We start from the raw sequence: 287,180 nt of genomic DNA, 5'->3' as shown, positions 1-287,180 counted from the left end.
CCAAGAATTTGTTGGATTCCTAGGCAACAGGTATCCGGTGTTGCAGTACATTTGGCAATTACTTTTCACCCGTCCTTGTAAATCTATAAAAGCTTTCATTTCACAAAAGTAGTTCATATAACTATATTAAGGTTGCTAAATCAGAGTTTGAATAATTCTGAAAACTAGATGTGCCTTTAATTACACAATACCAAAATGGGTTTTAAAGACTTACGAGATCATTCTCACATCACCTATACCATTAGTTCTTATCTACAAACTTAAGTCAACATAATAATTAATGTTTTACATAAATATTGCAATGAATAAAACATATTGCAATAGGTGCCAATAACATGGCAATCAAGTATGATCACTATAGGCCTAAACATGAGATTTCAACATTTTCCTGATAAACAATAAATAATTTTACTTAACAATTTTCTCCTTATTTACACAAGCTGAAAAAATGGTCTCTTTTTGAATACTTCAAACTAACATTTCGCTTGTTATTTCAATATCCAATGATTTTGTAAACATTCATAAATGATGGTTAAAATTAACATTCATGCTAATCATGCCTACCAAAAGCACCTGACTGACCAATCAGTGTCCAATTTTGGCAGGGCTTATTGGTGGTTCATTGAAATCAACCATGACCTCCCACAATCTGCACTGATCAACAGTAGTTAATGAATTGTTTCAATTGTTCTTATTTTCATAAACTTAGAAAACAACTGCAGTGAATAAAATTTATTCCTCATCACTGAGAGAAAGTTTAGAAAAATGAACGAAGCCGAGTTACATCTAGTAGGATATCAAATCCTACAAATGTATGCATCATTTTATATAACCGTATTTAGTAAATGTTAAATTTTTGAAAGTCTAAAAAGTTTCGTTTTTTTGTATATCAAAGAGCATTTGTGTGTATAATTTTGATGATATTTTGTGATTCATTTAATTTCATTCTAGTTTCATTTAGTGTTCAATCCCAAGCTTTCTTGTTCACATTTAAGTGCAAGAAAAATCACTTAATTATGAGCTGAATAATTTCATTATAATGTAAGGTCACATAAAGGATATATTGTGCTTTTTAAAAATAACATTTTTTCATCTGTTTAAAATTATGTCAAATGTAGTGCATTGAAATTGTATTATGAGTTTAAAGCTGCACTCTCACAGATTGAACGTTTTGACAACTTTTTTTTTTTTGTCTTGGAACGAGCCAATTTTTGCGAAAATCCATGGAAATCAGTTATATAAGACTGCTGACCAAAATTTAGATGGCAGATTTTTATATTAAAGATAAAAAAATGATGTTTTAAGCATTATTCTTAAACTGTTAGTAACGGCTTAAGCCATAAAATATTAATATTCGAACGGAAATATGACAAACTACGAGCTAATGGTTTGTCAGCAATCTGATATCATTGGTTTGAAGATGTTTACGCAAAAAAAAATGCTCTTTCAAAGACAAAAAAAAAAGTTGTAAAAACGGTAAATCTGTGAGAGTGCAGCTTTAAACTATGACAGGAATAATTGAAAGGAATGATTTTTTGTGATTTCCAGCATTAAAATTGTCTTAATCGCAGGAAAATTTATAAATTATGTATGGTATTCTCACATTGGTCACACTTTTTGAACTTTGTGCTGTCTTCTTTTTGTTTGTCTCAAAGTAACTTTTGTTAACTTTTTGTTTGTCTCAAATTAATACAGCATTTGCTTTACTTGTTGTTTATGAAAGGGACTGTACACCAGATTGTCACCAAAAAAGTTTTTTTCCTGTAACGAATCTAAGGACACTTTTTTTAATAAAATATTTTACTCTTTGATATCGTTATTGTAAATGAAATACCAAAATGAAAAAAAAAATGCAGTGAAGTGTCGTATCCACTATACTATGAAGACTTACTTTTACTGGTTGGAATTTTCCAGATGTACACCTAACTCGCTAATATCATGTTATAACATCAACGGCAGATCACGCATAAGGAATGAATTCTACTCAGTAGACATACCTAGTAATCTTTTTTTAATGGAAAAACACGAAATAACTGCTATTAATAAATCATTTGTTAACTATGGGTATCATCAGTTAGTAAGTTTCCATGCATTAATTGAACACATCGATACCAAGTTTATGTCAATTTTCTTTAAATTTTTGCTTTTTCATCATTAACTGAATACAGCCCCTTTAAACTGTACCTTATAATGTCTGTGACTTATCAAATATTTAATAGTAATTGTCTACAACCAAGACTTGTTTTAATTATCCAGGTTTCAAACTGCACTGTGTATGCGGTTGGAAAGGTAATCTTGAAATCTCACTTAGTATAATTTTTACAAATAACATTCACCCTGCAACGTACTCATATTTGGATGATACATAAAGATTTGCACAGTCATTTATGTATACCCGCATTTACTGATACAGGATACCTTTTTCAAATCTTTGATTTAGATTGCAAAGTATAATTTATATAAATAAATATATATTCTTAACTTTATCTGAATACACAAGCTAATGCATCAGTCAATTGTAACCATGCCCCCCCCCCCCCGGTCCCGGAATAGCGGGGACTTTTACTTTCGGTCCAGCCAACCCCAGCTAAAATCCCCGCCCTCCGGAGATATTATGATGGTAAAGTCCCCACCAAATGCCCGCACCCAAGGGACATTAGGTTAAGCCCCATATACACACATTTCGCCGGCTATCCCCGGTATACCCCCGAATGTGGGAGCCGTGGTTACAATTGACTGGTGCATAATATTCCATAGTGATCCAATCTGACAATAGTTAGTTATTCTTAAGCATAAAAAAGCCCGGACAGCATTTGAGAAAGACTGTTGTGAGGTTAAGTCTTCATTACATCACTGTTCCACAACATTGGGTGATAAGGGAACTTTATTGAATATTTTGATTTAAATTTTGTTCCCTAAACGCCACAAATCTGTTTAATTAATACAAATTCAATTCTATCTCCAAAATATTCGGCACTGCATTGTTAAATAAAACTCAAAAGTTACACTTGTAAATTGTTTAACCAAATACCTTTCCCTCAAATATTTCGCAAATTTATATTGATCTATCAACAACAATGCATCATCATGACCATACTGTACCTCTGACTGATTTTTGATTTTCATTCTTGGCTAGAAAACAAAAAGCTAGAGCACAAAGCGTCTTCAGAAAAAGAACTTGTAAAGTATGCACCAGTCAATTGTAACCACGCCCCCCCCCCCCCGGGAATAGCAGGTACAGCCAATCCACGGTAAAATCCCTGCCCTGCGAGAACGAACTGGTGGTAAAATCCCGTGAATAACCCCGCACCCCGGGGATCTAAGGTAAGAGCAATTCCCTGATATATTTTGGAGAAGACAAAACCACCGCAATCACCCGGCAATGCGAGGACACTAGTTCTGGCTTCTATAACTTTTATGTTGATATTTATTTTCTTGATGTTTACAACACGTCCAAAAAGGTAATATATAATGTGTTCGCTGAAGTTCTTTAGCTACGAGGACACCTGAAAGGTAAAACACAGTCCTTTTCCCCTGTATATCCCCGAGGGGGCCGTGGTAACAATTAACTGGTGCATTATAAGAGAGGTAATCAAAATTGAGCATGCAAGATTGTTTTATCAATGGCGATGGTTTATCACAATGTCATGTACTTACACTGAGGGTGGCTCCAAGACTTTTCTATGCACATAGGTAAACAATCATCTTATTCACAGATGCTGTGCACATATTCATACATTTGGCTTCATTTAGAATGAAACTTCATAAATAAGTATGCGCATATTTGATATTTTTTATCTCCATTTTGCAAAATTGAAATCACATGATTTTTTCAAACGAACTTGTATTGCTTGAAAATTTACGTATCAAATTAAAAATGCTACCCATTATAAGATGAAAATAAATCCGTTTGATGGTTGAAATCATTCAATGGCGGCTTTATTGATAAATTTCCTCAATAAAACACTATGAAATTCACATTATCAGCATCCGGAAGTAGTGATAACATACATGTCTGAATCATTCCGTCGCTCTGATCAGAGTAAATTTTGTAGTTGACTGGTACCCTGATTTACTTTTCCTCAAAAATATTAAGTTATACAGGTACGCGGCATATGGTTTTTAGTTAACATTAATCATATTTGAACAATAAATACCAAAAATCATGTTGTATTAAAAAAGTGCTATGTGCCATGCGATGATTAGTTAAAAACCCCACTTTTTATCGAAAAGAAAATATCACGAAAACATGCAAATTATGTCGAAAAAAGAAAAAGGACCGACTACGGAATACCTGGGAGTAAGACCAACATTCTATAAAAAGGATAACAATACTTTTTTAAACCAACTTTCCTGGTTGTTTTCTACTAAGACCGCACGCTTTATTCTCTTTACGTATGAATTCACAAGACATTTCGAATGCGCGACGGGCACCGCGGTTAGCTGATCAATACTGGTTTCTTTTCGGATAAAAGAGAAAGAGGGTACCAGTCTATCAATACAGAGCATTGAACGGAAAAAATTCGATGCGTACTTTTCCAATATGTTCATATTCTTATTGCATATAATCTGACCGTATGCAAGAATATTAACATTAACCCGATTAACTCACTCGCTACGTATGAATTTATTGTGCTTCATTAAAAGAACATACAGTTAGCTTGAATTGTTAGGAGAACTATTTTTATTGGATGTTTTCATTGTAATCAGTTCTGGTACTACTTTGATTATTCAAATTCGCTAACAGCAATCCAATCAAAATACAGCGTATGAATACATTACGTCAGTGAACCCCCAGATGCGGCTTGAGAATGCAGATAGCGTGTTTATGGCTATGAACTAGGCCACAAGTGCCCTAGTCCAAAAATGTATGGCATGTAAGACTCAGGTCCATATCTCAAAGGTCAATATTACCTTGCCTTTTGAACTATGTTAATTTTCACTATATAAGTATAGCAATGGTATTTTACTAGTCTGTAGCATAACCTTGCCATGCACAGTGGGGTTATAGAACAACTTGGCACACATGTTAATAACTATAATATGAACACGTGTGGCGTGCAAGACTCAGGTCCGTACCTCAACGGACAAGGTCACAATGTACTTTTGACTTTATTAATTTCACTACGTAAGTATGGTAATGGGGTATTTGTGTCCTGACTGTGCCTTTTTCTATCATGATCGGATTCTGAAATGACCTGGCACAAATGTTCACCAAAGCATCACGATATATCGCTTTGTACTTTTAGACATGCTCTCTTTGTGAAATGCAGTGATGGAGCCCTCTGATTTGACTCATAACTTTTAAGTAAATAACAGGATTTTAGTCCCCAATTGGTTAAATGTTCACCTGATTAGGTCAACACGCAAAACTCGCACTCCTTCCCAATGTCAATGTCACAGTTCAAGGTTATAGGATTGAAGGACTTTCTAAAAACTAAGGTCCAATGCTACTTATCAAGACGACGTGAAGAACCCAGGCCGCTAACTGGACGTCGCTAGGCCGCTGAACTGCTTGATCGACTTTTTAGAAAATAATTATGTTGATAATCGCTTCAGATTGATAATTTGTGCAAACAAACAATTAATTTATCATTGTTTAAAAAGAAAAAGCATGCATTCATGCTTTGAAATAGGAAACAATTTAATGCCGCTTGGCCGCAAGTCCGCTAACTTCACGCCGCTAGGCCGCTGAACTGCTTGATCGACTTTTTTTGGAAAAAATGGTGATAGTCGCTTAAGATTGATAATTTGTGCATACAAACAGTTAATATTGTTACGACCTAGCCCCGTGGTCCGTCGACGCTATCAACTGTCCCTTTTAGGGTGACCAAGTATTTGAAGTGTTCCCCTCGTGACTGCCCCTCAGGTACTGGTAGCGAAACCTCTCAATGGCAGTTAAATTGTATGTAGTCTAACCATTGCGTGTCAAAAACTAGTTCACCGGGAAGACAACTCAAATCGATGTTTACAAGTTTAATAATCGTTTGAAAACAGTACACCAGCGGAATAAATCATCATTTAAACATCAAAAGAAGAAAAGATACAGTATGCAATCGCTGGGTAGACACAGGAAAACGCTATATATCATCGTGTTGAATTTTAAAAGTCCTTTAAACATTAATTTTCCGCGAATTTCCTATATAATTATTTTTGGATTTTATCAAGGAGACAAATAATAAAAACCGTTTCATTTGTTATCGTTTTCTATTTCCAGTTAAATGTCAAAACCAAATGCCAAAATGGACGAAACGCCCGAGGGCGAATCGTACGGGATGTGCTTCAAGCTATGTCCAAGTTACGTCTCCTCCCGATTCTGGAAAACCCCGCCTTATATACACACATGGTCAATTGACCGAAAATCATGGTCATATGACCCGACCGAAAACGACCCATATATTTGGGTCAAATGACCCAAATATATTGGCTGACAGAAAATCCAAGATGGCGTCGTCATAGATCGTGAACTATTGAAAAAGTAAATAAACAATCTTCTCTACATGAACACGAGGATATTCACGTCTGATTTTCTGTGTCTTTAACCAAGTTTATCAGGTTTGTGAGCAATGAAATCTAAATAAAATAAATGTAGATAGCTTTGTGTAGCATTTGTAATAACTGTTATCCCTGTGGAATGATTGCTCACTCGGCGCTGGCAAAATTCAAACAAGGCTGGCGCGCCTGGAATGTCGGGGCGTTGCTAGTTTCTTGTGTGATTTGCCATTGACCGATAACAACAATAATACATATTATACAAAGAATTAAGGTACGTGCATATTTTTCTAACACAACCGTACATATGCTGGGGCATATCAATACTCCCCTGGCAAATAGGCAAAGCTCCCGCTGCCTACAATTAAACATCAACAAAGCTAAAGGTTAATACCATACTGTAATTGAATTACGCCACGGTAAAGCTTAAACACAAACTTGTTTGCAATTAACGTCGCTTTTATCAATAGTTATTAATTTCACTTTGCACAATATCACTTTTTTGTTAATCACTATCAGTTCGCAAATAATCACTAGTAAAGTGTTCATTATTTGTCTTCATAAGAATCCTGAATTTCGCTTCCGTCGAGATCCGTCAGTAGTTAGAAGCTCCGAGCTGACGGTGGTCCTGGGCCGTGAAAAGGGGTGCGCCGCTCACATCCCCCGTATCCGCACGAAGACCCCATACATAGCCGGTCTCGGCACGGAACTACTGCAGCAATCGCAGTAGTCGTCCGGTATCCTCGTGGTGATCCATGGCAATGGTGCTGCCTTCTCATCCCCTTCGATGACGTCCTCTTCGACCGTTTCATTGTACTTGAAACGGGAATGGCAACCGCTAGCGCGCATCCCGTGCGCTTGCGATGTTCCCCTTGGCGACGGCTCTCCCTTACTAGTAGGTGCGTTCGTGATTGGCGCGATGCCGAAGAAAAACAAGATTGTTGGCGTATTTTATTCTGGTTTGTTTTGGCACACTTTTTCTTTGTGCCCTTTTTACTTAAAGGGGCTCCACCGTTATTTACCGTTTTACATTCAGGCTAATATACCTAGGCCAATATTTCTGTATCGTCGACGATCACGCGCCTAACTAGGTTACAATTTCCGGCCTGAATCAAGGGTACCTCCGCCCCACCGAAAACCAACTTTTGCTTGCTATACAGAATGTCTACCGGTCCCGTTCCATGGCACACCAATACGTCGCGACCAATCCAGGCGTCATCCCCAATGTCCGCAACAACGAAATCATGGTCGAAAACCACAGGGCCTATATCCAGTTGCAACGTGGAAACGCCCTTTACCTCCAAAGGCACACCATCTGCCCCGGTCAGGCAAATGTCCACTTGCCTTAGCTCAGGACGATTCCACTCGTCCAAAGACAAAAATAAACGGCTCGAAATAACCGAACAGGGGGCACCAATGTCCACCACAAACGCCGTCTGTGTTGCGTTTACAGATCCCTGGATGTACCATTTTGGTGCTTGCCCTTTTAACCATGCTGCGCTACATGGTTCTCCTTCCTTAAATCTAGTTGTGTTGTCGATCGTCTCATCCGAGTCATGACCTTTCACGCTTACATGGACCACCCTCCGGTCGCAAGGGCTGGTCCCGGGAAGTTTTAATGTCCCCCTTGACCATCGTGGTATTTTTTTGCCAACCTCGTCATAGATTCCGTCAGTGTCCGTCGAATTCGAATCACTAATGGCGTCTAATCTGCTTAACCCGTTCTGAACCTCTCGGGTTGCAGCGTAGCCGTCATCGCCGCCGACTTCGCTTGGGTACTGGTCGCGGTTGGTCATTGCTTTAGTCCTCCGCTCCTTCCGATCCGGGCACTCCCGTGCGTAGTGACCTTGCCTATGACAGTTGTAACACTCGACCTTCGTCTTGGGGTCTGCGTTCACTCGATCTTCTAAACGCTCAAGTCTGGTTATAAATTCCTTCAGTTGGTCATTTTGCGGCCTATCTGGCATTAGTTCGGTCCCGTTTTCATTTCCCTGCCCCTTGAAACGGATGACCGTATTTTGCCGCTCAGGTCCGTAATGGTCACTATCGTGCTTGTCCCAATGTGGTTCGTACGCCCGCCTTGTTTGAACACTCCCTCTCCCGTCAGCTCTGTCTCGTCCCATGATCTGTATCCAGTTGACAGCAAAGTACACCGCCTCATCGACCGTCCTAGGTTCTTTATTAAATTCAAGTTCGAACCGCATGTCCTCGTCTGTGACCCCGTCCAAGAGCCGCCGCACGAGGTCCTCGTCCCTGGTCTTCCGGTCTCTGAACCCATGTGCCTTGTCATACAGCAACTTGAGGTCCGATGCGTACTCCTCTACCGTCTCCCCCTGTCGTTGCGTCCGTCTGCTGAATATGGCGGCATATGACCGGGGCGTTTCAACGGCCCTGAACCTACTATTAAGCTCAAAAATAAGTTCTTTGCAGTCATTCACGGTGTTAGGCTTTAATTGTGAAAATACGAATTGTGCTGCTGCACCCTCCAGCCTAGGCAGAAGCTGGTCTAGCATATCGTCCTCGGACCAGCGGAAACGTCCGGCTATGGCTTCGAACTGCGACAGCCAGGTGGTCCAGTCTTCTTTACCAGTGAACACCGGCAACTTAACTGGTGGGTAACTCGGAGTGCTTTCGCGAAAATAGGGGGCGCCGCGTGTCCTATCAGGCTGAGCGTATGGCCTTTGGTACATCCGGTCCGTTTCCCAATTACTACCGCCTACTTCCGTGTTCCTGGAGCTGGATATCGCATACCCATCCCATCCCGTTGACCCCGTCGCGTGGTAGCCATATGGCGCCCCGGTCTGGTTACCCGCGTCCCACATGTGGTCAGCATCCCCTTCCGTTCGGCCGGCACCGTTGTACGTCATCCCCCAGCGCACATAAGAGGAGGCATCTGCGTTACAGGCCTGCCCTGAAATATGCTTACCTTCATTGCACTTGTTCCTTGAGTTACTACTGTTATACTCACTTATATTGCTGTTATTTGTACAAGATGTGACCGTCTCTCCCGATCCATCATTACCCTTAGCTATCACTCTTTTGATGGACTGTAACTCCCTAACAACATCCTTTAAGGCCCCCGTGATACCTACCATAACCTCACGTAACGGCCCCTTGTCACGATCAACTGGCGGGTCGTTGGTTGTAGACCCGGCCTCGGACACGGAGTCCAGTGTGGCATACTCGTCGGCGTCGTCCTCTGCCTCTGGCTTATTAAATATAATATCCCCACTATCGACGTCCCTCGGATCAGTCATATCACGAACTCTTGAACTCCTTGGATTAACCCCTGACCCGCCTGGTGCGTGAAGTCCTATGTCACCACCCCCTTCGTCTGGCGTAGTTCGTATCGCTGAATCTGTTATAATAACAGATCCCACCGCTGCCACCAATAAATGTTACGACCTAGCCCCGTGGTCCGTCGACGCTATCAACTGTCCCTTTTAGGGTGACCAAGTATTTGAAGTGTTCCCCTCGTGACTGCCCCTCAGGTACTGGTAGCGAAACCTCTCAATGGCAGTTAAATTGTATGTAGTCTAACCATTGCGTGTCAAAAACTAGTTCACCGGGAAGACAACTCGAATCGATGTTTACAAGTTTAATAAACGTTGGAAAACAGTACACCAGCGGAATAAATCATCATTTAAACATCAAAAGAAGAAAATGTACAGTATGCAATCACTGGGTAGACACAGGAAAACGCTATATCATCGTGTTGAATTTTAAAAGTCCTTTAAACATTAATTTTCCGCGAATTTCCTATATAATTCTTTTTGGATTTTATCAAGGAGACAAATAATAAAAACCGTTTCATTTGTTATCGTTTTCTATTTCCAGTTAAATGTCAAAACCAAATGCCAAAATGGACGAAACGCCCGAGGGCGAATCGTACGGGATGTGCTTCAAGCTATGTCCAAGTTACGTCTCCTCCCGATTCTGGAAAACCCCGCCTTATATACACACATGGTCAAATGACCGAAAATCATGGTCATATGACCCGACCGAAAATGACCCGACCGAAAACGACCCATATATTTGAGTCAAATGACCCAAAAATATTGGAACTATTGAAAAAGTAAATAAACAATCTTCTCTACATGAACACGAGGATATTCACGTCTTATTTTCTGTGTCTTTACCCAAGTTTATCAGGTTTGTGAGCAATGAAATCTGAATAAAATAAATGTAGATAGCTTTGTGTAGCATTTGTTATAACTTTTATCCCTGTGGAATGATTGCTCACTCGGCGGTGGCAAAATTCAAACAAGGCTAGCGCGCCTGGAATGTCGGGGCGTTGCTAGTTTCTTGTGTGATTTGCCATTGACCGATAACAACAATAATACATATTATACAAAGAATTAAGATACGTGCATATTTTTCTAACACAACCGTACATATGCTGGGGCATACCAATATATCATTGTTTTAGTAGAAAACGCATGTTTAAAGGCTTGGAAAAAGAAAACCATTTTAAGCCGCTATGCTTCCAGGCCGCTAACTTCACATACATCTACCTTTTGATATGACATGTTAAAAGAATTAATACACCGTGGTTACAAAATGGGACGCATGGTGTTATGCGATTCAAAATAGTCCGAATTAAAATAACACTTTATTTGCATAAGTTCATAAAATTGCAACGTTAGAGTGAATTAAAAGCAAGCCAAAGGATCTTAAATAAATCTTGTTGAGGAACCGAGGGGAATATATATTTAGTTCATTTATATTATTACGCAGAAAATAAAAATATGTTGACTAAGACCCTGTCTTATTTTGCCTAATACATAGTCAAAACTTCCTCAGACAATATCGGGTTTGGTTTTATTAATTTTACAGTAGCAATAAACTTGCAAGATAAAAGCAATTTTAATAATTATATCCTAGTGCATCTAGATTTTTTAGATACTGTGATGAAACTAGCTCCTTGTATGAAAAAATCGTTAATTTACATTACCTATTCTTAGTTGATGACAGGTACTTATCGGTAACAGTTTGGGGCTACTGAAAATATTTCTCTAGATTCGATTTATTGACTGTGGACCATATTGTAAAAAAGTAAGATCATGCTTGACGCGCCTTCAGCTTTTCAACGCTTTCTGTGACTTCTTTTTTCAAATATTTGGATGTCGATTGAAAAAAAAATCCATTTACGTCTTATTGATCAATTTAAACATATTGAGTTAACTTGCTATACAACAGCACAGTTTGTCTAATTCACCAGTTATGAATTGAAACTATTTGTTTACAATTATTCATAATCAGCGAGTTTGCATCATTTGTTTTAAGGCCACACCAAATTGATATTTCGTTCCGCGGATTTACAGCTCCTATTTTTTTGAAAATGTAAAAAAAAAAATTTTATTTTTTTTTCGACCGCACCTCCATTTTGATCGCCAAGCAGATTTTTTTCAGGTAATAATTTATTAAAAGGCTAAAAATAATCAAGTATAATTTTTCTACGTTAGTTTTGGTGTTTTTGTAAAGGGGAGTTACCGACGCGTAGTGTTTTTATGGTTGCAGGTCAAAACGTCCCCAGGTTAAAACGTCCTACGGTCAAAACGTCTCCATTTTGGTCAAAACGTCCCCACCAAAAGTCAAAACGAGTGAGAGATCAATACGTACAACAATGGAGTGGTATATTGTCTAATCAACCCAAAATGGAATACTATAAAATATTTAAATGCGAATTTAAATACGAAAAATACTTGGATTGTGTTTATAATATTAAATTTAGACCAAAGTTGTCACAATTTCGATTATCTTCACACAATTTGAAAATTGAAAGAGGTAGATTTAATAATGTTATAAGGGCAGAACGTAAACGTAAATTATGTGCACAGAATACTGTTGAGTCATAATTTCACTTTCTACTATGTTGTTCCGCTTATAGTGATATACGAAGAAAACATGGAATAAAATCACACTGGCCTAGCTTACTTAAATTTAAGAATTTATTATCCTGTCAAAATGTTAAGGTTATTAACAATGTTGCTAGATTTATTTCCGATGCAATGAAATTTTGAGAGGAAAAACTCCAAATTGTGGCTGCTTCTTAATTTTACATAATAATAATAATAATAATAGTAATGTCAAAAATATTGATTATAATTATAGTAATTATGAAAATGACAGAAATAACAATAATTAATCGTTTGTATAACTTGTAATTACTTAATATATTGATTATTTCAATTATCAATATATATACATTTTCATATGTATTTTATATCATATTTGTAATATTTGTTCATGTACTCTTGTGCCTTGGCCATATAGATATTTATGCAATGTGTAAATGGCCAAAGGCAAGATGCCGATTTGCCAATAAAAACTTGTTTTCTTGTTTGTAATCAAAGCCTTGTTTTTATCGTTTTAAAATAAACTAGTTTAATAAATTTGATACCAAATAAACACTCATTGGAGATCCTCTATATAGTTGGTAACAAATGTGCCTAAGTATTGTCTATTATACTTATTATTTTCTTTTCCATGTTGTTAAAATTAATAAATAAACTTTAAACTACTAGAATGCCGCTGTCATCTAACTTACATTAAGGCACGTGCCTGCCATTGTGTTTACAAGGCCACTTTTGTTTAGTGTCACTAAAGTGGACACCCATGGCCCTTGTCACACCCTTTTTTCATTGTTCAGGGAAGCCGTTTTTTATTTCATCATCACTAAGAAAAAAATATATTTTTTTATTTAAAGCAAATATGTTTGTTCAAAGAATATTTAATGAGTTGTTCATTTCATGCTGTTAATATTTCCATTAATTAGTGTGATATCCGATCATATCCAGGGCCTTATCATAATCATTATTGTCTTCAACATTATCATCATAGTATTGTTATAATTTGTTTTATTATTATTATATGTCAAAACATGTGTTCTGTAAGCATATTAGAATGCCATCGCATGAATTGTTTAAAAATAATAGAATGACTTCAATTTGAATACCGTTGCAAATATCAAACGGATGTTATGGTATATAAATCTATTAACAGTCTTACACCAAGTTATATAAGAGACATTATAAGATATTTAACAATACAAGATATGGATTACGATCTTCTACCGACAAGACAGCGCTCATATTCGACATAAAACACAATACAAGAAACACTCGTTTGTATGCTACAGTGTGAAAGTTTGGAACTTTTTACCAGAAGGAATACGTAAATCTAACACGGAAAATACATTTAAAGCCTGCTTCAAGAAGTTTTTTTGACAGCATCAATTGCAAAAAGCGTTGTAAGAAATGTATGCATAATTACATGCATATAGTTTATACATTATGTAAGGAGTTAAATAAATGTGTAACTGTCCTACTTACTCAGTTAAACAATTTTAATGAGATTTCTTGTTAACATTTAGGTACAAATTGATGTATTGCTAAGCATTGATGTGTTAAATTAAAATATTATATTCATGTTTCTTTCAATGAATTTTGGGGACGTTCTTGGGGACGTTTTGACTTGCCACTGGGGACGTTTTAACCAAAATGGGGACGTTTTGACCATAGGACGTTTTGACCTGGGGACGTTTTGACTGTAAATCGTTTTTATACTGTATATCGATCGGTTTAGCATGGGTTTCAATAAATTCAATAAAAATGGCGGCTTCCGGTATAAACAATGTGATTCGAAGTTTGGAAATTAAATCTTATTTTTGACAATAAAATGTTTTGAGCATGCTTGAAGTCATTGTTGATCGTCTCATGTACTAAAGGATAATTATTTAAAGCAATCATTATGCAATAAAGCATGTGTATCTAAGACTGGTAGCGATTATGTTGCGTAATTAGTGACTCGTTTTGAATGGAAATCGGACAGGTCAACTTAACTGGAATATGAGTCATTGTTTGATCCAAATTATAGTATCAAGCTCATTTTTGATCAAATTCTGACAAAACAACAGTTTTGAACAAATATCTTTTCACAAATAGCGATATAAACACTGGTCTGGATATACCTCAACATAAGTAAGCCTAAGTTTATCACCTTATATTTTGTTTTTATTTGCAGCATAATCCGGGATTGTAATGCACTTGTCAATTGTAACCACTGCCCCGCCCACCCCTCGCCCTTGTTCCAGGGGTAAACCGGGGACAGCAGAGGCAATGGGCTGTGTTTTTACCTTTCAGGTGGCCCCGCAGTGCCTAGTGAATGTAGTTTTGTCCTCATATTGAAAATAGTCGGGAATGGGCATCACATAGGTATTCAGGGTTGCGGGGCCATTTGGCAGGGATTTTACCAGCAGTGTGTCCCTGCAGGTCGGGTATATTACCCGAGTTTTTAGAGACCGGAAGTCAAAGTCCCCGATATTCCGGACTTTAGGGGGGGGGGGCATATACAATTGGCTGGTGCATAAAAACATCTAAATAACCAAAAAAAGTACTCTGAAAAATACCCTTGTTCTTTTTGTTTTAATAAGCACATGTCATTGCATTTCCTGCGATAATAAAAACAAAATTTAGTCTATGTTATATGGAGTCTGATGGTTGATGATGCCTACATGTAAGTGATCATTTTTTACAAATCCCAAATCAATCCTTAGTTATGTCTAAATACAGTTGCATGTGATGTAAAACTGATTCAGGTAGATTTATATAAGTCGTTTCAAACTTTTTACGAAAAGCAGGGTTATTTATTATTATGAATGATCGTCATATTAAAGTACGTTTTAATTATATAAGAAATTAGATTCATCCATACTGTATAATGTTTGTACTAAACACGGATGAATAAATAGTATGTATTCCGACATTTTCCCAATGTCCATTAGAGGTTCAGTGCAAGATGGCATTAAAATGGGTTTAAGGGCAATTATTTTGAACAATCTTTCTTATTTATATTGAATATAAGGAAAAATATATTTTTCGCTCTTCGCTCGCTTCGGTTTTTATGAAAACTGACAAAAAAAAATATATTTTTTTCGCTCGCTCGCTCCAATTTTTTTTGGCAAAAATCCGAGGAACTAAACATTAATTTGGTGTGGCCTAATGGTGATTTAGATGATGTGTATCAATTTGTTTGTGTCTGTAATATGTATGGCGATCTACCTAGAACTCATTGAAGAAGAAATAAGCTAGTATAATAATATTTGTTGATCTCATGCAAGACACAAAATGTACAGTCCAACTTTATTTGTGTAAGTTTATCTCAGAATCATTTATAAGTCGTCAAAATATTGTCAATTTAATAATATCTTAATCAAAATAAGTTAATTGAATATAACTTCATTCACCATATATATCTTCATATAATATGATAATCTTGCATCATGTCACTCCTCATTGTTTATGTATAATGATTTGTAATAATACCGTGTCCAACTCATGAATATTTCTTGCGGTGTACCCCAGGGAAGTATTCTTTGGCCACTTTTGTTTGAACGCTACATTAATGACAAGAGCCGGTATAAATGAAACATGTGAATTGATTGAATATACAGATGACAGTGCTAAAAAAATTCACATAAAGATCCAAATTTTATCGCAGAAACACTTGGGAAAGAACTTGAAAGTTGTCAGGAATAGCTTGTATGCAATAAGCTTTCATTACACTTGGGTAAAACTAAATGTATTTTTTTTAACAAAACGTCAATTTTCTAAATTCAAATATTCTTTTCTATCGAATGCAATGGCCATACTTTAGTCTCACAATCTTCTGTAAAATACCTTGGAGATGTGTTGGGCAGTGATATTTCTGCTAATTCAATTGTTAACGATATTGTAAGATCAAGTTATTGTACAGACAAAGATCTTTATCAACTTGAATCTTCGCAAAATGCTATGTAATTCGCTTATTCATTGTCATTTTGACTATGCTAGCTCATTCTAGTATATTGTTATTACTGAACAATTGAAAAATAAGCTACAAATTTCTCAAAACACAGTCATTGACTTTATATATGAGTATGAATGTAAATCTCATTTGAAGTAATCAGATTTAAATAAAATCGTGTTGGTCGTCATCGTGTTGGTCGTCATCGTGTGGATCGTCATCGTGAGGTTCTTCATTGTGTGGGTTGTCATCGTAGGGGTCGTCATCGTGTGGGTTGTCATCGTAGGGGTCGTCATCGTGTGGGTTGTCATCGTAGGGGTCGTTATCGTGTGGGTCGTCATCGTGTGGGCTGTCTTCGTGTGGGTCGTCATCGTGTGGGTTGTCATCGTGTGGGTCGTCATCGTGTGGGTTGTCATCTTAGGGGTCGTTATCGTGTGGGTCGTCATCGTGTGGGTCATCATCGTGGTGTACGTCATCGTGTGGGTCGTTATCGTGTTGGTCTTCATCGTGTGGGTCGTCATCGTGTGGGTCGTCGTCGTATGGGTCATCATCGTGTGGGTCATCATCGTGTGGGTCGTTATCGTGTGTGTCATCATCGTGTGGGTCGTCATTGTTCAACGTGTGTGTCGTCATCGTTCAACGTGTGGGTTGTCATCGTGCGGGTCATTATCGTGTGAGTCGTCATCGTGTGGGTCATCATCGTGTGGATTTTCATCGTGTGGTTAGTCATCGTGTGGGTCGTCATTGTGTGGGTCGGCGTCGTGTGGGTCGTCACCGGTTTGGTCGTCACCGTGTGGGTCGTCATCGTGTGGGTTGTCTTCGTGTGGGTCGTTATCGTGTGGGTCGTTATCGTGTGGGTCGTTATCGTGTGGGTCGTCATCGTGTGGGTCGTTATCGTGTGGGTCGTCATTGTGTGGGTCGTCATCGCGTGGGTGCGTCGTGTGGCTAGTCATCGTGTGGGTCGTCATCTTGTGGATCGTCACCGGTTTGGTCGTCATCTTGTGGGTCATCATCGTGTGGGTCGTTATTTTCTGGGTTGTCATTGTGTGTGTTGTCACCGGTTGGGTCGTCATCGTGTGTGTTGTCACCGGTTGGGTCGTTATTGTGTGGGTTGTCACCGGTTGGGTCGTCATTTTGTGAGTTGTCATCGGTATGGTCGTCATCGTGTGGGTCGTTATCGTGTGGGTTATCTTCGTGTGGGTCGTCGTCGTGTGGGTTGTCTTCGTGTGGGGTCGTCATCGTGTGGGTTGTCTTTGTGTGGGGTCGTCATCGTGTGGGTCGTTATCGTGTGTGTCATCATCGTGTGGGTCGTCATTGTTCAACGTGTGGGTCGTCATCGTTTAACGTGTGGGTTGTCATCGTGCGGGTCATTATCGTGTGAGTCGTCATCGTGTGGGTCATCATCGTGTGGATTTTCATCGTGTGGGTCGTCATCGTGTTGATCGTCATCGTGTGGGTCGTCATCGTGTGGGTTGTCATCGTGTGGGTCGTCTTCGTGAGGGTTGTCATCGTGTGGGTTGTCATCATGTGGGTCGTCATCGTGTGTGTCGTTGTCGTGTGGGTCGTCATCGTCCATTTTGTGGGTCGTCATTGTGTGGGTCGTCATCTTGTGGGTCGTCATCGTGTGGTTAGTCATCGTATGGGTCGTCATCGTGTGGGTCGGCGTCGTGTGGCTAGTCATCGTGTGGGTCGTCATCTTGTGGGTCGTCACCGGTTTGGTCGTCAACGTGTGGGTCGTCATCGTGTGGGCTATATTCGTGTGGGTCGTTATCGTGTGGGTCATCATCGTGTGGGTCGTTATCGTGTGGGTCGTCATCGTGTGGGTCATCATCGTGTGGGTCGTTATCGTGTGGGTCGTTACCGTGTGGTTCGTCATCGTGTGGGTCGTTATCGCGTGGGTCGTCTCCGTGAGGGTTGTCATCGTGTTGGTTGTCATCATGTGGGTCGTCATCGTGTGTGTCGTTGTCGTGTGGGTCGTCATCGTTCATTTTGTGGGTCGTCATCGTGTGGGTCGTCATTGTGTGGGTCGTCATCGTGTGGGTCGTCATCGTGTGGTTAGTCATCGTGTGGGTCGTCATTGTGTGGGTCGGCGTCGTGTGGCTAGTCATAGTGTGGGTCGTCATCTTGTGGGTCGTCACCTGTTTGGTCGTCACCGTGTGGGTCGTCATCGTGTGGGTTGTCTTCGTGTGGGTCGTCATCGTTTGGGTCATCATCGTGTGGGTCGTTATCGTGTGGGTCGTTATCGTGTGGGTCGTTATCGTGTGGGTCGTCATCGTGTGGGTCGTTATCGTGTGGGTCGTCATTGTGTGGGTCGTCATCGCGTGGGTGCGTCGTGTGGCTAGTCATCGTGTGGGTCGTCATCTTGTGGATCGTCACCGGTTTGGTCGTCATCTTGTGGGTCATCATCGTGTGGGTCGTTATTTTCTGGGTTGTCATTGTGTGTGTTGTCACCGGTTGGGTCGTCATCGTGTGTGTTGTCACCGGTTGGGTCGTTATTGTGTGGGTTGTCACCGGTTGGGTCGTCATTTTGTGAGTTGTCATCGGTATGGTCGTCATCGTGTGGGTCGTTATCGTGTGGGTTATCTTCGTGTGGGTTGTCGTCGTGTGGGTTGTCTTCGTGTGGAGTCGTCATCGTGTGGGTTGTCTTTGTGTGGGGTCGTCATCGTGTTGGTCGTCATCGTGTGGATCGTCATCTTGTGGGTTGTCACCGGTTGGGTCGTCATCTTGTGGATTGTCACCAGTTGGGTCATCATGGTGTGGGTGGTCATCTTGTGGGTTGTCACCGGTTGGGTCGTCATCGTGTGTGTTGTCAACGGTTTGGTCGTCATCGTGTGTGTTGTCACCGGTTGGGTCGTTATCGTGTGGGTTGTCACCGGTTGGGTCGTCATTTTGTGGGTTGTCATCGGTATGGTCGTCATCGTGTGGGTGGTTATCGTGTGGGTTATCTTCGTTTGGGTCATCATCGTGTGGGTCGTCTTCGTGTGGGGTCGTCATCGTGTGGGTTGTCTTTGTGTGGGGTCGTCATCGTGTTGGTCGTCATAGTGTGGATCGTCATCGTGAGGTTCTTCATTGTGTGGATCGTCATCGTGTGGGTTGTCATCGTAGAGGTAGTTATCGTGTGGGTCGTCATCGTGTGGGCTGTCTTCGTGTGGGTCGTCATCGTGTGGGTTGTCATCGTGTGGGTCGTCATCGTGTGGGTTGTCATCGTAGGGGTCGTTATCGTGTGGGTCGTCATCGTGTGGGTCATCATCGTGGTGTACGTCATCGTGTGGGTCGTTATCGTGTTGGTCTTCATCGTGTGGGTCGTCATCGTGTGGGTTGTCGTCGTATGGGTCATCATCGTGTGGGTCATCATCGTGTGGGTCGCTATCGTGTGTGTCATCATCGTGTGGGTCGTCATCGTTCAATGTGTGGGTCGTCATCGTTCAACGTGTGGGTTGTCATCGTGCGGGTCATTATCGTGTGAGTCGTCATCGTGTGGGTCATCATCGTGTGGATTTTCATCGTGTGGGTCGTCATTGTGTTGATCGTCATCGTGTGTGTCGTCATCGTGTGGGTCGTCATCGTGTGGGTCGTCTTCGTGAGGGTTGTCATCGTGTGGGTTGTCATCATGTGGGTCGTCATCGTGTGTGTCGTTGTCGTGTGGGTCGTCATCGTCCATTTTTTGGGTCGTCATCGTGTGGGTCGTCATCGTGTGGGTCGTCATTGTGTGGGTCGTCATCTTGTGGGTCGTCATCGTGTGGTTATTCATCGTATGGGTCGTCATCGTGTGGGTCGGCGTCGTGTGGCTAGTCATCGTGTGGGTCGTCATCTTGTGGGTCGTCACCGGTTTGGTCGTCACCGTGTGGATCGTCATCGTGTGGGCTATATTCGTGTGGGTCGTCATCGTGTGGGTTATCATCGTGTGGGTCGTTAATGTGTGAGTCGTCATTGTGTGGGTCATCATCGTGTGGGTCGTTATCGTGTGTGTCGTTATCGAGTGGATCGTCATCGTGTGGGTCGTTATCGTGTGGGTCGTCATCGTGAGGGTTGTCATCGTGTTGGTTGTCATCATGTGGGTCGTCATCGTGTGTGTCGTTGTCGTGTGGGTCGTCATCGTTCATTTTGTGGGTCGTCATCTTGTGGGTCGTCATCGTGTGGGTCGTCATCGTGTGGTTAGTCATCGTGTGGGTCGTCATTGTGTGGGTCGGCGTCGTGTGGCTAGTCATCGTGTGGGTCGTCATCTTGTGGGTCGTCACCGGTTTGGTCGTCACCGTGTGGGTCGTCATCGTGTGGGTTGTCTTCGTGTGGGTCGTCATCGTGTGGGTCATCATTGTGTGGGTCGTTATCGTGTGGGTCGTTATCGTGTGGGTCGTTATCGTGTGGGTCGTCATCGTGTGGGTCGTTATCGTGTGGGTCGTCATTGTGTGGGTCGTCATCGTGTGGGTGCGTCGTGTGGCTAGTCATCGTGTGGGTCGTCATCTTGTGGATCGTCACCGGTTTGGTTGTCATCGTGTGGGTCATCATCGTGTGGGTCGTTTTTTTCTGGGTCGTCATCGTGTGTGTTGTCACCGGTTGGGTCGTCATCGTGTGTGTTGTCACCGGTTGGGTCGTTATCGTGTGGGTTGTCACCGGTTGGGTCGTCATTTTGTGGGTTGTCATCGGTATGGTCGTCATCGTGTGGGTCGTTATCGTGTGGGTTATCTTCGTGTGGGTCGTCGTCGTGTGGGTTGTCTTTGTGTGGGGTTGTCATCGTGTGGGTTTATTTGTGTGGGGTCGTCATCGTGTTGGTCGTCATCGTGTGGATCGTCATCTTGTGGGTTGTCACCGGTTGGGTCGTCATCTTGTGGATTGTCACCAGTTGGGTCATCATCGTGTGGGTGATCATCTTGTGGGTTGTCACCGGTTGGGTCGTCATCTTGTGAGTTGTCATCGGTATGGTCGTCATCGTGTGGGTCGTTTTCGTGTGGGTTATCTTCGTGTGGGTCGTCGTCGTGTGGGTTTGTGTTCGTGTGGGTTGTCTTTGTGTGGGGTCGTCATCGTGTTTGTCGTCATCGTGTGGATCGTCATCTTGTGGGTTGTCACCGGTTGGGTCGTCATCTTGTGGGTTGTCACCAGTTGGGTCATCATCGTGTGGGTGGTCATCTTGTGGGTCGTCACCGGTTGGGTCGTCATCGTGTGTGTTGTCACCGGTTTGGTCGTCATCGTGTGTGTTGTCACCGGTTGGGTCGTTATCGTGTGGGTTGTCACCGGTTGGGTCGTCATTTTGTGGGTTGTCATCGGTATGGTCGTCATCGTGTGGGTCGTTATCGTGTGGGTTATCTTCGTGTAGGTCATCATCGTGTGGGTCGTCTTCGTGTGGGGTCGTCATCGTATGGGTTGTCTTTGTGTGGTGTCGTCATCTTGTGGGTATTCACCGGTTGGGTCGTCATCGTGTGGGTTGTCATATTGTGGGTTGTCACCGGTTGGGTCGTCATCGTGTGGGTTGTCACCGGTTGGGTCGTCATCTTGTGGGTTGTCACCAGTTGGGTCGTCATCTTGTGGGTCGTCATCGTGTGGGTTGTCACCGGCTGGGTCGTCATATTGTGGGTTGTCACCGGTTGGGTCGTCATCGTGTGGGTCGTAATCGTTCATTGTGTAGGTCGTCATCGTGTGGGTTGTCTTTGTGTGGGTCGTCATCGTGTTAATGGTCATCGTGTGGATTGTCTTCGTGTGGGGTCGTCATTCTGTGGGTTGTCTTCGTGTAGGTCGTCATCGTGTGGGTCGTCATCGTGTGGGTTGTTTTCGTGTTCGTCGTCTTCCTCTGTGTCGTCACCGGTTGGGTCGTCATTGTGTGGGTCGTCATCGTGTAGGTCGTCATCGTGTGGGTCATCATCGTGAGAGTCGCCATCGTGTGGGTCGTCATCGTGTGGGTCGTCATCGTGTGGGTTGTCATCGTGTGGGTTGTCATCGTAGGGGTCGTCCTTGTGTGAGTCGTCATCGTGTTGGTTGTCATCGTGTTGGTTGTCATCGTGTGGGTTGTCATCTTGTGGGTTGTCACCGGTTGGGTCGTCATCTTGTGGGTCGTCATCGTGTGTGTCGTCATCGTGTGGGTTGTTTTCGTGTTCGTCGTCTTCTTCTCTGTCGTCACCGGTTGGGTTGTCATCGTGTGGGTTGTCACCGTATGGGTCGTTCTCGTGTGAGTCGTCATCGTGTGCGTTGTCATCGTGTGGGTTGTCATCATGTGGGTCGTCATCTTGTGGGTTGTCACCGGTTGGGTCGTCATCTTGTGGGTTGTCACCGGTTGGGTCGTCATCGTGTGGGTGGTCATCTTGTGGGTTGTCACCGGTTGGGTCGCCATCTTGTGGGTTGTCACCGGTTGGATCGTCATCGTGTGGATCGTCATCTTGTGGGTTGTCGCCGGTTGGGTCGTCATCGTGTGGGTCGTAATCGTTCATCGTGTGAGTGGTCATCGTGTGGGTTGTCATCGTGTGGATCGTCATCTTGTGGGTTCTCACCGGTTGGGTCGTCATCGTATGGGTCGTAATCGTTCATCGTGTGAGTCGTCATCGTTTGGGTTGTCATCGTGTGGGTTGTCATCGTGTGGGTTGTCATCTTGTGAGTCTTCATCTTGTGGGTTGTCATCGTGTGGGCCGTCATCGTGTGAGTTGTCATCGTGTGGGTCGTCATCGTGTGGGTTGTCATCGTGTGAGTAGTCATCGTGTGAGTCTTCATCGTGTTGGTTGTCATCGTGTGGATCGTCATCGTGTGGGTCGTCATCGTGTGGGTTGTCATCGTGTGGGTTGTCATCGTGTGGGTTGTCATTGTAGGGGTCGTTCTCGTGTGAGTCGTCATCGTGTCGGTCGTTATCGTGTTCGTCAGTCATGATTTTTGTCATCGTTGTCGGTGATGTCTGAACCTTTTTTTTTCGTCTAAACAACCGTTTTACTTCGAGCTATAACCTCAGTGCTCGTGGTTAAAGCTCAGTTAGCTTACGCCATATACCCAAGATACCTCATTTAGAACACAATTGATGATGAGATGACATTGAGTTAATCAGAGTGTCGAATAGCCTATTACTGCAGATATTTCATTGCTTGGTTGTCATTCCCGCCAGTTTTCAGTACACAAATATAAAGATATTCACCGTGCTTGGATGAAAAAACAGATAATACATTACTTTCTTTAAAATGTATTTTTTATTCATGTTAATAATTGTAAACAGTATCAAGCAGTAAATCAGACATAAAAAGTACCTGCATAACATTTATAAGCAATATTACCACCTAAATAGTTATTTTATACAACTGTTAAATAAATAAACCGCGCGGAACGCACGCTCTATAATTCCGATTAAGATTTATAATGAATTTAATGGAGTTATACGTTATAGTATGAACACCGAGGTTCACAGCAAAGATGAACATAAATGTCCAAATAAGACAACAATCAGAGAAAAAAACGATATATGTCTAGCAGCACCATTCCGGTTTTCAATAAAAGAACACTTCGATGGAGTAGTGAGTTCCAGTGGAGTACTGACTTCCGGTGGAGTAGTGTCTTCTGGTTGTGGGCAAGCCGCTGACCAGCCTGGTCGCTCATTTCGGGTCTCCTGTTCCAGCCACGTGATTAGCGGGCGGAAGTACTCGAGGATGGCGCCGGCGTCCATGGTCCTGCGGCCGGTGATCATCTGCATAGCATCCGGCCATGGTCGAGAAGACCCCAACTTTAAAACACTCCTGTAACGGAACACGAGTCTTTGACTAGATTTATGTTGCCCTTAAACATTGGAATATAAATAACAGTTTGTTTCATAATATTTCTAGTGTATAATACTGTTGTACAAATATTAATAATTATACCTTTCTCGCAATTCATCACTAAAGACTTTTAACTTTTAACAGACAGGATTGCTTTGTTTACGTTACCAGTTATACCGACAACTGAGGATTCTTTTTTTCGATTATTTGATAGTGGTGTCTTTGAAATAGAGTCCGATTTGTCAGTAGGGATTTGTCACTTATCCCGATTTGGAGTGCAAGTCAGTGGATTTCAATTCTTGAATACATGTAGGCGACATCAACATATTAGTTTTTGTGATTTCTATAATCGCGTCGTTTAGGTCAACTTTCTGTTTTCGATGTCATCCAGCCGCGTCAGCAAATCGGTGAAAACGATTTAATCGTGAACACCAAACGTAAATATTTCACTCGAAACTATGCCATCCGTGAAATATTACGTTAGGTGTTCACTCGGTGAAATATATAACGATATTACACTAAAACAAATGATTATCCTCTATATCTTTAAACTTGGTGTCAGTGTGTGGGCATATTGTCCAATACGCCATGGCTGTGTACGGCTGCCACGAAGATCCGCGCATCCATGTGTATTTGCTCGTGAAAGCTACTAAGTTTGACACATAAAGTAAAGGCCTTATGATTCATTAACTCGCGTTATATTCACGATAAAACCTAGTTTACACGTCCCACAGTATTGGAAAATGTCGGTGTTAAAGAAACATGTTTGCAAGCCTTTGTACTGAGGCCCTACACAGCAGACCGAAGAAGGTCCCATTGATCATCATAATGATGTCTCTAGTGAGATACCGCCTTCTAGATTACCATGCCTCACAATTGAGGTTAGGTAGCCCGTGGGATCTCTTCAGATAGAAGTGACGGGACAATTCAGGATAGTGGATGTCTCTGCGCGAGTGGCAACCAAACAATGTTCACGGCAGAACGTGTTGTAGAGTGGACCTGCATGACCTGAAACTAGCTTTTGACAGGAGCGTACCGCGCAGTTTGCATTTCACAGCGTCAATGGTGGAGAACAGCGGCTAGTATCTCCGTACCTAAAATCAGCACAGCCAAGCGAGCGACTTCCTTCAACATCTATACGGACTATATGTGCACTATTTGGACATAAATACTTTCGAAAGTGTGCGTTCTCAACGACGATAATGAGCAACTGGCGACGTACGGACTCCCTACACAAGCCGACAATGGAATACCATTTCAAACAGATTACCTGTAAAAGTTGTTCAAGATGTGGACTCAAACATGCACGCAAACAATGCACTGCCAAAAACGCAATCTGGAGCCGATGCTCATAGAAAGGTCACTTCAGCCGTAAATGCAGATGTGCGAGAATGTCAACACAGCGTACCAAATCAAGAGATACAACCAGAATGACGACGTTAATCAATCGAAAAACTGCAGAATGTGCTTTACCTTTATACCATGAAGATGGTGCATACTTCAAGAATAACACAACAAACACCGCAGTGAGTCGCGTACCATTCAAATATATACAGAGTATAGAATTAGAAAACACATCATTAAAAAAGACTTGTAAAGGACTTGCTACTGAAAACTCTTCATTGATTTTAAAAAAATCAGAAACTGAAAGCCTTTAACAAAAGTCTCCAAAATGATATTTCGTCCTTAAAGACAAACATCTGTGATACAAATACTAGAGAAAATAATGTATTGAGAAAATAATGAACTGTGCGATGAATACAATCAAATTAGAGAAATATTTGATATTCAAGTTGATAAGATTGCTGAATTTGAGTTTAAATTAAGAAATGTACGAACAGAAAACACAGACTTGAAATCAAAAATAAACGATTTGAAAACTCAAATAATCCACCTTAAAACTAACCCTGAGCGCAAAACTGGCTCATTTCGCCAAGCAGAAACAGAAAAGCAACGTTTACGCTATCCGGCTAACTACAATGGATGTTCAGAACATGAACGTGAAGGTGCAGACCCAAGACCTACAGGTTGGCATCAAACATGGCACCAAACACTGAGAATAGGTCAGTTTCGTGGAAATGTGAGACGTGTGAGACAGTACCAGCATGATTACCGCATTTCTGATGCGCATAACATTGTGAACAGTAGAAAGCGATTAAAATGCAGAAGTGATGTGGTGCTTACGCTTTATTGGCCAACTTGGTACTTATAATTCACAGTGTATTTACTTGTTCTGTTGACAGTGTTTATGATGTAATCCGTCCTAACTTCTTCTTTAACTTGAACTTTAACGGAGTAAAGTTTTTTTTTAAAGGAGGGGGGTGTGTTATGCTGTACGTCATGCCATACTTTGGGTAAAATGTTTTTGTGAATTGAAACTAGTTTCATAATTTCAGCGTTTCTCTATTTACAAATAATTGTTTGTTAGGTGTTTTTACATCTGTAATTTGAAATATGCAACTGTGTTTGTGACAGGTAAGCAAACGCCAATGATTTAGGATGTTGCTAATTGCCAAACAAAGGAGGTGTCAGTCGAAGCCATATTGACCTTAGCTTACTGCTTTATTGTTTCTTTGTATCTAATTTAGCACATTGACATACGTTTTGATTGAGCACTATTTGAAATCAGAAGTAAATAGTTTGAGCTGAGCTGTCAGTCTTTTTGATTGGTTAAATTTATGTAATGCATGACCGGGCCGCACAATATAAGGTAACGTATTTTTTAATGTTTAGAGTGTTTTGTCCGCCCGGTTAGCTCAATCGGTAGAGCGTTGGACTCTGAATCGGACAACCCGGGTTCGATTCCCGGGCGGACCAGGTCACTTCTGTTGTGATTGGTTATGAAATCCTTTCTACGGTCATTCGCACTGTACCACTGCCCCTGCCATGTACAGAAGTTGTCAGTTCCTTGCAGAGGTGAAGGCACCCAGTACTGGTTCTGCCCAGGATAGGTGTGCGGTGGTTGAACTGTCACTCTGGGACCCTTCAATGTGCTCACGCCGGGACCCGGAGTATAAACTACTAACACCACCAATGTTTAGAGAAGAGGTTGTGAATAGAATACGGACAATTGAAAATTGTCTGAGCTCGAAGGTGGTTTTACCACAGTCCAGCAAACTATAGCGTTGTCACTGTTGTACAATATATTTGGTGTTAATTTTTGGACTACACACACTGTGTTATTACATCAAGTATTTGTTAAGGAAAGAACAAACATAATAAAATCGTGAAAAGAACTTGGTGTCGTGAAAAGGATTTTGGTTTGGACTTTAAAAAGCTAATTCCCCATTGGTGCTCCAATCTACTGGTTTATAGTTAAAAAAATACACGGCACAACACCATCATTTGTTGATGGTCGACCAGTTGAAAAGCCGTCGATGGTGCTTTCAATATTACATTTAAACACTGTTTCACAGCCTACTAGTGCTGATGAAATCACGTGTCATGTTAAACAGGCGTTTCTGTTGCACATCTCTTAGATGACGTCACATCCGGAGAGCTATATAGGGCTTGTTTCACAAACTCACAGTATGGTTACCTTAGACGATAGTCTGGGTCAACAGTCATTTATATCTATATAAGAATTTTGAACAGTTTTGCTCCAATTACGTTACAGTGACATTATAATTAAAGTTTCAATGTTCGACATTTGGCTCTTCCGGCAGTCAAAATATTCTATTTATTGTATGGAATTCTAGTTTGGATCATGTAACCGCTTGGTTTGTAAATTAAATGCTAGAAAATTTCGAGTGCATGTTGACGATTGCATTGCTGAACGTAAGATATAAAGTTCATGGGACATTGTGGCATCATCCATATGTGCTGCCCTCATGTGTAGACATAGCGATTAAACGCAATAAGATTGGCCTTGTTTTTGACAATGATATAGTTTTGAGAATTCTACAAATATTTGCTGTCATATTAAACCAATGTAGACAAAGACATCGACATATGGATAAGTGACAAATCTCCCATATTAACAATACTAGTAACTATTTTACGATCGAAGACCTTCTATAAAGATTTAAAAAGGAGATTCAAATGTACATATTTTGTTTTTATCATTTGACTAACAACGAATCTCTATGATATACGTGCTAAAGCATAATTCTTAAAAATCGACAACAACTTGTCGAGGCGTACATGAGCGCGTCACCGGCAGCCTGCGAGTTGTAGATGTCACACGTGTGGAGGGGACCGGAATGGTTGGCTGCGTCACACAGCGCCTCGTGGAACTGGAACTGGACCACGTAACTCACGAAATACCTGCAACAACAAAAAAAACGTCAATCGTGCGCATGCGTGATACTAAGAAGTGCCGTCACGTGCCAGTCATTGGTTCACTGGAAATCTTTGGCCAATTTTAATTCTGAATGCCTATTGATTTATTTTATATTAATTTATTATGAAGGTAGTTTCATAATGGACTGGGATGTTATCGGCAGATCCCAACATTTTCAATATGATATAATTTAGTAAGGAACATAGAATGAGATCTATGTGTCGATTAAAGAACTGCAATTTCTACTCATGTTATCCTACTTCAAAATCATCAAGAACAACAAATCACTGAGGAAGAGTGGCATACCTCAACATTACTCTCTGTATGCGTCAGGACACAAGGCAAAGAGCTCGCGGTGGAACTCTATGCGTCAAGTCACAAGGTAAAGAGCTCGTCGTGGAACTCTTTGAGTCAAGTCACAGGGTAAAGGGCTCGTGGTGGAACTCTATGCGTCAAGTCACTAGGTAAAGAGCTCGTGGTGGAACTCTATGCGTCAAGTCACAGGGTATTACAATTAGCAAATGCTAATTGTAATTTATCATAACAGGGAAAGGAACTCTAATAGTTTATTTCTACCGTTCCAATCCTGAAATTTGATTATGTATTTGTATTGAAATGTTGATAAATTTTGCTCAATAAAATATGTTTAAACCAAGTCACAGGGTAAAGAGCTCGTCGTGGACCTTAATGCGTCAAGTCACAGGGTAAAGAGCTCGTGGTGGACCTCTATGCGTCAAGTCACAGGGCAAAGAGCACGTCGTTGAGCTCTATGCGTCAAGTCACAGGGCAAAGAGCACGTCGTTGAGCTCTTTGCGTCAAGACACAGGGCAAAGAGCACGTCGTTGAGCTCTTTGCGTCAAGACACAGGGCAAATAGCACGTCGTTGAGCTCTTTGCGTCAAGACACAGGGCAAAGAGCACGTCGTTGAGCTCTATGCGTCAAGACACAGGGCAAAGAGCACGTCGATGAGCTCTTTGCGTCAAGACACAGGGCAAAGAGCTCGTCGTGGAGCTCTATGCGTCAAGACACAGGGCAAAGAGCTCGTCGTGGAGCTCTATGCGTCAAGACACAGGGCAAAGAGCTCGTCGTGGAACTCTTTGAGTCAAGTCACAGGGTAAAGAGCTCGTCGTGGAGCTCTATGCGTCAAGTCACAGGGTAAAGAGCTCGTCGTGGAGCTCCATGCGTCAAGTCACCGAGTAAAGAACTCGTCGTGGAACTCTTTGAGCCAAGTCACAGGGTAAAGAGCTCGTCGTGGAGCTCTATGCGTCAAGTCACAGGGTAAAGTGCTCGTCGTGGACCTCTATGCGTCAAGATACAGGGTAAAGTGCTCGTCGTGGACCTCTATGCGTCAAGATACAGGGTAAAGTGCTCGTCGTGGACCTCTATGCGTCAAGTCACAGGGTAAAGTGCTCGTCGTGGACCTCTATGCGTCAAGTCACAGGGTAAAGTGCTCGTCGTGGACCTCTATGCGTCAAGTCACAGGGTAAAGTGCTCGTCGTGGACCTATATGCGTCAAGTCACAGGGTAAAGTGCACTCGTGGAATTATTTGCGTCAAGACACAGGGTAAAGTGCTCGCCGTGGACCTCTATGCGTCAAGATACAGGGTAAAGAGTTCGTCGTGGACCTCTATGAGTCAAGATACAAGGTAAAGAGCTCGTCGTGGACCTCTTTGAGTCAAGTCACAGAGTAAAGAGCTCGTCGTGGAGCTCTATGCGGCAAGTCACAGGTTAAAGAGCTCGTCGTAAAGTGCTCATCAAGGAACTCTTTGAGTCAAGTCACAGGGTATAGAGCTCGTCATGGAACTCTTTGAGTCAAGACACAGGGTAAAGTGCTCGTCGTTGAGCTCTATGCGTCAAGTCACAGGGTAAAGAGTTCGTCGTGGAACTCTTTGAGTCAAGTCACAGGGTAAAGAGCTCGTCGCGGACCTCAATGCGTCAAGTCATAGTTTAAGAGCTCGTCGTGGAGCTCTATGCGTCAAGTCACAGGGTAAAGAGCTCGTCGTGGAACTCTATGCGTTAAGTCACAGGGTGAAGAGTTCGTCGTGGAACTCTTTGAGTCAAGTCACAGGGTAAAGAGTTCGTCGTGGACCCTTATGCGTCAAGTCACAGGGTAAAGAGCTCGTCATGGAACTCTATGCGTCAAGTCACAGGATAAAGAGCTCGTCGTGGAACTCTATGCGTTAAGTCACAGAGTGAAGAGTTCGTCGTGGAACTCTTTGCGTCAAGTCATAGGGTAAAGAGCTCGTCGTGGAACTTTTTGCGTCAAGTCACAGGTTAAAGAGATCGTCGTGGAACTCTATGTGTCAAGTCACAGGGTAAAGAGCTCGTCGTGGAACTCTTTGAGTCAAGTCACAGGGTAAAGAGCTCGTCGATGAACTCTATGCGTCAAGTCACAGGGGAAAAGAGCTCGTCGTGGAACTCTATGCGTCAAGTCACAGGGTAAAGAGTTCGTCGTGGACCTCTATGCGTCAAGATACAGGGTAAAGAGTTCGTCGTGGAGCTCTATGCGTCAAGTCACAGGGCAAAGAGCTCGTCGTGGACCTCTATGCGTCAAGTCACAGGGTAAAGAGTTCGTCGTGGACCTCTATGCGTCAAGTCACAGGGTTAAGAGCTCGTCGTGGAGCTCTATGCGTCAAGTCACAGGGCAAAGAGCTCGTCGTGGACGTCTATGCGTCAACACACAGGGTTAAGAGCTCGTCGTGGAACTCTTTGAGTAAAGTCACAGGTTAAAGAGCTCGTCGTGGAGCTCTATGCGTCAAGTCACAGGGTAAAGAACTCGTCGTGGACGTCTATGCGTCAACACACAGGGTTAAGAGCTCGTCGTGGAACTCTGAGTCAAGTCATAGGGTAAAGAGCTCGTCGTGGAGCTCTATGCGTCAAGTCACAAGGTAAAGAGCTCGTTGTGGACCTCTATGCGTCAAGTCACAGGGTAAAGAGCTCGTCGTGGACCTCTATGCGTCAAGTCACAGGGTAAAGAGCTCGTCGTGGACCTCTATGCGTCAAGACACAACATTAAGATATCGTTTTGGAATTCGATGCGACAAGCCACAACTTTGAACTCTATACGTCAAGAAAAAAAGGTAAAGAGCATTTCGTGGATCTCTATGCGTCAAGACACAACGTTGTTCTCGATGCGTCTAGACACAACGTCAACGTTGCACTCTTTACGTCAAGGCACAACATTGAACTCTATACGTCGAGACACAGGGTAAAGAGCTCGTCGTGGACCTCTATGCGTCAAGTCACAGGGTAAAGAGCTCGTCGTGGACCTCTATGCGTCAAGTCACAGGGTAAAGAGCTCGTCGTGGACCTCTATGCGTCAAGTCACAGGGTAAAGAGCTCGTCGTGGACCTCTATGGCTCAAGACACAGGGTAAAGTGCTCGTCGTGGAGCTCTATACGTCGAGACACAAGGTAAAGAGCTCGTTTTGGAACTCTGCGTACAGAGCTCTATTCAGTGAGACAGTCACTGGTCATGAATTACAAACATTGAAATCATCCCCATATAAATACAGGGTTCCATACCTGATGTAAGGGACATTAGCGGGAATGTGGTACTTGGCCCCAGGGTCAAAGTCGTCATCTCCACGCCCCACAGGCGGAGACACGCCCTGGTACTCGCACCTGGAAAACGAAATTGACAAGCATGCATTATTACATCCACATTATGCTAATAAGATATGATTTTGTTTTTATTGAGAAGAGCCACATATGTATAATATGGGCGTGTTTAACTATGGTGTACGTTCCTTTGCAGTGGTTCGATTAAGCGTATTCATTAAAATAAGCTCCAAATCATTACGACAGTTTTTCAATTTAATTCACTCGCAGACATGATATCTTATTTGAAACTTTATTTGCAATTATGTGCACAAGGTCATCGGGGAACAGACCTGAGGTCCCACCATTTCTGGTTGTACTGTTGGGGCGTGGTCTCCCCGCTGAATACGCTCCACCTCCACTGGTCAATCAGGTAACCGAACGGCAGGAATGAAACCTTCTCCAGAGCCATCCGCAACAGAAAGTTGATGTCACCCTCTGAAAAAACATGTTCTCAATCGTTTCGTTTCATACAGGTTTTTTTTTTTAAAGAAAGCCTTTAAATATATTCATTGTATCTACATGTATTAGTATTTTCCCTGTATCGTGGTTTTCGTTGGTTTGAAAAATCTTCGCAATATAACTGCATAAAATTTGTCTTCGTTATTTTGAAAATTGTTCGCAATATAACTGCATGAAATTCTTCTACTAGTATTTCTAAATGTCAGACACAATTACCTCAATATGGCTGAGAACTAACCGTGCGTATTCGAGGCTTTGTCGAGGAGGCCGATTGTCGCAAGATGGCGCGGCGTGGACACGGACAGAGCCATGACGTCACCGATCGCCTCGTGGAAACCTGACATAATAAAAACACGAATGTATGGGAATTGTGTACATATACACTTAAAACTATGCACATTAAATTATTGTTACGATATCTGTTTCCATCCCCAAGGCACAATCTTACAAACCAACCAACATCTTTTTTCTAAGAAACTTCATGCCAGCATAAGAATTTAATTCCCAAAGTTTCAGTAGGAGGTTTTAGGAAGGATACATCATGTACCTTACAACAGTATGAGAAACTTTATATTCCTCGAAATATAGACACGCGTTACAAAAGCCTAAAACTGTAACAAATCAGTGCATCAGCTGCGTTACCATAAGGTATTGTTGGAAACAATGGACAGCTACGTTACCATCAGGGATTGTTGGAAACAATGTTCAGCTACGTTACAATCACCGATTGTTGTGAGGAATGGACAGCTACGTTACCATAAGGGATTGTTGGAAACAATGGACAGCTACGTTACCATTAGGGATTTTTGGAAACAATGTACAGCTACGTTACAATCACCGATTGTTGGGAAGAATGGACAGCTATGATACCATAAGGGGTTGTTGGAACAATGGACAGCTACGTTACCATAAGGGATTGTCGGAAACAATGGACAGCTACGTTATCAAAAGGGATTTTTGGAAGCAATGAACAGCTACGTTACCATCAGGGATTGTTGGACACAATGTGCAGCTACGTTACCATAAGGGATTGTTGGACACAATGTACAGCTACGTTACCATAAGGGATTGTTGGAAACAATGGACAACTACGTTACCATCAGGTATTGTTGGGAAGAATTGAGAGCTACATTAACATCAGCGATTGTTATAAGTATGGACAGCTACGTTACCAGCAGCGATTGTTGGGATGAACGGACAGATATGCGTTCCTATCAGAGATGGTTCGGAAAAATGTACAGCTACATTATCATCAGTGATTGTAGAGAAGAATGGACAGCTACGTTACCATCAGCGATTTTTTGGAAGAATGGACAGCTACGTTACCACTAGGGATTGTTGGGAAGAATGGACAAATAAACGTTACCATTAGTGATTGTTGGGAAGAATGGACAGATAAACGTTACCATCAGGGATTGTTGGGAAGAATGGGCAAATAAACGTTACCATTAGTGATTGTTGGGAAGAAGGGACAGATACACGTCACCATAAGTGATTGTTGGGAATAATGGACAGATATTCGTTCCCATCACGGATTGATTGGAAAATGGACAGATATACATTACCATCACGGATTTTGGGGAAGAATGGACGGATACACGTCACCATTAGTGTTTGTTTGGAAGGTCCCCGGTACTCAAATGTATATACTGTACACAATGTATATACCCTATGAGAGGTACTGTTAATACATACATCATGGTATCACATTTTTTAAAGACTGCAAACTCTTATTTAACTTTACGTAGTAATCAGTTCGATTTTAAATTTTAGTTCAGATAGTCAGCGTTGGTTGGTGTTACCTGGGTTCGCGCCCTCCCGGAAGACGACGGGCTGGTTACGGTACTGCAGAAAGTATTGCACGTGACCCATTTCGTGGTGGATCACCAACAGGTTCTCCATGTTCACTTCCGTGCACATCTTTATACTACCGAAAAACAAAAAGGTGACATGAAAACACCATGTCATTACCAGTAAACTTTGTGATGTAAACATTTAAATGACATCATCTGTTAATGCTTGATTAAAATACATGTACACGCAGTGAGCGTACCAAATCCTGCTGACAATCATGTGAATTTAAGATATACTCTAACCGGAAATCGTGTTGGTCGTAGAAGTCCCATGCGGAGGCGTGGCACACCATGGTAACGTGGTCGGGCTGTTGCATGAGCGTGCGCTCCCAGAAGGAGGGCGGCATTGTTTCCAGACCCAGGGAAGTAAAGAACTCTTCCGCTACACGGAACATGCGCGTCACAGTATAGTTCTGTATACAGTATGAACAAAATGGCTTCAAATCTTTCTTAGTACACCGTTGTTGCTAAGTTATTCTCTTTCAAACATGATAATTAATACTTTAGTAGAGGTCATGAAGTAACATTTTAATGATTAAAAATGGGCTGAGTGAGCATAGTGAACCTGCCCTTCTTAATCAGTAAAATATTACTTCAGTTCATCTACCTGTCCTAGAATACTATCTCATTGGCTGAAAAATTGTCAACCCAAAATCCGACGCAGGGATTGTGTATTGGATTAGTGGCAGAAGGCGGACTTTTATCCATCCGCGAAGGTTGAAATTCTTAATGATTAAGCCTAGTACTTAATGATAGCCTATCTGCAAGTTTATTGGCTGAAAGTATAGGTTGTGTTCTGATAAGTGTTACTTAAACAGATATTTGTCAGATGTAAATATAGGTACTAGCGTTTTTCAATACTTGTGAAAGCAATATATTGTTAATGATACCTGACGTAACATTTCTGGCGTGACGTCAATTTCCTCGACCCCCGGGAACGGCTCTACGATGTCGTAAATGTTATCCCATTTCTGAGCCCACATGTTGCCTTCAGGATGAAATAGACTATTACTACGTGAGCATTTAACCAAACCAAAATCGATTCGTATTTTTTAGTTCGATGTTCAGCTGTTCAGGTTTCGACACCATTTCCGGTTGCATCACACGGAAACAAGAACAATCTTCAAACCAGAACTATCTTTAAAAATAATCATTCGAACATTGTAACGAAACGAACAGAACTATCTATCTATAAATAATTTACTATTTCAATGATTATGTAGTTCCACTGAAGGGCATTGGACACAACGATGCTTCATCATGGTAACAAAAAGAATGATTTACGGAATCTAAATACTTCAAGCGCGTCGTGAAAACACACCTGTAAAAAAATAGATCGGGTTAGCGATAAGGTCGGTTATTTTACGCCCTGTAAACATTCGCACCACAACCAAAAAGGGAACATAGCAAAACGAGCGACAGTCACTTCCGGGTTAGGACGGACGCATTGTTTTGTTGACAAAACTTCTATTTCCCTTTATAACTGCTTATTCGGTTTCATCGCATCGTTTTTACATGTAAATCCGACTTTCATTGAAGACTCCATGTTCAGGGTTCACATGCGCGCCATCGTTTGGGATGGATTAAAATGTGCACTGTTTACTTGTGTGGGCAATAAGTTGCGGGTGGGCGTCGTGGCCAGTAATTTGCATTACCATTGCTACCAATGGACAGGCTCAATCAAACCGAGCCTCCAATATGTTCATAATTGTCGTGTTTGGTGGCTTTCAAAGATCTTGATACTCAGTTGTGTGTATTCTGACTTCGTTCTAAAGAAAAATAACCTTTTGCCAGTAAATCAATAAACATTAGGCATACTGGATTCCGAAAAGTAAACGACAGAAATTCACACATTTTCGTTTCCTAATCCATAATGAATACAGATTTCAAAATTTTAAATATTAAATACACAAAGTTGGGTTCGCCATCTAATTATTAAAGTGATTTTCGAGGTCCATGTATATCGCTTGCTATTTATAAAGTAAGTAAGTAAGTAAATGTTTTAAATGTATTAACATAGGAAATATATACAATTATAATTATCAATACAAAGTACGAGCCCGATGTGCCTTATAAATCACTTATTTTGTAGCGTTCACATTATCACACGGAAAGTGGTGTACATGACGGGAGCGAAGACATGTAAAGCGAATAAATAAATGTAAGCATTAATTCTAGCTATATCAAGTCTAAACAATTAATATATACATAAACGTATACAAACTATGCGATTAGATACAATATTTACAGACATAGGGTTACAAATATATAATATCATATAATAATGAACCGTAATATTAGATTCAATAACAAAGTAATCATCGGTACAACTGCATCTGTATTATATAAATATATAATATTATATACCGTTTTTATGACGAAGAACATTATCTAGTATTCTACGTCCTCTAAACGCCAGCTCCACCACTTTACGGTGGTGCAAAGAAAAAGAGCTGTCGACACTTCCGTGGTGGAGCTGTGCCCTATGTTTACATGAGATGATAGATACTTATAGTTATATGGTAAAATTAACAGCACCTAGCCATTCGTTTTCGAAATAGTTTTCAGTAAGGTTAAGGTAGTTCGCGTGGAGTTTTGTTTCCGCAAGTATGCATAACCAACATAATGTTCAATGAATGATAAACATAGCAACTTTTGTATTCATTCCAAAAGCGTTAACTTTTAATATTACTTCAAGCGCAAAACATACTCGATAGCGCCACCACTAGGGCAACAGCGCCACCACTTTTATAAATATTTGCATTTTTTCCTTTTTAAGAAGTGCTTATCAGTTTTGTTGTGTTACGGCATAGGTACTATACATAACAGTTATGTTTGCATGCGTGAGAATGTTCTTACGGGGTGTGTAAGCACCGAAATGTACTTGCTATGCAATCAGATCTCAAAATATGCACAAGTCCGATTCGGGAGAAAAGCTCCTGGCACCACAGTTTGCACAATATTGAAACGAAATAGTAACCAGCCTACATTAAAGTGTTCTTACACGGTACCACATTCTCCGATTTTCGAAATATGTCCGTTAAATGAAACTATCAAATAAAATATAAATCATACTCACGTTTGTTCATGTAAACATAGGGCACAGCTCCACCACGGAAGTGTCGACGGCTCTTTTTCTTTGCACCACCGTAAAGTGGTGGAGCTGGCGTTTAGAGGCCGTGTATTCATACTTCAAAACAGTAGCTGCCTGTCTATTTTATAACAACAAATTCATTTTTTTAAGATTTATTGAAGTGCATGATCGCTTAAAGGGACTAGACACCAGATAATACAATGGCAAGAAAAAAGAAAATTGTCAAAAACTTACATTAAATTGATACCGTAGTGTACAACGCATTGAATCTTACTTACTGATGTATCACATCGCTTACGACACATATATCTTTCGCAGTTTTTGCTGATTTTTTCAATTCGAAATTTACTGGGGTTGTCTACCACGTAGATCCGAGTTAATTTAAAAATAGCGTCGTATATGTATCAGTACTAATCACGGGACTTTCACATGCTGAATCTACACGCTTTAAACTGGGAAAAAAACTCTGCGCCTATATTAAAAGGGTTAACTCAGCTGAGATAGGGACTAAATTTTCTATTAATCATGTTAAATGATGCATTATCAGCATCATACTGCTCGTATTGACAATTTTAGGTTTGTCTTGTGGAAATACTTTTTTTTGCCGATTTTGGGACAAACTGGTCTTTTAATACGATGATCACATTAAACTTACTTGCGTAAAATAACATGAAGAGAAAATTTCTGATAAATTTAAAATGGTCCAATTGAGGCAGGGACACACAGCATTGGGGTATTTAGTTTTCCAACATATTGAAAGCTGTTACACCGATTGGATTGATGAAAACCAGTATGTTGTCTTTTTTTTTAAGTTATCTTTTCGCACTGCTTCCTATGCTTTTGCTCCGCAACCAGCTCTTTCGCTTCCATACATCTTGAAAATTGAGCATAAATCGTGTAAATAGAAGTTTCATCAAATCAAAAAATGTACAGCAGTCACTACCGACCGGCATTTCATTAATACACAACCTAGAAATACTACCTAAAAGCAATCTAAGAACAAATTAGTCGTGTATAAAATTCCAACATGTTCGCCGGTGACAAAGTTCTAGCCGGAACAATTTACATGTTTAAAATATGAAACTGTGTTTACCATGAAGCTGCATCATCCTCACACAGCACTACATACCCCGATATTTGAAAAGATATAGAGGATATTTGTTTATTTCAGTGTATGATCGTACTTTATTTCACGAGTGTCATAGAAAAACATATTTTCACGAGTGGCGAAGCCACGAGTGAAAATACAGTTTTTCTATGAGCACGAGTGAAATAAAATACGATCCAACATTGAAATTAACACATTTTCTGTTTCTTTTATGATTTTTCGGAGTTTTATTAGTATTTTAATTTTCTTTCTTTTTACCCCCTTTTTTGAAAAGGGTGTTTTTACGCCGCTACCCGTGGGATGCCCCTTACGCAAATTCTATATATAAAAAAGCTGATGACGCATTAAAATCAGATCAAATTGTGAACGTCACGATATGATTTTAATGAGATTGCTGATGACGTAGCTGTCAATTTTCCATTTCCTGTCTGATAAGAAAAAGTTTTCTGATATTATTTTTTATAGTTCATTATTCGCTAGTTTTTAGTGCAAAGATTTTATGAAGATTAATCAATGAAGTTTTATTAGTGCATCTTTGTTCCAAAAAATTAACGAAAACACTTCTATTTTAAGCGGGGCCTGAATACATAACCAAATTACTACGTCGCCATTTATTGAATGAAAATTTGAAAGGTCGAATGTGTTAGCAAACAATTGCGGATAATCATTGGATATACAACATTTTACTAGTTTTAGAGTGTGTTTCATGATACATGGTTATTCAGTCATCTGACTGTCAGAGCAGGTCGATTTCCAAGTAATGATGAGGACCACGCTAGTTTGTTGACAAATTTTGAGGCGTGGGTGGGGTAAAAAATATAAATCTGTAAATTGTTGTGTGAAATTTCCGGGAAGTTCGTATTACTTATTACAACGAAAAACAGTTAAAATACATTTGAACGATGATATAACATTCTATTTATGTTCGAACTGTTGTTTTCGTCTGTAATTTGTTTGGTATAAAAGCAAATGTTTGAACATTCAGCTTCAGGATCAAGAAAACGTTTGAAAAACGGGATAACCATTTTTCTAATAAACGGTAAGTTGTTAATTTCCAGTTGTATATATTTTATTTGCCAACATTTTCTGGTTCAAAGTGAATTGTTCTGTTTAAATCCAAGGGGAGTAACTACAATGCATTTTAAAAGTAGATTTGAAAGTTGATATTTTCTCTCCTTATTTTACAGTGAAAATATCAAATTGATACTTTCATTGTTGTTATTTTACTGATAAAACTCCATATTTCATTGAAAAGCTGGAAGAATCCTTTTTTTTCTTTTTTATAAAGAGAAATAGTGATTGGGCACTTGTGGAAACATCCTCAAAGCAGCGCGTCCGCCCTAACCCGAAAGTAGCTTTCTCTAGTTTTGCTATGTTCTCTTTTGGTTGAGGAGAGAATGTTTACAGGGCGTGTATTTTAAGAACGGTATTCAGTTGTTTTATATGAACTTCTCGTTAACGGAATGCAATTCAACAATTCGTCAATCTCCAACAAACTTGTAATGTTTTCAGTCGACCGTGACCTTAATTCGATTTAAGAAGTATCTTTCGAAGATAAATTACTGAAATCATCAAATTGAAAGAGAAAATATTAACCTTTCTTACAAAAAATACAAATGTGTATATCTTTAAAATATGTTTCTATGAGATATACGTCTTTTATTTCTTTATATTGAAAAAAATATATGTTAGGCCTAAAAAAAAATGTCTGTTTCGGCTATCCCGACCCTACCTACAAAAATGCGCCGACCCTAACTATTTGTTTCCGTTTCTGGGCAAAAAAAATATTCGTTAGAGAATAGAGAGTTACGAAGGGCGGATAAATGCAGATTTTAATCAGAATTATTGTTTATATGATAAAACAAAGTCAGGCAATGACAGTAATGTAGAAAAGACTGCCATGTGCAAGAAAACACTCTGAACTTACGACAGATTTTGAAAAAAAAAAAAAAAAACCCTACCTACCCTTCCTAGAAATTTTGGGAAGGTTACCCTAAACAAACATTTTTTTTTGGCCTTATAGCGTTAATAAGTACATGATAAAAAGCGAATAATGTTTTCAAACAACAATGTCGTGCCTCTCCGTTGAAAATGTGTTCGGTTTAACCGCGATTTACATATGCAATGTTTAGTTGGTCCAAAGTTTGGTCAAATTTTATTTCAAGTTTTAATTTTTGAAATAGTTTAACTCACTGTTTTACTTTACTTGTAGGATGTTACTCTTTGCCTCAGTCCAAATGCATGTCAACAATCAAGCGTCTCTGTAACCTTGACCGGAGGTAGCACAAGGATCAATCTCATGGTATCAGTTTAATTTTTGGTCAAGTTGAAACGTTTCCCACTTACATATAGCATTATTAAAGGAGTGTTGGAGTGGGAATCATCTAAAATAAGTTAGTAAAACTCTTTCATAAAATGTTAAACTTGAAATCAAATTTCATTTCATTCGGTTTACTTAGTTTACTTTACTTATAAGGTAGTTTTAAAAGCAATGCTTACCTTGCTGTCCTGGATGTGAGTAATAATCTTCATAAGTCTTCTTAACTTTCATCATTTACACATGTATTTCATTTTGTATCCATGTACAATTAAATTTACTTTACATTCATCATAAACCATTGACATGTTTTCTTGTACCATACAAGTATACACAATATACATTAAAACCTCCCATGAAAGAGATCTGTAAGGTAATCTGAAATGTCAACTAAAGATGCATTATTCAAATCAATTCGTCTTCGACTACACCAGTTTGTCGATAGTTTCCATGATGTCAATTTGAACAGTTGTGGATTGGAATGATATGTTTGTGTTTTTGGTTGTACTAACTGGTTTTTGAATTGGACAGACAATCAGTCGCTAAAGTAGTCGGTGCTCCAATGGCGTCAAGGCTAATGTGGGGCTATTAGTATTATCTTGCAATGGTACTGCAATATATGGTTTAGAACTTTCGGTATAAGGCATATCGGGGGATAGGCATATGCAAACACGTTTTCCCGTGAAATTGATGAACAAGTTGATCAAGCACTTTAGACGAAATTGCAAAAAAAATCTCTTACTGTTTGAATCGAACGATCTATGTTTGGTTTACTCTCTTTCAAACTGTTCATTAATGACCCCAAACCCTTTTGGAGGTACGAGATGCCAATAATCCCCGTACGTGATGCCAATAATCCCCGTACGTGATGCCAACAATCCACATACGAGATGCCAACAATCCACATACGAGATGCCAACACTCCCCATAGGTGATGCCAACACTCCCCATACGAGATGCCAACACTCCCCATACGAGATGCCAACACTCCCCATACGTGCTCCCAACAATCCCAATACGAGGTGCCAACAATCTCCTTACGAGATGCCAACACTCCCCATATGAGATGCCAACACTCCACATACGTGCTGCCAACAATCCCAATACGAGGTGCCAACAATCCCCATACGAGATGCCAACAATCCCATACGAGATGCGAACACTCCCCATACGTGCTGCCAACAATCCCCATACGAGATGCCAACAATCCCGATACGAGATGCCAACAATCCCCATACGAGATGCCAGCAATCCCCATACGAGATGCCAACACTCCCCATACGTGCTGCCAAGTTTCCCCTTATGCCAACAATCCCCATACGTGCTGCCAACAATCCCCATATGCCAACAGTCCCCATACGAGATGCCAACACTCCCCATACGAGATGCCAGCAATCCTCATACGTGCTGCCAACAGTCCCCATACGAGATGCCAACACTTCCCATACGCGCTGCCAACAATCCACATACGAGATGCCAACACTCCCCATATGTGCTGCCAACAATCCCCATACGTGATGCCAACAATCCCCATACGAGATGCCAGCAATCCTCATAGGTGATGCCAACAATCCCCATACGTGATGCCAACACTCCCCAAAGGTGATGCCAACACTCCCTATACGAGATGCCAACAATCCCCATATGTGATGCCAACACTCCCCAGACGAGATGCCAACACTTCCGTACGAGATGCCAACACTCCTCATACGATTCTTATAGTGCACATTTTTCACTGTCTGTGTTACTACTGGCTTCCGACCTTGCGTGTTCTTTAGAAGCGTGTTCTTTGAGGCAATTACGCTCAGAACCAGAGAATATGGGGAAAAGAACGTCATTATCTCGTCTGGAAAAGTCCGATTCAGACTGAGCACGAAACCGAGGTTCTGCTATATCCTGAGACTCGTTACTACGATCACGCTGCCCAAATAGCCCGTTTACTACGATCACGATGCCCCAATAGCCCGTTTACTACGATCACGCTGCCCAAATAGCCCGGTTACTACGACCACGCTGCCCCCATAGCCCGGTTACTACGATCACGCTGCCCCAATAGCCCGCTAACTACGATCACGCTGCCCCAATAGCCCGTTTACTACGATCACGCTGCCCCAATAGCCCGTTTACTACGATCACGTTGCCCCAATAGCCCGGTTACTACGATCACGCTGCCCCAATAGCCCGGTTACTACGATCACGCTGCCCCAATAGCCCGGTTACTACGATCACGCTGCCCCAATAGCCCGGTTATTACGATCACGCTGCCCCAATAGCCCGGTTACTACGATCACGCTGCCCCAATAGCCCGCTAACTACGATCACGCTGCCCCGATAGCCCGGTTACTACGATCACGCTGCCCCAATAGCCCGTTTACTACGATCACGCTGCCACAATAGCCCGTTTACTACGATCAACGCTGCCCCAATAGCCCGTTAACTACGAGCACGCTGCCCCAATAGCCCGTTTACTACGATCACGCTGCCCCAATAGCCCGTTTACTACGATCACGCTGCCCCAATAGCCCGTTTACTACGATCACGCTGCCCCAATAGCCCGTTTACTACGATCACGCTGCCCCAATAGCCCGTTTACTACGATCACGCTGCCCCAATAGCCCGTTTTGTAGCAGTTTCATGGTTGAATCAAGTTTGCGGTCTGTGTTTTTTTTGCTCCAAGTTCTGTGAGACGTTTCTGCTGTTCAGTAATTTCCCCACCCACAGCAGTTTCACTAGACCGTAGGGGAAATGAGGGTAATAATTCACCCGCTGCCTTAACAGCAGCTTCAGCAATAATTTATGAATTCGATATAAATAACCCACAAAATAAAATATATGTCCGAACATTTCAACGCTAAAAGTAAAATTGATACCATGATGTTTCCTCGTGCTACTTACAGTCAAGGTTACAGAGACGCTTGATTTTAATTATGCGAGCGTCTTACGTGTCTGAACATAAACAAAGAGTAAAATACTATAAGTAAAGTAAAATAAGTAGGTAAAACGAATTAAACTAAATCCATTTTTACAGCCACGGCGAAAAACATTAAGACGAACAAACCTTTAAGTCACAGTTTGTTAAATGAATGTTTACCGAGCAGGTGCGCAGGAATGTGACCGGAAGTGGGAAAGTGTTGTGCGCCGTAGACTATCATTAGTCGGCGGCGGACGTAGGTGTGCAAGAGGCGGTAAAGCGGCTTGAGGTCGGCAAGTAACTTCCGGAGGTCTTCCTGGAAGGTGGGCGCTTCGTATCTTTGGCGCCAGTACGCCCCCGTGTCCGCGTATCCTACATTTCGTATGTATACAGAATAATATGAAGGAAAGCAATATTTGCCACAAGACCTAGGCAAACTAATGCGAATGACCTTGGCCTTGAAGCCTTAGCCAAATTTAAATGACATCATTGGAGAAATAGTAGAAAAAATACTTTAAATATCCCCCGACACAAGTATACCAACAACGGTCTGGGCCAAAGATGCTCAAAATATCACTAGATACTAGACTAAATGGCTTTGTGCAACTTAAGTTTCATGACCTAGGACTGATACTACATATGGTTAAAATGCATGCTTGTTTACCTAATTGTCGTATAGCCTTGTTACTCAATTCAACAAATTTGACGTAATTTGCTCTCATATTTGGTCCTGTGACGTCACGCCATCCTTTCCATGCCTCAAGCAGTTCCGAATAGTTCCGCGATGACGTCAATATTTGTGTCAAACCTACGACATAATGGCAGTAAGCATGTTTTATCAAGAATAAGTAATGTATGAGACCCATGCGTTCACGTTTTGGAGATCCAAAAATGCATCCAAAGTGAGCGGCATCAAGGTGAGAACGTTATATGTGACTGACTTTGACATAAAGAAAGCGAATGGTATACGCTCATCCTTTATTATTGAAATATCCAGCTGAGCGTGAAGTTTGAAAGAAATCCATCTTATAGAAAAAAGTGTGACTAAATCCGAAATATATTTTGGAGTGAGATCACTATTAGGCTGTGTGGCCTTGACCTATGATATCATTTGTTCGTTTAAGCGCAACATAATTTCCAATGGATCTAGAGATAATACATTATATATAGCAATTGTATTGCTGAGACATGAAATATTGTTTTGAAATCCTTTTTTTAAAAGCATTTTTTATTTCTATATACTTTTAAATATACCCAATATTTCCCCACCCGGCTTAGATCTCAATTGTTACCTGGGTCGAGGGCTAACGTCCGTCCATCCGACATGGTCAAATTCGCCATTCCATACGTGCCCGCCATCCGCGCTTTTACGTCAGCTAGCTGTTGGAAACAAGACAAATCTTCAAGCAGTTGATGAAAAGTAGACAAACATTATTTATAACGAAATCGTCTTCCATGCTTTTGGTGTTTTCCTGGGTTGTTATGATTGGAAATGATGTCACGAAGTTTTGTTGCTCAATTGACATTTTTTTCTAGAAGTTAATAACATAATAAACAAAAAAGCTCACTATGAACACTCGTTGAAAAATATCCATACCTTAAACCTACATGGAACAACTTCCAATATATGTTCGATAGTTGTAAACATAATAAATGCACGTTGCGCGTGGCTCATCTGGCCTTGATCACGACAATATTCCTCATCCCTCTATTTGTCGTTTTTTTTCCTTCTCTGTTTTATTCCTACCTCCTTTAATTGCTCGTCCTCCAATGCACTGGTGCCGATATCCGTTATCTTTCGGAACTGACGTCTAGCGATGACGTCATCAAGTTCATGCCACCGGAAGCGGTTGGCCTCTTTTGTCATTTCCTTCCGGAACTGGGAATACTCGACGCTTGAATTCACCTAAACACATTTCAAAAGATAAGGCGCATACGTTAAGTTTTATTTGAAATATTGCATCATGTAACCTTCGTTTGAGCTTGTGTCTATGGGAAATTACGTGCATTTTATAATGAACCTCCCTAGTTACTCTACAATGGATAGAACAAAATCGATGTAAAATGTTCCTTCATAAGACATGATAACATATATTTAACCTTGAAACAAATGCAGACGCGCTAAACATTATAAGAGGTTACCATGGCCTGCCTATTGTTGTCTGTGATGTTACTCTCATACGCCCATTGAGCGACCACGTCCTTGTTGGTGATCGCCCCTCCCGCCTGGTTGTAATACTTCAAGAAGTCAGCTGCCGACGGGTAGCCTCGATAACCGACTTCGGCCTCATACTGTACTGGGACTTCTGGGCATGCATCCGTCCAACCAACCGCCTTTCCTGGTAGTGTAAAACATAAAATAAATGTCGATCGTTTGCCAACTGGATGGATGGATGGATGGATGGATGGATGGGCGCACGGGTGGATTGATGGATATATGAGAGAATGCTACTGGTGGTCGATTGACAGACCAAAAAATTAAACGGCTTTCGAAATTTAATAACGGTAATCAGTTCGGAGTACCCTCATTTTGCTTTTTAAGCCAATCGGTTAGCGGGTGGAAGTATCGTTTTAATGGTTCGGTGCTCAATTTCCGCAAGCCAGTCGTCTCTTCCAAGATGTCCGCCCACGGCCGTGATGATCCCTGTTGAAGAAGATGCCTAGAAAAGGTGAGGCTATGTTGTAATTCATTTGCTTTATATACATAAATTGTGAAATGAGTATTGTTTTTTGTACTTGCAATAAAGACTTTAACTTTGGTGTTTTATACAGGCAATTCTGTAAAATATCGCGTCTCTGTAAAATGCAATAAATGCAACTTACTGAAGTTTTAATCCCGCGAGAGTTGAGTTATAGATATCACATCTATGTAGGGGACCAGTGTCTCCTATAGCCTCACACAGAGAGGCGTGAAGCTGAATCTGTAAAACGTTGCTCACAAAGTACCTACAATGTACACATGAATAACATCAATCTGCCCAATAATGTACAACGTACCAGCAATCATCATTGTCCCATACACTGTACAACGTACCAACCCTCATCAATCTCCCATATTCTGTACAACGTACCAGCAATCATCAACCTCCCATACACTGTACAACGTACCAACACTCATCAATCTCCCATATTCTGTACAACGTACCAGCAATCATCAACCTCCCATATATTGTACAACGTACCAGCAATCATCAACCTCCCATATACTGTACAACGTACCAACACTCATCAACCTCCCATATACTGTACAACGTACCAACACTCATCAACCTCCCATATACTGTACAACGTACCAACACTCATCAATCTCCCATATTCTGAACAACGTGTCAGCAATCATCAATCTCCCATATTCTGTACAACGTACCAACACTCATCAATCTCCCATATTCTGTACAACGTACCAGCAATCATCAATCTCCCATATTCTGTATAACGTACCAACACTCATCAGCCTCCCATATTTTGTACAACGTACCAACACTCATCAATCTCCCATATTCTGTACAACGTACCAACACTCATCAATCTCCCATATTCTGTACAACGTACCAACACTCATCAATCTCCCATATTCTGTACAACGTACCAACACTCATCAGCCTCCCGTTTACTGTACAACGTACCAACACTCATCAACCTCCCATACACTGTACAACGTACAAACACTCATCAGCCTCCCGTATACTGTACAACATACCAACACTCATCAACCTCCCACATACTGTACAACATACCAACACTCATCAACCTCCCATATACTGTACAACATACCAACACCCATCAACCTCCCATATACTGTACAACGTACCAACACTCATCAACCTCCCATATAATGTACAACGTACCAAAATCATCAACCTCCCATATACTGTACAACGTACCAACAATTATCAACCTCCCATATACTGTACAACGTACCAACAATCATCAACCTCCCATATACTGTACAACGTACCAGCAATCATCAACCTCCCATATACTGTACAACGTACCAACAATATTCAACCTCCCATATACTGTACAACGTACCAACAATCATCAACCTCCCATATACTGTACAACGTACCAGCAATCATCAACCTCCCATATACTGTACAACGTACCAACAATCATGAACCTCCCATATACTGTACAACGTACCAACACTCATCAATCTCCAATATTCTGTACAACGAACCAGCAATCATCCTTGTTCCATATACTGTACAACGTACCAACACTCATCAACCTCCCATATTCTGAACAACGTACCAACACTCATCAATCTCCCATAAACTGTACAACGTACCAGCAATCATCAACCTCCCATATACTGTACAACGTACCAACACTCATCAGCCTCCCATATACTGTACAACATACCAACACTCATCAACCTCCCATATACTGTACAACATACCAACACTCATCACCCTCCCATATACTGTACAACGTACCAGCAATCATCAACCTCCCATATACTGTACAACATACCAAAATTCATCAACCTCCCATATACTGTACAAAGTACAAACAATCATCCTTGTTCCATATACTGTACAACGTACCAGCAATCATCAACCTCCCATATACTGTACAACATATCAACACTCATCAACCTCCCATATACTGTACATTGTACCAGCAATCATCAACCTCCCATATACTGTACAACGTACCAGCAATCATCAACCTCCCATATAACGTACCAACACTCATCAACCTCCCATATATTGTACAACGTACCAGCAATCATCAACGTCCCATATACTGTATAACGTACCAACACTCATCAACCTCCCATATACTGTACAACGTACCAGCAATCATCAACCTCCCATATACTGTACAACGTACCAATACTCATCAACCTCCCATATACTGTACAACGTACCAGCAATCATCAACCTCCCATATACTGTACAACGTACCAGCAATCATCAACCTCCCATATACTGTACAACGTACCAATACTCATCAACCTCCCATATACTGTACAACGTACCAGCAATCATCAACCTCCCATATACTGTACAACGTACCAGCAATCATCAACCTCCCATATACTGTACAACATACCAACACTCATCAACCTCCCATATTTTGTACAACATACCAACACTCATCAACCTCCCATATACTGTACAACGTACCAGCAATCATCAACCTCCCATAAACTGTACAACATACCAACACTCATCAACCTCCCATATACTGTACAACGTACCAACAATCATCCTTGTTCATTATACTGTACAACGTACCAACAATCATCAACCTCCCAGATACTGTACAACATACCAACACTCATCAACCTCTCATATACTGTACAACGTACCAGCAATCATCAACCTCCCATATACTGTACAACGTACCAGCAATCATCAACCTCCCATATAACGTACCAACACTCATCGACCTCCCATATACTGTACAACGTACCAGCAATCATCAACGTCCCATATACTGTACAACGTACCAACACTCATCAACCTCCCATACACTGTACAACGTACCAGCAATCATCAACCTCCCATATATTGTACAACGTACCAACACTCATCAACCTCCCATATACTGTACAAAACACCAACACTCATCAACCTCCCATATACTGTACAACGTACCAGCAATCATCAACCTCCCATATACTGTATAACATACCAACACTCATCAACCTCCCATATACTGTACAACGTACCAACACTCATCAACCTCCCATATACTGTACAACATACCAACACTCATCAACCTCCCATATACTGTACAACGTACCAGCAATCATCAACCTCCCATATACTGTACAACGTACCAAAACTCATCAACCTCCCATATACTGTATAACGTATCAACACTCATCAACCTCCCATATACTGTACAACGTACCAACACTCATCAACGTCCCATATACTGTACAACGTACCAACACTCATCAACCTCCCATCTACTGTACAACGTACCAACACTCATCAACCTCCCATATACTGTACAACGTACCAACACTCATCAACCTCCCATATACTGTACAAAACACCAACACTCATCAACCTCCCATATACTGTACAACGTACCAGCAATCATCAACCTCCCATATACTGTACAACGTACCAGCAATCATCAACCTCTCATATACTGTACAACGTACCAGCAATCATCAACCCCCCATATACTGTACAACGTACCAGCAATCATCAACCTCCCATATACTGTACAACGTACCAACACTCATCAACCTCCCATATACTGTACAAAACACCAACACTCATCAACCTCCCATATACTGTACAACGTACCAGCAATCATCAACCTCCCATATACTGTATAACATACCAACACTCATCAACCTCCCATATACTGTACAACGTACCAACACTCATCAACCTCCCATATACTGTACAACATACCAACACTCATCAACCTCCCATATACTGTACAACGTACCAACACTCATCAACCTCCCATATTTTGTACAACATACCAACACTCATCAACCTCCCATATACTGTACAACGTACCAGCAATCATCAACCTCCCATAAACTGTACAACATACCAACACTCATCAACCTCCCATATACTGTACAACGTACCAACAATCATCCTTGTTCATTATACTGTACAACGTACCAACAATCATCAACCTCCCAGATACTGTACAACATACCAACACTCATCAACCTCTCATATACTGTACAACGTACCAGCAATCATCAACCTCCCATATACTGTACAACGTACCAGCAATCATCAACCTCCCATATACTGTACAACGTACCAAAACTCATCAACCTCCCATATACTGTATAACGTATCAACACCCATCAACCTCCCATATACTGTACAACGTACCAACACTCATCAACGTCCCATATACTGTACAACGTACCAACACTCATCAACCTCCCATATACTGTACAACGTACCAACACTCATCAACCTCCCATATACTGTACAACGTACCAACACTCATCAACCTCCCATATACTGTACAAAACACCAACACTCATCAACCTCCCATATACTGTACAACGTACCAGCAATCATCAACCTCCCATATACTGTACAACGTACCAGCAATCATCAACCTCTCATATACTGTACAACGTACCAGCAATCATCAACCCCCCATATACTGTACAACGTACCAGCAATCATCAACCTCACATCTACTGTACAACGTACCAACAATCATCAACCTCCCATATACTGTACAACGTACCAACATCCCATATACCGTACAACGTACCAACAATAACAAACCTCCCATCTACTGTACAGCTTACCAACAATCATCAGCCTCCCATATACTGCACAATGTACCAACAATAACAAAACTCCCATCTACAATACAGCTTACCAACAATCATCAACCTCCCATCTACAGTACAGCTTACCAACAATCATCAACCTCCCATCTACAGTACAGCGTACCAACAATCATTATCCTCCTATCTACAGTACAGCGTACCAATAATCATTATCCTCCCATCTACAGTACAGCGTACCAACAATCATTATCCTCCCATCTACAGTACAGCGTACCAACAATCATCAACCTACCATCTACAGTACAGCGTACCAACACTCATCATTTTCCCATCTGCAGTACAACTTACCAACAATCATCAATCTCCCATCTACAGTACAGCGTACCAACAATCATTATTCTCCCATCTACAGTACAGCGTACCAACAGTCATTATCCTCCCATCTACAGTACAGCGTACCAACAATCATCAACCTCCCATCTACAGTAGAGCTTACCAACAATCATTATCCTCCCATCTACTGTACAGCTTACCAACAATCATCAACCTCCCATATACTGTACAGCGTACCAACAATCATTATCCTCCCATCTACAGTACAGTGTACCAACAATCATCAACCTCCCATCTACAGTACAGCGTACCAAAAATCATCAACCTCACATCTGCAGTACAGCGAACCAACAATCATCAACCTCCCATCTACAGTACAGCGTACCAACAATCATTATCCTCCCATCTACAGTACAGCGTACCAACAATCATCAACATCCCATTTACAGTACAGCGTTTGTAAAGTGTTTATTTATGATAATTATATAAATGTATTGTTGCCATTCGCGTTACAAGTATCAAGTATCATGTTATTAGATATTTCCCGCGTTATTGTGACGTATTATGCTCAACTTTTTCCGGTTACGGTCGGGTCGTTCTATTTACATAGTGGATGGGAAAGATAAACTGTAAGTTTTTCTATTTTAGAAAGATATAATGAACTTTAATTGGTGTAATTATAAGTAATGAATCGCGTGATTGATGTCATTACCGGGGATATGAACGCAGTTGGGATGGTGCACAGTATTGTGGCAATACGGTTAACTTCACCTTGCGTTATATTTTATAAATAATACATTGTACTAAACAGTGTTCTTTGTTATGGACGAATAACTCACTGTCACGTTACAGCAATTATTTCTCTTGTTGTGTTACATCGAAAGTACTTCAATTAAATATCATATAAATGACAGGGGCGTATACCTAGGCTACTCCAGTACGCCCGGGCGTACACACGAATCTTATTGCGTTACCCAGTTAGTATGTTACTTATTATATAAAGTGGAATTCGCAAACAATAACTAAATATCCTGTTAATGTTCTTCAGCGAAAAAAGGTAACAGGTGGCATTTCTGGGTACGTTCAAGTCTGTTTTAAGTCTTAAGATATTTATCTTTCCAAAAAAGTAACGCAAATATTGACTAGCATATTAGCTAGATAATTATCGAGAAAATTAAGTGGTTAACACATTTATGTTTTACTACACAGCAGGATGAAAACCCCACTTTCCGTGCTCTATTTATGCTGTAACCTGCTGTATGCCCCTCACCCACATTGTAACCTGATCTATGGCCCTCAACCAGACAGTAACCTGATCTATGGCCCTCACCCAGATTGTAACCTGATCTATGGCCCTCAACCAGATTGTAACCTTATCTATGGCCCTCAACCAGAATGTAACCTGATCTTAGGTCCTCACCAAGATAGTAATCTGATATATGACCCTCAAGCAGATAGAAACCTGATCTATGGCCCTCAACCAGATTGTTACCTGATCTTTGGCCCTCAACCAGATCGTTACCTGACGAAGGGGCCTCACCCAGAAAGTAACCTGATCTATGGCCCTCAACCAGATAGTAACCTGATCTATGGGCCTCAACCAGAGCGTAACCTGATTTATGGCCCCAACCAGATAGTAACCTGATCTATGGCCCTCAACCAGAATGTAACCTTATTTATGGCCCTCAACCAGATATAACCCGATCTGTGGCCCTCAACCAGAGTGAAACCTGATATATGGCCCTCAACCAGAGTGTAACCTGATCTAAGGCCCTCACCCAGATCGTTACCTGACGTACAGCCTTCACATGATTGTTACCTGATGTTAAGCCCTCGCTCAGATCGTTACCTGATGTTGGGCCCTCGCTTAGATCGTTACCTGACGTACGGCCTTCACATGATTGTTACCTGATGTATGGCCCTCGCTCAGATCGTTACCTGATGTAGGGCCCTCGCTCAGATCGTTACCTGACGTACGGCCTTCACATGATTGTTACCTGATGTATGGCCCTCGCTCAGATCGTTACCTGACGTACGGCCTTCACATGATTGTTACCTGATGTAGGGCCCTCGCTCAGATCGTTACCTGACGTACGGCCTTCACATGATTGTTACCTGATGTATGGCCCTCGCTCAGATCGTTACCTGATGTAGGGCCCTCGCTCAGATCGTTACCTGACGTACGGCCTTCACATGATTGCTACCTGATTTATGGCCCTCGCTCAGATCGTTACCTGATGTAGAGCCTTCACATGATTGTTACCTGATGTATGGCCCTCGCTCAGATCGTTACCTGATGTAGAGCCTTCACATGATTGCTACCTGATTTATGGCCCTCGCTCAGATCGTTACCTGATGTAGGGCCTTCACATGATTGATACCTGATGTATTGCCCTCGCTCGGATCGCTACCTGATGTAGGGCCCTCGCTCAGATCGTTACCTGATTTATGGCCCTCGCTTAGATCGTTACCTGACGTACGGCCTTCACATGATTGTTACCTGATGTTTAGCCCTCGCTCAGATCGTTACCTGATGTAGGGCCCTCGCTCAGATCGTTACCTGATGTAGAGCCTTCACATGATTGTTACCTGATGTTAAGCCCTCTCTCAGATCGTTACCTGATGTAGGGCCCTCGCTCAGATCGTTACCTGACGTACGGCCTTCACATGATTGTTACCTGATGTTTAGCCCTCGCTCAGATCGTTACCTGATGTAGAGCCTTCACATGATTGTTACCTGGTGTATGGCCCTCGCTCAGATCGTTACCTGACGTACGGCCTTCACATGATTGTTACCTGATGTTTAGCCCTCGCTCAGATCGTTACCTGATGTAGAGCCTTCACATGATTGCTACCTGATGTTTAGCCCTCGCTCAGATCGTTACCTGACGTAGAGCCTTCACATGATTGTTACCTGATGTATGGCCCTCGCTCAGATCGTTACCTGACGTACGGCCTTCACATGATTGCTACCTGATGTTTAGCCCTCGCTCAGCTCGTTACCTGATGTAGAGCCTTCACATGATTGCTACCTGATTTATGGCCCTCGCTCAGATCGTTTCCTGACGTAGAGCCTTCACATGATTGCTACCTGATGTTTAGCCCTCGCTCAGATCGTTACCTGATGTAGAGCCTTCACATGATTGCTACCTGATTTATGGCCCTCGCTCAGATCGTTACCTGATGTAGAGCCTTCACATGATTGCTACCTGATGTATGGCCCTCGCTCAGATCGTTACCTGATGTAGAGCCTTCACATGATTGCTACCTGATGTTTAGCCCTCGCTCAGATCGTTACCTGACGTACGGCCTTCACATGATTGTTACCTGATGTTAAGCCCTCGCTCAGATCGTTACCTGATGTTGGGCCCTCGCTTAGATCGTTACCTGACGTACGGCCTTCACATGATTGTTACCTGATGTTTAGCCCTCGCTCAGATCGTTACCTGATGTAGAGCCTTCACATGATTGCTACCTGATTTATGGCCATCGCTTAGATCGTTACCTGACGTACGGCCTTCACATGATTGTTACCTGATGTATGGCCCTCGCTCAGATCGTTACCTGATGTAGGGCCCTCGCTCAGATCGTTACCTGACGTACGGCCTTCACATGATTGTTACCTGATGTATGGCCCTCGCTCAGATCGTTACCTGACGTACGGCCTTCACATGATTGTTACCTGATGTAGGGCCCTCGCTCAGATCGTTACCTGACGTACGGCCTTCACATGATTGTTACCTGATGTATGGCCCTCGCTCAGATCGTTACCTGATGTTGGGCCCTCGCTCAGATCGTTACCTGATGTAGAGCCTTCACATGATTGCTACCTGATGTTTAGCCCTCGCTCAGATCGTTACCTGATGTAGAGCCTTCACATGATTGTTACCTGATGTATGGCCCTCGCTCAGATCGTTACCTGACGTACGGCCTTCACATGATTGCTACCTGATGTTTAGCCCTCGCTCAGCTCGTTACCTGATGTAGAGCCTTCACATGATTGCTACCTGATTTATGGCCCTCGCTCAGATCGTTTCCTGAGGTAGAGCCTTCACATGATTGCTACCTGATGTTTAGCCCTCGCTCAGATCGTTACCTGATGTAGAGCCTTCACATGATTGCTACCTGATTTATGGCCCTCGCTCAGATCGTTACCTGATGTAGAGCCTTCACATGATTGCTACCTGATGTATGGCCCTCGCTCAGATCGTTACCTGATGTAGAGCCTTCACATGATTGTTACCTGATGTTAAGCCCTCGCTCAGATCGTTACCTGATGTTGGGCCCTCGCTTAGATCGTTACCTGACGTACGGCCTTCACATGATTGTTACCTGATGTTTAGCCCTCGCTCAGATCGTTACCTGATGTAGAGCCTTCACATGATTGCTACCTGATTTATGGCCATCGCTTAGATCGTTACCTGACGTACGGCCTTCACATGATTGTTACCTGATGTATGGCCCTCGCTCAGATCGTTACCTGATGTAGGGCCCTCGCTCAGATCGTTACCTGACGTACGGCCTTCACATGATTGTTACCTGATGTATGGCCCTCGCTCAGATCGTTACCTGACGTACGGCCTTCACATGATTGTTACCTGATGTAGGGCCCTCGCTCAGATCGTTTCCTGACGTACGGCCTTCACATGATTGTTACCTGATGTATGGCCCTCGCTCAGATCGTTACCTGATGTAGGGCCCTCGCTCAGATCGTTACCTGACGTACGGCCTTCACATGATTGCTACCTGATTTATGGCCCTCGCTCAGATCGTTACCTGATGTAGAGCCTTCACATGATTGTTACCTGATGTATGGCCCTCGCTCAGATCGTTACCTGATGTAGAGCCTTCACATGATTGCTATCTGATTTATGGCCCTCGCTCAGATCGTTACCTGATGTAGGGCCTTCACATGATTGATACCTGATGTATTGCCCTCGCTCGGATCGCTACCTGATGTAGGGCCCTCGCTCAGATCGTTACCTGATTTATGGCCCTCGCTTAGATCGTTACCTGACGTACGGCCTTTACATGATTGTTACCTGATGTTTAGCCCTCGCTCAGATCGTTACCTGATGTAGGGCCCTCGCTCAGATCGTTACCTGATGTAGAGCCTTCACATGATTGTTACCTGATGTTAAGCCCTCGCTCAGATCGTTACCTGATGTAGGGCCCTCGCTCAGATCGTTACCTGACGTACGGCCTTCACATGATTGTTACCTGATGTTTAGCCCTCGCTCAGATCGTTACCTGACGTATAGCCTTCACATGATTGTTACCTGGTATATGGCCCTCGCTCAGATCGTTACCTGACGTACGGCCTTCACATGATTGTTACCTGATGTTTAGCCCTCGCTCAGATCGTTACCTGATGTAGAGCCTTCACATGATTGCTACCTGATGTTTAGCCCTCGCTCAGATCGTTACCTGATGTAGAGTCTTCACATGATTGTTACCTGATGTATGGCCCTCGCTCAGATCGTTACCTGACGTACGGCCTTCACATGATTGTTACCTGATGTTTAGCCCTCGCTCAGCTCGTTACCTGATGTAGAGCCTTCACATGATTGCTACCTGATTTATGGCCCTCGCTCAGATCGTTTCCTGACGTAGAGCCTTCACATGATTGCTACCTGATGTTTAGCCCTCGCTCAGATCGTTACCTGATGTAGAGCCTTCACATGATTGCTACCTGATTTATGGCCCTCGCTCAGATCGTTACCTGATGTAGAGCCTTCACATGATTGCTACCTGATGTATGGCCCTCGCTCAGATCGTTACCTGACGTACGGCCTTCACATGATTGCTACCTGATGTAGGGCCCTCGCTCAGATCGTTACCTGATGTAGAGCCTTCACATGATTGCTACCTGATGTTTAGCCCTCGCTCAGATCGTTATCTGATGTAGAGCCTTCACATGATTGCTACCTGATGTATGGCCCTCGCTCAGATCGTTACCTGATGTAGAGCCTTCACATGATTGCTACCTGATTTATGGCCCTCGCTCAGATCGTTACCTGATGTAGAGCCTTCACATGATTGTTACCTAATGTATGGCCCTCGCTCAGATCGTTACCTGATGTAGAGCCTTCACATGATTGCTACCTGATGTATGGCCCTCGCTCAGATCGTTACCTGATGTAGAGCCTTCACATGATTGCTACCTGATTTATGGCCCTCGCTCAGATCGTTACCTGATGTAGAGCCTTCACATGATTGTTACCTGATGTTTAGCCCTCGCTCAGATCGTTACCTGATGTAGAGCCTTCACATGATTGATACCTGATGTATGGCCCTCGCTCGGATCGTTACCTGATGTATGGCCCTCGCTCGGATCGTTACCTGATGTAGGGCCTTCACATGATTGTTACCTGATGTAAGGCCCTCGCTCAGATCGTTACCTGATGTAGGGCCTTCACATGATTGTTACCTGATGTATGGCCCTCGCTCAGATGGTTACCTGATGTAGGGCCCTCGCTCAGATCGTTACCTGATGTAGGGCCCTCGCTCAGATCGTTACCTGATATAGGGCCCTCACGCAGATCGTTACCTGATGTAGGACCCTCACACAGATCGTGACCTGATATAGGGCCCTCGTTCAGATCGTTACCTAATGCAGGGCCCTCACATATATCGTTACCTGATGTAGGGCCCTCACACAGATCGTTACCTGATGCAGGGCCGTCACGCAGATCGTTACCTGATGTTGGGCCCTCGTCCAGATCGTGACCTAATGCAGGGCCCTCACACAGATCGTGACCTGATGCAGGGCCCTCACACAGATCGTTACCTGAAGTAGGGCCCTCATACAGATCGTTACCTGAAGTAGGGCCCTCACGCAGATTATTACCTGATGTAGGGTGTGTTGGCGGGTACGTGGTATTTTGCCCCAGGGTCAAAGTCGTCAGTATTTCGCTCTAATGGAGGGGCGATACCCTGGTACTTGCACCTGTTGAATAGAAGCAGCAGTCGTTTAGTGTGAGTGTGCGTGCGTGCGTGCGTGCGTGCGTGCGTGCGTGCGTGCGTGTGTGCGTGCGTACGAGAGTGCGCGCATGTGCGTGTGCGTGCGTGCTTGTGTGTGCGTGCGTGCGTGCGTGTGTGTGTGTGTGTGTGTGTGTGGTTAAAAGAAAACGGATTGATATTTGGCCATAACTCGGAGATTACCCACAAAATTACATGGTGCTGACCAAGAATATTTTAATCGTTCATATCGTTATTAAAAGTAAAAAAAAACACACACACACACACACACAAAGCCCATTAAAATTGCGTGTTAACGGACATGAACTTATTTTTGCTTTGTTACAAAAGTGGATGACAAGTTCGAGACCTGAGGTCCCACCACTTCCGGTTGTACTGCTGGGGCGTGGTCTCCCCGCTGAACACGCTCCACCTCCACTGGTCAATCAGGTAGCCGAACGGCAGGAACGCCACTTTTTCGAGCGCTTGTCGCATCAGGAAATTCAGGTCTGACTCTGCAGCAGTGTAAACGTAGATGTTATTTGTATTCATTTAACAAGCAGTATAACAGATAATATGTATGCATATGTACATAAAAAACATTTTGACCACCGCATTTGCATGCTTTAAAACATCAGTATCGTAGATAAAAGGAGGAAAGTGCACTAAATCTAAATGCGTCGTTTGTAAGACGTTATATGTGTACTTAAACGGTCATGTAACATTTTCATTTCTATCTCTAAATATGTCGATATTATTTACATAGTATGTATACATAAATAGTATCAACATATTTATAGATATATATACATATAATTCTTTATATAATATATATATTTTAATAATATTTTTCATATATATATATATGAAATTTTTAATTGAATTGTTCCTGTTTTTGTAAAACTCCGCATCAACATGATCCATTTTAATCATGTGTTCGACTGTCAATGTTGTTGGAGTTTTCTTTTCACCTGGATCCTCGTGGACCTGGTCGAGGAGGCCAATGGTTGCTAGGTGACGCGGGGTGGAGACTGACAACGCAATGACGTCCCCGATGGCCTCATGGAATCCTGTATACAATGGCGCAATTATATAGAGAAGAGCCGAACGTAAAGGGGAAACGATCTTAAAAAAATATCCAATAAGGACACAGATGTATTACGTGACCAATCTTTGACCTATGTTTCACAACACAGAAATGTGATTAATTTTGTATATGTTTATGTATGCGAGTTGTTTACAAAGCGCTGATTTTAAAGATATGTTAAAAACGATCAGCAAAATGGTAGCTATGAGTGGATTACCCGGATTTGCTCCTTCCCTGAAGACGTACGGCTGCTTCTGGTACTGCAGGTAGTACTGGATGTGGCCCATCTCGTGGTGGATGGTGACCAGGTCGTCCATCGTCACGTCCGTGCACATCTTGATTCTACAAAAAGAGTTGGAATATATATATATTTAATTTTACGGTGTTCAGTATTTTGTTAGTTTCTTAACGGGTTTAAGACACACAGGTGTAAATCGCACTGATCATGTTTTAAGATCATGTATTTTCAGTAAATCGACTCAATTCAGTTATATCTAAGCTTTCTAGTGCGAATTTGCAGAATAGTACCTGACGTCATTTCCTTTTGAGAAGTCCCATGCAGATGCGTGGCAGACGACCTCACGGCCGTCCGTGGGCCGCGTTATCATAGAGCGCTCCCAAAACTCTGGCGGCATCTCCCGAAGCCCCAGTGACGTGAAGAAGTCCTCTGCTACCTCGAACATCTGTCGCGCGGTGTAGTTCTACAATGTAGTGTACTATGCAAACATTACGTAACTGGGCAGTAACTCCTCGTCTGAACACTTCTATTACAAATAACAAACACCTTTGCCGGGGCAGGACATGCGATTTATTGCTTGAAACAGCGTGAGCAGTTCACTGGTATAGCACATACAACATCGTTACAACAATATACAACATCTAGTCAAATCGTTTTCTACGAAATATTTGCTTTCAGTTGTAGCATTCTGTTTAACTACAAAATATGTGCAAAGATATCATGGGTCAGATTAATCAAAGCGCGATGCGCTGAAAGACTATCTGCAGGCAAATATGTGAGACTTGCACATTTTATTTGAACAATGGGAAGGGGTGAAGGGCACATATATAAAGGGAAAACTGTGCCGAGAGTCAAGAGAGCATGTGCCCAGATTGGGCGAGGAATCAAACATATCTATATCTATTTTATGGCGTCTGGTGTCATTTTGTGTATGTAAACGTCACTTGTTAAACGTCGTAACCCCCCATCCCCATGTATTTCATATTACAATGCACGCCCCTTTCAATCGTTTCTAAAGGTTTTTCGTTGCTTTGATTAGATACAATACGATAGGAAAGTATAATACATCATATATACCATTTCCTGTTATGAGCATACACGTTTTGTTTAAGGAAAATCATTTGTTTAAAACCAACTTCAGCAATAATTTCCTTCAAAATCCACAGCTTATCTCTTCAGTCGAGGTATCCCCCATCCCCATGTATTTGAAGTTATAATGCATGCCCCTTTCAATCGTTTCTAAAGATATTTCGGTGCTTTTATTATATATCATACGTTAGGCAAGTTTTATGAACATACACGTTTTAAGAGCTTATCAGATGGTCGTTTTCCCGCGGTGAGGACAAACAGGTGGTCAGTTAATTTGTGTAGAAACTATGTTTAAAATATCGGACAGTTACTGTAGTTGAAACTATTTTTAGATTATCGGAATTTGTCTGTTCTATGAATGAGAATATCATTGTGCTTTTAAAAGTTTATTGATAAATTTAATGTTATTTATGTTGTATGTAAGTACCTGTGTAGAAATAGTACTAGAGCTGTTATGAATGCTTCGTACTCTTTGGATGTGTTACAGGTTAAATCCGAACTTCTTTGCATCACCAAACGTAAGCATGACTCACTGTCGTATCAGGGCATGTGTGCTTGTATAAATTGAAAGCCTAATGTCTAAAACTATGCCAAGAATACACCGGAACGAAGCTTTTATGCAAAAAATGAAAACATCTCGTTAGGAATATAAACGCCTAAAATCATAGAATGAATAGTATATTGTTATTGTGTAGCAGGTAAATTACAATGTATAGTATTTGAAGCATTAGCAATGCGAAACCTGAGATACAACTATTTAGACACTCAGACAATTATTTTTGTTTCTTATCTCATAAAAGTCAATTAAAAAATTCACCATAACAAATAAGCGTGCTTCAGGGTCACGCCAGGTTATAATAACAAATCCTGTCGGCGATCGGAAACTTGCGGTCGGTAATAATTTCTGGAACATCATGGGTTAAACTCAGAGTAAATATCAGTATGTTACCTTCCTACCAGAGCCTCCATTATTTTGACCCACATTAATCTGATAAATAAAGCGATCTAAAATAGTTATAGTCTGCTAAAAATAAAACGCCAGGATATAGAATTACAGCCCGGAAATAGCCGAACAAGCGAAAACTCATACTCGGACTGCAATACCACCAATCTATTTTATGGTTTCGACGTCATTCTGCTAAACATAGAGCGCATTGAGACAAAAAAAATGGGTTAAAACGACATGAATAGAAGTAGTTCTTTGGAGTTTGCGGTCTTAAGACTACTTGCGCGCATGCGCAAATAGTCTAAAAACCAGAGATAAACTTCGCCCCAACAATAGAATGTAAAATACTCTGGAAAACTGTTCCCATTATGCTTTAAGACAACATTGCATTATATCTGTACATTTCTCTTGCAAAATCATATCTTATATTGTAAAACAACAAAACTTGAAACTGGATGCCTGAAAAGTTGACCTTTCATATCGCTGTCGAGCGTAGAACTAATCGCCATGAACATTATCCCGCCTAAACCGCCAACCAATAGCCAGTAGTCACCTGACGTTTACACCCGATTAAACCGCGCTATAATATTTGCGCGCCAAAATGTTAAGACAAAAGTTCGCGCTATACTACGTAACGCGCAGAACTAGTAAAGAGTGGTTCTACATTATAGGGTACTTTGCGAAACTATTGCGTTACGGAACAGTTACTATTAAGTGTAGTTCTACAGTGAAGTGTTCATTGCAAACATTAAGTTACGGGACAGTAACTGTTAAGTGTAGTTCTACAGTGAAGTGTTCATTGCAAACATTAAGTTACGGGACAGTAACTGTTAAGTGTAGTTCTACAGTGAAGTGTTCATTGCAAACATTAAGTTACGGGACTGTAACTGTTAAGTGTAGTTCTACAGTGAAGTGTTCATTGCAAACATTACGTTACGGAACAGTTACGACTTAGTGAAGTGTTCTTGCATACATTACGTAGCGGAACAGTTACTGTTAAGTGTAGTTCTACAATGTACTGTTCTTTGCAAACATTACGTAACGGAACAGGTACTGTTAAGTGTAGTTCTACAGTAAAGTGTTCTTTGCAAACATAACGTTACCTGGAAGTAACTGTTAAGTGTAGTTCTAGAGTGAAGTGTACTATGCACACATTACGTTACGGGACAGTTACTGTTAAGTGAAGTTCTATAGTGTAGTGTACTATGAACACAAAACGTTACCGGACAGTTACTGTTAAGTAAAGTTCTATAGTGTAGTGTACTATGCACACATAACGTTACGGGACAGTTACTGTTAAGTGTAGTTCTACAGTGGAGTGTACTATGCACACATTACGTGACTGGACAGTTACTGTTAAGTGTAGTTCTACAATCTGGTGTACTATGCACACATTACGTTAAGGGACAGTTACTGTTAAGTGTAGTTCTACAATCTGGTGTACTATGCACACATTACGTAACTGGACAGTTACTGTTAAGTGTAGTTCTACAATCTGGTGTACTATGCACACATTACGTTAAGGGACAGTTCCTGTTAAGTGAAGTTCTATAATGTAGTGTACTATGCACACATAACGTAACTGGACAGTTACTGTTAAGTGTAGTTCTACAATCTGGTGTACTATGCACACATTACGTTAAGGGACAGTTACTGTTAAGTGTAATTCTACAATGTAGTGTACTAGTTCTTTTCTGGGTAATGACTGTGTATACTTTAACATGACTGCACGAACCAGGCGTTGAAGTGTTGGGGTGACATCGACGCTTGTTCTATTAGGGAATGGCTGCACCAGGTCGTAAATGTTCACCCACGACTGTGACCACATGTTACCTGTAATATATAGTGAAGTCAAATATCTCATTTATTTAAAACAAGATTTGCTTGCCAGAAAATATAAGTGCCTTGTAATGGCCATTTTTAAATTTGTTAGATGTCTACTGACGAATATTGTCGGCGACTGTAAAAAGAGCGCATAGAATCCTGATTTTAAAAACGAATTTGTGGTCATATTGAACCAGTACATCAATTGTTTAACAGCACGGGTCAAACTTACGCTTAAAAAATAACGAAACAGTGGGTACCTAGTAAGTGAGCTGGTATATGTCCAGACGCCGGGAAGTAGCGATCATGGTACGTGGAAGCGAGGCGGCGGCGGACGAAAGCATGAAGTTGCTCGTATAGGGGCCGCAACTCATCCAATATGGCGGCCAGGTCCGCCTCGAAAGTAGGACTCTCGTACCAGGAGCGCCAGAACTCACCCGTGTCCGTGTGACCGTCATCTGTGGAATATAGATGTTACTTCTGCTGCTCAATCAACTACTACTATCACTACTATCACCACTACCACTAGTGGATTCGCCTCGCCCTCCCCACCCCACCCCCTAAAATCGTCCAGTTTTACTTTTTTATTTCAATGAAGGAGAAGACAAGTAATAAAATACGCCCAAAATGCACCATTTCGGACTAGAAGGACCCCCCAAAAAACCTGCCAACACTTCAAACCAAATAAATTTCGTTTCTGAAGGAGAGGCGCAAGTAAAAAGGTACGACCCTAAGTTACGCCCCCTCTAACGTCGAATCATGGATCCGCCATGACCATCACCACCGCCACCACCACTTAAATTAGTGCTCCTTCTCTGTCTACTCATACTTATATTATATGGAGGCCATTCGTTGCCAAAAGTCCAGACGTGTATGTGTGTATTTTAGATTTGTAACATTGATGATTTACCAATTTACATTTTACAACCGCTAACTCATCGGTTGTATGTTTACATTTTACACTGCACATTTTCATTTTTCATTGTACCGATTGGAGTTTTATTCTCGTTGCATCTATTCAACAGACGATTCAGTCGTGTTTATAAAGTTGTGTATGGTAAACACACGTCATTCTGTGAAAGTCACATGCCGAGTTTTACATTGCGGTGTGTAGAAGACAGATTTCAGTTCGTAGTTCTACAAAGTACATTGTATGGTGGTGACTTTACATTCGCAGTTGAACATGTTTACGAGATGAATTAAATTATATTTATAAATAGCTCCGTCTTAACCATGTTTTAACTCCTCCTTACGTCTTTCGGAAACTTCCGCAATCACTCGGCTCTATTTAAACCAATTATGGACCATGGACATTGCGAACCTTATTATGGACATTACGAATCATCTATATTATGACACTATGGACTATGATTTGGAAACAGGATGGATTATAAATGATTTCATGTCGAATAAAATAATATATGATATTACAACATGTTTTTGTCTATATAATAGTAATTAATACGCACATATGACATGAAATGAGATGTATGCAAAATGATACATGACTCAAACACAACAAAATGTAAGTCATTAGCATAAAATTATACTTCAAGAATGAAAAGTCCCATTAACTTATTTTTCTTTTAAAGCTGCACTCTCACAGATCGACCGTGTTGACAACTATTTTTTTGTTTTAGAATGAGCCAATTTTTGCGTAAATGTCTGGATACCAGTGGTATAAGACTGCTGACAAAAGATCAGATACAGTTTTTCAGTTTTACGTTCGCAAATTGATGTTTTATGGCTAAAAGTGATACTACAGTAACGTTTTAAGAAAAATTAAAAATGTCGGCAGTTTTCCAAACAATTTAGATCTGTTTTATTGTGAGTAATCTTATTATTTGTATAGAAAGCATTGCTGCCAAAATCAGCCGAGTCTGGGACAAAAAAAGGTTGTCAAAACTGTCAATATGTGAGAGTGCAGCTTTAAATTACTATAAACACTACTTTAAATTCTACCATCAGAGGACACTTTCTTGCCTTTTTGCAATGTTTAAGATTGCAAGTAATATTAGATAATTTAAAATTTACGAAGAAAAAAATCTAAATTTGAAAGTTGAAATTATTCACTAAGATGCCCCAGAGGTTTATTACCTGGTAGCTGGAACTGTATGGATAAAATACACTAAGATTACAACTTCATATAACTCGTACATTATACTGTAACGAATATATTTTTTATAAGTAATTAATAAAGTATTTTAATGATGAAGTCAATTTATTGCTAATAAACAATTATTACTTGCTGCTACCTTTTATACCCCACCCACACTCAACAGTCAGGGTTTTTTTCACATTTAGGTGAAGCGGCCCTAGCCCTTTTGGAGGGGAAAAATCGCGCATTTGTTTTTCTAATCTAAGACTCACGATATCTATTTTTTCATGTTCTTGAAATCCCCCACTTGATTGTTATGGTTTACAGTGGCAGATCCCGTAATTCATAACTGGGGGACACAAGTGGGTTGGAGGGCTGTTCTTCCATCCACATGGATATTTTGTTTCAATGATGTATTGAAATTACACGTTTACACCATACATGCTTATTAAGATAGTAAATACAGTATACGGTAGTATAACATCAGACAAAACTAGGTGGATATCATTATGATGTCCATCAAAAGTTTCGTGGGTTTGCTGGAGCAGGTTTTGAACAGGGACTTGCTTTAGAAGGGCGTTACTTAGGGGCACAACTTTTTGGACATGATCCCTCGAGTGGGCATGACATTAATATGTTTAAAATGTGGGAAGTGGGGTTTAGGGGTACTCCCCCTAGAATATTTTATATATTTTTAGTCTGAATTGGTGCATTATGGCGTAATTAAGTACTTTTTTTCTGAGAAATATTGACAAAAAAAATAACCTTTAAGATTACTTGCGGGCAAACTGGGGGGGGGGGGCACAGGCCCTACAGCCCCCCCCCCCTGAACGACCCGCCCATGGTCCACTTAAAAATAAAATAAATGAACAAGTTTTGCTTGCTTGGGTATATAAGTAAAAAAAAACCGGACAGTGGCAGTATAAATCTGGGTCCGTGAGCCCAGCTCAGATACACCCAACTGCAATTGACTAAATAATATGGTGATTTATAACCCATTTAGGGACATTGATCGTCAAAATAAAATAAAAGATGAAGTTAATTTTAGTTTTTATTGTGAAATAAAGAGAGAGTACTCGGACTAACAACCGGGAATTTTACAGGAAATAGGCGAAGATGTTATCTCCCTTGCTTGATTCGACGGAAATAAACGAAAAAAAATCCGATTCGTTAGCTCCGCCCATTCACCTTCGTTTCTTTTTTTTCTCATTTACCATATAAGGTATAGGCGAAATCGTCTATCCTTGTAATTCTGAACTTGTCAATTCACTTTTGTAAACCTGGACTTGTTGGACTGCAAATGTTCATTTTCCGAATGCGAGTGTCGACTGTAGGATTGCAGTTTTACATATGCATGATTCGGCTTTCTAAATTACATCATCATATTGTTAAAGGCAAGTTATACGATCTATGTTTTAGTGAGTTTATACAGGGTAGATCTGACAAATATACATTTTGACTACTATAATGACAAATGACAAATCAATACGGAAAAACTGACGAATAGAAACAACAAATAGCACGTCTAATGTACATTGACAAATGTAAGAGATATTTAGTACGATTAAGAAGCACATTGTGGGAATTACACGTCTGGACCTTTGGCAACGAATAGCCTCCATAATATTATGCTTCTAATATATTACTGCTTTGTAGGACCTTATTATTCCCAGATAATATTCTTCACAGGTCTGGGAAAAATAGGATCCTATTCTTCACAGTTTCAAACTGTGACATATATGATTGACCAAAATGGTGGTAAGCAAGAGAATCATATTCTTCACAGATTTTGTCAATGACATTGCTGTTTGATAAATATCATAATGAAAATGCAATAATAAAAAGAAATAAAAAAATAATAATTTTTTTACAACTGAGTCACATTTGTCACAGATTGCCATTTCCAGTATTGCAGATATATTTTGTTGAAAATCTGGCTATGCCAACATAACTCACGACACCAAACACAATGCCATCTACCTTTACTAGGCAAACACCAACTATTTCGGTGCTAACAAGAACCAATACTATTCCTACTTATACCACTAATACCCGTGCAGAAAAAAATAAAAAAAATAAAACAACTATCTCTACAACAACCGCCACTGCGCCTACAACTGCAGCCAACTAATAGCATCAACAACAGAAACGATAACAACATAATCAACGATTATTTATGACTAGAATATATACGCATACATGTACATCAACAAAATATATCTGCAATATTGGAAATAGCAATCTGTGACAAATGTGAATGGTGTGTGTCTCACTTATCACTAAGTGACCACTTTCCCGTTTGTTTCACACATTCTATTACAGACAAATTACCAAAATTGGCCCCTAATAGCCATACAGTTATACAATATAGATCTTTTAAGAAATTTGAAAAAGAAGCTTTTCAGGCAGAATTGATGTTTTCAGGACTGGATGAAATAGACTCATTGTCAAATTCCAATGATGCACTGAAAAGATTTTATGAAATTCTAAATGGCATTTTATCTAAACATGCCCCAGTCAAAGATAAACGTGTGAAACGCGAGAATCAGCCTGATTGGTTTACTGAGGAAATTATATCTATAATAAATCACAGGGATAAATGCCGAAAAAACTGGCAACATAGACCAGTATAAAATACTTAGAAATAAAGTAACTTCTATGATAAAGAAAAGTAAAAAGAATTTTTTCAACAATGCAATAAAAGACAATAAAAATCCGACATATTTATGGAAAAATCTAAAAGATATTTCACATTTGAATCAATCAACTGTGACAGCATTACCTCATAAAATGACATTTAATGAATTTCCGGTTGAAGATCCGTCAAATATTGTAAACGAATTAAACAGTCATTTTGTAAGCATTTCAAACATTATAAATAAAACAAAGTTTTTGAATACAAATTTTAGAAACTTAAAACATATTCTAGATACAAAACTAGGTACAAATAGGTTTGAGATTAAACATATTACCCCTTATGAAGTCCATACTATTATTGATAAATTAAATGTTGGAAAGGCCACAGGCATAGATGGAGTAGGCCCCAAAATTTTGAAGCAATGTAGTGATACTATTACACCTTGTATAGCATCAATTATCAACAGTAGTATAGCGCATGGAGTTTTCCCTGATAAACTGAAAGAAGCACGAGTAATACCAATTTTCAAGTCGGGCAACAAAGAGGACCCCAATAATTACCGCCCCATTTCAATACTCCCAACTATATCAAAAATCTTTGAAAGGCATATAGCGACACAGGTACAGTTGTACTTTGAGAAAACCGATGTCATACACAAAACACAATCTGGATTTAGAAAACACCATTCATGTAACACTGCTCTAATAAGACTTATAGATACTTGGCTTAAAGATGTTGACAGTGGTAAACTAGTTGGTGCGATATTTTTGGATTTGAGAAAAGCTTTCGATTTAGTTGATCATGAAATTCTTCTTTATAAATTGAAACTGTATCATTTTTCTGAAATAGCATTGAATTTGTTTAAATCATATCTTGAAAATAGAAACCAAATTGTAAAGATTGGCAAAATTAAATCGCAAAAACTCACTGTTACATCTGGGGTACCCCAGGGTTCCATACTGGGACCCTTGCTTTTTATTTTATACATAAATGATATTGCAGTTATGCATCCAACATTAAATATAGATCTATATGCAGATGACTCAACACTTTATGAATCTGGATATCAGTTGACGGATATTCAAAATAAATTACAACATTATTTAAATTATGTTAATAAGTGGTGTCAACTAAATAATATGTCATTGCATCCTTCCAAGACTAAATGCATGTTAATAGGGTCTGCAAATAAATTAAAAAACACTGGGAATCTTGAACTTTGTATTAATGATGTTCAAATAGTTAATGTTGTTGTGCAAAAGTTATTAGGGTTGTATATAGATAATACACTAAACTGGCATGTGCAAATCGATTATGTTTGTAAAAATCTGAATAAGAAAATTGCACTTCTAAAAAATATAATATATTTCCTCACACCTGATACAAAACGAATGTTTTACAATGCATATATTCTGCCAAATTTTGATTACGGCTGCTTGGTCTGGGGCAAGGGAACCAATTCATATGTGAATAAAATAAATAACTTACAAAAACGAATTGCAAAAATCATACTTGGTAAATCTAAACGAGATTCATCAACAAATCTATTTAAAGAACTAAAATGGCTAAACTTCTCGGATAGATGTAAATACCACGCAGCAGTATTAGTTTACAAGACGTTGAATAGCATGGCTCCATCATATATGTCAGAATTAGTAACAGTTTCAGACAATAATGTATATATGCTAAGATCAATGGCACACAAAGATATTGTTTTACAAACTAGACCTCGTACTAATTATATGAAAGCATCGTTTACATATTACAGCAGAATTGTTTGGAATAATATACCTTTGGAAATACGAGAATCAAAAAACTTTAATACGTATAAAATAAAGGTCAAACAGTACCTCATAGGAAACTTGTGATTATACAAATTGTGATGTTTTATTCATAATTATATTTAACTGAGAGTATCTGTCTAATATTGATTCAACATCATCATCATGTCATCATATGCATCATTATCGTCAGCATCAACAGCATACTTATAATCATCATCATCATCATCGTCATCGTTGTTAGCATCGTCTTCATGTTTGTCTTATGATTATTTGCCATATTTTCATTCTGTTTCAGAGGGCCATATCGAAAATAAGATTCTGTAGTTTTGTACATGATCTTAATATGTCACCTTCTTAAAATAAAGATATTATTATTATTATTATTAGTTGTAAAATTAACTTTTTTTGTTAAAAAATGATGCATTTTTTGACCTATGAGGAATGTGATTTCATGGTACATAAAAACCGGCTTCGATCTTAATTGTATTAAAAACGACAAGCATCGTATTTCGCTAACCAGAATAAGATGTTCAGCTCACAAACTTGCAATCGAAGAAGGCCGTTTTAGAAATATAGAACAAACTGAACGTAAATGTATATTTTGTCAAATGAATGTTGTTGAAAATGAGTTTCACTTTGTGCTTGTATGTCCTTTTTACAGAGGCATACGGATTGAATGCTTACCTAGATATTTTTGTCATTGGCCCACAATGCAAAAATTTAAATTGTTAATGTCAGCTGAGCAGAATAGTACACAAATTAAACTTGCTAAATATGTATATCTTCCAACTTTAAGACGAGAAAGTATCATAAACCAATAAATGTTTATTTTATTTCTTTTTTTTCTTGTATTGCTATTATTGATTGCTTTTGAAACAATTATGTTTTATTTGTTGTTGTTGTTTTTATTATTTTTCTTCTTAAGTCTGATCACTGAACTAAAACAAATAATAATTATGCTCTGAACAGTGGCCCAACAATCACTTTTCATCACTAACATACCCGCTGCTGTCAAAACATGCCTGACCGCATTAGCGAGGGTGGTCAATTTATAGATATTGTTCTGTGAAGGATTAAGGTACGCCACTGTTCAAGCAATATCACGTTAATAATTACTTTTTTACGTGAATTATCAATATCCTAATAGTGTTTTTAATCTGTATGCTCTTCTCATGTATGTAAATAAATGTTACCGCCAGAAGTAAAGGCGATGAACTTGAATGTTTGTGCTAATAAATTGAATTGAATTGATCACAAATTTCCCAGGAGCTGTGACATATATGTTCGAAATGTGTGACAAATGAGACCTTATTTTTCCCAGCTGTGAAGAGTAGGATCCTATTTTTCCCAGGTGGGAAGAATATGATCTGGGAAAAATAATTAAGGTCATACACTGCTTTGCTGCTTCAATACCTGCAATTAGATGACATGTAATTGTACTAGAGGGCAAATGTTTCCAGTGCAAGTGTATAACAACTCGAACGAAGTAGAAGACGAATTTCATTTTAAATTTTTAAGCGTACACCTTATGTCCAATTAAGACAAACTTATATTAAAGGTTATTATAGAATAAGACCTAGTATTTTTAAACTTGTGCAACTTCTTAATACACAAAATACATCTGCAACATTTAGGTTAAGCAAATATATATCGGAAGCATTTAAGGTGCGTTCTATTTTATTAAAGAATCAATAATTATTAGCCTTGATACACATTTTTATCTCAAGCAGTAGTATGCTTTGTTAACATTTGTAACCATTGGTTACTATTTATGTTGATATATACTATGTGAGTCTGTTTTATTGTAATTGATCAATTGATATCATCTGTTCCAACATATACTAGTATATAAAAAGCAAACTATTGGTTATTGTATTGTATACTATTATAGTTTGATTGATTCGTGTTTTCTATTCCAGTTCATCCTTAAAAATAGATTAATTATAATATTGATTTAATATTGCACGCTACATTGTATAATTATAATTGTAATTTATTTAATATGTATATGAAACACAAAAAACTGTATAGTTTACGTGTAATAAAATTCTGTTCTGTTCTGTTCTGTTCTGTTCTTCTATAACAACTGTCTCATAGCATGAGGTTGCATGAAGGTTTTATTTTAACATCAGAGTATCTTTGCCATAACTACCCATCCTGACGAAATAAAGACAACCGTTATCAAATTCAATCATTTTACAATTCATAAAACATCACTGGTTCATGAAAAACACATAAAAAGGCAAATAAAGTCACTCAGTTGTATTTCTCATTCATTTTATATTAAAAATCTTCGTAGGTATAAAACTCTTCGACACGGTGGTTGAACTATTTCCAGCGTTTGACTTATCAGCTCCCTGGCTGTATATCACTACGCCTGCTAGTATTTACGTTAATGTGCGATAATGCCGTAATATAATCACGATAGCTTTTGTGATTGAGTGATTAAATGCCATGAAACGTGAATAAAATAATGATATAAGCCAGACAGTATGTATTGTTAACAGATAAATCAAAGTAGCATTGAAGATTTCAACGTATTTTCATCGTGTAAAGGTTAACATAGTCCGTTTTAATTTCCGTCTTTCACGTTCTGTAACAACTTTTCTACACATTGTTCAATTTATAGATAACATCATTTTATTTTATTGAAATGCAAAAACAAAGAAGAATAACATGTTTAACTCTGAGAACAAGAGTTCCTGGCTGTGTACACGAACATTAGATTTCCCTATTTAAATTGTGTTACTCATCAACTGGAAATTTTCGTTATTTTTTCCAAAACGTTTCCTCACGTCATACGTATAGGAACTAGACACCATGCAGATGGTCCCAAAATCGGCAAAAACAGTATTTCCTCAAAACAAGCCTAGAATTACGGACTAGTATGAGGCCGATAACGCATCGTTTTTATGCACCAGTCAATTGTAACCACAAACCTCTTCACGAATTTCTTTAGCGGAAGAAATGGGCCGTGTTTTTACCTTTCAGGTGGCCCCGCAGTGCCGAGTGAATGCGGTGGTCTTGTTTTCGCTCCGAAAATATCGGGGAATGGGCCTTACCTAGGCATCCCGGGGTGCGGGGACATTTTGAGGGGATTTTACCAGCAGTTCGTGCCTGCAGGGCGGGGATTTTACCCGGGATTAGCTAGACCAAAAATCAATTAAGGTACTCGCTATTCCATGGACCTGGGAGGCGTGGTTACAACTGACTGGTGCATTACATAAATAAAAGAATATTTCGCCGTTGACTGAGCTGAGTTTACACGTTTAAAATGACGCATAATGGTTTCTCAGTTTATAGTGTGTATATTTTGCATGTGAAAGTCACGTGATAAGTACGGATACATATACCGCCGCTAGTTTTAAATTAACTAGTAAACAAGCCCAGTAAATTTCGCATTGTAAAAATACGCATAAATTCGAAAAATGCATGTGCCGAAACCGATACATCAGTAAGAAAAATTGAATGTAAATGTAATTAGTGCACAACCATGAAAATTGTATCATGTAAGTTTGACTATTTCCTTTGTTCTTGCAATGGTATAATCTTGTGTCTAGTCCCTTTAAATCCCGTTATTGCCCGGACCGCACGTACCCCTAACTGCCTCGTTAGAGAGCTGGACAAATTCCTCGTAAAGCGCCTTCATTTCACCCGTGGGCACGCGCCTCCAGCCCCTCCAAGCTTCCAGCAGCTCCGTGTAGTTCCGTCCCTTGCTTAAAAGCCGCGTCAGATCTACAAAATAGACAGTGGTGGTAAGGGGCCGTTTTATAACAGATCTTGATCATCAATAAATTTAATGTCATAGTTTTATTATTTTAATACTTATTTGCGTAAACTGAGCAGTAACCAATATTAAAAATAAGCACAACATGAGGAAATAAAAATATAAATGTGTTGTCATTTATGACGTTTGTACATAATTATTATTGTTTATTGATCTTCGGGTTGAAACGGGCCCTAGGTGCGCAGAGGACACCGAGGTGTAGGGTAGCTATAGTGTTTTAAAATCCTATAGAGCAGCTCTTGTATGTACTTTATATTGAAATAAAACTTGGCACATACCCTGTCAGAGTATGAACATTACATGATATTGAAACTTTATGCAATACACACATAATGAATAAACGTCATATGCAGAAAATCCCTTTTATATTTCATCATTGAAAATATATTTGTCATACAGCTAACTCGGCGAAAGATGTCAGCTGTCTCAAACTGCCCATTCCGTTATAAATAAATATTGTGTTCACAAAAGCTCTTGCAGGGGGGGGGGGGGGGGGGGGGGGTACACGTATTCCGAATCTGCAAGGGTTTAAGTGAGGTTTTGGAGCTTGATATGCAAGATGGCGGCGAAACCATGACGAAATAGGATTTTTTGAACCTGTTTTCGCCTGGTACGTGGTATAAAGTATATATTTCAAAAATATCATGACGCGCATTCGGCTCTACAATTACTATGCCTCACTCGGCTTTTTATTTCATGCGTTTAGGTTACGGAATAAAAAAGTAATTGAAGGAAAACCTTCGGCCAGTCTGTTGTTTACAAATGTGGGAAGCGAGAATTTGATACTTTTTATGACGTTGAAGTTCCAAAAACACATATTTTTGCAATGGTTTCTGCTTTAACATTATTTAAATGTGGTATTTTAATTTCCTGACAATTCCTTTGCTGTACAAGAGCCTTCATGGTATTTTTTTTTGGTTTAACCACCTAAATGTGTGCTGAAAATAGTTCAACCACCTTTTGGCATCTGCACTGAAAGACACTTTTATAAATAAAAACAAAATGTGTGACAAATCAAACTTGTGACAAACGTTCCATAATATTATGACAAACTTTCCATTATATTAAACTATCACGTGTTGAATACTTTCTAGAAAAATATTTTTAAAGCGATTTATTTGTCTTTTATTTAAAACTGTCTAATTTTCTTTTTCTCACATTATAAGTACTTACAACCAACTGATAAAAATAGAAATTAAAACAACCTACATGTATTACAACCTCAGACCATTACAGTGGATCGCTATTTTATATTTGCTATTTCATAATGGTCACATCAGAAGAACCAGTAATCAAACGAAAATATTGTTTACTGTTAACACTCGAATTTACGTCATATGCTTCTATTGATAGGGCCAACGATATGCCGAGATACAAAAAGATATATCTCTGAGTTTAAACCGCTCTAGAAAACGGACAAGCCCTGTACCAGGCAATTCAAGAAATTTAGAGTTACCGTCACACCCCGAAAGAGTTTCAGTTTCACACCAAACCAAAGCGCGAAACGTCTTAAATACGATATACAGAGGGGCACACATTTTCATCAGTTGATGATCTGCATAGTTCCAAATTGTTATCATAACCTATTGGACATTTTTCACTCTTTCTTACGATTAAGACCATATTCTTTCTACCAATCATTGATATCAGCACATACCAACAGAAGAGTTATAGAGGGCAAATATCAATAGCTGTACACTTTTGATCAGACCAATTTGTTTTATTCCTAGAGTCAAACTGACAAAGGAGAGCATGCAGGTATAAAACGTATGTTTTGTATACAACACGTGATAGTATGATATAATTGAAAGTCTTGGGTACTGTAACACTGCTGTATAAAGGATCGACGAAGGTATATTTCCCACAATACCGGTGACTGCAATCGGAGCATGTCGGCTATTTTCCATCGAAAACTACATCGGATGTTTTGTTTACATTTAAATACGCTGCAAGGCAATCGCGTAGTAATTTAAATTTAGCAGTAAGCCTAATGACTTTACTCTTAGCGATCTTAATTATCCATGCAATATTACACTTTACTGGGAAATAATTTGAACTTATTAAAACAAATTACACCTTAAAATGATACAGTTAATTCATATTATTCTTATTATTAGTTTTACTAACTACTTTTACTAATGTAACGCCATGCATCCGGTGTTGTTTTTGGTGGAAAATGGACAAGGTTTTCCAAATTGGGTAACTGACCTGGCTCGAGAGTGACGCACGAGGAGAAGTTCGGAAGGTCACACACGTGGCCCTTGGCGTAGATGCCCTCCATCTCCGACAACACGTCCTTCAACTAACACATATACACACATACAAATACCATACGTGATCGCCCAACCGGACGCTGTTAAGTTAGTTGTTCATTATGTTTAGAAATATTATTTTTCTCTCTAAATGTGCGAACCCAACGTTCATCTGTTGTTGGTTGTTGCCGTTTAATACACAGTTGAAACCAACCTTTATTAATCCCAGAATTATTAGCCCGCTGTATATGTGCAAATTGTCTCTGGCATCACGTGAACCCAGTTTGTTTAATTTAATATATGTTAACGATATTTGAGTTACGGCAAAGATTAAAGTGTTTGCACACAACGACACAAAAGGCTATGACACTACCTCGGACAACGACACCAATGCTATGGCACTGCCTCGGATAACGACACCAAGGCTATGTCACTGCCTCGGACAACGACACCAAGGCTATGGCACTACCTCGGACAACGAAACCAAGGCTATGTCTCTGCCTCGGACAACAACACCAAGGCAATGGCACTAACTCGGACAACGACACAAATGATATGGCACTACCACGGACAACGACACCAAGGCAATGGCACTAACTCGGACAACGACACCAAGGCTATGGCACTAGCTCTGATTGTTTGCTAACAAAAACATCCGATGCGCTTTAACATGGAAATAATGTTAGAATTATACAGTTGCAACCACAAGGACAAGCCGAGTAGTCCAACACGCAGTTTAGTGACACACAACTAGGTTCCAAGAGACATTGAACGAGCGATACACACCGTGCAAATAACACAGACACCACATGCATCAAAATAGCCTTTAAATACTTGGTGGAACGGTCAGTGAAACACGAGTCTACTGGATGTTTTAACTAGTTTATGTCCACACAATCGCACACTTGGCCAAACATCATATGAAACCATATGCGAGCCTGTGCCTTTCAGTAATTGAGAAATAATGAGTTAAATGTCACCCGTGACAGTTTGGTTTCGTTCTTCATGGCGTCAGTTCCCTGGATGGCCATGACGGATATCTGACGCTGCATTTCCGTAGGAAGTGACGTCACGTTAAAACTCTTCGCCTTCTTCGCTACTTCTTGTGTAAATTGCGACTGCCGTAGACTGACATTAACCTTTAAAATCCCGATAAAATAATAAAGAAGTTAAACAATCTTATCATGTATTAAAAAAATATATGTGTAACAAAAGTTATATTTGTGCGGAAATAAGCCATATAATACACGGTTTGTACTTACGGCGATTTGCTATACACCTGACAAGCCTTTCACTTTCTAGAGGGGAAATTTCCATTGCAATGCTTCAATGTTGGCTTGTTTGGATGAAGCCGATTGTTTCTTGTATAATTATTTGTATTTAAGCAAAGAAGTATGCAAGGAGCAATGACTTCACCCGAACAAGCCAACATTGAAGCATTACAATAGAAATATAACGTTTCTGGCCCGGTGACTAAACCTCCTGGATAAAGTGTATTTAGTGGTAGATTAATGAGTTTTCGGAAAGGACATATTTTCATTGAATACACATACACAATATTGCTATTTTGTCGTAAATGGACGAACTTTTACAGTTTGCGTTTTTACTCGTTCATATCTATTCTATTTAGCAGTATATTAACCACGTTTCGTATGCGAAAGAACACGTAAGAACTAACTCAAACAAAGGCGGCCTTTCGGCGTGAAGTAAGCGGCCTAGCGACCTAAATGTGTTGATCTACTTTAGCAACGGCATTTACGTTTTCATTGAATACAGCACAAAATAATGTAAGTTGTGAACATAATAACACACACACAATAATCAGAGCGGAAGTACATACGGAGCGTAGACGGTTTTCCTCGGTGATGTTGGTCACGTAAGCCCACTCTGCCTCCACAGCTTCGTACGCCACCGCCGCTGCCTGCACGTTATATTCCTCCAGAAATGCGACCACACGATCTTTTACTGTATCTGCTCTAATTCCAGTCACTAAGACTACCACGATACACCAGAAAGGCCTAAAGTCGGCATTCATTATGCACATTTTCAACCGGAGAAAATCTACACCTTTTTATAAAATGAAATTATATGACGAACGATTAACGTTCACTTCCTTCGTATCATTTTAGTTGCGTGGTTTGTATCTCACGGATGTAGTAACACACTCACTACTCCTACAGCGTGTCCGTGTTTCCCATTTTTACATCATTAATGCGGAGCGAAATGGGAACATAAAAAACTAAACTGAATTCAGTCCTTAAAAAGTACGTTCTGAAAAATTATAGGAGAGATAAAGCGTGCGTATTTATGATGCAGGTACGATATGCCTTCAGCGTATCCAGAGTCGCAGGAATCTTGGCAAATATACACCAGATGAGATTACAAGTTCTTCCATTGGTCGGGGTGGGAGATAAATGTATCCAAACCCGAGTGCAGAATGATTTACGTTAACGAGGTTTACCGAGTTTCCGTAAAATATCCGAAATGATGGCTGGGAGACATTAGACCTTGAGCTGCCAATTGACCCTGCTCCCCCCAGGGGGAATTTTGAAGGTTATGATTTTTTTAAAGCTTAAGCAAAACGCCACAAAATGGGATATGTTTACGCTCTGAGGGAGGGGGCATAAGTGAGTAACGGACTTTTAAACTACGTTACCCTAAGTAGTTACTCTTAAGTTTTATCTGTACTATTTCTTCTATGTATAATGATCGTTTATGAGATAAAAGTTGGTAAATCATCGTTCTTAAGTTCGATGAAGGTTTTCTAATAATTCATACCGCGCTAATTGGTGAAAATTACGTTTCTGTTAAAACGTAACATAAAAAGCAACGTTTTTATAGGAATAATATGTTACACAGAGTGCTTATACAAATAAGGTCATGTTATTTTGCTTGATGAAGAGGTATACCATATTTTAAATACGTATTAGACGATTTCATCAATAAATCCCTAAACTTTCTTATGATTGTACAGATAACGAGTGTGTAATTTACGTTACTTTTAGTTATATTTTGCATAATAACGATTGATGCTGGTAAATTATGAATACCCTTTACACAATTAATCGCTTTAGTTATTCACACATTATATTCTTGTTTTATTTCTAATTTGAACCAGTGATAAAACCTACGTAACCATGATTACGTTACTTAGGCAAACAAATGAATATTATTGTTAAGTTTCATGTGGAAAATGGGTAAGATCAAATAGAGTTGCAATCAATTAAATGTTAAAACACAATAATATAAAACACATGTATTTGTTCAACATAACTTGTATAAAGGCATAAATATATATATAAATTAATACTCAATACAGCGTGAAAATTCATTAAAATGCAGTCTACAAACATAAACATAAATTGATAAATAAGTGGAAAAACTAAATTTTGTAAGAAAAATTAGATTTAAAATTGCGCTCATGGAATGGGTTAGGCAACTATAATAAGGGAATAGGTCATTAAAATCCAATTGTGAACAAAACTGCCCATTTCCTATGGTCAAGTTACATGGTCCTTTGTTAGAAACTACTGATAGAATGGCTTTTAAAACCATGTGAGGATGTTGCACAAACATATGTCGGCAATGCAACACTTCAAAACCTACCATGAGTACCTGATACAATCGGAAAGCTGGTTGATTACCCTGATTTATTCATTAAAGTTGAATGCAAAAAAGGAACTGCGCCAACATTATTGATACCTGGTCCCGAAACAAGAACTCCTACGGGTGTATGGCTTTTATGGGCAACAATGACATACAAGTAACCTAAATGTCATGTTTACTTTTCGACCAAGGGAAAATTGACAACTACGCAGAAAAGTTTTGAGACCCTGTTGTTCTAAGAGAAATATGTTAAAATCTTACAAGGCTTGAAGGTGCCAATGTTGAAATATTTCACAAGAAGGCATTGTTTTCATCCTAACAAGAGGCAGGCATTAAAACGTTCATTGTTAGATATCCAGATGTCCTAGTGGTTTAAGCGAGGTATTTCAGGTTTTTTCATACTGGTGTAGGTAACAAGCAGCTTTTTCTTTGGAAATGAAATTGGCCAAAACAAATGAGAAGATATTTGTTCAGTAATATTATAAGCCATTCTTATAGCATAGCTTCACCAGATGTGATACAACAATGGCGCCCCTTTAAATCCTATAAAAGGGCTATTACCAATTCCATATGGGTTCACTGTCTAAACTTGGTCACATTATTTTTGTCTGCTGAATGGTAAACCAAAATATAACAGGTGAACAAATTGAGATATGACACATTCTTCAAAAAAAAGAACCTAGGTTCTCAAGGTTTCTCTCTAGACTCCTATAACAGTATCAACATGAGTTGTAGAGCACCCCTTAAAATGCATGGTCAACTACCAATTGTACGTCTGGCAATACTTCCATGAAAATTAGCCACTACAACTTTGAGATATAAAATGAAGTGGTTGGATAAAAGTGCCAAGTAGTATCGAAAACGTGTGGACATGTGATAAGATTGTTTCACAAGAAGTTATTAAAAGTTTGTGTACTAGGGAAGAAGAAAATTACAGTGACTCGGAAAAGGATGTTGAGGAAGTGGAGCTTGATAATATGACTGATATAGTATTTGAAGATGAATCTGATACAAACTAGAGCAGGATGTTGCTATATTACGAGCATATCGGTTAAAGTGACACTCTTATTCAAAATCAATACACGCACATGTATAACAAACATAGATTTTAAGTGAAAAACCTTTTACTTCTGAAACTTACGCAAAAATCCATTTTTGGAAAATATTATTTACTGATAACAAGATTGTAATAGTGTATTTAATATCTTAACACACAGTTTTCTAAGATTAGTGAGTACTTAAGATTTACTGTGATCTATTTTCGTCTCAAAAGGTAGAAATACCGTGTTGTCTGCCTCTACACTCGGTATCCTTTATAAGAACAATTGTTTTCGACGTTTATTTATCCTTTTTGGTTTATTAAAACATTTGTATTATTTGTGGTAAATCATATTTGTGAGTAAGAGTACATCTTTAAAAGTATAACGAACATTAAATGAAGTTACTTGACTTCACTGACTGCAGAATGTTTTTCAAAATTTAACTATAATGACTAATATTAAAAACGTGTAGACATTTTTGTTCATGTAAATTATACAAAATTGGTAAGATGTATGAGCATTTCAATTTGTCACGTATATGACACATACTGTTAACAAATGTCAAGTTGTTTTAATGTCATGTAAGAGAACTGCATGTAAAGGAACACACGGGCGTGTACAGCAAATTTCTAGACTGTGATTGTTAACATATTGTGTACAATTATAATCATATATTGTTCCGTTGCATGGTTAAGGATATTCGTGTTAATACTGGTAACGTAAACTACAATTGACAGATGTAATAGTATTCCCATGTAGGAATGTAATATATATTTCTAATCCATTAACACAAAATATATAGGAGTGGTATGTTATGACTTATCGAGTCAAAATGTCAGGTCATGTAATTGAAATTTGAAGTAAAGTATTTTATATGCAGATAAGCATTTTTTGTGACATATCTTTAATTTAAATTTAATAATGTAATGATCGTTCATTTTGTTTTTGCAATTTAATCTGCATAATTTGCATAACAGATAAGAATTGTGATGTGAAAAGTGTAAAGTTAATAAATCTAGTCCTGTTTACTTAGGAATTGTCTGTAACGCATTTTTTTTTACAAAGTAACGTATTCTACATGCACATTCATCAGAAAATGTGATTGTTTATCTAAATTATATTTGTAATTTGCTTTTGTGTCATAAACAAGGATCGATGTATAGATAGGATTGCAAAATGACGAGAAATGCTCATTGTAGGCATTATTTGTTAAATATATATAAACAGCCAACATACTTTTCTGATGATGTAACGTAATATTAATGTGAAAGTTTAACTTGACATTATGTTTTATTCGTTAGTACTGTCTGAAGTTTAATGTCTAATTAAAGATTTATCATAAAATTGATGCAGTTTATTTTGATGCTTGTTTTTCGTCATAAAATATTGCAAGTTTTGAAGTAACGTAAATTACAGTATAGTGAGCCATGAAACATCTTTGCTTTTAGCTGAAAAACTATTGGTGTGTAAAATAACGTCATATATTATTGAATTAAAACAGTTGTCTACACTTTTTTTAATTAGACGACAGTATTTTACGAGTGAAAGCTATGTTTGAAAGTTTAAAATTATTTGGTAACGAACTTTAAAATGCTGTAGTTTCCAAACGCCCCAACGGCCAAGGCGTAAACATGTCTAAAAATGTTTGTAAGATGATACACTTTCATAAAATCATGGTCTACGAAATTCCCCCTGGGGGGGGGGGGGGGGAGAAAACCCCTTTTCTGCTCATAGTCTACATCCCTTACCCATGACAGCCCAAGTTAAATGCTTCCTCTCCGTCAGCTTAACATGGCCAGGGAATTTCCTTTTTCATTTTTTGCTGGAACTCCTTTGCCATTTTTACAACGTCGTGTAAATAACATGTAAACGTCGATCATGGACGTACGGTTTATAAAGTTCAGTTGATCATGTAAGTACGGTTGTTCATGGAAGTACGGTTGTTCATGGAAGTACGTTTGATCATGTAAGTACGGTTGATCATGGAAGTACGGATGATCATGAAAGTACGGTTGATCATGAAAGTACGGATGATCATGGAAGTACGGTTAATCATGGAAGAACGTTTGATCATGAAAGTACGGTTGATCGTGAAAGTACGCTTGATCATGGAAGTACGTTTGATCAGGGAAGTAATGTTGATCATGGAAGAACATTTGATCAGGGAAGCGGTTGGTCATGGAAGTACGGTTGATCATGGAAGTACGTTTGATCATAGAAGTACGGTTGATCATGGAAATACGGTTGATCAAGGAATTACGGTTGATCATGGAAGTACGTTTGATCATGGAAGTACGGTTGATCATGGAAGTACGTTTGATAATTGAAATACGGTTTATCAAGGAAGTACGGTTGATTATGGAAGTGTTGATCAAGGAAGTACGGTTGATCATGGAAGTACGGTTGATCATGGAAGTGTTGATCAAGGAAGTACGGTTGCTCATGGAAGTTCGTAAACTAGTTCCATCTTCCTTACACTAATACTTAAATAAAGCCACAGAAAGATGAGTAGACATCAATTGAATCTACAAAACACCTCCTTAAACCCATATAAATAGTTCTTTTTGCACACGAATGCCTTTTTCGGAAGTTTAAAATTATAATTGCACACCAAAAATCACAGCGTGGCACTAAAGAATAAAAGTTCAGAAAATAATTAATATTCATACTCATTTCAATGTTGGTGTGTTTCAGTCTTATTTAGTTCCATTTCATTAATAAGCCGACTTTTTATAAGTTTGAGTCGCAAATCAAATATGTTTTCCGTTTATATAATGGTCTTCTAAAATCATATCCGAAACACATAGCTACAATCTTCCAAACGTACCTTTAATATTGGACGTTGAGAAACAGAGATCAAGTTTAAAAACTAACAATTCAAAGAACACTATCTTACAAGAAAAAGAAAAAAAACTAATTATATAAATGCTAATAAATACCATACAATCAAGTTCATTAACGAACTAAATATCGCGCGTGGCAGGCTGTTAAGTGGTTTGTCTATTTGATTTTGAAGTAAATTTGCCCAAGCGATTTTTATGACAACTGTTGTGTGCTTCAAAATATTTAAAAAAAATATAAGGTATTATAGATTTTTTTATTTCAATAAAGTGTTAACGTTCGTTATTAAGTAAAAGCTGCTATTTTTAAAAACATAATGGGTCGATTGTTCAGAAGTAATAACAAAGTTAACAACATCCTTGTAAACTTGTAAAGGTTTCACGGTGTGCCCGTATATTTAAATTAAACAAACACAACTGAAACAGTTGTCTCAATACTGTTTTTAAGAAGTACTTTAGATCACAAGTGTACTGTATCCATGGAACTTCCAGAGTAGAAAAAATTTAGAAGTTGACAACGATGACGATAATTTAAACGATTTATACAGTTTATCAATGAATCGCATGGATTAAAAGTTTAAAATTTGGAATTAAAATGTGTTCAAGAAAAAAGCAGAAAACAAAACATCCTATAAGGCTTTGGCAACATCTTTAGCGACTCAATGTTAACACTGTAACAAATACGCCATGAATATTGAGGTGAATATTGCAGACCATTACAATGATGTGTTTACTGCTGTAAATCTGTGCTGCAAAGCATGTTGAGAAGTTGCCTTGACCAAATAAATTATTTGATTTAGACCCGCAAGGTTAAAAAAACTGTTAAACAGATAGAAATTCAACAATTTGATTTAACTCATGTGACAAATTATACTGTAAATAGGGAACTCAGGAATCTCAATACAATACAAGAGCTGCCGTCCACTATAGCCGCTATGCTTTGCGGTAGGGTTACCGATAAAATTTTGCTAATTTCGGGATGTACGTGAAGTAAGCGGCCTAGCGGCCTAGCGGCGTGAAGTTAGCGGCCTAGCGGCGTGAAGTTAGCGGCCTAGCGGCCTAGCGGCGTGAAGTTAGCGGCCTGGCGGCCTAGCGGCGTGAAGTTGGCGGCCTAGCGGCCTAATTATTTTTTCTATTTCCAAGCACTTGTTAATGCGTTTTTTTTTTAAAACAATGATAAATCAAGGTTTTTTATTCATATAGTTACATAGCGGCCTTAAATTGTTATCTATTCAGAATATTTTTCTTTACCTTTTATTCCAAAACAATTTTAAATTAACTGTTTTATGCACAAATTATCACTCTAAAGCGTTTTTCATTTTTTTCTTCAAAAAAGTCGATCAAGCACTTCAGCGACCTAGCGGCGTGAAATTAGCGGCCTAGCGGCCTAAATTGAATCCTATTTCAAAGCATGTATACATGCATTTTCTTCAAAAACAATGACATTTTATCTGTTTTTATGCACAAATTAACACATTGAAGCGATTATCAACATTTTTTGTCCAAAAACGTCGATTAAGCAGTCAGCTATTTCAAAGCATTAAACATGCCTGATCTTCTAAAACAATGATATATTTACTGTTTTTATGCACAAATTATCACTCTGAAGCGTTTTTTATTTTATTTTTTAAAAAAAGTCGATCGAGCACTTTAGCGGCCTAGCGGCGTGAAGTTAGCGGCCTGGCGGCCTAGCGGCCTAAAATGGTTTCCTATTTCAATGCATGTATACATGCATTTTCTTCTAAAACAATGACATATTAACTGTTTTTATGCACAAATTATCACTCTGAAGCGTTTTTTATTTTATTTTTTAAAAAAGTCGATCGAGCACTTTAGCGGCCTAGCGGCGTGAATTCAGCGGCCTAAAATGGTTTCCTATTTCAAAGCATGTATACATGCATTTTCTTCTAAAACAATGACATATTAACTGTTTTTATGCACAAATAAACACTTTGAAGCTATTAGTGATTATCAACAGTTTTTTTCAAAAGCGTCGATAAAGCAGTCAGCTATATCAAAGCATTAAACATGCCTGATCTTCTAAAACAATGATATATTTGTAAAAAAAAATCTGAATAGATAACAATTTAAGGCCGCTATGTAACTATATGAATAAAAAACCTTGATTTATCATTGTTTTTAAAAAAAACGCATTTACAATTGCTTGGAAATAGAAAAAATAATTAGGCCGCCAGGCCGCTAGGCCGCCAACTTCACGCCGCTAGGCCGCTAACTTCACGCCGCTAGGCCGCTAACTTCACGCCGTTAGGCCGCTAACTTCACGTACATAATTTCGGGATCATTAAGCAATAAATGGGCGAGGCTTTGTCATCGGGTCCGTTCAGCATGTATTCGCGGAGAGGTATAGGAAACGTTTCGGTATGAAAGCCGACACATATCCGAAATAGTAGACTGACACCATGGATGTTTGTGGCCTTCACCTTCCAATCCGTTTCAAATCCAAGCTGAAATGAATGCCATGTTTGCCTTTGCATTGTATTTGAGACAAAGAAGAAGGAGACGTCATCGATCATGGGTCCGCCCCTGGCTCAAAGACGATATGAGGCTACTGTATAAACAGTTCAATACATTGATACAGGAACTCTGAGATGAAGATGTCACCTCCTTCAAAAAGGTATTGACCCAAAGCCAACAATGTTTGACGACAAACTCCACCGTCTAACGCGTCGCATTTAGGAAACAGGGACACCAGGTTCCGTAACGCCCTGCCTGCTGGTCTAAAGCTTGTGATGACAATGAGGTGCATGGCATCTGGGAGCACGTACGCCTCCTTGGCGTATGAACTCCATGCTGCTGCGGAAAGTGTAAGACATTTTGTACTAGAAGTGTGCACTGCCTTGCTTCCTGAGTACATGTATAAGGATGAATCATTACTAATACTTCAGAGGTCTGGCATGAAGTGGCCGCCCAAGTGGAAAATGCCTCATACTCCTAGTGCCCTCGATGGCAAACGCGTGGTAATTTAGATGCTACTGAATTCGGAGAGTCTGTATCACATAACAAGGGGTTCTTTTAAAGTATTAGCAGTCCTTCTGGCGTTAAACGATGCATACTAGAAGTTATTTGGTGTGACCTGGGGGCATGGGCGTCTTGTCAGACTGCCAGATCTTTAATAATTCTGAATTGAAGGAGATTATGGCTGACAATTCAATTGGTTTCCTACCACCTTGTGACATGCCCTACTCTATTGTAAGGAATGACGACTGTTTGAGGACCAACCTTATGAAGCAATACAAGCGACACAACTTGAACCATAGCCAGAAGATCTTCAACTACAGACTCCCTAGGGCTAAAAGAATAGTGGAGAACGTGTTTGGCATCCTTTCTGCTCGGCGAGAGTGCTTGTCCAACTTTATGATTCAACGTCCACAAGATCGCCAGTGCCAGTTTATGCATGCACAACCTTATCAGGATCCTGCACTAGGGTGCACTCCTGCACTTGACCGCGGCCAGTTTGATGCTGTAGACAACAACCACCACTTGGTACCTGGAGGGGAGGAAAGCACTTCAAAGAGGTTGTGCGAGCAGCTTGAAGAGAAAACAATATCTCAAAAAGATATTTATCGTAGATATACATGTGCTTCTTCCATGATGGAAATGACCGGATATCCAGCTCTGGGAAGGGAGAAGAAAAGTTGGTTGGTAACACAAACAGACATTTGTTTGCTGTGATAAATGCAGCATCCGGGAAATCATCATGAGTAGATTTGCATATGTGACTTAATTGTTTGATATCCTTGCAGATATTTCATATCACAAAAGAAAATGTGCAAGTTTAAGTTGTTTTATTATGTTTACATCATGTTTAAATAACCTACATTGATGACATAGAACATAACTGACGGATTTTTATAGGCATACATTTAGTACAATCAAGTGAAAAGCACAAACAATATCTAACATGATTAAAACTTCAATTTTAGTTCACAACATTACATTGTCGATAGTGTGTTTGGTATAAATGGTACTGAATAACTGCTGTATCCTGAACATTACATATGAACCAAACAATCTCATTATCTGCAAATAGCCACACCTACAACAGGCTCATGCATTGGATTTTATTTAGCTTGGTAATAAATCAGGAGCACCTCACAGTGAAAAACAGTGCTCATCTGTTGTATTTCAATAAAGAAGGGGCATTACTAAAAAGTTGTTAAATCCAGAGTTATCAACCATGCTATGCATGTGCGTATTGTTTCTGCCAACATGTGTACAAGCTACATTTGAATATCTTGGAAAGGTTGTTTCATGGCCAAGGTAAAAAATGGCACTAAGATGTCAAAGATACTACAAAGGCTATGACAGTTACTGACCTACATTTGTAATTAATTGGAAACACAAACCAGCTTAAAAAGAATATTAATACAAAGTGGAGTTGAATAGAATCAAGTTTTAGAATACATTTGACTAGCAGAAACTGATCTTGATCACGAATGCAATCCATTCCTCTAAAAATCTGTCTCACAAATGTATAAAAGCAACAACATGAAACAACATCCAATCAATCATGTAACAACACAAACCCTCCCGTGCTTGGTTTAAATCATAATATCTGATATAAATACAGTCATTCAAGGTCCTGGTGACACACATCTAGACTTACAGTCACGAGCATATGGAGCATATGGCCAATATCAGCCGCACAAGATGGGCCACTGTGGCAGCTTACCACCCATCTTTACACAACAGATAATTTACACAACTGTTCTTTTCAATACTGTGTAATAAAACACTTCTATACCAAAAACTTTAATATCTGCTTAACACAGGTCTTTAGGCTAAAAATCCCGAAATAAATGTCAATGTTTCTACACAATTTATATATCACAATAGATAGGTTCATATGACACAGGGTATTTAATAACATTCTTAGCCACATAATGAACTAGTTAAAACTGTATGCAGATTCACAATGTATCATTTCTACATCCTTATACAATAATACATGAGTCAACTGTCTAATTATTACTATAACGGTACTGCTACTCATATCATTAAATTTCCTGTTTCCTTAAAGTAATTCGAAACCTACTATTGACAAGAGTGCCATGAAGTGAATGCCAATGCTCGTCTGATTTTCAGTCAAAAGGGGGCATAACTGTTTAATCATTACAGCCAGAGTTAAAATTGGGCCATGCTGTACATGTGTGTATTGTCTCTGACCACATGTCTACCAAGTTTTATTTGAATTTTTGGATACTTTTTTTTTATTAAATGCTTAGTGTTTGCAAGACTGCCACCGCCAAGGCTATTAGAATACATGCACTTTTTTCATCAAAAACCAGACGAGCTAAAACATAAGTGAACACATTTTAAAAAAAGCTAATTATATATGATATATACATTCTTTGATTTGAGAAAATTACCTGAAAAAAAATAAATGATGAATAATGCAAAAAGAAAAATGAATAACAATGGGTTATGCATGTTTGTTATAAGCTTAACTTTATGAGACTTTGGTAACATGGTGAAGGAGAAAAATTGATAAGAAGATACTGGCTCCAAGACGACATGAAGCTGCTATGTGCAACAGGACACTTCTAAATACATACATGTCATGCACTTAAGCAGTCATAAATAAATAACAACTATGTCATAGTTCAAGATTGGGCTAATATGGGTCTATCAAACATGTGGTCCATGCCTTCCAATGTCATTGAAGTCTTACAGAGGTAGCACCTCTTTATACTAGCTTTGACCCTTAACACATATTATTGTTGTTCACAATGCAGGTCGTTTACACATATCAGTTGACAACTTCATGTCTAGCCTCATTTCAATGTCTGAGCAACAATTTGTTCAAAATTACCTTAGTATCACATTTCTCTTCGGAATACCCCTATGCTTCCAACTTCTATCTCTTTTTTAAAACTAAGGAGGTCAGTACACAATAAAACATAAAATAAAAAGTTTGTTCACAACATTTTTCCCAAACTGTTCTTTTGTTTGAAGAAATGGAGAAATACTCCATTTGGGAAAATATGAAAAATTAATATCACCTTCTCCATCTGTGTCAAGCTAGCATTGTCCAACATTCTTCACTAGCTTACAGTGAGCATATTTTCCACAAGTCAATGACTGTCCTGCACCCACAACACTAGTTTCATCAAGTTTAACTATCAGATATTTGCCATTGGCTGACAGTTCATAGTTTTTCATAGATTGTGATTGGATGAGAACCTGATTATGGCTTGTGGTTGTCAGGTCAGTTCTGACTGGTTGTTGGCCATATAAGCATGTCTGTGATTGGTTGACTATCAGGATGTGTCTGAGAGGTAGGGAGATGTCACCTTGCCGCTTTCTCGCTGGGCCTGGGCTCTCTTGATGTACAAATTCAACAGCTTTATCTGAAACATGTAACAACTCTTTGATTATTACTTGATTAATTGGGCTTTCATTATAAATTATTTGGTTGCCGCATCATTATATACATTTATTTTCAACACATAATATCTGTGTTAGTGCAATTTGAAATATTCTAAATTATACAAGTCTGAAAAACTATACCACATGCATGCATTAGTCCATGATTTTGTACATTGTTCACATAGACGTTGTAAATTAATAAGATTACTTCCAATAGTTTGTTTGCAAATGCCAATGACAGTAATGTTGTGTGGTAAATGTGTATGACATCTGAGTATCTTAGTGCGGTTAAGGTTTAAAAGTAATGTTGTGTGGTAAATGTGTATGACATCTGAGTAATCTTAGTGCGGTTAAGGTTTAAAAGTAATGTTGTGTGGTAAATGTGCATAACTTATATGTACCTTGCTGCCATTAAGTTCTGAAAGGAATGGTCGCAAGCCTTCCCCAACCACCATGTACATGGCAACCAGACAAAAGACGCTCGCCTTTCGCACACTGCTCTCACTGTCATCATAGCCCTGCAATGTAACATACTGAATATAAGCCCATTAGACCAGTAGAAATGCTGTTTTGAGTTAACATACTGAATATCAGTGTAATCTGAGATCTACCTGGAGTCCAGGTGATCCTTGGCTAACGGAGAGAAGTTTGTATCGGGAGAGGCTTCCTTTGGGGAGTCTGGGGAGGGTGTCGGGCAGGAGGAGAAGACTGGTTGTAGGACAGCCTTTCCTTGAGGAGTCCAGGGAGAGGGCATTGGTTAGAAAGGGAAAAGTTGGTTGTTGTAGAAGTTTACCTTCAGGAGTCTGGTGAGAGGGCATTGGGTAGGGGAGGGAAAAGCTGGTTGTGGCAGAAGCTTACCTTGAAGAGTCCATAGAGGGCTTGGGGTACGAGAGGGAGGTAGATGTGGCAGAGGTTTACCTTGAGGAGTCGAGGGAGGGTGTTGGGTACGAGAGGGAGGTGGATGTGGCAAAGGCTTACCTTGAGCAGTCAAGGAAGGGCGTTGGGAACGAGAGGGAGGTGGTTGTGGGAAAGGCTTACCTTGACGTGTCCAGGGGGGGTGTTGGGAACGAGAGGGAGATGGATGTGGCAGAGGCTTACCTTGAGCAGTCGAGGGAGGGCGTTGGGAACGAGAGGGAGGTGGTTGTGGGAAAGGCTTACCTTGACTAGTCCAGGGAGGGTGTTGGGAACTAGAGGGAGATGGATGTGGCAGAGGCTTAGCTTGAGGAGTCGAGGGAGGGCGTTGGGTACAAGAGGGAGGTGGATGTGGCAGAGGGTTACCTTGAGGAGTCATGGGAGGGCGTTGGGAACGAGAGGGAGGTGGATGTGGCAGAGGCTTACCTTGAGGAGTAGAGGGAGGGCGTTGGGTACAAGAGGGAGGTGGATGTGGCATAGGCTTACCTTGAGGAGTCCAGGGAGGGCGTTGGGTATGAGAGGGAGGTGGTTGTTGCTGAGGCAAACGCCAGGAGTCCTGAGAAGGCGTGGGGTAGGAAAGGAAAATGGTGGTTGTGGCAGAGGCTTACCTTGAGGAGTCCAGGAAGGTCATCGGGAACAAAAGGGAGGTGGATGTGGCAGAGGCAAACGTCAGGAGTCCTGAGAGGGCGTGGGGTAGGAAAGGAAAATGGTGAATGTGGCAGAGGCTTACCTTGAGGAGTCCGGGAAGGGTGTCGGGAACAAGAGGGAGGTGGATGTGGTAGAGGCTTACCTTGAGGAGTCCAGGAAGGGCGTCCGGTAGGAGTGGGAGAAGCTGGTCTTGAGAGAGCTGCTCCATGACCCGAGTCTGCATCTTTATAGCGGCCAGATTGATTGGCATTGGGGCTGTCTGGATAATTGGGATCAGTATGCGGGTGATCTGGGCAGGTGGGATGTAGCTGGCCAGTGTGGCTGCACACTCCTCCGCTGCTCGCACAACCTGCCAAACACAAACACCATGAACATGAAGACTCCATTTCAAAAAGTTCAGGATATACAGTGTGCCAATGATATAAAGTAGAGCCATCACAGGATGTGACAAGGGTCCCAAATGATAAAGGCATTTAAAAGTGAAATGGGGCAACTATGCAAAACTGGGCGATGCAGCTATAATGATGCTTACAGATCATAATTTCTCTGTGTTTTGTATTGAATTATAAACAAAACATTATATGCAATGAAGGTATGTTAACAGTTAAGTGGGGTGACTATGCAAATATGGGCCATGCAATAAAAAATGTTGCTTAAAGATCATAAACATTTTCTCTTATTTTTTTGTTTTTCTTATTTATATTCACCTCATGTATATACAATAAATTAACTATTCAATCTAGGGGAGATGACCATTCACATACAATATGTTTACAATTATGTGTCAAAGCACGACAGTTCTGGCTTTGTGTACAATTGACATCTGATTTACAACCAAACAAAGTTTAGCAGGCCCAAAACATACATATTAAAGGAAGATAACAATTGGGCCAAAAAAAAATAGTACCCGTGTTTCCGGTAACCCGACCGACCCTATTTTTTCCTCGCCAACCCTAATCTTTTTTTAGGCATAAAAGTAAAAAATCAAAAATTAAATATATCGTCATTATTTTGGTTGTTTGTCTGTCTCTGTTCCCAGAGAATAAACTTTCATTCCTGATTATGTATTACCGAGACGCTTTGTCAACCAGGAAACAAAATGGCGGAGTTCGGCGATCCTTGTCCAATATCTTCAAATTGGCAAACGCATGTTTATGGTTCAAACACGTGGTTGATCACAGAAAAACAAAGTCATTTTGCTGTCTTTATAATGAAAATATTTAGGACATAGTTTGCGGTGTTATTTATCCATGTCCAAAATAGAACTTGCTTTTTTACAATAGGCTTTCCGTATTTATGCAGGCTTCATACGATTAGGCTCTGCGAATTCATGCAGGCTTTATTGCGAGGTTCACATTTCATTAATCGTTACATTAATTTATTCGCAGTTATCAGTGGTTATTTATTTTGCCTAATTTAAGTCCCATCAACTGAAATCCAAACAAAAACCAAAAAAGCGAAAGTTATAACAACACATTAATAGGAATGTGTCGGCTGCGGATCAAACGGTACAATTTGTGAGGTCAGAGCACGAGCGGTAATAAGTTCAAAGGCGCGTGGGTATGGTTTGTATTTAAACTGGTCGGTCAGATACCGTATGAAACAATTTGATTGCCTGGATTTCGTCTAGGCTTGTAAGAAAATACCATACGATCGAAAACATGTAATAATCAATAATCGTCGTCTGGGAATCTTAAAACAATGACCGAAATGTTTGAATTCACTACGAATATGAATGAAACTTTGATTGTTACGAGAATAATGATAAATTATAAATAATAAAATAAGATACGTAAAGTAAATCCATATCCGCATATACTTGTTCTATTATTAACCTTCCTCCACATAAGAGAGCTCACAGTTGACAAGAAAATCGGCGATTTTCTTCAAGCAAATTCCCAAATTTGGTTGATAAATGACTGGTTCGCTAGAACATCATCATAGATTTGTAGAAATTGAAGTGCTTGATTTGTTCTAAAAACCGATCGCGTCATATAAAGGAGTATTGTATACAAAAAACACCAAATTTCATGGGCAAAATTGGCGGGAAAATACGGTAGTCGAAGGTAAGGAAATGATTTCAGACATTAAACAATGCTGTTTTTTTCTGACTTTTTGTTAATTATGAAAAGCTTAGATATTTTATAATTGATTTGATGCAACAGATTTTGCATAAAATCGAAATTGTGAAAAAAAAAAAAAAAAAATCCCGACCGACCGACCCTATTTTTTTTCGCCATGTTACCAGAAACACAGGTATTTTTTTTTGGCCATGGACTGATGGATTAAAGAAATATGGTTCTTTAAATTGGTATAACAAACACTTTATAATTGTTTATACCTTGAATTATTTTCAAATATACTAGTTTGTCGAGGGACGTAAATAAGGAACAATTGATCACAGAGTTATGGTTCTTAAATAGTGTAGTCAACATCTTCATTAATTAATGCTTCAAGTTCATTCCCTTCCAACCAAAACTTTTCAAGTTCTGAAAAGAAAATTTTCTAAAACATTGCATGCCAAGGGAGGCATTTTGAGAGCAATAGGCAGTAGAGTTATGTTTCGTGAAATGTGCTATTAATCAATCTTCCACATATCATTAACTTCTTGCCATATTATAGTGCTAACGGATTCTTTTTTGAACATCAAGGGAGACAATTTGGTTCACATTTTGGTCACAGAGTTATGGTTCTTGTGTTACAAATCTGAATGTGCACCGCCAACAACCAGTTCAAGAAATGAGAAATAGATTTCAGCCAGTACAATGATCTTAAAGTGCAGTACTTTATATTTACCAACAATGCTAATATGTGGAATGTTTCATGCAAACATATCTGTGTACAAATGCAATTCAACAAGAAAAAACATCTGATTAAAAATTCAAGCAGAACTTTGTTGTTAATTGTTCAACTTCATACCTTATAATACTCAAAATAATCATGGCTATCAAATATCTCCTGTAATGAAACCATTACTCCAATTTGATTTGACAGAAACAGAGCTCCCATTTTGTAAACAAGCCATGAGCAGGAACTATTTTCTGAATTGGTAATAAAGAGTGAAATAAAACACTTAATATCAAAAATATACCATTTTATATACATAAATTAAACAATACTTTATACCTCTTTCTCAGGGTCTTTGTGGGCGTCCAGGATTCGAAGAACGGTGAGCTCTGCGTACTCCTTGAACCGCTCTGACTGGTTCCGCAGGATCTCCCGTAACACACGCAGAGCAAGGGACCTTGTCTGCATCTGGTCAGGAGATGCAGAATATCAAAGACTTGAGAACATCTTTCAAAATATGCTAAAATAACCATTACTCATGGGGTGTTTTTTCAATATGATTGTGATGTGATTATGTTGAGATAGGTAATCTTTGTTCTAAAGCTAAAAAAGAGGATATAAGCTACAAGTTTGAAACAAGCAAATTCCTTAAACTGATATTGCCCACTGGTAAGGCGGAGTAGATGAAATGGAAATCAAGTATTGATAAAATGGAAATCAAGTATTGATGAAATATTCCAACGGAAACATGCAATACCACTGCAGAGTGATAAACATTTCATATGAGAGATGAGTTTTTTTAAATTGTTTGGAATTATAAAAGAATATTGTATATAGCATTCAGATTGGACCAAGGAATTGAGTTAATTCAGAATTTTTTTCAGCCATTTTCTGTTAATGAAATTGGTCCAGCAAGAGTCAAAACTGGCATATTGTGGGATTTTAGCAGACCTGTTCCAATCTGCACATCTTGTAATGTATTTCAATGCAAATATTGAGAGCCCTCTAGACATGTACTGTTTTGTAAGTAGGCATATGTGAGTGTATGGAGTGTACATACATCATCATCCCCGAGTGTCTCTAGCAGAATGAGAAGAATGCTCTTGAAGTGGTCCTCCCACAGCTCAAACATACCCTCACGTGTCAGCTTGATCAGAGACAACATTGCATTCTTTCGCTCCTCATGTCTACAACACAACAACACATTCACATTAATACATATTTTTTTTAAACTGTTTTTCCAGTATGTAAATTGTTACGATTGGGAGTACTGTAGTGTTACTGAGCTAAATTAATGATATATATGAAGATTTGACTTTGATTAATCTCACTTGTAACTCTGAGCATGACAACACAACGGGGTAATGGCATTCTTCTTCTTTATTTCTTCATACCATGACACCATCTAGCCATGGTGAACATGTATAGTGATTGTACTCACCTATGGTTATGGTTGGAGAGTTCACTGAGAATGTGAGAGATCACGTCCTCCTGATCCAGTGCACCTGTAACACACCACCGTTTCAAATTACTACAACACATACAATCACAACAACAAATCACATAATACACATATCACAATTACATACATCAGAGTAGCAGTGATATTAAACTTCCTACATTGCATTCATGATTATCATTCTCATGACATAGATGAAGACCTTCATTTGGGATTATTGCTGAATACCAAACTTAAAAAAAACAAGTAAAAAAATAAGTAAAGTTATCAAAAACCCTGAAAATGGAAGCTGTCTAGAACATAAGCCTGCCAGTACTAGTGGTGACATGTGTAGGTTTATAGAACACAAATCAATCATAAAACTGGTTTTATATTTTAACCAGTGGGTCTTTTAAACAGAACATTTTGTGAGTTTTTAACTGTTGTTAATTGAACATGCACATTTTTGGCTAAGAACTTTGGTAAGATGATGGAAGGATCATGCAAACAACTTTGAATCTTGAACAGGCCAAATACTTGACAATCAAACAGTTAACAAGAACAGCTCCAATGTGTGGTTTTTGTTCAAAGTTATTTGAGGAATTTGGAAACATCTGGAACAAACAATTACACAATGTTTTTTGTAATAAGTTTCCAGGCACAACTATAAGTTAACACTTTCGAAATTACTGTACCAACAACTCATGCAAACAGCTCATGGTAACAAGTTTGTGTACAGAACAAGTAAAGGTAAGTTTAGCATAAAGGGGAGTAACACTATACCAACCATTGTCAGTGATTCTCATGCCGAGAAGAGAACGGAAGGGTTCTAGCAAAGCAGAAAAACAGAGCATATAAATGTGGTCATCAGAGCTGGGACACGGAGTGGAATACAGAGCATTCACATGTGGTCATCAGAGCTGAGACACAGGGTGGAATACAGAGCATACACATGTGGTCATCAGAGCTGGGACACGGGGTAGAATACAGAGCACTCACATGTGGTCATCAGAGCTGGGCACTCACATGTGGTCATCAGAGCTGGGACACGGGGTGGAATACAGGGCAATCACTTGTGGTCATCAGAGCTGGGACACGGTGTGGAATACAGGCCATACACATGTGGTCATCAGACCTGGGACACAGGGTGGAATACAGGGCATAGACATGTGGTCATCAGAGCTGGGACACAGGGTGGAATACAGGGCATAAACATGTGGTCATCAGAGCAGGGACACAGGGTGGAATACAGGGCATACACATGTGGTCATCAGAGCTGGGACACGGGGTGGAATACAGACCGTACACATGTGGTCATCAGAGCTGGGACACAGGGTGGAATACAGGGCATACACATTTGGTCATCAAAGCAGGGATACAGGGTGGAATACAAAGCATACACATGTGGTCATCAGAGCTGGTACACGATTTTGAATACAGGGCATACACATGTGGTCATCAGAGCTTGGAGAGGGGGTGGAATACAGAGCATACACATGTGGTCATCAGAGCTGGAACACGGAGTGGAATACAGAGCATACGCATGTGGTCATCAGAGCTGGGACACAGGGTGGAATACAGGGCATACACATGTGGTCATCAGAGCAGGGACACAGGGTGCAATACAGGGCATACACATGTGGTCATCAGAGCTGGGACGCGGATCGGAATACAGAGCATACACATGTGGTCATCAGAGCTGGGACATGGGGTGGAATACAGAGCATACACATGTGGTCATCAGAGCTGGGACACGGGTTGGAATACAGGGGCTGGGAAGCTGGACAGAACACAAACCATAATTATACATGTGGTCATCAGCTCTAAGAATTCAATGTTAAAGTAGTGATCATGTATGTGACCAATTATAAAGCATCCGTTAACTGTGAACATAGGGTAAGGCTGATACAGGAGGAATTCACTACCTGTCATTATAAACCTGAATGATATTTCAGCCAATAATAAAATAAGCTAAAGAGTAAGTATAACTTTTTTGGGTTTAAATACTGCAAAAAGGCTCAATTGGGAGAAGGCAGGGCCAACACACATGGCAAGTGGGAGAAAGAATGATCAACACACATGGCAAGTGGGAGAAGGCACGATCACCACACATGGCAAGTGGGAGAAGGCAGGGCCAACAGACATGACAAGTGAAAGAAGGCAGCGCCTACACACATGGCAAGTGGGAGAAGGCAGGGCCAACACAAATGGCAAGTGAAAGAAAGAAGGGCCAACACACATGGCAAGTGAAAGAAGGCAGGGCAAACACACATGGCAAGTGGGAGAAGGCAGGGCAAACACACATGGCAAGTGAAAGAAAGAAGGGCCAACACACATGGCAAGTGAAAGAAGGCAGGGCAAACACACATGGCAAGTGGGAGAAGGCAGGGCAAACACACATGGCAAGTGAAAGAAAGAAGGGCCAACACACATGGCAAGTGAAAGAAGGCAGGGCCAACACACATGGCAAATGGGAAAAGGCAGGGCAAACACACATGGCAAGTGGGAGAAGGCAAGATCAACACACATGGCAAGTGGGAGAAGGCAGGGCCAACAGACATGGCAAGTGAAAGAAGGCAGCGCCTACACACATGGCAAGTGGGAGAAGGCAGGGCCAACACAAATGGCAAGTGAAAGAAAGAAGGGCCAACACACATGGCAAGTGAAAGAAGGCAGGGCAAACACACATGGCAAGTGGGAGAAGGCACTATCAACACACATGGCAAGTGGAGGAAGGCACGATCAACACACATGGCAAGTGGGAGAAGGCATGATCAACACACATGGCAAGTGGGAGAAGGCACGGTCAACACACATGGCGAGTGAAAGAAGGCAGGGCCAACACACATGGCAAGTTGGAGAAAGAATGATCAACACACATGGCAAATGGAAAAAGGCAGGGCAAACACACATGGCAATTCAGAGAAGGCAGGGCAAACACATGGCAAGAGGGAGAAGGCACGGTCAACACACATGGCAAGTGAAAGAAGGCAGGGCCAACACACATGGCAAGTGGGAGAAGGCAGGGCAAACACACATGGCAATTCAGAGAAGGCAGGGGCAACACACATGGCAATTCAGAGAAGGCAGGGGCAACACACATGGCAAGAGGGAGAGGGCAGGGCCAACACACATGGCAATTCAGAGAAGGCAGGGCCAACACACGGGCAAGTGAAAGAAGGCAGGGCCAACACACATGGCAAGTGGGAGAAGGCAGGGCCAACACACATGGCAAGTGGGAGAAAGCATGATCAACACACATGGCAAGTGGGAGAAGGCATGATCAACACGCATGACAAGTGAAAAAGGCAGGGCCAACACACATGGCAATTCAGAGAAGGCAGGGCCAAAACACATGGCAAATGGGAGAGGGCAGGGCCTACACACATGGCAAGTGGGAGAAAGCATGATCAACACACATGGCAATTCAGAGAAGGCAGGGCCAACACATATGGCAAGTGGGAGAGGGCAGGGCCTACACACATGGCAAGTGGGAGAAGGGACAATCAACACACAAGGCAAGTGGGAGAATGCAGGATCAACACACATGGTAAGTGAAAGAAGGCAGGGCCAACACACATGGCAATTCAGAGAAGGGTAGGGCCAACACACATGGCAAGTGGGAGAGAGCAGGGCCTACACACATTGCAAGTGGGAGAGGGCAGAGCCTACACACATGGCAAGTGGAAGAAGGCATGATCAACACACATGACAAGTGAAAGAAAGTAGGGCCAACACACATGGCTATCAGAGAAGGCAGGGCCAACAAACATGGCAAGTGGGAGAGGGCAGGGCCTACACACATGGCAAGTGGGAGAAGGCGTGATCAACACACAAGGCAAGTGGGAGAAGGCACGATCAACACACATGGTAAGTGAAAGAAGGCAGGGCCAACACACATGGCAATTCAGAGAAGGGTAGGGCCAACACACATGGCAAGTGGGAGAGAGCAGGGCCTACACACATTGCAAGTGGGAGAAGGCAGAGCCTACACACATGGCAAGTGGAAGAAGGCATGATCAACACACATGGCAAGTGGGAGAAGGCGTGATCAACACACAAGGCAAGTGGGAGAAGGCGTGATCAACACACAAGGCAAGTGGGAGAAGGCACGATCAACACACATGGTAAGTGAAAGAAGGCAGGGCCAACACACATGGCAATTCAGAGAAGGGTAGGGCCAACACACATGGCTTTAAAAACAATAATTAAAGGCAATTTTTTAATGAAACTTTTGCATTGAAGTACTACAAATTGGTACAGCATATTTTCTGTCCAGGAACAGTGGTTTCTTTAAGAACACAGAATCTTGCAGCACATTGTGACAATGAGTGCACAGAATCAGAGGTTGTAATGATCTTGTTCCATATCGGAAATAATCACATGTAGAGGGAAAGTTTTCATACAGATAATAATGGATATATGAAAAATGCATATTGGAAAACACAATCATGTGTAAAAATTAAAAAGCCAGACAGAGTGTTAATCTATTCCAAAGCAGTACGTTGAAATGCCAACAACAATATCAACTCATTCTTGTCATTCAAACACCTTTTGGCTTTTTCTTTCGTTTTTCAGGTAACGGAACAGGAAAACTGACTGAAAACATTGTGTACTTTTCATTCATCATATCAAATTCAATACAGTATAGCTACATACCTGTAACAATTCCTTAGATATCTTAAAACCTACCAAACACTACAAAAGCAAATATCATATTTAAACAAGAGCCGTTGTAAGACAGCGCGCTCGACTTCGCCGCTTTGACTTATAAGTGAATACAATAACAATGTAATATTACCAAGTTTGGTCTATTTATGTCAAACCTAACTAAAACTATTCAATACATAAGGTGACATTGATGCTGACCACCCACCACCCGAAAAATGACGCAAGTCATTCAAATAACTTGATTTCCCATTATGAAAATGTGGTAAAGAATATACAAATATGCCTTTCAAAAGAAATAAAAAAAAAAAAAATTATAATAATAAAAATAAAAAAAAATCAATGGCCATATAGTATAGCCCTCCTTGTTTTCCCTTGGTAAAAAACTGGTTAAGAATATAAAAATGTGCCTGTCAAAAGAAATTTAAAAAAATAAAAAAAAAATAAAAAAAATATATATATATATTCAAGGGACATAATTTGTATTTATTGTTGAAATGGAGTTATGTTTCTTGTTGTAAGATGGTCGTAAATAATTTTGAATTTTATTAAGTGCATTGAATGAAAGGTATAGAAGTTTTTTTATTAAAATCCCAACTTGCCCTTAACTTTTACTTGCCTAAAACTTTAACCTAAGTCAATCAGGGGCCATAACTTGTATAAAGGATATAGAGTTATGTAACCTCATTGGGTGATGGTCCTGAACAATTGTGTGAAGTATTAAGTCAATTGAATAAAGGGTACTATAGGGGATATTAATAAATATCCCAACCTGCCCTAAAACTTTAACCATAGTCTAATAGTCAATCAAGGGCCATAATTTGTATAAAAGACAATATGGAGTTATCTAACCTCATTATGTGATGGCTCTGAGCAACAGTGTGAAGTATTAAGTCAATTGAATGAATGGTATTGGGGTTTTCAGTGAAAATCCCAACTTGCCCTAAAACTTTAACCTAAGTCAATCAGAGGCCATAACTTGTATTAAGGATAATATGGAGTTATGTAACCTCATTGTGTGATAGTCCTGAACAACTGTGTGAAGTATTAAGTCAATTGAAGGAAGGGTATAGAAGTTATTTATAGAAGTTATTTATAAATATCCCAACCTGCCCTAAAACTTTAACCTGAGTTTCATAGTCAATCAGGGGCCATAATCTGTGTAAAGAATAATATGGAGTTATCTAACCTCATCATGTGATGGCCCTGAACAACTGTGTGAAGTATTAACTCAATTGAATGAAAGGTATTGGAGTTTTAAGTGAAAATCCCAACTTGCCCTAAAACTTTAACCTGCCCTAAAACTTTAACCTAAGACAATCAGGGGCCATAACTTGTATTAAGGATAATATGGAGTTATGTAACCTCATTGTGTGATGGTCCTGAACAACTGTGTGACGTATTAAGTCAATTGAACAAAGGGTATAAAATTATTTATAAATATCCCAACCTGCCCTAAAACTTTAACCTGAGTTTCATAGTCAATCAGGGGCCATAATCTGTGTAAAGAATAATATGGAGTTATCTAACCTCATCATGTGATGGCCCTGAACAACTGTGTGAAGTATTAACTCAATTGAATGAAAGGTATTGGACTTATAAGTGAAAATCCCAACTTGCCCTAAAACTTTAACCGGACGCCGACACCGACGCTGGGGCGAGTAGTCGAATAGTCGAGCTAAAAATCCACATAATAAATTTTCTTCTTTTAAAATGTCTTATTTCAAGTGATAAAATTAAGCTTAATAGTAAGAACTTTATAATATATATACCTTCGTTAAATGAGACATCGTTATCAGCAAGAAAAGCCTCTGCCTGGTTTGATCGGTTATATCCATTTATAGTTCCCTGCAATTATACACAAATAAGATAGTGCAAAACAGCAATACATTACATAGGGGGTATTATGAAAGGACACTTTTCTGATGTCCTGTATCTCGTGGAGTTTGATGTGTGAGCAGGTATCTGCGGAGACCACGTAGCAGTCTGAACAGATGCTTGTTTATACACCAAATGAGACATGTACAGGTCATCAGTGTCGTATCATACTATTCCCTTTATTATATGCCACCTTTGATTAATTTCATGTTTTAACTCACTGTTCCTAACTTTAATCGACAAAACTACACTTAGTTCTAACAAGATTTTGCGTAATTTCAATTCTTAATCCAAAGATTGTTAACATTTTCCAAAGAAAGACTATATCAAAAAACAAGAGCTGTCACAGAAACAGCGCGCTCGACTACTCAGCCGCTTTTCAGTGTAAGGATTGAAAAGTTTTGGCCAAACATGCATGGATCACTGTTAGATTAGATTTCAATGCTATTCATGATGTGCTGAAATAGTAACATAAATGTGGTTACATGGAAAATTTCAACCAGATTTTTTAAGTCTAATAATAAATTATATTTGTATTTGCAAAATACAGTTATATATCTTGGTTATTCAATTACGTTGAGTGGTTGAATACCATTCTATTAAGTCTCAATTCAATACATCGAGTAGTTACTTAGAAATTAACCTATGTGTGCTTACACGCAAAACCTTAACCAGAATTTCTATGTCGAATAATAAAGGGCAATTATTTGAATTAAATGCAAACTAGAGTTATCTAACTTGGTTAATTAAGTAGGTTGGATGGTTGAGTACCAATGTATCAAGTCTCAATGCAATAACTCAAGTAGTTGCTGAGATATTAACCTATGTGTGCTTGCTCGCAAAATCTTAACCAAGGGGTGACGCCGACGCTTGGGTGAGTAGTATAGCTCTCCATATTCTTCGAATAGTCGAGCTAACAATGATCCTAAATCAGGCCAGTACTGGTATCGGCATCGATTCTAGACCAACAATATCGATTGTTGCCAACAAGATGTGGTGGACATATAACAGTTTCAGTATCGGCATCGATTCTAGACCAACAATATGGATTGTTGCCAGCAAGACGTGGTGGACATATAACAGTTTCAGTAGCGGCATCGATTCTAGACCAACAATATGGATTGTTGCCAGCAAGACGTGGTGGACATATAACAGTTTCAGTAGCGGCATCGATTCTAGACCAACAATATGGATTGTTGCCAGCAAGACGTGGTGGACATGTCACCGTTTCAGTAGCGGCATCGATTCTAGACCAACAATATGGATTGTTGCCAGCAAGATGTGGTGGACATGTCACCGTTTCAGTAGCGGCATCGATTCTAGACCAACAATATGGATTGTTGCCAGCAAGACGTGGTGGACATATAACAGTTTCAGTAGCGGCATCGATTCTAGACCAACAATATGGATTGTTGCCAGCAAGACGTGGTGGACATATAACAGTTTCAGTATCGGCATCGATTCTAGACCAACAATATGGATTGTTGCCAGCAAGACGTGGTGGACATATAACAGTTTCAGTAGCGGCATCGATTCTAGACCAACAATATGGATTGTTGCCAGCAAGACGTGGTGGACATATAACAGTTTCAGTAGCGGCATCGATTCTAGACCAACAATATGGATTGTTGCCAGCAAGACGTGGTGGACATATAACAGTTTCAGTAGCGGCATCGATTCTAGACCAACAATATCGATTGTTGCCAGCAAGACGTGGTGGACATATAACAGTTTCAGTAGCGGCATCGATTCTAGACCAACAATATGGATTGTTGCCAGCAAGACGTGGTGGACATATAACAGTTTCAGTATCGGCATCGATTCTAGACCAACAATATCGATTGTTGCCAGCAAGACGTGGTGGACATATAACAGTTTCAGTAGCGGCATCGATTCTAGACCAACAATATCGATTGTTGCCAACAAGACGTGGTGGACATGTCACCGTTTCAGTAGCGGCATCAAAACAAGACCAACAATATCAATTGTCGCTATGATGTGGTGGACATATGACGCTACTGGTAGTGTCATCAATGCCATACCAACAATCTTGATTATTGCAAACATGATTTGGTGGTCATATAACTGTACTGGTAGCTGCATCGATTGGTCGGTACAATATTGATTGTTGCCAATATGACATGGTAGACATGTTATGTTACTGGTAGCGGCATTGATTCTAGACCAACAATATCGATTGTCATAACATAATGTTGCCAGCGATGATTTATCGATTCTACCTGATTATCATTATTAAATGACAAATGATGTTATATGGTCTCTCTATAAAATGTCACTCACCTCATCCTGGTATTGTGAAGGATTGTACGCTTGCTTCACTGACCTAGAGTCACCCGCATCGGGGCTGTCATTCCTCAGATCCTGAATTCCGCTGTCTTGTGATGTAAACTCTTTTCGTTTTTTAACATCATCAAAATTGTCCAATTTACTGTTAAAACTCAGATTCTGTATTTCTGCGGCAGTTTTCTTAAAGGAGTTATAAATATCTTCTGGGTTCATATTCTCTGTATCTGCCTCATCACGCCCATATGGACCCCTGATAAGCAAAATAAAAACAATCATTTAATAATTGCTTAAGCAACTGTAGTCATAGATATCATGTAAATATAGTCGTATACATAATGTAACTTTGGTTATAAACATTGTGTAACTGTAGTCAAATTCTATAAACATAATCCTAACCATCAATATTGGCCTTGATCATTTGCAATACTGCTCTGTCTTTTCGCTTATGAAAAACCCTGCAAAATGTTATCATTCTACAATGGTGTACTGACCTTGATGGTGGTCTTGACCTGTTCTGGCCAGCCTGTGGGCTGGCCGTGTTGCGCGGGGTCAGCACGTCTGGCTCATGGACACCCTTCAGGTGCTGCTGCAATATCCGGGTGGCTCCATCCTGTAACACACAGCAGCTCAACTTATATTTCTCTGATCTTAATAAATCACTAACAATATGATTGTTTTCCAAATTTGGCAGAAATTTATATTTTAAACTTGGAATAAAAAATTCAGATCTTAATAATCATTATTCTAACATTAAACTTCAAAATCTGGAAATGAAATATTTGATTTTCATCTCCAAGTATTTGGTTTTTGTTCACAACATACAACCATTGTGATTGTATGCCGATGCTGACAACATAGTGTACCTGGAAGGTTTTCGGCAGTCCAGACAACATCATGGAGAACTCAGGTGGGTTGAGACTGAACAGGGATATCAACACAGCCTGGGCCGCCTGCAAAGCACATGTATGTCAATTATAGATGAAGCGCACAACCACTTGTCAATAAATTTTATCAACATCGCAATGTGAGGCAAATATGTGTCAAAAAGGGAAAACAATGGCTTATATAGCTAAACTAGTTCACCATTCAAGTGACAAAGCATAGGAAAAAAGAAAGCAGCATTTGTTAAGAAAGTAGGGAGCAAAAACTAGCGCTAGTAGAGCTCTTTGAATTGCTACTGGCCAGAAAGTATGGTTCCATGAAACTTTAAAGTAACAGTGACCTTGACCCTAGGGGCCCCAAATGCAATTCCATGAAAGGTCTCGATGAACTCTTCCAGTATACCAAGTTTGGTTGCAATATGTCAACCCTAACTAAATTTATTCATTACTAACCAAATTTCCTTTTTTAGTAACAGTGACCTTGACGATAGGGGCCCCAAACGTAATACCATGAAAGGTCTCCGTAAACTCTTCCTTTATAACAAGTTTGGTCACAATATGTCAACCCTATTCAGTACTAACCATTTTTTATATTTTAGTAACAGTGACCTTGACCATGATCAGGACTCTGGTGCCCTTAAACACAATCTGATGAAAGGTCACTGTAAACTCTTCCTAGAGTTTGGTCACAATATGTCAACCCTAAATAAAATTCTTCAGTACCAACCATTTTTCAATATTTTGTAAAAGTGACCATGACCTTGACCCTAGGAGCCCCAAACGCAATCCCATGAAAGGTCTCCATAACTCTTCTTATATACCAATTTTGGCCACTATATGAAAAACCTAACCATTATTATTTGATACCATAGGTGAGTTTGACCCTCCCGCCGACGTACACTTAAAAACTTTAACCTAAGTTCCTGAGTCAATAAGGGGCCATAATTTGTAATTAGGATAATGGAGTTGTGTAACCTCATTGTGTGAAGTAGTAAGTGAATTAAATGAAGGGCAACAGAGTTATAAGTGAAAGTGTCAACTTGCCATAAAACTTCAACCGGACGCCGACATAGATGTCAGGGCAAGTAATATAGCCTTTTCATTCTTTTGAATATGAGCTAAACAGTATGGCTTGAAGGAATTTGGTAGAGGGTCACCCAAGAAACATTTCTGTGAATTATTTTGAAATTGGGCCGGCGGCATGGAACCACTTTGAGGGAATCTTGAAGAAGACTAACCAAAGGACATTCCTGTAAAGTTTGGTTGAAATCATTAGAAGGAGATGTAGATTGAAGGAAAATGTTGATGATGTACAGCTGACCCTTCACAATAGCTCACCCTTCAGCACTCATGCCCAGGCGCGCTAAAAAACCGAAGCATTCATATTTCTTTTAGGAGCTTTATTGATTTGGATTGGAAACAAAATGTGAAATGGTAAGTCAATTACCTTGCGGACATCTGTGTTCTTTGGTTCGTTGGTCCAAGTAATGATGCGGGAGACAACCAGGCGAGAGTCGCTGTTGTTGGAGAAATCTGCTGGCTCCATACACGGCACCAGCTGAGACAGGTAATTCAACATGGCCAGCTTCACCTGAAACATACACAACAACCCTGTCAAATATATGCTAGAGGAAAAAAACTCTGGCACTAAACTGTTCAATTAAAGCCTCTTTCCAGTTTAACTCATTACACACACAAAACATAAGGTTGAATACAAGGGAACAGATATAAATGTGACATCAACAAGAACACTAGACACCAGAGCAAAACTTAAGCAAAACTTTTCACATCACATAATGATTAACACATATCAAATTAATATAATTCAAACGCAATATCTAATGATTCCTTTGAAATGTTTCATAATGTATATAGATTACGATCAGGATATTATTTGTTGTCTCATTAGATCGAGGATTAAGAAGCTTGAACTATCAGTTACTTTCCAACTTCTTCAAAACAATTATGATGATTTAAAGTAATATAGTTAAAAAAGTAATGACAGTACTTATAATTATTGTATAAGATTGCTAATACATTCCAACATGCTTCAACATCCATACCATTGAGCACCATGCAAACATGCTCACCTTAAACTGACCATCATACACTAACAACAGATGTTAAACTCAAAAGATACATAAATAACTGCAGATAATACATTTCAGACCCATAGAATTTTTTCTTCCAAACTATTCTTACAGCTAAAATGTGGCTTGTACGGTTGGAGCCACATGATAGGGATCAGACAGAAAACTCTGTGAATGACAGACAACCTCACTGCTAAACTAAGTCATTCTGGAACAACTACCTGGTATATATGTTTATTTCTTGACACATAAGTTTAGGTTTAATTGTTCCATGTCTCTTCCACCCTATCCTTGTATCCAGGCAGGCCTCCAATTACATACTAGATATACAAAAGCCTAATAGTGCCAATGAAAAACTTCTAAAAATATTTAAAACTCTTATTAATGCATGATAAACAACATCTAAAGGCATTATAGTGCAAAAATACAAAAAATAAAAATAAAAAAATAAAATAAAAAAGGAAATTAAAAATTAAAAAGGATAATTTGGAGTCTAAAATGCATATTTTTGCGAAAAAGGTGCAATGACGAGTTTAAAAGGCGTTAAAACAGTTTGAAAAGAGCTATATATCATTTTTGAGTTTCAAAAGGTCTTATTATGCAAAAAAAACAACCTGATTTAAAGCTTTTCACAAGTGAAATGTGAGAAAAAAATAATTATGCATTATAGCGAGTTTCCAAGGTAGATATAACACTATAATAGCAAAAACAACACCTTCATCACAATCATCACCATCTTCAGCGTCATCACCGACTTCAGCTTCATCACCACCACCATCATCGTCCTTGTCATCATCACCATCAATGAATATTTTATGCCAATTTTAGCATTACAATGATTTTGAGCACGATCATGCATTATGATTAGGATTGACAATGATGACGGTGACAATGATGACGGTGACAATGATAATAATGATGATGGTGAGAACGATAACAGTGACAAAGATAACAATGATGAAGGTGACAATGATAATGATGATGATGGTGAGAACGATGACGGTGACAATTGATAACAATGATGACGGTGACAATGATAATAATGATGACGGTGACAATGATAATAATGATGATGGTGAGAATGATAATAATGATGATGGTGACAATGATAATAATGATGAAGGTGACAATGATAACAATGATGACGGTGACAATGATAATAATGATGACGGTGACAATGATAATAATGATGACGGTGAGAATGATAATAATGATGACGGTGAAAATGATAATAATGATGATGGTGACAATTGATAATAATGATGACGGTGACAATGATAATAATGATGACGGTGACAATGATAATAATGATGACGGTGAAAATGATAATAATGATGATGGTGACAATTGATAATAATGATGATGGTGACAATTGATAACAATAATGACGGTGACAATTGATAACAATGATGACGGTGACAATGATAATAATGATGACGGTGACAATGATAACAATGATGATGGTGACAATTGATAACAATGATGATGGTGACAATTGATAAAAATGATGACGGTGACAATGATAACAATGATGACGGTGACAATTGATAACAATGATGAAGGTGACAATTGATAATAATGATGATGGTGACAATTGATAACAATGATGACGGTGACAATTGATAACAATGATGACGGTGACAATTGATAACAATGATGACGGTGACAATGATAACAATAATGCTGGTGACAATGGTAACAATGATGACGGTGACAATGATAATAATGATGATGGTGAGAAGGATGACGGTGACAATTGATAACAATGATGACGGTGACAATGATAATGGTGACAATGATAACAATAATGCTGGTGACAAATGTAACTGGTGACAATGATGACGGTGACAATGATAACAATAATGCTGGTGACAATGGTAACAATGATGACGGTGACAATGATAATGGTGACAATTATAACAATTATGCTGGTGACAATGGTAACAATGATGACGGTGACAATGATAACAATAATGCTGGTGACAATGATGATGGTGACAATGATAACAATGATGATGGTGACAATGATAATGGTGACAATGATGATGGTGACAATGATAACAATTATGCTGGTGACAATGATAACAATGATGATGGTGACAATGATAATAATGATGATGGTGAGAACGATAACGGTGACAATGATAACAATGGTGATGGTGACAATGATAACAATGATGATGGTGACAATGATAATAATGATGATGGTGAGAACGATAACGGTGACAATGATAACAATGATGACGGTGATAATGATAACAATGATGACAGTGACAATGATAACAATGATGACGGTGATAATGATAACAATGATGACGGTGCCAATGATAACAATGATGATGGTGACAATGATGTCAATTTTTCTAAGTGCAAATATCCATTCTAAAACTTTAAGTTTTGCATTTTCTTATCATAATATCGCCGCTCAGAAACTCGTAGTTACGGCTTTTTCGAACAATTACGCCATATGATACTAATTATTACGTCTTTCAAAACTTTTGACGCTATAATGATTTTTGTTTATTTATTTTCTTCAGTGGACCTTGTAGGCTTTCGCAACTCTACACCAGTTAGCATTATAATTATGTAGAAACTCTTACAGCTGGTTTTCCCAATCCATTGGCCTAAAATAACAGACATCATATCATCTTTGTATATCAATCTTCATACAGCTTCATGTGAGCAAAACATTTATAACAATATATTGAGGTATATGATTATTTTCCTCTGTACAGCACTACATGTTCTGTGTATTGAAAGAAGAATAGCAATTGTCTCTGGATACATCCTGTGTATGACTGGAAAGTACAAGGGAAACAAGTAGTGAATGTCTCACTCATATAAACTCTTCCAATAAACATACACCTTACCAAAGATTAGATGGGTGTCAAATATGTTAAATGAAAATAAATGTAATTTCTATCTAATCTATATCACATAAGGGGATCAGTTTCCAAATAATAATACTGGTGCAAAATGAAAGGATACAAGTAAGGACACAATTAAAATAATGCACTACATCTAATTGTTTGCCAAATGCCAGGTAAGATTAAGAAATATAAACAAATAATACATAAAGTCTGAGCTCGGCCAATCACATACTGACTCTCACCTCTTCATCATATTGACAGCACATCATTTTAATTTCTATTTGAAAAATGTTGCAAACCTCATTTGTCAGTGCATTCCAGTTTTTTGGAGTGTATCACATACATGTATAATTAGACATGACAAAATACTTATTAATCCAGGTTTGAGAAAAGTGGACAGTAACATATAGCGTCATAAAGTCATCTATGTCCTAAAGTTGTCTAAGTCCCCCCTAAAGTTGATTATTTTTTCAGTAAATAAACTCAGACTAGAAGGAAGTCTTGTTCAGAGTGGGCCTGGATGAAAGTCATTTCCAGACTCACAGCCATCAAGTAAGTCTTGTTCACAGTCACAGGGACCTGTGAGGAAGTTATTTCCATGCTCATAGCCATAAAGTAAGTCTTGTTCACAGTCACAGGGACCTGTGAGGAAGTTATTTCCAAGCTCACTGCCATAAAGTAAGTCTTGTTCACAGTCACAGGGACCTGTGAGGAAGTTATTTCCAGGCTCACAGCCATCAAGTAAAAATTGTTCACAGTGGGTCTGGATGAAAGCCATTTTCATGCTTACAGTCATCATATGATGCCTATTTTGATCAACTTTTTTATTGATCTAACATTTATCTAGTTAAAAATTGATCTGCATTGACTGTAAACATCCACTGTGATATAAATATTTGTACCAAATTTCATGAAGGTATAGGCTGACAACCATAAGATACATTATTAATATTGAATTTGTAGATTTATTGTGCCAGGTTTTGCAGTATTAACATCACTTATGTTAACAATGGTAATTGAAATTAGATTTTTAAACAGCTGCTTGAAATGGCATGATCAATGAACCCTAAGCACAATAAGGTGGAGCTTTGCAGGAGGTGACAACTGAAAGCTAATGCTAGAGCCAGCAGCAGAAGCTCAAACATTCATAGAACTGTACCACAACAAACATGTGTGATTGTGTTCATGTTTAGTTAATATTGTAAGAAACACCATATAGAATAGTTGCAACCTTGTAATGAGATGTCTGAAACTGTAAAAAATGAGTATTTAAAACAATCACTGACCTGACTACCTTAGGAGCCTGAGCAGGACAACTTTAAGATGTATGAAGCCCAAGGTTGTCCAGAAAACCCGTACTTTTGCATAATTTTGTTACTCATTTAATTTCAAGTTTATATATTTAATGTATTTGCATCAAACTGCGTAGGAAAGACGTCTATATAAATTAAAGCAAGCCAGCCACCATTCACTAAACAAGAGCTGTCACAGAGACAATTCTGCCGCTTTTCAGTGTAAGGATTGAAAAGTTTTGGCGAAACATGCATGGATCACTGTTAGATTAGATTTCAATGCAATACATGATGTGCAGAGATATTAACATAAATGTGGTTACATGGAAAATTTCAACCAGAATTTTTAAGTCTAATAATAAAGGGCAATTATTTGCAAAATACAGTTATCTATCTTGGTTATTCAATTACATTGAGTGGTTGAATACCATTCTATAAAGTCTCAATGCAATACATCAAGTAGTTGCTGAGAAATTAACCTATGTGTGCTTACACGCAAAACCTTAACCAGAATATCTAAGTCGAATAATAAAGGGCAATTATTTGCATGAAATGAAACAAGAGTTATCTAACATGGTTAATTAAGTAGGTTGGATGGTTGAGTACCATTGTATCGAGTCTCAATGCAATACATCAAGAAGTTGCTTTGATATCAAAATAATGTGTGCTTGCACACAAAACCTTAACCAGAATTTTTAAGTCAAATAATAAAGGCCAATTATCTGCATTAAATGCAAACTAGAGTTATCTAACTTGGTTAATTAAGTAGGTTGGATGGTTGAGTACCATTGTATGCTTGCACGCAAAACCTTAACCAAGGAGTGACGCCAACGCCGACGCTTGGGTGAGTAGTATAGCTCTCCATATTCTTCGAATAGTCAAGCTAAAAATCACAAAATTACTATAAATGTACATAAAAGTAATGACTGTAGGTCCTTATACATTACATGCACATAAAACACTGACAAATAAAATGAACAGAGTATTTTTATTGAAAAGGAGTGTCCAAGCCAAATAAGAGCTATAAGAAAGTGCTTGCAGGCTGGGGGATGCAAAATGCAGCGGGCGGAGCAGGCAATATCAGGTGATATATGAAATTGTTACCTTTGGCTGTAAGCAAGGGGTAAAGAAAAAATAAATCCAATGATATGTCATTATGATGGGCGCATTATTAAGTTCAATACCTGCAACAATTTAACATTCTGATAACAGCATGTTTAAGACAAGATCATTGCAAGAAAATGATTTTGTTCCTCTATTTTACATAGTTGACGAAGTGGCATAATACATGAACTTTTTTTAAGAGTCATGGGACTTCTCACATTCCTGTTGTCATTGTAAGTGAGTGTACCAAGTTTCAGGTGAAGAGTCATGGGACTTCTCACAATTCTGTTGACATTGTAAGCGAGTGTACCAAGTTTCAGGTGAAGAGTCATGGGACTTCTCACATTTCTGTTGACATTGTAAGCGAGTGTACCAAGTTTCAGGTGAAGAGTCATGGGACTTCTCACATTTCTGTTGTCATTGTAAGCAAGTGTACCAAGTTTCAGGTGAAGAGTCTTGGGACTTCTCACATTTCTGTTGTCATTGTAAGCGAGTGTACCAAGTTTCAGGTGAAGAGTCATGGGACTTCTCACATTCCTGTTGTCATTGTAAGCAAGTGTACCAAGTTTCAGGTGAAGAGTCATGGGACTTCTCACATTTCTGTTGTCATTGTAAGCGAGTGTACCAAGTTTCAGGTGAAGAGTCTTGGGACTTCTCACATTTCTGTTGTCATTGTAAGCAAGTGTACCAAGTGTCAGGTGAAGAGTCATGGGACTTCTCACATTCCTGTTGTCATTGTAAGCGAGTGTACCAAGTTTCAGGTGAAGAGTCTTGGGACTTTTCACATTTCTGTTGACATTGTAAGCGAGTGTACCAAGTTTCAGGTGAAGGGTCATGGGACTTCTCACATTTCTGTTGTCATTTTAAGCAAATATGTAACAAGTTTCAGGTGAAGAGTCATGGGAATTTTTTGAAGAGTCACGGGAATTTTCTCATTTCTGTTGTCATTGTAAGCGAGTGTACCAAGTTTCAGGTGAAGAGTCACGGGAATTTTCTCATTTCTGTTGTCATTGTTAGCCAGTGTACCAAGTTTCAGGTGAAGAGTAACGGGAATTTTCTCATTTCTGTTGTCATTGTAAGTGAGTGTACAAAGTTTCAGGTGAAGAGTCACTGGAATTTTCTCATTTCTGTTATCCTTGTAAGCAAGTGTACAAAGTTTTAGGTGAAGAGTCAAGGGAATTTTCTCATTTCTGTTATCCTTGTAAGCAAGTGTACCAAGTTTCAGGTTAAGAGTCACAGGACTTCTCACATTTCTGTTGTCATTGTAAGCGAGTGTACCAAGTTTCATGTTTAACCATCTTGATAATCACTTATCAAATAACAGTTTGCACATAAGCAAACCACAACATAAATACTATGAGAAAACCTCAATATATCACGGCCAGGTAAATTAAGGATGTAGGCAATTGTGAAGATGTGTAAATCCAATGCAAGTGAATGATAATAGCATTCTTGTTACTCTTGACATTCTCTTAACAGCATCGCTTAACAACTTTTCCTTCATATGCAATTACACAATTAATCAATCAAAAACAGCTTTGGCATTGTACAAGCAAGAAAATAATAAGTCTTAAAAAGAGCAAAACAGTCCACATTTTCCCGACAATATATTCCAAGCAAACAGATAGTATGCAAATACCGCAAACAATTGTTTTGAATGCAACAATATATGAAGTACCACATTAACAGCGCATGAATTTTATTAAATGACCTTAAACCACCATATAGTTCATGCAATGATAGGGGTCAAAACATATGTAGAGGGGATATAGAGAATAATTGTTTATTTTAGTTTAAGATCGAAATATATTTCAAGGAGTAAGCACCAAAAGTAAATATTTCACAAGTGGCTACTTTAAGAAATGAAAAATATTGTGATCTTACACTGCAACTAACAGTTATTTTTATTAATACATGCTTTAAAGTGGTATAAAAAGACATTGAATTGCATTTTATTAGAAAAAGTGCCAATCTGTATGTGCACGTATCGTCATTTTAGAAATAATGTGGTTGATATTGTATCCCAGTCAGTGCATGCTTATGTTTGTTTTGGATAGCAGAACAGACTAACATTTAAAAACAATAGAAAATATCAAAATGATATTTTCACTGATTTAAACAAAAAAATATCATTTTCATTTTACTGATAAATATCATTAAACTGGTGGAAAGCATGTAATAAAACAGTATAACACCTGGATGGTATCATACAAAATTAACGCACTAAATTTGGTGGCAAGGAATGTCCTAACTGCCCTGGTCTTACCTTCATGCTCTGAGACTGGGTTTGATCCACAATAAACCGCGTCAGGATATTAAATTGCAGGTCACTTGGAAAGTTCTCCCTAAAACAACAATAGTCAATGAGGATCTTAGAATGCTTTTATGAAACTAAGGTCACAGAAAATTAATGTTACGAAATTGCAAATGAAAATAATATTATATGTCTCTGACAACTCCTGGAAAACTGAAACAGTCTTAGAAAACATGGGGTATGCTTAAAATTAGGCTTAGAGGTGATCAAGTTTGGATTATTCGGGATTATCAATCTGAATGATAAATTATGTAGCCAAAAATTGCTTGTGATGACTGTTTATCCAGTTGGATTTAACTTTATTGAAATTATTACAATAATCATTTTAAAGCATTCAGTATCAACAGATTTAATAACTTCTCGGTACTTACAACTGTTTTTTGCATTGTCTTCAATATATGCTAGTTATGCCATTAGTTCAAGATTCTCACCTTGGTCATTGTTAAATTATGTCATTACCAACATTACATAAAAGCAGAATTTTTGTTTCAATACAATTAAATACTGTGAGAAAATGAAATGATAGATTTGTAGGTAAAGTTTCAGAATGTGAGTGTACCTGGTAGCATCGAGGGCTCGCTGCACTTTTGCCTGTAGTGAGCCGAGAATGTCTGCCCCCAGCTTGTGTAAGAGACGTGACAACAGCACATATAACCAATCTGTTATGTCACGACTGTGCACTTGTATCAAGTCTATCAACATCTCCAAAAACAAACTGAACACCTGGCAAACAAACCAAAATAAACATGCAACAATGATGAACTGTAAAGTATTACATGTTTAAAGATGTAACATACAATATACTGACTTCAGGCCCATATTCACTCCCATGTTTCGATTTGAGACTCACACTCACAAACAGGAATTCTTACATGTCATAAATTTTATAGAAAATGGGTAAAATTTAATAGTTGTAAAATATTGTATACTTCAGGACAAAAGTTTTGCACAGGTTTTTAATATTAAAAATCTTGGTACAACGGGAAATTCAAACATGATTTATGATTGTATCCATGTTTTTGCAAGAATATCTTTGAGGCAGCAAATTTTTAAGCAATGCAGATAGGTGACGGATGATAAATCATGGGTGCCCTCAATTTGTCATCCTCTCCTGGTTATTCAACAGATTCATCTGTAGACATATTGCTTACAGGTTCACACAATAGAAGTCGAGTCTCAAATTCAGGACAAGTATTGTATTTTACACAAATTTACACAAGTTTTGTCAGAAATACTTCAATTCAAGATACTTTGTAACATTTAAAATCTCAAACTCAGACTCAAGACTTGAGAGCTAAAATCTATTATAGTAATGTGTATACAAACAATACATATGAATGGGAACATATAAGACACATGAACTTGTCTAACTGACAGACAAACACTTACTTTACTATGTGGATCATGGAACATCCGAGTGAATATTTCTGTTGCCTTTTTTAATTCTATTCGCCTGAAATAAACAAATTAATTTTGTAAGCAACACAGCCAAGTAATGGTATTGCTATTGAAAATATCCAAGTTACTTCACTAGTTACTTTTGTATTAACTCCACATACGCCAACTGTATTTGTTTTAGCAAAATTGATGGTGGCCTTCCATAGCAGAAGCTAGAATGGGCTTCTATTGCCAAAGCCAAGATGGGCTTCCATAGCAGAAGCCAAGATGGGCTTCCGTAGCAGAAGCCAGGGTGGGCTTCAATGGCAGAAGCTAGGGTGGGCTTCCATAGCAGAAGCGAGGTTGGGCTTCCATAGCAGAAGCCATGGTAGGCTTCCATAGCAGAAGCAAGAGTATGCTACCATAGCAGAAGCAAGGGTGGGCTTGCATAGCAGAAGCGGGGGTGGGCTTCCATAGCTGAAGCCAGGGTGGGCTTCCATAGCTGAAGCCAGGGTGGGCTTCCATAGCTGAAGCCAGGGTGGGCTTCCATAGCTGAAGCAAGGGTGGGCTTCCATAGCAGAAGCAAGAGTGGGCTTCCATAGCAAAAGCAAGGGTGGGCTTCCATAGCAGAAGCAAGGGTATGCTTCCATAGCTGAAGCAAGGGTGGGCTTCCATAGCTGAAGCAAGGGTATGCTTCAATAGCTGAAGCAAGGGTGGGCTTCCATAGCAGAAGCAAGGGTTGGCTTCCATAGCTGAAGCAAGGGTGGGTTTCCATAGCTGAAGCAAGGGTGGGCTTCCATAGCTGAAGCAAGGGTGGGTTTCCATAGCAGAAGCAAGGGTGGGCTTCCATAGCAAAAGTAAGGGTGGGCTTCCATAGCAGAAGCAAGGGTATGCTTCCATAGCTGAAGCAAGGGTGGGCTTCCATAGCAGAAGCAAGGGTATGCTTCCATAGCAGAAGCAAGGGTGGGCTTTCATAGCTGAAGCCAGGGTGGGCTTCCATAGCTGAAGCAAGGGTGGGCTTCCATAGCTGAAGCTAGGGTGGGCTTCCATAGCAGAAGCAAGGGTTGGCTTCCATAGCTGAAGCAAGGGTGGGTTTCCATAGCTGAAGCAAGGGTGGGCTTCCATAGCTGAAGCAAGGGTGGGTTTCCATAGCAGAAGCAAGGGTGGGCTTCCATAGCAAAAGTAAGGGTGGGCTTCCATAGCAGAAGCAAGGGTATGCTTCCATAGCTGAAGCAAGGGTGGGCTTCCATAGCAGAAGCAAGGGTGGGCTTCCATAGCAAAAGTAAGGGTGGGCTTCCATAGCAGAAGCAAGGGTATGCCTCCATAGCTGAAGCAAGGGTAGGCTTCCATAGCAGAAGCAAGAGTGGGCTTCCATAGCAGAAGCAAGGGTGGGCTCCCATAGCAGAAGCAAGGGTATGCTTCCATAGCAGAAGCAAGGGTGGGCTTTCATAGCTGAAGCCAGGGTGGGCTTCCATAGCTGAAGCAAGGGTGGGCTTCCATAGCAGAAGCAAGAGTGGGCTTCCATAGCTGAAGCCAGGGTGGGCTTCCATAGCAGAAGCAAGGACATGCTTCAATAGCTGAAGCCAGTGTGGGCTTTCATAGCAGAAGCAAGAGTGGGCTTCCATAGCTGAAGCAAGGGTGGGCTTCCATAGCTGAAGCAAGGGTGGGCTTCCATAGCTGAAGCCAGGGTGGGCTTCCATAGCTGAAGCAAGGGTATGCTTCCATAGCAGAAGCAAGAGTGGGCTTCCATAGCAAAAGCAAGGGTGGGCTTCCATAGCAGAAGCAAGGGTATGCTTCCATAGCAGAAGCAAGGGTGGGCTTCCACAGCTGAAGCCAGGGTGGGCTTCCATAGCTGAAGCAAGGGTATGCTTCCATAGTAGAAGCAAGAGTGGGCTTCCATAGCAAAAGCAAGGGTGGGCTTCCATAGCAGAAGCAAGGGTATGCTTCCATAGCAGAAGCAAGGGTGGGCTTCCACAGCTGAAGCCAGGGTGGGCTTCCAAAGCTGAAGCCAGGGTGGGCTTCCATAGCTGAAGCAAGGGTGGGCTTCCATAGCTGAAGCCAGGGTGGGCTTCCATAGCTGAAGCAAGGGTATGCTTCCACAGCAAAAGCAAGGGTGGGCTTCCATAGCTGAAGTCAGGGTGGGCTTCCATAGCAGAAGCCAGGGTATGCTTCCATAGCAGAAGCAAGAGTGGGCTTCCATAGCAAAAGCAAAGGTGGACTTCCATAGCTGAAGTCAGGATGGGCTTCCATAGCTGAAGCAAGGGTAGGCTTCCATAGCAGAAGCTAGTGTGGGCTTTTATAGTTAAATAGTGTTGGGTTCCATAGCAAAAGGAGTGTGGGCTTCTATAGCAGAAGTGAGATTGGGTTTCCACTAGCAATTATTTGTGATGAACATGAAATAATTCAACATACCATCAACTTAAAGAAAATCTCCTACCAAGTTTACCAATGTTGAACATGAAGAAATTTACTTTAAAGGCATTGAACACTATCCAAACCTTCTGACCAAAGCCATGTACTTACGTTAAGAACCTATTTTGTCGTAATAGTTTATGAAGACTAACAACACCCTCCTTCCGCTCCTGGTAGGCATTGCTCTGCAACAATGTGAGAATCTCACCCATGTCCTGGAATAATTAACACAAACATCAGAAAACTTGGTAGTTTAAGGGAGACAATTAACATATACATCAGTCATTTTAGAGAAATGTTGACAGTATGTAATTCTACATCTTTCTAAATTATACCTAGTACTGGAGATTTACTATGCCGGATGCTAGGAACTCTTTTCAGGTGAACTATATGTTCATTTGCCATACAAAGTAAGAATTTCTTGAATGTTGGTTACCAATTGTTTATATATTCATTCTCTCAGCAAGTATTGAAGTGTTTCCCAAGTTTACTAATTACAGCTGATCACAATGTTTGAGTATCTAGAGAATGCCTGGCAGTGAGTTTAGAGTGCAGTGAAATTTATTCCATGGAAGAGTTCTCAGTATTCTATTGTCATGATAATGGTGTAGAACAATGAATGAGTGGTGCATGCAAAAAACATGTTTGCATGTAGAATACAGTACTCTGGTTGCCCATGTACTGATACCAGAGGTGCTCTACAAGTCCCAACAATCTCCAAGCTAGAGTGCAGATCTGAGAGCAGAGACTCCCGGAGGCTTGGCAATGAGACCTGTCATGAAATCCTAGCTCAACTTCGTTTTCTAAGAAAGTCCCAATACAGTGAAGAGGGTAATATAACACCATTATGGAACATTGCAGACTTTAAAAAAATACTATAAACTGATAAACAGTTTTATGGTAATGTATAAGTCCATTGCCAATCTGTGAGGATATACCTGTCTCCAATATGTAGGACAGCTGCCCCCTCCCCCATATGACCCCTATGCTGCATAAAAAACACACCAGCAACCAGCCTCTGACAGAACACCCTCAAAGACTGCCAACAAGCTCCATATATACAAGTGTACAAGTCACTTCTTATCGAAAAATAAAGTCCAGGTTAGTGTAGCCTTAAAACTGTGATCACAAAAATGTTCATTAAGAAATCCTAAAGGAAATCAAGAGATGGAAACTGGTGTACCCAGCATTATGTATGAATATGCCAGTAGCCCTTTCTTGTGCAAAATTACCTGATTAATCAACAACTGAAATAAGAATTGAACTTTCACTCATTTATCATTTATCATTGAATAAGCAGTAGAAGACCATCAGCTCATCTTTGTTGTGTTTTAAGTCCAACAGTAGCAATAACTTGATAAATATTCAAGCCCGGTCAGTAAGCCTTACTATGCACATATGGTTATATTTAAACCAAATTTATTTTGAAGATCTTCTAAAATGGTTATTGCCAATGAATATGTTGAAAACACCAACAACAAGTCTATCACAAAACAAAACTAAAAGTCTTTAAAAAAAAAAGAAGATAATGGCGATACAAGAATGATTTACTCATTCTTCCAGGATACTCTTATATCGCAGGTTTGACAATTCAATGTATTGAACAGTTTCTTTTTTGCTTTTCTGTGAAATAGCATGTTCTTTTCACTGCAGGGAAAATATGAATGAAATGTTTTCAATGCTTTTAAAGATTTTAATTTCCATTTGGTATTAAAGTAACAGAGCATTCATTATGCCTGGTTGAAATGACGTCACAACATCATATCTATTTCCCCAAAATTTTCAAATAAAGCCAATTGAACTGACAGTTTTATCATTTTTATCAAAAAGGAAACATAAAATTTGTTGACTTTTAGAGTGAGAGCAAAATTTATTTCACTCGTGATTGCAGAAATTTATAGTTCACTTGCAGCTAAACCACTCATGAAAATATTGCTTATAGTGATCACTCAGTGAAAGAAGTTTCGTTATTACACCAAAATTCAGTAAACGTGTTCTATATCTACAGTTTGGATGGAATACGTGGGTTGATGAGCCATGATTTACAAGTAATTGTGAACAATTAAAACATTGATACATTCAATATCAACAGTACGTAAGCTCAATAGGAACTGCAATTAACACAAGTGGGACAGCAAAGAGATCTTAAAAATAACAACAAAGAATTATATGTAAAACAATGATTCTCTATACATGTACAACTAATATCCTAGAATATTTAAGTGCACTTAGTAAGCTCATCAATATCTTGTATATGTTGTGACATTAATGAGAAATTTGACTTTCTTGCAAAAGATACAAAGATATCATTTATGTTCAAAATGCATTTATAAAGGTTCAGTTATCATGATGGATGGACAAGCCGGAATTCTTACACTAATGGTTTGTCTTTAAAAAAAAAAAAAAATCAGCTATCTCTGCTATTTGAGAAATCCCGAACAGCATTTTCCCAGTGCAGAGCTTGCAGGCTTGTGCTAATGAAGAGTAAGACGGAAGTGATGTGGGTTAAAACAAAATTAAAGTACCTTATTTCTTAGCTAAACAATGAATATGAAAATATGTGATATGAAATACAAGCAAATGAAAAACTGTAAAAGGCCACAACATTGACTTTAGATTCTGTAGATTGAACGTTGAGCAAAACATCCACATTCATCTCAGTGTCTTTCGGTTCTAACTAATGCTTCAGAGATGAGGAAATTACACTGTAACACATCAGTTGAATGATGATGATTCCTGTGTCTGTGTACAACAGCGCCTACCTTACTAGACGGTGTAGAACGACGAGGCCATCGTTCTATGTCACCAGACGTCTGAGTAAGCATTAACAGAACCAGAGATCATGTCAGCCCAAACAACATTACCCCACAAGCAAAACATATGCACATTCATATACATAAGCAAATAAATCCACCCTTAAAACCAGTAACTGATAAAAAAGTGTTAACTTATATATTATAGCAAATACTGAAATCATAAAAGGCAACTTATTCCTTTAACATATGGATCATATATTGTTACACTAATACTAAAACAATGCAATATATATAACTACCTCAGAGGTTTTGCCATAGGAAGAGCTAAAGGACCTTTCTGAGCAAACACTTGATGTTTCACTGGCATTATCATCTGAATCATAACTCTCGTAACGTTTCCGGATAGGCTGCCGCTGCAATGGAACCAACAAACATTATTTTTATAGCACAAAGCACACAATGTCCCTACACATTCTTAAAAGATACAAGAATACTACCATATTGTTTCAAATATGCTCAAACCAGGACCAAAATATCAACTAGAGAGTCGTGACGTTTATTAAAAAATAATGAAACATTTCTGACAAAGGTTGGTTCATATTTTTTTTATTGGCATTGTTCTTTGACCTAGAATTTGATTGGTGGAGACTTGCTGGCTATGTGATGCATAGCCACAAAACATTAGTTTCCCAGTGATGCCAAACAAGACAAGAAATTATGACCAATGACCCTAAGGGTGCCTTAACCTTTGACCCAGCAAGATGGATCTTTCAGACACGCATACTCATCATAATGAATCAAGAGCAAACTATATTTTAGCTCCTCTAGCGCATGGCTTCAGCTCATTCAAGCCAAAATACAAGGAATTTTGACCAATGAACCTGAAGTGTGACCTTGACCTTTGACCTACAGATATGAGTCTTGCATGGGTCACATCATCTTATCATGATGACTAACTGTGGCTAAGAATTTCTAAAACCTTTCACACAGGAAGTACTTACGGGTTGGATATGATATGGAGGACCGGACAGCGGAAAACATGGTACTACTGCAAGTAGGCCGACAATAGTTTTACAAAACACTTACCAGAGCAACTTCGAGTAGTTCCTCAACATCCTGTCCAGGTTTCAGTGTCCGTATTGTCTTCGTTCCTGCACCTGCCTTACTCCCGCTAGACCTCCGTTCTCGACCTGTACCATACAGAAAAGACTCTTGTGAAAAAACTTCTTATGTGTTAACAGAAAATAACCCAGGAGATTAGACAGGTTAGATGATTATTTTCAATTATCATATATCATAAATTGATTCATGTGACAAATAAATTAACATGAGTCAAGCTTATTCTTATTCATGAATATCACTCTAAAGTCAACAATATTTGCAGAAGCTCTTACAGCAAATAGCTAGACTGAAACCAAAGCCATTCGCACAAATCAGAGAAACTTCCCTGTCATCCATTTGAAAAATCTGCAAGAACAAATAAGTTGAATACAACTTAAATATTTCTCCACAACCTCTGCACCATTTAATATTGACTGACCGTATCCGGAGGACTTCACTGAAGATCGTGAGGGGCTAGTTTCCCTGCTGGTGCCCGTACTGCGGGGGTTGGAGAGGGTGGAGGCCTTACGGGGTCGGCCAGGGGTCATAGGAGCGCCCAACCCAACAGTGTGGGTCAGGTAGCTGCCACGGGGCGTTGGTGAACTTGATCGACTGTTAGCTGTAGAAACACCCAAAATCAATAATTATAATATAAGGTGCTCTTTTTCTTCAATCTTTCAGTGAACAGTTAACACAATTCTGTTTAATTTTCTGCATAGTATAAACTCTGTATATACACACATGTATACAAATATAATACATTTTTTGCTTGCATTCATCAATATCCACCCCTGCATGTCTTATACAAACTTTTTGGAGTATCATTTGCTGAAAAGTTTATAATAAAAACATTTCTGTACATATTATCAAATTTATCAATCTTTTCTATTAAAACTCTCTTGAATACAGAGGAGCACAAATACTACTTATTACAAAGAGTTAGATAGTGAGGTTAACCTTCACCAATATTAGTTATAGTTTAGCAGTTAGTAACCTAGAAATATGAACAAATGTTCTCAATATGTTTAAAAATCCTGTCCTTGTATTTTGTACGAATTCTAATCTGCAACGGCAAACTGAGTTTCTATGCGCAGAATTTGCCATGCCAAACAAAACAAAAGCTGAAAGAAGGAATTGCAGGCTATGTATAAAAATGCAAACAATAGTTGTTGATGACTTCTAATGTATTTTTCATGGATGAGTTTTAAGAAAGACTGCTTCGTACTATCATCTGCAAAAATATGTTTTCAATATGTTGTTCAAACATGCATGAATGACTGAAAATGAGTTCATCCCATCATAGATGTTACTGATGTTCCTGCACCCAGCAAATCACCTACTTATTATCTACCCTCCGCAAAAATTAACCATTCCTGTACAAGCATCCCATCTCTCCCAATCACCCACCAAACACACAGCACTCTGTGAACTTTACATGGAAATTATATCTCCCTATTATAATATAGTTTAGGGCATTGTCAACATTTAACTGAATGATTTTGTGAACAAAAATATTTGTATTCTTCACAAAGGAAGGTCAGGAGATCAGGTGGTTTCACGCTTCGTGTCTCACTCAAACCAATGGCTCAATTTCATGCAACATTTACACTAGGATTATAACTTTCATTACAATAATTGTTTTAACCCCAATATGAAAGGGAGATCATACTCACATCATTCAAATGCAAGACCCATACCAAGGGCAAAAACTCATGCATTGTCTTCACTCAAGGGATATAAAATACTCACGTTGGGACTGGGAGGTCCCGAGTCGCGTTCTATTGCGACCGGAGTGGTCAATCGAAGGAGAGGCTCTGTACTGAGCATAGGAAGATACGATATGATCATATCGCGGTTTCTGCCGTGCTGTAAATATACAGGGGTTACCATTGCAAGCCAATGCTGACTTCCCTTTGTGATATATTAAACTGCCTTAAGCACTCTTCCTACTCTAAGAGTCAGCCAAATGAAAAGGAAATATGACATTAAATGCTCAAAGAATTTTAAATGATCTTAACTTTATCATTTTTTTTAAAACATAAACTTATAAACTACAATTGAAAAAGCACAAATAACTTTTGCAGCGTATTACCCGGAAAACTTAAATTTACAGGAAAACAAAGCATGAAATACTTACTGCTAGAGCCAATGGAATAATTTTAACAAACATAATCCTTTATTTATTGTACTATAATCTGCACGTTTAAGTATAAAGCTTTAACAAGAACGACAACAATGAATGAGATTAAAAAGCATAACTAGAAGCCCAAACTGTGATAGTGTACTATGTATGCATACTTACATGATGTGCATTTATAGGGAAATTCTGGGTTTTGTATAACTTATCTTAATACCTTATATTGTTACTAATAATTTCTTTATGTAGAATTTTTAAATTTGTTTTTCCATTTTTACTTATAATAATAAAGGCATTCAATGCAAGTAACATTGGAAGCTTTATTGTGAAATACTGTGTATCTTGATTATCACTTTTTATTCAAACATTTCACCACAAATAAATGAAAGATTTATTCACACTTTTACGATGAAACTTTATGAAACATTACCAACTATGGTTGTTTGATAATACTTACAATTTACATACTTCACAAGAAGTTCAGTGATATAACCATATTTAACATGGTTTATTTAATAATGTGTCATTCTGAACCAAATCATTCACATAAAAACCACAAATAAAAATCCATAAAATGGCTATTCTTCCATCAAGGTACAAAAACGTTCATGTTACATGTTCAATAAATGTAAGTTCATAACAACTTTTATAATAAGTGTTTGCCATTTTTTGTAGGGCAATAACTCATGGTAAAATACTACAAGGGTATGCCAGCTTGACTGTAGGGCAATGACTCATGACAAAACACTACAAGGGTATGCCAGCTTCTGTAGGGCAATGGCCCATGGTAAAACACTACAAGGGTATGCCAGCTTCTGTAGGGCAATCACTCATGGCAAAACACTACAAGGGTATGCCAGCTTCTGAAGGGCAATGACCAATGGTAAAACACTACAAGAGTATGCCAGCTTCTGAAGGGCAATGACCCATGGTAAAACACTACAATGGTATGCCAGCTTCTGAAGGGCAAAAACTCATGGCAAAACACTACAAGGGTATGCCAGCTTCTGTAGGGCAATAACTCATGGCAAAACACTACAAGGTTATAATAATGCCAGCTTCTGTAGGGCAATAACTCATGGTCAAACACTACAAGGGTATACCAGCTTGACAGTAAGGCAGTAACTCATGGTAAAACACTACAAGGGTATGCCAGCTTGACTGTAGGGCAATAACTCATGGTAAAACACTACAAGGGTATGCCAGCTTCTGTAGGGTAATAACTCATGGTAAAACACTACAAAGCTGTAGGGCAATGACCCATGGTAAAACACTACAAGGGTATGCCAGCTTCTGTAGGGCAATAACTCATGGTAAAACACTACAAGGGTATGCCATCTTCCATAGGGCAATGACTCATGGTAAAACACTACAAGGGTATGCCAGGTTCTAAAGGGCAATGACCCATGGCATGTCAGCCTCTGTAGGGCAATAACTCATGGTAAAACACTACAAGGGTATACCAGCTTGACAATAGGGCAATCACTCATGGCAAAACACTACAAGGGTATACCAGCTTCTGTAGGGCAATAACTCATGGTAAAACATTACAAGGGTATACCAGCTTGACTGTAGGGCAATAACTCATGGTAAAACACTACAAGGGTATGCCAGCTTCTGTAGGGTAATAACTCATGGTAAAACACTACAAAGCTGTAGGGCAATGACCCATGGTAAAACACTACAAGGGTATGCCAGCTTCTGTAGGGCAATAACTCATGGCAAAACACTACAAGGGCATGCCAGCTTCCATAGGGCAATGACTCATGGTAAAACACTACAAGGGTATGCCAGGTTCTAAAGGGCAATGACCCATGGCATGTCAGCCTCTGTAGGGCAATAACTCATGGTAAAACACTACAAGGGTATACCAGCTTGACAATAGGGCAATAACTCATGGCAAAACACTACAAGGGTATACCAGCTTCTGTAGGGCAATAACTCATGGTAAAACACTACAAGGGTATACCAGCTTGACTGTAGGGCAATAACTCATGGTAAAACACTACAAGGGTATGCCAGCTTCTGTAGGGTAATAACTCATGGTAAAACACTACCAAGCTGTAGGGCAATGACCCTTGGTAAAACACTACAAGGGAATGCCAGCTTCTGTAGGGCAATAACTCATGGTAAAACACTACAAGGGTATGCCATCTTGACTGTAGGGCAATAACTAATGGCAAAACACTACAAGGGCATGCCAGCTTCCATAGGGCAATGACTCATGGTAAAACACTACAAGGGTATGCCAGGTTCTAAAGGGCAATGACCCATGGATGTCAGCCTCTGTAGGGCAATAACTCATGGTAAAACACTACAAGGGTATACCAGCTTGACAATAGGGCAATAACTCATGGCAAAACACTACAAGGGTATACCAGCTTCTGTAGGGCAATAACTCATGGTAAAACAATACAAGGGTATACCAGCTTGACTGTAGGGCAATAACTCATGGTAAAACACTACAAGGGTATGCCAGCTTGACTGTAGGGCAATAACTCATGGTAAAACACTACAAGGGTATACCAGCTTGACTGTAGGGCAATAACTCATGGTTAAACACTACAAGGGTATGCCAGCTTGACTGTAGGGCAATAACTCATGGTAAAACACTACAGGGGTATGCCAGCTTGACTGTGGGGCAATAACTCATGGTAAAACACTACAAGGGTATGCCAGCCTGACTGTAAGGGCAATAACTCATGGTAAAACACTACAAGGGTATGCCAGCTTGACTGTAGGGCAATAACTCATGGTACAACACTACAAGGGTATGCCAGGTTGACTCAGTAGGGCAATAACTTATGGCAAAACACTACAAGGGTATACCGGCTTGACTGTAGGGCAATAACTCATGGTAAAATACTATAAGTGTATGCCAGCTTTTGTAGGGTAATAACTCATGGTAAAACATTACAAGGCTATGCCAGCTTTTTTAGGGTAATAACTAATGGTAAAACACTACAAGGGTATACCAGCTTGACAATAAGGCAATTACTCATGGTAAAACACTACAAGGGTATGCCAGCTTGACAATAAGGCAATAACTCATGGTAAAACACTACAAGGGTATGCCAGCTTTTGTAGGGTAATAACTCATGGTAAAACACTAAAAGGGTATGCCAGCTTTTGTAGGGTAATAACTCATGGTAAAACACTACAAGGGTATACCAGCTTGACAATAAGGCAATAACTCATGGTAAAACACTACAAGGGTATACCAGCTTGACAATAAGGCAATAACTCATGGTAAAACACTACAAGGGTATGCCAGCTTGACTGTAGGGCAATAACTCATGGTAAAACACTACAAAGCTTCTGTAGGGCAATAACTCATGGTAAAACACTACAAGGGTATGCCAGCTTCTGTAGAACAACACCACAAGGAAATAACTGAAATTTAGTTAGCTCAATAAATACCAAGTTGTTGTTGTGGTTATTGATGTTTCAGTGCATCTGAAGCCAACATAGATGTTGGGTGATTTTTTGACTAGCCTTGTCCTTTGCATACAAACTAAGCTTTCAGATTATTATTTAATTATTTTTTGATGATTTATTCATTATGTATTTAAAGTCAATTTCACAACAAAAGGAATTTTGCATTTCAAAATCTCGTATAATCTAAGCAGAACTGAATTATGGCAAATAAATGTGTGTTGTACAACACTAGTTATAGAAGTATGACACTTGCGTCACAAAATAAACAAACTATTGTGTACTTCAATGTGAAGGCCAATATACTAAATATATATTTAAAAGTCATTTATTTTGAAAAATACTGTCAGTCCATTGGTTCAAAATTGTTTTAACCATTATAATTACCGTATATGCTCCTGGAAAAGTTAATTTCTTGTCAAATTCAAATTTGGGGCGGTATACTTATAATATTGCATTATACTCATATATATCTGATTCGCAGGGCTCAATCTAAAATATATACACTACGCCAGAAAATGTTTTATTAAATAGTTTTATAAAAGGTAGTTTATATATTGGCTACTATACTATGTGTATCTGGCCAACCTAACAACCAACACAACAAGATCAACAATATGCCATTTCTATGTCACCCTGGCCAGGATAAAACAGGGCATTTTATTTCATACATAATTATGATGAAGTATTATAGGTGTATAGTATTATACAGCAATACTATAAATTCCTAAAAAAGAATAACATTATAGGGGTGTCCATGAATAACTTTTAAATGATATTAAATGCAACTACATATTTGCCATTAATAGTTGTGGTTGCCAGCTGTTATTATATTTTTATTACAACACTAACATAGATTATCTCCCTTACCAGATACAGAAATATTATCTCCTATTTGTTCTCTGCTATTGGTTTCATCTGACTGAACTATAACATCCTTGCCATTGGATTTTTCAAGATCTGAGATGCGAGGTATTTCAACAATTTTCGGAAATATTGCAAAATGAACAGACTTGCTCTTTGATGGTGTTAAAGGAGCACTAGAGTCTTCAACACTGGCTTTTAAATCAACCATGTCTGAATAGGTTTTGTCATTTTCAGATATATCGATACAAGCATTGTTTTCCCTACTCTGTAGAAAATTTGTTTTCCAAGGTCTACTATAAGGCACAATGTTTTCATTGGTATCACTGTTCATGAAAGTTTGCAACACTGACAAACTATCAGAATGTTTATGTGTCTGGCGACTGAGCGAAAGCGAGTCGCAATGGTATTTGAAGCTGTCCGGGTAGTCTGCACTGTCCACAGGTGAGATTGGACTACCAAGGTCAGATGTCATACTACAGCCATGATGTTCCCTCAACCCGGTATCACCATGTATGTATGTGCGGACTTGTTGCACCCTCATGGGGCATTGACACCATCCTAGAGCCTCCCGAGCCCCTACAAGACTGCACTCTCCTCCCTCCCTAGATTCTCTCCACTCGGACCCAACAAAGGCTTCATAAACCTCCTCAAAGTCTTCAAACACATCATCCAGATCACCAAGACCTTCATCAGCCTCTTCATCAACATGGTCAAGTCTTCTATAACACTTTGCAGGAAAACTACCCTCTAATCCATTATGATGTTGATTCTTGAAGCTTATATCAATATCACCACCAATCTCTTTTGAATCTCCTGATTTTTTTAGAATTCCAACCAGTTTTCTTCCATTATGTGTAATAGTATTCAAGTTAATTTCGAATGCTGTTTTTTCACATTTATTCTCCAAATCACACTCAGTTCCCTGCGCTAAAGTGTCTGCAAATCTCACTCCTAATGTAGAAGATAGATTTGCTAATGTCTTCCAAGAGTTCACTGAAGTCATGTCCACTAGTGTTTCCATAAAATTATCCTAATTTCCATTTCAGAAGGCTTACATTTTTGTCAACACATTTTAATAATATCTAAAAGTCTCATCACCTTTTACATTATCTGTCATAAAAAATTTCTTCATATTGTTTACTATTTTAACTGCATAGCAAAAATGTTAAAGCTGTCACTTTAATCTGTATCACTCAAACACCAAGCCAAAACAAGATTAACCAGATTAGAGAAAAAGAGAGTAAACCAAATCTCTATGGAATTTTAATAAACTTCCAAAAAAGTCAATCCGATGTCCTTGAAGCAACATGAAAATAAGCACTTTGCGCTGATAAAAGACCATATCAGTGAAATGAACTTGTAAGTGAGAGTAAATCCAGAAAAACACATCTCTTTCTCAATTTCAGAAGGATTAATCTGGATAATCATTTAACCACTTTTGGGTTACTATTATTAAATAGCCATTGGAATTCATGATCTTCAAATACAGTATTATGGGTGAATTGAAGTTACAATCTGTTTGATATCATCACTAAAGATGTTATCACCTTCTATTTTGCATAGGCCAATCCAACTAAAGGTAATTAGTTTACATTAAAATTCTTTTGAATACTTCATTTTATCGGACTAAATAGAAGATAACTGCTAACCACTAGTATTGATGTCATCGTACTACTGGCTCTACACAGTGCATAACCCAAGACCCATCAACTGCATGAAATAATGCCATCCTGTTTTCTAGGTTCCATATAATATTAAAGCATTAATTTTTGACATGACAATTGGGTATATGAAAGGTTGGTCTCATAAAACAGCTCATATCAAGGTTATCAAATAATTGAACAATCACTGGTTACACCCTTGAAGTGAAACAAGATACAACATCACAAGTTCAATCAATTAAAAATTTATTTTATTTCTATTTACTGACCATGGCTAAAAGCAGTTTGTAATTCGATATGACCCAATTTCCTTTCAAAGAAACAGCATTTAAGCATAATTGGAGAATATTCACTGCAATATTGGAAACGTTATGATGCAAGTTGTATGGAATCGTTGTCATGATTACAGAGAAATACCCTTAAATATTGCAATCACTATTATAAATAAAAGTGGAAACTACATAACACAGAAATGTGGAAACTACATAACGACAGAAAAGACTTTTAAGCCATCAAAATGAAAGGAACAAATTAAGTAATAGAATAGAAAACTAGGAGGATGGAAACTAATCCCAAACTTCTTGATTCTGTCGAAGGTGAATGAATCCAGTGTTGCATGCAAACTATTGCATGACAAGCGTTGCATCTTTACATTAATGAGAAATTGCCTAGAATTATCACGGAAAACCAATATGACAGTCAGCGCTAAAATACATCTGACAGTAGAGGGTAGATGCCTAGAATTATCATGGAAAACCAAAATGACACAGCCCTAAAATACATCTGACAGTACAGGGTAGATGTCTAGAATTATCACCGAAAACCAATATGACACAGCTCTTAAATACATCTGACAGTACAGGGTAGATGTATAGAATTATCATGGAAAACCAATATGACACAGTCCTAAAATACATCTGACAGTACAGGGTAGATGCCTAGAATTATCATGGAAAACCAATATGACACAGCCCTTAAATACACCTGACAGTACAGGATAGATGCATAGAATTATCATGGAAAACCAATATGACAGTCAACCCTAAAGTACAGTACAGGGTAGATGTTCACAGTGTCTGAAACAACAGTGTGTCTCCCAGCAACCATTTCATTATTAACCTGCTTATTCGTTAACAACATTGCACATCTAAGTCATTTATTGTTACCAATATAAAGGACTTCTATATTTCTCCATCAGAATTTCAGACTTGCAAAAGTTTCTTGCTCTGAACCATGAAAACAGTTTATAAACTTCTGTTGCGATCCATACTGTAAATCCACTCCATCAGAGTCCATGGAAGTTTATTCACTTCTAACTCACTTTTTCACACAGGAGCTCATCAACTTCTTATTGTTACAAAATTGTATGTTATGATATTACAGAACATTCAATACTATATCTTTTATCATTCCATCTTTTGTTTGTTAACGACAAGAGCACACAAAAAGCTTGTCAAAGGGAACAATTTGCGGTATACCATATCCGTGTTAATAAACATTTCTTATTCATTACATATACCATAACATTATGTGAGGTAATACTGAGAGGTAACACTCTGTCAAACATGATAGGTGATAAAATCACAGTGCTGGAGTTTGAGACAATATCAGCTGTCAATAATTCATTAAATTTCATGACAAAGTGACCATAATACCTAGGTCAAAACCAGAACATCCGGTTATAGAGGCAATAAAATAATACTTTACATGAAAATCTTCACCAATTTGAATGCTTGTAACCTTATAAACCTTATAATTTGTACAAAATATATATTACATTATTTCATAAATTATGTTTCATATGGGTAACCACAGACTTTCTCAAACAAATTTTAACCATGCATTCATTGTTGTCTCATTTGTAAATCTGTATCAACTGCACTAATAAAGCAGCGTTGATGAAATTAAAGACAATACATATAATTTGCTAATTATTTCTTTTTATTATGAAATGCTGAATTAAAAAACTTTCCACATGATACAAGTCACCCCCCCCCCCCGACCCCTCAGAGTAGATTTATATTGACCAGCATTGATCACTTTATATGTATCCCATTTTTCACCCACACAGGGTCACCATCTAATACCACCCAAAACCTTTGGATTAACCCATATTTTCTTATCTTATGTTTATGTGAACAATTTAACCCTTGTTTGGCCCATGGTTATTCACATACATTTGTATTATTATAACTGACAGTGAATCAGGTGAATTTCATGATGAAACTCTTTAAAGAACTTGACCAAGCTTTTTCATATATGATTTAGCAATTTTGATTCTACAGGCAGTATCAAATTAAACCAAAATCAAAACACTGCCACTTTTTCCTGTAAATTTATGTTGTTTTTTACTTGTGTATTGTCCATTTCACATGTTATTACAGTATTATTAAAATACAGAAAGTAAATATAAAGTGAGATATTTTGGTTCATTGTTTTGATTCATCTACTTGAACTCCAAAGTAAGCAAGTGTAAAAACATAATTTTCATCACAAAAACTGGAGTGAGTTTTACAAGTATGAAAATTTGTATTGCACTGCAACTATATCACAATTAAATACTGAAACACAACCAGGTTTTTATGCCACTGATAACAATAATCGCCCCTCAAATAATACTGGATTTTCACTATTTATTGACATTTTTTTTTTAAAGTAAATAAATAAAATGTCATTTTATAACGAGACTGATTGTGTTACTTTATTTTAAAATTTATTTCCTAACAAGTTCTAAAATTGAATCACAACATAATTTGAATGTATTAAATTATGTATCTAAAATGTATATATTATTAACATAAAAAGTTATGGTCATACTGATGAGGAATAATGAATGAATACAAACATTGTTACTTAAGTTAATGAAACTGTTATAATTAACTACACTTTGTCTAAATAAAAGCCATCATTTACTTAACTTTGAAATAGGTCACATATATACTGTCGAAAAAGCTTCCTATAATACCATTATATAAACAGACTTGAATTGACTGAATGTTGAAATTGAAACAGCATGCCATTTCCCACATAATATAAGTCTTAATGGAAGTTATAATAAACCCAGAACCTTTGATATTTGGGAGAAAAACTCAATCCTATAAACCAAGCTCTTGTCCATCAACTGTATGGGCAAAATGCGGACATTATTCTGAAGGTTGAGCTATATAAAACATGAATATATAGCCTTTTTAGGATATAATTATATACCTTGGTAAGTAGCAAGACTTGAGCAAATTAGCAACACTGATATTTAGGCTACTAAAATACTTATTTTATTCTCGCAGAATGGCACTTAAATGCCATATAGCAATATAAACCTTGATTGAGGCAAATGATAACAACCCCGAACCAAAGAAGGGAGTGAAATTATGCAAGGACACCTCTAGCACCTTTTTGTTTTTGATTGCTGTGAATGCAAATAAGTAAGCGTTTCAATGTTCCAAGCGAGGAAAAAGTGGGTCATGCGTACACTGGTCTTTCAGGACATTTCCAGGATAGGTCCGTGATCCACCAGAATAAAGGCTTTGAAGGTAATATAATCATGTGTGCTTACGTAGAGAATTTGTGGATCCGTTTGACAAACGTGCAGCGAGAAGTGTAGATGATGACCGTCTACGCGGCGTAGTTGAGGTGCCGCTCGTTATATCAACAGCGCTACTTGAGCGTGTAATACCGTTAGATGTGCCCCCCACTGGCCGGTCATTAAATGTTTCTAAATCTGTAAAGGTGGCAACACGCTTAACATTTCCATTATGGACTTGAGACAATATTAACTATGAGTTGTATTCTTTGCAGGATGGGTAAGTCAAGATGCTTGTTAGTAGCAGCTAGTATAATGGAATACTGTCATACACCATGTAGTAGTGATGAGTGATGAGTTATATACATGGTCAAGTGCAATTAGGTGCAATGAAAATACATGGGGTGGCTGGCTAACTAAAACATAACATGGGTAACAAACTAGTGAGGTAAATAAACAGTAACTGAGTACTATACTCAAACATGGCTACATAATAACAATGGATGATGATGATGTTGAAAATGATGTTTAAAGAATGTTAGAATTATGAAAATATTGATGAATACAAACAAACTTTGAAAGCAATTCAATCCTCAAACATTTCACAACCAGCCTTATGTTCATATTTATTTGTTCTTTCAAGTATTCCTGTTAAAATCTTCCATGCATGTCAATTACTAATGCAACAGAAATAAAACTAGGTTTTTGACATTGGGTTTGTGCAAATTATATAAATGATGAATAAGAAAACAGATGTGAAAGCGAAACTCTTAAATGTTTATATGCTTTTCTAAATTAAAACAAGGGCACCTTGGTACAAACTTTTCTGTTACTTGACCAAAGACCCCAAACCCAAGGAATTTTGATCAAAGACTTTCAAGCGAGACATTGACTTTTAACCTATAGACATGAGTGTTGCTGGTGACACACAGTCATGTCTTGGTGAAAACGTGAGCAAACTTACTTTGAATTCACCAAATGCATGACCAAGTAACAGTCTTGACAATAAAAAAACAAGGATTTTGAGCCATGACCCTTATTATGTGACGTTGACCGTAAACCTACAGACTTAAGTGAATCATTGGCGAACATCTGTGCCAAGTTACTTTAAAATTCCCCAATGACAAGTTACAGCTTGGACAAATTGAAATATTTTGACCAATGATTCTGAAGTGTGACTTTGACCATTGACCTAAAGATAATGGCTCGTGCAGGCAATATATTGTCTAATCATAGCAGGCATTTGTGCCAAATGAATTTAAATCATCTTATGCATGGCCAAGTTACAGCCCTGACAAGCAAAAACACAAGATTATTTTTTTAAACAAATGATACAGGTCAAACTATCTAGACAACGTGAACATTTGTTCCAATTAGTTCTAAAAACTCCTGATGTATGACCAAGTTACAGCATGTAAAATCCATATTACAAGGCATTTTAACCAACGACCTTTAAGTGTGACCTTGACCTTTGACTTTCAGAACTGTCTACGCAACTGTCTTGTTGTGGAGAATATGTGTGCCAAATTATCTTAAAATCCCTCTTTGCAAAAAGGCAAAGTTACAGCCTGAACACAAATTTAAAGGAATATTGACCAATGACCTTTAAATGTGACCCTTACTTTTGGCGTGTAAACCTGGGTCTTGTCTGTGACATACTGTCTTGTCATGGAGAATATTTGTGCCAAGTTATTTTAAAATACCTTTTATGCATGGCAAAGTTACACCTTGACCGTTTAAGAGTGCCCATACCCATTCTAATAACCTAGGTTTATAAAGGTACACCATCCGGAAATTGTAATACTTTTATGTAACAACTTCCAATGGAGTTTACAGCATTGCAAAGAGCCAAAATTTGTATAGGCTCAAAACAAAATTATTTAAAGATGCATTGGCAGATTGGAAAATAATACTTCTTGCAGGAAGTAAACTTTTGATCATTTATATTGGTAATGTTTCCAAAAATGTTTGACAATAGAAAACTTTGCAATATAAAAACAGACTAATAGCAAACACAAAAAATAGAAGCACTACACAGCAAATCACGCAAAATATGATGTCATTGATGATGTCATGGGTGATATGAGGTCACATGACCATGCCATGTGAAGTCACATGGTCAAAGTCACATGACATAAATATGGAGGCTTACCTTCACCTTGACCATCAAGATCATCATTATCTAGGTCTAAAATATTGAGGAAAACGAAGGTTACATCTAACTCTTCTTCATATGCACATTTGCAGTTAGAAAAAAATCACACAGTAAGTAATAAGCTTTTTATTGTAATCCACAGGCCAATACTTGTTGATGCATAGCAATCACTTCTATTACCATCTTACAAATAGAGCAACTTCATAGAAAAAGCAAATTAACATTAGCCAATTCATCACTTCTTAAATAACTTCTATAAATTGATCCTCATAATTGTGCAAAGGGGTATAGACTGTTGCATCAATAGATTCTAAGTTAAAGTTAGTATTTATTTTTGGTCTTTTTAACAATTAAGTTGGCAGGCCAGGCTCAGCGAGGCACCAACTAATCTTTTAGAAGTCCAACAATAACTGTTAACTTTCTTAGTGTTCAGGGCTTAATGTCGCACAAATGCCTTTATATTAGCCGGTGTGCATGCCTGAGCTTCTATATAATTTACTTTAGACAACCAATTAATGACTTCATGAAAAGTTGGCCGTTGTTTTCATTATGAAAAAAATGGAAATTTGGCAGTTTTGTAATCTGCATAATGAATTAAATATGATTCTGTTCGGTGATCTCATTGGCAGAGACACGAGTCTGAACACTAAGAGACAATCATTAATAAAGCATTAATAAAAGATGGGTGCGTTTCCAGTTTATAAATCTACCCTTTGCGGTGATGCCACTTTAATCTTTTCTGAGAGGATTGGATTTTTCCCCATTTTAAAATGATCAGTGTCAACTGGAAAGCCAGAAGATTCAATTTGTTCAAGGCTTACATAGATTGTTTTATTTACCGTGGTTCAATTTTCATAAATAGAACAAATTGAGTTTATTTCGTTGGATTTTTTGTTTTGTGAGCCAAACTTCCAACCCATTTTTACATGCATGAACCTGGAAATCAACATACCACCTTTTACGCCTTATGATCAGCATAGAATTGCAGTTGAAAGAAATGTCATTATTCAGTCAATTCTAGAACATTTCTTACACATTGCCTTCATGCAAATTTAATAGAAATAGGCACAGTTAGACTATTTTTTAAAATGCATTTCTAACAACACATGTTCTTACACGGTAGAACTTATGAAGAAATTGCATGCTTTTTAGAAATGATGCCGATTTAAATACTTTTCTAGTTTATTTAATGCCAATTCAAACTTCATGCAATTTTGCACTGTAAAAAAGTATACAAGGGTTATTTGAAGATTTCTTCTATGACATAATTAAATATAAAAATAATCAATTCTAATAAGTTTTGCAAATATTTACAAATACTGTAAATGTCCTATTAAAAGTGTCTGCCCTTATAGATGCTCCAGGGGTATTTTTGGTCTAATTTGAGATTCTGCTTATCTTAACTCTAAACTCAATAAAAGAAAAAAAAGAAAAGAAAAAGAAATTTCTTCTAAATTTGTAGAAAACCATCCCATCGGTGCCATTATAGAGCACCTGTTCAGACTGCTGACTCCATGCATTTAGAAAAGCAGATTACTGCTGATAAGACAGCGACCACTATTCAAAGTTGCATTGATTTTATGTGCCATCAGTCTTAGTAGGTAAGGAATAAATTCAGGTCAGTTCTGTACTAAAAAAATTTGAATAGTTCAAACTCAAATGGCTTGGACAATTTTCTTCACAATTAATAAATAAAATTTATGCTTTTGACTTTTAACTTTGCAACATTTTTTAACTGTAAGGAGAAACAAACAATCCTCATTATTGCCCAAAGCTGTGTATAGATATTATTATTCAAGCCATGTGTTTAGTGGACCACTTGATTGATTTACATGCCATGGTGTGTATACAGCATTGATGCAGCAGATACTGATCACCAATTGGTCATTCGCTGGCTTTTAACTCCCCCTCTTGTCTAGGTGATGGACAATCATGACAAGTGTAATTAGTATTTATATTTTTGACTCTAAACATCACTAATCAGCAAATTTATTTGATTTTAAAAAGTTTGATGAACGGGGGAAAATGGTTCTTTTTTATTGTGCAGTGTTCTGAATAAAACACCTGCCCGGCACCTTTAATAGGACATTTACGATAGTTTGATGTGTAATACAATACTGTTCACACCTTTTGACCAACTTTTTGAGATATTTCTTTCCAAAATGGTCAAACCTAAATAATATCATTGCATCATTTACAAATACCATCTGCACTCCATGCTTTTATACAGATCACAACTCCATACATGTATACTTTATTGTATCACATTTAAAGGTGCATTCTTTATGTGATTTTTTAATCTTGGAATCAATCTTTCAAAATTTAAGATAACTCACATTTGAAATCACTTTGTATGAACATTTCATATTGTTAAAGAATATCAAATTATAAGAGGTTGTTGAATTTTACAGCTATCTGGCAATTTTTTTTTTGCAGAACCAGACGATCTACTAAAAAGAAACTTAGTGGTCAAATAAACAAGAGCTGTCACAGAGACAGCGCGCTCGACTATTCCGCCGCTTTTCAGTGTAAGGATTGAAAAGTTTTGGCGAAACATGCATGGATCACTGATAGATTAGATTTCAATGCAATACATGATGTGCGAAGATATTAACATAAATGTGGTTACATGCAAAATTTTAACCAGAATTTTTAAGTGTAATAATACAGGGCCATTATTTGCAAAACACAGTTATCTAACTTGATTATTCAATTAGGTTGGGTGGTTGAATACCATTGTATAAAGTCTCAATGCAATACATCAAATAGTTGCAGTGATATTATCCTATGTGTGCTAACATGCAAGACCTTAACCAGAATTTCTAAGTCGCATAATAAAGGGGCAAAAATGATATAATATGAAAGATAGAGTTATCTTATTTGATTAAATAAGAAGGTTAAAAGGTTGGGAGCCTGTGTGTCAAGTTTCAATGCAATACATGATGTATTTGCTGAAGCATTGACTTAAAAGTGGTTACATGCAAAACCTTAACCAGAATTTCTATGTTGAATAAAAAAGGGGCCATTATTTGAATTTAATGCAAACTAGAGTTATATTACTTGGTTATTTCAGTAGATTGGATGGTTGAGTACCATTTTATAAAGTCTCAATGCAATTCATCCAGTAGTTGCTGAGATATTAACCTATGTGTGCTTACATGCAAAACCTTAAACAGAATTTCTGAGTCGAATAATAAAGGGCAATTATTTGCATTAAATGCAAACTAGAGTTATCTAACTTGGTAAATTAAGTAGTTTGGATGGTTGAGTACCATTGTATCAAGTCTCAATGCAATACCTCAAGCAGTTGCTGAGATATTAACCTATGTGTGCTTGCACGCAAAACCTTAAACAGAATTTTTAAGTCAAATAATAAAGGCCTATTATTGGCATTAAATGCAAAGTAGAGTTATCAAACTTGGTTAATTAAGTAGGTTGGATGGTTGAGTACCATTGTATAAAGTCTCAATGCAATACCTCAAGTAGTTGCTGAGATATTAACCTGTGTGTGCTTGCACGCAAAACCTTAACCAAGGGGTGACGCCGACGCTGACGCTTGGGTGAGTAGTATAGCTCTCCTTATTCTTCGAATAGTCGAGCTAAAAAGAATGCTCCTTTAAAAACATGAAAAAATCATTTTCTAGAAAATTATTTCAGTTATAACCAATAATGAATCCTTCAATGTTCAGAACTGCTTAAAGGTCTCAACAATTTTATAAAAAAGATCTTGTAACAAAGGCGTCATCTTATCAATGACCAAATGATAAGATCAAATTTTCAAAATGGTTGGAAATATTACTCTATTCCTGTTAAAACTTACAAGGTTTTATAAAAAGAAATTGGACATATTCTATGCATTCGCTTGAAAATGATGATTGTAAGATGTTTCGTTGTACGCTCGTTAATAAGATGACCCCAGTATGATCTAATTCATAGTGAACAAAGCACGACACCACAGCTGTGACAATACCTTCACATCTTTTACTATGAAAGAGGGTAAATTAAAAGAGAAGCTTATACTCTGAAGATTACTGCTGGTATACTGTTATCAATAGGACATTAACTGTCACATACCTCCGCCAGTGTCACTACGTGCTGACCGGAACCGCTGATGACTCTTTTTACCAATACGCCTGAAACAATTTAACTCACCCATCAAACAACATACCCCTCTCATTGGCCAATCTCATTCATGTCTTGTGATCTTTATTATATAAATATTCTTAGTGTTTCAGGACTAAGTATTACCATGTTGACACAAATTGGTAGTTTTTCTATAAAGAAATCTAGTTTCTATTCTGACTGACCAAGTACTTCCCTTAAGTGATTACAAAGCATCAAATCTGGATTTTTCCACACAGGTTTTCCAGCAAATAAATTTCCATGATTTCTTTCTAGTTTTCCTTCATGTATGTTTTCTTTATTCGTTGTTGTTTCATAATTATGTAATCATGTTCATTTTGGCAGCACAATAATGTTATATGCAATGTTCTATGTCATGTTATATGCCATTATATACATCAATGTTATATTTCATGTTATATGCAAAGTTCCCTGCCATGTTATATGCCATTTGTAACAGGCTTAATTATCTTCTTCCATTTTGCCAAATTACTTACTTGAACTTGAGTTTACATAATAAATTCTATTTTATTGTGATCTCAGATCTCTTTAAATTGAGATTCACCATTTATAACCAAATAATACCAAGACCAAATTTGTTTGCTTGGTCATGTTGTAAGGTACTTGTTGTTGATAGATCTATGATAAATATGTCTTCTTTCACCTATCAATAAAATAATTATTGCATATCTTCATGGTCTCGTGTTACTATTATAGAAGATGATAACCCCAAAGAAATGCTAGACAAATCTTAGCCCAAACAGTGTGTTTTTTCTGATCAAACTGGAAACCAAAAGATGCCAAAATGTCACTTTTTCCCCCAAACATTAAAAGAAAATTCCGCAATTTGACTGCTTAAGAACAAAATTGAAAAGGGTGTATATTCCAGCCCAAAATTGACCCCCCCCACCAAGTTTTTGTGATGAATTGATGTTTTCTTAAAGGAACAATTTGTATATGTATTGTACTTTATCCCGAGAGTGGGAGCTCTCTAATTTAATCAAAATGATGCATTTTTCTCAATAAGAAAAACTCTGAGGCACATCCCAAAATGGTGAAAAATCACTGCAATAAATAAGATATTTTCAGTGTATGAAATTATAATTATTAACAACTCAGTAGGATTAACTGTGAAAGTTACTTATATTCTTGACAATAGAATAGTCCATTGTCTTACATTTACAAAATAATTGATTTGTCAAACTATGTCACTCTGTACTGAGCTCCAGTTCTGAGTATTCATATGAGCAAGTGTAATGAGTGTAAAACACTTTAAAATATGAGAGTGTTTACCCGAGAGTGCTGGTCTCATGTCCCCGGTCCTGGCTGGCTGAGCGTGCTCGGGGCACTCTGGAGGCCCCCGCAGAAGCCCCACCTTGCCCACTATTAACAGAGTTACTACTGGAGGAGTTACTCAGTTCCCCCTGCAGGGCCTTCTGTTTTGCAGGGTCCAAGTGGGACAACAGCAAGTCACCCTGGTCTTTAAAGTGTGTTGTAAAACCCCAGAATGACCTGCAACACAAAGTGCAATTACATTATTTATACAGGTAGTTTTCTTTCCTAGTTAATCAAATGAGAATCTTAATGGAGGAAGTACGGCACTTCTTAAACCTTCATAAGTCTTAAACCATTTATATCTGCAGCAAACTGTATAGAGCAGGGATGTGCAAAAATACATCAGACGTCATTTAAATTGATTGAATTTGATCATGGAATTACATGCAGATTTCAGGTGACATCACACTGTCTGGCTTGGTGGTTTTCCCTGAGAATTTTCAGCTGGGGGACCTCGGATCCTCCTTTTTAATCAATTGGATGAAGTAGTACTATAGTACTTCTTTTCAGTCCCAATATTACAGTATATACTTCATAACAGTTATAACATTTGAGGTCCCAGGGATGCACAGTAAATTGGAAAACAGGTTCCCTGGCCCAAAAATTTGCTTTTGGTACTCGGGTATTCTCAGGTTAATATATGAGAAGAAAGGGGCATACTTCCTGGCGAATGACCTGGCCTCTGAGTCTGCATCACTTATGCCCTTCTTAATGGCCTCCTGTAGAATGGCTATGTGTTTCTCTAGTATATGGGTGGGCCATGTGTGTAACACCTGGTTCATAAACTCAAAGCAGTACCTGCAACAAACAACAAGGATATGCGTGGGCCACATGTGTAACACCTGGTTCATAAACTAATAGCGGTGCCCGCAACATACAACAAGGATATGCATGGGCAACATATGTAACACATAGCTCAAATCTAGGGCCCTGTGATAGGCTTACCATGACTCATCAATCACCATCACACCTAGGACCCTGTGATAGGCTTCCCATGACTCAGCACTCACCATCATATATAGGCCCCTGTGACAGGCTTACCATGACTCAGCAATCACCATCACACCTAGGACTCTGTGATAGGCTTCCCATGACTCAGCAATCACCATCATATATAGGCCCCTGTGACAGGCTTACCATGACTCATCAATCACCATCACACCTAGGACCCTGTGATAGGCTTCCCATGACTCAGCAATCACCATCAAACCTAGGACCCTGTGATAGGCTTACCATGACTCAGCAATCACCATCACACCTAGGACCCTGTGATAGGCTTCCCATGACTCATCAATCACCATCACACCTAGGACCCTGTGATAGGCTTCCCATGACTCAGCAATCACCATCAAACATAGGACCCTGTGATAGGCTTCCCATGACTCAGCAATCACCATCACACCTAGGACCCTGTGATAGGCTTCCCATGACTCAGCAATCACCATCACACCTAGGACCCTGTGATACTCTTCCCATGACTCAGCAATCACCATCATACCTAGGACCCTGTGACAGGCTTTCCATGACTCAGCAATCACCATCATACATAGGCCCCTGTGACAGGCTTACCATGACTCAGCAATCACCATCAAACATAGGCCCCTGTGATAGGCTTCCCATGTCTCAGCAATCACCATCAAACATAGGCCCCTGTGATAGACTTACCATGACTCATCAATCACCATCAAACATAGGCCCCTGTGATAGGCTTACCATGACTCATCAATCACCATCAAACATAGGCCCCTGTGATAGGCTTACCATGACTCAGCAATCACCATCATACCTAGGACCCTGTGATAGGCTTACCATGACTCAGCAATCACCATCATACCTAGGACCCTGTGATATGCTTCCCATGACTCAGCAATCACCATTATACCTAGGACCTTGTGATAGGCTTACCATGACTCAGCAATCACCATCATACCTAGGACCCTGTGATAGGCTTACCATGACTCAGCAATCACCATCATACCTAGGACCCTGTGATAGGCTTCCCATGTCTCAGCAATCACCATCATACCTAGGACCCTGTGATAGGCTTACCATGACTCATCAATCACCATCAAACATAGGACCCTGTGATAGGCTTCCCATGACTCAGCAATCACCATCAAACATAGGCCCCTGTGATAGGCTTACCATGACTCATCAATCACCATCAAACATAGGCCCCTGTGATAGGCTTCCCATGACTCAGCAATCACCATCAAACATAGGCCCCTGTGATAGGCTTCCCATGACTCAGCAATCACCATCAAACATGGGACCCTGTGATAGGCTTACCATGACTCATCAATCACCATCATACCTAGGACCCTGTGATAGGCTTACCATGACTCAGCAATCACCATCAAACATAGGCCCCTGTGATAGGCTTACCATGGACTCTGTGATAGGCTTACCATGACTCAGCTATCACCAAAATCAAAAGCAAACAATACAATTCTATGGTTTTACCATAATCATTTTGAATCATGGAAACATTTACAAAAAGTGGCAGGTCTAACATTGTACCAACTACTTTTGTACACAATCAACACAGCTTTGTCATTGCTTACTCCACTTTTGATTTTCTATCAGCTACAGTTACCTCAGCAGGGATAATTTTATGTCAGATTTTCAATGAGAGAATTGCTCCCATTTGTCCAAAATTGGTGAGAGAATTTTAATTTCAGTGAGATTTTTATAATACATGTACATGGATAAAGCAATGATAAAAAAATGCATTAAAGTAACTTTATTTATGAATATCAATTTATTTACAAATTCACAATATATTGATATATAGATATAATATATACACTTGTTTTACTAGAAGAAAACACTTGTTAACAGTTCAGACATCATGAAAATTCATACTCATCAAACTTGAGCAAAAAATAGGATTAAGCCATTTTTGCTGAAAGGTGCATTGACTTTTTTGGGGGGAATGAAGGCTTTCCATTGTTGTTTTCATCTGAAGCTGGTATTTCATTTTGGTCCAGAGGCTTTTTTTAAGGACTGCAAACAACGTATTCTGATTTGACATTTTGACGCTTCTGATATTGTAAACGCCTTTAAAATGCAGTGGTTACCCGCGTAAACATAATTATTCCAGTTCGCAAAAACGCTTGAAAACAAGTGCGTGGACGATATCGATCAAAACATTCAATAAGACAAATGCATTCAATGTAGGGGAGGCAATTCATCATTAATTCAATAAATATAAACAAGCAGCCATCGGCGACTACGATGCTTTATTTTGTAAAACAACAAAAGGGAAAAGGCACAAAATACACAAACTGCGATCAAGCGCGAGAATATCCCGCATTAATCTGATTTGGATGCGATTTGAGCAATTTTTATGCGAGAAATCGCGGAAATCGCTTGCTAGAATTATCCCTGCCTCAGGATATTCAACTAGAAGACAGCAGGTGTTCAAATAAAAGCATCCTTACCTGCGGATTATACTGGCCTTTGAGGACAGGTTGTTGGTGATGATTGGGATGAGGCGAGAAGCAAATGTGTACTGAAAAATATTAAAAACAATCGCTATAGTACACAATTTAACATATTGATTCCAAACCAAACACAAGAACATGAAACAGATCACATCAATGTCTTCAGTCTCCCATCTTAAGAAGGCAAAGCAACAATGTCCTTTTTTCCAATGAAATGTTTTGTATTTTATATCAAAAGGCATCATGTAAAAAAAACAACAGAAAACACATTCAAGTTCAAGGTCTTCATGAATACAAAAGTACCAAATGCTTTCATTTTGATTGCATATGATGTGAACAGTAGTGTAAATCACACAATACATACTAGTAGCTCAAAAGAGTTGTCAAATAACTTAAGTGAAATAATATCTAACCAGTGAGGATTATTATTCAAAGTTTTTAAGTCTTACTTGAAGGATGAACCTGATGCATGTAAGGCCGGAGGTGGCCATAACTTTGGCACTGTTTGGAATGAGATTGATGAGCACTGGCAGCAAGGTCTCTGCACTGTGGTCAAACCTGCTGCCTAGCTGCTGGGAAAAATACCTGCAAACACATAAACTTGGTTAACACATCATCCAATTGTGGTCAAACCTGCTGCTTGTAAAATACCTGCAAAATTCATCATAAACTAGGTTAATACATCTCCCAACTGTGGTCTGGCTGCTGTGAAAAAAAAACCTGCAAAAAAACATCATTAACTGTGTTAATGCTTCAACCTATTTTGAAAGTGGTATAGTAAATGTTACTTGTATAATTATTTGTACAGAAAAAAATGTGCCAAAAAATGGTCAAACATCCTTGAATATCCGTCCTTGAATATCTATGTCTCTAAGAAATAAGGTCTTAGCTAAAGTTCAGGGGCAAGAACATATGTTTTCATGCTTTCAAAAAAAAATATACAGAACAGTCTAGAAAAGATGAATCACCCCTTATACCACCCAGAATTCAGTTTTAGAGCCTGTAGAATGAAATAGGTTTACGCATTATTATACATTTGACTAAAGACATACCCTACAGTAATACAGGCTTCTCGTACAACTTGAGACCGGAGGTCCTTCACTGAGTTCATGAAACAAGGCTCCAATGTTCGCAGGAATGGGTTAAAGTCATCATAATCCATTGCACCAGCTACCATAATCCCTCGCAATGTCTTCAACTGAAAGCATATAGTTACAACCCCCTCAAACAGGCATTTCTAATGACTATGCTAAAACTGGCAAGCACTGCCAATGCAATAAATGATGATTTTGTGAGCAATGCCCAGCTTTTAAAATCATTGTTTTATACTTGATTTAAATCATTGTAATAATGGTGCAATGTCAACAATTATTATGAGAAAAAGATGTCACCATAGGCAATAAGAAGGCTATGCCCAGCAAACTTACAGCCTCCACACGTTTCTCCCAGGCTATGTTCGTGTCAGACAATGTGTCTTTGCACTTGGTCAGGTGATCTGTGAGGTCGCGAGACGAGAATAGCTGAAATATGGCAACATTCAATTTTTACAAAGCTGATAAATAATCCACTAATCCAGTTGAGACACCTGCAAGTACATTTAACACAGTGTGTATAACAGGATGTTTACATTTGAGACACCTGTCAGTACATTTAACACAGTGTGTACAACAGGATGTTTACAGTTGAGACACCTGTCAGTATATTTAACACAGTGTGTATAACAGGATGTTTACATTTGAGACACCTGCAAGTACATTTAACACAGTGTGTATACAAGGATGTTTACAGTTGAGTCTGAGACACCTGCAAGTACATTTAACACAGTGTGTATAACAGGATGTTTACATTTGAGACACCTGTCAGTACATTTAACACAGTGTGTATAACAGGATGTTTACAGTTGAGACACCTGTCAGTACATTTAACACAGTGTGTATACAAGGGTGTTTACAGTTGAGACACCTGCAAGTACATTTAACACAGTGTGTATAACAGGATGTTTACAGTTGAGACACCTGTCAGTACATTACACACAGTGTGTATAACAGGATGTTTACAGTTGAGACACCTGTCAGTACATTTAACACAGTGTGTATAACAGGATGTTTACAGTTGAGACACCTGTCAGTACATTTAACACAGTGTGTATACAAGGGTGTTTACAGTTGAGACACCTGTCAGTACATTTAACACAGTGTGTATAACAGGATGTTTACAGTTGAGACACCTGTCAGTACATTTAACACAGTGTGTATAACAGGATGTTTACAGTTGAGACACCTGCAAGTACATTTAACACAGTGTGTATAACAGGATGTTTACAGTTGAGACACCTGTCAGTACATTTAACACAGTGTATATAACAGGATGTTTACAGTTGAGACACCTGTCAGTACATTTAACACTGTGTGTATAACAGGATGTTTACAGTTGAGATGCCTGTCAGAACATTTAACACAGTGTATATAACAGGATGTTTACAGTTGAGACACCTGCAAGCAGATTTAACATAGTGTATATAACAGGATGTTTACAGTTGAGACGCACCTGTACTCTGTTCACGTCCTCAAACGAGCGCACAAAGAAGTCCTCATCCACTGCCCCTGTACTTGAACCTGGAACACGAACACCAAACACCATTAATACATGTGTAGAAATGCTACATATTTATTGCTTTTCTATCACTTTTGATAAGATTAGCTATCAAAAATATGTCTCTAAAAGGTGTGAGCTATACAGGTATTATTACTATTAACCATGAACCATTACACTATAACAAAATATTTCAATAAATTGATAAATGAAATAACTGAATAAAACACAAAACAGTATGCAAAAAAATACAACACATGGACAAATTGTTTAAAAACACTATATCATAAAACTGCTAATTGAACATCTTTGTGTAGACTTCCAATACAATGTTTAAATAAAAACATATTAATAACTAGAATAACTAGAATTCCGTGGAAAGGAATGTGTCATCTGTCTGAAGCACCCATCATAGTCAAACCAATTCAAACAGCAATTCTAATGTAAAAGGATCATTTGTAGTCAACTGAGAACTTGTCTGATTATCATGCACTCCCTGTAACAATAAGTAGCTGTCTGTAGGATTATAAGGGGCAGAACTCTGGAGTTACTGAGATGATTTCCCTACAATTAAATTGAATGAATTAATATGCCAATAAACCTGTCAACAAGTTTTATCATGATTGGATGAAAAATACTTAAGTAATTGTCAACACAAGACATAAACTTACTATTTTTTAACAAAAAGGGGCATAACTCTGAAGTAACTTGAGGTTAATTACACCACGATCGAACTTAACCACAAACACTGTCACCAAGCTATATTACAATAGGTTTATTTATTATCTGCATATTGTTTTGCTCTGGCCGCCCATCGCCGCAACCAATGCCTACATGTCACTTTTTTCAAGACCACAAAACAAGAGCGTTGTGGATCAAATACCAACGCTTGTCTGTGGGTTTTTATCTCACCATATCTCTGGAAATTGTCAAAGCCAAAATTATGGACCTTGCTGTTTCATTAATAATTTTTGAGTTGTGGCAAACGTTAAAGTTTCTGAACATCGGGCTCGGACATGACACAACAGATGGGCTAATAGAAAGTATCATATTTACTCTTAATGACAAATTAAACCTTAGAGCCTGAACTACAGATGTTGCATATAAACTAAACTGAAATATAAAACGTTTGGGCTCAAAAGTATTTCCCAAGTCAGTTACATGTGTACCTGCTGTTCTGGGAAATCTGAATCAAAATTTCTACGTGTTTTTGCTGGCAATTCTTTTTATGGCAAATTACCAGATACTTCTTGTTACATACATAATTGTTAACATGTAAAATCAGATTTTGAAATTTATCAACATAATTTAAGCTAGCAATGTTCTATCATGTTTTGCCCCTTGCAAGCATAGCAGACCAACAGCATGTGACCACTATTCTACCATGTTTTACTGAAGGAAAGCCTGTATGGATGTTGCACAGTAAAACCATCTGGTTGGCACAATAAGTGAACAATATCCACTATTGCAGGAGTTTCTATTCAAAGCATTTTTGTAAAACATTCACCCAACCTGATTATTAAGACTCTTTGTAATAAATATTTAAATTGCTCAGAAGAAAACTTGGATTTGTTGTAAGAAATTGTTTATAAAATAATACCTTTTACAAAAGCAGAAGCGTACAGAGTAAAGTAACGATATCTTGTTTATTTAGTTGTTTTTAACGGAAATTATAAAAGAAAAGTAATTGTGTATCGATCATTTAAAACTAAATTTTTAGTTGATGCGTCCATTTTATTCCCATCCAGATATTTTTGAGTTCGGTAGGGTGCGGTGTTTTACAGTGCTGCTGCGATGCAGTGGGGTGGAGGTTTTTACCTGGTGCATCTGCTGACTTCCTCCGGAACGACAATCTTGATGCTATGTCACACAATGACAAACATGTTAGTGGGTCCATTCTCTTACCCCAACACAAAAAACTCACTCAAGATACATCATAACCCATCACATGTAACAGTAAGTATTTTATTAAAATCACTGCATGCAACCTGACTTTGTCTACTATATGCTTGTACAAGCCCAAACATCCCTTCCATCAGACATGTTAACAGTCACGGGACTGGACTAATCTAATAGTTAAATCTAGAAAACAACCCCACTCTACATGAAATACTTGCTTCTTTTATATGGGGCTTCTGCTTACACACAGGTAAAATAACCGTTTTACCAAATTATGCACATTGATCAAGTAGATAATGTTAAACTGTTGAGCTGTGCAGATAATTGTCAGTTGATCACAGATACAGGTAAATATAGTTCAATTTCCTATCATGTAATATTCTGCTAATTTTAGTTTTTGCCTTGAAACAGACTAAAAATCAATTTGCAGTTGAATAAAAACAAGTTATATCTACTAAATGATGTAACAAGAGGCCCAAAAGGGCCTATGCTCTACTGGCATGGCTCTTGTGGTCATTTTCAATCCAGAGCATGTACGTATGAGTAATAGGCAACAAATATATAGTTCATTTTTGTGTTTGCCCAAGGGGCATAATTTGAAATGTTTTGCTAGAGGGTCATCATATGATGCTCCACAACAAATTTTAAAGGTATGCCTTGTGGTTTGAAACAAGAAGATTTTGAAAATATTTCTTAAATAAGTCTCTAGGAAACTTGTGACCCCCGGGGCAGTGCCAGTTTTGACCCAAGGGTCATAATTTGAACAACCATGGTAGTGGACCACTAAATTAAGCATTGTTCAAAATAGCAAGGGTCTTCATAGCTGTTTCAGACAAAAAGGTTTTTAACATTTCCCAATTTAAGTATACCAAACCTGTGAACCCGGGGGCATGGCCACTTATGACCCCAGGGGCATAATTTCAACAAACATTCAAAAGCAATTGTGACTTTACATGTAAAATTGGCTAAAAATCGACTTCGCTCATGTAGACTTGGCTAAAAATAGACTTAGCTAAAAGTAACGTTTTTTTATACTTTCAAGACCCATAATCTAGACATGCATGGGTGGATCTAGCTAGTTTTCAAAAGGAACTGAGCTTTAATGGATATCTAAATACTGTACAAGTTTCATCCAGATACAATCAAAACTAAAGACTGTATTGTGTTCACAAGCAATTGTTTACAGACGCACAGATTTTTTTATACTTTCAAGGCCCATAATCTAGGCATGCATGGGCGGATCTGGCTGGTTTTCGAAAGGAACTGAGCTCTAATGGATATCTAAATACTGTACAAGTTTCATCGAGATACAATCAAAACTGAAGACTGTATAGTGTTCACAAGCAATTGTTTACAGACGCACAGATTTTTTTATAATTTCAAGACCCATAATCTAGGCATGCATGGGCGGATCTGGCTGGTTTTCGAAAGGAACTGAGCTCTAATGGATATCTAAATACTGTACAAGTTTCATCGAGATACAATCAAAACTGAAGACTGTATAGTGTTCACAAGCAATTGTTTACAGACGCCCGGACGCACATACTACGTACACATTACCATTGCATAAGCTATTCAGGCCTTTGGCCAGTAGAGCTAAACACTGAAATTGTCTTCTTGGAGAACCAATAACCAGATATATACACCATATACACATTTATATATATAACGCCTCCAACATAAATGACGCAACGCCATTGGTCCAGGACTGGTCAAGCGGTGACCCCATAGTTTTTCATATTGGGTCACCAAATTTATATCGTACCAAAATGGCGTCTTTTTTCTAATTCCTATGAATAAATGAAACATTTTAACAGGTTGTCGACGTGATATATACCTTACAGGGTTAGTATGTGACCAGATACGGGATATAAGATGCACGAGAGAACAATATTCGGGTTCAAGCTTAGCTCTCATCTGATATGATTTCCTTTGCCCCGTATATCCCATATCGGGTCACCTACTAACCCCAAAACTAATAATAAATCACCCAGATATGGATACACTCATAACCGGAACTATATACACATTTATACATATTGCCCAGATATGGATGCACTCAACCAGAACTATATACACATTTATACATATTGCCCAGATATGGATGGACTCATAAGCAGTGACTTTATATTCATCGTTATTACATATACAACAATCAACTAGAGCTATCACAGTTGTGATCATTACCCCCAATGACATCTGAACACAGGAATGGCTAAATGTCAAGTTGTGGTGATTGTGGAACAAAATGGCAGATGCACAATTTCCCATGCTGACCAACATTTCCATGAAGTTTCATGAGTGAAGGTTCAATATCTTTGAGCAATATACCACAATATAATTTTCAGGCATTTTTTCCTTAGTTAAGGGCCATATAAGTAAGCCCTTGTTGGCCCAAGTGAAATGTTACAATAATGGCAGGTGCAAAACAGCCCATGCTGACACAAAAAGTGTTATGTGTAGGTAGAAAACTAAAGTAGGTAGGTAAGACACGACATTTTTGGAAGCCACTAGACAGCTGCCAGTTATACCTATCTGTGGGTATAATGCAAATATCATATGGAAAAAAGTTGTATGCATGTGTCATACTATGAAATGTACTATGTAGAAATAAACAGATTTTACTTTTATTTAAATTCAATCTTCATATATATTGTACATATAAATTATAAGAAGCTTAGATATAAACACTAGTAAAAGGCGTCTTTTTGTTTTATCTCTTTCTGTAGATACTTATATAAATAAAAGCACAAGTGTTCCTGTTTGCCATGTATGTGTACCAGAAGGGTTCCTGTTTGGCATGCATGTGTACCAGAAGGGTTCCTGTTTGGCATGTATGTGTACCAGAAGGGTTCCTGTTTGGCATGTATGTGTACCAGAAGGGTTCCTGTTTGGCATGCATGTGTACCAGAAGGGTTCCTGTTTGGCATGTATGTGTACCAGAAGTGTTCCTGTTTGGCATGTATGTGTACTGGAAGGGTTCCTGTTTGGCATGTATGTGTACCAGAAGGGTTCCTGTTTGGCATGTATGTGTACCAGAAGTGTTCCTGTTTGGCATGTATGTGTACCGGAAGGGTTCCTGTTTGGCATGTATGTGTACCAGAAGTGTTCCTGTTTGACATCACCCTACTACTTTCAGCTAAACAACAAATTATATTCCACTAAATATACCCTTTTCCTACTTCAAACTTCTAATAGTAACAATGGTGAAGTAGAATAATACATGCTTTAGTTTTTTCTTAATAAGTTATTGATAAACTAAAATGTCCTCTGCATTTATACAACACAGCAGTTATTATAATGTGAGTGTGACAGTATCCATACCTGTAGCTGATGCACTCTTGGAGAGTGTGAGCCCACTCTTGCGTCCGAGTGAACCTGTGGAGCATGTGGAGCTTGCTGAACTAGGAACCCGCTTTGACTTGAGCACTTTGGTGGTATTGGGCCGGGCAAAGTCCATCTCGTCCTCAACGCGCTCACTCCTACCAGGACCTGCAAGATACACATACACCATGATAACGGCTGGTTTATGGTCAACATACCAACATGTATTTGACAGATTATGCTTTCCCATCAAAATACAATATGCTTCTTTCAATATTTATTTTCAACATAAATATGAAGACACCATTAACAAGTTTTGAGATACGAACATTTACTAACTTTTTCATTACAATAAAAATGTCATTTTATCAATTTCAGTTATAACTTGTAAATAAAGAATAGCAATATCTCCTGTTATGAACACTATTAACTAAACCTGTGTAGTCAACATGTACCACAAATGCTCACCAATATTGTTTTATGCCCTTATATAGTATAGTTAGTCCATATGAATAATGCACTCATATCTTGAAACAATAATGATCATACTTCCTTGTATGTGAAAATATCCGAACTTTCCTTTATTCAAATCATCTTCAGACAAATTCACTTTAAAAATGACCTACAAAAAATATCAAAATACTTTCATATTAAACACAACCATATTTCTATTTATTCTTTGTATTAAACGATGTTTCAGAATGACACAGTATCAAGTGTGTTTATTGTTTACAAGTAGATTGACCCCGGTGTACAATTACAGTGGTCACCTAAGTATATTAGACCATTTCCAATTAAAAACCAGTCGGCCGTGACTTCAGTCTGATACATCTGTAATGGCAAGTGTTTGCATAGTCTTGTATGTAAATGGCTTCCTCAGATAAATAAACAAAAGATATATCATCTTCAACATTACACCATTACAAAAGCTTTTATCAGATGAAAGTTGTAATAACATGAAAACAAGTTTTAGATAACTACTTGACATCTGTATCATTATTCCAATGTTTGTGATGATTTATATTTCTTTTGAACTTCATCAAGCAAGTAAAAGCATAACTAGGACAACAACCATCTGACTGCAACCTGGACAAATGACCTGAGGGTCAGTGATTATATAGTATACCTCTCATTATCACATTATGTTGTGTCTGTCAAGGTTTATAAATGATACAAGCCAGGGGGTTAAACAAGAGGAGATAGAATGGTACAATAACCATATCTCCCAGATACAATAACCATATCTCCCAGATACAATAACCACTATCTTCTAGATCTTGCATGTTCAGTAGAGCAGGGGCAGCAGAAGTGATAGGATGTGGGATGGCATGGGGTGGACGAGGAAGAGGGTGCAAGTGACTTTTGCATATTTTCGCTCAGTATCTATATATATATAATAGTAATGATCAGTGTAGTCTGCACACTTGTCCATGCCAGTAACACAACATGTTGTATTTTATCGAAACACAAGCATGTGAAATCATTCGATGACAAACAAACCTGAACTAGCCCATGATTGCAAACTAAAACTGTTTGGTTTTGATACAAAACAGAAACTATTTGCTTTAGTAAGTGTGTAGAAATGGGCTGGGAGCTCAGGTTAAATCACCCAATAACTTGACACCCTTCCTGCAGCAATGAATGTAGCATTCAGTCAATTCTGTGTGTTTAATTCTGTTAAAAACCTGACTGTTGTTGCTGAACTATAAATACATTTTGGTTTCCCAACTTTCCTTAACACAATAGCGCATTAGTTTGTTACATGACTTCATTAGTCACATCCCCCTCTAGGAAGATTTTGATGCATGCATAGGCAATGGAGGGTGGAAAGATGAAACAAGAAAAACCTTGTTTGTTTTTTCCATCCACAGAAAAAGGCAGAGTAAATATGCAAAAAAACAAGTGTCTGGTATATAAACATCTATGCTACATTATCGATTGATGCCCAATTTACATAGACGCAAGGTGACAGGCGTGCAAAAATATGAATGATTGCAGTGCCGACACTGCTATAAATGTACTACATAATGTTTATAACTAAACTGCTAAATAATAATCCACATGAAGGCTAATTAGTATTGAGATAAATTTCATTGATTGGATTTGAATGGAGTTTAGTCAATTAAATGACTACGTTCATTCCAATCACAACCAGATCCAGGACACTTTGATTTTTTTCAAGATACCTCAAGAGATGATAAATGCAGGCTTTCTAACAGTGCCTCATGATAAATTACAGCCAATTTCAGAGCCATTCTAAAAACATTTCAGAGATAAAACAGGATTTTTAGGACTTTATTACAGATATTTAGGGCTGCTCCAGAAACCAGTGACCTCTGAGAAGTTGAGACATAACCAACCACATATCATATTTCAGGTCAATGTATGTCTACCAGTACCAATAGACTTCAGAGTGAACTTAAAAATCAAATCTTTGTACACATAACACACAGCCAGTACCTAAGCTGAAGCTATACAATGATCCACTGGATGCATTCTTCTTTATAAGAGCTGTTTATTATATTTTGTACTTATTAAAGCATACAAAATGTTTTTTATCTCCTTTTCAGTGGGACATACATGCCATATTTTCTGGAGACCATTCAGGGGGATTTGTTCAGAAAGGCTGAAATTTAGGGGGATTTTGGTAGTATTCAGGGGGATTTTTTTAGCAGATTAAAGTTGGTGAAATTTCAAAGTATTTTTAGACGCAAGTACGAAAAATGTATTCACATATATTTTGGTATGAAAATCATACAAAATTATTTTATGTCATGATTTATCATATTCTTATGATACACTGTCATGTCATACTGTAATACTGTAAATTAAATTTACCTTCCTCCAAAGTCTTTTAAAAAAATTCTGCTTAATACTATCAGCTCTGCTGACGTTCAGACACTAAGAGAATGGAATGAATATTATTAATTTCTTCCTTTTCCAAAATAGTAATATTTCTTTGCCTTTGATCATTACTTCAAATTAATTGATCACTTGTTCAAAGTTAAGGTTTCTTTTTGGCATTTATCAAACCTTTTTAAACTGTAATTTCACCCTTGATGAGTTGTTTCTTTACATTCAGTTTCACTCACATACTGTGGTTTCACTTTGTCATTGCCTGATGAAAAATCAGCCTTTAATATAATAACTAATGTTGAAGAATGTGTATTCACAAGTTCATGATTTATATATGTATAGAAGTTGCTTAGTAAAAACAAATTTTAAGTTATTGACCAGAGCATTGGTCATGTCAGCCTTTTTTATATGCATTATGTAATTATGCTCGCAAAAAACTATATATTATACCCCCCAAAAATCAATATAAAACATGATTCTAATGTCACATGATTTCTCAAACTTTAAGATACAACATCTACACTAAGATGTGTCCTCTGATTGATATCAAATTTTGAATATCCACACACTAAAGTCTTATTGGTTGAATTTTAAAAAATAAAATGGTTTCATTTATTTAGTCTTAGAATATTCCTGGTAGATTGAACCAAATTCTGGCTTCAACAACACAAATGCTTATTTGAACCTGGCCATTTCCTCCAATCCTGGCTTAATTTTGGACAATAATCAAGTAATAGCAACAACAAAGGATGATCTAAAACCCAACAATTTTACAAATATCTGCATAGCTGCCATGTATATACATCAACTGTCAACCTGAAGTCAATTCTGTTGTTTTTCTGAATACCTTTGCTGGTGGAGGAGACGAGAGAGCGACATTTCTTGATGATTTTGTCTCTGAAGCTGGCCATGATGTGTGGATGGATGATAGGCACCAGGAACAGTCAGTCGGGTACATCACTCACAACAGGCACACGTACACCTTAGTCACAGACACACACTCATCCCGGTCTCGTGTGATATACAACTGATATATTCTTCAATACATTACACACTCACACGAAGGTATGACAGCAGACACACAAGCATGAACACTTCACAGTTTTCTACAACATTCTATAACATCTTTTATTCAACCCATGAAACTGAGTCTGTTGTCTTTGTTCTCTGAAAGCCTCAGTTCAAGTGTATTCCAACAACATGATAATCAACATTCCAAATTTTCCCTTCTTGCCCTAATTTCCCTAGCTGTAAACCAACAAAATTTATTTTCACAATAAACTCCAGAAATCCCAATATGCTAGGTACAACAGCCTCCTGATCCTATCAGCAGTGTAAGGTTCTTTGTCATACTGGTGCTTCCAGCTGTCAAGGTAAACATACATGGGGGCTGGTACATGCATTCAGACACAGCCATGATAAGCTTCTATGGCTCTCTGGCCTTGAGTCACCTGGCGGAGTATGCCATTTGCTGAAACATTGGCTGAAACCTGCACTCACTGCAGGTATGTACATAGTTGTACATTTTTAGTTACAACAGAACTAGCTGGATTGTATCTAATTTCTAAGTCTGGCTTAAATTATGTTTGCTGTCTGTGAATGATATTACTGAAAAAGCAAGAGTAGTGAGTTTCAAGTCACTATTTTAAACAATATCTTACCTATGGCCTTTGCCCACATTGCTCGCAAGCTCTTTCACACAAGTACCTTTTGCAGACATTGCTTGAAAGCTCTTAAACACAAATGCCTTTTGCACTAAGTGCTTGAAAGCTCTAAAACACAAATGCCTTTTGCACAAAGTGCTTGAAAGCTCTAAAACACAAATGCCTTTTGCAGACATTGCTTGTAAGCTCTATAACATGAGTGCCTTTTTCAGACATTGCTTGTAAGCTCTAAAACAAATCACTATCAAAAAATCTTTTTTTGGCAGATTATTTAGCACAGGTGAAGTCGTTAAAATTGATATGCATTCTATTCATTTGTAATTGATTCACTTTTGACATCAAAATTGCACTAAGTTGCAAACTATAAAAACTCATACTAACACATAGAAATTAAAATAAAACATTGACATTTTTTTGTGGAAGGGACATTTCATTTCTGTGCCTTCGGGATCTCTGAAAAATCCAGTTAGTGTTAACCCCTAAAAAGCCTTCTGGATACCTACCTGTCCACCCCAAACCCTGACTTGCCCCTAACACATAAGAACATACCATAACTACAGCAGGGCAAGAGTCTCTAATTCATGATTTATATATATCACAAGATTTAAAATTTGCCAGCTTGCTATAAAGTTACAGCACACATGAGCACTTGTACAGCATTAGTTTCTTCAGTTGTCTGATTGGCACCACCACTCTACCCATTGGCAAATGCAATATCTCTGTCACTGGCAATTTGCTGTTAACACACACTTTTTCTGTTGTGTGAGCTCCATAAAGTTTGCATTGCTCCAAAAAGCATTCTTAAAAAATAAAACATTGCCATGTGTACAGGTACAAACTATATTTTGTATCAGTGATAGATGTTTGAAACATGCATATAACAAGATGTTACATATATTATTTCTGCAACATCTACATTCAGGCCAGCCAGCATTCCATAATAATTATCTTTGATCAAATTTTAAGAACTGAGAAACCAGAAAGACCAAGAAAATCCTTAAGCAAACAGAAAAAATGTGGACAACATTTAGATTATCAGTAATCAACTGCTTTCACTGGAAAGTTATCAGATTGGATTGACCTGAAAAGCCCCTGATTGAACAACAGTTGATTGTGAAAATACAATCATTTAACAAAGCAAAACATACAAGAAATTTCTCTATCAGAAATGACAGACATTTGTTTTTGAATAAGAAAGACTGATATTTCTTAGAGTCCTAACAGTCATTGGGACGATGGTCTTCAACAAGGGAGATAATTGTGTGATGACACTAAATAAGGAGTTCCATAATGAGTACTTGTTTTATCTCTGCCAGTGGGCAAGATAAGAATTTCTACCATAGTCCCTAATGGAACTCCTTTTATTTTTTATTGTCTTTACACAATTACCTCCCTTGTTGAAGACCGTTGTCTGAAGCATCATTGAAACCTCGTCTTGAGGCAATATTTAAAATCCAAATGAATTATTTCTCGCTTCAAATGACACCATAAAAAAAGGTTTCACGCTGCATTCAAGAAATAATGCTGCACTCTCCTCAGAACCATTTAATGAACGATTTGACCATTTACATAATCGGAACCACTGCGCACATATCCATGACAACCATAAATTTCACATACCTTCATAAATTATTTTCACTACTCACAAAAGAGTTCCAAAGAATTTTTTTTTCTTCCTTATTTTGTTTAACTGAGGTGGTAGAAAAAGCATCTACTATAGCCACGTGTGTAAGATAGGTTCATCCCAACCCTGGCACAGGATGTTCTCGGTAAACCTCGCTTCCGCAAAACACACTACGCTTGGGTTGGGATGAACCTCTCTTACACTCTCGGCCATGGAAGATACTTATAATCTGAAAGGATCGTAGACAAATGACTATGACAACCATTTTTAGCCCACATTTTCCATTGGTTTTGTTTCCCCAAAAAACAAGATTTGGAGCTATGTATAACTAATTTAAATCTTTTAGCATAGAGAAAACCCCAGGTAGGCCTTTTTCCCTGGAAACATGCACAATTCAGTTAACACAGGAAATAAGAGCACATAAACCTGGAAACTCCTTGTACAAGTTTAATTGTTGCCACATGGGCAAAATCACGGGTTTTTTTCAACCTCATTCTGAATACTTGAGACATGATGAGTTTTTCAAACTAAAAATGCTGCAAGGAGAATCCCCTGAAAAAAGGAGTTCATGAACAAATCACTGACACTTTTAAGCAGATTCATGCTGTAAACATCCATTGTCCACTCTGGATGTATTTGGATGATTATCCATTGTCCACTCTGGATGTATTTGGGTGATTGTCCATTGTCCACTATGGATGTATTTAAGTGATCATCTATTGTCCACTATGGATGTATTTAAGTGATCATCTATTGTCCACTATGGATGTATTTAAGTGATCATCTATTGTCCACTATGGATGTATTTAAGTGATCATCTATTGTCCACTGTGGATGTATTTTGGGTGATTATCCTTTGTCCACTATGGATGCATTTGGGTGATAATTGCAGCATGGTAAGCAGCACATATATATAAATATATATTGTATTTTTAACATAGTAAACATAAGAAACAATCTACACGGTCAGCAAAATTAAACTGCAATTAAACATTGAAATAACAAATTGAACAGCTTACCGTTTACAGATCTGAATCATTTGATATCCAATTGAAGTTTTCATTCATAACAGATAATGGGGAAAATGAAAAACAAATTCCACATGCCCCAATATAGGAATCATTGAAGGCTATTTAAAAAGATAAATGTGTAAATAATGCCAGAACATGATATGTATTAGTAATGAAAAACCATTCAGCCATATACTGGCATATTGAACAGGACATTTTATCAAAGTTGGCAACCATTCAAAGCAAAACTGGTATTCCAAACAAGAAAAAAACGATCCTTTAAACAGACCTCGTATTGTAAAGGGTATGACCGTAAATAACACTGCTGTGACAAATACTGTATCAATATGCACGATTTAAATCTAATCTTTCAAAATAAACAATGGTAGGTTTAAGGGATCAAGTTGGTTACTGCATTGCTATACCACAACCTTGTCAATCAAGGAGAACCTCTTTCAATGACATTTTTATGTATGAAAAAGTAGTGAAGTTTAAAATTTGTGTTCATTATAGTGCGAAATTCTCTCAGTTTATGGCCAGCCTGCTGGACTTAAGAGACACCTCTATTGATGAGCATCTGAACTCCTACACGATATGCCAGGAGTCTGGAACGAGGCAAAAGGTACCAATCCAGCGTACGAAATTCGAATTTGATTCCACTAGCCCATTCGGGCTACCAGATAGGAAATTTTACTAGCCCAAAACCAATTTCACTACCCCAAACTTAAATACTATAAAGTATCACTTGTTCATACTAATTTTTGGAAGTTTAAATACGATACCACAACGATTCTGATCATCTAATAAGCACGCTCATATAGTTTCAATAAATGTTCCCCAATCTGAACAATGTGTCAATAATAAATTATAGTCATACATATATTAGTGTTGTCATCAAAAGTTCAGTAACTAATAATGTTTTCAAAAAGGTGATAAAAAGAGAAAAATATTTTCTGAACATATCAATTATTAAATGGAAAGAATAATGCATGTACTTAAAGTTCCGTTATCCAATGCATCCTTGTCAAATCCGATATCCACCAGCGATTGTGCAATGACATTTTTCTCTTTTCAACTTTCAGTTTCACTTTCAAGTTTCGGAAGAAACAACAAAAATATATCGATGTTTATATTGCCAATATTCCTATAATTGTTCTTTAAAATAAATGGCAAAGCAATTCAAAGGTATAAAATAGAACCTTACTGTATAACTGTACACTGACAACGAGTACTATTTCCGACAGTTTTCCTTTAACTTTGATTAAATTTGTCAGGAAGTAAACGGGCACCTGTTTTCTGCGCATTTAAGACGATGTTTGTAGAATGTTTATTTTCTGTTCGCATTAATAAATAAAATATATTTAAACGAAATAAATAAAATATCAATGTTGATATTGCTATTTTAGCATTGTTGATTTGCATATAGTCATCGAAGTTGTCGAAACTGCCGATGTTATCCGTTAATTTACATAATGGGCGGAGTTACTGACATCATAGAGTTTGACGGCTGCTATAAATAGACACACTTACTGGTTAGAACTGATCGATAATAACTTGTCACTTCAGGCGTTAATCAATTTTGACATGTCTTTATATTCATTGATTAAATAAACAAACATTCAGCACATGGCTTGAGCCCTGAATCGCAGAGCATTTAGCTTTTTGATCATTGTAAATTTCGGGAATCAGACTTCACCGTTGTCAAGGCGACTTAGTCGCTCCATTCGCCTTGAAGGACGCATTCTTGAATAATAAGGTTTTGCGTATAAAAAATACGATGTGTTACGCGTTTGATTGGTATGTGTTTTTTCACATTAGGAAAAAACGGTAGCCCGGTCGGGCTAGTTTCTGTGGAAAAGCGGTAGCCCCAGCTGAAATTTGGTAGCCTCAGGCTATCGGGCTACCGCGAATTTCGAACACTGCCAATCCATTTAATAATCTGCTGGTTCAAAAACCAACGAAGTGTAGGGCTCGAACCTTTGACCTCCCAATCCGTAAGCTGACGTCCTTACCACTAGGGCCAAGGAGGTGGGCAACATAAGTTGTACACCAGAAGAGACATAGTACTGACATCTATTCACAGGAAAATGATAAGATATGTAATTAAAATCTTAAGTCTACATTTGTGGTAACAATATGTTTGGAATACATAAAACACACCACTTTAAAGTATTCCAGTTGTTCAAAGAGCTTTTGGTCATTTCCAAAATTATGTCAACCTGAATCTGCCACTGAACTATCAGGCATAAAACTGTTTTTTTGGTTTCTGGTTATCCAACATTCTAGGGAGGATTGTGCATTTACAAGATGCATCAATCACATTTTTAAGACAAAAACAATAAAAACATTTAAGTCCCCATAAACCTTAAAGTCACAAAATAAATTATTATTTATTATCATCAAATTATAAACATCTCAGAACATTGCAATTAGGAGAAAATTAGTAGAGCCAATTGTAATTTTATGTAGGGTCAGGTACTTACCTCAAACAATCACTATTTGTACTCACCATCTTAATCAAAGTAAACCATTATAGCAGCTTTGTTTAATAAGAATAAATGATGAATAATCAGATGAATAAATTATTTGATAAACAAGATTATTGGCCAAAAAAATGACATGGGCATGATTAGGCAGTCCACATATCCTTAGTTGACAATGACTGAGCAACATTTTAATGGAGTAGTGAACTTTTCAATAATCTTTATCCCTTCTATAAGCCTTAGGCAAGTCAGATATCTACATAAAACCTTACCAGTTATTCTTGCAGCCATTTAATTCACATGGACTTCGGTTATTTTCAACGTTGCTTTACCTTGTTTTAACAAAGGTCATGTCATAACCCTACATGGTACAAAGGTCATGTCATAACCCTACATGGTACAAAGGTCATGTCATAACCCTACATGGTACAAAGGTCATGTCATAACCCTACATGGTACAAAGGTCATGTCATAACCCTACATGGTACAAAGGTCTTGTCATAACCCTACATGGTACAAAGGTCATGGCATATCCCTACATGGTACAAAGGTCATGTCATAGCCCTACATGATACAAAGGTCATGTCATAGCCCTACATGGTACAAAGGTCTTGTCATAGCCCTACATGGTACAAAGGTCTTGTCATAAACCTACATGGTACAAAGGTCTTGTCATAACCTTACATGATACAAAGGTATTGTCATAAACCTACATGGTACAAAAGTCTTGTCATAACCCTACATGATACAAAGGTCTTGTCATAACCCTACATGGTACAAAGGTCATGTCATAACCCTATATGATACAAAGGTCATGTCATAACCCTACATGGTACAAAGGTCTTGTCATAACCCTACATGATACAAAGGTCTTGTCATAACCCTACATGATACAAAGGTCTTGTCATAACCCTACATGATACAAAGGTCTTGTCATAACCCTACATGATACAAAGGTCTTGTCATAACCCTACATGATACAAAGGTCATGTCATAACCCTACATGGTACAAAGGTCTTGTCATAACCCTACATGGTACAAAGGTCTTGTCATAACCCTACATGGTACAAAGGTCATGTCATAACCCTACATGATACGTAGGTCTTGTCATAACCCTACATGGTACAAAGATCATGTCATAACCCTACATGGTACAAAGGTCATGTCATAACCCTACATGGTACAAAAGTCTTGTCATAACCCTATATCATACAAAGGTCATGTCATAACCCTACATGGTACAAAAGTCTTGTCATAACCCTACATGATACAAAGGTCATGTGATAACCCTACATGGTACAAAAGTCTTGTCATAACCCTACATGATACAAAGGTCATGTCATAACCCTACATGGTACAAAGGTCATGTCATAACCCTACATGGTACAAAGGTCATGTCATAACCCTACATGGTACAAAGGTCATGTCATAACCCTAAATGGTACAAAGGTCATGTCATAACCCTACACGGTACAAAGGTCATGTCATAACCCTACATGGTACAAAGGTCATGTCATATCCCTACATGGTACAAAGGTCATGTCATAACCTTACATGGTAAAAAGGTCATGGTTTAAGTAATGTCATAACCCTACACGGTACAAAGCTCATATTATAACAGTACATGGTACAAAAGTCAATGTATAAACAACTGGGTGCAACCATTGACATAATGCGCAGGTATAACATCAATTGTAGTGTAATGGCACCACTGGCAACTTGGTGTAACCATTGCCATATTGCCTTGATATAACATCAATTGTAGAGTAATGGCACCACTGACAACTAGGTGCAACCATTGACATATTGCCCGGATAAAGCATCAATTGTAGAGTAATGGCACCACTGACAACTAGGTGCAACCATTGACATATTGCCCGGATAAAGCATCAATTGTAGAGTAATGGCACCACTGACAACTAGGTGCAACCATTGACATATTGCCCGGATAAAGCATCAATTGTAGAGTAATGGCACCACTGACAACTAGGTGCAACCATTGACATATTGCCCGGATAAAGCATCAATTGTAGAGTAATGGCACCACTGACAACTGGGTGCAACCATTGACATATTGCCCGGATAAAGCATCAATGGTAGAGTAATGGCACCACTGACAACTGGGTGCAACCATTGACATATTGCCTTGATAAAGCATCAATTGTAGAGTAATGGCACCACTGACAACTAGGTGCAACCATTGACATATTGCCCAGATAAAGCATCAATTGTAGAGTAATGGCATTACTGACAACTAGGTGCAGCCATTGACATATTGACCAGATAAAGCATCAATTGTAGAGTAATGGCACCACTGACAACTGGGTGCAACCATTGACATATTGCCTTGATAAAGCATCAATGGTAGAGTAATGGCACCACTGACAACTAGGTGCAACCATTGACATATTGCCCGGATAAAGCATCAATTGTAGAGTAATGGCACCACTGACAACTGGGTGCAACCATTGACATATTGCCCGGATAAAGCATCAATTGTAGAGTAATGGCACCACTGACAACTGGGTGCAACCATTGACATATTGCCCGGATAAAGCATCAATTGTAGAGTAATGGCACCACTGACACCTGGGTGCAACCATTGACATATTGCCCGGATAAAGCATCAATTGTAGAGTAATGGCACCACTGACAACTGGGTGCAACCATTGACATATTGCCCGGATAAAGCATCAATCTTAGAGTAATGGCACCACTGACAACTGGGTGCAACCATTGACATATTGACCAGATAAAGCATCAATGGTAGAGTAATGGCACCACTGACAACTAGGTGCAACCATTGACATATTGCCCGGATAAAGCATCAATTGTAGAGTAATGGCACCACTGACAACTGGGTGCAACCATTGACATATTGCCCAGATAAAGCATCAATTGTAGAGTAATGGCACCACTGACAACTGGGTGCAACCATTGACATATTGCCCGGATAAAGCATCAATTGTAGAGTAATGGCACCACTGACAACTGGGTGCAACCATTGACATATTGCCCGGATAAAGCATCAATTGTAGAGTAATGGCACCACTGACAACTGGGTGCAACCATTGACATATTGCCCGGATAAAGCATCAATCGTAGAGTAATGGCACCACTGACAACTGGGTGCAACCATTGACATATTGCCCGGATAAAGCATCAATTGTAGAGTAATGGCACCACTGACACCTGGGTGCAACCATTGACATATTGCCTTGATAAAGCATCAATTGTAGAGTAATGGCACCACTGACACCTGGGTGCAACCATTGACATATTGCCCAGATAAAGCATCAATTGTAGAGTAATGGCACCACTGACACCTGGGTGCAACCATTGACATATTGCCCAGATAAAGCATCAATTGTAGAGTAATGGCACCACTGACACCTGGGTGCAACCATTGACATATTGCCCAGATAAAGCATCAATTGTAGAGTAATGGCACCACTGACACCTGGGTGCAACCATTGACATATTGCCCAGATAAAGCATCAATTGTAGAGTAATGGCACCACTGACACCTGGGTGCAACCATTGACATATTGCCCAGATAAAGCATCAATTGTAGAGTAATGGCACCACTGACACCTGGGTGCAACCATTGACATATTGCCTTGATAAAGCATCAATTGTAGAGTAATGGCACCACTGACACCTGGGTGCAACCATTGACATATTGCCCAGATAAAGCATCAATTGTAGAGTAATGGCACCACTGACACCTGGGTGCAACCATTGACATATTGCCCAGATAAAGCATCAATTGTAGAGTAATGGCACCACTGACACCTGGGTGCAACCATTGACATATTGACCAGATAAAGCATCAATTGTAGAGTAATGGCACCACTGACAACTGGGTGCAGCCATTGACATATTGACCAGATAAAGCATCAATTGTAGAGTAATGGCCCACTGACAACTGGGTGCAACCATTGACATATTGCCCAGATAAAGCATCAATTGTAGAGTAATGGCACCACTGACAACTGGGTGCAACCATTGACATATTGCCCAGATAAAGCATCAATTGTAGAGTAATGGCACCACTGACACCTGGGTGCAACCATTGACATATTGCCCAGATAAAGCATCAATTGTAGAGTAATGGCCCACTGACAACTGGGTGCAACCATTGACATATTGCCCAGATAAAGCATCAATTGTAGAGTAATGGCACCACTGACAACTGGGTGCAGCCATTGACATATTGCCCAGATAAAGCATCAATTGTAGAGTAATGGCCCACTGACAACTAGGTGCAACCATTGACATATTGCCCAGATAAAGCATCAATTGTAGAGTAATGGCACCACTGACAACTGGGTGCAACCATTGACATATTGACCAGATAAAGCATCAATTGTAGAGTAATGGCCCACTGACAACTGGGTGCAACCATTGACATATTGCCCAGATAAAGCATCAATTGTAGAGTAATGGCACCACTGACAACTGGGTGCAACCATAGACATATTGCCCAGATAAAGCATCAATTGTAGAGTAATGGCACCACTGACAACTGGGTGCAACCATTGACATATTGACCAGATAAAGCATCAATTGTAGAGTAATGGCCCACTGACAACTGGGTGCAACCATTGACATATTGCCCAGATAAAGCATCAATTGTAGAGTAATGGCACCACTGACAACTGGGTGCAACCATAGACATATTGCCCAGATAAAGCATCAATTGTAGAGTAATGGCACCACTGACAACTGGGTGCAACCATAGACATATTGCCCAGATAAAGCATCAATTGTAGAGTAATGGCACCACTGACACCTGGGTGCAACCATAGACATATTGCCCAGATAAAGCATCAATTGTAGAGTAATGGCACCACTGACAACTGGGTGCAACCATAGACATATTGCCCAGATAAAGCATCAATTGTAGAGTAATGGCACCACTGACAACTGGGTGCAACCATAGACATATTGACCAGATAAAGCATCAATTGTAGAGTAATGGCACCACTGACAACTGGGTGCAACCATAGACATATTGACCAGATAAAGCATCAATTGTAGAGTAATGGCCCACTGACAACTGGGTGCAACCATTGACATATTGCCCAGATAAAGCATCAATTGTAGAGTAATGGCCCACTGACAACTAGGTGCAACCATTGACATATTGCCCAGATAAAGCATCAATTGTAGAGTAATGGCCCACTGACAACTGGGTGCAACCATTGACATATTGCCCAGATAAAGCATCAATTGTAGAGTAATGGCCCACTGACAACTAGGTGCAACCATTGACATATTGCCCAGATAAAGCATCAATTGTAGAGTAATGGCACCACTGACAACTGGGTGCAACCATTGACATATTGCCTTGATAAAGCATCAATTGTAGAGTAATGGCACCACTGACAACTGGGTGCAACCATAGACATATTGACCAGATAAAGCATCAATTGTAGAGTAATGGCCCACTGACAACTGGGTGCAACCATTGACATATTGCCCAGATAAAGCATCAATTGTAGAGTAATGGCCCACTGACAACTGGGTGCAACCATAGACATATTGACCAGATAAAGCATCAATTGTAGAGTAATGGCACCACTGACAACTGGGTGCAACCATTGACATATTGACCAGATAAAGCATCAATTGTAGAGTAATGGCCCACTGACAACTGGGTGCAACCATTGACATATTGCCCAGATAAAGCATCAATTGTAGAGTAATGGCACCACTGACAACTGGGTGCAACCATAGACATATTGCCCAGATAAAGCATCAATTGTAGAGTAATGGCACCACTGACACATGGGTGCAACCATTGACATATTGCCCAGATAAAGCATCAATTGTAGAGTAATGGCACCACTGACAACTGGGTGCAACCATAGACATATTGACCAGATAAAGCATCAATTGTAGAGTAATGGCCCACTGACAACTGGGTGCAACCATTGACATATTGCCCAGATAAAGCATCAATTGTAGAGTAATGGCACCACTGACAACTGGGTGCAACCATAGACATATTGCCCAGATAAATCATCAATTGTAGAGTAATGGCACCACTGACACCTGGGTGCAACCATAGACATATTGCCCAGATAAAGCATCAATTGTAGAGTAATGGCCCACTGACAACTGGGTGCAACCATAGACATATTGCCCAGATAAAGCATCAATTGTAGAGTAATGGCACCACTGACAACTGGGTGCAACCATAGACATATTGCCCAGATAAAGCATCAATTGTAGAGTAATGGCACCACTGACACCTGGGTGCAACCATTGACATATTGCCCGGATAAAGCATCAATTGTAGAGTAATGGCACCACTGACACCTGGGTGCAACCATAGACATATTGCCCGGATAAAGCATCAATTGTAGAGTAATGGCACCACTGACACCTGGGTGCAACCATTGACATATTGCCCAGATAAAGCATCAATTGTAGAGTAATGGCACCACTGACAACTGGGTGCAACCATAGACATATTGCCCAGATAAAGCATCAATTGTAGAGTAATGGCACCACTGACAACTGGGTGCAACCATAGACATATTGCCCAGATAAAGCATCAATTGTAGAGTAATGGCACCACTGACAACTGGGTGCAACCATTGACATATTGCCCAGATAAAGCATCAATTGTAGAGTAATGGCACCACTGACAACTGGGTGCAACCATTGACATATTGCCTTGATAAAGCATCAATTGTAGAGTAATGGCACCACTGACAACTGGGTGCAACCATAGACATATTGCCCAGATAAAGCATCAATTGTAGATTAATGGCCCACTGACAACTGGGTGCAACCATTGACATATTGCCCAGATAAAGCATCAATGGTAGAGTAATGGCACCACTGACAACTGGGTGCAACCATAGACATATTGACCAGATAAAGCATCAATTGTAGAGTAATGGCCCACTGACAACTGGGTGCAACCATTGACATATTGCCTTGATAAAGCATCAATGGTAGAGTAATGGCACCACTGACAACTGGGTGCAACCATTGACATATTGCCCGGATAAAGCATCAATGGTAGAGTAATGGCACCACTGACACCTGGGTGCAACCATTGACATATTGCCTTGATAAAGCATCAATGGTAGAGTAATGGCACCACTGACAACTGGGTGCAACCATTGACATATTGCCTTGATAAAGCATCAATGGTAGAGTAATGGCACCACTGACAACTGGGTGCAACCATTGACATATTGCCTTGATATAACATCAATGGTAGAGTAATGGCCCACTGACAACTGGGTGCAACCATTGACATATTGCCCGGATAAAGCATCAATTGTAGAGTAATAGTAACAATGACAAATTGGAGTTTCCTGATTGTCATACTTACAGTCAAATTTGAACATATTCATACAAGAATAATCATCATTGGCTCTGAACAATTTTTACATAACCCACTGTCAATAAGTTCAATAATCTATCAGTGTTTTTCGTCAGCTTTGTGTCCACCAACTGGCCTTTTCATGTGTTTTTGTTTGTTGTGACAGTTATATTCTATGTATAAGCATTGTACGTATACATGACAAGCCCTGTGGGTACTTGTCTTCAGTTTGAGCATGTGTCCGCAATGTTTATAACAATCTAGCTATTCCAAGAAGGTCCTTAAATACTCCACTAGTTTCCCAGCTGCTGCCTCAGAAATATACAAACTGTTGTTTTTGTTCTTAACAGTTTGCCTATACTTCTATTTTTGCTTGACCAAGCTGCTGCTGTTACATAAATAGTGTATATTATTGAAATGGTCACTGAAAAAATGAATATATATAACAGATAATGGTAGCTAAAGTTTGTGTCACATAAAAAACATAAATCATAACATTGAATCTATTGTTATTGAACTGTGATAAAATTTACAGTAAGCCAATTATGCTTTAAACTTCAAAAATGCAACATATCTGGTGAATGGAGTACAGTAACTTTTAACTTATTAAAAGGTAAGCTAGCACTCCATTTGATACTTTGACACTTGTATCTTAGTTGAAAAGGGCCATAACTCTGTCAAACATAAGTGGTTTGTAACCAAATTCAAACTTGACCTGTATTTTATGGTGTTAAATATATGTACCAAAAACTATTATAATTCGTCAACCCTTTTATGAGAAGGAGTGCGGACAACACAAACCTATAAACTCACTCCTATATTAAGTAACCGCCCTCCCCGAAACATAGTTGTTTTGGGGTATAAATTAATTCATTTACATAGAACAAGTAAAGATTTCTAGACAAGAACAGTTCAACATTCAGATGATGGTCACCTATGATATATTGAAAAATAGCCTACCTTTCATCATTCATTATATTTCAATTCAGGGCCCCAATGTTTGCTTATGAAAACCTTTGAAAGGTAAACTACTTGATCCCACTGACTTCAAATGAACAAAATCAAACACTCCATTTTGACACAGGAATCAGTATGACTTTTGAGTCTATATATCAAAATAATCATCAATTCATTAAGGTTCTGAGATACATGAAGGAATATTAAATACTTCATTTCCTATCAAATATAGTCTTTATCAAATATTCAAGGGATTGAAACACGAGTATGACTTATATTTTGGTATTGACTTTTTTTTCTACTAACATACCAAATGTGAACACTTGTAGCCTGGACGGTGTGCAGGGTGACGGATCATCGATGTCTGCAAACAAGTCCTTGTAATCATCAAACGGAGATGTGTAGTTCATGAGAGGAGATGACCAGAGCTCTGTGTCTAGTTCTGAGCCAATCTGGTTAGCCAGGAACACATCATCCTCCTCCTCCCCTACACTCATCATGAGCTGCACAATCAGCCCCAAAGTACTGTAGAGGGGTGTCTACCACATTCTTAATTATTCACAACATCTCACTACCATTGTATGTTTCCATGTTCATCACATTTTGTGTTAATTCCAGTGAATGACTACATGACAACCCCATAACAACTAGGGGTTTTTGGTCTCCAATAATGGCACAATGCTCCCCCTATATGCTGTATTATTTCATTGTAACTGTATTCCTGTTTAGAATGATGCTTCCTTGTTAACAATGTCAATGTTGATTTAACAAGTGGCATTACTATCTCTCTTGTTGAACATGTTTTAAAGTGCTTAACTTCTGCCTCCCTAAATGATAATATTAAAGAGACGTAATTATTATTATCTGCACTTTAAATCTATAAATTGCAACATCATGGAGCAACTGTTATTTTAGAATTTGATGTTCATTTCTGTATTCTCAACATCATTGAAATGGATTAATATCTAAGGATGCACAATTTTACTCCATATATGATGCATAATTATTGCCTTAATTATAGTACACATTAGCATAAGAGAAAACTATGTTATCATTATACAATGTTAGATCTATGTTTTTATTGTACATCTTTGCCTCTGGCCTCGTACAAAATATGAAAAGGTAAATCTTAATAAGTGTTTCTTAAAATGACTAAATTATACACCCTGACTGCAAACAACTGCATTTATAACATCATTGTAATAGTGTGTTTTTTCAATAGCCTAATTTGTGTGGCTAAATCATAAAGTTGCCTTTTGTGTTTTATTTCATTGAATGCATTATGAATTATTATAAAGTCATTGCTGCTAATTTCCATTATGATGAATCACAAAAGTGTTCTGATTTTCATTTATGATGATATATAACACCATTTACCTCATGCATCTTTTCAAATAAATTTCATTAAACAGATCAAAATCTACAGGTGCTGTATAAAACGAAACAAATATCCAAAATTTCACTCACTACTAAATCAGACTTGAAAGTCACAAAAGTTAATCCAAAGCCCTGTGAATCATAAACACAGATTATCTAAAGCAGTCTTTCAAACATTTGTTACAATTTAAATCAATTTAAAAAAATTAAAAATATTAGCCTTAATAATATTAGAAATCTTATTTTATACTTAATTACAGAAAGTTAGAGCGCTAGACTGCCAATGTTACATGAACATCAACAAATAAATCTGACCCATGCCTTGGATTTAGCACATTTTCTTTGACAACAATGAAATATTAATACGCATTGATCCATATTGTTCACACGCAATTCATCTTGCAGATATATTATTCCAGATTGACAGTTTCCACCCTATACCATTATTAGGAAGACTATAATGACTGGGTAAGCCTATATACGGCAAACGGTGACCCGTTACAGTGAATGAGCACAAGTTGAAGAGTCATGGCTTGGGTGAAGGCATCGCAATATGGGGGTATTCCGAAATAAACCTCAACAATGTCTAAACGTCAACAGCACAGCATGCGCGGAGTTCCTCTGACCTGCTTCACTGTAATCCAACTCATACCAAACATCGTTTTGGCACTCTTACAGCTTCATGTCATTGTATCATTCCATTGATAGCCGATTGTAATTCGCGAAAGCTATCAACAATAAATGGCAAGTTTTATTGCAGTAAAGAATGTCTACTGAACAAAATGAATTCCAATTCTTCAAGTGTAAAACAAAGTGATATTCATTTCATTATTGTAGTTTCCATTAATTTACTATGAAATTGTATCATTTAGATGTGCTATACATTTATGTTTTTCTTATAAAGAGCATCTATAACATCATATTAGAAGATCCTTTCTTTCTGGAGTTCTTTACAATGATATCAATGTCACTGTATAGCATTTGAATGGGTTGTCATGTTTCATAATCAAAGGCTGCACATCCATATTTGCATCACAAACCAATTCATGGAGAATTTTATATCCTGCCATTAAATTTGCTATTGTATCAGTATCACTAATTTCCAGTTAAAAATGCTGTATACTGACACTTACAATAAAAAAATGTCCCTACAGTAGTTCATGCAAAGTGACATGTATATAATCTTTAAAGTTACAGTTCATTTGCGCTGATAAACTTCAATACTACTTCATGTCTAATTTCATAAAGTAAACATCAGCATTGATCTGATCTATTTTCGTAATTCTTTGACCCAAATTTGTATAATGGCTTCTCTATGTTACCAATCAATGAAATTTCATGTCATTAAAATACATTTGGTTTCAACTTGGGGTGGGCCCAATACAGTGTATAGGTATTACATACATAAAACCAACACTTCTAGTGATATGCGGCCAAATATGGTTGATAAAGCTAATTTGCTGACATGTCACTGCTATACAGGTATCAAAGGAGATAGGCCATGTTTAACCCACATTTACACAAGTTGAACTGGTTGTTGAACACTTATGAATGACTATATAATATTTCATTGAAAAGTCATTCTTATGTATTTACAAATGGCACTCAAAATAACATTCCTGCTCAGTCAACATTCTCCATCTTTAATAATTTTATAAAGGCAAACACGTAATTCAACAAAATAGAGTCACCCTTATAATAATTATCATAATCTAAATAATAAATGGATAAAAAGGCCACATTACCAAACCAAGTGTTATTTAACTAGACAAGGCATTACAATTTTACACTTATTTTTATTGGAAACTTGAAATGGTTTCCAAAGCACAATGTAAACATGTGTATTTGCTCTGTTGTCAAATGATTTCTAAAACTTTTGGAGAGAAATTTGAAAAGCTCCTTTCAGCAAAACTCTGAGGTTATAATGTCTCCAACATGGTCACCTCACTAAACAGATGTTTACACCATCAGAAACATCACACCATATCACGGCCTCTAAACGCCAGCTCCACCACTTTACGGTTGTGCAAAGAAAATGAGCTGACGACACTTCTGTGGTAGAGCTGTGCCCTATGTTTACATGAACAAACGTGAGTATGGTTTATATTTTATTTTATAATTTCATTTAACGGACATATTTCGAAAGTCGGAGAATGTGGTACCGTGTAAGAACACTTCTACTGTGGGCTGATTACTATTTCGTTTTAATATTGTGCAAACTGTGGTGGCAGGTGTTTTTCTCCCTAATCGGACTTGTGCATATTTTGAGATCTGATTGCAAGTACATTTCAGTGCTTACACACCCCGTAAGAACATTCTCACGCATACAAACATAACTGTTATGTATAGTACCTATGCCGGAACACAACAAAACTGAAAAGCACTTCTTAAAAAGGAAAAAAGCACATATTTATAAAAGTGGTGGCGCCGTTGCCCTAATGGTGGCGCTGTCGAGTAGTCGTGGCGCTATCGAGTATGTTTTGCGCTTGAAGTAATATAGAAAGTTAACGCTTTTGGAATGAATACAAAAGTTGCTATGTTTATCATTCATTGAACATTATGCTGGTTATGGATACTACTTGCGGAAATATTGAAACGAAATAGTAACCAGCCCACAGTAGAAGTGTTCTTACAAGGTACCACATTCTCCGACTTTCGAAATATGTCCGTTAAATGAAATTATAAAATAAATTATAAATCATACTCACGTTTGTTCATGTAAACATAGGGCACAGCTCCACCACGAAAGTGTCGACAGCTCATTTTCTTTGCACCACCGTAAAGTGGTGGAGCTGGCGTTTAGAGGCCGTGATATTACACATGGTCACCTCACTAAACAGATATTTACACCAACAGAAACATCACACCATATAACACATGGTCACCTCACTAAACAGATGTTTACACCATCAGAAACGTCACACCATATAACACATGGTCACCTCACTAAACAGATGTTTACACCATCAGAAACGTCACACCATATAACACATGGTCACCTCACTTAACAGATGTTTACACTATCAGAAACGTCACACCATATAACACATGGTCACCTCACTAAACAGATGTTGTTAAAATCATCAGAAAGGCCACACCATATAACACATGGTCATCTCACTAAACAGATGTTTACACAATCAGAAACGTCACACCATATAACACATGGTCACCTCACTAAACAGATGTTGTTAAAATCATCAGAAAGGTCACACCATATAACACATGGTCATCTTACTAAACAGATGTTTACACCATCAGAAAGGCCACACCATATAACACATGGTCATCTCACTAAACAGATGTTTACACCATCAGAAACGCCACACCATATAACACATGGTCATCTCACTAAACAGATGTTGTTAAAATCATCAGAAAGGCCACAACATATAACACATGGTCATCTCACTAAACAGATGTTTACACCATCAGATATGTCACACCATATAACACATGGTCACCTCACTAAACAGATGTTTACACTATCAGAAACGTCAAACCATATAACACATGGTCACCTCACTAAACAGATGTTTACACCATCAGATATGTCACACCATATAACACATGGTCATCTCACTAAACAGATGTTTACACCATCAGATATGTCACACCATATAACACATGGTCACCTCACTAAACAGATGTTTACACCATCAGAAACGCCACACCATATAACACATGGTCACCTCACTAAACAGATGTTTACACCATCAGAAACATCACACCATATAACACATGGTCACCTCACTAAACAGATGTTTACACCATCAGAAACGTCACACCATATAACACATGGTCACCTCACTAAACAGATGTTTACACCATCAGAAAGGCCACACCATATAACACATGGTCACCTCACTAAACATATGTTTACACCATCAGAAACATCACACCATATAACATATGGTCACCTCACTAAACAGATGTTTATACCATCAGAAACGTCACACCATATAACACATGGTCACCTCATTAAACAGATGTTTACACCATCAGATATGTCACACCATATAACACATGGTTGCCCCACTAAACAGATGTTTACACCATCAGATACGTCACACCATATAACACATGGTCGCCCCACTAAACAGATGTTTACACCATCAGAAACGTCACACCATATAACACATGGTCACCTCACTAAACAGATGTTTACACCATCAGAAAGGCCACACCATATAACACATGGTCACCTCACTTAACAAATGTTTACACCAACAGAAACGTCACACCATATAACACATGGTCACCTCACTAAACAGATGTTTACACCATCAGAAACATCACACCATATAACACATGGTCACCTCACTAAACAGATGTTTACACCATCAGAAATGTCACACCATATAACACATCGAGGGGTGAATGCGAAAAGGTTCTAAGTGACATTAAATAAAGAAGCAGATAGAACCTTTTCGCTTTCACCCCTCGACATGGTCACCTCACTTAACAGATGTTTACACCATCAGAAACGTCACACCATATAACACAGACACCATTAGAAAGACAGACCATATAACACATGGTCACCTCATGAAACAGAGGAGACACCATCAGAAACGTCACACCATATAACACATGATCACCTCATGAAATAGAGGAGACACCATCAGAAACATCCCACCATATAACACATGATAACCTCATGAAATAGAGGAGACACCATCAGAAAGGTCACACCATATAACACATGATCACCTCATGAAATAGAGGAGATACCATCAGAAAGGTCACACCATATAACTCATGATCACCTCATGAAATAGAGGAGACACCATCAGAAACGTCACACCATATAACACATGGTCACCTCATGAAATAGAGGAGACACCATCAGAAAGGTCACACCATATAACACATGGTCACCTCATGAAATAGAGGAGACACCATCAGAAACGTCACACCATATAACACATGGTCACCTCATGAAATAGAGGAGACACCATCAGAAACATCACACCATATAACACATGATCACCTCATGAAATAGAGGAGACACCATCAGAAAGATCACACCATATAACACATGGTCACCTCATGAAACAGGTGACACTTACAGGAATATCGAGGCAGAGATCAAATGTCATTTTGATAGATCCATTCCAACAACACACAATTTTTAGACCTTTTGATTATTTCTTTAATTAAGAAATGCATAAAAAAAAACTAGAACTGTAAGCCAAAGGCTAACGAATACCCCCCAACCCTTCCCTGTCTAGGTTGTTTGCCCTGGCCTTAGTTATGGTATCATTAGAAAGCACAAGGCAATACATTTATTTAGTTTATTTAGAATACCTATTACTGAATCAGGGACTGCCATGGCACTGCAGCAGAGATGAGGGTGAATTTGACAGTCTGCCAACCCAATTTCTGTTTACCCACCCCCACCACATCCCCCCCACACATGAGTACCAAGGAAATAATACAGGTGCACAAAATCACATATACAAAGGTTCACATCATGGTCATGGATAGCTGAAAGTTTGAGAAAAATATATTGAAAAATGACAAAGGAGTAGGCCACCAAAGCGAATATTGTAACAAATTTAAGGCCTGTATGCACCTAACTTCAGGACTTTTGATGGTCTTTTTAAGGACAAAATCAATTAAAGGTCTTTTTAAGGCCATGCAAACATTCTGATTAATACAGGTGCACCAAATCACATATTCAACAGTTCATATCATGGTCATTGACATCTGAAAGTTTGAAAAAGATTTATAGAAAAAATGAGAAAAAATGACCAAGGATTAGGCTAGACAAAGCTGTATAATTTTTGCCTATTTTAACTTATTCAGGGGCCATAATTGGAGACATGATCATGTGATTCCAACCACAATCACAGGGGCAAATGTTCTCACCATGGCTAAAAGTTTGAAAAAGATTCATTCAAAAATGACGAAGGAGTAGGACGAACAAAACTAATTTTACCCAATTTAACTCATTAAGGGGCCACAACTCCACTCAGGATCATGTGACTCCCACCAAATTCATGGAGGCAAAGGTTTACATCATGGCCATTAATATTTGAAAGTTTGAAAAAGATTTGCTCAATAGCTTCAAAGAAGAATCCTGGACAAAGCTAATTTTGCCCAATTTAACTCATTAAGGGGCCACAACTCCACTCAGGATCATGCGACTCTGACCAAATCCACGGAGGCACAGGTTTACATCATGGTCATTAATATTTGAAAGTTTGAAAAAGATTTGTTCAATAACGACAAAGATGAATCCCGGACAAAAAAAAAACGGACGGACAGACGGACAGACAGACAGACGGACAGACGGACAACCCGATTCCAGTATACCCCCCCCCAAACTTTGTTTTGGGGGGTATAATTAACAAATGATGTGATTTTACTGAAAGCAGTCATGTTTATGAACATATAGTCATATATGCTGTTCAAGTTGTTTCTTCTTATTTTTGTAAAAAGTTGAGAGCCTTGGGTTGGATAGTTTTAAGTAAAACAGTGTCTTTTTTTCATTAAAATTTTAAGAAGAATGTAGATCACTTCTGTTAAGTTTTCATTTTCCTAAAGTTTGGCTAAACTCTGTTTATCTATCAATAACTCATTAAATCAAACCTCCAAAGCATTTCCCCCTAAATGGTTATTAAAACAGCACTTTTTTTGAAACCATATACAACAACTGAACAATATGACTGGTAATATCACTTTACCAAGCTTAATACACTTGCTCCTTTCTATTTATTCATTCATAAAATAAGACTTTTTACGATCATTTTACCCTTGAACTATTAAGTTGCTTAATATGATATCAATTAACCATCAAAAGGTTCAGTTATTGATGAGTTTGATTATATAAAAAAAAAACTTTGACAATTTTAACCCAAATAAAGGATTTTCTAGAATCATATTTCTTATTCAACAAGCGTACCAAGCACTTAAAAAACAAATACATCTTAATTTGAAAAAACAATAGAGAGGATAATTGTTTGAGAAGAAGGGAGCAGATTGAAACAAAAGGTTATTGTTTATTTGGAGGTATTAATCGAAATTAAAAATTCAATCTCAATGCATCTAGGTAAACGTTTAATTTCCATTAAGACCATATAATAAATATTAACATTTATAACGATTGAAATAATTTTTGATAACTAACAAAGAATGTTGTTTTATTGTGTACCTCTACCCTTCAAAAGTGTACACTTCTTAAATTGAAGCTAGAAGATCGCAGGTGGGGTTTCCTATTCAAGATTTTGTGAGTTTAACATATATCTAAATCACTTTTTGACGTAAAGTTTAAACACTTATGACAACAATACATTTAAAGCTGCACTCTCACAGATTGGCATTTTTGACTTTTCTTTTAGTTTTGTTTCAAATTCAGCTGACTTTAGCAGCAATGCCTTCAATTAATTCATACAAGATTACTAGGGATAGAACATACCTCAATTTCATGAAAAACTCTTTTTCTTAACAGGTACGGATCCAGGATTTGATGTTGGAGTAACCTTTTGACTTTTGCCCCTCCCTCAGAACCAGAATATATAATTTAAAATGGTGACATGGTGGTTAGGGGGGTTCTCCCCCAAGAAAATTTAACAATTTCAAGTCCGAAATGGTGCATTTTGAGCGTATTTTACTTCTTTTTTTCTCCAATATTTACATAAAAAAGTAAAAAAAAACTCCTGGATCTGCTAGTGGTAAATACATGGAATTAAAGGGTCAAATATTTGAAAATACTGCCATCCCATTGGTTCAAAAAAGATTTTAACCAATATTTATGTTCTTCAGCTTCTAAATTAATACAAATAATTCTGATGTGTCCAATAAATACTGAAGAACAATAAAAATGTACAACATAACTGCTGCTATACTAAGACATGTATATACAATCTTCACAATTCAATTGACATGAACCATTCAATCGGTGAATGACACTTGACTTAAATGGTATCCTATTAATGTTTATCAATCTTACTATAAAGCTTATTTTAAAAGAAAATAATAGTAGATTGAAAGTTAATATTAGACTGCTACAATGGCACATTGTAGATTGAGTAAAAATGTTGATGAACTGCTTAACCCGCATGTATACGAGTTTGGCCGACATAGCCCATCAGCGCATGTGTGCATTTGGCTGCCTCTATTGATGAAAACGCATAACCTGCATTTCAGAAGGGTTATCTTAATATTTCAATTTTGCATCTTTCTTTTTGTAAACAATATCCTGAATATTTAAAAAAGTAAAGTATTACGGGTATTGAATTTCCCTTGGAAATATCGTCTCATAAAATAAGAAGGTAATTATTCAAACTGCCAATCACAGTGATATTCCATTATGATGTAAGAGCACAAGACCAATAATGGAAAATCCCCCAAATTCATTGATGCGTAAATCCTCAAATATATAACGTCAGTAAGAATGGTGATGAACGGCTTAAAGCCTGCTAGAATGGCACATTCGTAATTTCAGTAAGAATGGTGATGAACGGCTTAAAGCCTGCTAGAATGGCACATTTGTAATTTCAGTAAGAATGGTGATGAACAGCTTAAAGCCTGCTAGAATGGCACATTTGTAATTTCAGTAAGAATGGTGATGAACAGCTTAAAGCGTGCTAGAATGGCACATTCGTAATTTCAGTAAGAATGGTGATAAACGGCTTAAAGTCTGCTAGAGGGCACATTCGTAGATTCAGTAAGATGGTGATGAACGGCTTAAAGCCTGCTAGAATGGCACATGCGTAGATTGAGTAAGAATGGTGATGAACAGCTTAAAGCCTGCTAGAATGGCACATTCGTAGATTCAGTAAGAATGGTGATGAACAGCTTAAAGCCTGCTAGAATGGCACATTCATAGATTTAGTAAGAATGGTGATGAACAGCTTAAAGCCTGCTAGAATGGCACATTCATAGATTGAGTAGGAATGGTGATGAACAGCTTAAAGCCTGCTAGAATGGCACATTCGTAGATTCAGTAAGAATGGTGATGAACAGCTTAAAGCCTGCTAGAATGGCACATTCATAGATTGAGTAAGAATGGTGATGAACGGCTTAAAGCCTGCTAGATGGCACATTCGTGGATTCAGTAAGAATGGTGATGAACGGCTTAAAGCCTGCTAGAATGGCGCATTCGTAGATTCAGTAAGAATGGTGATGAACAGCTTAAAGCCTGCTAGAATGGCACATTCGTAGATTCAGTAAGAACGGTGATGAACAGCTTAAAGCCTGCTGTAATGGCACAATCATAGATTGAGTAAGAATGGTGATGAACGGCTTAAAGCCTGCTAGAGGGCACATTCGTAGATTCAGTAAGAATGGTGATGAACGGCTTAAAGCCTGCTAGAGGGCACATTCGTAGATTCAGTAAGATGGTGATGAACAGCTTAAAGCCTGCTAGAGGGCACATTCATAGATTGAGTAAGAATGGTGATGAACGGCTTAAAGCCTGCTAGAGGGCACATTCGTAGATTGAGTAAGAATGGTGATGAACGGCTTAAAGCCTGCTGTAATGGCACATTCATAGATTGAGTAAGAATGGTGATGAACAGCTTAAAGCCTGCTAGAGGGCACATTCGTAGATTGAGTAAGAATGGTGATGAACAGCTTTAAGCCTGCTAGAGGGCACATTCATAGATTGAGTAAGAATGGTGATGAACAGCTTAAAGCCTGCTAGAATGGCACATTCATAGATTGAGTAAGAATGGTGATGAACAGCTTAAAGCCTGCTAGAATGGCACATTCATAGATTGAGTAAGAATGGTGATGAACAGCTTAAAGCCTGCTAGAATGGCACATTCGTAGATTCAGTAAGAATGGTGATGAACGGCTTAAAGCCTGCTAGAATGGCACATTCATAGATTGAGTAAGAATGGTGATGAACGGCTTAAAGCCTGCTAGAATGGCACATTCGTAGATTCAGTAAGAATGGTGATGAACGGCTTAAAGCCTGCTAGAATGGCACATTTGTAATTTCAGTAAGAATGGTGATGAACGGCTTAAAGCCTGCTAGAGTGGCACATTCATAGATTGAGTAAGAATGGTGATGAACAGCTTAAAGCCTGCTAGAATGGCACATTCATAGATTGAGTAAGAATGGTGATGAACAGCTTAAAGCCTGCTAGAATGGCACATTCGTAGATTGAGTAAGAATGGTGATGAACGGCTTAAAGCCTGCTAGAATGGCACATTCATAGATTGAGTAAGAATGGTGATGAACGGCTTAAAGCCTGCTAGAATGGCACATTCGTAGATTCAGTAAGAATGGTGATGAACGGCTTAAAGCCTGCTAGAATGGCACATTTGTAATTTCAGTAAGAATGGTGATGAACGGCTTAAAACCTGCTAGAGTGGCACATTCATAGATTGAGTAAGAATGGTGATGAACAGCTTAAAGCCTGCTAGAGGGCACATTCATATATTGAGTAAGAATGGTGATGAACAGCTTAAAGCCTGCTAGAATGGCACATTTGTAGATTCAGTAAGAATGGTGATGAAGGGCTTAAAGCCTGCTAGAATGGCACATTCATAGATTGAGTAAGAATGGTGATGAACGGCTTACAGCCTGCTAGAATGGCACATTCATAGATTGAGTAAGAATGGTGATGAACGGTTTAAAGCCTGCTAGAATGGCACATTCATAGATTGAGTAAGAATGGTGATGAACAGCTTAAAGCCTGCTAGAATGGCACATTCATAGATTGAGTAAGAATGGTGATGAACAGCTTAAAGCCTGCTAGAGGGCACATTCGTAAATTCAGTAAGAAAGGTGTTGAACAGCTTAAAGCCTGCTAGAGGGCACATTCGTAATTTCAGTAAGAATGGTGATGAACAGCTTAAAGCCTGCTAGAGGGCACATTCGTAATTTCAGTAAGAATGGTGATGAACAGCTTAAAGCCTGCTAGAATGGCACATTCGTAATTTCAGTAAGAATGGTGATAAATGGCTGAAACAAGTAAACTTCATTTCTAGTTAAAAGTATACAATTGGGGACACAGGGTTGGGGAAGGGGTATGATGGTGGAAAGTAGGTACCTCATTTTCTCCATTAATCACATACTTCAAATCTATTTGAACTTCAATGAGTTATTCTGTTATCACTGTATGTAGCATATAACTCCTTCATACCAATGCAGTAACTATGTAACACAGGATGATGTCCCTTGAATAGAAACGGTCTGTAGTTTCAGTTTTGTGTACTGTGAAATCATACAGTTGGCACATCTTTTTTGGATCCCAAACAATGTTTCAAAACCAAACTACTGATATTTGTGATTCTTTCACATATTCTTACTCTACTTATAAACTGTGTTCATTCATGTAATACCAATAGCAATTCGGTCACCAAGCATGAAAGTATCTCTAATTAATGGCAAGATAAAGGGATAAACAGATACATGTATTCCTACCCCACCTAATAGTGAAATTGTATGACACAATGTCTTACCGAGGTCAGCGGTAGCCAGCATATTTCCAGATAGCTTCACATCATCAAACTTGGCAAAGACCTGCTGTAACCTGTAACAAAACAGTCCCACCCATGTCAATCTCCAATCTCAGTGTCACTTTCCCTGTTAAACAATACTTCAAAACAACTTAAGTTTGAGTAAAGAGACAAATATTTATACTAACTTTTCATTAAATTTTGACAATAGGTAGTGCAATACTTAACTCCTATGTATATACATAACAAGAGTGCTTCATAGTGATGCCAATGCTTGTCTGATTTTACAAGGCAAAAAAGGGACATAACTCTACAAACTTTAGAAAATTGCATATAGTTACATGTGTACAAAGTTAAATGTAAGTATCTCAAACGGTCTTATAGTTATGGCCAAAGTTCAAGTTTTTGTCCTATGATGTTTAAGCAAAAGACCAAAAAGTCATGACAACAACAGAAGACCTAGGGGACGTTCAATCTCGAATCCTAGGAGCCATTTCATATCTAGGAGTCATCTTGAACATCTTTATTAAGTATGAGGTCATTCCTAGTATCAATGATGAAATGGATCCTTTTTTGAATTAGACTGGAGAACAAATAGCTGTACATCACTAATCAGCTTCAAGGCAACCACCATTAGCAACCTTTATTTATAAGGATGATACTTATTATACAGTAATAGGATGGATAAATTAATGGAACAGGTAAGATCATATTTCATGTACAGAGGGTTTTCTAAATCTCATATGTACACAGAATAAAGAACCGTTCTCACATTTCTAAGTGATAACCAGAACTAATTGTCAACAAAGATAATTACTATTCTATCCCATTAACTGACCATCCCAACATAACAACATTCATGTAGTCCAGTCTATCCTAAATGGCAATATAAAGCAAATTGAATTGACGTAGTCCAGGTGATCCTTAACAGCATTAAGCAAATTGTATTGACGTAGTCCAGCCTATCCTAAATGGCATTAAGCAAATTGTATTGACGTAGTCCAGGATATCTTAAATGGCATTAAGCAAATTGTATTGACGTAGTCCAGGTTATCCTAAATGGCATTAAGCAAATTGTGTTGACGTAGTCCAGCCTATCCTATATGGCATTAATCAAATTGAACGATTGGGCACCAAGTTCTTGTGTAACTTGCACATGTGGTTTAAAGTTTGGCTTCAATGTAACAAAGTTGATACAAAGTCTATGACACTACCTAAACTATTTTTCTTCTAAGAATACTAATCTAAAACCATGAGAAGAGTATACAAATGTTGCTATCAATACCTCTGAGGTGCAATTCCTTTCTTTGCAAGGTCTGCTCGCACTTTTTCACCAACATGTCGATAAATCTCGGCCAATGTGTTTATAGCTGCTTCTCGAACCTGCATGAAAATAACATTATTTTAAAACTGATTATTTCTGTACAAAGGAATTGTTTTTGGTTGGTCTTATTATTCATTTATAATATCATTTATAACTCAAAGATGACTTATGGAGTCAGTGCTTCTGATAAGGTGTGTAAGTGTGGTAAAATGCATTGAAAATGCAATGAATTTTAAACCTTTGCATATTGAAATCAGGTCTGTCTCCTCGGTCAAGGGGAATGGGGCCAGAGCTATCTATAAGAGGCATTTTGAAGGCACAAGAGAATTTGGGTCAAAAACAATAATACTTTATCTAACTAATATCACATAAACAAGTATTGTTGAGTCATATTTATATAGAGGATCACATTCATACATGTATTTAAATGGATTCTAGTTTCAGCAGAAAAATGCTTTATTTGACCCGACAATTTGGATAATCATTTACTTTTCAAGGTTATGAATTTCAGCATGAAAATCACAAGAAAGACAGCCCTGAAAATGTATGCTTCTTAGTCCAAATGTCCTTCATTTTCACCATATTGCAATAGGGGTGTAGAAATGGATGAGGAGCCAGTAAAATCTCTGGTAACTTATAATCTTTAACTGGCTAATTTCCCCACAGCTACGAAAAAAAAAGTGTTAAATTTTGTCATGTTATTATGTTTACATCCTTTGAAAACCTGAATGTTGTTTTTGTTGAACTAGATTTTGGTTTCCAAGATTTCCGAATACATTATGGCATAAGCTCGATATGTGACGTCATTAGTCACATCCCCCTCTAAGGATGTATTGAAGTCCATTCTTGGCAATGCAATGGAGGAAAGAAACAGAAAAAAAGTTGTTAGTTTTTTTCCAGCCGCAAAAACGCAGTTAATATGCAACATGGATGTGGCTGGCCCTTTGTTAAATTCTATAAACATTTATGCAACATTGTCAAATGATGTCCTGGTTTGTCGCAAGGTGACAGGCATGTTTACTGTCTGTACACAAAAATGATACATGATTTCAGTGGTGTCAGTGCTAAAAATAATCCATCATTTTGACAAATTTTACGGGTATGTTGGGTGAAATTCTGTACAGTGTCCAGATATTTCTTTTCACTTTCTTTTTCAGAGGCAGGGGTTCAGACTGACCCAATGGCTGAAAGTATCATTGGTAGAGAAGAAATTACAGATATTATTAGGAGAGAATTGCTAGAAAATTGCAAGGCATGTGGTCTGTACAATAACAAGAGCTGTCGTAAGATAGCGCGCTCGACTATGCCGCTTTGACTTAGAAGTGAATACAATAACGATGTAATATGTGCCTGTCAAAAGCAATAAAACAATCAAATTAAAAAGTGAACAAGAATCGCGATGTGACAAAACCAGGTTTTTGATGATTGGCAGAAGATATTCAGTTTCAACTGCTTTCTTCTATTTTTTTGTAACAGTGACCTTGATACTAAGGGCCCCAAACACAATCCCATGGAAGTCCTCCATAAACTCTTCCTACATATCAAGTTTGGTCACAGTATGTCAACCATAACTGAAACAGTAATCTATTTTTAGAAACAGTGACCTTGACCCTAGGGGGCCAAAATTAAAGCTCTGCATAAACTTGTCCTATATACCAAGCTTGGTCAGACTATGTCAACCCTTACTTGAGTTATTCAGTACTAACCATATTTCTATTTTTAGCAACAGTGACCTTGACCTAGACCATAACTCTCGGGGCCCAAAACACAATCTCAGGAAAGGTCTCTATAAACTCTTTCTATATACCAAGTTTGGTCACAATATGTAGACCCTTACTTAAGTTATTCAATACCAACCCGTTTTCTATTAATAGTAACCTTGACCTTGATCCTAGGGGTCTCAAAAGCATTCCAATAAAAGGTCTCCATAAACTCTTTGTATATACCAAGTTTAGTCTCTTTATGTCAAACCTAGCTAAAATTATTTGATACCAAAGGTGACTTTGATGCTGCCCTCCCACCAGCCCGCCCGAAACAATGACGCAAGTCATTCAAATAACTTATTTTCCCTTTATGAAAATGCGGTTAAGAATATAAAAATGTGCCTTTCAAAAAAATTACAAGAAAAAAAAAAAATCATTCAAGGGCCATAATTTGTATGTAGGGTTAAAATGGAGTTATGTTCCTTGTTGTAAGATGGTCATCAATAATTCTGCGTAGTATTAAGTGCATTGAATGAAGGGTATAGAAGTTTTTTTATTAAAATCCCAACTTGCCCTAAAACTTTAACCTGCCCTAAAACTTTAACCTAAGTAAATCAGGGGCCATAACTTGTATTAAGGATAGTACTTGGTCCTGAACAAGTATTAAGTCAATTGAATGAAGGGTATAGAAGTTATCAATAAATATCCCAACCTGCCCTAAAACTTCAACAGTTTCAATAGTCAATCAGGGGCCATAATTTGTATAAAGGATAATATGGAGTTATCTAACCTCATTATGTGATGGTCCTGAACAACTGTGTGAAGTATTAAGTCAATTGAATGAAGGGAATTGGACTTATAAGTGAAAATCCCAACTTGCCCTTAAACTTTAACCTTCCCCCTTAAACTTTAACCTAAGTCAATCAGGGGCCATCACTTGTATAAAAGATAATATGGAGTTATTCAACCTCATTGTATGATGGTCCTGAACAACTGTGTGAAGTATTAAGTCAATTGAACGAAGGGTATAGAAGTTATCAATAAATATCCCAACATGCCTTAAAACTTTAACCTAAGTTCAATAGTCAATCAGGGGCCATAATTTGTATAAAGGATAATATGGAGTTATCTAACCTCATTATGTGATGGTCCTGAACAACTGTGTGAAGTATTAAGTCAATTGAATAAAGGGTATTAGACTTATAAGTGAAAATCCCAAATTGCCCTAAAACTTCAACCAGACCCCGACGCTGGGTCTAGTAGTATAGCCCACCTTATTCTTCAAATAGTCGAGCTAAAAATTGAATCTGAACATGACTATGATTAGGTTGATTAGTTAGCCCTCACTGTCATACTCAGATTCAGTATCATTTTTAAGTAGATTTATGTTTAGGTTCACTGTCACAAACTTACTTACTATATAGTACATTATTTGTGTTTCTGAATGAAAATAAACATGAAAACATTAACTAAGAGATAAGATTTTTAGGTTTTAAAGAGGCTTATTTTCAGGCTTATTGCCCCTTGACCCTAATAGGGGGAGGACACCAAGACAGCCTGCCTACTTAAGGGATATGCTCTACAAATTTAATTCATATCTACACTCCTGTTGCATACCTGACACAATGTTAATATCAATCAAATTTTACTTAGAAATGAAGCCATATAGGACACAGCGCTTCCTTCCCTTGAAGAGCAGTGCTATTTGGTATTCATCAGGGGAGGTTTACTGCATAGATGTCATATCACTGATCCATTTAAGCTTTTTTGTACCACTTAAAGTGGTTGACAAGAAGGTCAACGACAACTCTTAGAAAGTCCATAAATATTCATCTGCAAAAAAAGTCAGGGGAGCAAAACACTCCAGTTATGAGTAATAAATATATGTCTTAATATCTATAAATAAAAATCACACAAAATGATGAAAAGAAGTGGATTGTGTGTTTTTGGTCAGACTGGTTCAGTACAAATTATGGTGTTTCATAACGAAGAGGAATGAATAATGTTTCAAGCAAACCATGTATTTGGTACAGACCTGGGGAGTCTGATCCTCTAGAAGTTTGCAGATAGACGATACAATCTTTGACAGCTGGAGACATCGTGCCCCATACCTGCGAACATAACATTAAACTGTGAATACAACAATAACTCAAATATAAACTTTTTACACAAAACAAGCATAAATCAGCTTGAACTAGGAGTGTAAACAGGAACACAAAATGGTGCTCAATTGGCACCCAGCTTCATACTCACTGCCACACATAAAGTAATAGTACATACCTTACATGTTAACAAAATTCATATTATGCCTAATTAAATTACAAACTCCCTCAATAATAACCTACTTTGTTTCAGAAAAGAGCATGTTCAATCCAAATTGACTTACAACAAGTGTTTGTTTTCCAGGGTTATCCTGTGACTAGTATATCGTTTAATAGTTATGAATATTTCTTTGAGGGTAGTCTAGCGTCATGTCAATTCTAATTGGTTAAGAAGTGTCACACAGGGTTCTCAAAATGAACCGGCCGCCGGCCTATTTGACCGCTTAAAACCAGAAATCGGCCGGTTAGAATTGTTGTAGAAACCATAAGGTCACATTTTTTTCTGACCTATTTTAAGCCTAAGTCACACATTCAGGATTTTTACTGCCGTCCTTGATAGGACCATTCCCGATTAAAATGTGTCAAAAGTCTGATCAAGATCCTGTGATTCGTGGCTGGAAATTCAAACTTTTATTAAAATTTGTAAAAACATTTATTTAATCACGACAACATATCGTTCAGGAGGCGTCCCGATCCAGCCGTTTCCAGCAGAATTCGTCCCAATTATCCCGTTCTAAATCCGATTCTGATCCGATTTGTATCTTTGTCATGGTAAAAAACGACCGAATCTGTCACGACATAGTCACGATTGTAATCCGACTAGACAAAATCGGCTGAGTTTCCCGAATGTTACGGGACGCACCTAACTGTCGGGAGTGCTTGGCCGACCTCTCCGGACCATTCCCGATCCGTAGGACTCTGTTACCAACATATACGACTGGGTTCAGACAATGATAGGACATTCCAGATCATTGAGGATAGTTATCCGACTTTTTCGCTTTTCGTGTCGTAGCGCTGTCTGATCTCAAACGGGAGCCATAATCGGCACTGTGTGAACGCCGCATTAATACTGATTATCTATTCTTACTTCGGCGTATGTAATAGTCTTCAGATTTGTAATTGTATTGGTAAGAATTCTCCGTAATTCGCGCATACGCTGTTACAGTTACCTGTTAGAAGAAAACATTGTCGATGTCAAAAAAAGAACATAGACACCCCAATAAAAGTGGCAAAATTACAACCATCAGATTTACCCGACCATCTGCTAAAAATAGATGTTTCGCTACGATGAACACTCGATATCTTCTAATTGGCCGTGATTGCAGATGGGTGTAATCGTTCCTAACACTTGGTAGATCACAGGAGACACATTTAGCTGACTGTATAATGCAAATATTTTGGATATTGTTCACTGAGTTAATTTTTTCCTCGTCCGAAATAAAACTTACTTTTTACTTATGTAGTAATTATTAGGCTTTGCGTATACACAGGCTAAATGGCAGGTTTTAAGACACATTTCATTAATCGTTACAATAATAAATCCGCAATAATCAATTGTTATTTATTTCGCATAATGCAAGTCCCATCCCATCACAAACACCTGCGAAAGGATAAGTAATTAACACATGTATTGCAATGTGTCTTGTATGTCGGCTGCAGATCAAACGATACACTTTCTGACGTCAGAGCACGAGCACACCACATTTTTCCATTTGATATGCAGCCGACATGTACCACACATTTCAATACATGTTTTAATACCGGTAAGTTAAACTTGAGATTAAAGTCGCTTAGCAATAATTTGTATTTAAATCGCTCATTCGAATACCGTATGATCCCATTTTTCTCTAGGCTAGTTAACTATCTACTGTGTTTACCGCGTCTGCGTCTAGATTGTAAGATTATCGGTAAAATTAAAGTCAATAATCGTCGTGTGAGAAACTTCAAATCACGGCCGAAATGTTTGAATTCACTGCAAATATGAATGAACTTATAGGATTCGCAAAATATGTATGCAAGTCCAAATTATAAGTGTTTTTTTAAATTTATTTTTTCACTTCAGAGCTCCTAGAAAAACAGTACCCTTGGCTCAGAATGCAGGAAATTGCATTCTTGTTCTAAAAAAGTGGGGGGGGGGCCTCGGGCCCCCCTAGAAAGCCTGTTACAAATTCAATTTGGCCTGTTCAACTCAAACATTTTGAGAACCCTGGTCACATGATTAGGGTGGTTAAGAGTCTTGTCAATTCTAATTTGTTGAGACGTGTCCAAGGAGCAAGCAGAGTTATTTCTTTTTCAAAATATAAGAGACTTATGTTTTGGTGGATATGTATTCTTGCTGCCCACTCGATAGACACGTAATGATATAATAATAATGGACAGGTCAGTTACTTCAACAAAAGTTGTTTTCTGAAATGTTGAGGCTCAGGTATCCATGAATAAATAACATTCTATGGTAAGCACAATATAGGTATTAAAAAGGCCTTTATATTGGGCATAAAAACAGCCTTTTCCTTTTGAGTAATATTGTGAGGAATATATGTGCATGCACACTATTACTACTACAGAGTGAAATACAGAAATTTTGTCCGGGTTCCCATATGTTATGCATAAATCATGCTATACTTCAGATGGAAATGTCACTGACTTTAAAATAGAGTTTATATATATGACATAATTCAAGTATATAAGATGTTTTTATTAGCAATCTGCTTTCAGGCAACAAGGTTATGTCATCCCCATTTTTTGGTATTTTTGTTTTTAAATTAAATCTGACATCAAGGCATATTACTTTGGAGCCTCCATGTGTAATACCAAGATACCATATAAACACATTGGCGCTGTCTTATCAGTGCATGTAACTAACGTTTGCTTTTTCGACTTGATATCTCTGTGTAGTAATTATTAACATCAATGAGATAACTAGGAGCTTATCAAGTTATGATAAGTAAGGGCAACTTAATTTGAATTTGCAAAAAAACTTTCAATTTAATTTGTGAAGCTCACTAAATATTTATTTGAAATTCTTGATCTTACGATATTATATGGTACGCCTGTTGATGAGATGGTCCCACCACTCCCTCCTCAACTATCTTTCATATGTCAAATATGTACATGTATGAACTAGCACCGTTTGTATAAGATTGTTGAAAGTTGTTGTTTATTCGCTGGTACCACTAACCTGTTGATGGTGTTCTGCAGACAAATGAGCACTCCCTCTCTCACATGCCACAGCTTGTGTGTGAAATTACTCAGGATTCGCTCAAAAACATACTGAAACAAACAGTGGTCAAAAATCATCAACTGCACATGTTATACTATGTGCAGCAGCAAACAAAACCGCAGGGGCACAACTTCATCACCTGAACAACATTCCCCCAAGTTTCATGACGCTAGGTGAAATTGTTTAGGAGTTATAGTTGACGAAAGTCCAGAAATGACAATTTTTGCTAACTCAAAGGTAAACTCTTACTGGGTGCAGTGGGAAACACAATCCCAGGTGCACACCATCATCACCCTATTAACATTTCCCTAAGGTTTTTTGACTCTAGGTAGTATAGTTTCCTATTTCATACTGGTTCCCTCTGTTTTTACAAATTAGCTTTGGCACCTTGATTATACAGTCCAGAAAGGCCAATTTTTGCTTATTAAAGGGCAATAACTCTGGTTATACTAAGTGCAGCGGGACATAAAACCCCAGGTGCACAATTTCAACAAAAAAAACGACATTCACCTAAGCTTTCATGACCCTTGGTCATATAATTTTGGAGTTTTGAGCGACACAAGTCCAGAAATGCAAATTTTTGCAAGTTCAAATAATAAATCTGGTTATAAGAAATTCACGGGAAACAAAACCCCAGGCACAGAATGTTATAACCCCATGTACATTGCCCTAAGGTTTCATGACTTTAGGTAATACAATTTTGGAGCATTGAGCGACACAAGTTCGTATTACAATAACAGACCAAATCACAAGACGGTTGGATGGATAGTTGGCTGCAATACTCGATCTTTGTGGCATTTAAGTACAATTCCACAGCTTGGCTTTACTTAATATAAACACCAGTCCTGTTGTTGAAACTAAACATGTCAAGCGTGCAAGATAGGTGGCACCTAGTCGTACATCTACTGGAAAACTGTGAACTTCTTGTTCCTACCTGTGAATTGTTTGTTGTTGATACTCAACAGGACAAGAGGGCAAAATGGGTGGCACCTACTGACAACTGTTTACCATTTGTTCCTATGTTAACACTGTTTGGAAGTGACATGAGTGCAATATGGGTAGCATCTGACACCTACTGAAAACTGTTTACCTCTTGTTCCTACGTTAACACTGTTTGACATGAGTGCAAGATGGGTGCCACATACCGGTGTAAATACTGGAAAACCGTTAACCTCTTGTTCATATATAGCTTACAGCTATAAACAAACAGTTGTCACTTAGTTGTTGGAGTTCATGTTGTGCTTGTTATATCAAATCTAAGACGTCTTTAGAATTCATAAACTGAATATGGAGCTTTTCCTTGAATAATGAGAAATCTGGACATGACCACCTATAATCTATGTATACTTGGTTATTCCATAAAGATTAACCTCAAAGTGTGATCTTGACCTTCAAGCTAATGAATAAGGTCTCGCACATTAACTGTGTGTGCTGAACATCTGTGCCAAATTATTTCAAAATACCCCCTTGCATGACAAAGTTAAGGCCGGTGATAACCACCTTTACTTTTTGTGCATTTATGCAGCATTCCATGATAAACCTCAAAATATGACATTGACCTTTGAGGTAGGGACCTCGGTCTTTCATGTGACACATTGTCTTATGTGCCAAATTTGTTCCAGGTTATTTCAAAATCCCCTGGCCCCAATTTCTCGAAACTTCTTAAGTCCCTTATAACAGGATTAAGCTAATCTCACTATTTTTGTTGTTCTATAAAATGTGTTATATTTACTTCTTCAAGAAATTCTGGAAATTATTTAGGAATAATCTGTATGATTATCAGAATAAACCATTTTTCATTTATTAAAATCCATTTTCAGTATGTATCTTGACTAATTGAAATAAGCGACTTAAGCCTGTTAAGCTTAAGAAGTTTCGAGAAATTGAGGCCTGGTGTATGAGAGCTACATGAAAACAACTGACGGAGGACAGACAATGCTATCGTATGTGCCCATTTGATGAGGGCATAAAGATGTTGCTCTCGGATCATATTTTTTCTCTGAAATTCACATTAATTTAATCAATGAGGGATGACCATCAACAGACATTTATATTAAAAAGTATGTGTGAATCTTGAGAAATTGAAAAACACTGTACTTTCATTGGTATATATCTGTAACAAGCAAAACCAATACCAGTTCTTCAACTGCTAATAATAAAAGTTTCAAATTTGCTTACCTTCTATTCATATACATTGCTAAAACAATGTTTTTCATATTAAGAGAAACAAATAAAACATTGATGAACGGACAGACAGACCGACAGACAGACAGACAGGATGATTTCTATACGGCATTTGCAATTTTTTGCAGGGCCATAATGATTAAATCTATATGTTTTCATTTTTAGTATAACAACCTAGGCAGACAGATTTATTTGTTTTTTAGACCAAAAAAAAAGTTCTCGTTTCTGGTCACGGGCCTCTAAATCCTAAGGGTCGGAAGGTAGGGATTTGTTTTGATTTTTTTTATAAACCTTTGGATCGACATGTTGAATGTATTGTCTGTAAGCATTAGCACAGTACCATAAGCTCCCTTGTGTAAGATCAAATCGTCCCATTGGTGCAAAAAGGTACCAAACAACATTTTGACCAAAATTGACTTTTCACTATTTTTAGTTAGACATAACTTTTTTCTAGCTGGTCTAAAAAGATCTCCCCTGAATATTGAATATTGACTGAGATATGAGTTCGTGCAGTTTGGTACCAAGTGAAATTGGTGCTTTTGATTGGTGGAAAAAGGTACCATATGCCATCTGGTGTATGCAAGAAGGTGCTATAAGACACATGGTACCTTTCTGCATTGAAATATTTTAACACATTACACATATTTTTTATGCAAAAAGGAGCCTTATGGCATGTGGTACGTTATTGCATGAAATAATTCTAAAGCATTAGATACATATTGCGAAAGAACACAGAGAGATGTCCATCAAAAACCAATGAACAGTATAACACTCTCACAAAATAAGAGATGCCAACAGACAATAAAATTAACAATTAGAGCCACTTGGAAAGAGCAAAGAGTATAAGTATAACGTTACATACAATCCAACAATTGTACGACAGTCACACATCACAACTGGATAACTTTCTAGTCAGCAATGAACATAAGCGAGCTAACGTCCGTGGAGATGGAAACTGCTTTTTCAGAGCACCAAAAGAAAGATAAAATGAAATTATAACTTATGATGTATCAGAAAGAAGTAAAAGCCAGTGTTACATTATATTGCAAACCAGTGAACATTTTGTTCACTGGACAAGCCCATAGGGTAGCGCAGTTCACCAGAGAAATCAAAATGTTAAGAACAATCTTACAATCTTTGTTTCTACAAGCCAAAACAGGACCAATGTTTCGTGTGTGAATTATATAGAAGGTAGCAAGCAGATGGTAGTACTAATGAAAACTTGACCAAAGAATACGAAGAACTTCAGTTAAATAAAGTAAATGAAATAGAAGAGACGGAAAAGGTCAAAGAGAGAGAGAGAGCAAAAACTTTCAGTAGTGTTTTCGTTGAAACGTTGGACTCACCAGGCAGTGCTTAGGCCTTACAACTCTCTTTTCATATGTCAGTGAGCTAAACTACTGTATAAAACCATGTGACCATTTGACCATTTATTCGTTGTGAAATAAACAAGTATTTTGTCACATTTGGAACAAGACCCAGTGCAAACGAGGCTCTTCCGAGGTAGCTACATGTCTCATAAAAACACTTTGTAAGTTTGTTAAAAAGGTTATGTGCAAGAGATTGTGTACATCTCTGACAAAACAGAAACTAATATGTAACGTCATCCTTTCTGTTCACACCAACAAGTACCACAACTCAAACCCCTTTGTCACAAGTTCCTTGTGTCAGGACAACCTCAAATGGAATGTAATTCTGTTCACTCAACTATAGAAACAGCAAAAAACGTCTGTGTGTGATCGTCGCAATGGATAACACGAAAGACAAACCTGTGTGTTGTGGTTTCAATCAAATACAACCATATGGTAGAGTACAATAAATTTGTGAAAAATACTGTCCAAACTTAAAATTGTCAACCTCTTGTATGCGCAGAAAGTGGCTACTTGTTAAATTGATTAGGTAAGAAAATCCTCACCCAAAAATACATTTGTGAACTATTCGTTTGAAATGGACTAATTTCTAGAGATAGCTATACCAACCATAACAAGGTAGATGGAAATGTTGGCCTTTGCACAAAGGAGATCATTTCTTCACCTCTCACTTAATGTCAGCATAACAAACATAGATGTTGTGCCAGTCTTCAGACGATGAAGATATTGATGTTGAATAAGCTAAGTATTTCAAAATGAACAGATTCATTTTTTTATACTGGAAAATGCTTTCCTTTTGTAGTAAAATCATGTATAATTTCTGTGCCAAAACTGTTTACATGTGTAATAATTATGACAAACGTTAGTACATTTACACTGAACTGGAATTAAAAATCATGATACATAGCCTTGTTCTTTGTAATATTGTTTAAATTTTTGCACCATAAATGAATTATTATAACGTTTACTTTACTATAATACTATAAATATAATCACTTATATTGACATATTGTACCAAATGTTGCAATATTAAAGATCAATGAACATGTCTTATGTTTTGTGTTTGACATTTATGCCTAAAATATAAAGCAATAAGGTACCATATGACATAAGGCACCTTATAGCATGCAGTTTTATCTGATTATTCCAACTGAGGTTTATGCAACAAGGTACTAATTGTCATATGGCTCCTTTTCACATTATTTGTTTTACCTAATCACCTTATGCAAGAAGGTACCATGATACAAAATTAACTAATTAACCTTAATTATCCATTTATTGATTTGCAATTCAAGGAACAATTTAAATAAACCATTTGAGATAAGTGATAAAAGATTCAAAGTCGCAAAATTGTTTTCTGATTTTTTAGGAACCGCCAAACCTTTAAACTCAATTTACTCGAAAGTATGAAAATGTCGCTTGGTACCTTTTTGCACCAATGGGACGAAATGACTTAAGACTTGTTTGTTGTAAAAATATCCAATTTTTATTTATTTAATATAATAATAATAACAATATAAATCATCTAGTTCAAAATACTACGATGTAGAACCTATAAATAACTAGGAAATACGTTTTGTTACTAAAAATAGCAACATCCTGTACTGGTCACTGAAATATCTTAGATGTTCATAGCGATCTGTTACAAAAATTGGCGATATATTTCAATGCTATCGAAGTTGTACCGGTAAATGTTGAGTTAAAAAGGATGTATGTATTGTTTGTTATGTTATCCGATGTATCCTTGTCAAAATCCAACATGCGATGACATTTTTCTTGCATTTACTTTCAGTTTCATTTACCTTAGGATTCTTCCGGAAGTAAACAAAAACATTCAGTGTTCCCATTGCCAATATACCTTTATTGTTCCTTTATAAAAATGGCAAAGCAATCAATATCTTATGTAACAGAACTTAACTGTAGAAAGACCAGGATTAAGGTCAAATATCCCGGAACAACCAGTTTTCGATTATTTAGATTTCAATCATAAATAAGTGATTATAAAAGATAAATGTTTGTGTGTACCATTTAAAGCAATCATTCATCTTTGAAAAAAAACAAAAAAAATAAAATCTGTTTCAATTGTCTATTGTTTACATTTTATGTTGTTTACATTTTGCATCCAAAATGTCAGCTGTCACATGTTGTATTTGACCTATACAACCTATTTTCGACCATGACCTTTAACTATACTACACAACAAAAGTTGTGCACAGTATTGTTCATGTTAATTCGTATAACTTGTTTTAACTGTATGAAGTATTTTAAAAAAAATGAAAGTAATAAAATGTTTACATATTTGCCAAACAGTCACTTTATAGTTACTTATTACCACAAGAGGGGCAAAGGAATGCATCATCCCTTCTAATGGCTTTCATATGGGTACAAAATGATAATTTCACCAATCATGAACCCTGTTATCACTGGACCAACTCTGAATGAGCCTCATATGACCTGCCTAGGCTGCAATATGCATAATTTTATGATAAATGAGAGCCCAATTATAATTCAATATACTTACATGTAGATCAATTTCATTAATTTTAGAATAAGCAATATACCATATTTTGATGCACTTTTATTAATGTTGTGCACTATACTTAGAAAACGATAGGGCATAGGTTTAAGGCTCTGGTAGATATGTTAAATCTGGCAGACAAAAACAACATGATTTTAAAGAAGTATTTTACACCTGAAATCATTCTAAATGAAGGGTTTAATTTGGCATTAATTAAAAATGACCAATTTGTGTTGTTTCAAGTAAAACTGTTTTATTAACACTAGCAATCCAATTCTTTTTCAAATGAAGTTTTTTGACAGTTCTACTGTTATGGTTAACAATTGGAGCTTATTTTGACCGGAAGTGACGCAAAATAGAAGTGTTTGACCTATATTTAGAGGGCGGTCAAAAATAGGCTGTGGTCGAAAGTAAGTTGTTCCGGGATTTTCCTTTCACTTTCAATAAAATTGACAGGAAGTAAACGTTGTTGATATAGAAACATTGTTGTTCGTAGTTAGCTAAAACTGCTGAAGGTATCCATTTACATAATGGCGGAGTTATTCACGACATTGAGTTTGACTGCTGTTAATTGACAGGGTTGTTCACTTGTCACTTCGGGCGTTAATTGCTATTGACATGTGTTTACTTTAAAGATGCTTTAATTGAATAAACAAACATTCAGCACATGGTTTGCGGCCCCATTGACCTTTAGATTCAGGACTAACGACTCTTGCACTGAAATTTTCTCGGGTCAAAGGTGACACTTTTATGATCTCACGAGAGGTAGGGTCCATTGAAAGCCCTGTTGAAATATCCTTGTCGGATAGCATATTTTATTTTTCGTATCCAGTACCGTTCTCCCAGGACTCAGGTCTACAAAAATTGATTTTGGGCAAAAAAAAAGTACAGCCAGGGGGTAAAACCTACGGTCAGTCGGGTGACCGGAAACAAGAACTCTTTTTTTACCTTATTCATATAAAACAAAATGTGAACTTCCATAAAGGAACTAGTGTCATGAAAGTATCACTGTGAATCATGAATATCCATCCTAACTTAATAACTATAACCACATCAGCCTTTTATGCTAGAAGCATAAAAATATAATAAATAATTATCCCAATATGGCTATAAGCCAATAATTTTAGAGTGTACATCATCCTTTCATTTGGGTAATAAATTAAATTCAATAAACACTCCAAATTTCTGTTGCTTTATTTTACCTTCCAATTCCCTAAAATTCTCCCTGTTAAAATGGGTTTGTGAGTAATCCATTCACATGTCTAAAAAATTTGCATGTATACCTGTCTATAGGTGCCAGTTGCCGTAGCAAGTATGAGAGAAGAACAGGGCTTACCTGTGGAGTAGACGCTGGCATCATGAGCTTGAGCAGCAGTTGCTGGGCCTGGTCTCTCACCTGAAATAACACATGTGTCAGGCATCCCCACTCTACAGTAACAGGCACTCACATCTGGCACCCAAAACAAAACCCTCCTATTCCTATCTAATTACAAGGCTATATGTATATACTCTGGTCTTTGTTGTTTAAGGGTAAGAACTATTCCAGCTCTAATGGAGCTTCATGACACTGTGAGAAGTGCTATTGCTAAACCATCACCAACCCAACACTCTTTAAAAATGAAAGCACGAGTATGAATATTTCTTTCTAACTTGGCAGATATTTATCCTTCATAGAAAAACAAGGCAAAGAATCTTTAATTCTAAAGGAAACAATTGAAACATAAATTATTAGGGATGGGAACGAGTACCCGAGTACTCGAGTACTCGATCGAACGTCCGAGTACTCGAGTACCAAATCACTACTCGAGTACTCGGAAACAAAAATCAAAAAATCACCAAATACACGATTTACAGACAAAATATCAGATCTGGTTAGTTGCCAATAGGACAATTTACGGTCCCTTTTATCCCCGCTGTGTATACAATTGACCTCAATCAATAAGTTGACAGTTGTTGTGATAGTTGCAAACTGTCAACAAAGGGCCCCTATTTCAAATTAGCACTGGTGTCAATTAGCGAAGTTTTGATAGCGGTACTTTCACCTACACAATTCTATTGTATACCAATTAGAGACCTTTCGCCAAATTCACGAGAATTGATTTCTTAATGGGCGTATTTTAACTATTTTTGCAATGATTATTACACTTGATTTGTTGATATTTAAAATCAAGAATTATGAATATTAATGAGGTAAACAACAATTACAAAGTACGAAAAACTATCATTTTAAAAAACAATTTGTAGAGTAAACAATTGAATTTCGTTCACTTTTTTATGTATGCTATTAATTTTCGTTCATTGTAATTCTGTGATTCTGATTATTGTTTATTTCTGCAGTGCATACTTGTATAAAATGAAACGAATAAAACAAATTAAAAGCCTGAAACAACATTTGTTTTCGTTTTATATCATTTTTTGTTAAAATACGTAATGAAAGTTTACTCTAAAGGTGAAAATGACCAATAATACGATCAACGCACAATATACGCCATTAACGATACATGTATACACAATCTTGTCTTGGCGAACACATATTCTTTTTTCCGAGTAATCGAGTACCCGAGTACTCGATCGAACGATCGTCCGAGTACTCGAGTATTAATTTTACTACTCGTTGCCATCCCTATAAATTATATTAAAAGAAGTTATACTGAACTATTTATAATGTCATAACCGTCATATAAATCCCTTCAAATAAACCATTAGCATATTTTTAATGCATCCTTGGTTATCCCAACTCAGCATACCTGCTCTTTTGAGTCGCCAAGGCGGTCCACACACGCAGGAAGGACTGAAACAAACAACACCTCTTTACAGCAACACAACTCGGGACTGTTTCTCCACAATGTCAGTTACTCGGGACTGTTTCTCCACAATGTCAGTAACTCGGGACTGTTTCTCCACAATGTCAGTTACTCGGGACTGTTACTCCACAATGTCAGTTACTCGGGACTGTTTCTCCACAATGTCAGTTACTCGGGACTGTTACTCCACAATGTCAGTTACTCGGGACTGTTTCTCCACAATGTCAGTTACTAAGAATTGTGGAATGTCTAATAATTAGTAATTGTTTCAGGAGTACAATGAATAGTGCCTGGAGATGGACTATTAAACACATGCTGGAGCAGCTATCAGTACATAGTTATCAAACACTTTTGAAAAAGTATGCAAATAAAAACTGTAACCAAAATTGGTGCAGTTTGGATAAAAAATGGTCAACATCTTTTGTGGAAACTGCCTATCCATCCTGCAATGCATGAATTGATTACACGTGCATTTATCATCATAAGGTGTACAAAAATTGATTTATATAATGATTGCATCAGAGTTTTCACTTGAATCTGAAGTGTTTGTGCAAATGGCAAATTTCTGAAAAAGTATCCATTTCTGTTGAATTGGATTTTTCACTTTTTGACTTTTTACTAAGTCTAGGGTAATAACTAAAGAATTGCCAGGTGAGCCATAGTTCATTCTGATCAACATTCCTATAAAGATTCATGTGTGTAGGTATAGTCATTTTATGTGCTACATGCAACACTAAGTTTTTCAGACCATTTTTTACTACCTCAAGGGCCATAACTCTTGCAAGACCAAGTGAAATGTGAAAGAAATAGCAGGCATGCAATAGCTCAAGTAAAATGTGACAACAACAACAGGTACCCAACAACCCATATTGACCAACATACCGACAAAGTTTAATGAGTGTATAAGTAATACTTTTGGTGATACATGTGACACAGGCTTATTCATGTGACACAGGCTTATTCATGTGACACAGGCTTATTCAGACAACATTTTGCTAAGTCAAGGGCTATTACTCTTATAAGACCTAGTGAATGTGACAAAATTGGCAGGTGCACAAAGGCCTATGGTTACCATCATACCTGAGCATTCTTGGAGCTACATACGAATAAATATTTGGAACATGATGTGAAGGGATGTGACAAACGATACTCCTATATAGTTCAAGGTATATTTTCTCTGGTTTGAAAATATAAACTAGACAAGAATCAAATGCAATAATGTTACAAAACATGTAGGCGTGATTGAAGCACCACCCTGGTCAGTTGAATACTATGCTTGTAATACTCGTTGTGACACATGGCTGGAAATTCACTCCCATGCAATCTTACCTGATGTGACATATGGTCGAAAGTCCTCCCCCATGCGATCTATCATCAGGCACAGTATCTCAAGTCCATTCAGGGATACCTGAAACATAATGACCAACACCAAAATGTATTATTAACTCCCCTCAAATTTTACAACTTTTAACTTAAAGCCTACCTTTATGGCCAGTACATGTACAATGTATCTTTCAAGCTCAACCATAAAACTTGTTGCAAAGGAAATCATAATGTTGTCATGTGAATATATCACTACAATGTACATACCATATAATGATTAAGTACTAAATCTGTAAGAACCATCTGTCTGTAAGTCCGAGCCTTAAAGCCCACGTTTTCAGAGCAGACTGATGCTAAAATAATATTCCACACATCTCAAAGAAAAAATATATTATCTAATGATACTTGATGATTGCATAAAATCCATCTCTAATAGGCTTTGAATGCTGATACAGAGAATAAATATGTTCCAACAGTGTTGTCTGCCAATGGTATGGAGCGCACATTTCATTCTAGAAACCTATTGTGCAATCAATATGTCTGTTTCCATTCAATGCAAGATCAGCCAGACAGTGTCATCGCAGTGAAGCAGGCTATACATGGGTTCTCAGATCGCTATTTGATTATGATAGTAAATCCCAGGGTAGCACCAAAGGCTTGACTTCCTTTACAATTATAACACGAAACAGCCAGATAGAAAGCTAACATTGACTGTGATAATCCCTCATCACAAACAATGTGCTTTAAACTCATATATATATATATATTACACATTTTAAACAGAATATGAAAAGCTGGATTTGCAAATTGAGGATTGTCTAAAAATATATTACAATTAATCAACCCCATGTACAACAAAAGTACAACGTATCCACTCAATGTGCATAAAAGGAACAAATTATCAACTCCGCCTTGACCCTAAAACTATTTGTCAACTCGCCTTGAACCCAGGAACTATTTATCAACCCTCTCTTGAACCCAGGAACTATTTATCAACCTCATCTGGACCCCAGGAACTATTTATGAATTCGACCATGAACCTAGGAACCATGAATCAACCCCGCTTGAACCCAGGAACAATAAATCAACCCCATCAGGTTACAAGGAATAATTTTTCAACCCCATCTGAAAACCCAGGAACAATAAATCCACTCCATCAGGACCCCCCCCCCAACTATTTATCAACCCCATCTGGACCCTGGGAACTATTTATCAACCCCATCTGGACCCCGGGAACTATTTATCAACCCCATCTGGACCCCGGCAACTATTCATCAACCACATCTGGAACCCTTCAAACAATTTATCAACCACATCTGGAACCCTTCAAACAATTTATCAACCACATATGGAACCCTTCAAACAATTTATCAACCACATCTGGAACGCTTCAAACAATTTATCAACCACATATGGAACCCTTCAAACAATTTATCAACCACATATGGAACCCTTCAAACAGTTTATCAACCACATATGGAACCCTTCAAACAATTTATCAACCACATATGGAACCCTTCAAACAATTTATCAACCACATCTGGAACCCTTCAAACAATTTATCAACCACATATGGAACCCTTCAAACAATTTATCAACCACATCTGGAACCCTTCAAACAATTTATCAACCACATATGGAACCCTTCAAACAATTTATCAACCACATCTGGAACCCTTCAAACAATTTATCAACCACATATGGAACCCTTCAAAAAATTTATCAACCACATATGGAACCCAGGAACAATTGATCACCCCATATGTAGGCCAGAAACAATTAAACAGCCAAATCTGTAACCCAGTAACTATTTATAAAACCAATTGTAACATTTGACCAACCCCATCTGCAAATCTGTAACCAAGAAACAATTTATGAACCCCATTATCATCCATCATAATCAGTAACCATAGAACAATTCATCAACTAAGAAACAATTAAACAAAACTACCTACAACCAAACTGTCAAAACCCTTTAAACCTGGTAACTGTAACCCACAGACAATTTATCTAACATATCTAGACACCAGGAACAATTTATCTACCTGAACCCCATCTGCAACCCATCCACGTCTGGAACCCAGGAACAATTTACCTGCCTTAACCCCATCTGCAACCCATCTGCAACTGGAACCCAGGAACAATTTATCTACCCTAACCCCATCTGCAACCCATCCACATCTGGAACCCGGAACACAGGAACAATTTCTCTGCCTAAACCCATATGCATCTGGAACCCAGGAACAATTTATCTGCCTTAACCCTATCTGCAACCCATCTGCATCTGGAACCCAGGAACAATTTATCTACCTTAACCCCATCTGCAACCCATCCGCATCTGGAACCCAGGAACAATTTATCTGTCTTAACCCTATATGCAACCCATCCGCATCTGGAACCCAGGAACAATTTATCTGTCTTAACCCTATCTGCAACCCATCCGCATCTGGAACCCAGGAACAATTTATCTGCCTTAACCCCATCTGCAACCCATCTGCATCTGAAACCCAGGAACAATTGATCTACTAAACCCCATCTGCAACCCATCTGCATCTGGAACCCAGGAACAATTTATCTGCCTTAATCCTATCTGCAACCCATCTGCATCTGGAACCCAGGAACAATTGATCTGCCTTAACCCCATCTGCATCTGAAACCCAGGAACAATTTATCTACTTAACCCCATCTGCAACCCATCTGCATCTGGAACCCAGGAACAATTTATGTAGCCTAACCCCCATCTGAAATCCATCTGCATCTGGAACCCAGGAACAATTTATTGACCTTAACCCAATCTGCAACCCATCCATATCTTAACCCAGGAACAATTTATAAATCTCCTTTAACCCCATCTGCATCCAATCCATATCTGGAATCCAGGAACAATTTATAGATCTGCCTTAACCCAACCTGCAACCAATCCACATCTGGAACCCAGGAACAATTTATAGATCTGCCTTAACCCCATCTGCAACCCATCCATATCTGGAACACAGGAACAATTCATAGATCTGCCTTAACCCCATCTGCAACCCATCCACACCTGGAACCCAGGAACAATTCATAGATCTGCCTTAACACCTTCTGCAACCCATCCACATCTGGAACCCAGGAACAATTCATAGATCTGCCTTAACCCCATCTGCAACCCATCCACATCTGGAACCCAGGAACAATTCATAGATCTGCCTTAACCCCATCTCCAACCCATCCATACCTGGAGCACATGAACAATTCATAGATCTGCCTTAACCCCATCTCCAACCCATCCACATCTGGAACCCAGGAACAATTCATAGATCTGCCTTAACCCCATCTCCAACCCATCCATACCTGGAGCACATGAACAATTCATAGATCTGCCTTAACCCCATCTGCAACCCATCCATATCTGGAACCCAGGAACAATTCATAGATCTGCCTTAACCCCATCTGCAACCCATCCATATCTGGAGCACATGAACAATATGACACCTAATCTGGATCCCATCTGTATATTTGCTTTTGAAATCAATAACTGTAACAGCTATCAACCATTGAAAACACATTTCATTTACAATCAACAAAAGAGCTGGATAGTGTGCGCCAACACTCTTCTGTTTGTCTTTTCTCAGTCCCATTCTACTCATGGGTATATTGTCTCTGGCAATGGTTTCAGGGTTATGGTTAAGGTCTTTACAAAACGACACCACCGAAGACGTTAAAGACACAAAAGCTACATGTTTGACAAAATCTCAACCTTTCTTTCTAATACAGACAAGCTTAAACTTCTGCATTGAATTCACACCAACCTAAAAACATATTCAAACAACATTAAAGCTTTGGGTTTTTTAGATTACTTTCTGAACAACCTCATACTTTATGCAGGATTAAGACTTAGTCTTCCTGATAACTATTTCATCACATTCATTCAATATGATGAATGCTAGTTCTGTACAAATGTGGAAACTGAATTACAACGCAACAATGGATTGCACACCTGACATGTAATGTTTTGATACTGCTTTTATAAAATACAGCATAAAATATTATGTTATTGTATACAATGTACATGTATGCACTCCATCATTGGTTTACTGACTCGGAATGCCTGACTTCGATTTCTCTGAAAGTGTTCAACATCTAATGCTTCCAATTTTAAAATAGAATGAAACAAAAGATGTTTATAAAACATTATGCCCCCCCCCCCCCCCCCCCCCCTGAGCGCCATGTTGTCAGGATTATATGGACAATTGAATAAAATATGCATTGACCGAAATGACAGCTGATTTGTCACTGACATTGGATGCCGTTGAGGCAGTTTTAAGATTATGACCATTCAAAGTTTGAGGATAGAGTGTGTTATGACCATGACCTTTGACCTCAAAATCCATAGGAGTCATCAGCTGGTCACCAAAAAATAAATGTTAAACTCAAAGTCAAGTTTGAGGGCCATGGGTGCAGGCATTGACAAGTCATCACACATACAAGCTTTTTTTCGTTCAAGGTCACTCTAACCTTGACCTTTGACCCGATGACCCCTAAAATCATAAGGGGTCATCTACAGGTCAGACACAACTCCAAGTCAAGTTTGAGGGCCATTGGTGGAGGCATTGTCCAATTATCACTTGAAATCTTTTCACATTCAAGGTCTTGAACTTGACCTTTGACCCAATGACTCCTAAAATCAATAAGGGTCATCTCCTGGTCAGGCCCAACTTACATGTCAAGTTTGATGATCATAGGTTCAGGCATTGTTGAGATATCACTGGGAGAAGATTTGTTAACTTTATTGCTTTAAAGGTTACTGTGACCTTGACCTAGGCCCGATGACCCCCAAAGTCAAGAGGGGTCATCTACTGGTCAGTCCCAACCTTCATGTATAGTTTGAGGGCTATAGGTGCAGGCATTGTTGAGTTATCACATGGACAACCTTTTACCATTCAAGGTCACCTTGACCTTTTGCCCAATGACCCCTAAAATCAATAGGGGTTATCTACTGGTCAGGCTCAACTTCCAAGTCAAGTTTGAGGGCCATGGGTGCAGGCATTGTCGAGTTATCACTTGGACAACCTTTTACCATTCAAGGTCACTGTGACCTTGACCTTTGGCCCGATGACCCCCCAAAACAATAGGGGTCATCTACTGGTCAGGCCCAAACTCAAAGTCAAGTTTGAGGGCCATGGGTGCAGGCATTGTCGAGTTATCACTTGGACAACCTTTTACCATTCAAGGTCACTGTGACCTTGACCTTTGGCCCGATGACCCCCCAAAACAATAGGGGTTATCTACTGGTCAGACCCAAACTCAAAGTCAAGTTTGAGGGCCATGGGTGCAGGCATTGTCAAGTTATCACTTGGACAACCTTTTACCATTCAAGGTCACTGTGACCTTGACCTTTGGCCCAATGACCCCCCAAAACAATAGGGGTTATCTATTGGTCAGGCCCAAACTCAAAGTCAAGTTTGAGGGTCATGGGTGCAGGCATTGTCGAGTTATCACATGGACAACCTTTCACCATTCAAGGTCACTGTGACCTTGACCTTTTGCCCGATGACCCCCAAAAACAATAGGGTCATCTACTGGTCAGGCCCAACCCCCAAGTCAATTATTACGGCCATGGGTGCAGGCATTGTTGAGTTATCACTAAGACAACCTTTTACCATTCAAGTTCACTGTGACCTTGACCTTTGGCCCAATGACCCCCAAAACAATAGGGGTCAACTACTGGTCAGGCCGAACTTCCATATCAAGTTTGATGACCATAAGTCTAAGCATTGTTGAGTTATCACTCGGACAAGCTTTAAAATTATTTTACCATTAAAGGTCACTGTGACCTTGACCTTTGACCTGATGAGCACTAAAATCAATAGGGGTCATCTACTGGTCAGGCCCAACTTTCATGTCAAGTTTGATGACCATACGTCCAGGAATTGTTGAGTTATCCCTCGGACCAGCTTTGGTCTACCGATGGACTGACTGACCTACCGAAGCAATATACCCCTCTTCTTCGAACAATCTTAAAGGATTTTTGCATTTTGTCAGCAAAATTGGGTATATGTATATCAAACATTGTACATGTCTTGAGATATTGTACACATACTTTGTACTGGTATGGCGACAACTGTTATGCAGTTCGTCAACCTCCATCTTTATACTAGTACATAATTGCTTTCCTTTAACTGATATAAATATTATTTTGCAAGTTTGAATGTTACCTTATAGTTGCTACATGTAACCCAAGATGCCAGCCCGCTCACAAACGCATCATTGTCCTCACACTCCAGTGAACTTCTCGGGTCACTCAGGTATCGGGACAGAGACTCATAACACTGCTGCCGTTTCCTCGTGTCTTGAGTGGTCACATTTGGCAGGAAATCAGTTAATGTTGCCATTGGTTATTATTCCACAGCCTGACGTCACGTCAGAACCTACAGTAGTTTTTGCAAGCCAATCGTATAAATGCAGATGGTATAGCACCAGGAGAGTAGCATGTAGTTAGGGTTACCTGAAATGTCCCAAAACCACATTATTTATTAGTTTACCATGGTGATATCAATCAAACCTTGTGCAATTTCATGGGTGAAAGTATAGAATTTGAAACTTTTGCTAGAGGTCAGGGGGCTGCTTCGGCCCAAAGTGGGTCCGTGGCGAAACCAGGGGTCCAGGGGGCCTCTGCATGCTCAATTACGGATTAGACAATATCAAAAGTTTGCTGTTTAACCATTTTCCCATTCACATTGTCTAGATAAGGGTCTACCCAGTCAGGATTTCCAACAGCTGATAATTACATGTATCAATCCTCAAAAATACTTAATAGCTAAGGGTCTGATTGAGCCAGTATGGGGTATTCATGCCCACAGCAGGGTAAAAGGGCCTTATAATCAGCATTAAAAAGGAAATACTGGATATTCGAAAAATACACAAAAGTTTGTTAAATGCAATAGAAAAATGAAGGAATTATGAAACTTCAAAACATCATGTTGGAAAAAATCAAGTTTTCGTTTCAATGTTTTACGTTTCAACTTTTCAGATATATAAAAAGCCTATCTCTAAATGGCTTTGACAGTAACAGCTATGCTTACAACAGCTAAACAGAGGCTGAATGTCGTGAAATCCATGTGTAATGTCGTACAGTCTCCGTGGCCTAGTGGTTAAGGCGTTCACCTACAGAGCGGGAGGTTGTGTGTTCGATCCCTGGCCGTGTCATACCGAAAGATGTTAAAAGTTGTTACAAGTAGCTCCCCTTGCCTAGCACTTGGCATTTAAAGGGTAGTGTTTGGAAAAGAGATGTACTCAGTACTGGTTTAACCCAGGAAAGTTGTACCCTGTGTATCGGTGCTTCACACCGAGCACGTAAAAGAACCAAGGGGTCTCTTCGAAAAAGAGCTAGGGTATCACACCCGGACTGTGTCCCACCACTCTCTTATCCACTTGCTGTCCCATCAGCAAAAACAAAGGACCCCGCTGGTAATAAGTGCTTGCACTTTCATGGGTTATCCTTGACTGCAAGGTCTAAAGCAATTCATGTATATACAATGACATACTATGACATATTATGTGTTATGACATACTATATTAAGACAAACAAAAGAACTTCTTACAATACTTGCCCGTCTCAATTTATATCGGTAGGTAAACTGAAAACATATGTGAGGGTTTTTAAAATATTTTTAGCAATTCTGTTTGCATGTTTTTAATTCCCAGTAAATATGGGCACAAGTTCTGTAAGACTCTAGAGAGTTTGCTTTGAGAATATTTCATCAAAATGCATATATTATGGGTGTGCCAAAACATGCAGCATGGTGCTTCTTGGTACAGTAAAATCCCTATATACGACCACTCCGTTTTCACGACCAACCCGCTTATAAGAACGATTGTTTTCAGACCCAAATTTTTTCTTCTATAATTTAATGGTCGTAAACCCCGAAAAAATTAGCACCCCATAATTTAGTAATACGACCACTTAATCCAGTCCCTTCTAATTAATGACATGTTAAATTGATCCGTTAATGAGACCGCAGGCAATTTGTTGACAGGTTTACATGTTTGTGTTCACACCTCGATTGACACACAGTATAAAGAAGTTTACAACACGTACCCTGGGATAATTAAAGTAAAACGTCCATCGACACATTGTTCTGTATATGTTAAGTGATACAAAAATACACTGTACTTATATTTTAAGAGCTTTATGTACATTAAAACTTTGTTGTTTTAATACATGTTATTATTTATGATTAAATGAATAAATGACATAACTGTTTTTTTTATTTTCTTTGCTTGGTTAGTATTTCTTATAATCCCTATACCAATCCCGAGTAATGCATGTACTCGTACATATTGAGAATCCAAGGAATTCAACCCCTTGACCGTTCACAAAACTAACTGGCACAAACTCAGTAATAAGACCACCCCGCTTTTAAGACCATTTTCTCAAAGTCCCACAGGTGGTCTGAATAAAGGGGTTTTACTGTAGTTGCTGATCAGTTCTTTCAAAATCTGATTTTGAGGGATAATCTTTTTTAGCAACCTGTTATTGGTAACACTTTTGTGATTCTATTCTTCTTCAGTCTTTTAGTTTCTTCTTTTCTTTTAGAGCAATTTTTTAGGCCAAGGCCAAGATCAGCAGCTTCCACACAAGTTTTAATGTTTGTACTTATAAGCTTGTACGTCTGTTTTGTATTCATCTTAGCACATACAGTACACTCCACGCGGAACTACCACTTTCCGTTTTCCTCGGCGGATTTTCGTCATCGCGGACATGAAATCCAATTTATCGAAATCCGCTTTCTTCTGCGTTTTCACTCGTTCACCCTCCGAGGCTGATCAGTGGACCATATAATTACAATCGCCGCGTTACTTGGCAGTGAAAACACCGCAAAACTCAGAGGAAACCGATAAGAATCTTCTACTGTAAATGTATCTGATTTTGTGTAATATTTGAATACTGTTCTTTTATTGTGTTGTTTCAATATTTTTCAGACTAACTTGCACATAATACGACTGGTAATCCTTTGACTGCGCAAAAATGCAATATATGTTGATGTCCATTCTTGACCCAGTTCTAATTATATTTTACACATTTGACTTCCAACAGTCCCAGTTACTTAAAGTAATGTAAACATTCTGTTTGCTACGTGTATTCAATTAATTTCTCTTCACTGTTTTAAATTTAAACCTTCAGTTTGATAAAAAAATAAAATAATGCTTTTTTCGCAATAACAAACATGCAAGATAACCAAAAGTAGTCTAAATTTAGCGCACAATACGTCACTACGAAATTTGCATATCACGTGACTTCCACATTGTCAAAATACTATATTGCATTTCATACTAATAATTTCTAATTATTAACTAAGAAGTAATGGTTTCAATACTTTTTTTAACACAATATTCAAACTAACACCGTAACTTTCATAAAATAGTTCAATTGAAAGCACCTGCATTACTCCAATCCAATTTAGTTCTCAACAACACAAAAGGAGTATGACATAATAATGGTAAACAAACAAACACATGGTGTTATATCTAAATTGTTTGGATATCAACAGGCAATTAACGAATATTAGTTGAAAGGTAAATTAATAACCGAATGAGATATAGATGTATTGTTTTATTGATATATGTATTCTTTCTTTCTTTACGAGAAAAATTGATTTCTATAAACAAAATAACTGCAAACGTAATTATTTATTTTCAATAATAGCAAGGTAGTTGCAAGGCAAACAACTCGGAGTTCCGTTTTGAGGCCAACAAAACAACACTGGTGAAACTGGCAATAAAACCCTTGGCGGAAAACGAGCAACTCGGCGAAACTTGGCGGATTTTAGCGAGGAAAGCGGTTACGTACTCGGTGGATGTCCGCGGTAAATTAAAAAACCCTCGGAGTGACCGAGGAAAGTGGTAGTTCCACGTGGAATATTACTTGACTTGACTTGGTAAACAAACCTTAAATGCTAGTTCGTTTGTTCTAATGTAACGTGCAAGGCCAGAAGAACGTTACACTCACATCAACTAAATGGACAAGCTTCAACAGCCTGTTATAGTTGATAAATATTTTTTCCGTTTAGTTTGAAAACAAATACCATAAACAATAATAAGAAAAGTATAATATAATGCAGGAGTCAATTGTAACCACGAGCCCCCTCCCACACCCCCAAGGTCTGGGGGAATAGCGGGGACTTTGACTTTCGGTCCAGCCAAGCCCGGGTAAAATCCCCTCCAAATGCACCTGCACCGCAGGGACCCTAGGTAAGGCCCATTCCCCGCTATTTTTTGCGCAAAGACAAAACCACCGCATTCACCCGGCACTGCTGGGCCACATGTAAGGTAAAAAAAACCGGCCCATTTCCCCGGAAATCCACAGTATACCCCCGGACATGGGGGCCGTGGCTACAATTGACTGGTGCATAAAGAACTAGGTCCAGGCAGAGTTTTTCAGCAGGCCAATTCCAGTTTGTGCCAAAATGACTATCATCCTGATCATTTACAAGTTGGAACTTGGAAGTTACATTAAAATATAAAAACTCTTCCAAGTTTATCTCCTATTTAACAAAGTGAGAAAAATGAAGACTTTAATTAAGAGTCTTCTAAAATATGATGTACAAAATACATCCACTTATTTTTGACAAATCGTTAAATCCTGACAGCGATAGTCAAAGACGAAGTGAGAGTGTAAAATGTCAACAACCACCTGTCAAAAATTCAACTGTACACAAATCTTGTTCTTGCACCTAACGAAACAAAACTAAAATAATTGCAGCTATATCTAATAAACAGTAGTTTAAAATAAATCAGTCGATGATTGTAAAGGAAAGCCTGCAATATAATCAAATTAAAATATATACTTACTACTTTAGTACTCTACAGCCGCCATGATGAATTTCAAATTCGTGACGTCATATTCTCGGCAGTTAACGTTTAGCTTTTGTAAAGGCTAGTATCCTATTCAGCGCATCCAGGAATTTTTTGTTTTAATATTATTATATTATTAAGTCACACAATTACTCGTTAAATCGGTATTATATTGTTCATCATCATCATCATCATCATCATCATCATCATCATCATCATCATCATCATCATCAATATCATCATCATCACCATCAGTATCAATGGGCCATCCTTACTGGGACTAATAATACACACAGATTCTAGGTTATAACACAAGTTAACTATTAGTTTTATGTTCATAGTCCACAAATGCATTTACTGATATTAAGTAGTGCCTGGATTTTAGATTTGGGCATGTTTAGATAAGTTTCAATGGCCGTATATGTTCAAGCAGTGTAGGGCTTTATCAGCCATAATGTTAACATTTAATCTAGAACTATACTTTGTTCTCCATCTTATAGTAATTTAAAAACGACATAAAAATATATATCTATATATTTTTGTTGGCAATTCGATGCCCCCCCCCCTTTGAAGACAACAACAACAAAAACACGAACTTTTTAAGCGTCGTATACTAAAGTAGTTGTTGTCGTGTTTATGCTACAGTCAGTGAATATAAGGGAAATAGGCTGAATACAAACACTTACAAATAACTTTACAAGAAAGAAAAACAAATCTAAGACATAGAAAAACTTGAAGTCTCGAGTCCCGGCTAAATTTTAAGGTCGGGAAACCAGATATTATTTGTACAAATGAAAAGAGTGCTTTTGTTATTTAGGCTATGTTATATCTTGTCAATATCATATTTTATATCGTCAAGATTGTCTCGTATGTCCTGTTTCTGCTGTATTATCATGCATGTATTTTCACCGATGCACCACTCTGTATTTCCTACGCAATTCTCGAAGACAAATAGAAATAGTGACATTGTTCACGTGGGTAAACCTGTTAATGAATATAAGAAACTGTTATAAGCTGCGTATATAAGCGTGGACTTTGATTCCACATGTACCACGTCAAAAAATAGGGCAGACCAATAACTGAAAATATCAAAGAACCAGCTGTTCGGCAATCGTTTTATGAAGGTAGCTATACGCGAAGTCCAAATCGGGATGTTGTCGAGCGTGTCTGACACAGGTTCCTCGAGCTCCATAAGATCCACACACTTTGGTCAGAAGGAGAAAAGGAGCGCGTCCAGCATCAGCATGGGCAGTTCTGGAGACATGAGCAACGCCAGCAGCGGCACCTCCATATCGGGAGCATCTATGCACAGCATGCTCACAGACGCCGAGTTGCGATACGTATTTGAAAATATGTTTTGTCGCAAAACGAGCGATAACAATCGGCTGGCAGTTCCGGTGCCGAACTACATGAAAAAACAAATATGCCAGTCGGCATCATTTCCAACAAAATGTGTCAACGAGAACAACCAAACCTCTCTTCAACCGGAAACAAAAACAAAATTGCGACGATTGAGGAGTATCACGCTGATGAAGAATCGATCAGAATCGGTTATCGAAAGTAAATCTGGAGCGCCGCCATCCTACTGGATAAGTTTTTCTTACATGCGAAGTAACAGACCCAGCATCGACATGCGAGTGCGGCAGTCCGGAGTTCTCCAAGACCTTGCTATGTCGCCTCTATTCTCGAAATTGACGCTCGAAATAACCATTTACCCAAGTCCAACCAGCGTTGTTAAAAGAACAGTTACCCTCAAGAAATCCGCGTCGGACCAATCTTTTCGAACAAGTTTCACAACGTTCCCATTGTCAATAAACGATGAAGCGAACACTTATGATGCGCCAGTCCGGGTACGGTATCGCGTCATCGTGCATAGGTGGCTGGTCAAAAGAGAGGTGGTGGCACAGTGGACGGACAACCTTAAAGGCAGTGGTGACGAAGATATAACCACGCAGTGGCACCGAGTAGACTTTAATGGAACTAACCGTTTGCACTAATATGAACAGTTGTATATATCGGCCTTGTAAAATATGATTCATGTAAAATAAAAATATTAAAACATGTTGGTATTATCATTATGTCTCTTCCCTTTCAACAGAGTTAAGACGAAATAGGTCAAGGTATGTCGCAGTGTAGACCGTGATTGCAGAGATTTCAGTTGTCTGATCATGCATAGTTGTATACTTGCAAACTGGTTTGTAAACCTTGTTTATATCAATTTTTATAACTTGCTGTAGCTTTTAATATCAAGCACGGTTATTCTAGTCTGTCTGGTTGTCATGTTATAGGATCGACCAAATTTTGGTCATGGTTGGGTTCACGGATCAACACATGATGCTGAAAACCCCGCTTTATAAATGCCAATCAAAGCGATGAAATATTGTTTATTTACATTTTGAAGAATAGTTAAAATTAATAGTTGAAAGTTAATTTAGGAAATCTTCCAGTAATATTTTGCCTTAGTATTCATATGGCGTATCATTTTTTTGTGGATTTGTGTAAAAATACTTCCTTCATGGCAAAATACATGTGCCGTACATGTATTTTGAAACGAACCGGTTTTACCGACACCGTGCTTGGTTTTTTTGAATGAATATTTTTTGCGATATATCATAGAGACAATATACAAATACATCGAGCGACATACATCGGGCCTTCACATACTTAATACCAGGCATTTCCGATGAATTTAGCCATACTGGAAAATCCCATCTGGCACTCCCGTGCCAGCTGAGTCACGCTCAACAACGCGTCTCTTCTAATTTCTTTAAATATATGGTTAATTAAAAGTACATCATGTCGTTTCAATAAAGCGCAATCAAATATTATAAGAATGCAAGACTTACTATTATAAAATGAAAATAAACAACGGCAAAAACGCGATTTTAGAGGAACTATTTCAGTATTTGACGACTAAAATGCGTTTTTTTTTATTTCTATTTTTCTACAAATTGATCAATTAGGTACACGCATTTTTAAAAAAAAAATAAAAAAAAAAAATGTGTTTCCAGTTCAACTTGAAATTTCCGACCACGGGGCACGCTGCATGGCTGGTATCTTGGCAAGCCTCGTTACCGGCTTCCATACATGCCCAGCTCGGGTCGGATTGTGCTATCCGGACCGGAAAAAACAACGACATTACATATTTAATTATTATTATTATTATTATTATTAGAAGTAGTTGTAGTATCACGTAGCTCCAATAGTGGATCCAGGGGAGGAACACCAGCCCCCACCCCACCCCCACTTTTTATGTCAATAGACGAGAAAAGGGTAATCAAATATGACCTAGCTACTTAATTGCACCATTTCGGACTAGAAATTGTTAAAATGTTCGTGACGGGTACCCCCAAATCGCATTGCCAACACTTTAAACCAAACATATTTCTGATCTGAGGGATCGAGGGGCGCAAGCCAAAAGGCCTCCGCCCCTTAAGTCAAATCCTGGCGTGCCCCTGACAACAGCATTGAAAAAAATGTTTAAAGCTCCTTTGATGACATTGGCTTTGACTTATATTGGCATATTAAATAACAAACAAACCAAGACTAATGAACATTCAATGCGTTTAAACTATGAAGACATTCATTATGAGTTGTCAGCAATACGTCTAATGTAGGAGATTCTTCAACAACTAAAACATTTGGCAATTGATTATACCAGTAGAAGGAATTGCATTGTCGCAAAATAAAACATTTCAAAACTCCGCGCTACAAAAGAGAAACACTAACTATGAAAGGAAGGACATCGCTCTCAGTGAAAACAACTGTTTTAGTCTCGACGATGAAAGTAGAGCCTGTTCTTCGTTAAATACATGATCATGATGGCGAATAGATTACAACCAACGAACAATATATAACACCTTATTCCAGACAGCTGGATAGTAAACACATGTAAGGGAGGTCAACGCTGGTTATTTAATACTTAAGCCTGTACTCGCTTTTCTCCCTTATGTATTGGTGATATGGCGAATGTATTACTCAAATGAATGTATGCCTTAAAATCTATAAAGCAAACAAGCTCAACAAACTTGAGATATCACAGTTGATGAATACCCCAATTTTACTAAGTCATAGGTCATTACTTTTGTTAGAAAGAGTAAAATGCTAAAAAATGACAGGTGCACGCACAATTACCTATGCTGACCAACATTCACTTCAAGTTTCATGTGTGTGGGTGAAATACTTCAGGAGCTACATTCAGACCAATATTTTTCAGGCAGTTTTGTACTATATCAAGGGACATTGCTCTTAGACAAAATGAAATGAAGAAAAAAAAAAAAAACAACAACAACAACAACATGAAATGAAAACAAAAAACAACTTCGACAACAATAACAAACAAAAACCCCAGTGCACACTTTCCGTGCCGACCAACAGTCATGTGGAATTTCATTGTTGTATGCGCAATATTTTGGAGCTACATGCGACTCAATATTACTGAAGCATTTAATAATTACTGAAAGAGCCATTAACGACAGTAATGGCAGCTGCACACTTTTCCATGATGACCAACATACTTAAGAAGCTTCATGTGTGCAACACATTTGGTCCTACATACGACACACTATTGTTGATAACATTCTTTACTAAGTCAAGGGCGAAGACAACTTCATAGACACAAACACTATGTGTTACGAACCGACGCTTTCATTGATTTCAAGTGAGCTTTTCTGGACCTGACCTTGTTGGAACGGACATTCTTGGTAACTGGGCCGTTTTGATCCGTATAATTAAAGCTTCAGCAAAAAATGCCACGTAAAAACCAGCGGCTTAGTGTTTAAATCTCTGGACAGAATATAATTCGTTATTATAGCGATATCAGCTATTGCATTTGCTACCAGTTGGGTAGAAAACGTGTGCCCGAGCTAATCTCAATATAAAAAAAATCTGTCCGATCTAATCTCAATTTAAAAACCCCAGTCCAACGAACTGTCACCATGATCATTCGAAAATCAAGTTACCGAAAAGAAAAATATTTTTATTTCAATTATCAATTGCAACATGCTCCGACAGTAAAATTGTATTATAATTTTATGATCTAAACGTAGGATTTTTCGAGATTTTGGTACAATGACATAATTGTGAATTATTTAGTTTTTCCGGAACAAATCTACCTTACATGTATTTTCAAAGAATGATACATTGTACTGAAGGCGTTTGTGGACAACTTATATACAGGTTTTCTTTATGAGTATACGTTCTGTCATGCAGAAACATTCGCTCAGTTACATTTATTCATCGTGAATGGCGTCCCTGTTGACTGAGTCGTATTATACGTCTTATTCATATTGTATTGGATATACGTTTATATTTCCTTATATGTACACATTTTATCATGGTCTGGTTCAACACAGTACTGTAATCATTTTAAAAGCAAAGGTTTCAATGGTATGGGGTACTGTTAAAGCACTACTCGTCTTTTCGAATAGTCCTCTTGTCAAAAAAGAAATAATCGTTTCCGTGCTGCGCTTGAAAGAAAAAAGCTAGTCTTTAATGTCCACACACTGATATTCCGGTTATTTCAGGGCATTCATCAAAGTCGTTATCATGTTCTGGGGGCCCCGTGTATCACGTTTCTCTAAGTCCTTTGCCATGTCATGCTCTCCAAGTGTACGCAAGGCGCTCGCAAGATATTCATACAAATATGGCACGCCGCTGTGCTCTACAATCAGTGTGTACCTCGTCAGTAGAGGGCGGAACTCTTCCTGGCGCCCTTGCTGCAAATAAGACAACCATAGTGTGTCGTAGAGACCGGCAAGCATGTATAGCGCCGATTTCGAATTCATCGAGCCTTCGATGGCAAGATTTTCACCCGCTATTTCCGCATAAGTGTCCAAATAGAACCTCAAACCAGAAATGAAAGCATCATGTAAACTGCCTTGTCGCAGGACTGTTGTAAATACTGATGGGAACATCAGATCTCCAGTAGCTATAGCATACAATGAAGGAACAGGTTTTCGCCCGAGTTCGCTTGGGATATCTGGTCCGAACATTTCTGACAACGCGATTGTTTCGAAGCCTACACAGAGGTCTGTGCTGTACTCAGTATTTAGTTGTATGTCCACAAAAACAGACATACAGTACTTGTATCCAATCGCCATGGTTCCCATTGCTGTTTTAATCAAGTCGGGTACATTGCACGGTTCTGCTGAATACAACCCCGTCTGCTCCCTCATATCTTCAAGAACTACAAACGCATCGTTGAAGTTTTTCTGATATACAAAATCTTGTAGTATATCTGAACAAGCAGGTATGATGGCCTCGTTGAACGACCGAAGAGCGTTTCTGTGAGACGAATACATGAACACATCATCGATGATGTTGTCAAAGAACGAACCGAGCTCTGTTGCAGTAACATTTAGTCTGTCGGCCATGAAGAAAAGCTTTTCTAAAAACTGAGCCTCTATTGAATGAACTTCTTGAAGGAATTTTGCCATCACTGTGTCCTCCATCCCTAACAAGAGATTGAGCTGTGAGATGAAGTAGTGAGGGATAAACCTCTTCTCTAATCCTTCTGCCAGCTTGTGTAATAGTAAAAGTAGGCAATGGCCAGGTTGCGAAATCCAATCACTCAGAGTCACGTTTTCACATGCATAATAAAACACGGATTTCAGAACAGACATTGGTATAGAATAGTCTGCTACCGTCTCGTCAAGAAGATTCCTGAAGATTAGGAAAACCTGTACTTGTCCATTATCAAGCACTCTTTGACAAATTGTCCTTTCCGCCGTAGCAAAGGAATAACACCAGTACACTCCTTGTTCTACGATGTTGGCCGAGAGACAGATATCCATGACATCTGTCATACTCTCTCGCTCAAGTGCTGGTATAATGTGACATCCACTGTCGTACAACGTTCGCAAACATGTTGTTGAATACATCTGGACCTTTCGAGTCCGTACAAACCACTCGTTCGCACAGTCAGGCCAATCACACCGAAACGCTATGAAATCATGGCCTCCTAATTTCCAGTTGGGCGAAATAGAAATAGTTTTTAAAATTATTTCTCCGTTTACATACTCAGTCTCCCCGGCCCACAAAGAGGGACATATCGGCTTGAGACACAACAGGCCTGGTATGTTCTCTTCAAGTGCGTTAATAAGTAGATCCTTTTTTCTTGCATGATCAATAATCGGTACTGCTCGAGTGTCGTTCGGCGATAAAAACGTTGTTATCTGACGTTTCGATTCCTTGTTTACGTTTTCTGTCGGAAAGAATATTCCAATATCGGGTGAAATGTTATTTACATGTGCAAGACGTGTGAGCATTTTGTTTGGATAACTACCAACCATATCAACGCGCAGTTCATTTCCTTCAGAACTAAAAGGGAGGTGACCAACACGAGAGTATGGGACTGCTGGCGTAATGTACTGCAACTGCACCAGTCGCTTCACAATATTCTCGATATGTACCATGTGACAGTACAATGTTTCCATCGCTGAATTCCCCACACTATCTGGAAAAATACACAAGTTATGAAACGTTTGTACCATATTTTATCTAACCATTTTCATTCTTTAGTCAGAACAACGAATGCTGTCAGAAAACGATACTTATAAGTTTACCTTGTTGACTAGTACTTTACACGATATACTGGGCGTACTTTAGGTCTAACTACCTTTTTAAAAGAATAAACACCTTTTTAAGAGGATAACTTACGGATGATAATTTACGTGTGAACTTCTCATACTTGTTTTGGATAAAAAGACGGAATATCTTATTTTAATGGATTATAAAAGATCACAATAATGATGTAAAAGTTACCTTCAGATAGCCTTTGTTTCCATTGACGCGGTCGCAAGCTAATGTAGTGGCTTTCATTTATATGACCGAGGAATATCTCAGGGAAAGGGTTTGCAGTATCTAAAACAGACAGTTGCAGATAGAACACAAGCAATGATCAAGGGCTCTAAAAACATCTAAAACCAACTCATATAACACATTTAACCCGAACAAGTCAACAATTGTTTAATACGAAAAAGTCTACACAACTATTTTATAACACACGTCTCTGTATGATACGTCGGGAAACATTATTCGGGCAACATGATAGATAGATCTATATATCATTGTAGTATTTCATTGTACTAACCCGTGTTTGCGTGTTTTGCAGTCAGTGGGACGAGTCGTGTCTCTGCCTGACCCGAGTAACCCCCGTATATCACTAAGGTCATATTCAAGGCGTTACAGATAGCACTGTTATGGGAGAGAAAGCAGAAAACTTGGGATATAAATATCACAAAGAGAAGACAGAAATTCAGGGAGGTATATATCACCAACGCCATATTCAACGCGTTACACATAGCACTGTACATAATGAGAAAGAGAGCAGAAAACTTATATAAATATAAAACTAGATAAGATTAGTGTTACCACTTATCTATAAATGCATTTTTGGCTTTTAGCAGTAACTGGTTATCTAGTTATGATTTGCCAATTCCACTTAATAAGTAACTTATTAACTGGTTAACTAGATAAGATTCGTGTTACCACTTACTAAGCGAAATTCGCAAATCATAAGTAGATAACCAGTTGTATAAATATATTTATAAATAACTGGTGACACGAATCGTATCTAGTGAACCGGTTATTATGATACTTATTAAGTGGAATTCGCAAACCGTAACTAGTTAACCTGTTAGTGTTGTATAGCTAAAAAGGGTAATAGGTGGCAGTTCTGGGCACTTTCAAGCATGTTTTTAGTCTTATGATATTTATCTTACCAAAACAGTATCGCGAATATTAACTTGATAGCTAGATAATTATCGCGAAAATTGAGTGGTTAACACGAAACAATTTGCGAACGCTGTTAGGTTATCTTACGGTAGTAATACATGCCACCATAAGTTACCCCAACATGTTTAACACCTTCTATTTATCCCTACATGTTCTATGTCTCCTTACATGTATCTGACTTACTTAAGGGTCATGTGATCCCCCCACTCGCCGTCCTGACTCATCCGCGCTAGGTACGCGTCCCAGGTCTCCTCGTGCGTCAGGAACAGTGCCAGAGGGGTGTCATCTTCCTGGTGTACAAAAATAAAGATATGAACATAACAAATGTACATTTCGCTAAAGTGTAGAGGAGTATTGTTTAAATAATACGGTCCTAGCTTAAGTGTGTTGGTTTTGTACAGCTGCTAATTGTAAGCAAAGAGTACCGCGTTTGGATTATCTCGTAAGAATTGGACCGCAGCTTGGCGTAATGTCTTGACGGTATACCGGAAGTCCCCGCGCACCCTTAGCTGATCGATTATAGCGGCATATGCGCAGTTTCCGTCTGGGTAGACGTCGCGGGCGACAAGGTCCTTTTCAGACATCAACTTCCGCATCTTGCCAAGCATCCGTCCAAACTCGCTTAGTGTTTGAATCTTTCCACCACACACTTAAAGTGGAGTTTATTCAACAATACATACAGTTTTAAAACAACATCATCATGATGTAAGTAAATATATTCAAAGATAAAAAAGTAAAACAAGATAGATCAATGTTATACTTCCTTTAAGAACCCAAAGTGTTAAATGAATCATATTATTTTTACCAAAACATCGCTACAATGAGTGAGATTGATATCATTTGAAATAACGTGTTCCATATGAGAATCGTTGTGGGTACCCGGACATCTGCCTCCCTGTCCGCTAGCGTCCATGTCGTGCTGAAGCTCGCGCGCGCCCTCCCCTTGCCGCTTTTCGAAACATTGCATACAGGGCAGCGGCAGATTCATACCCATGTTTTCCGCACTCTCGATCAACGACGGAAAATCCTGGAAAAAACACCAGTAAGGGGAAATGGGCATTTTCACGCTGAGGATGGACTAGCTTTGTTTTAAAAAAAATATGTAGCCCAATATCAACTAAAACGTTTGGCTTAACTGAACAGAAACATACGATATATTAACGTACTCTACTAATTTCTTTAAGCAGGACAGGAATTTATACTTGACTTACTATCAACCGGATGATATGAGTTGAGGTTTTTGCATAACCTAGGACTACAAATGGTCTTTAAAAATAATTACTTAAAAATAATAGTAATATGTACAATTGTGATACTCACGAAACCCATTTCTTTTGCAATGTCTGACAGAGTCGTAAAGATTGACGGCGGCATCTGAAAACCATCGTGCGTGTCACCTGAAACATCATGTTTAACAACTTGAACACACGAGTCACTAAGCTTTGCATATGTGGGCTTCAAATTACGAGTCATTAAGCTCCTACGCATATAAACCACTATACGAGTCACTAAGCTCATACATATTGATTTAAACACATAAGAAGCTAAACTAGGACATTTGAAAATTCAACAAACTAGACTTCAACATGAGTCACTTAGCTTCTACATGAGAACTTCAACATAAGAGTCACTAGGCTCCTACATGTTGACTTCTACATACATGTAGGTCTTCATCATACGAGTCACTTAACTTCTACATGTGAACTTCAACAAACTTCAACATAAGAGTCACTAGGCTCCTACATGTTGACTTCTACATACATGTAGGTCTTCATCATACGAGTCAATTAACTTCTACATGTGAACTTCAACAAACTTCAACATAAGAGTCACTAGGCTCCTACATGTGAATTTCAACATACATGTAGGTCTTCATCATACGAGTCACTTAACTTCTACATGAGAACTTCAACGAACTTCAACATAAGAGTCACTAGGCTCCTACATGTTGACTTCTACATACATGTAGGTCTTCATCATACGAGTCACTTAACTTCTACATGTGAACTTCAACAAACTTCAACATAAGAGTCACTAGGCTCCTACATGTGAATTTCAACATACATGTAGGTCTTCATCATACGAGTCACTTAACTTCTACATGAGAACTTCAACAAACTTCAACATAAGAGTCACTAGGCTCCTACATGTTGACTTCTACATACATGTAGGTCTTCATCATACGAGTCACTTAACTTCTACATGTGAAATTCAACAAACTTCAACATAAGAGTCACTAGGCTCCTACATGTGGACTTCTACATACGAGACTTCATCATATGAGTCACTTAACTTCTACATGTGGACTTCAACATTCGGGTCATACAGCTTCTTTAACCTCATACATATGGACTCCAACACTTAATTAAGTCTCTAAACTCAAACATGTGGACTCCATTAATCAAGTCACTAACCTCCTACATGTGGTCTTCAACACTCGAGTCACTACGCTCCTACATGTTGACTCCAACACTCGAGTCATTAAGCTCCTACATGTGGACTTCAACATTCGAGTCATTAAGCTTCTTTATGTGGACTCCAACAATCGAGTCACTAACCTGCTACATGTGGACTCCAACACTCGAGTCACTGAGCTCCTACATGTGGACTCCAACACTCGAATCACTAAGCTCCTACATGTGGACTTCTACACTCGAGTCACTAAGCTCCTACATGTGGACTCCAACACTCGAGTCACTAACCTCATACATGTGGACTCCAACATTCGAGTCACTAAGCAACTAATGTGGTCTCAACACTCGAGTCATTAAGCTTCGTTATGTGGACTCCAACAATCGAGTCACTAACCTTATACATGTGGACTCCAACATTAGAGTCACTAAGCTCCTACATGTGGTCTTCAACACTCGAGTCATTAAGCTCCTTTATGTAGACTACAATAATCGAGTCACTAAGCTCCTCCATGTGTACTCCAACACTTGAGTCACTTAAAACCTACATGCGGTCTTCAACACTTCGAGTCATTCAGCTCCTTTATGTGCACTACAACAATCGAGTAACTAAGCTCCTACATGTGGACTTTAACACTCGAGTCACTAAGCTCCTACATATGGTCTTCAACACTCGAGTCATTCAGCTCCTTTATGTGTACTACAACAATCGAGTAACTAAGCTCCTACATGTGAACTTCAACACTCGAGTCACTAAGCTCCTGCATGTGGACTTCCAACACTCGAGTCACTAAGCTCCTACATGTGACAGGGTCATTATTTACGACATACTGGTTTACGTTAGAGGGACTACTTTCTTTACTTTCGTTTTAATATATTTTTAATTTGACCTTTATTGAACTCCAGGGCTTGGTATGCTTGCAAATGCAAGATTTGATTGGTTAGTTGTTTTAACCGCTTTCCTTTTATTTTCGTTCGTCATAAGGTTGACACAACTTTTTCACCTGTCAAACAATATAGACATATATATTTTACTATAAATAATAAAGGATCAGGGTTCTAAGGAATATAGGATTTTGGTAAGTCTTGTTGTTTTATTTGTTTGGGGTTGTCATTTCGTTGCTATTGTTTCTAAATCAGTTTGATGTGGTTTCCGATTGAAATTGGGTAATTGCTAATTGCAGTGTTGTACTCATTCTCGTTCACTAGAGCGATTAAGTAAATACTCGTTGATTTATCATTGTCAACCTCTGATAGATGAGAATGTGTTTTAATAATAACTTCTTAAATGGCAGTATTGGTTATTTCTTCGTATATATATGTTATCACTTTTCCATACTTCTGGGCACATGTTAATTTAACATTGCAGATACCGTTTAAACATAACCCCCACACGAGTGCTTGAGATCGAGTGTTAGAGACATATAGTGGAGCTCAGTACCACATACTGGTAAGACTGTCATAATGTTATGTCAGGTATGTTTGTAATGTTGTAATTATGTTTGTAACATGTCTGTACTGTTTTATGTTGTTTCCATGTATGTTATTGTGTATTCATCCATGGTCATTACTGTAATACTTATATTCATGTGATTATATTATATTATATTATATTATAACATGTAATTATAATATGTAACATGATTAATATTCAGATGTCATATATTTTGTATTTTGTATGCTTTCAGGGCTCACGCTCATATATTTCTATGTGGAAATAATAAACAATAAAACGAACCTATTACCTGCTTATCGAGTGATCATTTAACCCCAACGATAAGCGCCCGGTAACATACATGTGGACTCTAACACTCGAGTCACTAAGCTCCTACATACTAGACTCCAACATTCGAGTCACTAAGCTCTTACATGTGGACTCCAACACTCGAGACACCATGCTCCTACACGTGGACTCTAAAACTTGAGTCACTAAGCTCCTACATACTAAACTCCAACATTCGAGTCACTAAGCTCTTACATGTGGACTCCAACACTCGAGTCATTAAGCTCCTACATGTTGACTCCAACATTCGAGTCACTAAGCTCTTAGATGTGGACTCCAACAGTCGAGTCACCAAGCTCCTTCATTTTGACTCCAACATTCGAGTCACTAACCTGCTACATGTAGACTCCAACACTCGGCTCACTAACCTCATACATGTGGATTACAACACTCGACTCACTAACCTCGTACATGTTGACTTCAGCACTCGACTCTCTAACCTGCTACATGTGGACTCCAACACTCGAGTCACTAACCTGCTACATGTGGACTCCAACACTCGGCTCACTAACCTCATACATGTGGATTACAACACTCGACTCACTAACCTCGTACATGTTGACTTCAGCACTCGACTCTCTAACCTGCTACATGTGGACTCCAACACTCGAGTCACTAACCTGCTACATGTGGACTCCAACACTCGGCTCACTAACCTCATACATGTGGTTTCCAACACTCGAGTCACTAACCGCATACATGTGGACTCCAACACTCGAGTCACTAAGCACCCATATTTGGTCTTCAACAATCGAGTCATTAAGATCCTTTATGTAGACTCCAACAATCGAGTCACTAAGCTCATACATGTGAAGTACAACACTCGTGTCACTAAGCTCCCTAATTTGGACTTAAACAAGCTCTTACATGTGGACTACAACACTCGAGTCACTAAGCTCCCTAATTTGGACTTAAACTAGCTCATACATGTGGACTACAACACTCGAGTCACTAAGCTTCCTAATTTTGACTTAAACTAGCTCATACATGTGGACTACAACACTCGAGTCACTAAGCTCCCTAATTTGGACTTAAACTAGCTCTTACATGTGTACTTCAACACTCGAGTCAATAAGCTCCCTAATTTGGACTTAAACAAGCTCTTACATGTGGACTTCAACACTCGAGTCACTAAGCTCCCTAATTTTGACTTAAACTAGCTCTTACACGTGTACTTCAACACTCCAGCCACTCAGCTTCCTAATTTTGACTTAAACAAGCTCTTACATGTTGACTTCAACACTCGAGCCACTAAGCTCCCTAATTTGGACTTAAACAAGCTCTTAAATGTGGACTTCAACACTCGAGTCACTAAGCTGCCTAATTTTGACTTAAACAAGCTCTTACATGTTGACTTTAACACTCGAGTCCCAATCTATCTAATTAAGACTTAAACAAGCTCTTACATGTTGACTTCAACACTCGAGTCCCAAGATCTCTAATTAAGACTTAAACAAGCTCTTACATGTTGACTTTAACACTCGAGTCCCAATCTATCTAATTAAGACTTAAACAAGCTCTTTCATGTTGACTTCATCACTCGAGTCCCAAGATCTCTAATTAAGACTTAAACAAGCTCTTACATGTTGACTTCAACCCTCGAGTCACTAAGCTCCCTAATTTTGACTTAAACTAGCTCTTACATGTGTACTTCAACACTCGAGCCACTAAGCTGCCTAATTTGGACTTAAACAAGTTCTTAGATGTTGACTTCAACACTCCAGTCACTAAGCTGCCTTATTTGGACTAAAACAGGCTCTTAAATGTGGACTTCAACACTTGAGTCACTAACCTCTTACATGTGGACTTCAACACTCGAGTCACTAAGCTCATCCATGTTGACTTCATTACTCGAATCAATGAAATCCTAAATGTGGACTTCAACACTTTGTTCACTAAGGTCACTAACCTCCTAATTGTTGACCTCAACAATCGGGTCACTAAGCTCCTACACGTTAGCTTCAACACTCGGGTAACTAAACTTCTACAGGTGGACTTCAACACTCGGGTCACTAAGCTCCTACATGTTGACTTCAACACTCGGGTCACTTACCTCCTACATGTGGACTTGAATCACTCGGGTCACTAAGCTCCTACATGTTGACTTCAACACTCGGCTCACTAACCTCCTACATGTGGACTTCAACACTCGGCTCACTAACCTCCTACATGTGGACTTCAACACTCGACTCAATGAACTCCTACATGTGGACTTCAACACTCGAGTCACTAAGCTCCTACATACTAAAATTCAACATTTGAGTCACTAAGCTCCTAGATGTGGACTCCAACACTCGAGTCACGTAGCTTCTACATTTGAACTCCAACACTCGAGTCAATAAGCTCCTACATGTGGACTTAAACACTCGAGTCACTAAGCTCCTACATACTAGACTTTCACACTCGAATCACTAAGTTCCTACATGTTGACTTCAACATTCGATACACGGAGCTCCTACTGTGGAATTTAACAATCGAGTCACTAAGCTCCTACATACTAGACTTCAACATTTGAGTCACTAAGCTCCTTCATGTGGACTTCAACATTCGAGTCACTAAGCTCCTACATGTAGACTTCAACACTTGAGTCACTAAGCTCCTACATACTAGACTCCAACACTCGAAATAATGAACTTCTACATGTGGACTTCAACACTCGAATCAATGAACTTTTACATGTGGACTTCAACACTCGAATCAGTAAACTTTTACACGTGGGCTTCAACATTCGAGTCACTAAACTCCTACATGTGGACTTCAACATTCGAATTACAAAACTAATACATGTGAATATCAACATCTAGTACCAGTACGGTTCTCAACACCAGACTTCTTTGCAGTACCAAGAACATATAAACCAAAGTAAAAATTAAAAGATGCAATGATAAGATTACGAATAAAGATTCTAGGATATACACTTCATCAGCCTTACACTGACTACCTATGATATGCACTTTACCATACTTACACTGACCACAAAAATTGGACTTCCTGTGAAACATCTTTGGAATTCTTCTCGAAATTTGAGGCGGTTGTTTTCCCAACATGGTCATGTGACCGGTTGAGCTCCCTGTCCCGCGTGGGCCAGTTATTGTTGAAATGTTCTGTGGTAGCGGGAACGGGTACTCCTCTTGTACATTAAACCACCCTTCAAACGCCCATTTGCAAATAAGTTTTTCCTGTGCTGTTCGGAGAACTAGGCCCATACGTTCCATTCCTGAATCTACTCTTTCGTTCTCATTACTCGTTTTTTCATCAACATGTTTCGCGTGTGATATCGCAGCTGCACCGAAGGGTTCCATTTTGACTGAACCTGTCGAAGTTGATCTTTTTCCCTTCGAGTTATCTGCTAAATTGTCGACAGTGACTCTGTATTTGTGGCTTTGAGGTTCAGTGTTTTCTCTATATGCACTTTGGTGTTCATTCTCTGTTTGGGCTCTTTTCTTTAAATCAGTTATCGAACGTCTTATTGATTGGTTGGTATCTGTAGCAATCTTTTTAGATTCAACAGCAAACGTATAACCACCAATGTGCTCATCTTCTGATATTTCTAAAATGTCACTTGAATCATCTGACACTAGATCAGGTGGGTCAATATCATCTAATTTTTCATGGTAAACAATACTACGGAGCTTATCAAAGGGATGATCTGGGCTGTCGTCGGGCATACTATCCAGGTCACGGGTCACCCGTTCAACCTCGTTTTCTGAAAGCTCGTCTTGTGTTGGTCTTGTCTTCAATGATTCCTTCGATTGCCGGGTTGATTCGTGAATCTTTCGTTGAAAAGACTTTGCAAACTTCTGTTCATCAATGTGCCCCTCTTGATTTGGAAAGCGACATTCCGAGCAGGACGAGTATCCACCACAATCACTGCAGCTACCCGGATAAGCTTGATATTCGGAGCAACATCTTACTTCCTTAGTATGGTGCATGGTTTGCAAATCTGCTTTCCCGCCATGATGCCCTGTAATCACGTGACCCGTTTCGTTGTCCGATAGAGCGTCGAAATCGTTATAAAACACACCCGCATTTGGTGGATCTCCCCTTTGTTTGAAAGCCTTGTTCTACAATAAAATTACGGTTCCATTAATTTTGTACATTATAATATAAAAGGTCGATTACACTTTCACTTAGAGTAACCCATGATTGTTTTTGATTTAATAGTTTATGTTGTAGAGAAAGATATTGTATTTTGTTTTAGTACATCTTAATCTGCCTTATACCGTTATGGCACATGTTAATACACTATATGTGCTATTAAAGAACCGAGAAAGATGCCTGATATGATGTTAGCGTTTTAAAACCTACCTTTTTGTATCCTTGAAATGTCCCTGTGTTTCTAGAAAGCTTGATTTCTTCCGGTCGTCTATACGCGCAAGTGGCCAAATGTGTCTAAAATGTATCATAAATCTAATCTTAAAATCATGTACATATTCAGTTGTCATGAGTAGTGTGTACTCGAAATGCCGGTATTTACGGTAGTCATAAGTAGTGTGTATTCGAAATGCCCTCATATACGGTAGTCATAAGTAGTGTGTACTCGAAATGCCCTCAAATACAGTAGTCATGAGTAGTGTGTCATGAGTCGTTTGTACTCGAAATGCCCATATTTACGGTAGTCATAAGTAGTGTGTACTCGAAATGCCCTCATATACGGTAGTCATAAGTAGTGTGTACTCGTAATGCCCTCAAATACAGTAGTCATGAGTAGTGTGTCATCAATAGTGTGTACTCGAAATGCCCTCATATACGGTAGTCATGAGTAGTGTGTACACGAGATGCCCTCATATACAGTAGTCATGAGCAGTGTGTACTCGAAATGCCCTCATATACAGTAGTCATAAGTAGTGTGTACTCGAAATGCCCTCGTATACGGTAGTCATGAGTAGTGTGTCATGAGCAGTGTGTACTCAAAATGCCCTCATATACGGTAGTCATAAGTAGTGTGTACTCGGAATGCCCTCATATACGGTAGTCATCAGAAATGTGTACTCGAAATGCCCTCATATACGGTAGTCATGAGTAGTGTGTACACGAGATGCCCTCATATACGGTAGTCATGAGTAGTGTGTACACGAGATGCCCTCATATACGGTAGTCATGAGTAGTGTGTACTCGAAATGCCCTCATATACGGTAGTCATGAGTAGTGTGTACTCGAGATGCCCTCATATACGGTAGTCATGAGTAGTGTGTACTCGAGATGCCCTCATATACGGTAGTCATGAGTAGTGTGTACACGAGATGCCCTCATATACGGTAGTCATGAGTAGTGTGTACACGAGATGCCCTCATATACGGTAGTCATGAGTAGTGTGTACACGAGATGCCCTCATATACGGTAGTCATGAGTAGTGTGTACACGAGATGCCCTCATATACAGTAGTCATGAGTAGTGTGTACACGAGATGCCCTCATATACGGTAGTCATGAGTAGTGTGTACACGAGATGCCCTCATATACGGTAGTCATGAGTAGTGTGTACACGAAATGCCCTCATATACAGTAGTCATGAGTAGTGTGTACTCGAAATGCCCTCAAATACAGTAGTCATGAGAAGTGTGTCATGAGTAGTGTGTACTCGAAATGCCCTCAAATACAGTAGTCATAAGAAGTGTGTCATGAGTAGTGTGTACTCGAAATGCCCTCAAATACAGTAGTCATAAGAAGTGTGTCATGAGTAGTGTGTACTCGAAATGCCCTCATGTCATGAGTTGTGTGTCATGAGTAGTGTGTCATGAGTAGTGTGTACTCGAAATGCCCTCATATACGGTAGTCATGAGTAGTGTGTACTCGAAATGCCCTCATATACGGTAGTCATGAGTAGTGTGTACTCGAAATGCCCTCATATACGGTGGTCATAAGTAGTGTGTACTCTAAATGCCCTCATATACGGTGGTCAGTACACGAGATGCCCTCATATACAGTAGTCATGAGTAGTGTGTACACGAGATGCCCTCATATACAGTAGTCATGAGTAGTGTGTACACGAGATGCCCTCATACACGGTAGTCATGAGTAGTGTGTACACGAGATGCCCTCATACACGGTAGTCATGAGTAGTGTGTACACGAGATGCCCTCATATACAGTAGTCATGAGTAGTGTGTACACGAGATGCCCTCATATACAGTAGTCATGAGTAGTGTGTACACGAGATGCCCTCATATACGGTAGTCATGAGTAGTGTGTACACGAAATTCCCTCATATACGGTAGTCATAAGTAGTGTGTACTCGAAATGCCCTCATATACGGTAGTCACAATTAGTGTGTACTCGAAATGCCCTCAAATACAGTAGTCATGAGTAGTGTGTCATGAGAAGTGTGTACTCGAAATGCCCTCATATACGGTAGTCATGAGTAGTGTGTACACGAGATGCCCTCATATACAGTAGTCACAATTAGTGTGTACTCGAAATGCCCTCAAATACAGTAGTCATGAGTAGTGTGTCATGAGTAGTGTGTACTCGAGATGCCCTCATATACGGTAGTCATGAGTAGTGTGTACATGAGATGCCCTCATATACGGTAGTCATGAGTAGTGTGTACACGAGATGCCCTCATATACAGTAGTCATGAGTAGGGTGTACATGAGATGCCCTCATATACATTAGTCATGAGTAGTGTGTACACGAAATGCCCTCATATACGGTAGTCATGAGTAGTGTGTACTCGAAATGCCCTCATATACAGTAGTCATGAGTAGTATGTACTCGAGATGCCCTCATATACAGTAGTCATGAGTAGTGTGCACTCGAGATGCCCTCATATACAGTAGTCATGAGTAGTGTGTACACGAGATGCCCTCATATACAGTAGTCATGAGTAGTGTGTACACGAGATGCCCTCATATTATACAGTAGTCATGAGCAGTGTGTACTCGAGATGCCCTCATATTATACAGTAGTCATGAGTAGTGTGTACACGAGATGCCCTCATATTATACAGTAGTCATGAGTAGTGTGTACTCGCCTGCAGATCCTGCCACTTAGGCGTCTCAGCACAGCTTCGGCTCCTGTAGCGACAGTAGACCGGAAGTTGCGCTATCTCTCTACGTGTACTTGTGTCAACTGTCAACTGATAATGAACCATTCAGACATTTGATGACTGCAGTGGGTACATTTGTGCCGTAAGCTTATACATCGAATGTAATATTTTGGTTACATGAAATTGGCCTATACAAAATGAATATTACAATAAAAAGTTTGAATACTGCAATTATAGAGAAAGTAAAATGATCAACATAACGATAAAAAACGATAAAAAAGAAAAAAAAGAGCATAGGACTTAGTATATACTTAACTGCCATTATGACAACATTTCAACTATATTTTTATTCGGCAAATCGTTGTCGCGATAACAGACATTCAGAATTACAGTTACTGCTCAGCAAAATATTTTACCTTAGTGGCATCAAGTAATTGGCAGTCGGCTTCTCCAACAGGGCAGAGTGCGTTTTCCAACCGTCCATTTTGGAAAAGACGCGGCACACACGCCTCACACATCCGATGTCCGCACGTGGTCTGCACGGGGAGCCGGAGAGCGAACCCGCACATCACGCACGTATAGTTGGGCGGCAGGCGCACAAACTGGGGCAGCTCCTCGGGAACCGCCCATAATGGCGACGTCGGCGTCGACATCCGCCTTCAACTTACTGGTGGTTCGAAGGAAGAAGCAGGACTTGAATTTCTAAAAAAAATTGACACAGTCAGAAATACTTAATAATGAAATTCTGAATAGTCGTATCAAAATTAGACACAGATTAATAACTACGGGTCATCGCTATGCAACTTGAAACCACAGGTATATGACTTAATGTGGTGTCCCGTTAGTAAAATGATATCATTCGACATGTACGATCATTTTCATTATGAATGTATGGCTTTCCAATGACATTATTTTTCCTGTTTAATATCAGAACTATATATACAGTATGATGTACAAGCAAGACTTTTTTTATTATTTTGTACTTCTTGTCTCGGTTTGTATGACGATCGTACATCTAATGTCATATCTTCGTGTCACGGTTTGTATGACGATCGTACATCTAATGTCATATCTTCGTGTCACGGTTTGTATGACGATCGTACATCTAATGTCATATCTTCGTGTCACGGTTTGTATGACGATCGTACATCTAATGTCATATCTTCGTGTCACGGTTTATTGCAAGATATGAAGAACTTGGAGATATTTTTTCGAGGAATTAATATAGGACACAGAGATATCGGTTCACATTTTCTTCAACATGATTAGTCATAAATGTTTCTTAGAATGACATGACAATTAAAGTTTCATGATAAATATGTCCGCAGACAGGTCCCTAGTATCACAAACATACTTCACTCAATTGTTTTTACTACATAACCGCATGTGTATGATTTACGGTACCTTTTAAAGAGCACATTATCATAGTGTCTATACACATATTTAGGCAATAGTTAATAGAAACAAATAATTATAAAGCCAAAATTGTACTTGAGTCCAATTTATCAGTTCATGTATTTACTCACTGACAAGTACAGTGTAAGCTTTTCTTCGTATGCCATTATGTACTATTTCATTTATGTATAAAACAATTGAGAAACACTGATGAATTCTGAGTAATTATACTTAAGCATCTTTCTTACTTCAAATATAATTTCCTTCAACAGTCGACGAAGCAATTATAACAACACAATATATGTATGAATTGTCTCCAAAGGCAGTAAAATTATTTAAAATGGTTACATTTGCTGACCGTTATTTCGAGTAAATACTTGAATTATATTTTTGTGAAACATGGGCTTGGTTTAATCTCCAATTATTCGTATTGTACGTGTCTTGTTTGTCCTTTCATCTTTTGACGTTTGGTAATTGTCTAACAACAGCAACAACGTACGGTTTGAGCCTCTTGGTTTGTCCCAGTGGTTTGGGCCTCTTGATTTGTCCCAGTGGTTTAAGCCTCTTGATTTGTCCCAGTGGTTTGAGCCTCTTGATTTGTCCCAGTGGTTTGAGCCTCTTGGTTTGTCCCAGTGGTTTGAGCCTCTTGATTTGTCCCAGTGGTTTGAGCCTCTTGGTTTGTCCCAGTGGTTTGAGCCTCTTGATTTGTCCCAGTGGTTTGAGCCTCTTGGTTTGTCCCAGTGGTTTGAGCCTCTTGGTCTATGTCCCAGTGGTTTGGGCCTCTTGATTTGTCCCAGTGGTTTGAGCCTCTTGGTTTGTCCCAGTGGTTTGAGCCTCTTGATTTATGTCCCAGTGGTTTGAGCCTCTTGATTTATGTCCCAGTGGTTTGAGCCTCTTGGTTTGTCCCAGTGGTTTGAGCCTCTTGATTTGTCCCAGTGGTTTGAGCCTCTTGGTTTGTCCCAGTGGTTTGAGCCTCTTGGTTTGTCCCAGTGGTTTGAGCCTCTTGATTTGTCCCAGTGGTTTGAGCCTCTTGATTTGTCCCAGTGGTTTGAGCCTCTTGATTTGTCCCAGTGGTTTGAGCCTCTTGATTTGTCCCAGTGGTTTGAGCCTCTTGGTTTGTCCCAGTGGTTTGAGCCTCTTGATTTGTCCCAGTGGTTTGGGCCTCTTGATTTGTCCCAGTGGTTTGAGCCTCTTGGTTTGTCCCAGTGGTTTGAGCCTCTTGATTTGTCCCAGTGGTTTGAGCCTCTTGGTTTGTCCCAGTGGTTTGAGCCTCTTGGTCTATGTCCCAGTGGTTTGAGCCTCTTGATTTGTCCTAGTGGTTTGAGCCTCTTGATTTGTCCCAGTGGTTTGAGCCTCTTGATTTGTCCCAGTGGTTTGGGCCTCTTGGTTTGTCCCAGTGGTTTGAGCCTCTTGATTTGTCCCAGTGGTTTGAGCCTCTTGATTTGTCCCAGTGGTTTGAGTCTCTTGGTTTGTCCCAGTGGTTTGAGCCTCTTGATTTATGTCCCAGTGGTTTGAGCCTCTTGATTTATGTCCCAGTGGTTTGAGCCACTTGGTTTGTCCCAGTGGTTTGGGCCTCTTGATTTGTCCCAGTGGTTTGAGCCTCTTGATTTGTCCCAGTGGTTTGAGCCTCTTGATTTATGTCCCAGTGGTTTGGGCCTCTTGATTTGTCCCAGTGGTTTGAGCCTCTTGGTTTGTCCCAGTGGTTTGAGCCTCTTGATTTATGTCCCAGTGGTTTGAGCCTCTTGGTCTATGTCCCAGTGGTTTGAGCCTCTTGGTTGGTCCCAGTGGTTTGAGCCTCTTGGTTTATGTCCCAGTGGTTTGAGCCTCTTGGTTGGTCCCAGTGGTTTGAGCCTCTTGATTTATGTCCCAGTGGTTTGAGCCTCTTGGTTTATGTCCCAGTGGTTTGAGCCTCTTGGTTTATGTCCCAGTGGTTTGAGCCTCTTGATTTGTCCCAGTGGTTTGAGCCTCTTGGTTTGTCCCAGTGGTTTGAGCCTCTTGGTTGGTCCCAGTGGTTTGAGCCTCTTGGTTTATGTCCCAGTGGTTTGAGCCTCTTGATTTATGTCCCAGTGGTTTGAGCCTCTTGGTTTATGTCCCAGTGGTTTGAGCCTCTTGATTTATGTCACAGTGGTTTGAGCCTCTTGGTTTATGTCCCAGTGGTTTGAGCCTTTTGATTTATGTCTCAGTGGTTTGAGCCTCTTGGTTTATGTCCCAGTGGTTTGAGCCTCTTGGTTTATGTCTCAGTGGTTTGAGCCTCTTGGTTTATGTCCCAGTGGTTTGAGCCTCTTGATTTATGTCCCAGTGGTTTGAGCCTCTTGATTTATGTCCCAGTGGTTTGAGCCTTTTGGTTTATGCCCCAGTGGTTTGAGCCTCTTGGTTTGTGCCAGTGGTTTGAGCCTCTTGGTTGGTCCCAGTGGTTTGAGCCTCTTTATTTATGTCCCAGTGGTTTGGGCCCCTTGGTTTATGTCCCAGTGGTTTGAGCCTCTTGGTTTGTCGAAGTGGTTTGAGCCTCTTGATTTGTCCCAGTGGTTTGAGCCTCTTGATTTATGTCCCAGTGGGTTGGGCCTCTTGGTTTATGTCCCAGCGGTTTGAGCCTCTTGGTTTGTCCAAGTGGTTTGAGCCTCTTGATTTGCCCCAGTGGTTTGAGCCTCTTGGTTTGTCCCAGTGGTTTGAGCCTCTTGATTTGCCCCAGTGGTTTGAGCCTCTTGGTTTATGTCCCAGCGGTTTGAGCCTCTTGGTTTGTCCAAGTGATTTGAGCCTCTTGATTTGTCCCAGTGGTTTGAGCCTCTGGATTTATGTCCCAGTGGTTTGAGCCTCTTGATTTATGTCCCAGTGGTTTGGTCCTCTTGGTTTATGTCCCAGCGGTTTGAGCCTCTTGGTTTGTCCCAGTGGTTTGAGCCTCTTGATTTGTCCCAGTGGTTTGAGCCTCTTGATTTATGTCCCAGTGGTTTGAGCCTCTTGGTTTATGTCCCAGTGGTTTGAGCCTCTTGATTTATGTCCCAGTGGTTTGAGCCTCTTGGTTTATGTCCCAGCGGTTTGAGCCTCTTGGTTTATGTCCCAGTGGTTTGAGCCTCTTGTTTTATGTCCCAGTAGTTTGAGCCTCTTGGTTTATGTCCCAGTGGTTTGAGCCTCTTGGTCTATGTCCCAGTGGTTTGAGCCTCTTGATTTATGTCCCAGTGGTTTGAGCCTCTTGGTAATGGTTTATGTCCCAGTGGTTTGAGCCTCTTGGTTTATGTCCCAGTGGTTTGAGCCTCTTGGTTTATGTCCCAGTGGTTTGAGCCTCTTGGTTTATGTCCCAGTAGTTTGAGCCTCTTGGTTTATGTCCCAGTGGTTTGAGCCTCTTGGTCTATGTCCCAGTGGTTTGAGCCTCTTGATTTATGTCCCAGTGGTTTGAGCCTCTTGGTTTATGTCCCAGTGGTTTGAGCCTCTTGGTTTATGTCCCAGTGGTTTGAGCCTCTTGGTTTATGTCCCAGCGGTTTGAGCCTCTTGGTTTGTCCAAGTGGTTTGAGCCTCTTGATTTGTCCCAGTGGTTTGAGCCTCTTGATTTGTCCCAGCGGTTTGAGCCTCTTGGTTTATGTCCCAGCGGTTTGAGCCTCTTGGTTTGTCCAAGTGGTTTGAGCCTCTTGATTTGTCCCAGTGGTTTGAGCCTCTGGATTTATGTCCCAGTGGTTTGAGCCTCTTGGTTTATGTCCCAGTGGTTTGGTCCTCTTGGTTTATGTCCCAGCGGTTTGAGCCTCTTGGTGTGTCCCAGTGGTTTGAGCCTCTTGATTTGTCCCAGTGGTTTGAGCCTCTTGATTTATGTCCCAGTGGTTTGGGCCTCTTGATTTATGTCCCAGTGCAACACTTTTACAATCTCTAAATTGAGTGGGCAGGCATATATTCCCTCTCTGTCGATGGAGTGCAATACACTGTACCATTTCTACATGGAGTGGGCAGACATATATTCCCTCTCTGTCGATGGAGTGCAATACACTGTACCATCTCTACATGGAGTGGGCAGACATATATTCCCTCTTTGTGGATGGAGTACAACACTTTTACCATCTCTACATGGAGTGGGCAGACATATATTCTCTTTCTGTGGATGGAGTGCAATACACTGTAACCGTCATCTCTACATGGAGTGGGCAGACATATATTCTCTTTCTGTGGATGGAGTGCAATACACTGTTACCGTCATATCTACATGGAGTGGGCAGACATATATTTCCTCTCTGTGGATGGAGTGCAATACACTGTACCATCTCTACATGGAGTGGGCAGACATATATGTTACCGAATTGTTAGGAAAAGCGTAACCAAACAGGAAGATGTATACAACATTCTCAAGCAATGAGACTATTTATTAGAGTGTATACATTATACACTTCCAAATATACACGTAATTAAAAAAAAATGTTACAATAAGTTATATAACGCATTTTAAGGTTAATCATTAAATGTGTGTTAGTCCGTATTGCACGTAATGTAAAATCTGAAGAATCCACAAGGTGAAGCTCCAGCTCGTCCATAATTGAAATACATGCTGGCTTCGGTTTTGGCATCCAATTACGTTTCTTCGGTCAAATGCATGATCCCTAAAAAATAGGCAACAACATACATGTATATATAAAGTTCCAAAAAAATATTTCACTGTTTTGGTATAATGTTAAAGTCAATAGGGCCAAAGCAGATTTAAATTGTGACCATGTTATTAACATAAACCGGCAATTGAAATAATTCTAGAATATACTTGCTTTTTATAATCATATCTCGATGATTAATACTCTTGATAGTAAATAAACACTTTATTTCGGTTGCGTGATAGCTACATGGCGCCAGAGCAGCTTTTAGGTCGATTCAAAGAAATTGTGACAGAATTTGGATTTTCCTTCCCTAGTCTGAAAGTATAATCCATCGTCATACAACTGTGACATTTAAACTATCGTCATTTCGTGACATCAAGGAAATAAACCCTGACACATGTTAAATTACATTTTCTTAGTGTGTACACGTAAACTTCACATACCATAATATTTCTGACCTTAACCTGACTTAAGTAATTATAATGTTCAAACACTAACTAACAACTATAATTCGATGGTTTATAACACACAAATCGCGATCGATGCAGATTATGCCATGAAAACTGAGTAAATTGATTTTTGACTATTTCCATATGTTTGCTTTCCTCCAATATTTAATTGACAACATTTAAATATATACAATATATGCAAATACATCTATTGCATTAAACATTTGTAGATTAATGAATGTTCTTGTGTAAAATCCGTTTCTTGCATACCGGACGTGTGTTTCCGGTCATGCGACCGGTGCTGGAAAATCTCTTCTTGCATACCGGACGTGTGTTTCCGGTCATGTGACCGGTGCTGGAAAAACTCATCTTACACCCCCCTTGTAAGATGAGTCACGCGCAACAACGCACCACTTCTTATTTCTTTTATTGTATGGTTTATGACAATTATATTATGCAATTTCATTAAAGCGGATTCAAAAATATAAGTTTTAATACTTTTAATTAAAATCGAAAATAAATAATCGTTAAAGCGCGATTTTTTAAGGAACTATTTGACGTCGATAGTGATTTAAAATTACTGCGCTTTATGACGTCAGTACACAACGTCGCAGGCGCCTTTTGGTGTAATGTACAAAAGTGCGTTTTCTACGTGAATTTTTCCACAAATTCATAATTTTCGGTATGCAAGAAAAAATATCAATCATGTTTATCCGGTCCGTATCGAAAAATCCAACCCTCGGGCACGCTGCGTGACCGATAACGACCGGCTTACGCGCGTGCCCTCTGGTCGGATTTTTCTATCCGTACCGGAAACACCTGATAGATACTTACATTTTGATGGAGACAGTATATGTTGTCTGTTGTGGACTCGGTAAAATCCTAAACAAACTCCTCTCGTGCTACCGAATTGAAACCCCGTGCATCAATCTGAAATATTTCGAACCGCGGGCGCGTGAACGTCGCGAAGACGGCATGTACGGTTCTCACTGGGATAAAGCCATAACTATTGGCTGCAGCCGATGGGTGGGGTGGCTCTAAAGAGGGTAGCCTTTTTTCCTTTTTATTTTTTCCCCAAAATGACCATCCATATCTCATTTATCGTGTCCCTCGTGGCAATTTTGGCTTCGAAAATACCTCCCAACTCGGGGAGGGCCAACTCCCTTATCGAAATTCAACTTAAAAGTCATCCTGGGGTATGTGGGTTATCAAGCCATAACCTGCAGGAATAATAGACTAGTGTACTGTACCGTCCAAAAAGGCCGTGAGTACCTAGTATCAGAGAGGAGGTTTTTACCGCCTCATGGTACTAAATCCAGGGGAAATATTGAGAAAATATAAATTTTTATGTAAATTCCAGAAGAAGAAAAAACAGTCAATTTACCGATAGACCAAAGCGAAAGTAGGCCTTTAGTGTATTATCTTCAGACCTTTTGTAAATCTGAAAAAAAATATGATAAACCCCGTCTTTCGTAATACAAATATGATAAGATCAAACACTTAACGAACCCTTTCGCATTTGACGTGTTCTGCTGATTATCTAAAATGATGAGTTCTCAAGAATGTTTCACAGTAAAATCGAAAGTACGGAATTTCCATTGCACATACAGTACAGTACTGTATTTATAGTCTTCCGGTAATTCGATGTACAGTACAGCACCGCATTTTACAACATAGGATTTTACGCCAATCGTATTTTTCTTATGTAAACAATTTTATACATTTTATGCGTGTTACGGTAATATAATCATACTTTTGAAGAGGAAGCACACCCGAAGAGGTAATTTGTTGAAGTAACTAACAATAAGCGAAGTGGTTTTGTGAAAACACTGATTAAAATCTCATTTTGATAAATAGCCTAATCCGTACCCATTCTCCGTCGGACTTCTAAAATTTCCGACATTGTATTACTGAATGTGTTTGTTATTTTCCAAATAAATTGATATTTGTTCCTGACTTGAATGTACTGATCTTTACATATTTAATATCATATTATAAGTTAGTCCAAATAATTGTACGTTGTCGGATTTTTTTTAGATTTTTGATATGAAATATCTTTCAAAAATATTCAGTATTTCTCATGATACTCAAGAAATGCCTCCATTTCTGGAGGAAAAGGGGTCTCTATTAAACCAGTTCTGTACAGATTATGAGATGATTGACAATAGCGCCATGGATATCATATTGACCTACCATCTCTTGTTTAACAAGGCAGTGAATGGTGGCAGGGCCTTTTGATAGCGTCGATTTGGCAAAATGGGGAAAAATACTGACATGATTCATATAGTGTTCAACTTGTTTTCAAACCTTTTATTAAATAAACTTTCGACATAAATTATTCATGAATGGTACTAAAATGCGACATTTGCTAAATGTTTAGAGGTCAACTTTTTTTAAAGGGGATTTTTTATCTGGGTATGAGAAAAATGTTTACTTTTTCAGGAGAATGGGGCCTAATTTCGGCCCCAAAAAGGGCAGAATAAAAAACAATAATATGTTAACATGTAATGATATAAGGGGGCCACGACGCCGTATACTTTGACTCACATACATAGCGGCCAGCTTGTGGAAAAGAGCAGATAATACATCATCTGAAAGAAAAGCAACATATGCATACTCTTTGCTTATGATTGCATCTTGTATAGAAAGATAAAGACAGAGGAAGACACTTAAGCACTGACCTTAATCAACTTCAACAATAGGAAGCCAATTGGATAATAGAATTCTATCCAGAACTGTTAAGTTCTGCATTTATAACAACACAGCATGACAAAATTAACAATAGTAATAAATACTTGGATAATCTGATTATCAGTGGAAGTGGTAGACAGCAAAAAATACATTGTATTTCATTTACATAAGTCTTTAAGCTGGAACACGCATATCCACAACAAAGTCCATTCGTCAAATACAACAAGAGCTTTTGTACAGAGAAATACCTGAAAATGGCTGAAAAAAAACAAGGACATGGTCTAACATGTGTGAAACTTTAGTTTGACCTTTAAGAGAGTATGCAAGTGTATATGGGACGCTCATACAAATGATAACAAGTTGAAGATTAAAAGGGTTCAGGGAAGAGCAGCAAGATATGTGATTGGCCAAAGCCATGCTAGAGCAGTCACCCTTATAGCCACATGGGCACTCTAGGGCTACATGCACTTTGATATATAGAATTGTCAACTGCCCCAAAGAAGTCCCTGTCCCACCAATGTTTTTGTGTGGACAAGGACACAGAAAAGTTTGCTGCCATATGCTAGAACACCTTGCTGTATATAAACATTCCTTTTTCCCTGGTGATATCAGATAATGAAGCGCACTATCAACTTACTGGTTGAGAAACTCCAAGGATCCTGCATATGATGACAACTACCAAGACTATGATAAAGATAATCCAATGATGATAGAGATTCAAGACTGTTTTTAAAAGCTCATTTAAAAGAGACTTTTTAAGGCATGTGAGGTGTATAGCCACTCGAGTTAAAAAAAATACAGCAGCGCGTCGTTCTATATGGAAGAAGACATGATACATTTCATAGTGGGATATCCAACACTACATTGAACTGAATATGCTCAGTATTGTCCACTATAATGCTTATAATTACATGATGTGTTTTGTTTCAGGTTGATTGTGATGAGCAGTCATGTGTCCCAGGTGAGGGCCCTGTACAAGGCCCTGCTCAGGCTCCACAGGGGGATGCCCTACGGCCTACAGGTAACATGCCACCAATCTATACAGTATAATACAGTCTCTGAAGTCATACTTTTGTTTTATTAAATGCACTTACAATTTTATTATTTTTATATTAAGCAAAGAAAGATGATCTCAAATGTATGGAACCCTGGTTATGTAATTGTAACCTGGTTACATTTTTGTAACTTTTTAATACTATTTTCAAAAGTAAGTGGAACAATGAACAATTTTTAGCTCCACTGGCCGAAGGCCATGGAGCTTATGTCGTCACAGATTGTCCGTCGTGAGTTCGTGCGTGCGTGCGTGCGTAAACTTTTACTTTAAACGACATCTCCTCTGAAACTGATAAGCGGATTTTGACAAAACTTCACAGGAATGTTCCTTTGGTGGTCCTTTACCAAAATTGCTCAAATGGTTCCGGTCCATTGCACAATATGGCCGCCAGAGCTAAAAATAGCAAAATCTTTAAACGACATCTCCTCTGAAACGGATAGGCAGATTTTGATGAAACTTGACAGAATTGTTCCTTGGGTGGTCCTTAACCAAAATTGCTCAAATGGTTCCGGTCCGCTGCACAACATGGCTGCCAGGGCAAAAAAATAGAAAAACCTTTAAAGAACATCTTCTCAGAAACCGATGATCAGATTTTGATGAAACTTAACAGAAATGTTCCTTGGATGGTCCTTTATCAAATTTGCTTCAATGGTTTCGGTCCACTGCACAAGATGGCCCCCAGAGGTAAAAATAGAAAAACCTTTAAACGACTTCTCCTCAGAAACCGATGATCGTATTGCAATGAAACTTGACAGAAATGTTACTTGGGTAGTCCTTAACCAAAATAGCCCAAACAGTTCTGGTCCACTGCACAACATGGCAGCCAGAGCTAAGAATAGAAAAAAACGTTAAACTACATCTTCTCAGAAACCGATGATCAGATTTTGATGAAACTTTACATAAATGTTCCTTGGGTGGTCATTAACCAAAATTTGTTAAATGGTTCCAGTCCACTGCACACCATGGCTGCCAGAGCTAAAAAATAAAAAAAAACTTTATACGACTTGTCGTCGAAACCGATGACCTTTTTTCGATAAAACTTGACAGAAATGTTTGTTTGGTGCTCCTTTACTCAAATTGCCCAAATCATTTCGGTCCACTGCACAACATGGCAGCCAGAGCTATTAAAGTAAAAATTTTTTTTAAATAACTCCTCCTCAAAAATTGATGATTGTATTTCTATGAAACTTGATGAAAATGATCGTTAGGTGGTCTTTGCTTGAACCTTTTGGCCAGTGGAGCACAGGCACTGATGTGCCTCTTGTTTATGTAGAGATTTTCTATTCTAATGCCAATGCCCTGAATTTCTAGATTTGCTTGTCACTGAGTGCACTTGAGGTGACTTGAACCTCCCAGATGTAAGTGCGATATCACTAGCAGTAACGTCTATAGTTGATTATGGCCTCCCTTATAGTTAGTGCAGTGTCACTCACTGTAACCTTTATAGTCAACTGTGGCCTTCCAGATGTAAGTGCAGTATTAGTAACACTAAGTTCTATAGTTGATTATGGCCTCCCTAATGTTAGTACAGTGTCACTCACTGTAACCTTTATAGTCAACTGTGGCCTTCCAGATGTAAGTGCAGTATTAGTAACACTAAGTTCTATAGCTGATTATGGCCTCCCTAATGTTAGTACAGTATCACTAACTGTAACCTTTATAGTCAACTGTGGCCTTCCAGATGTAAGTGCAGTATTAGTAACACTAAGTTCTATAGTTGATTATGGCCTCCCTAATGTTAGTACAGTATCACTAACTGTAACCTTTATAGTCAACTGTGGCCTTCCAGATGTAAGTGCAGTACTAGTAACACTAAGTTCTATAGTTGATTATGGCCTCCCTAATGTTAGTACAGTATCACTAACTGTAACCTTTATAGTCAACTGTGGCCTTCCAGATGTAAGTGCAGTACTAGTAACACTAAGTTCTATAGTTGATTATGGCCTCCCTAATGTTAGTACAGTATCACTAACTGTAACCTTTATAGTCAACTGTGGCCTTCCAGATGTAAGTGCAGTATGATCACTAGCAGTAACATCAATAGTTGAAAGTTGCCTCCCGTACAAGTGCAGTATCACTAACAGTAAGTTCTATAGTTGACTGTGGCCTCCCTAATGTTAGTACAGTATCACTAACTGTAACATTTATAGTCAACTGTGGCCTCCCATACATAAGTGCAGTATCAGTAATAGTAAGTTCTATAGTTGACTGTGGCCTCCCTAATGTTAGTCAATATCACTAACAGTAACCTCTTTAGTTGACTGTGGCCTTCCAGATGGACATGCTGTTACTCTAACAGTAACATTTATAGTTGAGTATAGCCTCCCAGATCATTAACAGTTGTAACCAATTTATTTGACTGTGGCCTCCCAGATGCACATGCTGTAACACTAACAGTGACATCTGTATATATTATTTGTGCATTCTGTCTGCAGGCCATGGGAGACAAGTATGTGCAGGAGGAGTTTAAGCGGCACAAGCAGTGTTCTCCAACTGAGGCTCGAATCTTCATGGACGAATGGACTGTAAGCACCGATATTATACAACATTTTATGACTCTTTCAAAACAAAAAGTTGTTCACTTTTTATTTAGTTTTATATGATAGTGGAATATCTATTTATTTGACCTATCATAATATTCAGTCACTCTTAGCTGTTGTTGTTGTTGTTGTTGTTGTTGTGATGGTACAGTATTCACTTGGCCACAATTCTAAGAACCCAGTTTGTTTTGGGAGATTTTGGTACATTGTGGATGATGAATCATGCAAAAAAATCAATTAATACTATTTTCAAACATTAATGCAGTGATTAGCCCACTCGCTTTCCACCAAGGCGACCCGGGCTCGATTCCCGGCCTGGACACATGTTAGTTTGGTTATTGGTCACCAAGCCAGACAAGTGGGTTTTCTCCGGGCACTCCTGTTTCCCCCCACAACACAAGACCACACTCTCGCACAACATCGTGCTAACTAGAGTGACTTAGTATAAGTTATTATAACTTATTTGATGATGTATGATACAGTATAAGGCCACAGTCATATGATGATGTATGATATGTTACATGATGATGTATGATATATGTTACATGATGATGTATGATATATGTTACATGATGATGTATGATATATGTTACATGATGATGTATGATATATGTTACATGATGATGTATGATGATATGTTACATGATGATGTATGATATATGTTATATGATGATGTATGATATGTTACATGATGATGTATGATATGTTACATGATGATGTATGATATGTTACATGATGATGGATATGTTACATGATGATGTATGATGTATGTTACATGATGATGTATGATGATATGTTATATGATGATGTATGATATATATGTTACATGATGATGTATGATGATATGTTATATGATGATGTATGATATATGTTACATGATGATGTATGATATATGTTACATGATGATGTATGATGATATGTTATATGATGATGTATGATATATATGTTACATGATGATGTATGATGATATGTTATATGATGATGTATGATATATGTTACATGATGATGTATGATATATGTTACATGATGATGTATGATATATGTTACATGATGATGTATGATGATATGTTATATGATGATGTATGATATATGTTACATGATGATGTATGATATATGTTACATGATGATGTATGATATATGTTACATGATGATGTATGATATATATGTTACATGATGATGTATGATGATATGTTATATGATGATGTATGATATGTTACATGATGATGTATGATATATGTTACATGATGATGTATGATATGTTACATGATGATGTATGATATGTTACATGATGATGTATGATATGTTATATGATGATGGATATGTTACATGATGATGTATGATGATATGTTATATGATGATGTATGATATGTTACATGATGATGTATGATATGTTACATGATGATGTATGATATGTTATATGATGATATATATGTTACATGATGATGTATGATGATATGTTATATGATGATGTATGATATGTTACATGATGATGTATGATATATGTTATATGATGATATATATGTTACATGATGATGTATGATGATATGTTATATGATGATGTATGATATGTTACATGATGATGTATGATATGTTACATGATGATGTATGATATGTTACATGATGATGGATATGTTACATGATGATGTATGATATGTTACATGATGATGTATGATATGTTACATGATGATGTATGATATGTTACATGATGATGTATGATATATGTTACATGATGATGTATGATGATATGTTATATGAAGATGTATGATATATGTTACATGATGATGTATGATATATGTTACATGATGATGTATGATATGTTACATGATGATGTATGATATGTTACATGATGATGTATGATATGTTACATGATGATGTATGATGATATGTTACATGATGATGTATGATATATGTTATATGATGATATATATGTTACATGATGATGTATGATGATATGTTATATGATGATGTATGATATGTTACATGATGATGTATGATATATGTTACATGATGATGTATGATATATGTTATATGATGATGTATGATATGTTACATGATGATGTATGATGATATGTTATATGATGATGTATGATATGTTACATGATGATGTATGATATGTTATATGATGATATATATGTTACATGATGATGTATGATGATATGTTATATGATGATGTATGATATGTTACATGATGATGTATGATATGTTACATGATGATGTATGATATGTTACATGATGATGTATGATATGTTACATGATGATGTATGATATGTTACATGATGATGTATGATATGTTACATGATGATGTATGATATGTTATATGATGATATATATGTTACATGATGATGTATGATGATATGTTATATGAAGATGTATGATATATGTTACATGATGATGTATGATATATGTTACATGATGATGTATGATATGTTACATGATGATGTATGATATGTTACATGATGATGTATGATATGTTATATGATGATGGATATGTTATATGATGATGTATGATACGTTATATGATGATGTATGATATATGTTACATGATGATGTATGATATGTTACATGATGATGTATGATATGTTATATGATGATGGATATGTTACATGATGATGTATGATATGTTACATGATGATGTATGATATGTTATATGATGATGTATGATATGTTACATGATGATGTATGATATGTTACATGATGATGTATGATATGTTATATGATGATGGATATGTTATATGATGATGTATGATATGTTATATGATGATGGATATGTTATATGATGATGTATGATACGTTATATGATGATGTACATGTATGATAAAATTATGTTATATGATGATGTATGATCTTATTTGTTTTTTCATGTGCTAGAAATACTATCTGACGTTGGCAAAGCAGTTATCGAGACGAAAGAAGAAACAGACTATCGGGAATAATCTTGGCCCAGAATTATTAGAGAATTTTAGCGATGAACAAGTGGCCCAGCTTAATGAACTTTTCAATTCTGCCACACAACGGACTTCAGGCAAGGAATCCTGACAGCCGTTCATGCTCTAGGATTTATACTTCATTTTTGGTACATTTAAAGGGATGGATTATTTTGGCATTTTTATTGTGTGTTTTGTTGTAATTAAATGGTTAAATTATTTTGTTTGATCTATAAGATATTAGATTTGTGTTGTGGCTTTTTTGGCTCAGTTAACTTGTATGTAACACTATTTGGTAATTATAGTGTGAACTAGTCTGACTTTGCTAGGCAAATATGAACATAAAAATATAATGCAGAGATTTCCTTATCAGCATGCAAGGCAATTAAACATTGAAACTTAGATTAATAGTATATGAATGATGTAGTAGTTAATTCTTGGTTATTTCCCTTTACATTGAAGTAAATGTTTATTTAGTATAATAATTAATAAATCTCAAGTGTAACTGATTATTTCTATAAAGTAATTTATTAGAGGAAATCATAATGACTGGACTGTACCATACACTTTCTTCTACAGAAATATTATTTGATTATATTATAGTGACATAAATTGTATTGGGTTTTTTTTCAATTTATTACGTTATGTATATATACAAGTCATATATATATATATGCAGAAATGCCAATGTATTATGTTGAAGCTTAAAATGTTACAAATATGGTGTACAGCTGGTGTATGGCATCTTATCATTGTCTATAAATGAACAAATACATTTATACACAAGTATGTAAAACATCTTAAAATAATGCTTTAAACAGTTTTAAAACATCAAATAGACAAGTTGTACATCACTGGATCTCATATTTTGTAAAAACAGATGTTATATAAATGTACACCAACATTGTTGAAATCTTAAAAAAAATGTCTTTTAATGATGATTTTAATTTTTATGCAAATTATGGCCCTTGTTAGAAATTTTGCGTGTAGTTTTTATCAAGCAGATATCTCACCAACCCCTGCAAGTTGATTGAAAATCCACATAAGGCACTTCAGGTTAAATTTCTCTAATCTGATTTGCTCTAGTCTTATTAACATGTTGAATTTCTGAGGTCAGTACATCACAGTGACCCATGCATGTTTATACAACACTTGGCAGAAATTATAGCATAAATTAAGTGTAAGGTAGCTCTCGGATTAATTTATTGCTTGAACTTTTTTGTTTTAAGTTTAGGCTATATCTTAGTGTAGACTTTGGTGTTAGGAATCAAGCTATGCTTGCACCATACAACATGTACTTAAGTCGAGAGCACTGTCTTACTCGCAGCTCTTGTTTATGAAATCTGGTTGCAATGTTTTTTCTGTTGAATCAAAATAAATGTTGAAAATGTATCACTTTGGGTAAAACGGTATTTAACATGATAAAATGCTAAAAAAATCACCATCTTGAATCATGATATCAGTCAAAATGTACATCTCTTTGATATTACGGTCAAGGTCGGTAATGGATCATGCTGGGTAAAATGAATGTCACTTGGTCAATATTTATAATATAAACACTTGAAATTGAAAAACAACGACTTTAAACTTTTTGTGGAACAAAATTTCTAAATAAAACTGTTAAAGGTGATCTGAATGTATGTCGAGATATGAAATTTGAAGTCAATCCCTCCAAGATTTTTTCAAGTAATGAGCCACACAAGACTGTACGCTCGAGGGAAGTAAACACAACACAATCAATATGTGTATGAAGTTTGTAGTCAATACCTCAAAAATATATAGAAAAATGGAGAAAAGTGGACTTGTCCTGTTCCTCGGGGTAGATCGACGTACAGACTTTCAGACGTACAGACAGGACAAGGTGATACCTATGTATCCCAAACCACTATGGGATTGGAGTATAAAACAAAACAAGTTTTATGAATATTTGGAAGAAATGTGACCTCTAGCGATTGTTCAAACACTTCACCTAGTAACCTACATTTTGGCCAGACATGACCCATAACTAAATAAGGTTTCATAAAGACAAGCATTCTGACAAAGTCTCCCGATGATTGGGTAAGCACATAGTTTCTAAACAATGTGTGTCAAACATATTTGATCTAGTGACTGACGTTTTGACAAAACATGTCCCACAATCGAATTTGACTAGATTTCTAGAGATTCATTATGATCACCTTCAATAAATAATTATAGTCGTTGATTTTGTCATATGACCTTTCATTGAGGAAAAGTGCAGTGCACAAGAACAATAACTCTGGATGCAGTATTTTTTAGTTATTGCTCTTTGTTAATTTTCATACTTATTTTTCTTTAAAAGTCTTTGAGGTATTGACTTCAAACTTCATATACAAAGATGAATCGTAAATCTTGGTGCAGTATTTTTTAGTTATTGTTACTTGTTTAATTGTAATCCTTTGTGGTAAGGCTAAGTTGGTACTGTTCTTTATTAGGCGGGGGGTTATGGCAGTCTGTGGATGCCCCACAATTATAACTTTATTATGCTTTTGAGGTTTGAATTGAACTGTACACAGTAAACATTATTTTGGTTTGGTCAGTTCAACTCAATTTAAAACTGTGATACGTTTTTAAAAACTAAAAATGAAGATATCATGACTTATTTCCCTGATGTTATAGTCCTTACTACTATATAGTTGGACCATGCACATAATTGTTGCCCTCTCACATTCAATGAGCATTCATTAGTCCCACTGATACTTCTTATTACAATAAGATGGTGTAGTGGGGTTTTAATCACATGGAGTGATAGTTCTAGTGTATACTTGACTCTGTTGTGTAACGTTATGGGATCCAGACGAGTGTAGGACCTTCTTGACCCTCTGGTATAAAGTTATGGTACCAAAAGGAATGAAGGCTCTTCTTGGTCCTCTTCTTTGATGTTATGGTACGCAGACAAATGCATGGCCTTACGGATCGTCGTGTGTAATGTTATGGCATTTAGACAATTGTTAGGCCTTATTCACCCTCTTGTGTAACGTTATGGTACTCAGACGAGTGTAGGACCTTCTTGACCCTCTTGTGTAAGATTATGGTACTCCGACGAGTAATGGGCCTTCTTGACCCTCTTGTGAAACGTTATGGTACTCAGACGAGTGGCCCACCCTCTTGTGTAACGTTATGGTATTCAGAGGAGTGTTGGGCCTTCTTGACCTCTTGTGTAACGTTATGGTACTCAGACGAGTGTTGGGCTTTATTCACCCTCTTGCGAAACGTTATGGTACTCAGAGTGTTTGGCCTTATTCACCCTCTTGTGTAAGATTATGGTACTCAGACGAGTGTTGGGCTTTATTCACCCTCTTGTGTAACGTTATGGTACTCAGACGAGTGTTGGGCCTTATTCACCCTCTTGTGAAACGTTATGGTACTCAGAGAGTGTTAGGCCTTCTTGACCTCTTGTGTAACGTTATGGTACTCAGACGAGTGTTGGGCTTTATTCACCCTCTTGTGTAACGTTATGGTACTCAGACGAGTTTTGGGCTTTATTCACCCTCTTGTGTAACGTTATGGTACTCAGACGAGTGTTGGGCCTTCTTGACCCTCTTGTGTAACATTATGGAACCCAGACGAGTGTTGGTCCTTCTTGACCCTCTTGTGTAATGTTATGGAACCTAGACGAGTGTTGGGCCTTCTTGACCCTCTTGTGTAAAGTTACGTTAAAGAGACGAGTGCAGGGCCTCCTTGACCTTCTTATATAACGTTTTGTTATTACAAGTTCCGATTAATATTGGCATATTTTAAAACGTGACAAGTCACCTACCATAAGCTTTCCGTGCCAGCTCCTGGAAACATGCAGACAATTCAAATTATAAATTGGTTATACAATGTGAGCGCGCCTTGCTACCCATGTGTTGCTACTGCTTTGATGTCGGCGTCGACAGCGTCGTCGTGTAAAAGTTATACCTCTCGCTAGAAGTCAAAGATGTTCATGATTTTTAAATTAAACTTGTTACATGAGTTGACAATGCGCACACGTACAACAATGCCTATTACTTTTACAATGGTTGAGTAAAGCCCCTTTTTGGACTGTAAAATCAACATCAATACAACAGACGAGCGTTGGTGATCGCTCTACGGCGCTATTGTTTTGGTTATATTCTCTACAATGAATTAGTGCACCTGCATTTCGAATGGAATATGTTTCCCATAACTGACCTAACAAAATATATGATTAAAAAAGGCGTGTGTAGTGCATGATCAGTAAGTGCAGATCCGTGACCTGGTTGGTCTCTCTTGTTTAAAGTTGGTTAGTGCGACTATCAACATTATTTTAACTGGTATGAGTTTCGACAGTTTCATTGATATTGCTCCATGTTGCCACTTGACCACAAAATTAAGCGACCTTAAAAGATAAATTACATTTAACTGCTGAAAAACCAAAACTATTAAGACGCAGCCGGTGTCTAGTATCGCTGAAAGCTTCGTGGTGACTAATGAAGTTGCGGTTAAGGCTGACTCAATATTAACATTTTGTACTCTAAATATGCTTAACCTAAGCTTTGTAAGGCCAATCAAAATGTAATACCAGTTTATAATTTTTATTTACAATGTGGCTAAACTTTTTTTTACAAATCTAACGTTTGCTTCTGGAAGTTGATAGCATCTAGTGTATATACTAGAGTATTGCGTGTATATACGCACCCAGAAGCTAGTGTATATAGTATACACGCATTCCAGCATTAAGTGTATACGCATTCCAGCATCTAGTGTATATACGCACCCAGCAGCTAGTGTATATACGCATTCCAGCATTAAGTGTATATACGCATTCCAGCATCTAGTGTATATACGCACCCAGCAGCTAGTGTATATACGCATTCAAGTAGCTATTGTATATACGCACTCCAGCATCTAGTTTATATACGCACTCCAGCATCTAGTGTATATAGTATATACGCATTCCAGCATCTAGTGTATATACGCACTCCAGCATCTAGTGTATATAGTATATACGCTCTCCAGCATCTAGTGTATATACGCATTCAAGCATGCAGTGTATACACGCATTTCAGCATCTAGTGTATATACGCATTCCAGCATCTAGTTTATATACGCTCTCGAACATCTAGTGTATATACGCTCTCCAGCATCTAGTTTATATACGCTCTCCAACATCTAGTGTATATACGCTCTCCAGCACTTAGTGTATATGCGCATTCCAGCATGCAGTGTATATACGCATTTCAGCATCTAGTGTATATACGCATTCCAGCATCCAGTGTATATACGCACTCCAGCATCTAGTGTATATACGCACTCCAGCATCTAGTGTATATACGCTCTCCAGCATCTAGTGTATATACGCACTTCAGCATTAAGTGAATATACGCATTCCATCATCTAGTGTATATACGCATTCCAGCATCTAGAGTATATACGCACTCCAGCATCTAGTGTATACACGCACTCCAGCATCTAGTGTATACACGCACTCCAGCATTTAGTGTATATACGCATCCCAGCATCAAGTGTATATACGCACTCCAGCATCTAGTGTTTATACGCATTACAGCATCTAGTGTATATACGCATTCCAGCATCTAGTGTATATACGCACTCCAGCATCTAGTGTATATACGCACTCCAGCATCTAGTGTAAACACGCAATCCAGCATCTAGTGTATACACGCACTCCAGCATCCTGTGTATTATACGCATCCCAGCATCTAGTGTATATACGCACTCCAGCATCTAGTGTATATACGCACTCCAGCATCTAGTGTATACACGCACTCCAGCATCTAGTGTAAACACGCAATCCAGCATCTAGTGTATATACGCACTCCAGCATCCTGTGTATATACGCATCCCAGCATCTAGTGTATATACGCACTCCAGCATCTAGTGTATATACGCACTCCAGCATCTAGTGTATATACGCACTCCAGCATCTAGTGTATATACGCATTCCAGCATTTAGTGTATATACGCACTCCAGCATCTAGTGTATATACGCATTCCAACATCTAGTGTAAACACGCAATCCAGCATCTAGTGTATACACGCACTCCAGCATCCTGTGTATATACGCATCCCAGCATCTAGTGTATATACGCACGCCAGCATCTAGTGTTTGTACGCACTCCAACATCTAGTGTATATACGCACCCCAGCATCTAGTGTATATACGCACTCCAGCATCTAGTGTATATACGCACTCCAGCATCTAGTGTATATACGCTCTCCAGCATCTAGTGTATATACGCACTCCAGCATCTAGTGTTTGTACGCACTCCAACATCTAGTGTATATACGCATCCCAGCATCTAGTGTTTATACGAACTTCAGCATCTAGTGTATATACCCATTACAGTAGCGAGTGTATATACTCACTCCAGCATCTAGTGTTTGTTCGCACTCCAACATCTAGTGTTTATACGCACTCCAACATCTAGTGTATATACGCATTACAGTAGCTAGTGTATAAATGCACTCCAGCATCTAGTGTATATACGCATTACAGTAGCGAGTGTATATACGCATTCCAGTAGCTAGTGTACATACGCATTACAGTAGCTTGTGTATAAACGCATTACAGTAGCTAGTGTATATACGCATTACAGTAGCTAGTGTATATACTCATTACAGTAGCTAGTGTATATACGCATTACAGTAGCCAGTGTATAAACGCATACCAGCATCTAGTGTATATACGCATTACAGCATCTAGTGTATATACGCATTACAGTAGCTAGTGTATAAATGCACTCCAGCATCTAGTGTATATACGCATCCCAGCAGCTATTGTATATACGCATCCCAACAGCTATTGTATATACGCATCCAAGCAGCTATTGTATATACGCATCCCAGCAGCTATTGTATATACGCATCCCAGCAGCTATTGTATATACGCATCCCAGCAGCTATTGTATATACGCATCCCAGCAGCTAGTGTATATACGCATCCCAGCAGCTATTGTATATACGCATCCCAGCAGCTATTGTATATACGCATCCCAGCAGCTAGTGTATATACGCATCCCAGCAGCTATTGTATATACGCATCCCAGCAGCTAGTGTATATACGCATCCCAGCAGCTATTGTATATACGCATCCCAGCAGCTATTGTATATACGCACTCCAGCATCTAGTGTATATACGCATCCCAGCAGCTATTGTATATACGCATCCCAGCAGCTATTGTATATACGCATCCCAGCAGCTATTGTATATACGCATCCCAGCAGCTATTGTATATACGCACTCCAGCATCTAGTGTATATACGCATCCCAGCAGCTATTGTTTATACGCACTCAAACATTTAGAGTATATATGCATAACGTTACATTTAAGAAGAGGAGGAAGATGTTTAGTTCAATTACATGACTTATTGTGGAACATTATTTAAGATAATTATGTTTATACACACACGCACTAAAGTGGCGGGATTTGCTACATATAGTGCGAGATTCGCTACACATAAGCGCGTGATTCGTTACACTAGGGTGTAGCTTATCTTGCCACTCAAGGTGTCGGGCTGAAAAATATACCAATTATTTGCCAATTACACGCGGTGTTTTCTTTTCGCAACACTACTGTTGCGGGAACGCGAATAACTATATCGTGTGGCCTTAACAAAGATACTTATCTGCAACGTTAAGGTAATTGTGTCGACTCGGTTTACCGGGGATTCACCAAAGAACTCCTGGCTGATTTAAAAAGGAGCCGTGTTTTAGTCTTTATTTGGGACAACGGTTGACTCATATACTATATCATTCAAAAACGATTTAGGAACTAATGACTCGTATCGTAGTATTGATCAATTTGGCACTTTCAGATGACCCCAACCTCATCCGTAAACTGGCAAAGATTGCAAAGAGATTAGATCATAATTATCATTTGTTATGTGGTTCGCATCTTTGTTTTACATTTGGGCCATACCAACTTGACTCTGCTTGAATTTCAATTTCCAAATATAGCAAGCAGGAAACAGAGAAACTGACTAAACCGTCGAAAACAGTGAAATTATATTCTGATATACCCTGAATCAGTGAGGTTATTATATTATAAACCACCGAAAAGCGTGTTATGAATACCCATTGTATATGGTTACTTGCAGGGCAGCAATATTGCATGTCTGTTTATTTAAAGTCCTTTTGATATCCGTATTCGTATATCTCTTTTTATCAGTCGTGTTTTCTCAATACTTTTTGCATCATATTATAAACCACAGTCTCTTTGGAAACCTGTACGTCAGTGAACGCCCCGGGAATACCCGCAAAACGCTCAAACTTGGCTCCTCAAACTTTAGTACCAGATATTAATTATATTTAGGTCCAGAAAGTAGGCTAATACGAACTCAATTTACCTTTACAGTACTGCCAATAATAAGCGTATATAGTTCTTTAAGTACAAACTCTGTACTATTAAGTTTAAAACACAAAGCGTAATATGTTTACAGATCAGGCTATATTTGCCAAAAATAACCATTGAATACGTGCACTGCATTTGAATGTGTATCAAGAATAACCCTTAAATGGTACAAAATTAAATAATTCGAAATATAGCGTGACAGGATGAATTAATATTACAGGCGATAAATCTATGATACAAGATGATCGCGCGATAGCTCAATTTGACATGATGGATGGGCAATTTGAACAAAATCTGCGGTTTCTTTTATCGTCTTTTTTCAAATGTTTATGACTCATTTTTGTCTCTTAAATAATTATCTTTTAATATTGACGAGCTCAGCTGTTTGCACCAATGCACGACACATTCGTGCTAACAATGCAGTGAAATGTTTGCGGAAAATCATATTGTTTTATTAAACTGTCTGTACAATTATGATTTTGTATCTTATTTTAAAATTTAAAGCAAAGCTAGAATTATGAATTTTACATAAAACTAAATCAAAAATATGTTTAGACCAGTATGCAAATCAAAATAGATCATTCTATAGATATGATCATTGATATTCCGGTAGCGTTTGCAAACTTACTCATTGAACTATTTGTTTTGATTATATCGACTATTATTTAACACATTCGAGAGTTATACCCCCTACCCATTGCGCATTTAATACTACCTAAATCATGTATATCGAATCATATAAAACGTATATTGAGAGCCACCAATTATGCAACATTTTTGTTTCTGCGTATCGCGTTCCACCTTGGTGAGCTATCTTACCCTTATCGAACCTATACTCTGAAATATCCACCCAGAAGTGACATCGTTTGCATAAAAAGTAAAAACGAACCACTCACAACATCTTGGTAAAACATGAACTTCAAGTAATACAGAACATTTTAAACATATAGTAGACGAGAACAATGTAGAGTTAGTTCGTACTTTTCGATATTTTCAGGTAATGTCAACTCGGGTATGAAGAATGTTAGCCCGAGAAACCGTTTTTAGGTAAAAGAGACATCTGTTTTTATGACTCAGTGTTACAGAGAGATTGTGTTTCAACGACACGTAATATTGGTATACCCGTCACCAACTCAGCTGTTGTCGCCATACTGGGGGTTCACCAATCTCATATCGTGTAAAATAATACTTAGAGTTAGGTAATTACACATATCATAGATATTTAATTCCAAAAACGCACAGTATCATGTTTAACCCGAGTTGGGGCTTTCCTGAATGTGTTGCCAGTGCATCGGCCATGTTACATGTTCGTTAAAATCATGCCTATGAAATGGCGAAGGCAAACCGCCGTTGGGGTGTAAGGTCATTGCAGTCATATTCTGCCTATGCCCGGTGTTGCCAGCATTCAGTTTACAGTCATATTCTGCCTATGCCCGGTGTTGCCAGCAATTAGGCTACAGTCATATTCTGCCTATGTCCGGTGTTGCCGGCATGCAGGTTACAGTCATATTCTGCCTATGTCCGGTGATGGCGGCATGCAGGTTACAGTCATATTCTGCCTATGCCCGGTGTTGCAGGCATGCAGGTTACAGTCATATTCTGCCTATGCCCGGTGTTGCCGGCATACAGGTTACAGTCATATTCTGCCTATGCCCGGTGTTGCAGGCATGGAGGTTACAGTCATATTCTGCCTTTGCCCGGTGGTGCCGGCATGCAGGTTAGTCATATTCTGCCTATGCCCGGTGTTGCAGGCATGCAGGTTACAGTCATATTCTGCCTTTGCCCGGTGGTGCAGGCATGCAGGTTAGTCATATTCTCCGTATGCCCGGTGGTGCATGCAGGTTACAGTCATATTCTGCCTTTGCCCGGTGGTGCCGGCATGCAGGTTAGTCATATTCTGCCTATGCCCGGTGGTGCAGGCATGCAGGTTACAGTCATATTTTGCCTATGCCCGGTGGTGCAGGCATGCAGATTACAGTCATATTCTTACTATCCCCGGTGGTGCCGGCATGCAGCTTACAGTCATGTTCTACCTATGTCCGGTGGTGCCGGCATGCGGTTTACAGTCATATTCTACCTATGTCCGGTGGCGCAGGCATGCGGGTTACCTTTCATATTCTGCCTATGCCCGGTGGCGCAGACATGCGGGCTACAGTCATATTCTACCTGTGTCCGGTGGTGCCAGCATGCAGGTTACAGTTATATTCTACCTTTGTCCGGTGGCGCAGGCATGCGGGTTACCTGTCGTATTTTGACTATGCCCGGTGGTGCAGGCATGCGGGCTACAGTCATATTCTGCCTATGCCCTGTGGTGCAGGCATGCAGGTTACTGTCATATTCTAGCTATGTCCGGTGGTGCAGGCATGCAGATTACAGTCATATTCTGCCTATGCCCGGTGGCGAATGCATGCAGGTTACAGTCTTATTCTTACTATCCCTGGTGGTGCAGGCATGCAGATTACAGTCATATTCTACCTATGTCCGGTGGTGCCGGCATGCAGGTTACAGTCATGTTCTACCTATGTCCAGTGGTGCCGGCATGCAGGTTACAGTCATGTTCTACCTATGTCCGGTGGCGCAGGCATGCGGGTTACTTGTCGTATTTTGACTATGCCCGGTGGTGCAGGCATGTAGGTTATAGTCATATTCTGCCTATGTCCGGTGTTGCCGGCATGCGAGCTACAGTCATATTCTGCCTATGTCCGGTGTTGCAGGCATGCGGGTTACAGTCATATTCTGCCTATGTCCGGTGTTGCAGGCATGCAGGTTACAGTCATATTCTGCCTATGTCCGGTGGTGCATGCAGGTTACAGTCATATTCTGCGTATGTCCGGTGGTGCAGGCATGCAGGTTACAGTCATATTCTACCTATGTCCAGTGGTGCAGGCATGCAGATTACAGTCGTATTCTGCATATGTCCGGTGGTGCATGCAGGTTACAGTCATATTCTGCGTATGTCCGGTGGTGCAGGCATGCAGGTTACAGTCATATTCTACCTATGTCCGGTGGTGCATGCAGGTTACAGTCATATTCTACCTATGTCCGGTGGTGCATGCAGGTTACAGTCATATTCTACCTATGTCCGGTGGTGCATGCAGATTACAGTCATATTCTACCTATGTCCGGTGGTGCATGCAGGTTACAGTCATATTCTACCTATGTCCGGTGGTGCATGCAGATTACAGTCATATTCTACCTATGTCCGGTGGTGCATACAGGTTACAGTCATATTCTTACTATCCCCGGTGGTGCAGGCATGCAGGTTACTGTCATATTCTACCTATGTCCGGTGGTGCCGGCATGCAGGTTACAGTCATATTCTACCTTTGTCCGGTGGTGCAGGCATGCAGGTTACAGTCATATTCTACCTATGTCCGGTGGTGCAGGCATGCAGATTACAGTCATATTCTTACTATCCCCGGTGGTGCCGGCATGCAGCTTACAGTCATGTTCTACCTATGTCCGGTGGTGCCGGCATGCAGGTTACAGTCATGTTCAACCTATGTCCGGTGGCGCAGGCATGCGGGTTACCTGTCGTATTTTGACTATGCCCGGTGGTGCAGGCATGTAGGTTATAGTCATATTCTGCCTATGTCCGGTGTTGCCGGCATGTGGGCTACAGTCATATTCTTCCTATGTCCGGTGTTGCCAGCATGCGGGCTACAGTCATATTCTGCCTATGTCTGGTGTTGCAGGCATGCGGGTTACAGTCATATTCTGCCTATGTCCGGTGTTGCAGGCATGCAGGTTACAGTCATATTCTGCCTATGTCCGGTGGTGCATGCAGGTTACAGTCATATTCTGCGTATGTCCGGTGGTGCAGGCATGCAGGTTACAGTCATATTCTACCTATGTCCAGTGGTGCAGGCATGCAGGTTACAGTCATATTCTGCCTATGTCCGGTGGCGCAGGCATGCAGGTTACAGTTATATTCTGCGTATGTCCGGTGGTGCATGCAGGTTACAGTCATATTCTGCGTATGTCCGGTGGTGCAGGCATGCAGGTTACAGTCATATTCTACCTATGTCCGGTGGTGCAGGCATGCAGGTTACAGTTATATTCTGCGTATGTCCGGTGGTGCATGCAGGTTACAATCATATTCTACCTATGTCCGGTTGTGCAGGCATGCAGGTTACAATCATATTCTACCTATGTCCGGTGGTGCAGGCATGCAGGTTACAGTCATATTCTGCCTATGTCCGGTGGTGCAGGCATGCGGGTTACAGTCATATTCTGCCTATGTCTGGTGGCGCAGGCATGCGGGTTACAGTCATATTATGCCTATGCCCGGTGGTGCATGCAGGTTACAATCATATTCTACCTATGTCCGGTGTTGCCGGCATGCAGGTTACAGTCATATTTTGCCTATGTCCGGTGGTGCAGGCATGCAGGTTACAGTCATATTTTACCTATGCCCGGTGTTGCCGGCATGCAGGTTGCAGTCATATTCTGCCTATGTCCGGTGTTGCAGGCATGCAGGTTACAGTCATATTCTACTTATGTCCGGTGGTGCAGGCATGCGGGTTACAGTCATATTCTGCCTATGTCCAGTGGTGCAGGCATGCGGGTTACAGTCATATTCTGCCTATGTCCCGTGGTGCATGCATGCATACGCCTGTCATTCTAAGTCTAAAATAATGATAAGATAATACATTGAAAAACATAGTTCTGTATGTGTTGAAATGGGGGAAGGTAATTCTCAGGCATATATAGAGCTGAGTCACAAAAATATTTAGACAAAATCACACTTGAAACAAAGAGGCTATAAAAAGTAGATGATTTACTTTAATTTCTCAAATTCACCGACATTACACTGCCTTTTGTTTTCGTATACGGTATAACGACAGTTTGACCGTCAATTTTCGTATCAGGTATATAACGACAGTTTGACCTCCAGTTTTCGTATGAGGTATATAACGACAGTTTGACCTCCAGTTTTCGTATGAGGTATATAACGACAGTTTGACCTCCAGTTTTCGTATGAGGTATATAACGACAGTTGGACTGCCAGTTTTCGTATGAGGTATATAACGACAGTTTGGACTGCCAGTTTTCGTATGAGGTATATAACGACAGTTTGACCTGCCAGTTTTCGTATGAGGTATATAACGACAGTTTGACCTCCAGTTTTCGTATAAGGTATATAACGACAGTTTAACCTCCAGTTTCCGTATAAGGTATATAACGACAGTTTGACCTCCAGTTTCCGTATGAGGTATATAACGACAGTTTGACCTCCAGTTTTCGTATGAGGTATATAATGACAGTTTGACCTCCAGTTTTCGTATGAGGTATATAATGACAGTTTGACCTCCAGTTTTCGTATGAGGTATATAACGACAGTTTGACCTCCAGTTTTCGTATGAGGTATATAACGACAGTTTGACCTCCAGTTTTCGTATGAGGTATATAACGACAGTTTGACCTCCAGTTTTCGTATGAGGTATATAATGACAGTTTGACCTCCAGTTTTCGTATGAGGTATATAATGACAGTTTGACCGCCAGTTTTCGTATGAGGTATATAACGACAGTTTGACCGCCAGTTTTCGTATGAGGTATATAACGAAAGTTTGACCTCCAGTTTTCGTATGAGGTATATAACGAAAGTTTGACCTCCAGGTTTCGTATGAGGTATATAACGACAGTTTGACCTCCAGTTTTCGTATAAGGTATATAACGACAGTTTGACCTCCAGTTTTCGTATAAGGTATATAACGACAGTTTGACCTCCAGTTTTCGTATACGGTATATAACGACAGTTTGACCTCCAGTTTTCGTATAAGGTATATAACGACAGTTTGACCTCCAGTTTTCGTATGAGGTATATAATGACAGTTTGACCTCCAGTTTTTGTATGAGGTATATAACGACAGTTTGACCTCCAGTTTTCGTATAAGGTATATAATGACAGTTTGACCTCCAGTTTTCGTATAAGGTATATAATGACAGTTTGACCTCCAGTTTTCGTATAAGGTATATAACGACAGTTTGACCTCCAGTTTTCGTATAAGGTATATAATGACTGTTTGACCTCCAGTTTTCGTATGAGGTATATAACGACTGTTTGACCTCCAGTTTTCGTATAAGGTATATAACGAAAGTTTGACAGTCAGTTCACATGTAAGCTTACATAAGCTTGACAGCAAAATCTAGCAATTGATGTTAATAACTTTATTTAGTATGGACTTGATACATTGGTTCAAGCTTGATTGCTTATGGTGACTTTTCGTCCATTTTTAGACTTCTTGTCAGTTTGTCTGCGTGATTGAAACGAATTGTCTAAAATATTTTCGGTGGCGCTTAATCGTGACGGTGCAAACTTAAAGGCATTTTTGTTAAACACTGTTTCAGGGTTTGGTCACGTTCAGCGACCGGAGATCGCAACAAAAAATAATAATTTCATGAGTTAAACGAAAACAAATGCATAGAAAAAGAAAGAACATTGTTATGTATCCATTTATTTTTCACATTTATAACTATAAACACATTGTTCAAAATGCGTTATAATGATTCGACCATATACATTGCATGGAAAAACACATTAAACAACAATTACAATAGCATGATGCTTGAGCACTAAAACATTTCAGATTGTGTTTTCAAACCAAATCATACTTGCAATTAGATTTACATGTATCATAAAACATATCGCATATTGATATGCAGTGGTGATTGATAGTTTTATTTACTTCATGCAAAAAGGAAACATGCCTAAAAGTGACTTTTTACAGTACTTTTTTACATTTCTCTTAATCTACTGGCGCCGATCCCATCTACTGGCACCAATCCCATATACTGTCCCTCATGTATATTGTTTCATATGAAACGACATGAATATGAACATAGTATTAAAGTATGAAACAGTTTTATGTGTCCTCGCTTTGTTTTGCGACGCATTAGAAACAAGGAGCTTTGTTATTGGAATGTGTACATTTGTCTTGTCTCCGGCACGTCGATAAAGTAGTTGTTGTAATTCTCATAATACGGAACCCATCCCATTGTATTTCCATTTTGAGCCTCGTAATGGCAATCGTTTGGTGGATAAATAACGTCTGATGTTGATGTGAATTTTGGTTCGTATGAATTGTATTTGCTATCAAAGATGGTATTAGGTTGAGTTTGGACCATGGCTGTATACAGGTGTTTGTCCGAAGGTGTGGATTTGCCCCCAGACCGGCTGCGGGGCTTGTGGCACTGTTTAGATGAGCTTGGTGGATGCTGAATCACGTCAACTTTTGAGATCACGGCGTTCCCCGCGAGACTTGACAGAGATCTGCTGGAACGCACTATGGCACGAAAGTCAAAGCGATACGTATATCGTTTTCCCTGAACTTTTGTCAAAATATTCTTGTCATAGTAATATCTCAGCGCCCTACTGAGTTTATCATAATTCATGTTTGGTTTGTTTTTACGGAGGCCCCATTTATTGGCGACTTGGTCGGGATCGGTGATGCGGAACTCCCCGAGAGGCCCTTCCCAGCGAGCGCATCCACTTCCAGCGTCCGTAGTGAGTAACTCAAGGATAAACTGCCACAGCTGAATCTGACCACTCCCTGAAAAAGAGTCAAATATGATTGAAAAGGAATTGTTACCCATAATTGTTGTACGGTAAAAATCTATTTCATGTGTATTTCACATGTCCGAAGCAAGAAATGGCCACGATTATCATATTACAAAGTAGTCTTTCCGAAACTATACTTAACTATGGCAGAAAAAAACAGTTATGGTTGTGGAGAATATTTACGTTACCTGAGAGCAGCGCTGCCGCGTCCTGCATCAAACGTTCATACTCCTTCGTCTTTTTCCCCTGTGATGAACCTATAATAATGAAGCTAACGTTAAAGTGATTTCCGAAAAAAACAAAACAAAAAAGGAGTAACTATGTTACCATTCTTTTATCGCAAGGATTAAACTTTATTTATACGAGTGGGCGACGTCTTGACACTGAACCCTGGCGAAATATGCTGCTGTGTGTTTTCACTAGTGTGGATAGTTAAACTTAAACGATTCAAATTAAATAATCTAAATGTGTGTACCATTTGAGCTCGTGTTTTCAATTTTATCTCCAGTGTCCACCGTTTGTATGCATTCCATAATGTCGTCAAGAATTGCCGAATTCTGATATCCTTCATATTCAGAGATATCACTGACAGCGGGCGAATTGGGTCGAATGTTTTCTTCTCGACGAAGTTCGGGCGACATTCGAACTGTTGTCTGTGTTTCTGGCTTGTTCTTATCGTCAGATTTTTTGTTTTGGTTGGCAAAAAGGTAGAGTGATGATTCAAGCTCATTAAGATCATCTTGGTCGTCAGGGACTATTTGTTCGGAAATTTCCGTCGGACAACATACTTTCTCGTATGTCTCCGCCGCTGTTCGTAAATAGTCGACTGAAGACGATGTGAAATCGGCAAGATACGAACATTGCCGATCAAATCCAAATTCGTCTGTGAACATCATGACTGAAAAAAAAGAACATTGAGTATTTAAAAAAATACATTCATGACTGGTTAGAATATTAATTGCGAATCATGGAACAGAATATATAAACATTCCAGGCAAGGTAAAGAATACTTTGATTAAATAATAATAAAAAACCATGAAACCGCAAAGCTGATCAAATGGCATATTGAATTGCAGAGTGCACAAAGTGTGTAGGTAACCGCGATATGGTTATTGCGGTCAGATGTACTTTACAACAGTTATTTATTAATATTTACAACTTCTCTAAAAGGAATTTTGTCTGAACTTCTTGAAACAATCTGACAAATAATCCCTGGTAACGTAAACTAGTATTTAAAACTGACTAAAAGAAGGAATAATTCAGAACCAGTTTGTATTTCACAAATTAAATTAAATCACTTGCTTTATTGGATCTAAACTTAAATACAATATATGTGTAATTTAATTGTAAGGATGGTTGATTTCTAATGCAAACGGCTTAACAATGATTGGTCTAACTCTGTGGCCACAAATACATAATTGTGTTACTATTTTATGGTGAAAATAGAAACTTTATCTACATTCTGAACATTTTTATGTTCAAATAGAACAGTTCGTGTTTAAAGGTTCAAAACAGGAGTGGAAAAATAGGCGTTTGTCTGCCACTGAATAAACCGCGAGCCCGCAAACTCATCAATTAAAATATCTGTCCATTTTTTTTCAATTTTCCAATAATAATAATAATAATAATAATAATAATAATAATAATAATAATAATAATAATAATAATAATAGCAATAATTATAATAATAATAATAATGATGATGATGATGATGATGATGATGATGATGATGATGATGATGATAATAATAATAATAATAATAATAATAATAATAATAATAATAATAATAATAATAAAGTACCAAAAACAGTTGCAATTGTCACTTTAGTATGTTTTATTTTATTTTAAAAGGAGCCTGTTTTATGCTCGTTATACAATTATTTCTGATAAACATGGATTGATTCTCTCTTTTTACATATTTGAACGGCAAATTTAAGGTGACAATCTAACTCAAAATCAATGCATACACATGTATAACAAACATTAATTTTGAGTGTTAAACCTTCAACTACTTACTAAAAAATATTAAATAAATGGTGTGTGCTTAAAGATTTACTGTTATAGTCTCATAAGGTAGAAATACCGTGTTGTTTGCACCTTTCTTTCGAATTAAACTCGGTATACAATTGTATTGATTGTGGAAAATCTTATTTGGGAGTAAGAGTGCATCTTTAAGTATTATTTAAAGACGTTTTCTATGTAATTAATACATTTCTTTACACGGGGTCTAGCATTATTACATCACAATAAAAATGACTACTATAAAATAAAAAATATATAGAAACTATACACTGGAATATATTATAGAAAATGCATCAACCAAAGACGGGAATTTCATACTGATTTGTTCATATGGTTCCCTTTGTGTTTGCTGAATAGAATCTTTGCTTAAGTGATATATAAACACTGTTGGTGAAGCATCAAGGAGTTTATGAGCAGCCATTTGAATGCTTTTAAAAACATAATATTGTTGAATTATACCTTCTTGCAAGATGTGCTATTTCTTCTGCAACCTTCTCAAAGTCTTAGTGGTGGTGTAGTTGTCGTCTGTAACAACACTGTCGTCTGTCTTGTAATTGTCGTCTGCCACGTAGCCTTCGCAGATGGACGGGTGTTGACCACGCATAAACAGCGAATATTCCAAACAGGCGTTTCCCATTCAAACTGTTTCCAAATTTTACAAAATAATAGTTTTATCTTACCAAAGTACTATAATATCTAATGAACTAATTATGTTCTATTGAACTGAATTGCAAATCTATTATCAGAACTTGCACAATAAGCAGATTTCATTTAGAACAAATTCCGTCCACTCTCTATGATGTCTTTGGTAATATGCGCTAAGTTCACATCAGTTTCGACAATATATTCCCATTTTACGGGAGAGTACCCCTCACTCTTTCAGTGACTAATTCGCACCAATGTTGACAAACAGTTAACCTTTATAACCAAACGTAGTTGTGAGAGGTTTAAGCCCGTCTCAACAAGGAAAGAATCACCAAGTTTGCGTTACAAACGGGCACCAATCAGTTAAGTGGTTTTATGAATGAATCGTTGTACGCCAAATACAACCAATTGTAAATATACTCAGTGACTCTTTATCATAAAATCCCCACATACTACAAGTTAAAGGTGAATTCACAGTGCAAATAAAACGGGTCGTAAATTGTACGATACTACATGTGTTTATGCATGTCTTATTTATCAATTCTGGTTTATCATGCGTCTCATGCCAACAGAATTCAATTGACGTCAACCATAAAATAACTTAAATGTTTCGGTTATTATCTTCAAATTTTCTTTAGTGGCCACGCGATTGTCATTACGTTAAGGTCATTTGACATCTGCGAAATTAAAACAGGTGTTCGCCTCAGTATGATTTTATATGGAATTCCCCACATAATAAGGCAAACATAATGGTTGATACCACGCCCAAATGTATACGGGTGAAATGAAGACGGACAAATAAAGAACCAACCCCAGATCCTTGAACTCTGCGATATACTAGTAGGCTATCAGGCTATCTATCATTTGTTCTCTAGATACTCAAGTTTGAAATCAAGCCCATAAAATTTCGGACCAGTATTCAGTTAACTTTGGTATAACTTATTTGTCAAACTCGATACTTAAAAACTGAGCCCGTATTAATTATCATTTAGTGATGATTCATTAAAAACGTTGCTGTTTTTGTTTGTATCAAGAGAATGAAAACTTTCCAAAGTATGTGCACTATTTCGGTAATTCTGCTCACGCCATACTCGCGCTATATTTCAACTGGAGACCCGAATGCATGGACACACTGTCATAAATAGCTGAAATTCATTGCCACTGATGCAGACATTGCCACTGATTACCGCATTCTTATTTTATAAAACTGCTATATATGCAAGCAACTCATAGAGGCCCCTTAAACATAAAGATAATGCGTATTATTAAAATATACACCTCGGAACGAATCAGAGTGATTTAACCCGTAGAATAAATATGCAACATAATGATTAGTTTGATTTACGACTACACAAATAAATCATGAATATAACATTTGTTAAACAAAACCGTACAGCTTACGTTGTCGTGCAGTTTAAAGACAGATTGAACTGAAATAAGTACCCAACTTGGATAGTTTTTCCTCATTTCATGCTGACTTGCAAATATGAGTACTAAATCAACTTCATACAAAGTGACATTACAATCGCATTCGAATCAATGTGTCGTTAATTTCTTCACATTGTAACAATCGTGGACGATAATGTTGACCCCCAGCTTGCAAAGAATTGTCACTCTATCAAACAAGAAAATACTTCATAGTAGAAATAATCGCTGTGTGATTTTTCCCTGCAAAGACAATGTGGAGTGTTATACAAGGCGAACCGGTTAAACCTTTAAGGTTTCCAATATCAAACGAAAGGTGTCGAATTATTTTGAATGTTAACCTGGAGTTAATGAGTACGCACAGCTCTGTGTTTCAATACGAACACGGCAGACAATAAACAAAGGCGTAAGTGTTCATGTCCAAAACATTGAGTTACCTGTCTGTGCTTTATTACTTAATAAATACCTAACACATTTTTCCACTGTTTAATAACAATAACGATACAATGCAAAATTGATCAAAAAAATATATAACAGTCCAAGAAAGAAACTGATAAAATCTTTACTGCATTTTAATGTGTCTGTAATAAATGATCCTTGAATTAAATTATTTCTTCACACAAGTCAATATTTATCAAAAGGTTTGCCTACGATTTTATTATTATATGGGATAACTGATGAACAACTAATGCAGTATATGAATTATTTTCTTTGCCCTTGGATTATATAAAGTATATGGTGTATTTGTCAAAAAGTCTTTATATGATACATTTTTTATGAAAAGGGTAATTCCTTTTGCAAATTACTGGAGGACGACTTTCATGCGGTCTTACATAGCGTATTTTTACAACGTCGTTGAAAACTTAAAAGAGTCCTATACCAGTTGTTGAGCTTTCCACGATTTAACTTAAACTAATCGGTAAAATTTGTTGACCAGTAGTTCTTTTTAACACGTTTAAAATGGTTCAAATGAACCACTCCCGATGTGTTAAACATCAATAATGTTTGTGTAAGTCCTGTGTAAGTCTTGTGTAAGTCATGATCCATGGGTTTCTGTTACTTTTGATGTTGACAGATCTTTGAAAAGTTGGATTATAGCGGTAATAGTTGAGAACACAAAAAATAATGGTTAGATTATTTTTTTACTGACACCAACATTGGTCTTAATTCTTGGCATAATGCAGTTCCAGAAAGTTTTCGGATTTCAGTCAGTAATCACAAGTGCCGTGTGATTTGAGTCAGTAGTGCCATGTGCTTTCATTCAGTAGTTTCGTGTGATTTCATTCAGTAGTGCCGTGTGATTTCATTCAGTAGTGCCGTGTGATTTCATTCAGTAGTTCCGTGTGATTTCATTCAGTAGTTCCATGTGATTTCAGTCAATAGTCACTCTGCCGTGTGATTTCAGTACGTAGTGCCGTGTGATTTCATTCAGTAGTGCAGTCTGATTTCAGTCAGTTGTGACGTGTGATTTCATTCAGTAGTGCTGTCTGATTTCAGTACGTAGTGCCGTGTGATTTCATTCAGTAGTGCCGTCTGATTTCAGTCAGTAGTGCCGTGTGATTTCATTCAGAAGTGCCGTCTAATTTCAGTCAGTAGTATCGTCTAATTTCAGTCAGTAGGGTCGTGCAATTTCAGTAAGTAATCCCGTGTGATTTTCTTCATCCATGTTGTTCATGTCTCCTGGTGGCTTTATTCTTCTAAGATGTGTGGGTTGTGACAGCACTAATGATTTTGTCTCCTGGTGGTTGTGTACTTCTCAGATGTTTGGGTCGTAATGGTGGTTGTGTACTTCTCAGATGGTCGTGTCTGCTGCTGGCTTTGTACTTCTCAGATGTGTGGGCTGTAATGGCACTGATGTTTTTGTCTCCTGGTGGCTTTGTACTTCTCAGATGTTTGGGTCGTAATGGCACTGATGGTCGTGTCTGCTGGTGGCTTTGTACTTCTCAGATGTATTGGTTGTGATGTCACTGATGATCTTGTCTCCTGGTGACTTTGTATTCTCTGATGTTTGGGTCGTGATGGCACTGATGATCTTGTCTCCTGGTGACTTTGTACTTCTTAAATGTGTTGGTTGTGATGGCACTGATGATCTTGTCTCCTGGTGACTTTGTACTTCTTAGATGTGTTGGTTGTGATGGCACTGATGATCTTGCCTCCTGGTAGCTTTGTACTTCTCTGATGTGTGGGTCGTGATGGCACTGATGATCTTGCCTCCTGGTAGCTTTGTACTTCTCTGATGTGTGGGTCGCGATGGCACTGATGATCTTGTCTCCTGGTGGCTTTGTACTTCTCTGATGTGTAGGTCGTAATGGCACTGATGATCTTGCCTCCTGGTAGCTTTGTACTTCTCAGATGTGTGGGTTGTGATGGCACTGATGTTCTTGTCTCCTGGTAGCTTTGTACTTCTCAGATGTGTAGGTCGTGATGGCACTGATGATCTTGCCTCCTGGTAGCTTTGTACTTCTCTGATGTGTGGGTCGTGATGGCACTGATGTTCTTGTCTCCTGGTAGCTTTGTACTTCTCTGATGTGTAGGTCGTGATGGCACTGATGATCTTGCCTCCTGGTAGCTTTGTACATCTCTGATGTGTAGGTCGTAATGGCACTGATGATCTTGCCTCCTCGTAGCTTTGTACTTCTCTGATGTGTGGGTCGTGATGGCACTGATGTTCTTGTCTCCTGGTAGCTTTGTACTTCTCAGATGTGTGGGTTGTGATGGCACTGATGTTCTTGTCTCCTGGTAGCTTTGTACTTCTCAGATGTGTAGGTCGTGATGGCACTGATGATCTTGCCTCCTGGTAGCTTTGTACTTCTCTGATGTGTAGGTCGTAATGGCACTGATGATCTTGCCTCCTGGTAGCTTTGTACTTCTCTGATGTGTGGGTCGTGATGGCACTGATGTTCTTGTCTCCTGGTGGCTTTGTACTTCTCAGATGTGTGGGTTGTGATGGCACTGATGTTCTTGTCTCCTGGTAGCTTTGTACTTCTCAGATGTGTAGGTCGTGATGGCACTGATGATCTTGCCTCCTGGTAGCTTTGTACTTCTCTGATGTGTGGGTCGTGATGGCACTGATGTTCTTGCCTCCTGGTAGCTTTGTACTTCTCTGATGTGTAGGTCGTGATGGCACTGATGATCTTGCCTCCTGGTAGCTTTGTACTTCTCTGATGTGTAGGTCGTAATGGCACTGATGATCTTGCCTCCTGGTAGCTTTGTACTTCTCAGATGTGTGGGTTGTGATGGCACTGATGTTCTTGTCTCCTGGTAGCTTTGTACTTCTCAGATATGTAGGTTGTGATGGCACTGATGATCTTGCCTCCTGGTAGCTTTGTACTTCTCAGATGTGTGGGTTGTGATGGCACTGATGATTTTGTCTCATGGTGGCTTTGTGCTTCTCTGATGTGTGGGTCGTAATGGGACTGATGATCTTGTCTCCTGGTGGCTTTGTACTTCTCTGATGTGCAGGTCGTAATGTCACTGATGATCTTGTTTCCTGGTGGCTTTGTACTTATCTGATGTGTAGGTTGTGATTGCACTGATGGTCTTGTATCCTGGTGGCTTTGTACTTTTCAGATGTGTAGGTTGTGATGGCACTGGTGGTCTTGTCTGCTGGTGGCTTTGTACTTCTCAGATGTATGGGTTGTGATTGCACTGATGGTCTTGTCTCCTGGTGGCTTTGTACTTCTCAGATTTCTGAGTTGTGATGGCAGTGATGTTCTTGTCTCTTGGTTGCTTTGTACTTCTCAGATGTGTGGGTTGTGATGGCACTGATGTTCTTGTCTCCTGGTGGCTGTGTACTTCTCACATGTGTGGGTTGTGATGGCACTGATGATCTTGTCTGCTGGTTGCTTTGTACTTTTCAGATGTGTGGTGTGTGATGGCACTGGTGTTCTTGCCTCCTGGTGGCTTTGTACTTCTCAGATGTGTGGTGTGTGATGGCACTGATGTTCTTGCCTCCTGGTGGCTTTGTACTTCTCAGATGTGTGGTGTGTGATGGCACTGATGATCTTGTCTCCTGGTGACTTTGTACTACTCAAATGTGTGGGTTGTGATGGTACTAATGTTCTTGTCTCCTGGTGGCTTTGTACTTCTCTGATGTTTGGGTCGTGATGGCACTGATGTTCTTGTCTCCTGGTGGCTTTGTACTTTTCAGATGTGTGGTGTGCAATGGCACTGATGTTCATGTCTCCTGGTGGCTTTGTACTTCTCACATGTGTGGGAAGTGATGGCACTGATGATCTTGTCTCCTGGTGGCTTTGTACTTCTCAGATGTGTGGGTTGTGATGGCACTGATGATCTTGTCTCCTGGTTGCTTTGTACTTCTCAGATGTGTGGGTTGTGATGGCACTGATGACCTTGTCTTTTGGTGGCTTTGTACTTCTCTGATGTGTTTTTCGTAATGGCACTGATGATATTGTTTCCTGGTGACTTTGTACTTCACTGATGTGTTTTTCGTGATAGCACTGATGATCTTGTCTCCTGGTGGCTTTGTACTTCTCTGATGTTTGGGTCGTGATGGTACTGATGTTCTTGTCTCCTGGTGGCTTATTTCATTACTATCCCTTCATTGGTTATCTAGACCAACAGCTAGAAGTACAATGACATAATATCAACATAATATTTCATTACACACAAAGATAGCAATAATCTTATTAAGTTTTAACATGAAAACATTAGAAATGTAAAATGACGGTAAAGTTGGAAGGTAGTTGGTAGTTGGTAGTTGGGGATTCGAATAATCAACTACTTACCAGTTGCCAGTTGGAGATTCGAATATTCAACTACCTGCTAGTTGCCATTTGGGGATTCGACAAACACTGTTTTAATTTACTTTTATTCGTATATTCGCCAGTCGGATATTCGACCATTTCCAGTCGATTATTCGCGAATGTTCAACTACAAACCAGTCAGTTGTTGGGGATTCAGTTTATGTCTTTATGTATGGTTTTAAAGGTCACATATGGGAAAATTAATCGCCAAATGTTTCTTTATGCATGAACACATATGTTTATTTGCGACATACACTGTTTTTATTTACTTTTTTCGTATATTCGCCAGTCGTATATTCGACCATTTCCAGTCAATTATTCGCGAATGTTCAACTGCAAACCAGTCAGTAGTTGGGGATTCAGTTTATGTCTTTATGTATGGTTTTAAAGGTCACATATGGGAAAATTAATCGCCAAATGTTTCTTTATGCATGTACACATATGTATCTTTGCGACAAAAACACTGTTTTAATTTACTTTTATTCGTATTTTTGCCAGTCGGATATTCGTTCATTTCCAGTCGATTATTCGCGAATATTCAACTGCTAACTTGTCAGTAGTTGGGAATTCAGATTATGTCTATATATATATGGTTTTAAAGGTCTCATATGGAAAAAATAATCGCCAATATTTCTTTATGCATGTACACATATGTATCTTTGCGAAAAACACTGTTTTAATTCACTTTTTATTCGTATATTCGCCAGTCGGATATTCGACCATTTCCAGTCGATTATTCGCGAAATTTTGACACTTTTTTCAGTTTGGTTTGACAATACCGAGCTAAAAAGATTTAGTACATTTATATGGGAATTTGATTAATAACTTAATAATAAGTGTAAACTTTGTTTTATTGATAATTCTATCTGTCACTTAAAGCTGTCAAATTGAAAAAGCGTGTCAAAAATTACATGTAAAAGACCACACATTTTAAAGGATTTAACGACATTCGGAGCTCCTCGGCCATTTTTATCAAAAACAACCTCTGATGTATTTGGACGGTTTACATACTCAAAAAGCGGTACGTATTAGTCCGCTGCAAGTAGATCGCGTAGTAATTTTAATTAGCAGTTAAACTTTATGACTTGATTCTTGGGAATCTTAATTATGTTTGCAATAATACACATCACTGGCAACCAATTTAAACTTAGATCAATAAATACAACTCTAAAACTCTACATTTAATAAATTTACAAACTACTTCAACTGATGTACCTGCATACATCTGAGGTTGTTTTTGATAAAAATGGCCGAGGAGCTCCGAATGCTTTACCGAATGTGTTTAAAAAAATACACGAATCGAAAGACGCACAATTGTAATAAACAGAGCATGGAGTGCATCTACACATTCAAGTATGACAATCTTGCTTAGACATAAAGCAGCCTTTCAAACCAGAAATGAAATAACAGTTTCCGAATTTTGGCGCTAATTGTTGTTGTCTATCGAGAAGGATTAATTAATATATATACACTCACTCCATAGGTTAAAAAACATGTACAAATCAGGGATCACTGTTATGGCCAGGGAAATAAATGGTGTTGATATAATTATAGTCATCTGGCCCCAATTTCTGGAAAGTTCTTAAGCGTAACTCCCTTAAGTAGCTTATTTCATCCAGCCAAATTCCTTTCTTCATCTTAAAATAAGCTTATAGTGAGTGTATCAAAGTTTGAAATGGTGTACCCAGGATAAGAAAATATTACAGTAAAACAAAAACTGACATCATTCCGAGATATAGTGATAATTATTCAATGCCAACAGGTTTTGCTTACATTAATGTTCATCAGGGAAACAATAATCGAAGTAAAATATGACATTATTGACACAGTACTTGCGAACATTGTTGTGTTCACATGTGTACACGTGTTGGTAAATGAAATCTGACATCTTCACTTATTGTTTAGAATTAGATTAAAAATGTTAATAAAATATATTTCCTTAGATAACCTACCTGAAACATCAGCATTATGCTGTTTATAAAAGGGAAAGATTGAATATTAAGAGTCTTCTTTTGAACAATCATCCAAATGTGAACTAAACATATATATATATATATATCTTGTTGATGGGTCTCTTATTTGTCATGGACAGTTTGTCTTATGTTTAAACAAAAATGTAAAAGCATCATGGATTTGCCTATAAATATAGATCAGAAATGCTCTTCTTGCAACCCTTAATGATATGAAAATTTAGGGCAAAAGTTGGAGATATCTCATTATTACATTATTGTGATACATTTTGCATACAAACTACATAACATGTCACACGACATTGATGTGTATGATAAAATAATCGATGCATACATAATAATTTTTGACCGAAATTATAAAAAAAAATGAGAAAATTACGGACGGATTTTTTTTTACACTTTTTGAAACTGAAATCGGTCTGGCTTGGTCAAAATCGGTCCAGACCGGCAAATGCCGGTATTTAGAAGCCCTGATACATATTGTATATAATCAATTGGAAAATCCGTGATAAATATTCGGACAATTTTTGTTCATTTAATTCAGTCGTATTTTTGTTAAGTAAATAAGTCAACATTCTACTCAGGAAGCATCGGGGTGACCCTTGCTCGGTCTTTGCGGCCAACCTCACGACCTCGAGACTCGGAAAGCCACTTCTGGATGGCCCCCTCCATTTCCTTGCGGTTACAAGAGCGTGTTGCTGGGTTTAATTTTAGACATCCTGTAAATAGTGTTAGTGGATAGATGAATATCCAAGACAGTTATTTCATCAAAGTAATTATCAAATGTTTAGTAATAAATAATCAGCATTTTATCGTCAACTATATATGGTAATTTTAGTTAGGGAGATAAATTTACATAGGTATCATTTTTTAATACTAATACTCTATTATTTTAAAAAAAATATTCATTGATGTATATGCACAGCATACGTAGTTTCATTAAAGCACACCTTAATATATACATGTACAACAACAAAACCACTTACTGAAAAAGATGTTTATCAAGTGGAGTCCGCCCAGTTTCTCTTTTTGTTTGGTTCCCGTTAGGTTGTATTGGCGGGCCAGATTTGTTGTCAACACCGTCTTCATTATCTTAGAAACCGTATCAACTGTGTCACTCCCACCATATTCTGCCAAGTATTTTACCTTGAACAAAAAGTTGTGCATGAAAATGCCTGTAAATCCACATATAAGTGCTAAACAGTAAAAACTTTCAAGCAGAACCATAGTATCACACTTAATGTGGTACAATTAAATATTAAAATTTGAAGCACTGTCAGCGCCCCCTAGTACTGGCTCAGTTTGTGTGCCTGCCCTTTAATATATTGATCAGATAACGTTTCAAAAACAAATCTGAATGAATAATGTCACTTCAAAATGTAATTTTAAAGCACAAATTTTGCATTTTTAGATTTAAAGACACCTAATAAAATCAAAGTGCTGAAAGCACTGATAGACTAGGGCCTCATTCAGGGAATGTTGACAACCATGTTCTAAGCATTGAAAAAATCGGCTCACATCACAAGGGGTCACTGTTTAATAGGCTAGCTTAAACTTTAGACTAAAACTGCTTGCAAGCTGCAAAGGAAATTTGAAAAATCTAGTTAAGTGTGTGTAGAGTGAGGGGGTGGGGGTGGGGGCTAAAGCGCTAAATCAGATAAAGTCATAAATCTTTTGAATTTCTCAAAGTCGTGAAAACAGACTTGTACAAATTAATTTACGTGGTTGGCACACATACTTCTTTAATTTGATCAATTCCTTTATATCAAAGGACTGTTATTTGCAGTTTCAGAGAAGGTTTTCAATGAGTAATCATATACTATATAGAAAACCTGTCGCCTCTTTTTCAGGGGAACTTTAAATCACAGGGCCATACTTTAAACAATCTTTGTAAAAGACATCTACATTGTACACCTATGTCATACTGCATACACAATGCTATTATGAAGTAGTTTTTATTTAAAAAGTGAATAATTATTTTCTCCCTCTTAATTTGTGCTTGGTATTCAATTCATATAACATGTTACCATGATAACTTAGTGCTGTTGATAAATATTAGGCACTGCCTTCTGTCTAATGCTATTCATATAACTGCTGCAGACTTTTGTACATAGCAAAGCAAGTTGAGTAGACTAAGATGAGATGAATATCGTTTTTAAAGTATGAAATATTGAAATGTCTTTTAAATACTTTGACCATCAAATTTTATAACATGGTATCAGCAGTTCATCACACTGCTAGTGAGAATGGAATACCAAACATAATTTTATTCTTTATTTTATACCCATCATCAATCCACATGCAATACATATCACAAAATACTTTAACCCATATTCCGCTCCTGTGCAATACGGCCATATACCACTCTTGTGACGTCGATACGCCGCTCTTCAATCTGCTGTTGTAGAACCGAGCGTTCACGACGTAAACCATCCAGAGAGTCGTAAAAGGTCTCCTTCTTCGGAGTCAAATTCACAAGCTCCTCTTGTATGTCCTTGTTCTCCTCCACTAGAGACTCAATGGCCTCTTGAACTTTTCGCGAAGCCTTTGTCTTCGGTCGAGCGCCATTTTCTGATGCCGCCTTTTTTTAAAGTCAAATACTGGACGTCTGGACGGGACGAAATTAAACTGAACAATGACCAGATCGGATTAACACCTAAGCGACTATGGGTGACTGCGCATAAAAGTAGTTCCCATAATTATAACAGTTTAGGCTAAAATGTGGTAACTGCGTTTTGATCCGGATATGGCGGAATATCATATTTTATTCTGGTAGTTTTTTGTAGATTTTGATTTTACTCGGCTTGTGCCTTGTGGAGTCCGAATCTGCAAAATTCTACTTGAGTCGAATACAACCTCCTGGATCAAAACGCAGTACTTATAACCCTATTATGTACAAAACCTGTTACCCCGTGGACAGAGCATCTTTAACCCACAGGGCCATTGTAACTTTGAAACATCATTGTAAAAGACAACTATATACATGTACAAGATGCTTAAGGAAGTAGTTTGGAAAAATTTAGAATTATTTTCTCCGTCTTAATTTGTATGCATTAGATAACTCAATAAATGCAGCAGTTGGCCATTCTTATATTGTCCTCTGTCACTGTCCTGATAGCTCCCTATCTCAATAGATGCAAAAGGTTGTAGGTTCATGATTCCCTGGTCCAATATGTCATACAGAAAGAAGATGTTGAATATAGAAGCAAGAAGCTTTCTTTTCATGCACTCCAAATTGAATAGTACTGTAAGATTTGGAGTGCCAAGAATTTGTTGGATTCCTAGGCAACAGGTATCAGGTGTTGCAGTACATTTGGCAAATACTTTTCACCCGTCCTTGTAAATCTAAAAATGCTTTCATTTCGCAAAAGAAGTTCATATAACTAAATTAAGGTTGCTAAATCAGAGTTTGAATAATTCTGAAAACTAGATGTGCCTTTAATTGCAACAATTTGAACTCCAACTCGTAATGTCAATTAAGCTGGTTATGCAATACTGCAGTTCCTTGGTGTTGGGATTGCTTTATTTACTTGAATAAACAAACAGTTCTTGTGTTGGAAAGTACAATGTATTAACATTTTCTTGCCTTGACTCCATCCAAGCCTTAAATCTTAGATCAACATGTACTTGGGGCTTTGTGTAATATCAATGAGAACTATAAATTATGTTCAATTTAGTGCCACTTATGATATTTCATTCTACATACAAAAACACTAACATGTTCAAACCAATATCCTATGTCATGATAAAACCATTGCCAAGTTGGTAATTTGAAAAGACAAGAAATTATATCTGGTCAGGGTTTGACATAGTCTTTCTAGACAACTGGACTTGTTTTGCAGTTACTTTGAAAATCTTCAAAAGCTAAACTGAACAAGACTTGAGCAAAAAACTCACAATACCAAAAGGGGTTTTATGAGATCATTCTCACATCACCTATACCATTAGTTCTTATCTACAAACTTAAGTCAACATAATATTTGATGTTTTACATAAATATTGCAATGAATAAAACACATTGCAATAAGTGCTAATAACATAGCAATCAAGTATGATCACTATAGGCCTAAACATGAGATTTCAACATTTTCCTGATAAACAATAAATAATTTTACTTAACAAATTTCTCATTTTTTACACAAGCTGAAAAAAATGGTCTCTTTTTGAATACTTTACATATTTCATGGCTTTCATCATTCAAACTAACATTTCGCTTGTTATTTCAATATTCAATGATTGTGTAAACATTCATAAATGATGGTTAAAATTAACATTCATGCTAATCATGCCTACCAAAAGCACCTGACTGACCAATCAGTATCCAATTTTGGCAGGGCTTATTGGTTCATTGAAATCAATCATGACCTCCCACAATCTGCACTGATCGACAGTAGTTAATGAATTGTTTGAATTGTTCTTATTTTCATAAACTTAGAAAACACAACTGCAGTGAATAAAATTTATTCCCCATCATTGAGAGAAAGTTTAGAAAAAATGAACGAAGCCGAGTTACATCTAGTAGGATATCAAATCCTACAAATGTATTCATCATTTTTTATAACCGTATTTAGTAAATGTTAAATTTTTGTATGTCTAAAAAGTTTCATTTTTTGGTATATCAAAGAACATTTGTGTGTATAAATTTGATGATATTTTGTGATTCATTTAATTTCATTCCTGTTTCATTTAGTGTTCAATCCCAAGCTTTCTTGTTCACATTTAAGTGCAAGAAAAGTCACTGATCTGAATAAATTCATTATAATGTAAGATCACATAAAAGATGTATTGTGCTTTTTAAAAATAACATTTTTTCATCTGTTTAAAATTATGTCAAATGAAGAGCATTGACATTTTATTATGAGTTTAAAGCTGCACTCTCATTTTGACAACTTTTTTAATTTTTGTCTTGGAACGACAATACCTAGTAATCTTTTTTAATGGAAAAACACGAAATAACTGCTATTAATAAATCATTTGTAAACTATGGGGATCAACAGTAGTAAGTTTCAATGCATTAATTGTACACATCGATAAGTTTATGTCAATTTTCTACATTTTCTTTAAATTTTTGCTTTTTCATCATTAACTTAGTACAGCCCCTTTAAACTGTACCTTATAATGTCTGTGACTTATCAAATATTTAATAGTAATGGTCTACAACCAAGATTTGTTTTAATTATTCAGGTTTCAAACTGCATTGTGTATGCGATTGGAAAGGTAATCTTGAAAGCTTACTTAGTATAATTTTTACAAATGACATTCACCCTGCAAGGTACTCATATTTGGATGATACAAAAAGATTTGCACAGTCATTTATGTATATTTGCATTTATTGATGAAGGATACCTTTTTCAAATCTTTGAATTAGATTACTAAGTATAAGTAATATAAATAAATATTTATTCTTAACGTTATCTGAATACACAAGCTAATGTATCAGTCAATTGTAACCATGCCCCCCCCCCCCCGCCCCCCGGTCCCGGTATAGCGGGGACTTTTACTTTTGGTCCAGCCAAACCCAGCTAAAATACCCGACCTGCTGAGATAATCTGATGGTAAAGTCCCCACCAAATGCCCCGCACCCAAGGGACATTAGGTTAAGCCCCATCCACACTGTATTTTCCGGGAAGACCTGGCACTGCGGGGCCACCTGAAAGGTAAAAACATGGCCCATTTTGCCGGCTATCCCCGGTATACCCCCGGATGTGAGAGCCGTGGTTACAATTGACTGGTGGATAATGATACATAGTGATCCAAGCTCATGCCAAGATGATTTCTGGTCTGACATCGCGAGGTTAGATATTCCTAAGCATAAAAAAGCCTTGACAGCATTTGAGAAAGACTGTTGTGAGATTAAATCTTCATTACTTTACTATTCCACAACATAAGGGATCTTTATTGAATATTTTGATTTTGTTCCCTAAACGCCACAAGTCATCTGATTAATTAATACAAATTCAATTATATCTCCACAATTTTCGGCACTGCATTGTTAAATAAAACTCAAAAGTTACACTTATAAATTATTTAACCAAATACCTTTCCCTCAAATATTTCACAAATTCATATTGATCTATCAACAACAATGCATCACCATACTGTATCTCTGACTGATTTTTGATTTTCATTCTTGGCTAGAAAACAAAAAGTCAGCACAAAGCGTCTTCAGAAAAAGAACTTGTAAAGTATGCACCAGACAATTGAACCCCCCCCCCCCGGATTTCCATCCAGCCAATCCCCGGTAAAATCCCTGCCCTGCGAGCACGAACTGGTGGTAAAATCCCGTGAATAACCCCACACCCCGGGGATCTAAGGTAAGAGCAATTTCCTGATATATTTTGAGGGAAGACAAAACCACCGCAATCACCCAGCATTGCGAGGACACTAGTTCTGGCTTCCATAACTGTAATGTTGATATTTATTTTTTTGATGTTTACAACACGTCCAAAAAGGTGATATATAATGTGTTCGCTGAAGTTCTTTAGCTACGAGGGCACCTGAAAGGTAAAAACACAGCCCTTTTCCCTGGTATATCCCCAAGGGGGCCGTGGTAACAATTGACTGGTGCATTATATAAGAGAGGAAATCAAAAATGAGCATGCAAGATTGTTTTATCAATGGCGATGGTTTATCACAATGTCATGTACTTACACTGAGAGTGGCTCCAAGATTTTTCTATGCACATAGGTAAACAATCATCTTATTCACAGATGCTGTGCACATATCCATACATTTGGCTTCATTTAGAATGAAACTTCTTTTGATATTTTTTTATCTCTATTTTGCAAAATTGAAATCACATGATTTTTTTCCAAACGAACTTGTATTGCTTGAAAATTAACGTGTCAAATTAAAAATGCTACCCACGGTAAGATGAAAATAAATCCGTTTGATGGTGATAATCATTCAATGGCGGCTTTATTGATAAATTTCCTCAATAAAACACTATGAAATTCACATCATCAACATCCGGAAGTAGTGATAACATACATGTCTGAATCATTCGGCCGCTCTGATCAGAGTAAATTTTGAGGTTAATAAGTAGACTGGTACCCTGATTTACTTTTCCTCAAAAATATAAAGTTATACAGGTACGTGGCATATGGTTTTTAGTTAACATTAATAGTATTTGAACAATAAATACCAAAAATCATGTTGTATTTAAAAAAATTGCTAAGTGCCATGCGATGATTAGTTTGAAAAAACTTTGTATCGAAAATAAAATATCACGGAAACATGCAAATTATGTCGAAAAAAGATCAGGGACCGACTTCGGAATACCAACATTGTATACAAAGGATAACACTACTTTTTTTAAACCAACTTTCCTGGTTGTTTTCTACTTAGACCGCACGCTTTATTCGCTTTTAATACGTATGAATTCACAAGACATTTCAAATGCGCGACGGGCACCACGGTTAGCTGATACTAATTTCTTTTCGGATAAAAGAGAAATAGGGTACCAGTATATCAATACAGAGCATTGAACGGAAAAACTTCGATGCGTACTTTTCCAATATGTTCATATTCTTATTGCATATAATCTGACCGTATGCAAGAACATTCATGTGGTTAACCCGATCAACTCACTCGCTACGTATGCATTTATTGTGCTTCATTAAAAGAACATACAGTTAGCTTGAATTGTTAGGAGAACTATTTTTATTGGATGTTGTGATTGTAATCAGTTCTGGTACTACTTTGATTATTCAAATTCGCTAACGGCAATCCAATCAAAATACAGCGTATGCATACATTACGTCAGTGAACCCTCAGATGCGGCTTGAAAATGCAGACATCGCGGTTATGGCTATGAACTAGGCCACAAGTGCCCTAGTCCAAAAATCAGTCAACTATGTTTAAGAAACTTACAACGGATGTTGCAGCATTTGCTTGTGACATTCGCTCTTTGAAGGCTGTCAAATCCTCCACAGTTTTGAGAGGGAAAGATATCCCCTCTGGCAACTCACTTGGAACTGCATCTTGTGCTGAACTTCTCGCTAGGATGAGATGCAGGAGCCGCGTATGCTGTCGCAATTGTTCCTGCTGGTTTTCCAACAGCACAAAGATACAGGTGTCCCAATCTGGAACAAATAATTAACATTCTGTCAAAAATAAAAATTGAAACAAGACACTTCAGGTAATAAACAGTGATCCATTAAACCATGGATGTGGTTGGCTGTTTGTTAATGTTTATAATAATAAAAAGATGCAAGGTTCAATTATGAAAATCATTTTACATTCCATTAAATTTTTCTATTTACCTTAATGGATTCTGCTCTGCCGAGCATCGAATAATGAACGGGTAGCTGTAATGTTGGGGGCGGTTTTGGTCTTGACTGTAACAGGGCCATCATCCTCATCATCACCATTAGCAGCAGTGGCAGACTGTTCACCCTCGCTCACACCCTCGTACAGCCTCCTTTGAGCACTTTTAAATTGGATAAAAGATTAATGTCAGATTGTCGGAATCCATTCAAGAGGAAAGAATATGTTGAAGTCTCTTTGGTGGTTTATATGTAATTAGGTTCCCCACAGCTGCATGAACCATTAATTTGTAGTTTTTTTTTAGTTTTGTGTTGCCATCTGCAATCACGAATGCCGTTAGGCGCGGATTCGGGTAACTACGGACAATCGGGGAAGTTTGGACAAAACTAAAAGAAATGTTAAAACCGTTATTCGCATGCGCAAAGTGTGTCACCCGAACTTCCTCTTTAATACGTCACGACAAAACCCATTACAAGCGGGAAATTCGAATCGGCATTCTATATTAACGATTGCAGGGTATGCTCACGCTACATTTTACAAATTATTACTCGTTTGAATCCTCAAGACTTTTGTAAACATTTCTCTTTAGTTTATGCATCATAAACATAAATGCATTTTATTTAGAAAAGAATCCTTGCTATTTTTTTGTTCGTAAAAGTATGGACGATCAATAAATCAGTGAAAGCTTTATCAATAGGGGGCCTACCTACAGTCAGTAAACTTTATTAAATTCACTTCTTTGCCGATATGTCTGTTTTCTAATAAACTGAAACTGTGTGTAATATGCCGAGGTTAATAAAGCTGCGAATTTATCTATGGCCGTTATTGTTTATAGGTCCGTGTTATAAATAATATCAAAAATAGTTAATTGCAATATTTAGATCGAGCCGCCAGGGCCCTACATATACAATAACCGTTATAGATCGAGCCGCCAGGGCCCTACATATATACTAACCGTTATAGATCGAGCCGCCAGGGCCCTACATATAGAATAACCGTTATAGATCGATCCGCCTGGGACCTACATATAGAATAACCGCTATAGATCGAGCCGCCGGGGACCTACATATAGAATAACCGTTATAGATCGAGCCGCCAGGGCCCTCCATATAGAATAACCGTTATAGATCGAGCCGCCGGGGAGGTACATATAGAATAACCGTTATAGATCGAGCCGCCAGGGACCTACATATAGAATAACCGTTATAGATCGAGTCGCCAGGGACCTACATATAGAATAACCGTTATAGATCGAGCCGCCAGGGCCCTCCATATAGAATAACCGTTATAGATCGAGCCGCCAGGGCCCTCCATATAGAATAACCGTTATAGATCGAGCCGCCAGGGCCCTCCATATAGAATAACCGTTATAGATCGAGCCGCCAGGGCCCTCCATATAGAATAACCGTTATAGATCGAGCCGCCAGGGACCTACATATAGAATAACCGTTATAGATCGAACCGCGTGGGCCCTACATATAGAATAACCGTTATAGATCGAGCCGCCAGGGCCCTACATATAGAATAACCATTATAGATCGAGCCGCCAGGGCCCTACATATAGAATAACCGTTATAGATAGAGTCGCCAGGGCCCTACATATATAATAACCGTTATAGATAGAGTCGCCAAGGCCCTACATATACAATAACCGTTATAGATCGAGCCGCCAGGACCCTACATATACAATAACCATTATAGATCAAATCGCCAGGGCCCTACATATATGATAACCGTTATAGATCGAGCCGCTAGGGCCCTACATATATAATAACCATTATTCGAAAGTAGAAAATATGGTCGTTTTGTCGTTTAAATAAATTATCTTTTAGGAGTCAGGTTATGAATATGTCTACGTTAGTGAATATTCAACGGCGAGAGATCGGGATTTCACACCGTTTTGACGGGCTTTGAGTGGATATGGAGAAGAAACTGTTAGAACTGTTCAAAACAGAACATGTATATGACCATCATTTATTATTCGACTTGTATAACGCACTGAAAGAAAGAATACAATCTAGCAATTATATGTTGGAAGTGCTCTACCATGTTTACATAGATGTGAGTTTAAATTGTGTAGACATGAGCATGGTTTAGTTTGCCAACAGTTTCGCGTCCAAAATACATGATAATCAACTGCATTGTTTGGTGGAAACAATTAGGGAAGAATCAATCTGAGACATTTCATTGTATAAAACGCACATAAAGCATGACGCAATAAAACGTTGAATATGATTTTTTTAGTTATTTATTCAAGTGTTTAACATGCAATGCAATCACATTTTGTTTAAAACGTTGCTATACTACAATACACAAGTCGTGTGACGATGAAAATCTAAACCTGATGATTAATAGTTTACGTAGCATACTGTGGCCATTTCTGCTGCCATTTAAGTATGGCACATGCCATACATTCAATTTGTCTTCATCGCACAGTGTCAAAATGTTAAGAGGTGTGTCGGAGTCCATCCATCCAATTGCTCATAGGGTGTCCGTTTAATAGTTTTGAACATTTCGTTCAGCTGATGAAAATGAGATTTCATCATGGTACATCTCATATCTGCAAAAATATATAACTATCATCATTGTCATCATTGTCATTATCACCACCATCGCTTTTATCATCTCGCTTTCAGGATGCCATCAAAGTATGTTTACACTAAGAGGGGTAAAACCCAAAACTACAGTAGGCAGGCCCTTAAGCAAGCGGTCGATGCTGTTAGCAAAGGCATCTTGACCGTTAGAAAAGCTTCGGCGACTTTCCATGTTCCCAGGTCAACGATTGGGGACCGTATAAGTGGGAAGCACGAGCTCCATGTGCCAAATGGCAGACCCCCGCACATTCCTAGGGACATTGAAAACAAGATTGTCGATGCAGTGAAAATGGCAGCCAGACGAGGAATAGGCCTCACAAGAATGCAGGTCCTAGGTAGAACCAACACTATCTGCAAAAGATAATTGGGTCTGGCTATACCAATTTAAAAGTGGGAAAAGACTGGTGGGAAGGGGTCAAGCGAAGACACCCAGACGTTGCCCTTCGGAAACCAGAGAAGCTTACCTCGACGAGGGCAAGAATAATGAACAGAGAGGTTATTGGTAGATATTTCAAGGATCTGGGTGAGACATTGAAACATTTTATAAAGTTTATACCAATTAATTGTAGCCCGATTATAAAGAAAGCGGTCAGCTTCAAGCGTCACTCACGACTCCGTTTCCTGGGTTAAACCAGTACTGAGTATGTGAGAAACACCCTGAACGGGACTTGAACCCGGGCCATCTTGGCGCACATTCTACCTCTGAGCCACCCCGCCCTCATTCAATTGTCAGAGCCCTGATTGATCATTTGAATGTTTTCTCTACGAAAAATATATTTCGCAATGTTGTGCAAATGTTCAGCCTAGGTCTAACTTGATCGCATGGCG

At 38.4% G+C, this 287,180-nt stretch overlaps 9 protein-coding genes across 22 annotated transcripts; 1 reads left to right on the top strand and 8 right to left on the bottom strand.

Annotated features, from left to right (window-relative positions):
* Nucleotides 1–16,424: 16,424 nt before the first annotated feature.
* Nucleotides 16,425–16,889, bottom strand: LOC128235672 (mucin-3A-like). The gene has a single exon (XM_052950476.1). It carries the CDS (start codon nt 16,887–16,889, stop codon nt 16,425–16,427), a length of 465 nt encoding a protein of 154 aa, XP_052806436.1.
* A 5,058-nt stretch (nt 16,890–21,947) lies between these two features.
* On the bottom strand, nt 21,948–22,769 carry LOC128235671 (protein PFC0760c-like). Its single transcript, XM_052950475.1, has one exon. The coding sequence runs from the start codon at nt 22,767–22,769 to the stop codon at nt 21,948–21,950; it is 822 nt and encodes a 273-aa protein (XP_052806435.1).
* A 694-nt stretch (nt 22,770–23,463) lies between these two features.
* Nucleotides 23,464–78,155, bottom strand: LOC128233434 (angiotensin-converting enzyme-like). The gene is made up of 26 exons (XM_052947106.1): nt 77,748–78,155; nt 76,888–77,046; nt 75,864–75,957; nt 73,466–73,603; nt 63,609–63,806; nt 63,260–63,357; nt 59,780–59,952; nt 59,469–59,593; nt 59,136–59,234; nt 58,535–58,679; nt 58,055–58,153; nt 46,446–46,568; nt 46,146–46,282; nt 45,765–45,961; nt 45,370–45,528; nt 44,915–45,002; nt 44,287–44,430; nt 43,803–43,994; nt 35,083–35,180; nt 34,436–34,605; nt 34,142–34,266; nt 32,578–32,676; nt 32,171–32,315; nt 31,803–31,901; nt 28,140–28,262; nt 23,464–23,975 (listed from the first exon to the last, which is right to left on the bottom strand). The coding sequence occupies exons 1-26, from the start codon at nt 77,949–77,951 to the stop codon at nt 23,645–23,647; spliced, it is 3,762 nt and encodes a 1,253-aa protein (XP_052803066.1). The 5' UTR covers nt 77,952–78,155; the 3' UTR covers nt 23,464–23,644.
* Nucleotides 78,156–87,184: 9,029 nt separating this feature from the next.
* Nucleotides 87,185–213,271, bottom strand: LOC128234750 (CLIP-associating protein 1-like). Of its 13 annotated transcripts, XM_052949219.1 has the most exons (42): nt 213,230–213,271; nt 208,594–208,883; nt 202,403–202,481; nt 201,017–201,060; nt 199,606–199,665; nt 192,156–192,247; nt 188,911–188,986; nt 185,134–185,231; nt 183,852–183,922; nt 153,112–153,279; nt 149,707–149,748; nt 147,844–147,911; nt 146,724–146,816; nt 146,349–146,494; nt 145,746–145,881; nt 145,294–145,364; nt 142,511–142,648; nt 141,809–142,027; nt 140,468–140,526; nt 136,391–136,426; nt 134,272–134,436; nt 124,368–124,484; nt 123,058–123,237; nt 122,604–122,707; nt 121,817–121,930; nt 118,873–118,976; nt 116,362–116,425; nt 115,532–115,695; nt 114,925–115,003; nt 109,993–110,016; nt 106,750–106,893; nt 105,285–105,371; nt 104,913–105,031; nt 104,416–104,671; nt 102,009–102,084; nt 100,120–100,167; nt 95,572–95,635; nt 95,191–95,317; nt 94,470–94,598; nt 91,486–91,692; nt 90,185–90,301; nt 87,185–89,764 (listed from the first exon to the last, which is right to left on the bottom strand). In XM_052949219.1, the coding sequence occupies exons 2-42, from the start codon at nt 208,768–208,770 to the stop codon at nt 89,675–89,677; spliced, it is 4,452 nt and encodes a 1,483-aa protein (XP_052805179.1). In that variant the 5' UTR covers nt 208,771–208,883; nt 213,230–213,271; the 3' UTR covers nt 87,185–89,674. The 13 variants fall into 13 exon arrangements, with proteins under 13 accessions (XP_052805179.1, XP_052805183.1, XP_052805180.1 ...); XM_052949223.1 differs by lacking the exon at nt 100,120–100,167; XM_052949220.1 differs by lacking the exon at nt 109,993–110,016.
* Nucleotides 126,782–132,359, bottom strand: LOC128234752 (uncharacterized). The gene is made up of 2 exons (XM_052949233.1): nt 131,885–132,359; nt 126,782–130,206 (listed from the first exon to the last, which is right to left on the bottom strand). Exon 2 carries the CDS (start codon nt 130,076–130,078, stop codon nt 129,038–129,040), a length of 1,041 nt encoding a protein of 346 aa, XP_052805193.1. The 5' UTR covers nt 130,079–130,206; nt 131,885–132,359; the 3' UTR covers nt 126,782–129,037.
* Nucleotides 213,272–218,194: 4,923 nt separating the features above from the next.
* On the bottom strand, nt 218,195–241,208 carry LOC128234279 (uncharacterized). Of its 2 annotated transcripts, none has more exons than XM_052948428.1 (12): nt 241,064–241,208; nt 233,565–233,850; nt 233,134–233,238; nt 230,471–230,554; nt 229,131–230,226; nt 223,289–223,365; nt 222,848–222,995; nt 222,394–222,617; nt 222,152–222,258; nt 221,325–221,428; nt 220,997–221,095; nt 218,195–220,688 (listed from the first exon to the last, which is right to left on the bottom strand). In XM_052948428.1, the coding sequence occupies exons 2-12, from the start codon at nt 233,799–233,801 to the stop codon at nt 218,749–218,751; spliced, it is 4,221 nt and encodes a 1,406-aa protein (XP_052804388.1). In that variant the 5' UTR covers nt 233,802–233,850; nt 241,064–241,208; the 3' UTR covers nt 218,195–218,748. The 2 variants fall into 2 exon arrangements, with proteins under 2 accessions (XP_052804388.1, XP_052804389.1); XM_052948429.1 differs by having other exon boundaries at nt 229,137–230,226.
* Nucleotides 235,386–238,584, bottom strand: LOC128235670 (bifunctional endo-1,4-beta-xylanase XylA-like). Its single transcript, XM_052950474.1, has 2 exons — nt 238,519–238,584; nt 235,386–236,033 (listed from the first exon to the last, which is right to left on the bottom strand). Exons 1-2 carry the CDS (start codon nt 238,582–238,584, stop codon nt 235,386–235,388), a joined length of 714 nt encoding a protein of 237 aa, XP_052806434.1.
* On the top strand, nt 241,201–250,155 carry LOC128234280 (succinate dehydrogenase assembly factor 3, mitochondrial-like). Its single transcript, XM_052948430.1, has 4 exons — nt 241,201–241,334; nt 243,176–243,266; nt 245,735–245,824; nt 248,708–250,155. Exons 2-4 carry the CDS (start codon nt 243,186–243,188, stop codon nt 248,873–248,875), a joined length of 339 nt encoding a protein of 112 aa, XP_052804390.1. The 5' UTR covers nt 241,201–241,334; nt 243,176–243,185; the 3' UTR covers nt 248,876–250,155.
* Nucleotides 250,156–263,558: 13,403 nt separating this feature from the next.
* LOC128234888 (ETS-related transcription factor Elf-1-like) lies at nt 263,559–267,688 on the bottom strand. The gene is made up of 4 exons (XM_052949496.1): nt 267,144–267,688; nt 265,138–265,560; nt 264,851–264,919; nt 263,559–264,654 (listed from the first exon to the last, which is right to left on the bottom strand). Exons 2-4 carry the CDS (start codon nt 265,556–265,558, stop codon nt 264,017–264,019), a joined length of 1,128 nt encoding a protein of 375 aa, XP_052805456.1. The 5' UTR covers nt 265,559–265,560; nt 267,144–267,688; the 3' UTR covers nt 263,559–264,016.
* Nucleotides 267,689–287,180: the final 19,492 nt, after the last annotated feature.

This window comes from Mya arenaria, chromosome 5, assembly GCF_026914265.1.
Source record: "Mya arenaria isolate MELC-2E11 chromosome 5, ASM2691426v1".
NCBI lineage: Eukaryota > Metazoa > Mollusca > Bivalvia > Myida > Myidae > Mya > Mya arenaria.
Note: the sequence above shows the minus strand (reverse complement) of the source record. Positions and strands in the feature narration are given on the sequence as shown.

Excerpts from the sequence above, each read along its gene's own strand:
- LOC128234750 (XM_052949219.1), bottom strand. The coding sequence starts at position 208,770 with ATGGCAACATTAACTGATTTCCTGCCAAATGTGACCACTCAAGACACG. Across the intron at positions 145,365-145,745 it reads GCATCAGGTTCATCCTTCAA|TACACATTTGCTTCTCGCCT; the intron begins GTAAGACTTAAA and ends AATATTTTTCAG. Across the intron at positions 104,672-104,912 it reads AGGTCAAGACCACCATCAAG|GGGTCCATATGGGCGTGATG; the intron begins GTCAGTACACCA and ends TTTGCTTATCAG.
- LOC128235672 (XM_052950476.1), bottom strand. The coding sequence starts at position 16,889 with ATGACGACCCACACGATGATGACACACACGATAACGACCCACACGATG.
- LOC128233434 (XM_052947106.1), bottom strand. The coding sequence starts at position 77,951 with ATGTGCATAATGAATGCCGACTTTAGGCCTTTCTGGTGTATCGTGGTA. Across the intron at positions 63,807-73,465 it reads CTCTAACGAGGCAGTTAGGG|ATGACGGTCACACGGACACG; the intron begins GTACGTGCGGTC and ends TATATTCCACAG. Across the intron at positions 43,995-44,286 it reads CAAGGCTATACGACAATTAG|GATACGCGGACACGGGGGCG; the intron begins GTAAACAAGCAT and ends TACGAAATGTAG.
- LOC128234279 (XM_052948428.1), bottom strand. The coding sequence starts at position 233,801 with ATGTCGACGCCGACGTCGCCATTATGGGCGGTTCCCGAGGAGCTGCCC. Across the intron at positions 223,366-229,130 it reads GTCCAATTTTTGTGGTCAGT|GTGACACGCACGATGGTTTT; the intron begins GTAAGTATGGTA and ends ATGATGTTTCAG. Across the intron at positions 221,096-221,324 it reads TGCAAAACACGCAAACACGG|ATACTGCAAACCCTTTCCCT; the intron begins GTTAGTACAATG and ends TGTCTGTTTTAG.
- LOC128234752 (XM_052949233.1), bottom strand. The coding sequence starts at position 130,078 with ATGGAAACACTAGTGGACATGACTTCAGTGAACTCTTGGAAGACATTA.
- LOC128235670 (XM_052950474.1), bottom strand. The coding sequence starts at position 238,584 with ATGGTAAAAGTGTTGTACTCCATCCACAAAGAGGGAATATATGTCTGC. Across the intron at positions 236,034-238,518 it reads GCCCACTCCATGTAGAGATG|AGGCTCAAACCACTGGGACA; the intron begins GTACAGTGTATT and ends ACATAAATCAAG.
- LOC128234888 (XM_052949496.1), bottom strand. The coding sequence starts at position 265,558 with ATGATGTTCACAGACGAATTTGGATTTGATCGGCAATGTTCGTATCTT. Across the intron at positions 264,920-265,137 it reads TGAAAACACGAGCTCAAATG|GTTCATCACAGGGGAAAAAG; the intron begins GTACACACATTT and ends TCATTATTATAG. Across the intron at positions 264,655-264,850 it reads CGCGGCAGCGCTGCTCTCAG|GGAGTGGTCAGATTCAGCTG; the intron begins GTAACGTAAATA and ends ACTCTTTTTCAG.
- LOC128235671 (XM_052950475.1), bottom strand. The coding sequence starts at position 22,769 with ATGACGACCCAACCGGTGAGAACCCACAAGATGACGATCCACACGATG.
- LOC128234280 (XM_052948430.1), top strand. The coding sequence starts at position 243,186 with ATGAGCAGTCATGTGTCCCAGGTGAGGGCCCTGTACAAGGCCCTGCTC. Across the intron at positions 243,267-245,734 it reads GGATGCCCTACGGCCTACAG|GCCATGGGAGACAAGTATGT; the intron begins GTAACATGCCAC and ends TTCTGTCTGCAG. Across the intron at positions 245,825-248,707 it reads TCTTCATGGACGAATGGACT|AAATACTATCTGACGTTGGC; the intron begins GTAAGCACCGAT and ends TTCATGTGCTAG.